This window comes from Denticeps clupeoides, chromosome 14 (genome assembly GCF_900700375.1).
Source record: "Denticeps clupeoides chromosome 14, fDenClu1.1, whole genome shotgun sequence".
Lineage (NCBI taxonomy): Eukaryota > Metazoa > Chordata > Actinopteri > Clupeiformes > Denticipitidae > Denticeps > Denticeps clupeoides.
In genome coordinates, this window is record NC_041720.1 from 18,608,535 (window position 1) to 18,813,653 (window position 205,119).

Genomic DNA, 205,119 nt, shown 5'->3' on the forward strand with positions numbered 1-205,119 from the left:
GTTCCTAAACATAATCACTGTTCAGATGTGGCATATAATGTATTATTTGCTGTGTTAATGAAATGAGACTGTCTGTGCTGGCTTTAGTAACATGCACTGCTGTGCTTTTTCATGGCATCATTGGCAATACAATCGAAAAAAATTAAATATGAAAACTGCTTTCTTTGATGCTTCTTCACTGATCATGTTTTATGGAAGACAAGAAATTTCCCAGGATGTCAAGGTGTTCTGTAACAGGAAATGTAAATGTGTTGTGGCACAGAATTAGCTAAACAAAACACAAGATCATCTATTGCTTTCATGTCTGATTAATGCCTAAATGTCATCACACATTTCTCTTGATATTAGTTCATGTTAAATCCAGTCTAGATGTTCTACTCAGAAACTTCAGTTGTGTGGAACAAGTAAGACACCATGTAAATAGCCTGTCCATAAAACTGAGAAAGCAGTTGAGTAAAGGCGGTTTCCTCACAGACCACTAGGGTTATGCCACAAGCACAGCACTCTGTCCAACACATGCTATCCTTAACCACTCATGGTTGTTCATCCCAGGACGGCTCGCAGATTTATCCACATGGCACCCACCCATCATGCACAGCGCTGCGCGTTGACCATTCTCAGTAATGGAGAAATGAGAGAATTCCCTCCAGGCCCATCAAGGGAGACTGATATCCTTTCTTCAGTCACACTGATAGCCTGTCACCACCTAACATTAACCTTTCTCCTCACTCAAATGAGATTTTCCATTGCTTGCATTTTTCTCTGCAAGCTGGACTGTAAAAGCTTTTATTTCTCCCTTGTATTCAGCTAAAAGGCTTGAGTGAGGCATTGCTTTTATAATTCTCCAAACTAAATAAATTTAATAGTAATCCAAATACAGCATTCTGAAGAAAATGGAAGAATATTGTATTATTACTCATTTAAATTAACCATTTCTCTCTACAATCTCACATGTGTGCTGCATGTGACATCCTGTATAGTTGAAATTAATTGTGGGTCTGATGCTTTGCTGCAGTGAGAATTTTTTCAAGTGCAAATCAATTCCATCTATGCCGATTTAAAGCATAGGCACCAGTCAATGACAGGACAGTCATTGTCAAGCAAATGCTGATGTGATCTTACTTTAAATACAGATGTGTGACAAATTATTGGGAAAGTGTCAGGTTACAACCAGTGCTCCACATCTTCTGCTGGACGACACTGTCTCTCTATAACATGTTCCCTCAGTAGGCATTCTGAGGATTGCCGTGGAGAATCCTGACGGCAGTGAAAAAAATGAAATTATTATCAATTAGTTGAACTATGGTGAGCATTGACTGTGTTTTCTACATTTTGTACCCAAGTGACTGAGATCTTTGCACTCTGATGAAAGTGCATTCATCTTTGTAATGAGGGGTTTATGTACTGCGCCTTTACTGTTATATCCCTCCTGTAGACTTGCTGACTTAGTTTTACTCATTTATGTCTCTGAACGTGATACATGTGCAGACTGTCTCTCCCAAACTATTCTTCTGGACACTTGAACAATGCATTAAAATAATTTCCTAATATTTGGTTTAAATGTTGCTTTGCTGATGAAGCTGAACTGATTAGAGTGAAAGTGATTAGCTGTCACATGTGACACACCACAGCACTGCACACAGTGAAATGTGTCCTCTGCTTTTTAACAATCACCCTTAGTGAGCAGTGGGCAGCCATAACACGTGCCCGGGGAGCAGTGTGTGGGCATGGTACTTTGCTCAGTGGCACCTTAGTGGCACCTTGGCGGTTCAGATAACACCCAGCAACCTTCCATTTACGGATCTGCTTCCTTACCTGTGAGGCCAACCACTGCCCAATGCTGAGGCTTATGGTCAAAGGTCAAATGTCAGGATCACAGACGGCTTTTTACTGTTGGTAATGATAAAACTCTAGTGATGTACAAGGTGCAGAGCATGTGAAATGACAGATCGCCTGGATTAGGCAATGTTATAACTATTCCTCACATTTAGCCTTGGATGAACACAAGCCATGCTTGTTGTAATGCAATTTGAACTCCATAAGTACCCATATAATGTCTTCCTTCTTGGGGACAAATGAAACTCAGCACCTAAAAGCCACTGTAGTGAAAAACCAATGAGACGTTTCATTGGATGGAAAATCAGGCAAAGATGTACAAAAACCATCCCATCCCTTAAAGTGAAGAGAAAGGTTCCGGTTACCATTTTTATCCGATTTATCTGAATCCTGGTTGAGAAAATGTCGGAGACTGGAACAAAAACAGTGAGAAAGCAGTACCACTGGAAATCAGAATGTCTTCTGCTCTAGGTTAGCACAAAGAACATAGTGAATAATAGTGAAAGAAAAAGGAATGAACATGATCTGCATGAAGTTGCTAAATTTCAAAAATGGTGTAATTACTGAAACCTATTCACTGGCTTTATTTTACTGGACAGGAGCAGCCACAGTTCACAGAGAGAGAAATCATGCCTGAGGAACTAAGAAAGCTTCTAAAAAAAGAAGACCAGGTCACACTGTGTTCCCTAACTGGTCCATGTTGTTGACACAACCTTTTCTCGAAAGATTAATATCAATCATTGGGCTCATTAATGAAAGCTGTGAACACACACACACACACACACACACACACACACACACACACACAAACACACTTTTTATTGCTGACCATAAAAGCCTTCATTTCCATCTCTTAGCCAGGATCTGTCAGCTCTCCGTTGAACTATGACTCCCCTCATGGCTCCACTCACTTTGACTCAGCAGTGCTGGCAACGCCGCCATTCTGCTGCAGAGGCTAATAAATACACCGCTGTCAGGCAATAAAGCGGCTGCTTAGTATTACTCTTTAAGCAGTACAGTGATGATTTAAGCCAGATAGTATAGAACTAGGGAGAAATTACAGAAGAGAAGAAGAAAACACACATTCATCATGTTTTTCCAAAACTGCTGCTGATGGAAAACAGTTAACAGTATTGATATAATTGTGTAGTCATTATAGGTTCTGTTTTATTTCCTGAATACTTACAGTGCATCCGAAATGTATGCACAGCGCATCACTATTTCCACATTTTGTTATGTTATAACCTGGGGGAAATGTGGTAACAATGGGTAAAGATTGGAACTCTGGGTAAATCACACAACCTTCTTCCATTGGTCCATGGTGCGCCAAACCTTGTACGTTTTAGAAGGACAGCCACAAATTCTTCTCCAGCACATCCCAAAGATTACCAAAGGGGTTAAGGTCTGGACTCTGTATCGTCACGTTGTCTGAAACCTTTGATGATGTTATGCACTGTAGATGACATTAGCAAAACCTTTGCAATTTGATGTTGAGGAATAGTCTTTTTAAAGAATTCCAAAGGCTTTTTTATCCACTCTTATAAGGTTGGAAAGTCTCTTTACTTCTGGGGGTCTCTGCCTATAAGACGTCCCTTTTATAGGTCATCTTATGACAGACCGGAGAGCAATTAACTTAATTAGTTGCTAGATGTTCTGCCAGCTGAATATAAAAAAAACAATTCTTGCTTTTTCAGCTATTAGGTGTCCCGTTCCCTGTTTTTGGGACCTCAAATTTCAAATGAGCTCATTGAGTGAATATTTACCAGCTATTAGGTGCCCCGTTCCCTGTTTTTGGGACCTCAAATTTCAAATGAGCTCATTTAGCGAATATTTACCAGTGTAAATATTTGGTATGTTATCTGAACGTGAAGTGATTGTCATTGTGAAACTCTGCAGCACAGCACATGGTGACACAATGAAATGTGTTGTGGGGAGCAGTGCCCAGGGAGGTGTGTGTAAGGATGGTACTATGCTCAGTGGCAAACTGGGATTTGAATTGGCAACCTTCCAATTGCTGGTCTGTTTCCTTCCCCTCTAGGGACTGTACTGTATCTACTGTACAGGCCAAAAGTTTGGACACACTTCTCGTTCAATGTGTTTTCTTTATTTTCATGACCATTTACATTGGTAGAGTCTCACTGAAGGCATCAAAACTATGAAAGAACATATGTGGAGTTATGTACTTAACAGAATGAGAAGGTGTGTCCAATTTTTTGGCCTGTACTGTATGTCCTATATTCAAATATAGGCTCATGTGAAATTTGGGTTGTCAAAAGTCATGTGAAAGTGAAGTGATTGCCATTGTGATACACAACACATTGTGACACAACGAAATATGTCCTCTGCTTTTAACCCATCACCCTTGGTGAGCAGTTGGCAGCCATAACAGGCACCAGGGGAGCAGTGGGGATTATGCTTTGCTCAGTGGTTCAGGATTTAAACCGGCAACCTTTAACCGGGTCCGTTTCCTTACCGGCTAGGCCACCACTCTATATGAATGAATCAAACAAAGAAAGATCATATAAAGAAATTAGATATTTAATGTGACTACTTACTATAAAATATTGAAATGACTTGGCTGTCTACGTATACTGTGTCTAATCATTTTTCTATTGTATCATAGTTTGATTTCCATGTACTGATGCCTGTTCTGATGCATTTACCTGTTTCATGTAATAAACACCCCGTTTGTGATACCACCACCATATGTTTATCCTGTCTGCAGAATAAATATTATGTGTCAGTAATTAATTCAATTTATACTCAGTAAAGATTTGTGGTATTCAAAGTAGCAAAGTATATTTCTTACTATAATTACTTACTATAAAATGTAATTACGTTTTGGGATTAATAATAGCTTCATGGTGTCACCACTTGAGGCAGTCCAGTGTCCACTTCATTCCACATAAGATGCTCTGCTCTACAACCCACAACAGTGCTGCATATGATTTTTCAAAACTAAATCCATTCTGGGTCTCCTTCATTTGAGTAGTCAGATCCCAATCTGATGGGAGTATGGGTGTGAAGACCTTATATAGCAATACAACAGAACAGACTGTCCTGTGGGGAAAGAAATCCATCCTCTTATCTTGACTGCTTCAAAAAGCGCACAATTAACATGCTCTGAAGGACTAATTGAAAAAATATATAGAATTTTTTCTTAATTAGGTGAGACAACAGAGCACAGCACTATCAAGAACATCTGAATGAAATAAGTGAATTAAATTCTTTTAAAAAAGTGGTTCAATAAAAGAATAAAAACAATAGTGTGTGTGTGTGTGTGTGTGTGTGTGATGTGACGAGCAGAAATGCATGTTAACTGTTAATTCTCATATAATTATTCTCTAATAAAGTTAAAAAAGGCAGAAAACTAGAAAAATCTATGTGTCTATTTTTTCACTTTTTACAGATGTACAGTCATGGCCAAATGTTTTGAGAACTACACAAATACTGGTTTTCACAAAGTTTGCTGCTTAGATCTTTTGTCAGTTGTATCTGTGGTGTATTGAAGTATAATTACAAGTTTCAAAGACTTTTATTGACAATTACATCAAGTTTATTCAAAGAGTCAATAACTACATTTTTTCCTGCATTTCATCCTGGCATGCTGTCAATCAACTTCTGGGCCTGACTGATGGCCTATTTCTTCATAATCAGTGCTTGGAGTTTTGAAAGTGAAAGTGAAGTGATTGTCACTTGTGATACACAGCAGCACAGCACACGGTGCACACAGTGAATTTTGTCCTCTGCAGTTAAACAATCACCCTGAGTGTGCAGTGGGCAGCCATGACAGGTGCCCGGGGAGCAGTGTGTGGGGACGGTGCTTTGCTCAGCGGCACCTCAGTGATCAGGGATTCGGGGATTCGAACCGGCAACCTTCTGATTACGGGGCCATTTCCTTAACCACTAGGCCACCACTGCCCCTAGTCCATGAACTCAAAATTTCAATGTCTTTTCCCCAAGCCACTTAGTTCTCACTTTGGACTTATGGCATGATGCTCCATAATGCTGGAAAAGGCATTGTTCTTCATCAAACTGTCCTTGGATGATTGGGAGAAGTTGCAGTCGAAGGACGTTTTGGTTCCATTCTTTATTCATAGCTGTGTTCTTAGGTAAAAATGTGAGTGAGCCCACTCCCTTGGATGAGAAGCAGCCCTACACATGAATGGTCTCTGGATGCTTTACTGTTGGCACAAGACAGGACTGATGGTACCGCTCATCTTTTCTACTCCGGATTTTGGTGCTAGGTTAGTAGCAGCAATATCCTTGCCTGTGAAGCCCTTTTTATGCAACTCAATGATGACTGCACCATGGTTGACAGAGGAACAACAATGATTTCAAGCATCACCCTCCTTTTAATGCATCCAGTCTGCTATTCTAACTTAATCATCTTGACAGAATGATCTCCAGCCTCGTGCTAACCAGAGGATCACTGTGTTAACCAGATCAATGAAATAATCTCAGCAGTTCATTTTGTGGCAGGGCTGAAATGCAGTGGAAATGTTTTTTTGGGATTTAGTTTGCTTTCATGGTAAAGAGGGACTTTGCAATTCATATGATCACTCTTCATAACATTCTGGAGTATATGCAAATTAAATCAGAAGTAGCAAACTTTGTGAAAAACAGTATTAGCGTCATTCTCAAAACTGCCATGACTGATCAAGCAGAATTAAAATAACAATTGGTCAAGTCACTTGTTAGGAGTTCAAAGAAAAATTGCGCTGGACGGAGTCGCCAGTTTGCATTTAAATGTTCACCTTGTGCACTTGACACATTTAACAATAGAGAAATATACCCAAAGATGTAAACACTGTGACTGAATTTATGTCTTATTTCCAATTTCTTACCCCATTTATTTTATGCTGAAAGGTAAAGGTGAAGTAAAATACTGAAAGGTTTAGAATTTAATCATTTAGAATTTAGAAATTTAGTTAAAACAAATCAACCCTAAACCATATATCCTGTAAATGATAAGCGGTTGGATGTGTATTAGATCTGTGTTTGCAGGTTACAGCAAGAATTCTGGTTACTTCTCCCATTGGCCCCGGTCATTAGTGCGAGAGCCATCTCTCTGATTCAGCATGACACTATGTCGATCCGCCCTTGGCTCCTAACCGATACACAAATACATGATGGGTCCCCGCTGGTTGGTGCCCTGCGGGTTTCTGCAACCTTGAGTCCCAGACTCACACAGAGAGGAGAATCTGCTGGAACAGCGATCAGTAGGTTAACAAACCACACCAGACGACTGCTAACAGCTGCTTTCCTGGTATTTAGGGAAATAATTACACAAGCAGCAAACATACCCACTGTTCACAAATCAACATTTACTCCCTCCACATACAGTAACTCAGAATATACTTCACTATACATTTCTCATATCAAAAATATGAAATTAATATGCTCCTTAGGGACAGACTGAAAGACACCAAACAATTGTCCTATGTACTTTATGAGACAAAGCTGATGGAAAGCAGTTGTTCATGAAAGTAATGGGAATTGGCTTGTTGGGCTAAGAGCTCATTTGATGCCATGTCATTACCGACTCATTAGCCCACTCTGGCCACATCATAGAAAGTGGCATATTTATAGGCCCTTCTCTCCCCCACCCAAAATGCTCAGGAGAACACAGGAGGCTCCTTAGATCCTTATGCAGCTTTAGCTCATATAAAGTATTACAGTGCTAAACAATGCAATAATTCAAGGTTTATTATGAATAATGATTACACACACAATGATATGTGGCTATCAACCAGGGCCAGCCTAGGCATTATAGGCAAATGCTAAGGGCGCCATCCATCCAGGGGGAGCCACAAATGAAGGAAGAAAAAAAATTCCACTGAAACTAATTGATATTGATGTCTCTTGAATATGAAAAGAACAAGTCAACATGAATTAAAGTCTATTAAGCAGTAGTAGTATTAATAATAATGATACGTACATTTCCTATCAGCCCCCCTTGTCACGATCTGGTCCGAAATGGGGGTTACTCCGGTCCGGATCAGGATCCGTACCGGAGTTTAATTGTTGTCCTGTGTAATGTTCCCTAATCGTTTTCACCTGTGTTTAATTGTATAAAGCTGCCCTGTTCGTTTCTGTTCGCTGTCAGGTCTTTAAAGTTATGTTCCGTGTTCACCAGTGTCTACGTCTCGGATGTCTCCCCTGTCCTGTGATTCACCATTAAACCCCTGTTCCGTGATGTCAGGTGAAAGCGTCCTTCATTCCTCGTCACTCTTCGTCCTCCTCTCCGTTCACCCGCCGCGTCATGCCCGCATGGACGTGACACCCCTCCACCATTTACAAGGCATTGAGCATGACAGTCACTCTTTTAAGTCATTTGTCACTCCTGCCAATATTTCTCAGTCTGCGGCACAGTAGCACGAAAGCGCATGTCTGCGAAACGCATGTCTGTATGTACGATCCAATCAAAAAAAAAGAAAAAACTATCAGAAACTAGCAGTATTGTATCTGGCTAAAATGCAACACAACCACCATTGAAAAGGCATCCTGGAATTCTTCATGTAATTCTGCTACTTGTCATCTTCTGTTTTAATATTACAGTAAATTCAGAACTTGTTTGACACAAACAATGACAACTTGACTGCTGTTAGACAATGTTAACCAGATTATTAGCATCAGTTTTTCAATGCTGGGTGTCTAAACCTTTAAAGCCTGTTCACTGACAGCACCTGTTCCAAACAAGTAGACTCGCTCATATTTTGCTTTCACATGATGACTGACATTCTCACATTATAATCATCTCATTATAATTATAATCATAATTTTATTGATTTATCCCAGGGCGGTGGTGGTGGTGGTGGGGTTCAGTCGAATGTCACCATTACCTGTCTTCAAAATGTGAGAACTGCCGTCTAATTAGCCTTTACCTGCTACTTGGATCATTATTTGATGTGTCATCAAGGTCAAATTTATATTTTTTTGGATTTCTAAGTAATTTAAATGAACAATTGGCCAGACGTGTCAGCACGGTGCATGTGGAACAGTGTGGGGGACAATAGCTTGGTTAAGTTGGTGGATTCGATCCTTCCAATCACAAGTCTGCATCCCTAACTGCCACTGGGAAGTGACTTGGTTCTAACCCCACTTACTACCTGGGCAACATTTACATTTTTACATTTACGGCATTTATCAGACGCCCTTATCCAGAGCAACTTACAATCTTACAATGGTTCATAGGCGAGTGTGTTACCCACTAGGCTACTGCCACCCTTGGCAAGACACTACCTTACTCGTGGACAAACTTTAATTTTTACAAAACCAACATACTCTTTTAGAAACTAAATATTCTTCCAAAATATCAATAAAAAGTATGAAACAATAAAATATTTAAGAAAATCCCCTTTTTGTTCTATTGTTACCAGCCACTTCATACGTAAGCAGCTGACTATAAAACTCCCTCAACATTGCGGAAAGCAGGAACTTCTTGTGTTCAGCGTAGTAGACTAGACTAAATGAAAATGAAGGTAGTTACAACTGAAATGATGTCTTTCAAGATTATATAAAGATTCCATTCTCAATTACAAAAAAAAAAAAAAAAAAAACACTTTCCCAAGAAAAAACCCTCCATGCCAAGGGTACAGAGGCCTCTGTGTTGTGAGCCAGCATTTAAAAAAAGAGAAACATTGCAATTTGCTTCCATAAATCCAAACATTTATAAACGTTTAGTCCCTGCCAGTGCACTCATTTAGCAAAACACCTAATTCATTTTGCACAATTAAAACAAACACACATTCCCTCCGAGAGTCCATGCACAGACCTCTTAGTAAAAAGAAATATTTCATGCGCTGCAGCAGTTCTCGTTTTATTTGATTAACCCTGGGGAACATGCCACATGCCAGCATTAGCAATGCATCAGAGGAAGCCCCACCCCCTGCTACGTTGGTACAGTGTGCATCCATTCTAGTTCACATACAGGTGATAAAATAAATCAAAACCTGGGTATCACATCATTTCCATATCTCAGTTCTTTGCTCCCTATTTACTTACAGTATCTACTCAAGTACCATTAGGGCTGGGCAGTGCATCTGATGCATAGTTTATCATAAATAAAAACAGGTCCCGCCACACTAACAGCACGTATCGTACCAGCAGGACACACACACACACACACACTACACATACATTCCTGTGTGAATACGTGCAAAGTGCAGGATGTTCTCAGTCGCCTGTGACTAAGAGAAATATATAAATTAATGGATTAATTTGCTCTTTAGGTCATGTGCATATGACTTACATCTCAGTCCTGAGTTGAACATCAGTAAAGTGCAATCTTGGCTACTTGGCAAGCGAGCGAGGAGCGAGCAGCTCCTTATTTAGGCAGCATGCGAGAGTTGCCTTCGCAGACGTCCTGCAAGCTGGAGGCATCTGTCTCCTCTCCGTCACTACTCTCACTGCTCTTGTAGGAAATTCCTCCCATGAAAGGGTACAGGCTGTGAGCGTACAGGTCTCGGATGTTGTAGTACGGACTGTCCGGCGCCTTGTTGGCCAGAGCCAGTTTAGCCTCCATGGCTTTGTTCCTCTGGTAGTACTTGGAGAACTTATTGAAGATGATTGATATGGGCAAGGCGACGACCAACAGGCCACAAATGATGCAGAGGGTGGCCACGACCTTGCCTGTGGAAGTAATTGGACACGTGTCGCCATAGCCGACTGTTGTCATAGTGATGGTGGCCCACCACCATCCGACAGGGATGGTCCCAAGATCGGAATCTGCCTCATCCTTCTCCACAGAATAGATGAGGACGGAGAAGATGGAAATCCCTACAGACAGGAAGAGGATGAGGAGGCCAACCTCATGGTAGCTGTGCCGAACGGTGGCGCCCAGTGCCCTCAGCCCCACCGAGTGTCTGGCCAGCTTCAGGATTCGGAAAATCCTCATGAGGCGCAGGACCTGCACCACCCGACCCACGTTCTCCAGGTTCTCGTTCTCCTCATCATTCTCTTTGTCTGCTGTCTCTAAGGCCAGTGTGGCATAGTAGGGTAGGATTGATGCAAAGTCAATTACATTAAGTGGGTTGGCCAGAAACTTTTTTGGACAAGGGGCCACCGCCAGACGGATGGCAAATTCAGCTGAGAAGCAGATGATGCACACCACCTCCACGAGGGCCAGGACTGGGTCCTCAACAGGTCTATCACTGGCATCCACAATCTGGAACTCAGGCATGCTGTGCACACACATGGCCACAATTGATGTGAGCACCACGCTCAGCGAAGCCACCGCAATCACCTTGGACGGCAGCGAGTAGCTGGGGTCCTCCAATGTCAGCCAAACACACTGCCGAGCCTCCGAACACCACGTTCCCTTGAACTTCTCAAGGTCTTTGTCCATTGCTGAGAGCTCCTCAAAGGAGGAGTCAAAGCTTGGCTGCTGTTCGTCACTTCTTGTGTCCCACTCCCGGTCCTCAATGTACTCCTTCCTCTCCTGGTACCAGTTGCTGCAGCAGGGACCGAGATGCAGCTCCGGGATGCCCCAGTACTCTATCTCCTGGTTGAAGGAGAAGACGCACAGCTCCTCCATCACATGGATGTGGCCTGTGTGGTAGAAGTTGAGGACGCAGCGGAACACGCCAGGGTTCCTGTCAAAGTAGTACTCCTGCTCCACAAGGCTGTAGTCGTCGCAGAGCTCCAAGATGGCCTCCTCCGAGCGGCAGCCAAGCAGCCGGCCCAGCCGCGTCTGGGGGAAGCGCTGGAGGGTGCTCTGGCCCACCTGGTGTCTGAAGCCCCCCACGTTCAGCTTGATCAGATCCTCCTCATGGCCCTGCCTGTGTAGAATCTGCCCGTATACCATGGTGGTGCTGCTGGGTAGCAGGAAAACACCATGGTAAAAATTATACATTTGGAAAGTGTATTATATTTTATAATTCCTGTTATTATAAATGGATTTGTTATAAAGAGACATGCAAATCACTCACAGAGTTAAAGGCAAGTTGGCTGGATGCGTTGGAGCTGCTGGTCCTGCGGAGATCGGACTTCTGCAACAGGGCGTGACAGCCACGCCACAGTTGAAAAAGGTCTGATTAGAAACGACAGCGGCAACCAAAGTAGTTTCGCTGCTGGCACGGGCGGGTTTTTTTATATTCGTTTGCGTGGGTAAACTAAACGCGAGAAGTTACTACAAAGACCATAAATTAAAGGTTATAGCTCATCACTTCCGGAACTGCAGATGTATTTTCACTAGAAATAAAAGTGCAGAAGTCGTTCAGCACATATGTAGATATTAATGACACAGCGAAGGATAAAAGGGAAAAATATCTGTAGATGGATTAGATTGCCAAGGCGTTCTGGTAATAACTTTAAAAGGATGAAAATAAGAAGATTTTTACCCACCACAACCCACAGCATCGCGACACCGTTACCGGCTGCACAGCGGTCATACTGACCGCGGTCCTGCGGAGTCCCATCCACACACACACACACACACACACACACTCTCTCACATACATACACGCACGCACTCTCTCTCTCTCTCACACACACCCACTCTCTCTCTCTCTCACACACACACACACACACTCTCTCTCACATACACACTCTCTCTCTAACACACACACACACTCTCTCTCACATACATACACGCACGCACTCTCTCTCTCTCTCACACACACCCACTCTCTCTCTCTCTCACACACACACACACACACACACACACTCTCTCACATACACACTCTCTCTCTAACACACACACACTCTCTCTCTCACACAATGCATACACACACTCACACACACACACACACACACTCTCGCACACGCACTGCAGTCTACGAGGTTGTAACAGCGTAATTTCTTGACATTTTGAATGTTGATCTCGTAAAGAATGTATATACCAGTATGTACATTAAATAGGCTTGGGATGTAAGTCATGATGACGTGATCGCCTCGCACCTGCGCGGGTTGTAAGCCACGCCCACCAGCAGGCTGATTAGGCGCGCGCGCGCGCCGCCGCGTCTCTCCACTTCCGCCAGTGAACGTGCGGCAGGATGACGTCTTCTGCGTGCTCGTCGTAAGTTCCGCTGCTGTTCGGACCCTGGCCCATGGCTGCGGGTTTCGGATTTTAATTCGTTTCTGTCACTCGCCTTCCAGGACCATGTGGCTCCTTGTTCTATGTACACAAGCACGAATGGTGGCTTCTCAAAGTGAGCACATTATACCACAACATTGTTTGTAGTAATATTTATGTCATTTTTAGTACTTCTATTGTCCATATACTGCTCTTTTGTTCACTGTTAATATATTTAAATGCTTAAACAGTTTTAACCTTTCATTTTATTGATTAGTTTGTCTGAAAGTAGACCTGACTTCCGCTATTTCTATCCATGCATACATTCTGTTAAAGCTTGAAGAGATTTTCTCCTATATTAACTAACATTTATAGGATTTAAAATGCAAAATCCATAGCAAATTGCTGGTCCTGCGCTGACACGTTTATAATAATGCATGGTAACGGAGGTTACAAAATGTTAATATAATCTTATAAATTTATCTTAAGACCTGTTTAACCATTTCAGAAGTGATGTAACATCATTTGGAATAAATAATATTCAATAGATGAGTTTGATTAATTGCATTTCTTGTTAACAGCTGGCATCCGCACCGAATGCCTTGGAAATGTGATGCGTGTGAGCCTGGACCGTTCAGTTTTAGCAGGGAGACGCACAGAAATTGACGTCATCAGTGAGTATGACCCACTGCTTGTCATTGTATCGCGTCCTGATGTCACCCTCTCTTGTTCGTTTCTTTCACCCCAGATGGAACTCGCACCTTTCCCCTGACCCACGTTTTGGCTTCTCAGTGCGGTTATACGGTTCGACCGGACCCCTGGGGCAACATACAGATTTACGTGTCCCTTCAGAACTGCTACGCTGAGCAAGAGGTTTGGGCTCGTTTTTGCTCGCTTTCTTTATTTGAGGTTTAAAATGGACATGGGTGCCACCAGTTGCTCAAGAGTCATTACAGTGCCAGTTCTGTTTTTTGCTTTGTAGGAGCAGAAGATATTTCACTTGGGCTTACAGCTGAGAATGTATGAAGGCCACTTACCCCAAACCATAAAAACTGTGACCAAATCATGCAGCTATGACACCTGGGCTTCCCGTGAAATTCTCTGCGTTCAGAACTACATGGAGGGAATTTTTTATTTGAACTCCTGGTTTGGTTTTATTTTCAGGGTCTGTAAAGCAGTTTTATGTGATTAATAACTGACTTGTTGGACTTCATTTTAGGTGTCTCTGAGATTTAATCTTCCACATGTTGAGCTGTCAAAGCATAAAATTGCTGGAGGAAAGACTGATGGTGATGATGGACTCATTGCGGTTCCTATGGTATAAATCTTGCTTCAGTGTAATGCTTGTGTTGTGTGAGTTTGTTTGTGTGCTTATACTATGACTACCTTCACGTCCTCTCTCTGTGCCAGGCTCTTCGCTCCTTGCTCAGTCTCTGGAAAATTGTCTTCTACACTCCAACAGAGAGACCTATTCTTCCGGAGGAGCTCTTAGGCCTGGGCTATGGCTTTCAAGCTTCTCCCACCCAACTCATCATTAGGAGTCCATACAACACCGCGGAAGCCTACCCCCAGGATGTGAGCCAATTACAAAAAAAAATGGATTTATGTGGATTATTTCTTTGTTTCAATTTATTCAATGCATGTTACAGGTGGCTGGGGTTCCTATGCAAGTGTTTAAAAGTTCTCTGTTCTATAAGCACCTCTGGATGATGACCGTTGTGGATGCAGCAGCAGCTTGTCCCACAGGTGGGTGAGGTTAGGCCAGCACGTGTCGTACCGCCTCTGGTAACATAGCTGATCCTTATATTGAGTCTGATCAATATAATATTGTGTAAATGGTAGCTAATTATACTTTTGTCAGTTCACACATACTCTTTCAATAACAATGTCCTAAGTTTAATTAGGATATTATTGATACACTACGGAGGCCCCTAAGGGAAAAATCGTCGAGGTGGTAGAAAAGAAGCTAGTCATGTCCACTCCCTGGGCAGCCTTTCATGGCTGCCCACTGCTCACTATGGGTGACTGGTTTGCACATTTCATTATGTCACTGCAAGCTTGCGGTGTTTCACAATGACAATGACAATCACTTCACTTTCAGACTTTCAGAGACCTGCTGGATGTGAAGCATGAGGAAGTAGACATTATACAGTAATTAGCACGTTGATAGTGCATTCCTGTAATATTTAAATGTTTGTGGTGAATGTCACAAAGATACTTAATTTGCATGGGGACCGCATAGCGCAAACAGTCAGGAACCTAACAAGCTTATACCATTGTAGCTATATTACAGGAATGCATTACCAACATGCCAAGTACTTTTACAAGGTCCACTTCCTCGGACTTCACATCCGCCTGGGGCCAGGTCAGACTGCTTGAATTGTCACATGACCAGTTTTTTTTTCTTTTTTTTCTACCACTTTTCAGTCCCAAAAATGTTATACTACATGACACCACGTAATACATGAATACTCCCGAATTACTAGCCCCCTGTCCATTAAAATTGTGTACCGGGTCTGCTGTGGGATTTATTTAGTTATTTATTGCAAATTGTTCTAGATTGTCCAAATTGCATGGTTTCTGAGCATGGACATTCACTTTGAGTGCCCACCACAGATTCTCAGGTTTGAGGTCTGGGCTCGTTTTTGCGGGACACTCCAGGATCTTGGTTCTGGTATCCTTGAGGAACTGTTTAACTTATTTTGATGTAAGATTTGAGTCATTGTATTGTTTGACCTAAGCCTAGACTACGAGCAAATTTTTGCATATTCTCCCTCAAAATGTCAACATGATTTCATATCAAATGTTTCATGATTCCAAGAAGGCTCCCAGTATCCTGCTGCCAGGAACTTCAGGAAGGGTGTTCCTGGGGTTGGATGCCTCTTCTTTTCATAAGCAACATCCATGTGCCCAAACAGTTCCAGTTTAGTCCCATCAGACCAAAAGCACAAACTCCAAAACTCACCTTTACCTTTCAAATGTTCATGGGCAAACCTCAGTCAAGCTCTGATGTGCTGCTCTTTGAGTAAAGGGGTTCTTCTGGGATGATGGCCATGAAGCCCACAGCTATGAAGAAACATTGACTCCTGAAGAGGTTAGGTCTGCACTGGCAATTATGACTTTGACCATGAAAAATGACATTTGAATATGTATAAAATAGAGCATGTTTGTACAGTTATGTTGGCTGACAAAGTTCTATAGTGACATAAAGTGCACGTAGGACATAAACTGGGCTACATAAAGTGCAAACAGGACACCGGCAGTGCAAGATTAACATTTAACAAACATGTAGACAACAATGAGACAGGCAGCACTAAACTAGAGAAGTGATAAATGTGTGAAGTAAAACTAGTGCAAAATGGAACAGTGCAATAATAGATTAAGTTGTGTGTGTCTGTTCAGAGTGGAAAGTGTTCAGGTGTCTGACGGCCTGTGGGATGAAACTTTGGTACCTTTTTCCACATGGTAGGAGGGTGAAGAGTGCATGTGAGGGATGTGTAGCATCCTTCATAATTCTGGTGGCTTTCTGGATGTGTTGTAATTGTCCGTTATGGAGGGAAGAGAGACTCTGATCTTCTCCGCTTTCCTCACTATCTGCTGTAGGCTCTTGTAGTCTGATGTGATGTACCTAGTCAGAATGCTCTCAATGGTCCCTCTATAGAAGGTGGTGAGGATGGGTGGTGGGAGATAAGCTTTCCTCAGCCTCCGCAGGAAGTAAAGACACTGCTGGGCTATCTTGGTTGTTTAGGTAGTTTTGGGAGGACAGGAGAGGTTCTCCTCTAGATGAACACGGAGGAACTTTTTGTGTTCTTCACTATCTCCAGAGTTCCATCGATATTCTGTGGGGTGTGGAACCTCCCCTCTCTCTTTAAAAAGCTGTCATTGTCTGGCTCTAGTCAGTACAGGAATATCTTTACCATGAGCAATCAGAGGCAGGCCCTGCCCTTCACCATCTCTGATTTGTTTAGAACATGGATCTACTATGTGTCAGTTCGAGCCACATGGAATTTACGGCAACAATTTGTATCCGAACTGGTCATATCCCTGCACAATTCTGGTACAGAATTGCTGCCCTCTGTTTTCCACGATGTTTAGCGGTAAACTGGTTCGCGCTTTTTAAAATCTGCTCTTGTGCTCAGGCTGGGTCAGGCCTAACTATTTAGACCTGATTACAGCTCTACCAAAAAATACCCAATTGTTATGAAACAATGACTTTGTATTATTTTGATTTTATCTGCAAACCTGCAATTACACACTATACACCTTAAAGGCCAAAGTAAACGGTCATCTTAGTCATCTAAACTGGAACCCAAGACCTTGGGTTCCAGTTACAGTAATATACCTATTTACATAATTAAAGTGGGATAAATATTTAACAGAAATCCTGAGAATGAGAGAGTCATCCCAGAGACGGTGATGTGTAAAGTGCATTTCGGTCAGTTAACCGCCTGTGTTTGTGGAGGGCAGAGTTTAGCAGGTCTGATTGCTGGTATAGCATCTCTCCCTCTCACACACCTGAGTGGTGAACCAGGGCTTTTAATTGGTATTTCTGGATGGTTATATTTCTCTATGCACTTACAGAAGTAGTAAATCACAGATTCAGCAAACTCGTCCAGGTCCAAGAATCCATTTTGCTTCTTTGTGTATGGGGGCATGGTCTGATGAGCCCATTTGTGGTTGTAAAGCTGCTTTGTAGGCCCTGCCCACGTTGGTGCAAACTTGATCCAGACAGTTCTCTCCACCCCTCTGGTTGCAAAATATATATAGAGTTCCATCTTAGAAACCCTATATTTGAAGATTCTATTTCAAATTGGTTCCATTTTGTCCCAGGTGGTGCTGTATTCACAGAGACCCTAATTACCTGGCGTGTACCTCGCCACATCTTCCTCCTGTTGTCTTCACACACCTCTGAAATGATTGAACTGCACATGGGAATCAATGGTAGACGACTTGACCAGTATGAAATGCTGGCTAAAAATTACACCATGTCTGTCACAGAGGCTCACATTGTGATTACCATACCAGTCGGATCTCCTGATGGATGCCACAAGGTTGGTCAGAGCAAAAAAAAAAAATTGTTTGATTCAAATGCAATGATATTAAGACTGATTTAAGTTAAATTGATTTTTATATTTTAAAAAATATTTCCTCCCCAGAGTTACACTTTCAATGACACTTACTATGTCGAATACAGCATTGAGCCAATGCTTGAGATACTGTGGAGAGAAAGTCCTCATCCTCATGAAACAAAATACAAAGTTATCTTTCCAATCACCACTCCACAATTTGCCAACCCTCCCAGACTGAATGATTGTAAGTAAATATAAACGAAAATAGATTCTCTTCAATAACAGTTCTAAATTACAGTATGATTCTTCTCTTTTAATCATGCCACAGACACTGTTCCTGAAAACCGAGTGTTTACAGTGCAGTTGAGCACGTTCCTCCATGATGTGGAGCTGGTCAATATCACTTTTCAGAATGCACTGTTGACCGTGGCTGAGGCGAATGAGCGAGGTTTTAATGTCCAGGAACAGTGGTTCTCCAATGGCTCCAAGGCCTTTAACCTGCAAGTCCCATTTTCTGACTCCGCTGTGTTACGGAGTGTAAGTCTCTCACAGAGTCACAACTAATGTTTAGACCTCTTCATCTTAAAGAATCTTTTACTTTCACCAAAATGTTATGTTCCTACTGAATTGTGGAATGAAAAGACCAAACACCTTTGCTTCTTTGCTTTTGTAATGAATTCTATATTTATTTCCCCTCTAAAGAACCCAAGTCTGGAGTCCACCACCTACTCGCTGTCTCTTGTTTATGGATTTCTTATTTTTCCTGAGCTGGCCACGTTTTCACACAAAGAAAGCGTGACCGCTACACTCAAAGACATTGGTAATTCCTTAACCCGTAGTCACTTTAGTTCTGTCTAAATATTTGAAGTTTGCTGAATGTGTGGTGCCCAGATTTTAACATTTTTATAAGCAATTAAATTTTTCAAATCGTTTCCGTATCCACCATATGTTTAGGCTACATTCTCACATTTATGTAAATTTGATACAATATTTAATGTATCAATTTAACTTTCCTTGGGACATGACTGAAGATGTGAGAATTAGGTGCAATGTAAAGTAGTATTAGCTGTAGTGTACAGCTTGTTTAAGAGTGGAAGAGGATCCCAACCTGGGAAGTTCTAGGGAACTCCACAGAAGCCATATTTTGGACATTTTCACTTTGGGCTGTGTTTAGTTATTTTGAGGGGACCACAAGTTTACTCGGCGAGGACCAAATTCTCTCCAGCCATAAGAGCAGCAAAGCGTCCACACGGGCAGAAAATCCACAGCCACTTCCAGGACACTGGTGACTTGCTGCGCATGTGGCAGGGCATCCAGGCCATCACTAACTACAAGACTAAAACGTCAACCTGTGAGTGTGACCCCTCCCTACCAGGTGCGCTGAATGACTTCACACGATTTGACACACAGAACAATGTGACTGTGAGGAAATCCAGTGATCAGGTGCTGTGTCTAACCACGGCGGATGTGAGGGAAACCTCTTCACAGAGTTAACTCATGAAAGGCTGCTGGACCAGACAAAATGCCTGGAAGATACTCAGAGAATGTGTAGACCAGCTGGCAGATGTTCTCACAGACATCTTCAACATCTCACTGAGCACCGGCATCATTCCAACGTGTCTCAAGGCCACCACCATCGTGCCCGTGCCGAAGAAGTCTTCAGTGTCGTGTTTTAATGACTACTGTCCTGTTGCACTTACACCATCATGATTAATTGCTTTGAGAGGCTGGTCATGAAACATATGAAGACCCTGCTGCCCTCCAGCATCTCCAGCACCACCACACTGAACAACAGTCCAATGCTGTTCACCCTGTTGACCCACGACTGTCAAACGATGCACAGCTCCAACCACATAATCAAGTTTGCAGATGACACGACTGTGGTGGGTCTCATGAGCAAGAACGATTAGTCAGCATACAGAGAGGAGGTGCAACGACTGACAGACTGGTGTAAGGTCAATCTGTTTCTGAACATGGACAAAACTAAGGAGATTACTGTTGACTTCAGAAGACAATGGAGGGACCACTCTCCACTGAACATCAATGGTTCTTGTGTGGAGATAGTCAAGAAGTTCCTCTGTGTTCATTTAGAGGAGAACCTCTCCTGGAAGCTGAGGAAAGTCCATCTCCCACCCCTCATCCTCATCACCTTCTATATGGGACCATTGAGAGCATTCTGACTAGATGCATCACTGTCTGGTTTGGGAACTGCAACATGTCAGACCGCAAGACCCTACAGCAGACCGTGAACCAGCTGAGAAGATCAGCGGAATCTTTCTTCCCTCCATAATGGACATTTACCACACATGATGCATCAGGAAAGCCACCAGCATTGTGAAGGAATCTACACACCCCTCACATGCACTCTTCACCCTCCTACCATCTGGAAAAAGGTACAAAGCATCCAGGCCCTCACTGACAGACTCTGCAATAGCTTCATCCCACAAGCCATCAGACACCTGAACACTCAGGGACTCATCCATCTGGACTGACACACACACACACACACACACACACACGCACTACCTCTGTTATATTGTATGATTATCTATCTGTAATATCATTCATGCATCGTTCCATTTTGCACAGCAATATTTGCACTATTTTACTACTAACATTTATTATTCATTTCACTTGTTTAGTGCTGTCTGTCTCATTGTCTACATGTTTTTTTGTTAAATGTTATTCTTGCACTGCCTGTCTTCCCAGTTTGTTGATGTCACACACATGCACTTTGTCAGTATGAAACAGTCTTAATTGTTCAAATATTACATGTAGCACCAGGTTCCGGAGAAACCTTATTTCAGTTCACTATGTACTGTGTACATGTATATAGCTGAAATCGCAATAAAGCTTAAATAAAACGTCCAACTTCTACTCTTACTACTGTACGCTGTTACAGAAGCATATCTTCAGTGTTGTCCCAAGGAACAATATCATGAAATATTTACAATATGTACTCACTTTTGATGCTGTATAAGAAAACAGTAGCAGTCGTAGTAAATTACTGATCTATGCATTTTTGTGCCATATTTATTTTTCTGTCCCTCTTCCTTTTCAGTTCTTCCAAAGGTCAATGGCACATGTCAGCAGAACAGCTTCAATATTATAATTAAATATGGAAACCAGGGCCACAATTTTCTTACTTGGGTTGGCAAAAGCCCTCTTACTGCTGAACAATTCAGCTTCCATGAAAACGGAACTCATTTTGCCATCATGGTGCCCTTTGATGCTCCTAGTGTGGCTTTTGAGGTACCGTAGGAGTTCCTATTCCTTTCAAGTCTAATGATAGATTTGGAGTTGCAAAATCTAAGATCCAGCGATGTTATTTGTACTCAGGCTATTAAACCAGCAGCTATCAAAGCTAGACTTGATTTGATTCTCCGAGATCCTATAAACAACTGGAACATCTCAGTGTTTTCACTGGCTTGCAACTTCCCTTTGACAATGGCTGGTGAGAATGACATGGTTGTGGTTTTTGTGCATCAAAATGTACTTGTTCATGTTTCATCTAATGTCTCCTTCACCAGAATGTTTCCCTAATGGAACCATGGGAGTGTTGGCTGTGAAGCTGGAGTCTGTGCCTAGTCTGAGTCCGAGTCAGCTGACCTTGACTGACCCGTCTTGCAAGCCTCTATTCAGCACTAGCCAATTTGCTTATTTCTCCTTCAGTGTAAACTCCTGTGGGACCACTAGAAGGGTGTGCAAGGATTACATGTTTTATGTTTCTATTGTTTTTAGCATATTTTTAACTTTAATTTTGTTTGGAAAGTTTTTAGATGGTGTCATGATGTATGCGAATGAAGTTTCCTTGAAAACAGGAGCACATTTAAGAACTGAAGAACCTGAATATCTGTAAGGATCTGTGACTTTCCTTTTTATTAATTTTGCTGTGTGTATGCCCACTCATAAACCTCTCCAAATCCCATAGGTTAACACTCTCTTGCACCTACACAGTCAAGTCTAATGGCACTTTAGGGTTCTTCACTACCGGTTTAACTACACGTTTCCCCGTGCCCCCATCCGGTCTGCATCAGTGCAACGAATTTCAAATGGACACGCCCATCGCAGAGTTCAACTCTGGGGAACTTCCTGTTCGTATGAAACTCTTTCAGGGTGAGTTTTTAAATTTGTCAAGCTTTAGTCTTCATTTTCTTCCTAAATAACTTTTCTATCGCCCCTTCTCACAGATAAGACCTACAGCAGATTTTTCCTCAAGGAGTCATTCCCCTTGCAGGTTTTTTTGAAGCAGCCTCTGTACTTTGAAGTGGAGCTGATGGAATCTACAGATCCGCGGGTAGAGCTTATTTTAGATAATTGCTGGGCCACTATGAATGAAGCCCGGGAAGCCATGGCCAGATGGGACATCATAGTTAACAGGTATCTTCTTGTACAGATGGTAACTTCAGTTTTATATCAAGTCCTAGTGTGTTCATACGTGGTTATAAGTCTGTATAAACACAGGAAACAGTTACAATCCATTGTGTCTGTATATCTCTGAACTCTCATCTAAGCTGTGAGAACCTGGAAGACTTGGACCACACAGTCTTCCACCCGGTGGTGGCAGACCATAGGGTGCAGTTTCCTGGTCACTACAAGAGATTTGAAGTGAGGATGTTCTCTTTCATTGAAGATCAAGTTTTGCGAGCTCAGGTATACTTTGAAAGTCAGTTGTTCTTTCTTATTAAAAGAGTTTTAACAAACATGTCTTCTCCATGTGTAAACACCAGAAGTATGAATCCTGCCTTTTTCACCCAGGTCTTTTTCCATTGTGATGTTTTACTATGCAACTCAAACGGTCTTCTGGATGAAGTTTGTAATGGCCAGTGTAGTAAACGACAGCGCATGCAACAAGAAGGCCTGAATAGAGGTATTTGGCAATAGAATAAATGTTATGTTGTAATGCTATACTGCTGACACAATGTTTTCCTCCATTTGCGGATTTAGTTCATCATGGGCCACTCCCACCACATAGACAGAGTTTACGGTTACATTAAGCTGTGTACTGAAATAAACTTTTAAACCCTTGTCCAAGCCGAGTAGGGTTTTCTTTTTTTTGGAAAAAGAATCTAATTAATGAAAGCACAAATGGTAAAATATTTAAATTCCCCCCCCCCAAAAAAATCACTAAGTCCTTATTAATGGAATATGAAGAGTTAAATACAATGCACCCAATAAGACAACCCAGCCATTTTAAGGCAAGCCACAACAATGCTTAATAAATGACAACCATTTTTGTCACCATGGTTGATGTTTGCATTGAACTCAGTTGACTGTGATTAGAAATGCCAGAACTTCTGCATCTGAGGTTTAGTTAAGTGACACAAAGTGATGCACAAAAAAAAAAACTTGTGAAAAATTGTGAAGGCCAATATTAGGAGCTGCTCAAATACTTATAATACACATGTGGTGTGTTACATGTGACATCACTTTCACTTCACTTTCAAGTCATCGGCTTATAAAAAAAGACTGAAACCACCAAATGAAGTGAGCAGCTCACGCTCCACCCTAACAGTCTGGTTCAAATCACCCACCAAATGGGACAAATACACTGCAATGGCCTGTAAGACCTGCCACCCTAACCCTCCTTCTTTCCTTCCTAAATGTGATCACATTTAGTTCATTTTAGACAGTACAGTGCAGGAGCCTAAATTAAGTTTAATTTAAGTGGAATAAGTAATAGTAATAAGGGACTTTTGCTGTTCTTTTTTGATATGGCAGCTGGAGAAGGAAACAGAGTGGAGAGAAGCAGTTTCTGAGAGTGATTTTAAAGTGGACATAAGGAGAGAATCTTCAGGGAGCATCAAGCTAAACTCCAACAGAAAACAGGAATCTATACACATTATGTGGGCATAAAAATGGAAACACTGAAAAATTGATAAAACACAGAGCCAAATATCTGAATTTACAATTGTTGTTGCATAGATTGATATATATATATATATATATGATTATTGGTTCTGTAACCCCCTCCCTGCCTTGCACACAAGAATTTCACTCATATGCACTGTACTGTGTATTGGTGTTATATGATGTGACAATAAAACCACTTTTTTTTTATGTAGGCTCAGTAAGCCATGACAGGAACATAGAGGAGCAATGATTTCTAACCTGTGGCCCACTGCCTGATACACGACGCATTTGGTGAAAAATATCAGCAATATATTTAATGAATGTAATGGCTGCAAGTATGGAAGCCAATGAAGGATAATATTGTAAGTACAGATAAGGATGTCTGATAAATGCTGTAAATGGCTGAGGGGTGGCTGAGACTTGTTTGTTATATCAACAGCCTCGAATATTGGCAAACCTTTGGTTTCTGTCAAAACAAATTACTTAATGAAATGCGGGTCACGTCTAACATGTTTCTTAATTTTTAAATAATTGAATTAATTACTTAATTATGTATCATGTTCTAGACACTGATCATCTGGTCCCACCATCATCTGGCAACTATGCACAACCAGAAGTACCATTGAAGGAAAAAAAGCCCCAGATCATGATGGACCTTCCTCCACTGTGCTGTGTAGAATCAGTGGAATCTGCTTCTCAATCACATTGGAAACAATCAGCATTGTTCTCATCATAAAATAAAACCTTCTCCTCCTCCTCTTTGGGTCCCCCTTGCAAAGCCTGAACAGGCTTTGAAAGGAGATGTGGCGTGAGAGGAGATGTGGCCTTTTGACGCCGTTTTTTGTTCTTCAAGCCCCTTTGCAAATGCTGTGTTCAGGCGAGTTCAGGAGCCTTCATTTGAAACCAGCCAGTCTGCAGTTAAACTCCCGGCCGCTAGGGGTCACTAATACAACAACAACACGACGATACCAGCAAAAAGTTCACAGTCGAAGAAACTGAACGAGCTGACCTACGAGGCAGCGTTCGAGTTAATAGAATCATTATCATGAAATGCGAGAATTATTCCAGAAAAAATGGAGAAGGAAGCTGAGGACATACTGCAACAAGCGCATGTGGAATTTGGTCAGAAGAACTTCACTCGGGCCGAGGCGCTCTACTCTCGATTCATCAGCGCCTGCGCCGCACAGCCGAGGTAACTGTATTAATGTACTTCCTCTCATACATCAAAAGATGTATAACATCTGGTTTCTGTTTTAGAAAGTGTGATGCTGGAGACCTGTCCGTCGCCTTGAATAATCGCGGCCAGATAAAGTACTTGAGAGTTGATTTTTACGAGGCGATGGAGGACCACACCGCTGCCGTCGAGGCGGATGGTGAATTTGAAGTTCCGTACTACAACAGAGGACTAATACTCTACAGACTGGGTAATAAAAATAATACACATTCTGTACTACAACATAGGACTAATACTCTACCTACCGTGTAATAAAAATAATACACATTCTGTACTACAACATAGGACTGATACTCTACCTACCGTGTAATAAAAAGAATGCAAGTTCTGTACTACAACAAAGGAATGATTCTCAATAGACTGGGTAATAAAAAATAATACAAGTTCTGTACTACAACAAAGGACTTAGACTCTACTGACCGTGTGATAAAAATAATACAATTCCGTACTACGGCAGAGGACTGATACTCTACAGACCGGGTAATAAAAATAACACAAGTTCCGTACTACAACGGAGGACTGATTCTCAACAGACTGGGTAATAAAAATAATACAAGTTCTGTACTACGATGGAGGACTGATTCTCAACAGACTGGGTAATAAAAATAATACAAGTTCTGTACTACGACGGAGGACTGATACTCTACAGACCGGTTAATAAATAATGGGGTAACTAGATTTTACCTGGATTAAAAAGAGGCCAATTTAAATGTTGTACATGTTTTATTTTTAGGTTTCTTTGAAGATGCTGAGCGGGACTTCAAGAAAGCTCTGGAACTGAATGTCAACTTTGAAGATGCCAAACTGAGTCTACAACAAACAATAAAGGACAAAGAAGAAAAGATGAATAGGGGATATTAATTTTCCCTCAATAACTATGTACTTATTGTGTTGACAGATAAATTTACATGTGTACATTTATTGTATGATGATAATGTTGTCGCAAATGTAGTTTTGCTAATTTGTTAAGAATATTTACTGGATGGTTTATTCAGTATAATTAGTATGTTGTAATATTTAAAATAAAAACAGATTCAAGCTCCCTTAAAGGTCCCCTATTATGAAAATGTCCCTTCTCTCCTCCTCATCCTGCCTCTCTCCTCATTAGCATTTTAAGATACAGAAATCGAAACGGTGCGTCCTGGGGAAATCTCATTGTGGGACAGGATCAAACTGGCTGCAATTCTGCATCATGGCAGAGTTTCAGAACAAGACTTCAGATTTCGTAATAGCGGCTCTTTAAAATCTTTTCAGTCTTTGGACTGGCCTCTTTGCTTTTCCTGTGTTGTTCCATTTGTTGCCAAATGAGCACTTCAATTAGTTGGGTTTATTTAAGATGATTGTTCAGCTCTTTAAATCTTAGGTTAAACCAGCTAACTGACACATCCTGCCTGTGCAAAATGGAAACTTCTTAATTATTAATGATAAATAAACAATGATTAATTATGTGTATATATATGTCACGTGATAAAATAAACAGTTGACTATTGATAGCACAAATGGATCTTATCAGCATTTGCTGTTGAAGGTGTGGACTGTAATGTGATTGGCCAACAAATCATCTATTTAGACTCATTAACAACAATAAAGGTCACCTGTGCTGCTCAGCTTCCCTGTTAAATTGCCAGAAACGATTTAGGGCCTTATCACTGTACTGAGCATTGCTGGTCATAGGTCCCATTCAGCTGTTTCATAAGCAAGCCACAGCTTATAAGACTGTATGGTAAAAGATGGTCCTGGTTCAACTACTTAAGTTGTGAGTTTTAACATTATTTTATATGGTGCAAATCAGAATAAATGGCTCCAATAAATGATCTAACACCAATTTAATATTTTCAGTGCTTTGTGGGCTTCTGTGATTACATTGGCTGATTCTCAGAAAAACCTTATACAAAGTAAGTTTATATAAACTTGAAAGCACGTTGTAAGTCGCTCTGGATAAGGGCGTCTGCCAAATGCCGTAAATGTAAATGTAAACCTGAAGGTTTTAGCGCATTCAGTGTTTCAGTTGTTAACACTCAATTTTATTAATATTTGTCACAGGGTCTGGACTGAAGTCAGAGTGCCTTGGGAACATTATGAGGATTACATTGGACAAAAGTTTGATTGCAGGAAGGCGACTTGAAGTGGATGCCAATAGTGAGTTTTCATATGCATTTAGAGGTCTTGTGAAAGGGTTCAGTGGTGGGAATTCTTATTAAATGATGAAGTATATTCTTGTTAATGATTTGTATTTTGCTAATTTTTCTTTCAGATGGCACTCAGTTTATTCCTCTTACAGCTGACTTGGCCGCAAAATGTGGCTACAGCGTGGATGCCAACCCTTATGGAAATTCGAAGATCTTTGCATCATTGTTGAGCTGTTTTTCTGCAGACCGTGTAACTGCAGACTCTCTTTGTTGCCTTTGCTTTGTTGAATGACTTAATGTTTGTTTTTTTTTTTTTCATTTTTTTTTTTTTTATTATATAAATATGTAGGAAGATAAAGTATTTGACATGACCCTGAGGCTTAGAATGTACAACGGACACACGTCTGCAGTGGACATGCAGGAGGTGTCCAAGACTTGTAGAAACCAATGGGTGTCTCGGGAAATTCTGTGTGAAACTAACTATATGGAGGTAATAATGTGCACTTGAGCATCCACTATAATGCAACAATGGATTTATATAACAAATGGATTTATATTTTTTTACACTAACCATGGTGTTTTTCTAGGTTTCAGTGGACCGGCTTCCACCTGAAATGGATCGTAGCACACAAAGCCTTCTAAATCGGCATGGAAGTAATGTGGCACCCGAAAAGCTTGATTATGCGCTAACGGTAGGTCTTTTATTGAACATGCTTCAGTCTTCTGGGCCCTTAAGCCTTTCACTTTTAAATTGTTTCTTCTACAGCCCATTACATCTCTAAAACACATCTGGAAAATGGTCTTCCAATATGGTCCATCAAAAGAGAAGCCTATGTTTTTGAATGAAGCTCGGGATGCTGGCTATGGTGTGGCTACTAGCCCATCACGGCTGATCATTCGAAGTCCCTATGATGCGAGAGAGGTGTACACAGAAAATGTGAGCTTGGAGCCTCTACTGGTTTGTCTTCCTTGGCTTTGACATTCCTTGACTCTCTATCTGTCACAAACAGGTTGCTGGCGTCCCAATGAAAGTTTTCAAAGTTACCACCTATTTTAAGGAAAAATGGTCTGTGACTATGTTGGACACTGCTGCTGTCTGTCCTGCTGGTGTGTGAGGAGAAATGTGATTTTTCATTTCATTTTACATTTATTTCCTTCCAAAAACATTTCTGTTGCTTTTTAAATAGGTGGTCTCAAATTCATTGAGGATCGTATAATTTGGACCGTTCCTCGACACATCAACCCCTTGCTGACTTCTACCACTTCTGAAACCCTTGAAGTGCACATGGGAATTGATGGAAAGATACTTACTAATGCAGAAATGGCTGCCAAGGGTTATGTGATGTCTGTGAGTGAGTCACACATTGTCATTGAGCTACCAATTGGGGGATCTGACGGATTTTATAAGGTATTTACATTTCCTCCTTTTTAACTAAAAAAATAAAATAAACCTCACTACTGATTGGGTGACCTTTTTTCTCTCTTCCCCTCCCCCCTCTGTGATAGAGCCGTGCTGTGGACAATCAGTATCACATCACTTACATTATCAAGCCCATGGTTGAGATTGTGTGGCGTGAGGAAGACTCTGATCATTTGACCAGATACAAGGCTTTCTTCCCCATCAACACACCACTTATGCGCAGACCACTGGTTGTGATTAACTGTAAGTAATTTGTAGGTTTTGTGTTTTTAGATGTAAGAGTATGGTTTTTTTTATTTATTTTTATTGACTGGTGCCCAACAGATACTGTTCCAGAAGAGCAGATGTTTGATGTGCTCCTTGGTGCGTTTCTTGAAGACGTCGAGCTAGTGAATATAACCTTACAGGCTGGTTCGCTGTCTGTTGCTCAGGCGAATGTGAGGGGTTACAACATTCAAGAACAAAGGCTGGCAAATGGCTCTAAGACCTTCACTCTGCATGTGCCATTTTCAGATTCTGCAGTTTTCCAGAGTGTATGTTCCACTTATATTTTAATGTGCATTAAACAGACATAAACCATCGCATCTCACCTGTAAACCTATTTCAGAGTCCAAACCCAGTGACTATAGTCTACACCTTGCCTCTGGTCTTTGGGCTACTGGTTAAACCTGAGCAGAGCATGTTTACCCACCCTGTACTGCTAGAGGCTGTTTTACAGCTTGCAGGTAACACTCCCTTCTTGCATCGCATTTGTCCATCTTGCTCTGTCTGACCTGTGCCTTCTCATTTGGTAGCCCTGCCCACTGTTACCGGCTCGTGTGATGAGGGTTACTACCATGTCACTGTGGAGTATGGAGGTCAAGGCAAGTACTTCAAGACCATGTTGGGCAAGCGGGAACTGACATCCGTTCTGGCTGAGGAGTATGGGCTCACTGAGAACAGCACTCATATGAGTTTTGCAGTACCATTCTTGGCTCCTGATGCTGTGGTCTCGGTAAAAATGCATTCAATTTTCCCTCACTTTTGTTTTGGTTGAGCATTCAGAAATAAAGATATGGAGGTCTTGAAATTTCAAATTCAAATGGTCAGTAATACCCTGTATGACATGGCGTGAAATGCTTTAGCCACTCTTATAGACCACAATATTGCAAGTGTACAGTGATTGTCATCCAACATGTCTTCCATCTGCAACTGTGCTCCCCTTTTACAGCTTGTTCAATCAACAGCAGTGCGAGGTAGACTTGACTTGGTTTTCTGGGACCCATTCAACAATAGAAGAATTAGTGACTTTTCCTTGGGTTGTACTTTTCCCATGGCAATGATTGGTAAGCTGAAGGTACTCTTCAGATCATGGTTCAGGGGCTGAGGTCTGCTGGCTTTCTGGCCTGCATTTCTGATTTTCTGTACGGGCAGTAATTTTGTTTACCTATCTAGAATAACTGAGATACAGGGTTAGATTTGCAACATAAATGACTCACTGCATCCCCTGGCTGCACATTGATAGTCCCACAGGGGAAAACTCTTTGAGCCATTGTTTGTCAGGATTGTTCCCTGTTGACCAAACATGCTGACCAAAAGACACCAAAAATTCTAAAAAAAAAAAAAAAAAAAAAGCCACTCTGAACATCTGGAAAAGCAGTGTTCAGATTGGAGAGGCCTCCAAGATGACAAACCTTTTCTGCATAGGCAAACTATTACCTGGCTAGTGACCTCAATGTGACCATTGTAGGTTCAAGATGGTCCACCCATCAAATCCACAGGCTCAAACCTCTGTCCTGCACCCTACCCCCTGAAACATGACCATGCATTTTTTTTTTTTTTTTTTTTGTAAACTCATCTGATATGGCAGATGTTCCAGAAGTCTGCACTAAAACCAAACTACACTGAAGGGTTCGACTGAATGCTAGTCTCATGCACTCTTTAATTGAAATTTGTTCATTGGCTTTTTTTGGTTGTTACTTATATAATTTTCAAATACTTTGTCATTTAAAGTCTTGTTTGATTTTCTAGAGTGTTTCTCTAATGGCACCATGACTGCACTGGCTGTGAAGGCTGAGTCTGTAACAAGCCTCATTCCGAGTCAGCTCACACTGAAGGATCCCTCTTGTCCACCCATCTTCAGTAATGACCGCTTTGCTTATTTCTCTTTTGATGTTAACCGCTGTGGAACAACTCGAAAGGTATGTCTAATGTTGCAGATATTGTTGTAATGTTTGAACAAGATGGTTATTTTTATCCCCCCTCCGCCCAACAGTTCTTTGATGGCTTCATGATTTATGAGAATGAGATCTGTTTGGCTCATGGGAATGCAAGGAAATATTCAAAGACAACTGATTTGGATTACTGGTTGGTGGGGTTGTCAACTTTTGTTTCATTTTATCAGGATGTTGTGTTCTGATCAGATGTCATCTGTTTCAGCTTGACAGTTTCTTGTTATTACATAATCAATGAGACTCAGCAAATAGTACTTAATACCAATTCTCAAACCATTACTCATGGAGTAGAAATTGGTATTGGAGAACTGCCAGTCAGAATCAGACTGGCGACAGGTATGACTTCAGCTTGTCTTTCAGCTTCATGCCCATTCTGTTGCCTACAATTTTACATAAATTCCCTCTGCCAGACATCTCCTACAGTACCTTCTATTCAAATGAGGATTACCCAGTGCACAAACATTTGAGACACCCTCTGTACTTTGAGGTTGAGCTGGTAGACTCCACTGACCCTCATATAGAGCTTGTTTTGAAGAACTGCTGGGCTACTCTGGGTGGAGAACGACTGTCTACCCCAAGCTGGGATCTTGTTGTGGATGGGTAAGATTTTTTTTCTCTCCTCTCTGAGTTTCCTACTTATGGTCTTGCAGTTTCTAATAACCCAATTTTTCTGTGGGGAATTTTTCTACAAGTTGTGAGAATTTTGAAGACAACCTTCATACAACACTGCACCCTGTAACAAGGGATACCAGAGTACAATTCCCCTCTCACATAAAGCGCTTCGATTTCAAGATGTTTGCTTTTGTCAATGACACCTTGGGTGTGACGGACCAGGTAACGTATGTTTCTTATTTAAATGCATGTAATTGCATTTTTTTTTAATCTTCTGAAATTTATTTTATTTATTTTTTTTAGATTTTTGTTCATTGTGATACTGTTCTCTGTGATTCCATTAAACATGATTATGGAGAGTGCAGCTCACAATGTGTTGGTCTGCCTACGATCAAGAGTGTAAAGAGAGGTATGCAGAAGATTACATAATCAGTACTTCTTAAATCACCTTTTTGAATCTGTAGAATTTGTCATGCGCTACAAAAAACTCATTCCCTTTTTTGCAGGTTCCAGAGGCACAGGACAAGCTCCGCAAAGCAAATCTTATATATCCTCAGGCCCCGTTAAGTTGTCAAACCTACTTTTAGCTGGTTTGTAGATGCAAAAGTCTGGCATTTTATCAAAGACGTGGTGTGTTTTCAGCTTTATTCCCCCCCATTTTTTTTTTTTTTTTTTTTTTTTTTAAACTCAGTAACCCATGCTCAGAGCTTCCAGTTCTGGGTATTGAGGTTAAGTGTGAATGGGGACTTCACTCATTTGTATTACTAGACTGATATCAGAAAGTGTCTTTGGCATAGATGCAATGGTGAAGTCAAATGAATGAAGGAATGGAAACTATTGTCTGAGGCTGGACTTCTCAAATAAATTTTCCATTTTAATTTGTGTGTTTCATCTATGGTAACAATCTTACCTGTGAAGTGATGTCATTGTGAAACACTGCAGCACAGCACATGGTGCACACATGCTTTTAACAATCACCCTTAGTGAGCAGTGGGCAGCCATGACAGGTGCCCAGGGAGCAGTGTGTGGGACACTGTGGCCGATTGGGATTTGAACCAGCAACCTTCTAATTACGTGGCCACTTACCGCTAGTCCACCTCTGCCCCTAAGACTTATCCTTTTTTTGGGCCTGTCTTGGGCCGGGACTGTTTTCAGCTCCATGTGGCTAGCTGTCTGCAGATGATTGCTAAAGTAACAGTAGAGATATGCTACTTTCCTGTTTTAAATAAAATAAATACAATTCATTAACCCAGCTTGATTTCACAAGTTCCAGAAGCACAGGGCAAACTCTGCAAAGCTTTCACATCCTCTGGCCCCAACTTTCAGCTGGAGCCCTGCCCCCATCTTTACCAATCAGACTACATCACTGTTATACTAATTCCAGCATACAAACTACTCAAGCGCACAAAACCGGTTCTGAGGCAGGTGACCACACCAACACCAGTATTACAGTACAGAGAGTAGGGCAGTGGAGGCCTAGTGAGTAAGGGAGCAGACCTGTAATCAGAAGGTTAACTCTGTGAAGAGGTTTCGCTCACATCCGCTGTGGTTAGACACAGCACCTGATCACTGGGAAGATGGTTGGATTTCCTTGCAGTCCCATCATTCTGTTTTGTCAAATTGTGTGTAGAAGTCATTCAGCGCACCTGGTAGGGAGGGGTCACCGTCACAGGTAGAGGTTTTAGTCCTGTAGTTTGTGGTTTGAATCCCGAGCCACCAAGGTGCCATTGAGCAAAACACCATCCCCACTCTGCTCACTTTTCAAGGCTATGGGTTAAAAGCAGAGGACTCACAGAGAACACGACACCAGCAAATGCCAAACTGTCTCAAGCCATTAGAGCAGAAAAGCCTGCACACGGGGCAGAAAATTCACAGCCACTTCCAGGACAGCGGTGACACACAACGCATGTGACATCCAGGCCGTCACAAACTACAGGACTAAAACCTCTACCTGTGACGGTGACCCCTCCCTACCAGGTGCACTGAATGACTTCTACACACAATTTGACAAAACAGAATGATGGGACTGCAAGGAAATCCAACCCTCCTTCCAGTGATCAGGTGCTGTGTCTAACCACAGCGGATGTGAAGGAAACCTCTTCACAGAGTTAACTCACGAAAGGCTGCTGGACCAGACAATATCCCTGGAAGATGCTCAGAGAATGTGCAGACCAGCTGGCAGATGTTCACACCAATACCTACAACATCTCACTGAGTACTACTGTCATTCCAACGTGTCTCAAGGCCACCACCTGCTGCCCTCCACCCTGGACCCACCGCAAATCATTCAAACCTCTCCACGGACGATGCCATCGCCATCACCCTGCATCTGACCCTCACCCACCTGGACGATAAGGACACATATGCATAAATGCTGTTCATAGACAGTTCAGCATTCAAAACCATCATTCCTCAGTACCCAGTTGAGAAGCGGAGCCTGCTGTGCCTGAACTCTTCCCTCTGCCACTGGATCTTGGACTTCCTGACTGAGAGACTGCAGTCTGTCCGGATTGGTAACAGCATCCTTCAGGTGCCTTTTGGCATGACCCCATGCCATGTGCCTATTACTAGGGAGCGAGCACCACCACACTGAGCACTGGAGCTCCTCAGGCCTGTGTTCAATGCTGTTCACCCTGCTGACCCACGACGGTGCAGCGATGCACAGCTCCAACCACATCATCAAGTTCGCAGATGACGCGACCGTGGTGGGTCTCCTCAGCAATAAAGATGAGTCAGTGTTCAGAGAGGAGGTGCAATGACTCATGGACTGGAGTAAGGTCAACAATCTGTTTCTGAACGTGGACAAAATGAAGAAGATGATGGTTGACTTCAGAAGACAATGGAGGGACCACTCTCCACTGAACATCGATGGTTCTGTGGAGATTGTCAAGAACACAAAATTCTGTCTGTATTCCCTCCATAACAGACATTTACCACACACACACTACATCCGGAAAGCCAACATCATTGTGAAGGATTTTACACACCCCTTTCATTCACAATACAACTACTATAATTTAACAATGTATTAGTTGTAGTACTAGTAGTATTTTAACTATAATATAAAATATAGTATATATTAAACAGAAAAAGCAGATTGTCTCTATCAGTTATAACAAGTAAAATGGTTGTAACAGTGTCACATGTTTCAGGTGGAGCTCCAGTTTACCGTCGTCTACAGCTGCTGTCCGATATTTATGGGCAATTTGCAATTGTAAGCTTTAAAAATTTAGTCTTTTACTGAAAATGTCAGCATATAATATTTGGACTGATTTAAAATTGAACAGTTGACTTGCATCAGTTTGCTGCAATGATACAGTATGTTACACTAAAACTACACTACAGCCATTTTGGTCAGACATCTGGTCAGTACTGTAAACACAAAAAACAAGTGACTTTACACAAATATTTGCTAATATTTGTAGAAAAACATGCCTGAGAGTTAATTTGAAATATAAATATAGGCCAAGTATATTGCCAAACACAGTTAGTATCATAAGAGGATAAAAACATTGAAAAGTTGCTTTTATTAATTGCTTGTTATACTGCTGTTCCACCAACACTTATCATCACAGTGACCACACAGAAGAGGAGGAGGAGCAAACATTAAGCTCTGCCCCCCCACATCAACTGTGTACACAAATACAGCCATTAAGATGTGTTAAGTCATCCCTAGCACAAGTGACAAACCTAATAAATAAATGTCAGTGTCTGTCTCATCAATATCTCATCAAAATTCTCTCTGAAGAACCATGAAAGTAAAGTGATTGTGACTTTCACTGCATCACAGCACACGGTGCACACAAATGTGTCCTTTTAACCCATCACCTGTAGTAAGCAGAGGGCAGCCATGAAAAGTGAGCAGTGTGGAGACGGTGTTTTGCTCAATGGCACCTTGGCAGCTTGGGATTCAAACCGACAACCTTCTGATTACAGGTCTGCTCCCTTACCCGCCAGTGGGATTTTACCAACACCTGACTCTTTAAAATGGACTTTGCATTTGTGTGCAACCAAATCTGAGGACTCTGAGGAAACCAAGCCATCAGGAGGAGAGACCAGTCACGTGGCACCAGTAGAGGGCGTACAAAAGCAATGAAAGAAAACAGATTTGTTTTAAACATCCCAGTAATGTAGAAAAAATTATTAGTAAAGTTAAACAATAAAAAACATCAGGCTACAGCAAGTTATTTTGTAAATCGTTCTTAATGTGCCTGGTAAATATAAAATTAAATCTTAATGCAGGAAATATGGCAGTTTTTCAGAAACAATGTCACAATGGATTAAAGCCAGAAAGCATTTTACTTATTTAACTGACTTAATGGCATCAATGTTATTTATTTATTCTTTCCCACAGGACCCAACAGTTGGCATTTATCAGTAAATTTAATAACAGTGGACAAATTCTGCACAAAAGTCTAAATTCGAAGAAAAAATATAATACAAAATAACAAATCTATGGTCCTTCTTGATAAAATAATCACATTTTCAGAATTTCATCTAATTTCTTTATTTTACATTTTATTATGTACAATAAATGGATTAATCCTGAGCAAACTCTAATGAATCTAACATTATAACAACAAGTATATAAATTATCTATCATTTATCTCAAGCTCACAACTACAAGCTGCAGATGTTGGGAGGGGTGATTTCCCTCAGCAGGTTGCCATAACAGCCTGGGGTGACATCATGCAGTGTCAGTTTACAAAACCTTGGGGACAAAGCCTCAATAACTGAAAACAAAGGGAGAAGAAAACCCAGAGTCATTATCCAACCATCTCAGAGAGAGAGAAAGACATGCTTTAGACTTTTACACTACTTCATGTATGATGAGGGATCCTGGAAACAACACAGACAGGGCAGGTCAAATATTTCAGTCATGAACACATATAAATTCATTGTTGTGTTCCTCAAACCATCCTTGAACCATTTTTGTAGTATGTCAGGCTGTATTATCCCACAGCATCACAGAATACTGTTTCCATGAAGGATGGGACTTGGTCAGCAACCATTTTAGGCAGGTTAGGGTTAATATGCACATGAAGTTTTCCAGCAGAAATCATTGTACTGCCTCTAATAGTAAAGTCTGCTTCAATTTGGGATGTTTGTAACATATAGCCCCAACGTTGCTCCATGTGGTGAAGATGTCTTCAGGAAAGGCATCCATGGTTTAGGACTGACATTCATTTTTTATGGACTGATGTCCAACGTCTTCAATGGAATTTAGATTAGGGGAACATGCAGGACAACTCAAAACATGATGTGTAGAAAACATGTGGGATCTCCTTATCATGCCAGAAACCCACAGGATCTTTAAAAAAATGTTAAAAGTCTTACCGCATCCAACCATGCATTGTAAGCAGCCTATGCCTCTGCATCTTCCCAATCTTGCCATGTTCAAAGACAGAAAACTAGGGATACACTTTGGACCACACCCACTGCTATGATCAACCTCTTCTCCATCTTGGTTACAGAGCCCGCTTTCATGTTTTGTTTCTATTGGTCGATGAGTGCAGAGGTCCCTTAGCAGGTTGGGGTGGGCAGTGGTGGCCTAGCGGTTAAGGAAGCGGCCCTGTAATCAGAAGGTTGCAGGTTCGATTCCCGATCCGCCAAGGTGCCACTGAGGTGCCACTGAGCAAAGCACCGTCCCCACACACTGCTCCCCGGGCGCTTGTCATGGCTGCCCACTGCTCACTCAGGGTGATGGGTTAAATGCAGAGGACAAATTTCACTGTGTGCATCGTGTGCTGTGCTGCTGTGTATCACATGTGACAATCACTTCACTTTAAAGGTCAAAGTTTAAATAAATTCCCCGTGGTGTGAGCAGAAGTTCAGAGACCACAGTTTTTTTTTTAAGAGGAGATGGTGGATTGGTGCCGGAGCAACAACCTTACTCTCAATAGTAAGTTGATTGGCCCCATCTGTCAGATACCCGATACGTAAAATTATGTAATTATTGGGATTGATAGCGATTGCTATCCCTACTGAAATCCTTTTCCATCTTGAGGACCTAACAGTGTGGATGCCTGACTTGCTCCTGTTCCTTCATTTTGTATTTTGAACCTCTTGATACAATCTGATTAACATTTGACAGCACAAAATGTGAAGACCTGTCATTTTGTACTCACAATTAAAAAAATTTGTATGAAAACTACTAATCAAAAAGAAAAAGTCTTAATCAAAAGAACAGAATTCAGACCATTTACATCATTTATCAGACGCTCTTATCCAGAGCGACTTACAATCAGTAGTTACAGGGACAGTCCCCCGGGAGCAACTTAGGGTTAAGTGTCTTGCTCAGGGACACAATGGTAGTAAGTGGGGTTTGAACTTGGGTCTTCTGGTTCATAGACGAGTGTGTTACCCACAAGGCTACTACTACCCTACCACCCAGACCAGTGCTGCACCCACCTCTTTCCAGAATTCTGTACAGAACAGGCTGTCCCATCATACACATGCTCCAAATCCTCCTCTAAAAGGTCTTCTGTGCCAGATTCATCCACAGGTTAAAACTCTTCCTCTTCCTCTTCATCCTTGATTGTGTGCTGTGAATTGTTTGCAGGTGCTTTGTCTCGGTCTGAATAGGCTTGCTCCACCAGGTCAGTTTTTCTGAAAGGTGGTGATTTCCAGGCATTACTCAGCTCATCTCTCTGTCAGTGGATCTCCAACTTCCTAACCGGGAGACCACAGGCAGTAAGGATGGGCGGACATGTCTCAGCCACCATCACTCTCAGCACTGGAGCCCCCACGGCTGTGTTTTAAGGCCCCTGCTGTACTCTCTGTACACCCACGACTGTGCAGCCACTACTAACCCCACCACCATCATTAAGTTTGCTGACAACGACGAGACAGCCTACCTGGAGGAGGTTGGAAATCTGGAGAACTGGTGCCAGAGGAACAATCTCCACCTGAACGTCAGCAAGACAAAGGAGTTAATAGTGGTAAAGGTGCTTAGGAACTTCTACTCCTGCACCATAGAGTGCATCCTGATGCGAAACATCTCAACCTGGTTCGGTAACAGCACCATGCAGGACTGGCGAGCCCTTCAGAGGGGGGTTGTGTCAGCTGAACGAATCATCTGTACCAAGCTCCCTGACCTTCAATCGATCTACAGCAAGCAGTGCTGGACCAGGGCCAGGAAGATAGTAAAGGACCTCAGCCACCCCAACAATGGACTGTTCTCTCTGCTGCAATCAGGGAAGCGCTTCCGAAGCAATTGCACATTTGTACACCTTCGCCCTACTCTTTGCATATAATTTATGTTTAAAAACATTAATTTGTAATAATTGTTTATTTGCAAATATTTGCATATTTGTAACACTTGAACACTTTTGCGATTACTTGCAGTATTTGTAAAACTGAGGTCAATAGCAGTTGCACATGCATTTCACTGCATATCAAACTCAAAGAAAACACGGTGCAAGCCGTGATTTGAACTCACAAGCTTGAAAGTGTGAGGCTATGTCACCGACTGCTATGCCATCATGCAACCCCACAACAACAATTTTATTATTCTAATAATTTTTAGTTGGAGTAATAGCAGCAGTACAGTAGCTACTAATAGTGATCAATTCTGGTTCACTAGGACCCCCAACTATGAATACAATCTATTTATTCACTCTGTTGTAGTTTCAATACATAAGTCAGACAATAAGAAGGTTACAAGTTAATCATACTGCACCTGCCACCGCAATGTAAATGTGGTTTTCAGGACGTGTGAAAAGTTGTGTCATATATATTAAAGGATGCAGTCTTTCTTGCTGGAAACAGACTTCTGCTATCTGTAATAAAAACGAAATAAAAGTGTGATTGAATGTTTCCCTGAAGTTTGCTGGAATATTCTTATAAGAACATCTCCACCAAGAGTGTTGTGTTTTTGGTGTGATCTGAAAAATGCACAAACTACTGGCTCAGTTTCCTGTCCACTTGTTTGACAAATGTTCAGAACCTGAAAGACTGTGAACCTTGTAGAATATTTCGGGGGGGAAGGAATGTGGGGTCACTGTGTTCCCCCAATGACTGCAACATGCCTAAGATGGAGGCATTTTAGGCAGATTAGGCAGGCCTCAAGGTCGTGTTTCAGGGCAACTCTGGGGGGCAAGCCACAACCATGAGACCAATGAATCTGAGACAGGGTAACTGAACATGGCTGACTATGCAATTGAGTTCCGCATCCTAGCGAACAACAGTCAGTGGAAAGACTTCGCGCTCCCATCCACCTTCTACGTGACAAAGGTCGAGATAGTGAATCACGACACACGGTCTGCTTCTTTTCTCTTTTATTTCCGTATACCCAGAATCCCTTACAGCAACACCCACAACCTGGAACACACACAAAACGCACACTGCCCATGTGCATATGTAACACTTTGATCTCCTCCCTCAATCACCAGAGGAAGCCATGCAACTGGGATGAGCCCAAAGTTCCCTCATACCTTGTGAACATCAGATGCAGGAGGAGCAGAATCTGTGCTTCTACTGTGGAGGGAGGAACAGGATATCCTCAGGATATCCTCGACCCGGCACTTTTCCATGAATTCCACACGCTGACCTGGAGGCTCCTGGCCTGTCCGGTGCTGATGCTGCCAAGAGGGGGGTCCTGTCACAGCCGGCATGTCACCACCAGGTCCACAGGGTCAGCGTCCCATATATACATATGGTGGCCATCTTGTCTAGTGCACGCACATCATTGTGGTTTATTACTGTGTTGCCGCTACCTTCATCTGTCTGACCTTGCTTCATAATGACTGCCTTGTTCTACTGACTCTTGCCCCTTATCTGTTCCTGTTCTGACACCAATGTTTATGTCCCTTGACCATAATTCAGTCAAGCACCCGGATTTGACTGCCCTCACTGTGAACAACCGCCTGAAGATGATTCCAGCTACCGACCTCTACAACTAGAGGTTGTTCACAGTTTGGGCAGTCAAATCCGGGTGCTGGACTGAATTATGGTCAAGGGACATAAACATTGGTGTCAGAACAGGAACAGACAAGGGGCAAGAGTCAGTAGAACAAGGCAGTCATGCAGCAGCACGACTAATCTTCAACCTTCCCAAATTCTCCCACACCACCCCTCTGCTACGCTCCCTCCACTGACTCCCAGTAGCTGCACGCATCAGGTTCAAAATACTGATGCTGGCCTACAAAGCCAAACATGGAGTAGCACCATCCTACCTCACAGCCCTTATTACACCTCGCACTGCACCTCGTTTACTCCGAGCCTCCAGTACTGCTCGCCTGGTCCCTCCATCTCTGAAGGTAAAAGGAAAACATTCATCTAGACTCTTCTCTGTCTTGGCCCCTCGGTGGTGGAATGAACTTCCCCTCGAGGTCAGAACAGCTCAGTCACTGAGCACCTTCAAACGACAGCTCAAGACCTTCCTCTTTAGAGAATATTTAGATTAAATTGTAATTTTCTTGGTGTCGAACTTGTGTACAGAAACTACAACAGAGTGAATAAAATAGATTTATTCATTGTTGGGGTCCTAGTGAACCGGAACTGATCTCTTCATCGATGGTAACTTAAGCACGTTGTAAGTCGCTCTGGATAAGGGCGTCTGCCAAATGCCGTAAATGTAAATGTAAAGATGATCATACTGCCTGCATACTTTCACTCTGCCTATACCATGGTAACCGCTATCTGTGCTGCTGCTTTGTGTGCCATTCCCACTGCCAAGCTGTCACTTAAACTCTGCCCTCGCACTGAACAGTCTCGCTCCCACTCCCGTCTTCTCTCTACCTGCCCCCGCACCACCAAGCACCCAAGCCATGCCAACCCCAACCCTGCTGTACCACCTTTGGATATGTCTGATATGCTCCAGAAACAGCCATAACAAAAGTGTTTATGTATATGCATTTAACATGAAATACTTTACTGGTCTGTGTACCACCTTTCACGTCAGCAGGACTACAGCAGCTCCCAAAGGTCACAGAAGGCTGAATCTGGCTCGACACAGCAGTCCACCCTCAGTAAGTCTCTTCTGGTTATCATTTGGATGGAGTGGGTGGACCATGGCATTGTGAACCCCACTATGGGTCTCATTAGCAAGAACTTGATGATGTGGTTGGAGCTGTGCATCACTGCACAGTCGTGGATTAGCAGAGTGAACAGCATTGGACTGTGCACACAGCCCTGAGTAGCTCCAGTAGTCAGTGTGGTGGTGCTGGAGATGCTGTTCCCCATCCGGACAGACTGAGGTCTCTCAGTCATTAAGTCCAAGATCCAGTTGCAGAGGGAAGTGTTCAGGCCCAGCAGGCTCAGCTTCTCAACCAGGTGCTAAGGAATGATGGTGTTGAATGCTGAACTGAAGTCTATAAACAGAATTTGTGCGTATGTGTCATTATTGTCCAGGTGGGTGAGGATCAGATGCAGGGTGGTGGCAATGGCATCATCCGTGAAGTGGTTTTTAAAAGCAGTCTCGAGCTTTGAGCAGTTCAGGTACCTCTGCAGTCATCCACAGCTTCTGGTTTGTTTGTCTGGTGAAGACTGTAACGTGATGTTCACTGATGTTGTGGCTGATGGCTGCAGCCTCCCTAAACATTTGCAACTCTTGCCATTCAAAACAGTCTTGAGTCTGAAATTAGCAGAAATGCCTCCTGCTAACCAGGCTCTCACCTGCTTCAGAACCAGTTTTGTGCGTCTGATTGTGCAGACTGGAACATTCTTCTATTTAATATTTAATTGTTAAAATACTAGAACTTTAATAAAAATGAATCTGTAAATAGAGGCAAAGAGAAAACAGAATGTAATGCAACTACATTAATGTGACGATGCATGTTCTCATTGCATCGTGGCACTTTTTACGCTCAGCTTCTCTTTCTGCTTCACACCAGTAGATGGTAAACTGTGCTGATGGTACAGGACGAGATCCACGACTGACTTGGCAGTTTAAATGTGGAACCCGGCCTTGAGCTCTGGCGCCTTCTATTGGTGCAGATCTCTTCTTAGAACCCATCTTATAATGTGTCAAACATTCAGGATCTGACTTCTTCAGGCACCTCCTGCCCCCATCTTCTCTTGGGAGGATGATGGGAATGGGAGGGTGCGACATAATAATGTCTGTTTAACTAGTTTCACTGAAATGTAATAGTGTGTGTGTTGGTTACCATGATGGGTAAATTCATGGTTTGATTAGAGTTTGATTAGCTCAACCCAATCTCACCAAACTTGACCGATTTAAATGAAGATTACAATAACCTGCTTTTGTGAAAGAACAGGTCACTGTCATGGGTTCTCAGAGGATTCCAGCGTAGAACTGTGATATGATGCAAACTGTCTATTAATGAAAACTCCTAACTATTTACCATGGTCAACTACTAGTGGTCTTATAGCAAAGTTAGCTATATAGGTGTAGGCCATGTAAAATGCTGAGGCACACAGTACATTAAACCCCTCATGTAGATCTGTGTCTGATGCAAGTACTTGCCTATAACACATTTGTGAAGCAGGATTCAATTTAACTGTTCAGGGATGAAAGGCCATGCATGCAAAACATAAAATAAATAAATAAATGCAGCCACTTCATATAAAATTCAGATGGAGCCTACACACATCTGGGACACTGACAAAAAATATTCTTAATATTTAGGAACTGGAGCAGAAAGGGGTGAACTTTCCAGATCAAGAGTGACTGCAGGGATTGTAGACTATGCAATTAATGCACTCTTTATTTAGTAATGAGCTACTTTAGTGAGTTTCCCTCCACCAATGAATTCATATTTACAGCAGACTACCTTCATACTGCATAAACACATTTTTTATTTGTATCACTGCAGAATACATAGAAAAAAGTACAATGAAACCATAACACATTTGGATAGATTGACGTTCCATCTAAAACTACTTTGTATGCATTTATTATGTGTATGGAGGTTTTTTTCCTTGTGTGCAATAGGGTCAAGTGTGGGGGGTGTCAACTGTAGGACCTGTCAAAGCCCATTGAGACATACTGTATGTGATTTTGGGCAATATAAGAAATTAATGTTGTTGTTGTTGAATGGCCAACCATGCACAAAGACATTGAACCCAATGGTGCATCAAAAAATTAAATGGATTGGTGGAACAAAGATCCGGACATAAATGCAGCTCAATCAAATATGTTCAATTTTATCAACCATTATCCCTCAGTGCACTGACTGCAGCATAGTTAATTAAGTGTACCAGTGTTGCAATGCAGTGTGTCCCAGTTCTAAAAACTATGGGAAAGCATTCCAGTGCTTTCTAGTATGTTGACGGTGCAAGACTTTGTGTGACATTGGTTTGATGCATTCTTTCACTGATGATTAATCTTAAGTAGGAACCACGATAATTCTAGATGATATTTATGAAGATGTAATGTATCATAATTGTCATCAGTTTTTAAATTTCAAGTTTTAGCTTACGTAGCACCACAGTATGTGGTATTTACATGAGTCTACTTGTCATTAGGAATGGTGTGATAAATCAGCACTATTATAACTTGAAATATCCTTTCTGATCTGCTGATGCCCGGCATCGTCTTCTCTGCCGCTGCCTTGGTGATGCATCGAAGCAGGTCACCATCATCACCCGAGCTTTGCATTGATTCACTCGGCTCTCCAATTTCATGGTGACCATCTCCAACGCCTCCAGGTGTTCCAGCGAATCCACCTCAAATGTCTGCCACAGGTCAACTGCAGGAGGTTTTACAAGAAATAAACAGCAAATACTGAAAACTAAACTATTTTGCAAATTACAGTTTTATTCACTTTACTTCTGACACCAGAATGCAGCATAGTATTTAATGGTATTTATCATGTAGGGCTCTATTTTGTACCTGTCACTTCAAAATGTGCAAAAAGGCAGCTGGATGTGGGAGGGTCATATGAATGAGCTTACACAAGGTGAAATAAGTCCTTTTGCTCCCATTGTGTATAGCACTGAACACTTTTGAAAACCAAGTCTATTCCCTCGGGTCTATTCCTTCTATACTTCTCATAATCATAATTCTATTTCCATTCATAATAGGAAACATGATATCTTTTGTCATTAATAGGTTTATTGATTAATTTCAAAGGATGTTACACTCAACCATGCATCTTTGTGTAAACTCAAAACAATGGCCACCTTAAATGACGGAGTGCATTGCATTTTGACACAAGCAAAACTACATTTCCTACTTTGACTTTATTTTCATTATTCCTTTACATTCCATTAATGTTATGTACTTACACTCATGGGTCCATTGCACTGGTTTTACCATTAGATGATGCTTTGCCAAGTCCAGTTCTCTTTTAAGGGCATTGTATTTAGCCCAAACCTCTGCAATCCTCTGCTGACGGTGCTCCAAGAATTTAAGCTTAGCACTGAAGCAGACAACATCCTGAAATCAAAAACATGAAAAGCATCTCTTCACTCAGACATAACTACTGACCTTGAAGTAACTGATTAGTAGTAAGACCAAATTAATGCTCACTTTGTTCCCAGAGACTCCTCTTTTCTGCAGATGGTCCACATTATCAATTTCATAAACTTTAATCTCATAGGAGCTTGGAGGACTCCTGTCAATCCAATGCACCCTAGGGCCACTGCTTAATCTCCTCATAGACAAGAGGGAGTCGTGAGATGGACGTCTTTGACAGGAACCTTAATAGACAGTATAACAGGCAATTTTTAATCAAATCTATTGGTTACTAGAAATGTTGCACAGTCTGGTTTGCAATGCAGGAATGTGACGCCACAGACTTTCAAGACTTTCCACTTTCAAGATAACATTCCAGGGGTGTCAGTGAACAGACACTGTTAATTATCTGTGCAGTATTCTGCATCAGTCAAGTTGTCATTGTTTGTGTCAAACAACTTGTTTTAACATTAAAACAGACGGTGACTTAGGCCCGTCCACACATGAACGCTTTTCAGTTTCTTTCACAAATGTTGTCATCCACACAGAGACACAGAGAACATCCTCCCACACCTGTAAGTGAAAGTAATTGTCATTGTGAAACACAGCACACAACGAAATGTGTCCTCTGTATTTAACTATCAGCCTTGGTGAGCAGGGGGCAGCCCAACAGTGTGTGAGGATGATACTTTGCTCATTGGCACCTCAGTGCCACCTTGGCAGTTTGGGAATTGAACTACAAACCTTCTGATTATGGATCTGTTTCCTTTTTTATGGATCTGTTTTATGTGTATATGTATGGGGGTCATATATTTTGTAACAAGAATCACACAAAGAATTCCAGGATACCTTTTCATTGGTGGTTGTGTTGTACTTTACCCAGATACAATATTGCTATTTTTTGGATATTGTGAAGGCTCTTTATTTAATTTTTTTTGATTGGTTGGGCTCTGGGACCCCAGCGGAGCCGCGGTCTAAGAAATATTAGGTGCTGTGGCATATTAATTTCCAAATTAGAAATACAATGTGTGGAAGTGCTAAAAAAAGTGACTATCATGCTGAATGAGTGACACTTGAGAGCCCTGGCAATGAAATTGAACAGTGTGTAGCTGCTTTAAATCTTACCTGTGTTGTATCTCCTCCTGGAGCTCCTGCTACTCCTAGCCAAGCTGTGGAAACAGCTGCGGTCACTGTTGGAGTCTCTGATGGAAGTGCTACTGCCAGTGCTGTCCCGCATTAAGCTCTCATATCCACTGCTAACAACACTATTGCGGTTGTACAACAAAGAAGTTTTCCCCATGGCTGGAGGAAGCTTGCCACTCAGAATGCTTGTGGTGTCACTGGCATGGCCACTGCAGTGGCTGGGCGTCCGAGGGGCAGTCAGTCTGTTGTAAGGGGAAGGAATGTTCTTTTCTTCATTCAGACTTTCTTTGCTCCCAGAATCTGAGTGTTCCTGCCCAACACTGTTTGCATAGTCTGTACTTTTAAAGTCATCAGATATCTGGCCATTCACAGCATTCAGTGAAGACTGGCGAGCCAATCTTGAGCTGAGATCGCGGGACTTTTGGGATGGCCAGTGACACTGGACCTTAGGTAACAAACTTGATTCCCTCAAAGTGTCCCTTGTGGATTTTTGGGAAAAACTCTGAGATTTGGTACAATTTGCTGACTGTCTGCAGCCCTTATGACTGGACACAATAAGCTTGCCAACAGTTGAGGATTTAGATAGATTAGAATTTGGTGTTTGAGATGGAATGCTGTGACAAACACAGTTGTCTAGAGTTAAAAACTTTGGGTACCTTCTGATGATTCTGTTGCCCTGAGTCAAAAAACCGTCACACTCAAAACTTTCCTGAGCGACAACACTTGAATCCACAGTATTGCCATGCTCTAAGGAATAAAAGCCAGAAACCTCTGAATGTAATTTATTAGCACCATTGGGCCTGTTTGCTAACAGCTCCAATTTTGTATTAAAAGGCATGCTGCTTTCTTCTGTAGGGGACATGGGCCTTTTCTTGTTCTGTTTATCACCGATAGTTCCACAAAGAAAAGTTGCTGTGTTTTCAAGTACTGCTGTTCTAGTCAAACTGGGCTGGATGTTGGTTCTCTTCTTCTGATTTGAGCTCTGTTCTTTGTTCAAGGAAAACAAGACATCATCCTTCCTTTTTACTGAGCTTCCCTGCCAGGCATGGGACTGCCTTTTCCCCAACATTTCCCTCGGACTACATGGAGTGGATGCTGTTTCTCGGCTGGATTTGAAAGTCTTGTTTCTGTTAGAAAGATAGAAATCTTCTAAGCTATGCTGTTTCTTGAGACTGTTCCAATCTCTTTGGAGACTTGCTACTTGCATGTTTTTGATGGACGTCTTGTGATTCTCTAAACTGTTAGTCTCACAACCATCCATCAGCCTCCTTTGAGTAGCCAGTGATAAAATGGCTTCATCTTTTCTAGAGTGTCTGCTTGCGTGGTTGCTTCTCATCCCTGTAGTCCTCGTTTCTTGTTTGAACTCATAGGGGAACTGCGTGGGACTTGAACTCCCACTAGGACTTAAGCTAACATTTTGTTTTTTCCCTTTCATGTGCTTAGTGTCTTGATCCTTTTTTGCCAGTGAATTGTGTCTCCTAGAGGTGTTGGAATGAATACTTACATTTCCACTGTTGTGTCTGGAAAGGCATTCATCAGCAGGTATTTTGTCTAAAACCTTTTCATTTAAACGTATGTCCTGATACTCACTGCATGTTTCCACATAACCAGTGTCTTTCAGATCAGCTTGTTTACCTGGATTTATGTTAAAAAACCCATGGGCCTCACTGGCTTCCAATGAAACAGGCCCAGAGCAAGAACTGGCAAACACATAGGATTCACTATTATCAGGATTGCTAGAACATTGTAGATTAGACCTTCTGATATCTGATGTCTCATTCTGGGTCACAAACTCTGGGGTGCATGCATCTTCACTTATGCTGCTAATGATCCTGACTGGCTGTGAGTCTGACATCAGGGCCAGAAGAGAGTGTCCATCTGCAAAGCTGATGACCTTCTCAGTCCTGCCCCGTTCCACCATTCCACTGATCGGCACTTCCTCGACAACCGTATACACCAGTTCATCGTGCCCACTTCCATCCAAGGGCTGCTGAATTGTTACAGTGACAGTCGCCCTCATCTCCTTCTGGCCTTCTGGGGATTGCTGTGGTTGGAGGTCACTCTGGTTGAGGGGGAGTTTCACAAGAGAACCAGTGCTAGTAGACAAGGAGAACAATGAAGATGACCTTGGTGAACTCTTGCCAACAGGAGAAGTCCTGATTTCAGACTGTAGAGACGAAAATTCATTTGGACCTCCTAGATTTTCTAGTAGTAGCTGTAGAGAGCTGTTTCTATGATTTGTTGCACTAGTTTCACAAAAATCGTTTTGCTCAACTCTATCTGCTTTACTTTGGTTGACTGCAAAAGAACTGTTGTCCTTTGGATACAATTGTTGTGGATTTTTGTTATTAGGTAAACCAGCTCTTTCCACTTGCCTTTTACATGTGATTTCATCAGATGATTTCATAGTAGCTGTTGTTCCTGCCAAGTCACTTCCATCAATGCACCCTAGTCTCTCCTGAAGCTCTGCAAATGTATTACATTTCAGACAGTCTCGTCCTGTTGGTTGTCGTTGTGCTATGTTGGACTGTTTTGTCTCTTTCTCCTCCTGTGATCTTTGCAAGATTCGAAACTCTTTTAGCAGGGATTTAGGAGTTTGCTGCTTGAGTTTGGGTGAAGAATCCGTTGGTTCACCTATGGTGGTGTCCATGAATGGAATTATTGCTACCGATTTCTGAAGCTCACTGGCAGGACCCATCATGGGGAGTATGTGGCCGTTTGGATCCACGTGAATTACAGTATCGCAGGAATGATCACTGGCTGAGCGTTTGCCCATTTCAGCCTTGAAATGCTGCAGTGATTGATAAGGGTTCAGTGTGTCAGAAGAATAACTTGCTCTTAGCTTATCTCGATGCTGTGCTTTCTTTTCTTTACGTAAACTTTTCCCATCTGGAGAGCTTGGCCTACATTTCTGAGACAATGGTAGTTGTTCATGATTCAGAGTACAATGACAAACACACAATTGAAAGTATTAATGCATACCTTAGCCTTCTTCTGCATTTTACGAATGTGACAGACTATCTGGATTGTGGAAAGAGCCTCTGACAAAGCTTCTGGCATGTTGGAGACATGAGCGATTATTGTTGTTTGGCAGTTGATATTGGCAAGAGATTCCTGAAGGAGCATGGCCAATTTACTGTCCCTGCACATATGAGAACACTGATATGCAAATGTATGGAGCTAATCATGTATACATTTTATGAATGATTTAACTGTATAAAGTAACAGCGATATACGAGCTACAGGTTAATGTTCAGACTTGTTTTAAGAGACTTTGTTTAATCTAATTGTTTCTCAATGTTCTTGTTCTCATAATATTAATAATTATAATAATAAACAATCATAAACAATAAATGTAACATACTGTTTGGGAACTTGTTTGGATGCACCATTCAAGTAAGAAAATACATTGCTCAGGTCAAAGGACAGTGGAGCTGAGGGTTTCATGGTCTCATCAGCCCATCCATCTAGGTTTATCAAGGTTAATCTGCTGTGATTACTACACACTGCAAAACAGAATCATAATAAATTATACGAATTATTACAGCTCAATAAATCAGAGACATGACTAGTTGCTAATAGGTTTATTATTGAGTAAACATATGTTATTAAGGCATGGAATAAGTCCTTGGAGTGTTAATGCCTATGGAATCAAACCAACAGAATACATTTGCGAAGTCTAGAGCAGAACAGCACTCACTGACATCTTCAGAGTTCTGCTGCAGGATGTACAATATGAAGAAGAAATGAGAGCGGTCAGGCCTGTTGTTGTTCTGAGAGGCAATGGCAGCATCCAGCAAGAAGGCGGCTCTCTCTGCTGTTGGAGCGCTCATCACGCTGTGGTTCTGAAGCTGGAGAGATGAGATAAATAATCAATTCTCGTAGTCCAATGCACAGATGACATTCTAATAAAACTGTCTCCTCTGTTTTAATTGGCCTCTCAATCAACAAAAAAATAACTAATTAATCTAATATTTTCTAATGATATTAATGTTTAAAACTAAAGCTTGATATAATGCATATTTAAAATTCACAAAGACAACTGTGTAAATGGAAATTATGTCCAATGTCCATCGAAGTTGCTCAAAAAACATTAGGCCAACCAAAGACATTGTTGATTAGTTTAATACTAATAACAAACAGTCTCTTGTTCTGAATATTGGCTCTGCCTCCTTTTCTATTTTATCTTACCTGTATTCCACTGATGGGGTCCTCAAAAAGGCAAATGTCTGGATTAGGGCCATTAGTACAGTTGTCCACTGCTGACAGTAAATCTCTAAGGGTCTCTTTCTTCCCACAGACTTCCACAGCAGAGACTGACACAAAGATGTTGCCCCCTGTTTTAGATTTTTTATTGTTGATTAGTTTGAAAAGCCAGGAGATGGCACATGGGATGACCCCAAGGCGTGATGTGGACTCATCTCTTCCGATCATGGTACAGAATTTTCCTGGAGATCACAGACAACAGTAATCATCTGACCAATGTCACTTGATGTCACTTTTTCAGCCAGGCTAGTGGTAAAGAGGCTACTTTCTCCATCATACAGAGCAGAAAAATCCCAGCAAGTGGTGCCATGAATTTGTGGTTCATTTCTACACAATCCTTCAAAGCAAAAACCTTTACCCATACGACAAGCGTGTTGTTCCTTGGCAGCAAAAAATGAATCATCTAAATAATCTCTATAACTCCTTCACTCTCCATCTTTATGTCCAGCATGAATTTTACATCTTGTTATTTTCCAGGTCAAAGCTCAGTCATACCTCACACCCACATAAAAAGGTAACAAAACAGTAATTGTGTTTATATACTTTTGTCACGGCCAATACACCTCCAGCCCACCAGAGTGCCAGACAAGCTGGGGAGACGGCAACCCGGAAACGGAAGTGAGAACGAGGCAGCACCAAGTATAAAAGCTAGATGACACTGAGGAGACACTGCCCGCTCTTTGACGAATTTACTTCCATAGACGCCAGCCTTATTTTCCCACGCCCGACTGATTGATGTCCATGACCACGACCTTTGCCTGTCCCCGACCTAGAACTTTGCCTGCCCCTCTTGTGACGACGATCTGTAATCTGATTCTCCAGTGTGACCACGACCTTCGCCCGCCATTGACCTTGAGTTTGCCTGCCCCCTTTTGGTAATACGATCTTCCCCGTTACCCCCCATGGAGCCAGAGTTCCCTCCCCGCCGCGCTGCGGCGCTTCCACGGCCACACTCCCACCCCAGTTCACCTCCGGCCGCCTTATCACCAGCCAAGCGCCTCCGGTCCTCCTCTCCCAGTACGACGACTACTCCATCCGCTCCAAGCATGCCTGCGAATGCGTCCCCGAACTCGGCCAGTGACAGTAAGAGCGGGCCATCTCCTGACGCAGCAGACATGGCAACCACGCTGGCTCAGGTGACCGCGTTCCTGCAGCAGCAGCACGTTTCTATCCAGGATCACCAAGACACGCAGCTCCAGCAGCAGTGCGCACTAATCCAGATCAGCTCCGCTCTCGCTGATCTTTCGGCCCACGTCCACTTGTTGCAGTCCCAGACCAGCTGTCCCGGTCCTGCAGTTCCCACTTCGGATTCGCGTATGTCCACCCTGGCTGGATTGGCCCCGCCGCCGCTTTACGACAGGGATTCCAGAAGCTGTCGCGGATTTATCACGCAGTGCCGGCTGCTTCTCCGCCTCCAAGCCGCCCACCTCCCTGACGAAGAAACGGCGGTCGCGTATATTATTACCCGGCTGACTGGACGCGCGCTGGAGTGGGTCACGCCGCTGGTGGAGCAGCGCGACCCGATCTGTCTGTCTGTCCCCGCCTTCCTGGACCGCCTCCAGATCGTGTTTCAGGGTGAGACCGGGCGACGCGCGGCGTTCTACCAAGGCCTCCGGGAGGCGGTGAAAGACGAGACGGTGAATCGCGATTGGGGAACCACGCTGGACAGCATTATCGCGCTGGCCACGTCCATCGACGACGTCTCGCCGAGCGCAGCCAAGACCGACGTGGCCACGACCCTTTCCACTGTACCCCCGCCGCGCGCCAGCATGACGCCCCTAGGGCTCCGCCGCACCACGCATCTGAAGAACCCAGGCAAATGAGCCGAGCCCGACCCCCGCTCCCTCCCCAGGAACGAAAACGAAGAGAGGAGCAGAAACTCTGCTACTACTGCGGAGGCCCAAACCACCTCAGCGCTGCCTGTCCGAACCGCCGAATCAAACCACGACCATCGGGAAACCCCCTCCACTTGCCCCAGGTTCAGAGCCCCCGGGGGAGCACCAAAGCACTTCCCAGAGCCACCAACCGCTGCTCACTTCCTATCATCATCTGCTGGAAGAAACCCAGACCCGGCCAACATCAGGGGCGAGCACTGGTGGACTCCGGCGCGGCCATGAACTTAATCAACATTGCCTGGCCACCCGACTCAAGCTCCCAGTCTCCCGGTGTGATCCACCACGCGCGGTTATGGGACTGGATGGCAGCCCGGTGGGCTCAGGGCAAGTACTTTACCAAACCAAACCCCTTCTCCTCTGCCTTGAGCCCAACCATGTGGAAAAAATTATATTCTACCTAACCACAACACCCATAGTGTTAGGTTACCCGTTGCTGACCACCCATGAGCCCCATATTGACTGGCCCAGGGGCACCATCAAACAGTGGGGACGCCAATGCACCCACCACCAACTCCGTCAGGCCACGCCCCCAAACTGCTCTAGGTCCACACACATAGCAATGGTGAGACTTGGCCACGCCCCTCAACCCATGCCATGCTCACTGCCTAGGCCCAAAACCCCAGTCCACAACGGCAACCACTATGCCCACAGACCGCAATCTGCCCGTATTCAACCCAACCCCACGTTAACCCCGCTTCCAGGTGCAACCATGACCAAACCACGCCCACCGACCGAAACCACGCCCATTGAAGACGAGTTGACCGAGAAGCCGGCAGAGGCCACGTCCCGATCTCCACACGACGCCACCTCCGCATCTCTGGGGGTCCCCGACTGTTACCATGACCTTGCCGCGGTCTTTTGAAGGACAAGGCGGCGGAGCTGCCCCCCCATAGGCCTTATGACCTGCCGATCGATCTGCTCCCCGGCGCCTTACCACCACGAGGCCGGCTGTACTCGCTCTCGCTTCCGGAGCGAAAGCCGATGGACGAGTACATTACAGCATCCCTGGCTAGTGGCATAATCCGTCCTTCCACCTCTCCAGCTGCCGCCCCATTCTTTTTTGTGGGGAAGATGGACGGGGGACTGCGACCATGCATCGATTATAGGAAACTGAACGCGGTAACCAAGAAAAACCGGTACCCACTCCCACTCCTGAATACCGCATTCGAACTACTGTCAGGAGCCACCATCTTCACAAAACTGGACCTCCGGAATGCATACCACCTCGTTCGGATACGGGAGGGGGATGAGTGGAAGACCGGCTTCATCACACCATCAGGACACTATGAATATCTGGTCATGCCCTTTGGCCTATCCAACAGCCCAGCCGCATTCCAGGCACTTGTCAATGACGTCCTCAGGGACATGTTAGACCGGTTTGTGTTTGTCTATCTAGACGACATCCTCATTTACTCACCCAACCTCTCGACCCACATCTCCCATGTCAGAAAAGTCCTCCAGCGTCTCCTACAGAACCGTCTCTTCATCAAGTTGGAAAAGAGCACTTTCCATGCCACCGAAATTTCCTTCCTGGGCTTCCACATCAGTCCCCAAGGAATCGCCATGGACCCAGTCAAGACCACAGCAGTCGCTGATTGGCCAGTGCCCACCACCATCCGACACCTCCAACAATTCCTGGGATTCGCCAACTTCTACTGCCGATTAATCCGCAATTTCAGCAAAGTAGCCCAACCCATGACTTCCCTCCTCAAGGACAAGCCCACCACACTCCGGTGGAACCCCCTGGCTCAGCAGGCATTCACCAAATTAAAACATCTCTTCACCATGGCTCCCATCCTGCTCCATCCAGACCCCCAACTCCCATTCATCGTTGAAGTCGATGCCTTCTTCTCCCGGCGACTCAATCCTGCTGAGCAAAATTATGATGTCGGGAACCGGGAACTCCTGGCTATAAAACTAGCTCTGGAGGAGTGGCGCCATTGGCTGGAGGGGGCAGTCCACCCCTTTTTAGTCCTGACTGACCACAAGAATCCTCCGTATCTCCAAAATGCCCAACGCCTCAACCCACGCCAAGCACGATGGGCTCTGTTCTTCACGCGGTTCGAGTTCACTGTGTCCTATATCCCCAGCACAAAAAATGCGAAGGCGGATGCCCTGTTCCGCTGATACGTCCCGGAGACGGAGGACAATCCGTCCTCTCCCATACTCTCACAGCCCTTTCTACTTGCCCCTGTGCACTGGACCCTCATGCAAGATGTAATTGCCAATCATGCACACCACCCCCCACCTCGAACCCTGCCTCCCAACCTCACGTACGTCTCACCCCCTCTCCGTCCACGCATCCTACAATGGGGGCATGATACCCCACTGGCTGGGCACCCGGGACGTTTTGGTGGCCGGGCCTAGTCACGGATGTACAGGCATATGTCGCAGCCTGCCCTACCTGCGCATCTCACAAAGTGGACACGCAGAGACCACAAGGCCTCCTACTTCCACTGCCTCGCCCCCATCGCCCATGGTCCCATGTCTCACTGGATTTTGTCACGGGACTGCCAAGATCCAGGGGTATGACCACCATTATGGTGCTGGTCGACCGGTTTTCCAAGATGGCCCGGTTCATCGCCCTGCCGGGACTCCCTACAGCTGCCCAAACCGCCGATGTAGTCATCCAGGAAGTGGTGTGGCAGTTCGGACCACCAATGGACCTCCTCTCGGACCGGGGCCCCCAGTTCATCGGCAGGTTCTGGCATCACTTCTGGGGACAACTGGGGGTGTCGGTCAGTCTGTCGTCGGGGTACCACCCCCAATCCAATGGCCAGACTGAGAGGGTCAACCAGGAGATGGAGACATACCTCCGCTGTTACTGCTCAGCCCGACCCACCTCCTGGTCCCAACACCTCCTCTTGGCGGAGCTCACGCGGAACAAACACTGCTCCTCGGCCACAGAACGTTCCCCCTTCGAGGTGGTCACCGGCCTCAGACCCACGTGGTTCCCCACACCCATGGTCGAGGGACCGGTGTTGGCAGTCAACAGCCGACTCCGTCAACTCCATAAAGTCTGGTCCCAAGTTCACCGGGTCCTCAACCAAACTGCTGAGCGCATGAAACGACAGGCAGACCGACATCGGCGACCAGGCCTCGTGTACCACCGCGGTGACAGGGTTTGGGTCTCCACTCGAGGCCTGCCCATGTCATCCAGCCCCAGAAAGCTAGGACCCCGCTTCATTGGTCCGTTCCGGGTGACCCGACGTGTCAACCCAGTGGCATACCAGTTGGCCATCCCACGCACTCTGCGCGTCAGCCCGGTGTTCCACGTTTCCCACCTCCGTAAAGCTCACTCGTCGCAACCCTCTGCAACCCTCCGTAAAGCTCACTCGTCGCAACCCTCTGCAACCCTCTGCAACCCCCCCGTCTCTTCCACCATCTCCACGTCAGGTTGACGGCTCTCTGGCCTACACGGTCCATCGCCTTCTGGATGTACGTCGGCGGGGCCGCGGCCTGGAATACCTGGTGGACTGGGAAGGATATGGGCCGGCGGACCGGTCTTGGGTTCCCCGGCGGGATATCCTGGATCCTGCCCTGCTCCTAGACTTCCACGACCGACACCCTGATAGGCCGGGCCCGTCAGGTGCCGGGCCTAGGAGGGGGGGCTCTGTCACGGCCAATACACCTCCAGCCCACCAGAGAGTGCCAGACAAGCTGGGGAGACGACAACCCGGAAACGGAAGTGAGAGCGGGTAGCACCAAGTATAAAAGCTAGATGACACTGAGGAGACACTGCCCGCTCTTTGACGAATTTACTTCCATAGACGCCAGCCTTATTTTCCCATGCCCTGATTGATGTCCATGACCACGACCTTTGCCTGTCCCCGACCTAGAACTTTGCCTGCCCCTCTTGTGACGACGATCTCAAATCTGATTCTCCAGTGTGACCACGACCTTCGCCCGCCATTGACCTTTGCCTGCCTCCTTTTGCTAATACGATCTTCCCCGTTACCCCCCACGGAGCCAGAGTTCCCTCCCCGCCGCGCTGCGGCGCTTCCACGGCGCTTCCACGGCCACACTCCCACCCCAGCTCACCTCCGGCCGCCTTATCACCAGCCAAGCGCCTCCGGTCCTCCTCTCCCAGTACGACGACTACTTCATCCGCTCCAAGCATGCCTGCGAATGCATCCCCAAACTCGGCCAGTGACAACTTTACACATTTTTCACTCATTGTTGATGACAAAACCTTATTTTGGGAGGACAAACCATTTCCTAACCCAATCCCTGCAATATAACAGCACTGAACAATGTTGTTTTTAATCTATGTAATATTTATGAGCTTTACACTAGTGTCAAGAAGAATGTTTAGCTAAGGTGACTTCAAAAGCATGCTAAAATATTTAAAACTGAGAGAGGTTTGGTGCTTGAGGGTGCTTGTTAACTTGCTTCTCTTCACATCGTCATGAACAATTCTTCTGGCTGAATAGTCTCCATTAAAGAAAGAAAAAACGAGCCTTCACCTTTCCCTAACCCTCTTCTCTGTCTTCCCCAAACTGAACTCCACTCACCATTTATACAATAATGTTGTTTTAAAATCGATTGATGTCTTTTGGCAGTGGTCCAAGACCCTGTATAGAGGACTAATTTAATCAGTTTAATGGCACAATGACGCAATGCAGCATAAATACCATCTAGGATCTAATAGCAGATGTCATAAAGCACAAGACATTATTCAAGGTCTGTCAAGGACTGTTTTACCCAGACTCCTACATTTAACACACATTTTAACTTCTTTAGCTGATTGCAATTGTCCTGTGTTTCTGCTTACCTCACTATTCTTACTTCATTATAACAAAATCATTGAAATATATGGGAAATAGAAAATGAATTACACTAATTAAATGTTATAAATAACCAGGTCATAGGACAGAAGTGATCCTCTTAAAACACTGCGTTTCACAGAAATAGGATATATACTAGATAAGTTGCTTTTAGTAAAGAGCACTCGCCCACTCACCTGATTGGACTTGGCCAAAGCTGAGAATGCAGCCATCAGCTCCATTGACAACAGCCTGCAGGATTTCAGGAATGGTGAATTCACACACCTCTACCTAGATACATGGAGAAATGAACGAAATAGAAGTAGATTGTAGGATTGACTGAATTTCTGAATTGAACATCAGTATTTTTTATTTTAACATTTATGATGAATATAATACACACACACACACACACACACACACACACACACACACACACACACACACACACACACATATATATATATATATATATATATATATATATTATAAAGAACATTTTACACTTTAGTAAGTAAGTAGGTGAGTAATCACAGACTGTGATACAATAAACTCAATTTTCTTAATTATGCATTCATGGACATTTGGAGTAATCATTTTCCCTTTAATACTGCATATTAAATTCTGCATTAGTATTTGATAATAAAAACGGATCACTGAGCATGATGCGGCCCATATTGCTATAGGCATCACAACAAAAAAAACTAACTTTGTCCTTCTATAGACTTTATTTGTTGCTAATTTCTGTTTTTACTGATGTGCATATTTAAATTTATTTGAATTAAACAATTTGAATTTGAATTGTGTCATTCAATTACCTGAAAATGTAATGCTACATATTTACTACTACCAATTATAATTCAATTTCAGTTTATTTAGACACACAATCCCTGCCCTGAGGAAAGGCAATCAAGTGCAATCAGGTTCAAAACATAATTCATGTTCACATGTATGACAATATGTAATGTAAAATAGAACTAAAATGTGTGTGTGTGTGTGTGTGTGTGCCTACGTACGTATAGATGCTGTCTCAATATACTGAAGTACGTGAATACGTAAGTATGGAAGAGCATTACAGTTTTCAGTGTTTGTTTATCTTACCATTGAGCAGTATTTTCGGTTTTATGGCTAGTTTTATGTTCCAGTTGAATTAATTAAGTTGCAAGAAAACCTTCACTTTCAGTATTATTGTTATTATAGGAGAATTGCCACATTAATTTTTAATAATGAAGAAAATGAATTATTTTATTTATATATATTTTTGTAAAAACATTTGACACTGCCACATTAGCAGAATGGCTAATGCTCAGACATTAAATTCCACTGGTTGATCTGGGTCAATGTGTTTGAAGAGTAAAGGCAATTAAGACTAAAAATAAAATCACGAAGAGGCGGGTGCATCCGTGAAGGCACTGCCTGGCAAATGGGAGCCTCATTATTTTCCAGGTCAAAGCTCAGTCATCATAAAGCCCTGACCTGTGTTGTTTCTGGACTGAAGACAGCATTGAAAGAGAAGGTCTTCTGGGAGGCATTTGTGCCAACAGCATCTGTGCCCAGAACTGTGATCTGTTTCTTCTGTGAGTCCACTCTGAAGGTGGACTGTGACTGGGAGGCATCAGGTGCAGGGCAGATGCGTAGCATCACTTTCACCTGCTCAAAAGGAAATATAAGGAAACCATGGGAAACAATAAAAAGTGAACGGATACAGAAAAATGTTGATTATGGTAATACTAATGTCATGTTGTCTCATCGATATCAACACTAGCCGCCACTATATTGGAATAGGGTTCCAAGATCATTCAACCATCCTCCTTTGATGCTGCGTCGGGCTGTAATAACAAACGATAATGATCAAGATTTTAAGTAACATTTTACTTTATTATTTAGTTTTTTCAACAAATACTGTAATTCGTTATTGTCTATAACATAACATTACAGACGAGAATCTGTCTTCGCACCCCCACCCCATAGGGGTCCCGCCAACCCATCATTCCGAGGCCTCCCGCAACCATCTAACATTCTCCCAGCAGTAGTAATACACCAACCCCTAGCCCCAATGCCTCATGGGCCATGGCCAGAATGCGAGGTTGAAGATGCGAGTAGAGTCGTAAGGGCCTGGTGGTCTTTGCAGAGAGTGAAATGTCAGCCATACATGTCCAGACACAGGCAAGTGCCTCCCACTCCCCAACTGAATACTGCTGAACCAGAGTCAGAGACCGGGAGGCAAAAGCAATGAGAGCAGAACAAGGTCCATTCGGGCTCAATGTCCCCCACTGCTCTTGGGACGCAGTCAAAGCTCTGCTGGAGGTGGGAATTGAGACCATCTTGACCATCTTGACAGGTTCTTCTGCCACCCTCACTATACGCTTTGGTCTGCCAGGTCTACGTGGCATCTTCCCCTGCAATCTGATCCAACTCACCACCAGGTGGTGATCAGTTGACAGCTCCGCTCCTCTCTTCACCCAAGTGTCCAAAACATATGGTGGCAGGTCAGATGATTCGACTACAAAGTCAATCATCGACTAGACTAGACTGCCCTGGTACCAAGTGTATCGATGGGCATCATTATGTTCAAACATGGTGTTCGTTATGGCCAAACTGCGGCTTAACAAAACACCACTCGAATTCAGATCTGGCGGGCTGTTCCTCCCAATCACGCCCCCAGGTCATGCTGTCATTGCTCACATGAGCAACATGAGCATTTGTGAAAGAATGGGTGGCTCTCAAGGGCTCCAGCGTGGTACAGTGATAGATTGCAACTTGTACAGCAAGTCCATTAGTAAAATTTCCTTTTTTCCTGAATATTCCAAAGTCAACTGTTATAGTGGATCGAAGCCTTATATCACCAATCTGACGTGGTGGTGTAAAGAACACCAGCTCTAGACTCTAGAGACTTGTAGCAAATCTCACTTCTTTGTCTGGACCAGTCTGGGTTTGGAAGGAGATCTGTATTTGCCTGGCTGCATTGTGGCTAGGGTGAATTTTGTTGAAGGTGCGATTATTGCGTGGGGTTGTTTTTCAGGGGTTTGGCGTGGCCCTTAAAATGGAACTGCTTCAGCACACCTAGACATTTTGGACATTTTCATACTACCAACAGTTTGAGGACAGCCCCATCCTGTTGCAACATGTCTGAAAACCAGAAGGGTCCTTGAACACATGGATGTTTAATTTTGGTGTGTAGGAACTTCACTGGCCTGCAAGGAGCCCTGACCTCAAGACTGCAAGCCAGGCCTTATGTGAAAAATGTCACCAATGTGGTAACGTGTCATGAATCTTGAAAATATACATAAATGTGAGATTGTGAGATATTATCACTCCAAAAAGATACCTTTTGCCACATCATCTTTGCCAGAAGCAAAGCTGTAACTGCACATCACATTCAACAGCATTCACTTCAGCATATTATCATGTGTCTGATTGAGCATCTGTCTAAATTATATTTACAGGAGCTGAATTATCGAAGAGTCCATTTGCTGTCAGAGAGGCTTGTTCTTGAGTGGTTCTTCTACAGCAGGTGCAACCCTAAGAGCCATTATCTAAGAGCCAAGATGAGAGCAAGGCCTTGTATCTATTAAGCTGAATTGATTTTCTCCAAAGTGCAGAAGCCAGACAGACACTAACGAAGCTAATAAAGATAAAAATGAAGGTTGAGTGATATATAGAATTTATAGCCCATTAAAAAATATCTTAAATCTTGTGTGAAGCTGCTTCGTATACAGTAGGCATGGGTTACTCAGGTCAAAAATATGAAAAATAAACCTTATTAAGACTCAACCATCATATCAGATATGTAATATTAGATAATATTCCTCTATTGAAAGTTGAGAGTGAAGTGATTGGCATTGTGAAGCACAACAAGCACAGCAATTGATGAACTCTGTACTAGTACAATATCTCTTTATCTCTGTATATATGCATATACTTATACTTCTCATGTGAAATTCTAATAATATTTATGTACTAACTGGAAGCATCACTTAATGTTGAATAAACTAATGTTTAATAACTAAAGCCATTAGAAAGAAAGATAAATTAGAACTTAAATATAAAATATACATGTGAAATTAAATGTCTATGTCTGAATAAATCTTTAAAACATGCTGACATATAATTAATGTGTAAGAAATGTGACTGCAGCTCCAGATTCAATATGTAATAAATGTGACAGCAGCTCCAGATTCACTTCACTTTGGTTTTACATGTGTGCATGTAAATATTGTTTCCTAATGCTTCTAATTCTTAATGCATAAAAGTCCTATGAACAGGTCAAACAAAAAAACATAGACTTTTATTTTTTTGTAGATCAAATTTGTAATAAATCTTGATCATCATGTAATTGCACCTCCTGCCTCTTATATTTACAAATAATTTTGAAACATGATGTTTTGCTATGCAATGCACAAGTGCGTGCTCTGCACACACAAAGGCTTTTACTTTCATTTTCATAATTATGAGTATATAAACACAGGAATGCTGCTATGAGCAACTGCCATGAGCTACTAATGTGGTCCATTTAGTGTCCAGTGATAATGCCGCCATGGTAAAATGCTTTGAACTATTGCCGCCATGGTAAAATGCTTTGAACTATTCAGGTCACTCAAAAGAAAAAAAACAGTTTCTGTGGCAGACTGACTGAATTTGGCAGATTCTCTTGAAGCAGTTTATTTAATAATTCTCAAAACATTGGAATAACCACTTTTGTCCATTGCAATTGGACAACAGTCACTTTAATCTATGTCTGTGTTTTTGATCTTTTTTTATTTTATTTTACATTTACAGCATTTACCTGAAGCCCTTATCCAGAGTGACTTACAATCAGTAGTTACAGGGACAGTCCCCCTACAGTCCCCCCTGGTTTTAATGTCTTGCTCAGAAGGCTAACCAGAGGACCCAAGACTCAAGACACCTAAACCTAAGTTTCTGCCATATGCCTTTTACTAAGGAGTGGCTTCCGTCTGGACACTCTACCATATAGGCCTGATTGGTGGATTTCTGAAGACATGGTTGTCCTTCTAGAAGTTTTTTCTCTGTCCACTCTGGAGTTCTGACCATTGGGTTCTTGGTTACCTCCCTGATTAAGGGCCTTATCCCATGATTCCAGTTTAAGTGGCAGGCTAGCTCTTGGTAGCGTCCCTGTGGTTTTGAACTTCTTCCACATATGGATGATGGAGGCCATGGTGCTCATTGGGACCTTCAAAGCAGCAGATTTTTTTTTGTATCCTTCCACAGATTTGTGCCTGGAGACAATCCTGTCTCAGAGGTCTTCAAACAATTCCTTTGAAATCTTGCTTGGTTTGTGATCCAACATGAACTGTCAACTGTAGGACATTACACAGACAGACTCCAATCAATCATCAGGTAAACTCCAACTAAGCTGCAGAAACATCTTCAAAAGTGAATGTGAAGTGATTGTCATTGTGATACACAGCACAGCACATGGTGCACACAACGAGATGTGTCCTCTGCTTTTAACCAATCACCCTTAGTGAGCAGAGGGCAGCCATGACAGGTGCCCGGGGAGCAGTGTGTGGGGACGGTGCTTTGCTCAGTGGCGCCTCAGTGGCACCTTGGCGGATCAGGATTCGAACCGGCAACCTTCTGATTATTGAGCCGCTTCCTTAACCGCTAGCCCACCACTGCCCCTGAGAAAGACCAAGCCTGTCGACCACATTTACAACCAGTCGCTTTCCAGCTCCAATATTCCAAAGTGATGCTTTATCTGCTCTCCTCGGTCCTTGGAGAAGCCACAACCCACATCATGCATCTTGAGATTCGCATAAGACTAATTTTATGCAGATGGGTTGAAAAACCATGGACTAATACATTTACAGCATTATCAGACACCCTTATCCAGAGCGCCTAAATTATCAGTAGTTACAGGGACAGTCCCCCTGGATACACTAAATGGACACAATGGTAGTAAGTGGGGTGTGAACCTGTGACTTTTGTGGTCTTTCGGTTTATAGGTGAGTGCTTTACCCACTAGGCTTCTACCACCTTTAAAAATTGGAAATTAGTAGCTGTGGTCACATTAGTTTCATCTTAATATGGAACAAATTCCAGTATCTAACCAATGTTTATTGTAGCGTCACCAAATGGTGCAATGGCAATGCTATTAGTGCCTTAGAATTGGGTTAAATACTGCAAATTTTATCTAACAGGTTTTAGAAGGCTGTAGGCATAAAAACATAGTCCCTTGAAGCTGGTGTGATGGTACACAACTTGTGGAGAAAACCTGGTTTGCTAGACTCCTGCTTTTTCTCACCTGCCTTCCATCTATAAAGACTACATGTTACTACACACAATTTCTTGTAACATTAATTTCTTGTAACATTAATGAATGCAATGCACTAACATGGTAAGATAATCTTATGTTGTCACCTAAGGTTTGTACTCTTTTTTTTGTGTCTCTCTTTTGACAGACTCAAAGTAGTAAAATTCAATGACTAAACATATCAATTATTTACACAAATTAGTAGTTTAAATTGAAAATTTTAGTTTCATCTTAAGTTAACCTATATTTACTTTGCTTAAATTCTATTCTAAAAATCTTCGAGTAAAAGTAAAAAATTACTAATCATAAATCCAATACTTTTACAATCACATTTTTGGCATTTATCAGATGCCCTTATCCAGAGCGACTTACAAATCAATAGTTACAGGGACAATTTAGGGTTAAGTGTCTTGCTCAGGGACACAATGGTAGTAAGTGGGATTTGGACCTGAGTCTTCTGGTAACCCACTAGGCTACTAACACCCTGACAATACAGCACTAGACATTTTATTTTAACTTTTAGGCAGTATAATGAATAATGTCACCCCATAATAATGAATCAGACCACCCCATAAAAGAACAGTTGGCCACAAAAGTACAAAATTCAATAAAAAAAAAAAAAGAGAGAAAAAAATAAAGCCAAAACCAAAGTATCCAAAACTGTGAAAATGTTCAAGAATTCCTTATTAAAAATCTGCGCTTTTTGTTGTTTCTACAGCAAATATAAATATCAGTTGTCTTTACTGACAAATGAACACACTGACTGCTGATATAAAAATGCATCCTCCCCCACAGAATACTACAGTATTAGACTGTAAAACTCTTGTTCAGTTTGAGGAATGTAATATATGGAATACACAGGCAAAAAGCTTGTAAAGTGCATCCGGAAAGTATCACAGCGAATCACTTTTCCCATATTTTGTTATGTTGCAACCTTATTCCAATTTTTTTTCAGAATTCTATACACACATCACCCCATAGTGACAAAGTGAAAAAAAAGTTTAATTGCGGTTTTGGCAAATTTATTAAAAATAAAAAACAGAGAAAGCACATATACATAAGTTTTCGCAGCCTTTGCCATGAAACTCAAAATTGAGTTCAGGTACATCCTGTTTCACCTGATCATCCTTAAGATGTTTCTGCAGTTTAGTTGGGGTCCACCTGTGGAAAAAAACCTGCTAAAGAGTGCTCTTGAATTCACTGGGGTCACGGTTCATCTTTCAGCAGAATCAATGACCCCGCGCACACAGCCAAGATATGAAAGGGGTGGCTACAGGACAACTCGGTGAATGTTGAATCAGATTGAACATCTCTGGAGAGATCTTAAAATGGCTGTGCACTGACGTTTCCCATCCTTTAGAGGTGCTGTAAAAAGGAAGGGGCCAAACTAGCCAGTGTGTGCCAAGCTTGTAGCATCATATTCAAAAACACTTTGTTGTCAAAGGTGTATCAACAAAATATTGAGCAAAGGCTGTGAATTTGTGTGACATACTCAGTTTTTTTATTTTTAATAAATTTGTCAAAATCATGTTGTCATTATGGGGTGTTGTGTGTAGAATTCTGAGGGAAAAATTCATTGAATCTATTTTGGAATTTCCATGGAATTTCCTTTCAATTCTGGCGGATTTATTTTTCTTCTGCATTAAATTTTTTACTGAGTAAGGGCGGGGTTTCTAAGTAAAATACTTAATTGAGTAATTGAGTACTCAATTACAGTAACGTGAGTAAATGTTATTAGTTTCTTTCCAACTCTGGTTTAAATATGAGTGATGAGTAATCATGAGAAATTACTGATTACCGACTTCATTCAAATGTCTCACAGGTGAGCTTATTCATAAGAACCTTCTTTCTGCCTTTTTTTTTGACCGGTGTAACCATTATTTAAAATAGCTTTTCTCTAAACAAATGAAAACTTAGTGTAATATTTGATTTGAGCTTATTTTACTAACACTGTTGTAAGAGGTTAATAAATTCCAATAAAATTGTGTACCTGTGTAGGAAGCAGTAGACAAATTAAGAAATATTTAAGAAATGTACATTTAAGGACCTCTGAACTTACCTTGCCTGTGCTGGGTGTCTCTCTTTCTCCATTATGAATGTGAAACAGATGAGATGGGATGGGTGGAGGTGAATGTTGGAGGATGCGACAGAAGTTGTTGGGATAAAGCTGTAGGTCTTCCCTTGATGACAACACAGGCTTTTTCCACCTTGTAGAGATGTTCAGCTTTTGAGCCACCCTGAGTGAACAGGAACACAGAGTGATACTCTGAGATACACTCTGAGATACAGTGGTGCAAAAGGCTGTGTGTGTGATTTAAGAATTTTCAACATCCCCAAAAACTTACACCATTTATCACTAAGGCCAAAAAAAGATGTGCAAATTGAGAACTTAAAAAGATGAGACTTTGGAATTATGCTAACAGGCCATACTGCTAACATACATATATGACATTTAGGTGACAGAACATTAGAAAATAAATGTTAATACATGTTAAAACTGACATTTGGTGGGCAATTATATAAGTTAATTTTGTTGTATTTGAGGACCTATGGGCCTTATTGTATATTTTTGAGCCATATTGTAGATTTTGGGCCTTCTCTATGGCCTCTACAAAGTCTGACCAATCACATAGGCACCTTGGCAGCAGTGGCACCTTGGGATTAAAAACTTCCAATTACGGGTCCGCTTCCTTACCCGCTAGGCCACCGCTGCCCCTTTAGGAATGTCTTCACCCTTATCAGTGACTTATATAAATCTTAGAGAAGCACCCAACACGTTTAGCCTTACATGCAGAGGAACACACACTCACACAAAAGCCCTCCCAGTCAACTACATTTACATTTACATTTATGTTCCGTGCACCAGGCGAGAGGGAGGTGGAGCAGGAGGAGCGTGGGAAATGTGGAAGTCTGGGTTGATGCAGTCAGAATAAGGTAAGGACAACTTATAAGGGACCAATGAAATGTGACCCCAGTTTCTTGGCAGCCGAGAGTGAGGGCTGGCCATTTTTGCCAGAAATGGCGCTAGAATGAACTGGGTACCACATTCTGAGAGGAGGTCAGTGGGGGGTCCATCTTGCCGGATGACTTCTCAGATGACTAAAGCGGTTTGGGAGGCAATGGACAGACGGGCAAAAAAATTAAACAGGCCACCTTCGTGAAGTCTATGAGAACTAGGACTGTGGTGTTCCCCTGGGACATGGGCAGACCAGAGATGAAGTCATGCGACACATGAGATCATGGTCAATGCAGGCGAGGTAGTGGCAGAAGGAAGCCATGAGGGCACTGCGCCTTGTGTGAAGCACAGGTGGAGCCGGCTGTTACGTACTCAGAGACATCCATGGGGAGTCCTGGCCACCAAAAAAAGGGGAATTGGACGAGCTCATGCGTACGGTGTTGCCTGGGGGGCCCCACAAGATAGTCATTGTGTCCCCGTTGTATTATTGTAATGTATATTACAATATTGCAATAATTTATTATTGTAATAATTTAATGTATAATATAACATGACCCCTCCCCGGCTCCATACAAAATAATCATAGTCTACTGCAAAAAAATTACTGTAGCAATGCAGTTAACATAAATATGAGAGACTTAGTCGATGTCTTACATACAGTGTTTGTTTAACTTCAGACTTGGGATAGGGAGGCAATTTTGTGTTTTTCATTTAATGTTGTGTACAGGTGTGCCTTATATAAATATAAGAGACAACTTTTCTCAATAAAAGCTGGCATTGTCAGTAAGTCATTCCAAGTTCATCATCCAAACAGCCGTAAACACAACATCACTTAACGGACGAGCAGAGTCACCTGGCCATGGTGCGCCTTCAGGTCAGTGGCAGGCAGTCAGATGTTGCTTGTGAACTTGGTGTATCTCAAAGTGTCATCAGCAGATTTGCTTCAAGACACAGAACTACTGGAGTTCATGACAGACACAGGAGTGGAACCCCATGAGTGACAGACCGCAATGACCAATGGTGGTAGTAGCCTAGTGGGTAACACACTCGCCTATGAACCAGAAGACCCAGGTTCAAATCCCACTTACTACCATTGTGTCCTGAGCAAGACACATAACCCTAAGTTGCTCCAGGGGGACTGTCCCTGTAACTACTGATTGTAAGTCGCTCTGGATAAGGGCATCTGATAAATGCTGTAAATGTAAATGACCACCAGTAGGACCTTTGCACTCATACATCGTTATGCAACTGCCACACAGCTGTAGGCCCGTTTACGAGATGGGAGGGTACTAGGGTTTCCAGACAAACCATTCGTAATCTTGAATGCCAGACGACCGTTGCAGGTGACTCCACTGACACCAAGACACCACCATGAACATTTGCAGTGGGCACAAGACCATGTGACCTGGACAATGCAGCAGTGGTCAACCGTTGGGTGTCAGGTCACCTTCCACAGAAATCGCCACAGAAAAGGCGAGGTCAGTGATACACAGAGGTCAACAAGGTCCCCAGGGTTTGCTTTGGTTGAGGAGGTGCAAGAGTATGGACGGGCATCACCAGTCGCTCAAAACAGATTTGGTTATTGTACATAAAGGTAAGGCTCAGTCACTGCACGTTCTTACCTCAGAGACATCATAGATGTCACGTCCGTGAGCTGACAGGGGAATGAAGCGCAGAGGCGGGAGATAATAGGAATGGGATTTATTAATAACAAACACAAATAAAACATCACAAGGGCCAATAACAGGAGAAACAAAAGAAGCTAATGGAAACAAACCTGCAGGTGTGTGGCGATTGCCAGGAACTGAAAACATACACAAGGTAAGTAAGGGTCCACATAAAGTGTCACAGCCCTGACCGGCTGCTCCGAAGTTCCTTATAACCAGGCCATGTCCCTAATTACTCACACCTGTTCCATGGTTGGAGCACTGATGTCAATCAGATTGGTTCCAGGTGCGTTTCCAGTTGCACAGAGTCCCCCCCTCCACAGGCTATGTCCTCGGAGCCCCGGCAGTAACATCAGAGGAAGAGGCGGGGTGGACGGTGGCTACAACAGGGCTCCTGCCCTGCTGTGTCCTCCCACCGAAGGACACAGACCCTCTGGATGGCTCCCTGACGTTGTCCTGCATGGCAGCCTCAGTCCCTCCAACCTGTACACAAAAGCCAGGGCCGAACCTTCCGGGTACGTGCAGGCCCTGTCTCGACACGTCCCCTCTGATGCTTCCTGCATCGCTCTCTGCCCCTAGCAGGGAGGTGGTCCTGGACCCTTCAGCGACCGCTTACTGCACCCCAGTGAGGTGCCTTCTGGGCACGTGCAAGCCCTCTCGCTGCACGACCCTGCTGGCAGTGTGACAAGCTCCCCTCCTTGCACCACACATGGATGCGGTCCCGGACCCTCCGCCGACCGTTTACTGCACCCCTTGGTGGTGCCTTCTGGGCACGTGCAGTCCCTCTCGCTGCACATCCCTGCTGGCAGTGTTACCAGATCCCCTCCCTGCACTGTGCAGGGAGGCGGTACTGGACTCTCCGGCGACCGTTTACTGCACCCCTGGGTGGTGCCATCTGGGCACATGCAGCCCCTTCCGCTGCACGTCCCTGGTGCCAGTGTGGGGGCTTTGCTGGACCATCCACTCAGCCCCTTCTGCATCCGTTGGGACAAGCAGGCCCTCTTCCTGCCAGGAGCTTCCTCTCTGGGGTTATGCTCTGCTGCTTTGTCACAATCTGGTGTACCCAAAGAGGGGAAGTGGGGGTGATATACGGACACCACATATACGTGCACACACACAGACTAAACAGAGGATCCCTCTCCGGGCTTTCCAGGACCTCCTCAGGAGGTGCAGCCAGGAATATGGGAAGCCTGACACTCTCGCCACCCGCCAGTGCTGCGTCCGACATCGTGGTGTCTTCCTGCACTGGATCCTGGCTGGTTCTGGGTGTGGTGGTGGGGCAGGGTTCAATCCATGGCTCGGGTTCTGGCCAACCGAACTCCGCCCTCAGTAGCTCCAGGATGTCCCAGTAACCCATTCTGACTTTCTATCCTCATTGCCACAAAGCTGCACAAATGTTTTTTTTTGTCCGCGTCTGTGAGCGAGGGAAGAGCAGCAAAGTACACACCACAGGATGTTAAGAAGGGTTTGCATGTACCTGCTGCTCTTGAGAAGGGTCCGGGCACCCTGAGCACTTCCCACAGGGGGCTGGGGATGCTGGAGATGGTGGTGGGCGTGTGGAGAGGAGAGTGGTGGACGTTCTCTGCAGCAGGCGGCGGCGCTGGTGATGCGCTGCCATTCTGCTGGGGAACGTCCAGGCAGAGGGTGGCATGTCCCCGACCAGAGCTGGAGAGCCAGATTCTCTGCGAGGCAGTCTCGGCAGCGCAGTTGGTGTCTGGCGACTTCCATCACCCTCTTCCACCAGCTTACCCCACATCGCTGCCTTCCTCCTCGCAGTCCGGCTCTCTCTCATCATCCACACACCACCGGAAGTCACGTGGGTCCCCACAGACCTCTCGACAATTGCGGACGGGCGCAATCCCGGCACCAACCACCCACCAACATCTTCCGTGTCATCCCACCGGAAGTCACGTGCTTATACCCTTGAGCTCCCATGGGTAGGAAAAGCAGAAAATGTCCTGGACCTGACGGATTTCCTTGTGAATTTTATAGAAAGTTCTGGGATAAACTGGCCCCATTGTTACTAGACATTTATAATGAATCTTTTGACTCTGGCTGCCTTCCTCAAACCCTTTCACAAGCCACCATCTCACTGCTTTTAAAAAGGGCAAAGATCCTTTGTGTTGTTCGTCCTACCGCCCAATCAGCTTGCTGAATGCTGATTTTAAACTTTTATATAAATTGTTGGCTTTAAGACTAGAATCTACCCTCCTGAGCATCATCTCTGAAGACCAGACAGGATTTATCCAAAATAGACACTCTTTCTCTAACCTTAGATGTCTCTTTAATACAATTTATAACACTCCAGATCCCAAAGCTCAGGAGGCCCTCATATCACTGGATGCTGAAAAGGCTTTTTGATAGACCCCTATCTTTTTCATAAACTGGGGAGATTTGGTTATAAAATCCATTTCATGGATTAAGATACTTTACTCCTCACCGCAAGCATCTGTTAGAACAAATCATACTCAATCTGAATATTTCCCCCTCTATCGTTCAACTAGACAGGGTTGCCCTTACGCCCATTATTATTTGCGTTTGCAGTTGAAAGATTTTCATTGTGATACACAGCACATGATGCACACAGTGAAATTTGTCCTCTGCATTTAACCAATCACCCAGAGTGAGCAGTGGTCAGCCATGACAGGCGCCCAGGGAGCAATGTGTGCCTAGTGGGTAGTAGCCTAGTGGGTAACACACTCGCCTATGAACCAGAAGACCCAGGTTCAAATCCCACTTACTACCATTGTGTCCCTGAGCAAGACACTTAACCCTAAGTTGCTCCAGGGGGACTGTCCCTGTAACTACTGATTGTAAGTCACTCTGGATAAGAGCGTCTGATAAATGCTGTAAATGTAAATGTGTGAGGACGGTGCTTTGGCGGATCAGGATTCGAACCAGAAACTTCTGATTACGCGGCCGCTTTCTTTAACCGCTCTGCCCCAAAAAAGTTTATGGGAGCTGAAAGCAGTCATTGGGCTTGTCCGGGATTTGAACCGGGGACCTCTCTCACCTGAAGCAAGAACCATACCACTAGACCAACAAGCCAAAAAGCAGTTGAACCTCTTTCAAGTACACTTATGTCTAACACTCAGATTACTGGAATTGTTAGGAATGGGCAGGAGGTTAGAGTGTCCCTTTATGCAGATGATCTCCAACCTACCGGTCTCAATCCCTGCTGCTCTTACTACCCTTCAATCATTCTCTCAGATTTCTGGTTATAAATTGAATTTGAATAAAAGTGAATTATTTCCCATTAGTATTGCTGCTAAGAATTACCCTATTCATAGCTTATCCTTCAAAATAGCCCATCTTAACTTTACATATCTTGGTGGGATTTGAACCTGGGTCTTCTAGTTCATAGGCAAGTGTGTTACCCACTAGGCTTCTACCACCCTGCATACCAATATGTCTGCTTAAGTAATTTTTTTCAGAAAGTTGACTCTGTGATCCCCACATATATGCAATAAGAAGGTTCAGGGACTATGCAGACAGTATTTACAAAAGACAAAGAACTTGGTGGGTTAGCCTTACCACATTTTAGGTTTTATTATTGGGCATCTAATACTAGTCCAAAGCATCAGATGCTGAAATGAATTGGTTGGCAATAGAAGCAAATTCGGTCAAACCTGCAGCTCTGAAAGCTTTATTGCACTCTCCTATTCTGTATTCCCCTTTACCTTATACCAAGAATAGGACTGTTAAAACTTCTCTCAGAATTTGGGCTCAGTTTAAACGTTACTTTGGGTTACAAACTTCTTCTACCTTCTTAAACCAACTCCATCTCTGATACATATACATTTACTGCATTTATCAGACGCCCTTATCCAAAGCGACTTACAATCAAAAGTTAGAGGGACATTACCCCTGGAGCAACTTAGGGTTAAGTGTGTTGCTCAGGGACACAATGGTAGTAAGTGGGATATGAACCTTCTGGTTCATAGGTGAGTGTGTTACCCACTAGGCTACTACCACCATTTCTACATTACTCAAATAATGGTCATTATACTGCCATCTGTTTTATTGTGGCCAGCAGAGCTATGCAGCTCCCACCCTCACCCCACCCCAGGACCATACCTGGTCAAGAATGACACAGCTGGAAACACACCAGAAGGGGACATGCTGGCAGATGTCAGAGAGCTGTCAGAGCGACAGACAGCAGACTTCTGTCCTTCCATGGATAGAGATGACCAAGGAATCTGTGAGCACAGCAAAATAAAAGTGACAACAGAATGAAAAATGATAACAAAAATAAAAAGAGAGGATAAAAACATGGTTGCAAACCCACCCCAGAAAAACAACTCTAAACGACCTTGACCTTTGACACCAAAATTTAATCAGGTCATCCATGAGATCAAGCGAAATCTGAAATAATTTCTTGATATACTGATATATCAATTTATAGCATCAGATAATGTATTACTTAGTCTGGCAAGAAAGTACTAAGATTACTAGTTTCCTAAAATTAATATTCACCTGTCTTACAATATACTTGAATCCAGGAATATTGCTACCAGTATTAAAAAATCCAATTCTGAATGTTTGAAACAAACTCAAAATAATGACAATACCAAGTTTTCCACATGGCACCGATCAGTGTGTCTGCATGTACTGTGAGGTATCACAGTTTTACATGGATTAGTTACTGTAATATTTTTATTGCTTGGGATATTGTTATCCCTTACACAAGTAACGTTAATTACATTAAGATGTTACCACCCCACGGTATCCTTTGACCACAACATCCTAATCAGATCAGTGAGATATTCCCTTGGACTGTTTTTAAATATTGCATTCACATGGGACATAGAGGAGGTCTCAGTGACCACAGACCTTTGACAGTCATGAGTGCAACTGAACATTTGCATCAAATTTAAAGAAAATCAATGGGAGCTACAGGGGCTTTAATAATTGATCACTGATGGCAAAAATGTAATAAGCTCAGTATTGAATATGAGTGGACCCAATTTTAGATATCTTGAGAAATCATCTTCATAAGAAAGGGACAGGCAGACATGCAACCAAAAATATAATGAAGAGGAATATAAAAAATATTATAATATTATTATAAATATTATAATATAATATTATGCAACTTTGTTTAAATGTAGTATGTAGCACCAGGTTCTGGTGAAATTTTGTTTTCACTATTTGCTGTCTATGTAGCTGAAATGACCACTAACGCTGGAACTTGAAATCATATTTGACTTAGGAATGGGCAGGAGGTTAGAGTGTCCCTTAAAAGTAAATTGCAATACGGTAAAAGGAACAAAATAAAAACACAAACAAAATAAATGAATAAACACAATTTTTAAAAGCTCCTAAATTGTGAAAACACTGCATTTTCTCATTGTTTAATGTCAAAATAAGAGATCACTCCAGTCTGGCCACATCAAAAGGAAAAAAGGAAAATCTCCATGAACCATGCTGTAATGCCAATTAGTGCTAGGAGGAAGCCCAGAAGCCCAGGGCTACAATGCCATCTGGAAGCAGAAACGGGACGAATGGGCAAAAAAAACTCGCATCTTTCTGTGCCTGCAGCATCATATTAATGGCACCCCCATATTAATGTCACTTTTATTTTCATTGGTGACCTCATTTCTATAACAAGGTCCTCCTCATACATTTTCTGCTTTAACGTCCTAGGCAGAAAGTGGAATGATGTCACCAGATTCAGGAATTGGCTGAATTCTGGATGCCTGTACATGACTAATAGCAATAATCTGCTGCCATTCATCCGGCCAGAGCCACATATGCGCTGCACAGCAGTGGACATCTGAAGAAGACATCTAATCCTCCCTCTCGCTTGGCCACACCCACAATCCATCTTTACTTACTGCCCCCACCACATCCTGTGAAGGAATTAATTTTTCACTAGAATATTGATCACACGCCTGGTTTATTCTGATACAAATTATGTACTACTTCTCCCTGTTAGTCATGATTGGGTCAGTTGGGGCTGATATACATATGCCTGAGTCTATTTAAACAATCTAGAAATGATGCTGATCCTCAGGAATTCCATTGAATATGCCAGAGGATATGGAGAAACTAATTGCAGATAAAATTGCAAATACAAGTTACTGTATTTACTGTAGGACCATGAAAAAGTCATGGTAGACAACAGTACCTGCCAAGGGTAGAGTGTGACACCACTGTTGTTGTACATGGACCCTGAGCAGAGCGGTCCCTCAAGCTTCATGTCCCTCTCCTGGTTGCGGGACTTCAGAGAGGGCTTTGCTGGACTAGAATGGGGGCTGTGGGTTCGAGGCAGCGTGCTGGGGTACAGGCTGGCAGAGTGAGTGGTGGCCCAGATGGTCTGCTCCTGGGTAAGGATCATGTGCAAGGCCTCCTGCTTCAGCTGCCCCAGGTTGGTGGCACAGGCATCGCAGCGGACGTCCTCCTCCTTCCAGGCCTGGATGCCACTGCAAGGTCCTGAAATGTTGGGATCCTAATGTCCAAAGAAAAAAATGCTATTTTCCTATTTTTAAACTCTTTGCTTCTTTTTTTTACAATATAAATGCTGCTGTATCAATTTGATATAGAAACATTGTCAAACTATTGCATAATAGGGGCAGTGGTGGCCTAGTGGTTAAGGAAGCGGCCCCGTAATCAGAAGGTTGCCGGTTTGAATCCCGACCCGCCAAGGTGCCACTGAGGTGCCACTGAGCAAAGCACCGTCCCCACACACTGCTCCCCGGGCGCCTGACATGGCTGTCCACTGCTCACTCAGGGTGATGGGTTAAATGCAGAGGACAAATTTCACTGTGTGCATTGTGTGCTATGCTGCTGTGTATCACATGTGACAATCACTTCACTTTACTTAATGTAAGTCTTCTGATAGGAAATGTAAACCTATATTTTTTTTCAGTATTTTTAAATATATATGTTTAAGATAAAAAAATGCAAGATTTTTACATTCTTGGCATTACCCCTTGCAGAAAGCTGGAAGAGCTAAAGGATCAGGCCATAAGGCTGGACAAAATCGATGTTAACTAATTTTCCATGCCATGCGCCTTAAGAAGTGTAATGGATATCAGAGACCATGCAGATACGGTGAATCTACTAGTGAAACGTTTGATTTATGTGCGGGGATTCTGATGATGATGGAAACCTACCTGGCTGGAGATGTTCAGCGAATTTAAACGTGCGACGCAAGTGTCACACAATGCACGACGGCAGCCCGGTGAGCCGTATCCCGTGGCAGCGCTCATCTCTTGGGGAAGACGTCCCACCAGAGAGTCGGACGAGGAGTAGCCCGCGCCTTCCGGGGATGGACGGTCGGCGTGCGGGGACAGGCAGGCATCAGATCTCTAAAAAAAATTGTTCTCATAAAATATTTCACTCTACATGAAATATATAAGTTCAATAACGAGTCACAAACCAAACGTCTTCGATGAGAAGATCCGTTCTTATCAGCGATATCCATTGAAAGGATCACTTTATATAAAAAATATTTGAAAATACTCGAGGTGACTGGAACTAAGGTCGATTAGCGGCGAACCTCAGCACGTCCTCATATCCGAAAGTCGCAGAATCGAACAAGTCGTGATAGTCCGTGTCCTGGCAGAAGCGCCGCGAGTGTCGCCGTCATGTCCCTCCCTCTCCGACGCTGTCCGCAGGGCGTGTGCCATGTGCCGAAACCTGTTACATTCAACAAGGAACTTCTCCCCGGGATATTTCAACGTTTAATTTGCACATGAAGAAAAAAAAAGCTGCTACAGAGCGCCACCTGCTGCAGTTATAATGTAAGACAGGCCCGCCCACTTCTTTCTGATTGGCTTTGTATCCTAATTCCTCGCGTTTCTTGTGGCTCAGAAATGTCACTTCACAACACTTCACAATTAAAATTAATATGCCAATGTTTGGTTGATTAGCAATTTGTGTTTGAAACAAACAAATAATTTGGCCAATCCTTGTAATTGTGAATCACTTTAATGCAGTAAAACGTTGCCTACTTACATGGCCTACTAAACCACATAGAGGAAAGGCACACGTTGTCCTGTTCAACACCAATATTCAACACAACTTATAATTGATAAACAAGTACAACACTCACACTCACTCACTGGGCACAGGCACTGGCAAGGGCAGGGCAAGACACATAGACCACACACTCATGGACACTCACTAGTCCTGAGCTGCCAAGGTGCCACTGCAGAGGACCTGTTTCATTGTGTGTCATATGCTGTGTTTCACAATAACTTCACATTCACTTTCTTTCACTCCACCCAGAGTGGTACAAGAGCAGCATGTGGATGGTACTTCACCCATGGGTACCTCAGTGTGCTCAGTGTAATTATTCAATAAATGTAAGTGAAGTAAGTAAATGTAAATGTAAAGTAAATGCGTGACGAAAATATATCATAAATAATAATACCTGGTATCACATTATTTCATCCAAACGTACAAATCAAAATTCTACAAAACCTATAAGTTAAGCAATTAAAAGTTTATGGAAAAAAAATATTTAAAAGTAAAAAAAATAAAATACGTTGTTATTTTACTGACATCAATTTGAAGATAATAATGAATTGGGCACGTAACGAGACAAGCCCCGCCCAGCCAAACAGGAGTCTATATGACCTCGCGGCGTTGATGCCACAAGCCCCGCCCAGCCGAACAGGAGTCTATATGACCTCTACGGCGCTGACGCCACAAGCCCCGCCCAGCCGAACAGGAGTCTATATGACCTCTGCGGCGCTGACGCCACAGGCCCCGCCCAGCCGAACAGGAGTCTATATGACCTCTCGACGGAGCGTCTTCGCCGGTAGGAAAGGGAGGCGCTATCGATGCCATTTTGGCGCAGTCCTCTGTTTTCACGGGATAATAGTCTATTGTTGAAGGATTAGTTGTTCTTGTCCGGTTAGCGATACGTTTGATTTTATATTGAAACAACCGAAAATGAGCACGATGAACGTGAAGAAGCTGAAAGTGAACGAGCTGAAGGACGAGCTGAAGAAGCGGCAGCTCTCAGACAAGGGCCTGAAGGCCGAACTGATGGACCGACTGCAGGCCGCGCTGGACGAGGAGGCCCGGGCCGGAGAAGCTGATGCGGCGCAGGGCAGCGACGAGAACGGCGCCGACGAGGGACCCGGCGAGGCGAGCGCCCCGATCGAGGACCTGCCCGTGGAAGGAGATGACGCGGGCGGCGAGGCCATGGAGGCCGAGGAGGAGAACGGGAACGGTGTGGAGGCGGACGAAGCCGCGGCGGGGGATGGGGGCGAATTCGTCGATCAAGAGGACGACGAAATGGCCGGGGAGGATGAGGAGGATCCGGAGGATGGCGGGGATCACACCTACGAGGAGGACGACGACGATGGTGAGCCGGGATCTCAGCCCGGAGAGGGTGAGTCGCCCATTTTAAAAGTGCAGCCCGAAAAAGGTGCAGCGGCGGCGTCACGTGTTGCCTCCGGTCGGCGGCTGGAGTCGTTTTTTCGGGGTTTTATCGACACCAGCTAGTCAGCCACTCTGCATGGTTGTGGAGGGTCCGCCTTCCGCTCGGCCATTTCGCGAAATTGGGACTTGGCCAAGCTGCCTAAAATCCGAGCCCGCCTCGTTAGCTTCCCGTTAGCCCGCGGGCTACCTCAGCTTTGTTCTGCGCGTAACTAGCATGGCGGACTAGCATGCTAACAATGGAGAACGCGATTTCCTCTTTTTTTATTATTCGCAACTTAGCCTGTTATTTAACTAGCGGACTTGCGCGTCTTCGGCGACGAGTTAAATTAATGTCTTCGTTTTTATTTTATTTTGTGCCGATTTGTAACATTGGCCACGACTAACATTAGCATTTTTACCTGTTTTTACCGAGGTTTTGTCAACGAAAACGTTCCCTTTGGGTAGAATAGAAGTGAAAAGCTCTGATTACTCAGCTGTGCACAACATGCCTTCTGCATTTCTACACGTTGGGCTGCTCCTGTCTTGTAGTCGTGTGGACCACCCTAACAGCAGGGTCCAGCACGCTTGAGCACCTCATTACTCTTTGTTTTATTTCCAAAGGGGATGCGGACAAAGACACCAGTGCTGATCAGAAGAATAAGAAGGGTGTTAAGAGACGCCGGGAGGAACATGGAAGGGGCTACTTTGAATTTATTGAAGAAAGCAAATACAGCCGGTAAGGATGGAAGATGGCCTTCGGTATCCCTGAAGTGCCACATTGTAAACATGTATTGGCCCTAAGCGCCAATACTTTTATATGATAGACAAAAAAACACCCTCATTTCTTCACTTAATTCTACTGCCTCAACCAGCATTTAAATGTAACCCATGTTTGAGGAGTCATCCTTGGCTTGTAATGAACTTCTTATCTGTGCACTGTGTTGTACACACTTACTCTTAGAAGGAGGAGAAAGGCACATGATGGAGTCATAATGAATGATGCAGGTTTGGGTTCGTCATGGGGAGTTATATTGGACGCGCTCACGAGAAACAATAGGAATCGTGTGGAGTTTTATTGGGTTCTTCTGTCGCTGGGCGCATGGGGCTGGGCGTTTTTTCCTTCCATTTTATTTCCTTTATTAAAACCCAGTGGAGGATTTGAATTTCTCTTTCCTTAGATGCACTTTTTATTGGTTGTTGTCATACATGTAACACTTCAATCCCTACAGGTTTTTATTGACTGTCTGTATGTACTGTTAATAATTCTGAAACATTCAAACATTTCATATTAGACAGAAATAATTTAGCTAATGTATAATTTATTCTAATTTTTTGAGATCTTTCACTGTTGTAGACTGGATTGTTTGCTATATGTAGCTGAGTGGTGTATGTTAATAAAAAAATATCCACGGTGTTTGGTAAATGCATCAATGGGACACCAGTATCAGTTAACTCCATTTTCCTTTCACGATCGGGTCAAGTTAGCATGGCAGAAATCCCTTCCAGGTTGACATGGTAGTCCATATGCTCAGTTTTGACGTTTGAGCGTGAGCTGAGGTTGTCAGGCCTTCCTGCACATTTCTAACGTAGGATTTAACAGTGGACATTTGACCCGGTCTGTTATTATAGCCTATTATAATATGTGAATATTTATTTAACAGATATCATTCTTGACAACATTCCCATTAACTGGCAGGGTAGTCTCATGCTTTACATGGATGTTGTGCAATCCGTTTCCAGAAAACATGTCCTGGTGGGTTAAATATATCCTCAAGACTTAAAGAAATGGTCCAGAATAAATGCCGACATGGCTACATTGGGCCTATGGTTCTGTGATGAGCTAGAATATTAGGAACTGTCCACTCTGGTGTATTAAAAAAAATTATCTTCGCCAGCTGGTCATTCTTTGACAACATATAATGATTACATATCATACATGATTGTTCTTTGAAGGAAATGCGCAGGACCTTGATCTAATTGGGTAAGCTTGTCTTTCACCAATGCATTCTATTGCTGCATCTCATGCATTCTGGATTCTGTGTGTGTGTGTTCATATTTCTGTCTGTCCTTCATTAGCACTGAGCAGCTCTGCAGAGGCTCTACCTGGACTGGCAGCTGCCGGTGCCTCTCGCTTCAACACGTAATTCTGTGTCTGTGTTTTAATGCACGCATGTAATATTTTACAGAACCAAATCCCCCCAGCCCCCTCTGGAGGAAGAAGATGAGGAATTTGACGACACCCTGGTCTGTCTGGATGCATGTGAGTGGTGACACTGGCCTGATGGGACTGGGTTTATGAGGTGCCCCTGATTGTGTTGAAAATATACTGCAGGCCTTTCACCACCTGAACACACTGACATGGCCTGCATGTTGTAACATGGTGCTGGTTTTTATGTTTTTGTTTTTTTGTTTTTTTTTTTTTTTTTTTTTAGATGGTTGATGTTAAAAATTGCTGTATTTATGCAGACATACTTTTAATTACATGTACATGTTCACTTATACATATTCTTGTATATTTGCTATGAACAGGTTCTTCAATTATGAAGAAAAATGCTTGTGTCCTAATAATTGCCTGTGTTGAGTTTCCTCAAATAACTGAAAATGGGGACTCGTCTTCTCCTGTCCACAGATAACTGTGACCTGCACTTTAAAGTGTCTCGTGACCGCTACAGTGCATCCTCCCTCACCATGGAGAGCTTTGCCTACCTGTGGGCGGGTGGTCGTGCATCCTATGGTGTGATGAAGGGCAAGACTGGTTTTGAGATGAAGGTGAACAGTCTTTCTCTGGACCAGTTTCAATCAGTTTTAATTTCAATAATTAGTCACTGTAAGTAGTCACTCCATATGTGATATGGTTTTGTCCTGTGCTGCTCAGATAATTGAGAAGATTCCGGTCAAACACATCTCCAGTAAGAGCATGGAGATCCATGAAGTTCAGGTTGGCTGGTCCCTGGCAAATGGCAGCCTGCTGCTGGGTAAGTTGTGCTGTGATGCTACTGCGTGTCTGTGACTAGCTGTCCCATAATCCAAGAAGTTTGTAGACTCCTGTTTTCAGAAAGGCAGTACATAATTTTTGATCATTCATTTTAGGTGAGGAGGAGCACTCCTACGCATTTTCCGGCAAGGGGAAGAGGACTACAAACTGTGTGACTGAAGATTACGGCGAGAGTTTTGATGAAAATGATGTTATTGGTTGCTTTATTGTGAGTGGGTTTTATGTGATTTGAGCTTTTACATTGTATGTTATAGAAGTATGATGTGTCTGATAAAATGTTGTGTTCTTGCGCTCTTACAGAATTTTGAAAGCGACGAAGTAGAGTTCTCCTTCTCCAAGAATGGTAAAAACCTGGGCGTGGCTTTCAAAGCCAGTATAGAAGCATTGTCCGGACGAGCTCTCTACCCACACGTCCTTTGCCACAACTGTTCTGTGGAGTTTAACTTTGGTCAGAAGGATGTGCCATTCTTCTCCCCACCTGAGGGCTTTACCTTCATGCAGCAGGTTGCTCTGGAGGACCGTGTTCGTGGGCCTAAGGGACCCGAAACCAAGAAGGACTGTGAGGTGAGTGTAGTGGAAATCCACTACTGGCTGCATGCAAGTGGTGAGGCGAGGAAGGGGGAAGAAACACATTCTAATTAACTGAATGTTCAGGTGATTGTCATGGTGGGCCTTCCTGGATCTGGAAAGACTGCATGGGTGAAGAAGCACATGGAAGAGAACCCTGGAAAATATAACATTCTGGGCACAAGCACCATTCTGGAGAAAATTATGGTGAATCTTTCATTTGGGTCTATGAGATTTGGCAGTCCACTGAAACAAATTGATAATTCAATGTTTAGTTTGTCTAATGAATCTTCGTTTGGCTTTAGATTGACAGCATGAAGCGCCAGAATAGAGATGTCACCAAAGTAACAGCCATTTCCCAGCGTGCACCACTCTTCCTGGGCAAGTTCATTGAGATTGCAGCACGCAAAAAGAGGAACTACATATTGGACCAGGTGAGGGGGTCACTAGTGTCAATGCATTCCTTCTAAATACCACGTGTTTGTAGCATCAAACTGTTTGGTTTAGGAAGTGTAAGGCAGCAATAAATGATTTCCACTACCAGGGCAGTGGTGACCTAGTGGGTTATGAAGCGGACCTGTAATTGGAAGGTTGCGGGTTAAAATCCTGAAGGTCAACTGCAGAGGACTCATTTAATTGTGAAACAGCCAACACATGAAATGAAATAATTTTAATTTGTTTTTTGTCAATTTTTTTCCAGTGCAGTTTGCTAAAGAAATTATAATAATTAGCCACCAGGAAGTACCTGCTCTGTTTTCACATGAATAATGAAAATCGAAACTGCACCAGAACTACCACCAATTAGTTTTTGTACTGTTGAGATTTTCCATAGAAAATGAATAGTGCAAATTACAGAAGTTATAATTGAATAGTACATGACACTAGTGGTTTATGGTATTGATTTTACCTATGTATTTAATAATTTATACAATTTATTTTTTGTGTGTATGCCAAAATCTCCAGCATATTGATAGTTCCCTGGTGCCCACAAATTACACTCAATATCCTGAAAACTAGGGCAGGCAGACAAGCACATGAATATGAGACAGCATTGCGTACAGTGACAAACAGGTACATGTGTGGATGAATTTTTTTTTGTTTAACTTCTTGAGGACCTGCTATTGGTATTGGTTTAGTGGAGCATCATGACAAAGACCAAATAAAAATACAAAAAGCATTTCACCTCGGATTACAGGTTTTACAGGTTTGGCAGTACCACATGGTTCACTGTGTAAAGCTAGCAAAATGGCTGAAAGCAGAGCAGCGTGGTTTTATATGTATTATTAACTGGTGTCTTCCAGTCTGGCAATATCAGAAAAAAATTGATCTCAATATGCATTAGATATTTTTATAAAAACTATTTGCCGTATTGCTCAGCTATGTGACTGTGATCCTCTCCTCATATACCACGTTAAAGCTCTATGGAACAAAATTTAGCCGCTCAATTTTTTGGTTACAATCCAGTGGCACCCAGATATAGTAAAATTACATTTACAGCATTTATGAGATGCCCTTATCCAGACCGACTTACAATCATTAGGTACAGGGACGGTCACCCTGGAGCAATTTAGGGTTAAGTGTCTTGCTCAGGGACAGGGAATGGTAGTAGGTGGGATTTGAACCTGGGTCTTCCACTAGGCTACTACCACCCATGAACGCGGCTCTCCTTTTCCAGACGAATGTGTCTGCTCCAGCCCAGAGGAGGAAGATGTGTCTATTCGCCGGCTTCCAGCGGAAAGCTGTGGTGGTCTGCCCCACAGATGAGGTCTACAAGGAGAGGTCCCAGAAGAAGGCAGAGACTGATGGCAAAGACCTCCCAGAACATGTTGTCTTTAAAATGAAGGGTAAGCCTCAGGGTCAGGAGGTTGAAAGTGTGCCACCACTCAATGGGGTAAAGATCAAAAAACCTTTTCCTTACTTTTAGACAACATCTGACAAACTACCACTGTGGTGTAAACGCTATGCGATATATTTTGACCAACCAAAGAGATTTTGGTTTTACTGGCCTACTTCAGAGATGTGAAATTATACACTGCAAAATATATAGTCTATCATCTATGCCTTTTTCATATCACTAGGAATTTAATGCCATGTCACAGCCCTAACTGCAAGAGGGCTAATTATTTTTCCATGTCATATAGCACCAATGTGTTTTTTTTGTTTGTTTTTTTTATATTATTATTATCTACAGGTATCTATACACTACCAGAGGTGGGTGACTGCTTCTCAGAGGTCACCTACGTTGAGCTGCAGAAAGAGGAGGCCACCAAGCTCCTGGAGCAGTACAAGGAGGAGAGCAAGACCGCCCTGCCCCCAGAGAAGAAGGCCAACCAGGGCGCCATGACTCCCAAAAAGGGTGGCATCCGCAGCAGGGGGAGTAAGAACCGCAGCAGTGGTGGCCCTGGAGGACCACGTAGTGGCAGAGGTGGCTTCCAGAATCGAGGGAACTTCAGAGGAAGTAAGAGGCACAAACATGTCCCGGTGTCATTTCCTTCAATTGCATGAACTCACTCCCGCCTCTTTCTCCAGTGCCAGGACACCGTGGTGGATTCAGTCGTCCCCCTCGAGGCTTCATGCCTCCTCCTGCATTCCGAGGTGGCTTCTCCAACAGGGGCAACTTCAACCGGGGTGGAGGAGGTCACATGCAAAACCGCAGCGGAGGTGGTAGTATGGGCCACAGAGGTGGTCCGCCCAGAGGTGCCATGGGTGGTATGGGCATCCGAGGTGGCGCCATGAACCGTGGCGGACCGATGAGCCACGGAGGTGGCATGAACAGGGGGAACCGAGGCAGTAACTTTAATCAGGTGACTTACTGACTGGGCCACAGGTTGCACATGGGCTGCTTGTATATTTTTTTTACAGAACTAGCAAGCAGCCTGGCTTTTTTTTCTTCCTCCCTGTAAATCCACAAGATATAATAACATGCTATTAGTGATCATGCCCCAAGTCTGAAACTGTATGACCATTAATAAACATGTTAATGCAAAATGATTAATAAGGAGTTTTTGTTTCTGCTACAGTTCCGTGGAAGGGGCGGAAACCAGAGCCGTGGCAACATGGGCAACAAGAATGGAAACTATGGCATGAACAAAGCCCAGGCCTTCAACCATAGCTGGCAGCAAGGGGTGAGGAAGCGCCAATGAAGGATGTTAAAAATACCACTTTCATCAGTTGTTTTGTACTCTAAATCTGTTCTCACGTCAGTGCCATTTAGATTAATAATCACCTCCTGTTTTATTTCTAGTTCTGGAACCAGAAGACCTGGAGTCAGCAGTTCCATCCAGGATATTATTGAGTTTGCTCTCCTATAAAAGACTGGTTGCTTATGGTTGCCTGGTTGCCTCCCCAAGCCAAGGATATTTCCTTTTCAATATATATTTTTTTTTAAGTCCAACTTTTAAATTTAAAATGGCATTCCGCATCTAGAGTTTCTGTGGTTCTCTTTGGAGCAGGTTTGGTTCAAACCCCCCACCACCACCCCTTTTAATTTTGTATATTTTTAATTTTGTTTCCATGGTTCATATGTCTTAAATCCAATTATATTTGATCTGTTGAACTATCAGGCATTTAAATACTGTGTGGGGTGCTTGTGAAAGAATTTCAGGGTTGTGCTTTTTATGCTGTACAATGTCATTTTTACTAAATGTAAATTATTCTAGTTTTTTTTTTTTTTCCATAGTTCCTGTGTTTTTGTGTAAACCTGTTTTGAAACTCGTAATCTGATGGAACCAGTAACTCCCTTTTTAGAAGCATGTCGCTGTTGTAAGTAGATTCATCGGTAGACCCAGCGCTCACACTTATTTAGCCAGTGTGACGCGCAGAAATTGGAAAAACTTTTCTGTGTGCGTGTAACTGTTCAAGATAATGTCAAGCTTGTAATAGATCAACTTTCTAGCTTTGCAATAAACAGCTGACCTTTTTTTTTTTTTTTTTTTTTTGTATGGCTGGTAACAGACCATTTTATGTCTAAGGAGCCTTTTACTGACTCATTTGATTCCTTCTTAACTCATGAAGGAAACCGCTTCTGTTTTTGTCTTTCCATTTAAGCACTTTTGGGAGGATGAAACTAAGTAAACCAGCTTTGATCAAAGAATATTAATGAGTGGAGGGTGTTTTTGTGGCACTATTTGATCAGTATAATGACGGTGGTTTGCACGTATTTAGCAGGACAGGTTTCAAAGTGGTCCTGTTGGTATCTAGTCTCCTGAAAAATGTATTTGTTTGCTGCAATTACAATTCCATTATTAGAATCATTTAATTTAGCGTCACATTCAAATTTAGTCACATGCTTAGTTAGGCAGTTTTAATTGTAACCATTTCTTCAGTTCAGCTGTTTTTCAGTGAAACTCGTCGCTCTGGATTTCAGGGATTGGTTTTTACCAGCACCTCACTAATTACACATGTATAAATCTCAAACCTGCATGGCAATGACATAGTTTTGTTTCCCCCGTATTTATTATTTATTTACAAGCCTTTTGGGTTTGCCTTTGGAGTAACCCAAAGACTAAAGAGACAGATGTCCCGAATGCCTCTACATGTTAGAACCTTCGGTATTTAAGTTTTGTTCCATCCAAAAATTCACTGTTTGAAGACTTCTCCACTGCTGGTCAATGTTGGATTAATCAAATTCTTAAATACTTCTGATAAGTATACTTTTTGATAACATTGAGGTTGTCCATAGACTCCTACTGAGTTTTTTTTTTTTTTTTTTTTTGTCCTTATTCAAATTTTAATGTTTTTACAATGCAAATATGTAGATTAATATTTAGTCACTATTCCAACTATTGATGTACAGAAATTGACTGGTCGTTGATCAAGTTGCTATGATTATGAAAAGAATTTCAGAGGATTACGTTTTTTTTATGCTGCAGTACTAGTGTTGCGGTATCAAATAGAACATTGAGCTGCGTTCTGTATTGTGATACAAAAGGGAATTAAAGCTAAAAGCTTTTGTTGCATGTGTATTCCATGCTATTTACTGAGCAAATGAATAAAGACGGGCCAGTTCTAATGTCCACGGGGAAAATAAAAGTTCCTCATTCTTAATAAACAGTTTTATATGTGGATTTACATGTAATTTCTTTGTAATTATAGTTGGTATATGGTTAGTGTCTAATAAATCTTTTAACATGGGGCTTTGAATCACTGATTCTATTTTCTTGGTATGTGTAGACCATCACTAGGATGGATTTGTTTTTGCCTCTATTTTAAGCTAAATTGTATGATACATGTTGCTTGGCCCAATGAACATATACAATAAAATTTCAATAATACATTTTAATGTATTTCAAGGGTTATTGGTCTTATTCAGCATCTTATTGGCAGCCTGTAAGCAGTTTTATGATCTGGCCTCTCGATTTTATATTTGGACATGCTAATTCTGTATTATGGCGCAGATGCAGTGCTGAGAATTTCATTAAAAGAACAGCATGGGTTCATCGAAATAACAACCTTTTTTCATGCTGCCAGACGAGACCTGGGTCTGAAAGAGCCAGTGATCTTCTCAGTAGCTTCCTTTGTTCTGCATTATTTGCTTGCTGCTAATTACTACAGTCTCAACTCTATAGGTGACATCCTGTTGGAATAAAGTGCAGCGTTTACACAGCACGCTGCTCGTCTGGCTCCCAGGTCAAGATGAAATAAGACCATGTAAATAGAAATGAAAAATACTTTATATTCAAACATAGGGTTATATCACAAGTTCATAATATTTACAGCTCAAAAATATAGTCTGAGTATCAGACACTTAAGGTTTACAGAGGAAGTGGCCACACATAATGACAAAGTGCTTGAGGAGAAAGTGGACCATCTGACACACAGCACTGACCGCGTCACATATTCTGGACGGGGACTGGACGCTTGCTTCAAACATGCATGCAAAGTACTATAGTTTTACACACAGCCACGTCTATACAACTAAAACATTGTCCATGGCACAGCCGCACTTCTCCACGATCATGTTGGGGAACTCGGCCACCTCGATCTCGGTGTAGTCCCCCTTCTTCACTAGGTACATCATGGGCAGCGGGGCGCTCTCCACCACGGCACACTTCCTCTCGCCGTAGCCGTAGGTGCGCTTGGGCTGCCTGCAGCTGCCGGTGCACCTGAAGGCCTGGTAGCCGGCGGGTTCGATGATCCAGTACTGTGTCCAAGTCAGGGCCCGGAAGTTGATGAAGTACTTCTCGCGGCAGCATGTGTCCTTGTCCTTGTTGCTTTCACAGTCGCCACTCGCCCTGTAGAGGAAGGAGAAGGAATTCAGATTTTCTTCTATGTATTGATAAAAATATCGTGAAGCAGAATTGACGTGGCTTGCTCACCCAAATTCTTCCAGGTTGAGGGTGTAGAGGACCAGCTCCGGTCGGCCCACGGCGTTCTCGCCATCCTGGGTGGCAAAGTGGACACTTTTGGCCATTTCTGCCGCGTAACTGCCAGGTCTCTCGCCCTCGATCCACACCTCAAGGTGCATCGGCGTCTTCTGATGAGTCTTGGCCCAGTAGTGGACGGCCTGGGTCACATCAAAGCTAATCCAGCCAGTCTCGTGAATGGGGATCAACCTGGAGACATAAACGGTCTGATTCATTAATATGCATATTCAAAAGCATGGCCAATACGCAAGAAAAAAATTCCAACTCGTCTGCTTTACCTCGAATCCACAATGGAAGTCCTGTTGGATCCGTTCTCCAGGACGTCCACCCAGTAGACGCTGACTCGGGCGTTGCTGACCGGCCGGTGGTTCTTCTTCTCGGCCATGGCGTGCCTGCGCGGCGCCTTCTTGTACAGCTTCAGCTCGGCCATGGTGACCTCGCTGTTGTCCGGGATCCGGGCTTCCATGTCGAACACCATCCGCTGGCGGGTGGCGTCGGAATAAACGAATTCCCCCGAGATGTCTGCGGAGGCAACGCGGAAAGGTTCAGACTCACTTCTAAAGCTCTTACATTTTACGCGTAATAACTTACGCGTAATCATTTTCTAGGTAAATTAATTTTGGTGATTTGATAACTAAAGTTCGTACCGGCGTTTCCCGGGATTCCGCGCAGGATCCCCGCCAGGCTGGGCAGCGAGCGGCGCCGGCGCTGGTGGTGGAGCTTCAGCATGGACAGGTACTTGGTCCTGACGTGCGCCGGGACGACGAGGTTCTCCAGGTCCCTCCTGTGGACGCGGGGCTCCTCGGCGAGACCCAGCTTCTGCAGCACGGCCTCCCTCAGCTCGTCGGAGGCCGCGGCCGGACCCGGCAGGGCCGCGCAGCAGCAGAGAACCATCATCATCACCAGCAGCATCGTCGTCGTCGTCGGTCTGCTGCGGAGTGTCCGACACCCCCGGCTTTTATGGCCGCGACGCGCTCGGCCATTCACACGTTGGCGGGGCGGGGGGGGGGGGAGGTGACCGACTTGAAAGCCTCGTCATTACGGCGGAATGCTGGACCTGATACCGGCTGCCGATCAATTTCAAATCTCTGCAGAGTACTGTATTATATTCCATATGCCACATGCTCTCCTAAAAGTTCTGATGTGTACCATGCAATGATGACACACATAAATATGACCAAACTGTTGGTGTTTATGTAGCAGCATATTCATCTGGTCGGAGATTTCTGTTTAATATTGAGGAATAATTCTGTATATTCCAGCAGCATGACTCCCACACCTCTGTGCTGATGTGACATTCCCCTGGACAATGTCTGGCAGGAGTCTGCCAGTGTGGACATTTGGACATTTCTGGCCTGTCTGACAGATCAGAAAATCTTGCTCCCATCAAGGTGATCTGATGGAGGCGTGCATGCGTGTGTGGGAGGGGCTGCTTCGTAGGGATTAAATGTTTATTCCGAAATCACCTCCCCTCTGTGTCCCCTCCACAGATTAAAATTATTAGCCAAACAGACAGTTAATCCGAGGGCTGCGCTGCGGATGTGGATTGGAGGGGCTCTTCACGAGTTGGTGATTATCTGATGCCACCGCAGGATCTGCCATCCCTTGTTTGGTCACACAAACGTACGAAGAGGACCTGGTGGCACTGAAGGGCCACTGTCTGAGTTTGTGTATTGGGCCCTCTATTTGCTCTAAGATGTCAGACAGACCAAAGAAGAGCACAGGAAGGACAGAGGAGCTTTCCCAGCTACTGCAGAAGAAATGTGTAGAGATCTGTGCCTTTCCAGTCAAGCTTTCTTTACACTACACTTTCTAACAGATCAAGTGAGAAAATAAGAATGAACACCACTGAACTATAATTTTCAGTTTGGTTTTCTGGTGTTTTCTGAGTACCGTATGGTACAACTTTCACTGTTCAAGATTGTGCACTTTATAATCTTTGTGTAATCCAGCCATTGGTGAAATGTGCAAAAATTAAAGTAGGAGGGAGAAACTGAATGATGGCAGACAGGTGAAGAAAGACTTTTGCACAATACACATGAACCTTTCTACATGGTCCAGGCTGCAGTGCTACATTAGAACCCACTTCTGATCATGGGGTGCTATGTGACAGTCTTGTCCCCTTCCCATACCAATTAGATGGAGGGGCCAGAGCCGCTTTGAAGGAAGCATGGCAACTTTAATCAAAGGATCGAGAGATCCTGCAATCAACAAAACAAGTGTTAATTAACACCTCACAATAGCATTACAACGACGCCTCAATTTGCGCGAAAAAGAAAAATAGAAGAGAAAAAGATGAAACAAATTGTGCAGATTGTAGTCGCGTTCGAGAAGAAAATCGTTTATAACGGTGGGTCAACTTTATTAATCGCCATGTTAACTTCCTGATATCCTGCTGCAAGCCAACAACAAATATTTACATTCATGAAAGACATGATTAGCACCTTATTAGTCATGGTGTGGCAGTTGTCAGATTGATGAGGGGACATGGGGACCAGAGGGGGGGTGACAGGGACCAGACGTCGAGCCACGTGACCCGCGAGGCGCGGGGTTTAACACTCCCCGTCCATTACTCCAGTTGGAGTAAATTATGTTTTTTTTTTACTACAAAATCACGATACATTAATAGAGAATTATTATAGCCCGAAAGTAGAATTATGAGAAATGCGTCGGCTCTCTAAAATAAACAAAACGCAGGATTGTAGTGCGCGGCGCCGACACCAGGTGGCGACATATACACACGTCACAAAGCTGAACGTGTCTAGAATTTCTAAATTGCCATTAACAAGATATTTATATTCTATGTCTGAAATATGAATTGCACAAATCCATGTGACATCCATGTGACTTCACACTTTTAAGTTCAGCAGTGGTTGTGTGTTAATCCCGGATCTTGAGTGAATTGTGAAATTCCCAGTGTAACCGCGTTCCAGGCGACGGAAATATTCTAAAGCAAACAGCAGATGTGGACTGCGATTTCAGGGCAAAAGCTCAGGGGTATGGCCGCTTGAGGGACTCAGTATGTTTGTATGTTTAAAAGTGTCGTGGCAACATTTCAAGGTCAGAGTCAATGTTGAGATTCAATGTGAAGTGAAACATTTACTTTATGAAATGTCTCTCCCTGACTTTTCATGAGTTGCTCGTCTGAATGAATGGACCCCGTCACCGCGCCGCCAGTATCCCTGCACTCCCCGCAGCAGATGCTGTGCCGGGCGCCATGACGGGCTGGGATTTTCCACAGGTTGCCAGGTTCGCTGCTTTATGGAGACTTTCTGGAAGGGCTGAACTGAATACATAAAAGCAGACCGGCTGATCTGCTGCTGCGAGTCCTAACAGGAGGAAGCGAAGGAAGAAGAACAACATACACTACTCACAACAAGTTAGGGATATTCTTAATTACATGAGTGCTTTTCCTATTTGCTCTGAATTTTAATGAAATAATGAAAGGTTCCCTTTGATCTTATGAGAAGAAACACCATTTTCATTAGTTTAATATTTATTACACCAAAAATGTATACAATAACAGAGATATAATAACCCAAATAACAAAAATTGACAATGTCAGTAGCGGGCGTTTCCACCATGCGCCACAATGACAGCGACGTCTCATGCTCCTAACTAGCCTCATGATGCTGTTCTGAGGCAATGCGTTCCACTCTTTGTGCTGACTGGTGATGCCTGTTGCAGCTCCTCCACCAAAGCAAACCCTGGGGACCATGTTGACCTCAGTCTATTGGTGACTTGCCTTCTTCAGCATCACTGATGTGACACTCATCAGTGAACAGAGCACTGCTCACATGGTCTTGTGCCCATTGCAAACGTTGACAACGGTGTCTTGGTGTCAGTGGAGTCACCTGCAACGGTCGTCTGGCATTCAAGCCAAAGTGGTGGAGTTGGTTCGAATGGTTTATCTGGAAACCCTAGTACCCATCGCTTCTCGTAAATGGAGGTGGCCAGGTGACGCTGCTCGTCTATTAAGTGACATTGTGTTTTTGGCTGTTTGAATGATGAATTTGGATTGACTTACTGACAATATCAGCTTTTATTAAGAAAGGTTGTCTCTTGGTATTGGCCCCAATATAAGGCCCACCTGTACACAATGAGACCATTACCTGGAAAACACAAAATGAGGTGTGTCTATCACCCCAATACAATTCCTTCCTTATCCCAAAAATGTCTGAACTGAATGTGTGATATCCAGTAAATCTCTCACAATATCCCTAATTTATTGTGAGTAGTGTCATTAAAACTGTCTGCCTTTTCAGTTTTGATACAGTATTACTTATTACTGATAATGTAGTAATGTAGAATCTCGATTATCAGATTATCTGTCTGAAAGCGTGGATTTTCTGCACGCATCTGGCAACCCTGGTTCTGCCTGCAGCAGCAGGCTGGAGTCGCGGCGGCGGCCGGGGGGACGGCAGGGAGAGGCAGAGGCTGCTGGGCTGGAAAACGCCGCTACTCCGTAACCGTCGCGCCCGGCGTGGGAACAGGAATGACAGTCGGGGCGGAATGGAATGTAAAGGAGGAAGCCGGCTGAGCGCTCTGTCCTGTCCCTCGCAGCCCTGACAGAGGAGCGGCACCGGGGCTTTGTAGCGCTGCAGCTCGGCCTGCTTTTTTTAATGGATACCCGCGGACCCGGCCTTATCCGCCCTTTAACTCCCTGTAGAGGAGATCTGGAGCAGTGCGGCAGGGGCTTCTCCCGGGCTGTGGTGGCCATGAAGAAACCTCGTATTTTACTGCGACGTTAGCAGAATTCCGACATTAAAATTCACCCAGAGTCCCGGTTTTCGGCGCCGCGATGTCGGGGGAAGTGCGTCTGAAGAAGCTGGAGAAGCTGGTGGTGGACGGGCCGGCGCATGCCGGCGGACAGTGCCTCAGCGTGGAGACCCTGCTGGATGTTCTCGTCTGCCTGTACGACGAGTGCAGCAGCTCGCCGCTCCGGAGGGAGAAGAACATTCTGGATTTTCTGGAATGGGGTAAGGTCGTGTGTGGGCCGGGGATTGAGGTGCAGGAGATAAATATGGCCGCCACTGCCTAGCAACATATTAACAATTCATCAGCGCCACCAAACCAATGAGGAGAAGCGCTGACCTCACTGCTCTGCTGGATGGGGCATGAGTGAGGAATGCAGGCAGCCAAGATTGGTCCTTCACACTAAAACATACACAGATTCTTAATTTCCACGTATACCTGTCATCAGTAGAGTGACGTGAAAGTGCGTCACAGTGTGCGGTCATTGTGATGCGCAGTGTTTCTGCGATCAGCATGGAATGCTGGGATCACGTCACTCGGCCATTTCAGCTCAGAGAATACTGGGTGTCTGTTTTGTCAGCCAGAAGATTATTGTTGAATGTTCAGGCTTCTTTGCTCTTGGTTCTGTTCTCCTGAATCTCAGCAGACAGAGAAGAACAGGCTGGGGAGCATGGTGGGTGGGACCGGCGGTCAGGCGGATGGCCTGATGGGTGTTGCCTGGTGGTGTAGAGGCCAGGACATCCAAGAGGGAAGCAGTTTCCTGCCAGTTGTATTTGGAGGGCATCTGCAGGAAACCTATGATGTCACGTTGGTGTCTTTGTTCTGTTTGAGCGTGATTCATTGTGGGGAATGATGGCCGGTAGTGCTTAGTGTTCCGTTGATGAAGATGACCTCTAAATTCATCTTATGGATTCAGAAGTCTTTGTTATAAAAAGTGATTTTTCCAGCATTCTGTCGTCCTTGGAATTGGAACGCTCCACCTTCAGTTAGCTTCATATGCGCTCACTTACGTTGCTAATAAGCGGCTCTGATTTGCTGAAATGCTTGGAATGGTGTTTCAGTGCTCAGATGGCTCCCTGTGGACTGTAGAGCCGTGTTGGCCTCCATATGCACCTGTGCATATTTCTTAGGTGTTGTCTCTCTGGTCATGTTATCGGTAGCTCAATATATCTGTAATTTTCATATAGATGTTAGATGTCAAGTACAATTCGTTGTGGCAACATTATTACTTGAACCGCTTTATAATCTTTTTGTATTAGCTTAAGTTAATCGCAGAATTGCGGAATTAATTATGCATTAATGATTAATTAATGAGACCTGGGACAATAACACATTATGTAAGAGTTTTGTATTTTACCAATATGACTGACCAGCCTATGATATGGGGTATGTCTGCTTGTTGATTAGCTGTGGGTAAAATGAGGGAAATGTCGCCTCCACTGACACACACAGCACTATATAAACATGCTGTCGAGAAGTGTTTATATTTTAATAATATATTCAAACCAAAATCGCGAATTGAATAAATCTTTTCGACACGATTTTGCACCCCTGACTCTCCATTACCAGTTAATACCAGGGTTGCTGCAGGACGCATGGAAACATGGAGATAGTCAGGGAGCGAGAGACTGGAGCACTGGGGATGCAGGCAGCAGAGAGGCAGCTGCAGCGATGCTGCGGTGGGGAGAACCGGACCGGGCGAATGCAGTCAACGTTTACATAGTGAAACAAAGTCCGATGCGCTCGCCGCCAGTTTCACCTTTCCTCTCAAAAACCAGTGAGTGGCGTTCAACAGTTCCTTTATTAAACAGACAGCATCTTGGGGAAAATGCTCCCCTTTTCCCATTAGTCAGACACATACAAGATCCCTCCACTCGAGTAAGGTGATCAACTCTCCTTACATGTGTACAGATACACCGGTTTTCTAAACTTCTGGTAAGACGATAATGTTGCAGATCTCTGATCTTACTCCGAGACCAATAAGATGAGCTTTACCTCCATTCCCGCATTGTGTTTCTGTATGAAAGAATGAGCGAACGAAACCCTAACCGTTGCGCATGTATGGGCGGAACCGATCGAGCGAGTGGTCTGGATTCGGAACTGACAGCCGCTCTTGAGCCATGTAGCCATGTTGGAATATAATGGGTTAAAAATAAAGCAGAGGGCATGTCGCGTTTAGTCTGAATGTGAGGGTGCATGTGAGACCCCATGACATGGATTGTCTCTGGACATTTTCTGTCATCTTGCGGCGCCTGTGATTAACCCCTTACACACTGCTCAAACAGACATTTCTCAGGCTGTGGTATTGGTCCCCGGTATCGGGTGACTTTTAACGAGTACTTTAGAAAATACGGTATCGAGGCCGATACCAATACAGTTTTTTTGGTTTCTGAGTCAGCAGGACTAAGACATGGTTGAGTTGCCTTTCAGGTTGATGTCCGCTCTGTCCCTCAATACTTTTGTTGGCTGACATTCTATACACGGTGTGGACTGTTTAAGATCGCACCCTAAATTCCCTGGTAACGTTCACCCATCAGAATATTCTGCATGTATGGTCAAGGTCCTGAGGTCCTGGACTACAGCAGAAGTCCTCTGAGCTCCCCTGTCTACAAGGACAGGAGGGTGTTTGAATCTCCAGGTCCTCCTATCCAAGATACTGCCTTCCTTCTTTAATTCTGTTCAGTTAACATTCCCATGTGCTGTGTTCATTATTACACTGTGGTGAATGTCGGAAGTGTCACATCTTCCTGTTCTTGTTGTCACAGCAGCGTAATCCTTGTCCTCTTCCTACACCTGTGATCTCAGGAAGCTCCAAGACGCTGATGCTGCCTGGCATGACACAACGTTGGGAAATCCGGTGTCCTCTGGATTATTGTTTGGGCCTCCACAATCACTCATGCTTTCATCACATTCCTCATTTGGGAAGTCATTTTTCAGGATGGATTTTTTTCCACTGGCTAATCTTTGTTTTGCCATTATTCACTCAATAATTATATTCATAATTTTTAATTGAAATGAGCAGGGGCAGACTTAGCCTGTTTGGATCCCTGTACAAGAAAGTCATTATGATTTAAAAAAAATAAATAAAATAAAATCTTGGAATGCTAGAGCGACCACATGATAAAATATGAACAAGCATAGTTTTATTTGACTCGACCGCTGAATACAGACAATCCCTCATATTGTACAAATACCTGGTATTTCACTGGCTTTATGGGTGTGACAAAGGCAACAATATTGTTTTATCTGGTATATGGTTATTCCATATGTTGATATATCTGTAAAAAGTTCCTGCTGCAGGACCTTTGCTATGGACACATTACTTTTTAAAAAATAGTTACATTTGAATTAATCAAATTATAAACTGCTATATATACAGTCTACCATCTATGGTTCAATTTATAGTGCAATATGAATTTTATGTACATAATTAGTTCTTGATCCATGTCTATGTCTTCAAATCCATAGTGATCCCATACCAGTGAACATAACAAAGGTAAATATTTTATTATCCCTTTATTTATTTAAACTAAATAAGAATTGCTGTGAGGTCTTTTATTTATTAATTTTTTTAGACACAAATAATTGTGATGTGCGGTTAAATGTCCACCGTCTATTAATGTTTCGGAAGAGCAGGACTGATCATGTTTGTAATGATGACGGCAACATTAATCTGTGCATTGGCCAGGTTTTAGCATCGCTGACCGTGTTCTGCCAGCATCTCATGGTTGTTGAATGTCACTTTCACTTTAAAAATAATACTACTGCAAGGGAAGACTAATTATGGCATATCAATTAATATCTGGAAATTCAGTTTTGATAATCCTAGCTACAAGTTCTCTGTTAAGGCTATGTGGTTCAGTCTTTGGCTTTTGAAGATTAGCCGACTTTGATGTTAACTTCATTCTGGCTTCATACAAGCATTTGGTGACCAATTCATATATTTGGAGTTTTAAAGGACATTGAGTTACTCAGCTGGGGTGCCCAGAACATGAAGATAATGAACATGATGAAGTTTTATGAAATACATACATAAAGGTATGACTGTATTAGGCTAGAGACAAGAATGGCATTATGGTGACAACTAGTGGTGTTAGAAAATATCGATACAACAGTTTATCGTGATTTTATGTGGTGACATTTTCTGAATTATGTTTTGGCTGAATTATTAATGTAATGTGATCCACACAGATCATACACAGCATCAGCTCTGTTTTTACACTTTCAGTGAACTGTAAAATATCACAATGTGTACAGTATCATGATATATCATGATATAATTGTGTTGTGACCCATGTTAAGTGACACGTATCATATTGACAAATTCGTTAATAATTCTGTGAAAATCAACTGGAGATCTGTATTCTCTAAGTGTTAGTGTAGTGTTATATATATAATTTTCTCATGAACAACATTATCCATTAGATTAAATGTAATTTGTACCATTATCTGTCAATAGTCCCTGGGATATGGACAAACGAAGGACTCATGAACTGAAGCAACAATAAGGCAAAATGCCAAGATCCCACTTCTGACAATATACTTTAGGGCAGTGGTGGCCTTGTGGGTTATGAAGTGGACATAAAAATCTTAAAATCTTGCACATTACAGCTTTATTAACATTTTTATCATTTTTTTCCTTCTAGCAATTTTTAATTAGTCATTAACAACCGTGGGAGCAATAATAACAAAGAAAATGTTTTCTTCTTCATAGCAGATCCTTCAATAAAGTGGATGAGAGTAATTACCACGGCTGGAACAAAGCATTTCTTAAATCTGCAACAAATCTGCAACAAATTTCATAATCAATTTGTTGTCTCACGCGACATTTGATTATTTAAAAAAAAAAAAACTAGTTCAGAACAGAGTGCAGCGAACACACTCGCTCTCTCTGGCACACTGATGCTTGAGGGGTAGGTGACGCAGGGCAGAGCAAAATAAAAAAACGAGCGGAGGTAGAGGAAAGATACAAGGCCATATGGGCCACAATTCTCATGCATGGTTTTACACTAAACGCGTTTCTATGAAAAAAAAGCACCGCATTGACTGGTGTTTCTAACGACAGTGGAAGCAGGCAGCATGCAGTGGTCTCTGCACGTACTCAACACGTCCCTGCATTACATAGCTTTTTTTATACGTGCTAAAACAAACCACGTGTCACGCCTTGTCAGAGCTCCCCTTTCACACTGCGTTTCACCAGAGGACACATTTTGTTGTGTCACCGTGTGCTGCAGTGTTTCACAATGACAATCACTTCACCATCTGAGCGGCTGTTTTCTGCAGCAGGCAACATAGCCTCAAAAAAAAAAGCCAGGAGCATGTGGACATGCTCATATTTTTGCATTGCAATGAAAAGTGTCTGTGTGTGTGTCAGTGTCAGAGTTGATGGTCTGTAAATATGTGTGCGTCTGCAGTGTGAAGTCTGGAGAATTAGTTCTGACATTCAAACAAATTCTGTTAAATTTTCTGATTTGTATTGTTCTTTATTTTTTTTATTTATTGTTCTGGCAGCTCAGGTGCCACGTTTTTTAAAAAAAGTAAATTTGGCAGATTTAAAGCATACAAAGCATATTTTTTGTGTTAGTCCATATTTAATTTAATTTTATTATTATAACAGCTCAACGAGCAACATGTTTGCATTTTCTAAAGGTTTTAGTTCTGTTTTTGAATAAAGGGTTGAAAACTTATGCTTTTATTTATTTATTTTCTCTGATTAATTTAAAAACAACAGATTAATCCATTATTAAAATGGCAGTGGTGGCCTAGTGCTTAAGGAATCAGAACATTGCCGATTCACTAAGGTGGCTTTGTTATTGAGGTTTCCTGCACTTTCCTTTGTTTCAGCAGGTTCCTTGCCACTGCATGCCGGCGTCTCACTCCCCTGGCATCTCCTGTTTGAGGTTCTTTTGAAATCCAGTCTGTTTCTGGACCCATGCTTGTTTACTCAAGCCCTTGCTGGAACATTTTGTGCCATAATGCATATTTTTGGGATACTTATGGTTGTAAGTTTCAGCCTTGACACCTTCATTCAGAGGTTTTAATTGGTAGTTGTTTCCAGCCAAAGGGATGGTTTGTGGCCTCGAAAGTGTCGGCGTAGTTGGACTGCAGAGGAATGTAAATATAACTTTCTGTCCCTGTCATTTATTCTCACTGCTGGAAGCTTTTTCTACAGATTTCTACAGCCTGTGTTAGATGTGTGTGTTGGGTGTTATTTCAGCCCTACTTTCACAAAGAAAGTGGTTGAAAATGGGTAATGTGCATACAAATACACAGCACTGCCGGTGCTAGAGAGGGCTGGAAAAAGATGGTGGTCATCCCTGAATTCAAAGTGAGGGAGGCCAGGATTACCTCTACTGTATCACATTTTGCGTCACACCAGAACAGGTCAAAATGCAGTATTTCCTCAAAGTGACAGGTGGGATTAAGATGGGAGTATGTAGTTGGTGCCCGATCACTGTCTCATCAAATGAATCGATGCTTATTAGATCTAGAGTTCTTTTGCACCTCTGTTGTGTGGATCCTTCTGCATCACTGTGTTTGGACAGTGTGTGAACTGCCCTGTGCTAAATGTTCTAAACATACCTGATGTTCGGGTCTAGCATCATGGCCATTTCGTCTTAACATTGTTTTACTGAGGTGTGTGCAAAACATAAACATTGTCAATAGCATGATTACATTTACCGCATTTACAGGACTTACCCAAAGCGCCTTAAAAACAGTAATTACAGGGACAGTCCCTCTGGAGACACTCAGGGACACAATGGTAGTAAGTGGGGTTTGAACCTGGTTCAACCTCCTCTTCTGGTTCACAGGTCTTACCCACCAGTCTACTAATAGCCACACGAAAATGTATTTCATGAATGAATCAGCTGGATTCAAACTGGTTCAAATTGATACAGTTTGTCATTATTTATTCCTGTTTTCAGATGTCTAAAAGCATCATAAATGCTCATTGTGTTTTGAATTTTGCATCTTGAACGAATTCTTCATATGGGGTGGATTTGGAGTGAATCAAAAGCACCTAGGAGGAGTATTTCAAATCCCTTTGCATGGGAAAATGAAACAATCCAGAGATCTCTTTTTCCTGTTGGGTAGAGCTAATGGGTGCAAGTTGAAAATACATTTGAGGAGAAGCTCTTAATTTGCTTGGATTAATACAGCATTTAGTCACATGAATGTGTTTGAATGTATTTATACCTGAATTTATTGAATGTTCAGTGCCAATTTCAGCCAAATTAATAGAAATTAATAGAAATAATCAAAAGGACTAAACTTGGTTGATCTTCTACTCTTGACCTGGTTGGTTTTATTCCAGACTTTCAGACTGATGTTCCGGTAGATGAATGCCTAAAAGGTTGTCCCCCTACAAGGTGTGCCACATTGGGGTGGGAAATTTTGGTCCTCAGGGCTTGGGAAGTGCTCTCTTGGAGGCAGCATTTTTGGCTTGTTACTTCACTGCGGCTGTAAATAATCCATCTTATGGTTTCCAGATGTCCCTTCCCCCATTCAGAGTGTGGATGTGGCGAGAGGCCGTATCTCTTAAAATTGGTCTCAAATTCGTTTGGAGGAAGGCAAATTTACATTGTGCCAAGGTTCTCACAAATGAGAGCAAGAGATTCCACACTTGGCCGGTGTATATTGCCGGTCCATTCCTGGCTTCATACAAACCTTTCTTCTCCAGAGGGTCCCTTTCACCCCGGGGCCAAGAGCAAAGGGACACAGTCAACACATTCAGAGGAGTGTCAGTTTCCTCATATACCCATTACCATGGCAACCGTTGCTATGTTTGGTAAACGTGTGGGTTTTTTTATGGATTGGTAAAGGTGTGCCCATATGTGGGGCCATTGTGGGAGTGTCATTGTCCTGGCATGCCGGTGATTTAATGCTCAGTGAGATAAATGGGATCTTGTGTTGGGATCTGTGGAGAGCTGCAGCCAGGTGGGGACCTGCCCCGCCCGCAGATGCTGACGTGTTTCAGTGGATGTGCATGCTGCACATTTTTGGAGAATGAAGTGTAGGAGGCTGAGTTGACGTTGGCTGCTCCAGTCTGGTCACAGCCTGCTCATCGTTTTTTTTTTTTTTATTAGCTTTGTGCAAATACTGAGAGTTTGTTTAGATCTTGGTGGCTTTCTGTGTGCTTCTTTCCTGCCTGTTTGTGGTGTTTTGGTCTGTCCCCAACAAACAAATGTGGAGATACTTCAGGTGCCATGGTGGTCTTGCATCAACCTCAATGTCCTTTGTACAAATGGGATGAAATGTTGATATGGTCAACCGTAAAATCTTCCATCACCATGTAGCTAAATTAGGATTGCATGTTTGAGAGATAAAGCTGGTAGCACTGGGGGGAAAAAAGCCAGTTTGGATAAATTAGCTCGTTTTTGGATAGAATGAAGAGTAGGCCTTATTTCACAAAGGTTGTTTAGCCATAATGATGCAATGCACATGGATTTTAGTGTAGGAAGTGTTTTTAATGAACCAAAATGAATTTTATAAATGCTGAACAGCCAGCAGTGGCATGCTCATTCATAGTGAGTGTTTTGAATGCCCCCTATTTGGTTTGGAAAATCTAAACACATTGCACAGGGCAAGAGAGTGAGACCTAATTTCTCACTGGTGCGTGTTACAAGTCTTTTATACATTTTTAAGCATCATGAAGTTTTTTTTTCCAGGCCACAGCTTTCATAATCGCCTCCATTTCACCACATCAGCATCAATTTTAGCACTAATCAGGCAGCCAAGATGATTATCATGTTCAAGCCTTTAGAACATTTCATTTAGATTTTCTTTTTATTTCATTTTTCTTGTATTAATTTCAGCTGAGTGAAACACCTTAAGGATCCACACATTTTCATTAGAATTGTGCCTCAAATAAGCACAGTATTGCCTATATGGACAGCAATTTAAAAAGGAGAAAAAGGGAACCTGTAAAACTGCGTTGTTAAATGCAATGTTGTTAGTGCACTCTCCCAGAATGCAGTGCCACTTTGCTGACAAACTGAGTGACTGTTGTTTGCATGGTGCTTTGATGAATTTGAAGCACAATAAAAGAAACTGCTTCACATCTCATTTGCCATCGATATATAGATTCAGCTGCAGTGTAAGGATCACGTTCGGCAAGGCAACTGAAGCACTGCATTATGGGATCTGTATTTATTTTGCTTGTGAAACTTGCAGTAGTACAAGAATAAAAACAAGTTCACACATACTACAAAATAATAGAAACCAATACACACTACTCACAATAAGTTATGGATATTGTGAGAGACTTACTGGATGTCATACATATGGTGTTTGTTTCACTTCACATTTTGGGATAGGGAGGCAATCGTATTGGGGTGATTTTTGTGTTTTCCATGTAATGGTCTCATTGTGTACAGGTGTGCCTTATATTGGGGCCAATACCAAGAGACAACTTTCTCAACGTTGCATCAATTTCAACATTCTGTGGTAGTGGTTGGTGGTAGTAGCCTAGTGGGTAAGACACTCGCCTGTGAACCAGAAGACCCGGGTTCAAATCCCACTTACTACCCTTGTGTCCCTGAGCAAGACACTTAACCTTAAGTTGCTCCAGGGAGACTGTCCCTGTAACTACTGATTGTAAGTCGCCCTGGATAAGGGCGTCTGATAAATGCTGTAAATGTAAATATAAAGCTGGTATTGTCAGTAAGTAATTCCAAGTTCATCATTCAAACAGCCGTAAACATGACGTAACTTAATGGATGAGCAGCGTCACCTGGCCATGGCGCGCCTTTGCTTGTGAACTTGGTGTGTACTTAGACCTATGTACTTAGACATTGTTATTCAACTACCACACACGGCCTGTTTACGAGAAGCGATGGGTACTAGGGTTTCCCGACAAACCATTCGCAACAGACTCCACCACTTTGGCTTGAATGACAGGTGACTCCACTGACACTAAGACACTGCAGTGAATGTTTGCAGTGGGCACAAGACCATATGACCTGGACAATGCAGCAGTGGTCTAGTGTTCTGTTCACTGATGAGTGTCGCGTCAGCATTGCTGGAGGAGGCGAGGTCAGCTATACGCTGAGGTCAACATGGTCCCCAGGGTTTGCTTTGGTGGAGGAGGTGCAACAGTCTGGACAGGCATCACCAGTCAGCGCAAAACAGATTTGGTTATTGTACATGGCTCAGTCACTTCACGTTCTTACCTCAAAGACATCATAGAACCCACAATTCCTCCAGCACACCCCCAACTTTCTGTTCGTGGATGATAATGCTCCACCCATGTTATTGTCAATTTTTGGTTTTGTAAATATTAAAGTAATGAAAATGGTTTCTTCTCATACATTATTAGTATTAGAGCAAATAGGAAAAGCACTCATGTAAATAACAATATCCCTAACTTATTGTGAGTTGTTTCATTGTAATGGTTTAATGCATTGTAAAGAGGATGGTTCTCACAGCAGGGGTCCTCAAACCTTTTCTGGATTGAAATTTGGTTGAGCTGATCATCTAATCAGCAGCTCATCATATGTGACTAATTTGGCATGTTTTTGTTCAAAGTTCATTCTGATTGATTGTTTTATGCCCTGGTAAAAAAAGGTTCATAATTAAGTGCTTTTTCTACCTCTTTACTGACATCATTTTCTTTCTCTGATTTTTGCAGCCAAGCCTTTCACCTCCAAAGTCAAACAGATGCGTCTGCACAAGGAGGACTTTGAGATCCTGAAGGTGATTGGCCGAGGAGCATTTGGAGAGGTGCGTCTCATGCCATTGGGCAGGTCCTTTTTGTGGGGGATTTTTTTTCATCTGTAGATCAGAGATTCTCTGTAGATATTTTTCCGTTCCAGACAGATAATACTGGTGAAATGTTTTTACCTCTTTTCTCATGAGGCTGACATACTGGGCAGAATGTGGATTAGGGAGTAGCATTGGTAGATTACTTCTGATTTTTTCAGTGCATATTACTTAAATTGTATTTAGTCTTGCAGATGTGCAAAATGATTGCAGATGTGAGATTCACTTGTTTGAATTAAAGCGCTGATAATCCATCTGCAAGTGGTGTTTAGTCGTGGCCATTGACCTGACTACAAGAAATTATGATTTTCATATCCACTGACAGAGTAGTGTGGTATTACAAACAAAGGAAGTGAAGAGAGATGCATGAGGAATGGAGGTAACTAGAATCGCTCTTCCCTGATTCAGCAGATTACAATTTTTAATTGTAATGTTTGGTAAAAATGTTTCTGGATTAATTGTTTGTTCAAAGAAGCTATAGAGGAACTTGTATCATATTGAGTGGTCTTGAAATATTTATAGTTACATTCTTTAATGCCCTTGGTATTTAGGATGATGTACAATCCTACATTTTAAAAAAAGGATAAGAATTAATGGACTGGTTTCTAAATGGTATTAAGTGTTGTCCTTGCTGTAGTCTGGAATGGGTTTGAAGGGCTTTTTTTTTTTACTCTTTGGCCCCAATGTCAGACTGGTTGTACCTGGACTGTTTCCTTGGTGCTGGCTTGATGCGTTTTCCATTAACAGAAGCTGATGAAGACTAAGCATGGAAAGGTTAGCAGCACTCTAAAATTAGATGGATTTGAATCAGTACCGAAGTTTTGGCATATGGTGGGTCAAGAGATAGAACACTGTGGCATAATGTTATAATAGAATATTTATCTGTTGTCTTTTTGTCAGTAGGTTTTATAGACCTTTGATATTATATACTACCAGTCAAAAGTCTGGATGCCCCTATTCTGTGGCGGTTATGTAGCCATTTTGAAGAATCCAGCGTAAGAAACATAAGAACCTCCCTTTGAATTATTACTGAGACTGAGACTGAAAAGTAAAATTGTGTTCAGAACTGTATAACGCATTATTAAAAACTGCATAGGGAGACAATCATCTTCGTGGAAGAAATGTGGTCGGAAATCAGGGGCTGAAGTGATGCAGTCATCATGTCTAGTTCCGACCGTACAAGCCTGTGGGGCGGAGCTGTGATCTGGGGTTGCTGCAGTTCAGGTCGAGGTTCAGCAGGTCAGCTGACCACCTGAATCTACTGAATGAGCAGCTTATTCCATCATCCTTGATGGTGCAGGCATATATGACAAGGCCAGGATTCATCAGGATCAAATCAGGGTTCCTATAGTCATTAAAAACCTGGAAATGTATAATGAAGTACATAGTTCCTGCTACGTTTAAAACTAACGCAGGTCTGTAGTATCTTTGCTGGCTTTACGTAGTTAACCACGTCACATGTTGCTGCGTGCGTTGCTTCCATATTTCAGAACGTTCTCAGTGAGGTGTCTCCTTTTTAAAGAACCTGATAGAGGACCATTTTACTCAGGCTCTGGCTGATAAGGAAGAAACACTGTCCTTTAAGTTAAGCTTTTCAGGCTTGTCATAAATTTTGTTTACCAATATTTTGGTAAATATGACTTTTTGTACTTTTTTTTTTTTTTCTCTTCACATTTGCACAATTTTTTTTTCTATAAGAAGCCTGAAATAGTGAAAGTGGTTCAGAGAGCAGGAGTCCAGACCACAGAGTCCAGACATTAACCCCAATGAGAATCTTTGGGATGTGCTGGAGAAGAATTTGTGCAGTGGTCCGACTATCCCATCATCTCTACAAGATCTTGGTAAAAAATCAATGCAACTCTGGATGGAAATGTGAAGCTCGTTGAAATGATGCCACAGCGAACATTTGCTGTAATCCAGTCCAAAGTAGTTGACTGGTTTACAATAAAGAAAAACCCATGAAACAAAGATGAATTAGAATCAATGTCACCATGCTAGAGTTTGATGTTTGGATGTACTTTTTGATATTTTATGAAAACAGCTGATTATAACAGATCCAGTGTCAACAGAAGCGTTTGGTGAAGAAAGAATTAAGGAAAGGAAGCACCTGCACGTTCCAATGATTGGCACCACGCTGACAGCTCTGCTGGAACACTACAGTGATGACTACGATGATTATCTTCCATTCTCATTTTATCCTCATCTTTTCCATGTTGGTGCCAGAATGACGTTCACGTTGTGTGTTTTTGAGATCATGGGTGGATTCCATGCAGTCTGATAGGACTGCATAGGAGGGGGAATCTGAATCAATGAACCTGAGACCAGAATGTGGCTGTCTGACCTTTTTGGTAATTTATAGTAAGGGAGCTGTTGAGCGAGATTCAGCATGAAATCAGAAAAGGCCAGTTTTGTGCCTTAAGAGTGTCTTCAAAATTATGATCTTCTGCCTAATACATTTCTTTTTCATATTTGTTTGAGCCAATTTAAGCACACAACATCTTGGATTAGGCAGATAGCAGGGTCCCAGCCAATGTTTCCTGATGTTTCCTTCCCACAGCTTGCTGTTTTGTGTGTTCCTGCCTTCCTCAGGTTGCTGTGGTGAAGGTGAAGAACACAGACAAGGTGTTTGCCATGAAGATCCTTAACAAGTGGGAGATGCTGAAGAGAGCTGAGGTTTGAGTTTTTCCTATTAAATGATCACTATAACGAAATATGAAATACCACTGCACTTCTGTGAGATGCCCTATACAGCGCTGCTACTTACGTAATGACATGACTTGTGGTGGAGCTCAGTGGTGGAAATCTGTGTTGGTTTGCTAATGAATTTGTAGATGATTTGTGTATGGTCTGCTGCTGCAGGGTTATGAAATTGATGTATTAGGTTTACTGTCCCCAGACGGCATGTTTTCGGGAGGAGAGGGACGTGCTGGTGAATGGGGACTGCCAATGGATAACCACCCTGCATTATGCCTTCCAGGATGACAACAACCTGGTGAGTGTCACATACTGTCCTGGTCATAGCATTTGGAAATATGGTTTTCTGTTACACACAGGGTATGATGCCAGAGGTAAAAATTATGTGAATAAGGAAACTGTTGAAACTGGTTTCTGAAACGTATCAAAGTGTTCCCTGTCTTCTGTCAACCTTGTGCACCACTTGTGGCAGTTTTTATTCCATCTGATAGAAGGATGTAACATATGCTGATTGTGAGTGCCTGAGTACAAATGAAAAAATAAAGACAAAGTGCTGTACCATCAACATGCCAGTGGTAAAATATAAAAATGAACTATGTTTCCTTGTGTCACCTAAATTGTTATTCTGGATATCCCTAATTCTGTGCTGTACACCATGTCAGGTTTATAGTAAATGAGATGATGAGACCGAAAAAAGAGACCACCTTCAGAAATGTGTCAGATAAATGTAAAACACATGTAAGAAGTTGGGATCTTAGCTTTTCTGGTCAATATGTGAGACTGTGGGACAGAACCGTGTGCTGAAATGACTCCTCTTTAGTACCTGGTGATGGATTACTACGTTGGTGGGGACCTGCTGACCCTACTGAGTAAGTTTGAGGACCGCCTGCCTGAGGACATGGCGCGCTTCTACCTGGCTGAGATGGTCCTGGCCATCGACTCTGTCCACCAGCTGCACTACGTCCACAGGTGAGGGACTGGTGGCACCTTTTTTTAATTATTATAAAACAAAATGTGGGATTACTTGTGCTGTTCTTTCATTCACATTTGACTTTCGCTACTAATTCATGCATTGTCTGCAGGAGAAGTCAGCATGGTATATAATGCGATCATTGCATTTAATCCATCCGTCTCCCATGGCACTTGGTGCCCAGGGAACAATGTGTAGGGAGATGAATGTATTTTATTTCTGATTCCTCAGAAATAATAATGTGATAATGTAAGCTGACAAATGCGTTTTCTTTTACAAATTAAAATATAAAAAAAGAAAAAAGAAATGAAGACCCTGACTGACTGAGGTCTTTTATAGGAACTGTAAAGCCTTTCTTCACTTTTTTTATTTATAAGGTCTGTTCATCTAGGGCATTAAACTCACCTCAGTCTCTGTCTCCCATCATTGACTACTAATAGGGATATTTTTACATAAAATTGTTGATCTTTTATCCCTCCTAGGCTGTGTAAAGAGGTGTTCTGTAGGGCCACATCTGTTCTGGTACTTCAGGTACATGAAACATGCAGTAGTTTGATCTCTGGATGCCACAGTCCTTGCTAATTATAGACCAACTTCCAAACTGCCCTTTCTTTCTTTTATAAATTATATATATGATGATATAAAGGCCTGTATGGCCCTCAACCATTTAAAAATGAATAAAAAACACAGAAATGACCTCCACCCCATCTAGCTTTTTCCACCTTTGACAGCTGGACAAATTAAAAACAGCTCTTTCTAGGCAGCACCTTGAAATCATGACCCACGCCTTTATTACCACTTTGCTGGATTACTGTAATGTGGGGTCAGTGGCTCATCAATCACTTATCAAAATACAGCAGCACATGAACATGAACACATTTCCCCCATATCAACCTCAATCCACATTTTAATATTAATTTTCTTTTAAACCTCATTGGTCTTAACCTCTGTTTTACCTATCTACATCCTTATACACCCCGCCCTCTCAGGTCAGCCGGCTTACTGCTGAGGAAAGACATGCCTGTGCACATTAGACAGGCCTCCTTTGTGCCTGCTTTCTCTTAAGAGAAATCTTTTCTAAAAAAAACAAACAAACGTATTTTCTCCTTGACCAAGACATGCCCAGCAGTTAGAAGAATGTAAGTGAATGCTGGGATAAGTGGTTTTAAATGCATCAAAGGCAAAGAACAGTGATGCCTGTATTAGAAGTTATTCCTCTGGTCCACATAAAGAGACTTCAGCACCTCATTTGCATAATGATAGGGACTCCACTGAGTAATTGTGTTGGCATTGAGTGGGTGTGCCGTCTGCTCCTTGATTCCAGGGAGAGCATGCTAGAATCATCACTATTCTGGGTGTGCTAATTGAAAGCTGTTCTTTAGAGAGATTGTTTTGGCCAGCGGTTGCCTGGCCCAGCCCATTTGTGGGAGATTGACGCTACATGGGCAGGGTCTTTTTTTTGGTAGACGTGTCTCTTTTGCCATTTTGAATATTTTAACTGGGGAAGTAAGCATGGTTTGGTAACTGGGCCATGCTTTTTAGAAGCAGAAACGGCCTAATTCTTGGTTGGTTAATTATCCAGGCCTATTCTGGGCTAATTGGCTGTATGCTTACATAGAAAGCAAAATGTCTTTAGACGTGCTTAACTCCCAGTGCAGTCCTACAGCATGAGACCACACTGTGTAAGCCTGTACATAAACTCCCATGGTGCATAGTGACACAAGGCCATTCAAGAGAAGCTGGCACATGTTATGTATGTTGATATTCATCAAACCCATATGTTGATTGTTGACTGATGCCATGTGTGAGGCTTTCCACATCCCCAGCTGACTGGGAGTTGGCCTTTTATCTTTTATTCGCTCATTCATCCACAGAGCTCCTGTAAGTGCATTACGTGAAAAGGAGTAGGTTCCAATTTTTTATTTAACTTATTTTGGTCTTATGACAATGTTTTTATTTGTTTTGGCTACTTTAATTGGCTCTTATTTTTAATTGTTTATTTATTTATTTCGTTTTAATGTTAACTAGTGAGTATGTTGTGTCTTATTCTGCCTTTTGTCTTTTTGTGCAGCACTTTGGAAAGAGTTTTAGTTGTTAAAAATGTGCTATATAATAAAATTGGATTGGAAGGACATTCATTCAAACTGCAAAACAGCAAATGTTCTTCACTTTTTATAACTATACAGGTACAAAAAGCACACATTTGGATTTAAACATTAACAACTGATATCAAGCATCTGGTTCCTCTAGGAAAGGGAAAAGTGAGCACTTAAGAATGCTGGCTTTAGCACACTATCACAATTTGTAAATCTTGGTACAATTTCTCCAAATGTTTAATTTAGGAGACTCATTGTGCCTGGCCTTCATTTTAAGCATATCTGCAACACCTTGACATCCTTTCAAAATGGATTCCTTATCAAATAAAATGTATTTTGCCGTTATTCGTTTCACTAATCAGTTTTTATTTTATTGCTCTGTAGGTTGTCTTCAAACCATAGCAATAAATGTGAACGTGCTCTTCTGAGCATGGTTCTGTCGGAAACCTAATGGATTTGAAAATGTCACTACATTTTGTGCTTAAGTGTCCAGTTGAGACAGCAGGGGGTGGAATGTCTGCCTCTTGCTCCTTGTCCCCTGAGGTATGGTGCTGCACCAGGCCCTGGAGCAGATGGTACTCCATGATGGACAGCATGGATTTAAGAGGAGATTACCTCCCTCCCAGTTGAGCTGTCAGCAGCGCCGGTTGGGCAGCCAACACACCGCTGGAGGCAGGGAGGACTGTGCTGTGTTTCAAGATTTTTATGTTTAATGCATTATTGTAGCAGTACAGCACACACTGTTTTGACTGTGCATATTATTAAAAAAAAAAAGAGTAAAGACAAAAATAAAATAGAACAAAAGAAGAAGAAAGCTAGTAAAAAGTAGTAAGAAAGTAAGCAAGCTATAATGCAAGCAAATATTTCTATTAAAGGAGAATGGCTATGACTTCTGCTAAAATGCATTGTGCAATGACCAGTGTAGCAGTTACAGATTGCAGGGTAGTGATTTAATGAGCAGTTAACATTCAGATATTTGGGGTGTGAGGTGTGGTGGCATGTTCTGGTGAATAATAATGCACATAGTGAAATTTGTCCTCTGCATTTAACCCATCACCCTGTGTGAGCAGTGGGCAGCCATGACAGGTACCCGGGGAGCAGTGCGTGGGGGCAGTGCTTTGCTCAGTGGCACCTCAATGGCACCATGGCAGATCAGGCAACCTTCTGATTACGGGGCCGCTTCCTTAACCACTAGGCCACCACAGGTGTTGTGTTCCTCGGAGAAACTGCTAAATTGCCACCACAACAACTCACAGACAGTAGGACACAGCATGCAACATGTAGTGTATAAAACCCATGAGTTGAGAAAATGTGTGACTCTCATTGCGAAAATTTGTGAAGGAAGGGTGAATGTTCAGTGTGACTCCTTCACTGAATGTACTGTGGGGATCACTCACTGAGCCCAATTTGCCAAATACAACAGTTAAATAGTATACTTAAAACATCATGATTTATAAACTATTTTATTTTTACAAATGTGTTTGTTAAGGGAACACAGCCACAACACTCAATATTCTGTTCAGGGAGTCAGAGTCACAGACAACTGCCGCAAAGCACTGTATTATCCGCTGAGTTGGTTATGGTTATCCATGATTTGGATAAGATACGGATTTGATTAGACTTCTCATTAAATTCACACAATGTTTTTGACATTTGTGTAAATGCTTCATGGCCCAGGACTATGAATACAATAAATTATTCAGCTGTCAGTTTAAAAGGACCCTTAAAAACAAGTCCCTCCAGCTAACATGTTAATTCTACGATGCTACAGATCCCATAATTCAGTGCTTCTGATCAGCCGCTCGTAACCTGATCAGTTACACCAATCAACACCTGCAGCTCTTCAGCCTCTTAAAACACATTAACAGCTTGGTTTAGTTCTTTATTTCAGTGCATTTAACAACGTTAGAATGGAACATTGCAACAGATTTTTTTGTATAGCCCAGAATCACAAGCACTATGTCTCAATGGGCTTTACAGCCAATACAGATTACACCACTCATACATAGAAACTTTGAAACAAGAAACTTACATGGAGAAAAAAATGGAAGAACTTGCAATGGACATCACTTCTGTGGTATTGTTAAAGCTGGGTTAACAATGTATATGTATATAGGAAGTCCATTATTAGTTATTGTTCTTTATTATTGCATGGGTTTGATTGCCCTGTCCTACTTTAATGATTGATTGGCTGTAGTGATCAGTGATCAACCCTGTGGTCTCTTTCTAAGCATTCACAAAGAACTCCGTATGACTCTCAAATGTTCTTCTCAGTATTCCTAGTTGTTCCAAGGTGCCTTGTTAGTTAGCAATTTAATAAAAGATTATAATTATAATAACGAAAACACCCTGAGAACAGGGTGTCATTATTGTCTGCATTATGTTGTCTGTTTGCTGAGGGGAGGCATACTTGGCAGGTTTATAGCGTATGACTCTGCCTCTGGGTGATGTCTGTGTGTGTGAGAGAGAAGCAGGATCCCAGGGTGTGCAGAGAGAGAGGAGTGAGCCCTGACAAAACAGTCTAGACCGTAAAACATTTTTTGTAAAGGATTATGCAGCTGAGGTGGAAGGTAGCAATTTTTTCATACCCCAGTATGCCGGTGTTATAAAATACTGCATATTGGGAATTTTTGAAAATTATTGAAATAAGGGGGACGTGTCAGTACCTGATGCATTCCATCTGCCGTATCTCAAAATATTTTGTTATTGTCTGTTTTAATCTACCCAGCATCATGGTTAGGGTTCATTTTACTGTGTTCAATAAATAAATAAATTAATTAATTAATTAATTGAACCTGTATGTGTAATCTCATTTACATTTATAGCATTTACCAGTTGATCGTATCAGAGCACTTTACAATCAGTAGTTACAGTGACAGTCCCCCTGGAGACACTCAGGGTAAAGTGTCTTGTTCTGTGATTTTGTGGTCTTCTGGTTCATAGGCCAGTGTGTTGCCCACTAGGCTACTACCACCATTATTGTGTTTCATCATGTTTCATTACAAAACTGATAATGTATGAGAATGGTTGTGTGAGGGGAAAGGTTTCTCAAAACCTGGGATTATTTCTGGCTCCAAATGACCAGATGCCCATTGAGCTCTGACCCCGGTAGGGGTCACATTGAGATTCAACATCAGCCTGGCCAGCTGCCCTCATCTGACACCTGTCCCAGACCTCACAGCTTGAGCACAGTGTCTTTATTTTTGTTCTGTCGGCCTCTCTGTGTGTGTGTGTGTGTGTGTGTGTGTGTGTGTGTGTGTGTGTGTATGTGTGTGTGTGTGAGAGAGAGAAAACTGAGAAAAATCATGAATGGATTGAAAGATTAATTTGTTTACAATCTAAAATCTATAATGGTAGCACTATAAAGATGTGTGCTGCATGCTCTCAAAATGCACATGGCTTCTCAGCTGTCTGAGAAAAGCCTTATGATCCATCAGAACACTTCAGAGACATTGGTATGCTTATGTGTTTCAGGGACATTAAACCAGACAACATTTTAATGGACATGAATGGCCACATACGCCTGGCAGATTTTGGATCCTGTCTGAAGCTCATGGAAGATGGAACAGTGAGTCCGATTCCTGCTTTGTGTAGATTCCCTGGAAAGTCCCAGAACCTCCAGTTGTTGAAGGAAAGTGTGTAATTTCAGTGGCACCTATAACATCTCACTCTCCCTTTTGTCCTCTTGTCTTTTAGGTCCAGTCCTCTGTTGCTGTGGGAACGCCTGACTACATCTCCCCAGAGATCCTGCAGGCGATGGAAGATGGGAAGGGGAAGTACGGGCCAGAGTGTGACTGGTGGTCTCTGGGGGTCTGCATGTATGAGATGCTTTATGGAGAGACGCCCTTTTATGCAGAATCATTAGTGGAAACTTATGGAAAAATCATGAACCACAAGGTTTGAAAACATGTACATAACTCCATATGTTGAAAAATTATTTTATAATTTGACTCTAAGATGTTTTTCAATGGCCACAGAACAATGAGGTTTATGATGCTGGAGCTGTCTTGTTCTTCCAGTTTCTTTTCTTCTTTTCAGGAGCGCTTCCAGTTCCCTCTGCAGGTGACTGATGTGTCGGAAGATGCAAAAGATCTCATCTGCCGTCTGATCTGCAGCCGTGAGCACCGCCTTGGCCAGAATGGTATTGAAGATTTCAAGCAGCACCCCTTCTTCTCAGGCATTGACTGGGAAAACATTCGCAACTGTGAAGCCCCTTACATTCCAGAAGTCAGCAGCCCTACAGACACGTCCAACTTTGACGTTGACGATGACTGCCTGAAGAACTCTGTAGGTTTACCATTCTTCATAATATTATGCCAGTCACTTTAACACTACAGTAATTCAGGTCATGAGGCTGTTAATATTATGATCTGTTAGATGACTTGAAGATCTAGCATTCCATACATTTTAGAAATGAAAAACTTTTTCTTACTTTTCCATTTATCTTCTTCTGTTATTAACCTAGACAATTAGGTTAAATTTATTAGATTTCAATCAGTCAGAGATCAGATCAAACTGTTTCATTCAGTTAATAATTGTTTTTAATATTTTAGGAAACTCTTCCACCTCCATCGCACACTGCCTTCTCTGGACACCACCTTCCCTTTGTTGGTTTCACCTACACCAGCCAGTGGTGAGATCTGTCTTATTTCTGTGCTTCATGGTAAAACTCCTGGTTTTATCATCTTATTTTACAAACTTTACTAGCGGCACTGTCTCCCTTCAGCACTCTCTCTGACCGTGGCTGTCTGCGGGAGTCAAAGGGTCCAGCGCAGGTGGATGCAACTCTGCAGCGCAGCCTGGAGGAGAGTCTTGCTTCAGAGGCCTATGAGCGGAGGATCCGCCGGCTGGAGCAGGAGAAACTGGAGCTCACCCGCAAACTTCAGGGTGAGAGACCCCACTCCCACATACACTGCTCAAAAAATAAAGGGAACGCAAAAATAAATAATCCTAGATCTGAGTGAATTAAATATTCTTATTAAATACTTTGTTCTTTACATAGTTGAAAGTGATGACAACAAAATCACACAAAAATTAAAGTGGAAAACACTACAGGCTGATCCAACTTTGATGTAATGTCCTTAAAACAAGTCAAAATGAGGCTCAGTAGTGTGCATGGCCTCCCCGTGCTTATATGATTTCCCTACAACACCTGAACATACTCCTAATGAGGTGGCAAGTTGTCTCCTGAGGGCTCTCCTCCCAGGCCTGGATTATGAATCCACCAACTCCTGGACAGTCTGTGGTGCAACGTGGCGTTGGTGGATGGAGTGAGACATGATGTCCCAGATGTGCTCAATTGGATTCAATTGAACTGCTGACACACTCCGGCCCCATGAGGTTTGGCATTGTCTTGCAATAGGAGGAACCCAGGGCCAACCGCACCAGCATATGGAGGGTATACATTTACATATGGTCTCACAAGAGGTCTGAGGATCTCATCTCGGTACCCAATGGCAGTCAGGCTTCCTCTGGCGAGCCCATGGAGGGCTGTGCGGCCCTTCCAAAGAAATGCCCCCCCACACCATTACTGACCCACTGTCAGGATGTTGCAGGCATCACATCTCTGTGTTGTTTCTCTAGACTCTGTCATGTCTGTCACATGTGCTAAATGTAAATCTGCTTTTGTCTGGGAAGAGCACTGGGCGCCAGTGGCGAATTCTCCAATCTTGGTATTCTCTTTCAAATGCCAAATGTGCTGCACGGTGTTGGGCTGTAAGCACAACCCCCACCTGTGAATGTTGGGCCTTCATATCACCGTCATTTTGCAAATGCTCTGGCAGTGCTCCTCCTGTTCCTCCTTTCACAAGGGTAGGTAGCGTTAGGTGGTTGTTCTCCTACGGCCTCCTCCATCTCCTGATTTACCGGACTGTCTCCTGGTAGCGCTTCCATGCTCTGGGCACTACGCTGACAGACACAGCAAAGCTCACATTGATGTGCCATCCTGGGTGAGCTGCACTACCCGAGCCACTTGTGTGGGTTGTAGACGCCATCTCATGCTACCACTAGAGTGAAAGCACCACCAGCAAAAGTGACCAAAACATCAACCAGAAACCATAGAAACTGCTAAGTGGTCTGTGGTCACCACCTGCAGAACCACTCCTTTATTTGGGATGTCTTGCTAATTGTCTATAATTTCCACCTGTTGTCTATTCCATTTGCACAACAGCATGTAAAATTGATTGTCAATCAATGTTGCTTCCTAAGCGGACCATTTCATTTCACAGAAGTGTGATTGAGTTGGACTTACATTGTGTTGTTACAGTGTTCCCTTTTTTTGAGCGGTGTATATACAAGAAATGTGAGGGAACTGCTTTCACAACGAAATTAAGCAAATTCCAGTATAAAAAGTATCATAGAAAAGTAACATAGAAAATGTAAGTAAGCAACACCTAACTGGCTTTAAACTAAATAAGAAATGAGAAGTTTGCTCTCACCATGTAAGAATCTCGCAGTGTGGATCAGTAGATCTTTCCCCTCCCCACCCTCCTCATCTTGTCTGACTTTTTCCTCAGAGTCCACCCAGACAATACAGGCACTGCAATATCCGAACAGTGATGCACCACTCACTGCTGGTAAAGAGGTGGAGATCAGGAGCTTAAGGAGTGAAATTGTCATTTTGAAGAAGCAGATTGCAGGTCTGTCTGTGTTCATGTTGATAAATAAAATTGCTAAGTCTTTGTAAGTTTAATTTAGCAAATTAAAGTTCGGCAGTTGATAAACCAAGCTTTATTCCATGAGGCCACAATGGCTTTTTGAACTTCCAGCTGTTTGATCATGTTGGTGTTGTTAGCACTTCATGCTGAGAGAGGCTGAGCCATCTGATGAGCCCTACCACTGTTTCATCTTGCTGCATCATCTGCTCTTAGTAACGTTGTCAGACTAGCTCGTGGTGATTTCTGTAAATATTTCAGGGATATCCCCTGATCTGTCTCGTCCCTCTGTCTCGTCTCAGACTCCGGCCAGCTGGAGCAGCAGTTGGAGGACGCCAGTTCTGCTCGCAGGGACCTCGAGGACTCTTCCAAACGTATCAGGAGTCTGGAAAAGCAGATGAAGTCCATGACACAAGAAAGGGTTGACATGCAGAAGGTGTGTGTTTATGTTTGTAATTTTCATGGTAATTCCACTGACATTTCCTCTCAGTTCACTTTCTGGAAAGTACATAACTGGCACTAACCATGTAGATCACCATTCTCTATCCGTTACAGAAGCACAATGTAAACATTGATCTTACATATCTGTTAAACTACAAATAAATTGTATTTACACTTGGCTGATCTATAGTGCTTGGAATAGCTAACTTATACATTTCATTGTGTTTACTTAAAATAAAAAATCGTGTTTTCCAAAGTGTCTTACAGATGAATGATTATTATCTGACACTCTTAACCAGAGTGACTAAGTCATTAGTTAACTTTAAAGATCACTTTATATAGACTTGCGATTATGGCCTGGCGATAGGATAGCTGATAACAAACTACAGATCCCATAATGCATTGCCACTTTGCTGACAAACTGAGCACCCTACGCACTTGTTTGCATGGTGCTTTTTAGATTTTGAAGCATGAAAAAATAATTACAAGCTGCTTCACAACCCATTTGCCTTCAACGTGGAAACTTCTCCAGTACAGATTCAGCTGCAGATTCAGCAAGGCAACTGAAGCACTGCATTATGGGATAATTAAGGAACCTCTTACTGACAAATCCTGAATACAACTGATAATCATCCTAATCTGACCACTCTGATGGTTTTGCAATTAGTCTTTTAGCATTTATTTAGTGGACAGCAGTCAGTTTCATTAGTTAAAATAATAACTAATAATAGTAAGATCTTCCCAACGTGCTGCCAAGTAGAGCTCTCACCCATCTAGTTCTGGCACGTTCCACCCACACTGGACGGAGAGAGGACACTGTCCCCCACAGCCCCCTGAACTATGTCCTCACATGCCTGGACAAGGGCAGCCATTATGCCCGCGTACGGGTCTTTACGTTTTGCATTGAACGCTAGGAGAGCTTGGAACCGTCACCATCTTTTCTAACTACAGGCCCCAGCAGGTCACCCTGTCAACCATTATCTACCTCATGGATGTGTGCTGAGTCCTTTTCTCTTCTTTTTTAACTGGGACTGCAGACCGGTTCATGGCTCTAATTGTAAGTGGCGATTGGCCTCATCAAGAGGGCCTACAGGAAGGAGGTAGAGCACTTTGCTGTGTGATGTGCTGATAATAACCTGCTACTTATCACAAGCAATGCCAAAGAACTTCTAGTCAACTAGTCAGGAGGAAGGTGGGTGACATGCACATCAATGCTTGACTGTGTCACTAGTTTCAAGTTTCTTGAGATTCATAAACCAGAGGACACTTCCAGGTTGTGAGGAGTGCTGAAAAACCACGTCTCTTCAGCCATTCTCTTCAACCAATGCATCACTTATAGGAAGCTATGTCTTCACACAGCAGTCAGCATTGCTGAAGACATGCCTCACCTGAGAGTGACTTCAGATGTCTGCAGTTCAGGACCAGCAGGAACATTTACATTTACATTTATGGCATTTATCAGACTTACAATCAGTAGTTACAGGGACAGTCCCCCCCCCTGGAGCAACTTAGGTTAAGTGTCTTGCTCAGAGACACAATGGAAGGAAGTGGGATTTGAACCTGTGACTCCGTAGTCTTCTGGTTCTTAGGCAAGTGTGTTACCCACTAGGCTACTACCCCTACTCTATATAGATGTGTATATATAATGTAGAAGTAGGTGTATGTGTGTGTGTGTACACATATGTGTGAAAGCTCCATAGCTGTAATGGTCTTGTGCTAATGTAGTTAGTCCTTTGCACACTGCTCAAACTCTCAACTTCAGGAGCTTCAGGAGCAGGGAGAACGTCTGAAATCCCAGACCAAAGACCTGAAGGAGGCCCACAGTCAGAGAAAACTTGCCATGCAGGAGTTCTCTGAGCTGAACGAACGCCTGACAGACCTTCGCTCCCAAAAGCAGCGTCTGTCGCGCCAGCTCCGGGACAAGGAGGAAGAGATGGAGTCCGTCTCACAGAAGGTGGAGGGGCTGCGACTGGAGGTGCGCAAGGTGGAGAGGAGCAGGAAAGAGGTGAGGGGATGTTTTCTGTTTCATCACGTAACTTTTGTTTTCACCCCACCCCAGTTCCAAAAGTGCAAAAACATGATGCAGTGATTAGCTTACCGGATAAACTTGTATGTTGAAAGTGACACATTTGACTATTTAATGAAACTGAAACAAAGAAAGAATAAGTTCTCAGTTCTCCTTAGTTTACAGATGTTTACTGGGATAAATTCAAAATTCAACATGACCATATTCTTTTCTTACAGGAAAAGATTACAGCTTTTATGTCTAATGGACGGAAAATGTGTCTGATGTAGAATTTGTTGCATTGTTTGGTTTAATAAGAGATTATCTGATCTCAGACCAGCCCAGTTTAGTTCTGTCCTAAACCAGCACATCTGGCAACACTGCTCTGAACTGCTGATGTAATCGACTTTGATCTGTGGAGTATCAGTACAGTTGGCCTTGCTGATTGTTTAGTGATTTAAATGCATGATGACAGTCATGCCGTATGCTATGATGAGGTGTATGTGATGTCACCAGCTGGAGAGTCAGGCAGAGCGTCAGGAAGTAGATGCTCAGAAGGAGAGGAAACTGCGAGAACGGGCAGAGCAGTACAGCAGACAGCTGGAGGAGGAGATGGAGAGTCTGAAGGTACAGCTACAGAGCTTCATGCATCCTTCATGCCACATGCCACAAAAACTTGAAGAAAAACATAATCATTTTTAATTTCATGAAAATGAAGGAAAATGTATATCGGACTGTTCATATAATTAGCTGCATCTGCATTTTCCTTTACAAACTTAAAAATATTCTTTTTAAACTGAAAAGTTTCTGTGAATTACTGACCACCATTTAGTTAACCAGTGATTCTGAGAAGTGCTTCACCTCTGTGTTGCCTGTATGAACATGGATGATCTGCGTTTCATGGTTTTGCCTCAGAAACAGCATTTTTTATTTCACCCCATTAGTTTTCATTTGGATTAAGGTTAAGGGATTAGACTGGCCACTCCATAACTTTCATTTTGTTGGTCTGGGGGTCGTTGTCTTGCTGACCCCTCCATTTCAGAGGAATTCTTCTTTGGCAAATGACAACATGACCTCTTGTCATTTTAATAAATGCAAACTGAACCTTTGTATTCAATAGTAATAGAATATCATGGTACTATTATCACATTGTACAGTGGCTTGGTTTCAGCGTTTGGGGCTTTTCTGACCCAAAAAGAAAAAGAATCTTACTTTCATCAGTTCACAAAATGTTTCTCGATTCCTCTTTAGTTCAGTTGATGTGTTCCATGGCAAATTGTGTCCCCCTCTTTTTTTGTTTTAACAAACATCCTCTTCTTGAGGATAGATTAGCTTTACATGGATGTCTTCTAATTGTCACAGTGCTCACTGTTAACTTCAGACCGTCTTGGCGATACTGGAGCTAAATCTTTATCAAAAATCTCCAAATCTTTTAAATGGAAATCAAAACCAGAGAGAAGTGCATTTTCTGCACTTCTTTATACATTTTCCACTTTTCAATGATCCTTTTAATCAAAGTACAATGTGTGGATCGAGCCATTTTTACAACATATGCTGGCTTCATCCTTAAAATAGGGCCACCTGATTATTACCTGTTTTTCCACAAAATGAAGGATCTCGAAATCATTTTGAACACACCTCATTCAGCTGATTATATCATGAATGTCTGTTTTCTATATATAAATATCCTCTACTACACCTATGGGTAAATGATTTACCGTGTAGTAATCGGGTTAATATGTGGTGTTTTATGGAACGTGCAGAAGAAGCAGACTGGTCCAGCGATGGTGGCCGGAGGCTTGGAGCAGCAGGAGCTGGGCAGGCTGCGGGCCGACCTGGAGAAGCAGGTGGTGCAGAATGAGGAGGAGCTGGCGCGGCATGAGGCTCAGCACTCTCAGGAGCTCAAGAGCCTCCGCAAAGAGCTACGCGATGCAGAGACCCAGCACCTCGCCCTGCAGAAGGAGATAATGATGCTGAAAGACAAGCTGGAGAAGACCCGCCGTGAAAGGTGTGTTCCTCTCCTCTGTCTCTCATAGGTTTCAGTGTCTCAATTATTTAACATGTTGCCTGCAGTGGATGTATCAACACTACAGAACAGGCCAAAAGTTTGGACACACCTTCTCATTCAGTGTGTTTTCTTTATTTTCATGACCATTTACATTGGTAGATTCTCACTGAAGGCATCAAAACTATGAATGAACACATGTGGAGTTATGTACAAAAATGGTGAAATAACTGAAATAAATATTCTAGTTTCTTCAAAATAACCACCCTTTGCTCTGATTACTGCTTTGCACAGTCTTGGCATTCTCTCGATGATCTTCAAGAGGTTGTCACCTGAAACGGTTCTCCAACACTCTTGACGGAGTTCCCAGAGGTGTTTAGCACTTGTTGGCCCCTATGACTTCACTCTGCAGTCCAGCTCACCCCAAAGCATCTCGATTGGGTTCAGGTCCAGTGACTGTGGAGGCCAGGTCATTTGCCTCAGCACTCCATCACTCTCCTTCTTGGTTAAATAGCCCTTACACAGCCTGGAGGTGCGTTTGGGGTCATTGTCCTGTTGAAAAATAAATGATTGTCCACCAAACGCTTACCAGGAGGGGATGGCATGTCACTGTTGTGGTAGCCATGCTGGTTCAGTGTGCCTTCAATTTTGAATAAATACCCAAGATTCACCAACAAAATACCATCACACCTCCTCCATGCTTCACAGTGGGAACCAGGCATGTGAAATCCATCCATTCACCTTTTCTGTGTCTCACAAAGACATGGCGTTTGGAACCAAAGATCAGAACAAAGCACAGATTTCCACTGGTCTGATGTCCATTTCTTGTGTTTCTTGGCCCAAACAAATCTCTTCTTCTTGTTGCCTCTCCTTAGCAGTGGTTTCCTGGCAGCTATTTGACTATGAAGACCTGATTCGCACAGTCTCCTCTTAACAGTTCTTCTAGAGATGGGTCTGCTGCTAGAACTTTGTGTGTCGCTGATCTGAGCTGCTGATAACTTGTTATTTCTGAGGCTGGTGATTCGGATGAACTTGTCTTCAGAAGTAGAGGATACTCTTGGTCTTCCTTTCCTGGGTCAGTCCTCATGTGTGCCAGTTTTGTTGTAGCGCTTGATGTTTTTTGCGACTCCAATTGGGGCCACAATTAAAGTTTTTGCAATTTTACAGACTGACTGAGCTTCATTTCTTAAAGTAATGATGTGTTCCGCATGTGTTCATTCATAGTTTTGTTGCCTTCAGTGAGAATCTACCAATGTAAAACTCATTGAATGAGAAGGTGTGTCCAAACTTTTGGCCTGTACTGTATGTCAAGAAAACAGGAAGACATAAAGCACAATCTAGTGTAAAATCTAGTGAAAATCTCTGTGTGTAAAATCAGGGCATGGTTTAATTTGAGAAGCCCAATGAGACATACATATGGTTTTGGGCTTAAAAGGGAACAATCCATGTTGTAGCTGAATAATATTCATTTTTGAGTGGTCAATTACAGTGTCTTCTTGATCACTGGGTGTCTGGATGAAAAAGAGCTTTTTAAAAACAATATTCCGGAATTTCAGATGTGTGTTTCTGAAATTGATTTTAAAAAGAATTGTACTAAATGTGTGCTAGACATACTTCATAGCACACACAGAATGCTTTTAGGTTGTGCTTCACTGGAATTAACTACCCACCTAGCCCCAAAGATTGATGTTTTTAAAATGGGTGGAGCATATAGGTATAATTGACAGCTGTCATGCACCCTGCTTCCTCATTTTTATGATTGAAACACCATCCTGTCCTGTCAGTACGTCACATGCCCAAATGCCATGGCTCCTGCCAAGCAGGTCCCCTTTTTACTCTCCCCTTCTTGCATCGCTTCTCCACAGTAAACCTTTAATTTTTTTTTTATCTGATTGTTGTAAAATGTTGACCCTAGTGCTGTAGCTTTCTCCTGGTCATTGATCATTAGACCTGATGATCATTTAGACTGTCCAGTACTGTTAGAATGGATGTTCATCCTCCTTTGTTTTACGAATATTGGAACCCTGTATTCTGAAATATCACAAGGTTAAAAACACAAACAAAAAAAAGAACTGAAAACATATGTGGGACTTTTTTTCATCAATAAAATTAATCTGAGATTTATATAGGCAACCTGTAACCAAGCATTTCTAACAGTATTTTTATTTCTTTTTTTATACACACCCAATGCTGGTGTGTGTATAGTCAAAGTGAGCGGGAAGAATTTGAGATTGAGTACAAGCAGAAGTTTGAGAGGGAACGGCTCCTGCTGACAGAGGAGAACAAGAAGCTCTCTGGTGATCTGGAGAAGGTGATTGTACACACACGGACACACACACAAGCTGATATTTGCTGTGAACAGGAACAGTTACTGTTTTATTCTGATGTACCTTTTCCTGTATATCAGTATATAAAATATTCTAATTCATCCTACTGTTACACAGCCAATCACCAATTTGTACACAGCCAATCTGAATCAGTGATTCATCACATTTGTTCACTCAGACATTCATACAGATAAAAACACTCAAGCATGCGCCATGTTGAAACACATATGTACGAATGCACACACACATTCACTAGTGGAATGCTCACATGGACAGGCTTCTGTTTACCTTGGAAAAGGCAGGACGATGAAATAAATCAGTGGGAGTCTGGCATGCAGGCTTTAGCCATGAAACACCTGGCAGTCAATAAGAGCAAGAGCAAGTGGAAATGTACTCTTTCTTAATCAAGAAATGGAAAAGTTTGGAAAATATCTGTAGCCAAGGTATTCTGGAGGAAATGAAGAGTGTATCATGCAGATCATTCACATCTTTAAACAGCAGTTATGAATTCAGAAAACGTCACTCTTATTCACTGTATATGTTTACCTTTTTTCCATCAATCTACATATATTTTCCAGTGTCTTATATTCATTGTGGAGCAGTGTATATATCAGACTAACTGTAGGTCATGTATGATCAACAAAAGTGTGGTACAGGTGATTCTCTGGGAAATGGGGAAAAAAATGTAATATTTACTGTTTGTAATATTTGGATATATTTTGGATAGATACTCAGATAATGTGGAGCATCATTTAATTTCAGTGTCTTTAAAAAATAACTGAAGGTTTTGCAGTCAGTTGAAACATGGTTATCTCTTGCGATGTAAAATTTTTAAATGAAATGAAATTTCAATGAAAATCAAAGCAAATTATTATCTTAACCCAGACATTCATTATATATGTTATACTGAATAGTGCATCTGTATATATAACATTTCCTGGTATTTCCCCCCATCTTAGTTATCCACCACACATGAAAAGCTGAACAGTAGTCACCGGCAGTTGGAAGAAGAGATGCGGGAGCTGGCTGATAAGAAGGAGAGCGTCGCCCACTGGGAGGCCCAGATCACTGAGATCATCCAGTGGTGAGTGGAACCCCTACTGACAATCTATACACCGTGCTGCATTTCCATCAAACAATAGAAGCAGTATTATTTCAGCAAGTCTGAAATTCTTTCAGGTCAGGACTTTCTTTTGGCCACTGCAAAGTCTTCATTCTGTTTTTCTTCAGCCAATCAGAGGTGGACTGGCTTGTGTGCTTTGGATCATTGTCCTGCTGTAGAACCCAAGTTTGTTTCAACTTGAGGTCACGAACAGATAGCCGGACATTCTCCTTCAGGATTTTTTTTTGGTAGACAGCAGAATTCATGGTTTCAAGTCTTTCAGGTCCTGAAGCAGAAAAACAGCCCCAGACCATCACACTACCATCACAATCATATTTTACTGTTGGTATGATGTTCTTTTTCTGAAATAAAAACACACCTTCCAAAAAAATGTAACTTTCGTCTCGTCAGTCCACAGAGTATTTTCCCAAAAGTCTTGGAACAATCAAGATATTTCTGGCAAAATTGAGACAAGCCTTAATGTTCTTTTTGTTCTTGGCACTTTTTACCCAGTCTCTTTCTTATAATTAAGTCATGAACTCACCTTTACTGAGGCAAGTGAGGCCTAAAGTTCTTTGGATGTTGTTGTGTGGGCTTTTGTAACACTTGGATAAGTCTTCGCTGCGCTCTTGGGGTATTTTTGGTCAGCCAGTCACTCCTGGGAAGATTCCTGACTGTTCCATGTTTTCATCAGTTGTGTATAATAGCTCTCACCCTGGTTCTCTGGAGTCCCAAAGCTTTAGAAATAGCTTTATATCTATTTCCAGACAGATCACTTTGTCACAAAGGTCCACGGAGGATTTTATATCTCTCTTCAGTATTAAATCATTCACTTAAAAACAAATTTGGTGTTTACTTGTTTTGTCTTTGACTAAAATTTACTACTCTTTTAAATGTTCTGAAACATTTAAATGTGACTAATATGGAAAAAAAGACTGATTCTGAGCAGCCATACCTCTATAACCAGCCACAATGTATGGTGTTTGCAGGGTAAGTGATGAGAAGGATGCACGCGGGTATCTGCAGGCTCTTGCCACGAAGATGACTGAAGAGCTGGAAGGGCTGAGGAACACCAGCCTTGGAGCCAGGGGCACTGTAGGTGTAACACACACACACTCAGACCTGTAAATACTCACCAACGATTCAGTTCTTCATACGTGTGAACTGTGTATATTAATGAATTCTGGCTTCCCTTCCCAAATTAGTGGGAGTTTGGTGTGTGTGGTGGAGGCACAGATCCATATTAAAGCAAACCCCTTTCTTTTTAGGACATGCCCTGGAAGATGCGTCGCTTTGCCAAGCTGGACATGTCTGCCCGTTTGGAGCTGCAGTCTGCTCTGGATGCTGAGATCCGTGCCAAGCAGTCAATCCAGGATGAGCTCAACAAAGTCAAGGCCACTAACATTTCCACTGAATGGTAGGCATTAAGCAGCATTCCACAGTTCAAACTTCTGATGCTTTTTTTTTTGCATTAAGCAGCAACACTGTTACCACTAAAAGTGAATGTATATATGAACACTTTAATGCCTTTATGTTTGTCTGATATGTGTGCAGCTGGTGCTGGCCCTGTCACTTTTTTATAAATGTGATTTGTATAAATGTGAGCACATCAACAACCACTCAGGGTGTACTTATACTACAACCGTGGTACATGATGCTCTGGGATGCAGGAGATATTTGGCATGCAAATAAAATACTTCAGTATTGCATATGAGGATATTGTATTTAGGATCTCATGGTGAGAATAACGTTCTCCATTTACTATGCTCCCCAGCAAACTGCAAGATGCTGAGACCAAGAACCAGGAGCTGCTGGCTGAAATTGAAAGGCTGAAGAAAGAGACCGAGGAACTGCGCCTCAGGAGAGGTGGGGTCTTGGGTGAAAAACCCCTGGACTGTTTCTCTTTCATTGTTTTCTAGATTTCCATACTGTCAACATGATAATGGTGTTGAAACTGTTTTGGTTTGCAGGGGTGAAGCACCAAGATTCCCAGAACTCTTTCCTGGCCTTCCTGAATGCACCCAGCTCTACCTTGGACCAGTATGATGTGAGTAGAGCTGCTGCTGCTGAAATAATGAAGCTGGACTCTTTTTAAACCCCAGATTTCCCTCTTTTTTTACTTGTGTAATCAGGACTCTTTCTCATCGTCCTCATCTTCTTTAATTGAGTTTGGGGAAGATGTAAGTTTCTTAGTTTCCTCAGGCAATTTTATATGCAAACACCCACATCACACAGACTTACATACAGTTGGTTATTTATTTGTTTTTTTGGTTATTTGAACTTCCTGTCATTAGGTATATATGTAAAAGCACACAGACACACTCTCCACACTGCCTGTTCAAAAGGCAGGATGCATAACCCTGCACTTACACAACCACCCACAAGATTATTATTCTCAGTACTGACTTTGGATCAGTTGTTGCAGGAAGAAAATACCACCCTGACCCCTGAAATTCTCCTGTGTCTCATTGAAGTTGACCCCTTAGAGTAATTCCTTTTTTAATACGAAGTGTCATATGTTTAGAAGCATTGATTAGTGGTTATCATTATTGACTTGATTCTTTTTTTTAATCTATTTTTTCATGACTTGAAGTGCTCACCATCTGTTGGGCCAGGGAGCAAAGGCAGACGTGTAAGCAGCATTTTCCTCCTTTTCTGGGTTCTGAAGGACATCTGTCGGCCAGATGTCCTTACTGTTGCTGATCGTTGATCGTATTTTAATAGGAATGTCCTGTATTTGTGTCTTCAGTCTTTCTCTACATGCTATTATGGTATATGGTACTGGATCATGGTGGTGTGTTCTTTTATTCTACTGTTTCTTCACTGTTTCACACGCACACACACACACACACACACACACACACACACACACACACACACACTCTCATTGTCAATAACAGTATAAGCAATCAATTAGCAATTTCCTCCCCGATTAATAAAGTTTTCTGATCTGATTCTTCCTTTCTTGTCATTAATTAATCTAATTCATAATGAAATGTCCTCTGATTCTTTATCTAGGTTGACTCCATTGACTTCACCCCATCCAACACACCATCCCGAGATCAGGACTTTAAGTCCCGCTGCGTGTCTCGTTCACGATCACCTTCCACAGCCAGCGACATGGAGCCTATTGAGGTACTGCTCTGAATCTTTATAATAATTAATAACTACTCTACATACTACTCTATATATTCATATTTTTTGCGACTTGTTCCCAATTCCCTTTACATTTATTTTAGACACAAACACACTGCTCTGGAAAATTCACATGTATTGGTTTCACAATGTGAAAAATATGAAACCACATTTTTACCACACTTATTTTTTGCATTAGCCTGTGTTGGGCTTCTCCTGAGGTTCACTCTCTCCTCTCTGTGCAGTTGATAGACCATCCCTCACATGGAGTCCAGACTCCCACTATGCGCTCTGGGTATAGCAGCCTTGGCCATTCCTCTTCCAAGGTACTGACACTCTTCTCACTGCTGCAGAAGACACCTTCAAGAGTCTGTTGCACAGCATACCTTTGCTAGCTGAAAAATAAATCCCAATTATTGTGCTTTGTTGTAATCTGCATCTCTGCCCCACAGCCAAAGGCACACCAATTTGTGGTCAAGTCGTTCACCACACCCACCAAGTGCAGTCAGTGCACCTCGCTCATGGTGGGCCTTATTCGGCAGGGCTGCACATGTGAAGGTAACGGAATACTGGGCCACTGGCCACTGATAAGTCCCTGATAATTCCCTGACATGGCACTCAAATTCTCAAAGTCCCTGACTTTCCCTGCCTGGAAGTCTGTGTCGACATATGTCCTTACGCTTACTAACTTACAAAACATGCCAGGCAAGTGTACATTTCAAGATATTTAAGACTGGCTCACCCAAAATGATAAAATAAAAGATGTAGAGGTTGTCAGAGATGGAGTTGAGGCCAAGCTGCCGATATTCAACAACAATGACCTAAATGCAGTTTTGAATTCTATAACCACTTTAAATGCCCTTTTCTGTATATGGAAGGTCATGGAAATTCTGCTTTTTGGTCAGGTAAAATTAGAGAATTTTGTTTTTCTGTTTCATATTCATTAAATATGTTGTTCATAGGTAAATAATGCATGATCACTGGTTCCCAGACTTGAGTACCAGATAGCTTAGAAATGGAAAGAATATTAAACAACCAGTCCAGTATATAGATGCAATAAAGAGAATGAATTCAATGAATATTTTGTGTCATAGTCTGTATTTTATCTGTTCTTTTGATCTGCAGTATGTAACTTCTCATGTCATGTAACCTGTGCGGACAAAGCTCCAGCTGTGTGCCCAGTGTCCCCTGACCAGACCAAGGGACCACTGGGGATTGACCCACACAGGGGCATTGGCACTGCATATGAGGGCCATGTACGAGTAAGTTGTGATGTTTGTGACATGTCACTTAATTCCTTGCCTAATTGAAAATAATGTTCCACATCTTCAAAATGATGATATGTTTACATGTCCAGTGACTCAGTGGCTGCAATATAAGGGAATACTTTCCATACCCACTGAATGTAGAAAATGAGTGAATGCAGTCACAGCCAGTTCATGTTCCAGATTTACATTTACATTTACAGCATCTATCAGACACCCTTATCCAGAGCGACTTACAATCAGTCTAATAACTGGCCTACAAGGATGAAGAGTGAAATATTCTTTCTCTATACTAGGTCCCCAAGCCTACTGGGGTCAAGAAGGGTTGGCAGCGGGCACTTGCCGTGGTTTGTGACTTTAAGCTCTTCCTTTATGAGTTGGGTGAGGGAAAAGCTATCCAGGCTGGTGTGGTGGTCAGCCAGATCATTGACATGAGGTGAGGGAAGCAGCAGTCATGTCTGTATCCTTCCCTGGTACATGCACACATCCATAGCATTTCCTCTGCTTTTTTCAGGGATGAGGAATTCTCTGTCAGCTCGGTTTTGGCATCTGATGTCATCCACGCCAACCGCAAAGATGTTCCTTGCATATTCAGAGTAAGTGCATCTGCATCAGTGCTAAAGATAAGGCCTAATTGAAATGTCTACCAAATCTACCTCTTGTTTTCAGGTTACAGCTTCCCAGATGTCAGCCTCCGCCTCTCAGAAGACCTCCATCCTCATCCTCGCTGACAGCGACCACGAGCGGAACAAGTGGGTGGGGCTCTTGAATGAGCTGCACCGCATTCTTAAGAAGAATAAGCTGAAAGAACGCTTTGTTTACGTGCCCAAGGAGGCGTATGACAGTTCCCTGCCCCTCATTAAGACTACGCAGTCAGCTGCCATCATAGGTACGATGACAATTTTTTTTAATAAACCATATTTATTGCTGATTTTTCTTGTGGTGACATGGACTTACAACCTGTGTTTGTTCCTTAGATCATGAGCGGGTTGCACTTGGCAATGAGGAAGGCCTGTTTGTCATCCATGTGACCAAAGATGGTTAGAGACCAATACATTTTTGATATGTTCAAAATATTCTAATCATGGCAAATGTACCTTGCAATATAACTCATACCTATGCATGAATTCAAAAGCATTAATTAATTTAAAATCTACCTGCTCTTCATTTCATGTATATATTCAGGTTTTATTTGCCACAGTATACAGTCAGATTGCTGCAATTCTGTATTAGCTGGAAATTTCTTACTCAGATAGGGGGACTACTTTCTGCATTTTATTCCAGCTTCTGCAGTAAATAGTACAAACACAACTTCTCCCTGAAAAAGAAAGAAACACTGCAAGGGCTCTGCTTTGAGAACCCACCCTCCCCTGTTCACCGTGGAATTACTCTGGGATGATCAGGGTGTTAGTAGCCTAGTGGGTAACACACTCGCCGGGTTCGAATCCCACTTACTACCATTGTGTCCCTGAGCAAGACACTTAACCCTAAGTTGCTCCAGGGAGACTGTCCCTGTAACTACTGATTGTAAGTCGCTCTGGATAAGGGCGTCTGATAAATGCTGTAAATGTAAATGTAAATGTCATAGTCCTAGGAAAATAGTGCAGGAGGCAGCTGTCTTGTTATTGTCCACATGTTTAAAGGTTCGCGTTATGTCAAACTCAGCAATATTGTATCCTGACCGTCTTCTGTAACTCGTTGTAGAAATAATGCGAGTTGGGGACAACAAGAAGGTGCATCACATCAGCCTCATCCCCTCAGAACAGCTGCTGGCCATCATTTCGGGCCGCAACCGCCACGTGCGTCTCTATCCTGTGGCAGCACTGGACGGCCAGGAGGTGGATGCGCACAAGATACCTGAGACCAAAGGCTGCCAGCTGCTTGTGTCAGGAACGCTGCGGAATGGCGCCCTCACCTGTCTTTGTGTTGCCATTAAGAGACAGGTCATCTGTTACGAGCTCAACAAGAGCAAAGCTCGCCATCGCAGAGTACGAGAGATCCAGGTGAGTGATGCTTATGGGTGGATGTAGCACAAAGTACAGGCCAAACGTTTGGACACACCTTCACACACAACTGGTGTTTAGCACTTGTTGGCCCCTTTGCCTTCACTCTGCGGTCCAGCTCACCCCAAATGATCTCGATTGGGTTCAGGTGTGTGTGTGTGTGTGTGTGTGTGTGTGTGTGTGTGTGTGTGTGTATATATATATATACACACATACACATAATGTGTGTGTGTGTGTGTGTGTGTGTGTGTATATAAAATCGGCTGTAGAAATGCGTAGGCTGCTCTGCTCACTGACTCTATTCACAATGTATAGAACTTTAATTAGGTTGCTGAATCAAATCACAGATACAGATTTTCAAATTCTTCAAGGGTCTGCTACTTCGACTTAAAGTGAAAGCATCCTATTCATCCAGTCTATGACAATTATGTTATTATATAAAGTATCGTTATCGGATCAGTATCGTCATTAACAACCAGAATTTTACTTGGTTCAGAAAGGAACTCAGTGTTATCACACATCCCTAACCACCACTACTCAACATGCATTATCAAACATGAACGCACTGACACTCACAGTTATACACAACTGAACACCAAGTGATCAGTATCTGAACTGAACACCAAGTGATCAAATATGATACATAGAGTAGCATTACTCCAAAATAATAATAAAGTGCAAGTAAAAGTAGTCCTCTGAAAAATTATTCAAGTTAGTGTACAATGACAATCACTTCACTTTTAAAAGTATGTAGAGATAAAACTACTCAAGTACCGAGTAACTTTTATTTATATATTAATTTCTTTAGAAACAATGTATTTAGACAGTGCTAATTCTGGTATTAATATTATAATAATATTAACTTAAAGTAGATTTATAATAATTAATGGACAATCTGAGATTGTGCTGAATTTTCTAAGATAGTACTTGTGTAATTGCCCAGCCCTTATTGGTGAGTATTCTGTTGTCGGTGTTTTGTTGTTTGTTCGTTTGTTTGGAATATGAAAATGTGAATGTACTTTTTTTTAGGACAGTTGCTCAGTTTCAGCTCATTACTGTGAGAATACAGTTAAAATCTTCAAATTATAAGGACCAGCAGACAGACGAAGCTGTCCTTCTCCTCACTTCAGGCTCCAGGTTCTGTGCAGTGGATGTCCTTCCAGGGTGAGCGCCTATGCGTGGGCTACCAATCGGGCTTCTCGCGCTACAGCGTGCACACGGAGGCACTGCCAGTCCCTCTGCTCCACCCGGAGGACCACACCCTGGCCTTTGTGGCCAAGCTGGGACTGGACACTCTCTGTGCAGTGGAAATCTCCAACAAGGAGCTGCTCCTCTGCTTCAGCTCCTTGGGTGTTTACGTGGACTCTCATGGCCGACGCTCGCGCCAGCAGGAGCTCATGTGGCCCGCCGTGCCAACTGCCTGCTGTGAGTTACAGGGTGGGGGCCCGGTCCCAAATCCATTCCCTGCATCCTACACCATGTGCACACTCCCATCCTGCATTGTAAAGGGGCTATCTAAGAAGCTATTTATATTTTTCATGCAATGTGCAAATAAAAAAGAAATGGAAGTGAAGTCTAGCCCCTTTACTCTTGTGGGCTTTGTTGGTTTACTGGAAGTACTGTGGACTTGGTACGACCCAGTGCTAGGCAGAGTGTGTAAGGAGCAGGTTCGGAATGATGGGTCGCGCTCTCTTGCTGGTGGGAGCTTTTTTAAATGGGTTGATGCTTCATCGATAAACCACTGAAGAAATAACAAGTGGGGTGTAATATTGAATATATTAGCAGCAATAGAATGTTGAGGGATATGTTAATTTATTAAATCTGCAGCATTTATTAGTAGGGAGAATACGTGGGGTGTAATATTGAATATATTAACAGGAATAGAATGTTGAGGGATGTTAATTTATGAAATATGGAGCCTTGATTATTAGTAAGAATAAGTGGGGAGCAGACTAGAAGTAGAATGTTGAGCAATGTGTTAATTTGGGAAATTTATAGGGACATACTGAGTCCTGATGTGTAACGCTGAGTCTGACCCCCGTCTTGCAGGCTATAATGCCCCCTACATGTCAGTCTACAGTGAAAATGCTGTTGACGTCTTTGATGTCAACAGCATGGAGTGGATCCAAACCATCCCACTTAAGAAGGTTATATTTGTCTTTTGTGAACAATTCCTTTACAGTATTGTAATTTTGTAAATTAATATTTCAATGTTTTAAATTCATTTTTGTTGTTTATGTACATATGCAGGTTCGGCCGCTGAATGCTGATGGTTCTCTGAACCTGCTGGGCTTGGAGACGGTGCGACTTATTTACTTCAGAAACAAGATGGCTGGTATGAGCATTCCATCTGGACTGAGAAGCAGGACTGGAAATAATCCCTCACCCACTATCACTTCACTATCCTTAACCACGTAATCTTAATCAGGGTTGCGGCTGCCAGAGCTCGTCCTAGTTAGAGGCGGGCCGGGGTTCAAACTCACCACACCATGGAGATTATATTTCATGTTTTAGTTTGGGTTAAATGCTTAACTTCCCCTGGAATGCAGATAGAATGTCAAGATGGAACAACAAATGTAAAATGGAAATTTTTTTTTGGATTCATTTATTAATTTTTTTTTCCAGAGGGGGATGAGCTGGTTGTCCCTGTGGTAAGTGACAACAGCAGGAAGCAGATGGTGCGCAGTATGAACAACAAAAGACGTTACTCCTTCAGGGTGCCTGAAGAGGAGAGGCTGCAGCAGAGGAGGTATATACACACACACACACACACACACACTCTCATACAAACTGAGAATGTCTCATATTTTTCTCTCTTATGCACTATGACCAGTTTAGACAGAGCAGTGACCGTGTGTATCTGTGTTGCCAACAGAGAGATGCTACGGGATCCTGAGATGAGGAATAAACTAATCTCCAATCCCACCAACTTCAACCACGTTGCTCATATGGGCCCTGGAGATGGAATCCAGATCCTTAAGGACTTACCCATGGTAACCATCCCAGACAGGCAGTTAGGCAGGGGCCAAATATACTGCATATGACGTCTGCATCTCATTTTTTGTATTGGACCACAATTGTAAAAGGATGTGTTTGATTTGCTGTATGTGAAATCTACAGAATGTGCGTACTCAGGAGAACCGATCATTCAGTGGCTCAGTCAGCATACCCTCTATTGCAAAGAACCGCACAGAACCGGGCCGGTCCATGAGTGCCAGCAGTGGCCTGGGCATACGTGAGTATCTGACTGGGTCTGAGCCAGCAAATAAGCAGTCATGCGGGAGGGAGGAAACCATTTTACAAAATGAGTGTCATCTGTCTCGCTACCACCGCTACTCACTACCTAAACTGGTGTTAGCATCATGACCTCCAAGGTTATAGTTAGTATCCTGGATCAGGTTTCCTCCGGGTTGCTCTGGGAATTGGCAAAGAATGGTGGTTGAGAATGAATTTTGTGTCTGTGTGATTACACCCTACACTGAGCTGTGATTAAAATAAGCAGTAGTGGATAGTGAATGAGTGATTATAATGAAAATGGAATATATAGATAGAACTTTTATTCTATTAGTCTACTAGCCTGTTTCTACATTTGCATTTACAGCATTTATCAGATGCCCTTATCGCGAGCGAGATTCAATCAGTAGTTACAGGGACAGTCCACCTCTGCAGCAACTTAGGGTTAAGTGTCTTGCTCAGGGACACAATGGACACAAGTGGGATTTGAACCTGGGTCTTCTGGTTCACAGGCGAGTGTGTTACTCACTAGGTTACTAACACCTTTCTTTGTTCTCCTTGTTTTATTTTGCCATTTCTTCTGCAGGCTCAAACTCCCAGAATGGCAGTGCACTGAGGAGGGAACTATCAGGCAGCAGTTACAGCTCCAAGCGCCAGACAATGACATCCCCCTCCGAGAGTTCGCTGTCTTCGGGTGGTGGCATGGATGTTGGCGATATGCCGCTGTCCCAGTTTGACCGAGAGGTGAGTTATTGGCCATTAGCATGCAGGTATCCACAGCATAATAGGAAACCCACATTAGCATGAAAATGTCTTGTACATATTCCACTCCTCATTGTCCTGTAGATTAAACGTCATCCCCTCACCAAAAAAGGAGTTTTGCAAATTGACATTGCTTCAGTGGCACTGATCATCCTGCATTTCATGAAGCTGTGATTCAAGATATCCTGCTTAGTTGATCTGGAAGCATTCCTACACTGGCTGGACTCATGACGCTTGACCAAGCAAGACCCTGTCTTGCTCTATTGTGACCAGTTCTGTCATTTTGTCCACACTTGCTGATGTGGTCTTTATAGTGTTTTTTATGGACCCTACACCTTAAATCCCATCTGACCTGTGACCTCTGATCTAATCTGCTAAATTGTAGCATTTAAGTTGCTTATCTACATATTTATGAGACATCCAAACTTGTTTCTTTCCAAATTGTACAGGTATGTAAAAGCAGGTCTGGTGACAGACAAAAGTCTAAACAGGGCGAAGGAAAACATTTCTGTGGCATCTTTTATTGCCAACTCAAAAGAGTTTTCAATTGTAAAAGTACAATGACACTAGACTTGAATTGAGACCTTAGACCTGTAACATTTTTTAATTATTGCTGGTTTTACAAAGCCTGTTGAAAATGGGTGATTGTTTGCTCAAAAATGGCAGAATGGATCATCAACAGCTCCCAGGTATGGGTGTTGTGTTCCATATTCCCAGGCTGGTCTTATCCCATCTCTAGCTTCCCCAAAGCTTGAAGTGGTTCTCACCACAAATTTCTTTCGCCCTTCTGGTCCATCACCCACAATGTCCAGCCTCAGCTCAAAACACCAAACCCACCCTTATAGTCCTTCAGCATGTGCCCCAAACTCACACAGCAGATCTGAAAGTCTTAACTCTCCTCTCCAGTGGCAGGCGGTTTCGCCCTCTGAGAAGACCCCCGATCTGAAAAGGGCTTTAAGGACCCTGCTTAGTAAAATGAAGGTAATGTGAAAAAGCCACAAACACCAGCAATACAGGCCCACATTTGTTCTTGTCCCAGTCATCTGCATCTGCCATCCCAGCCCCCTCCTTCCCTGGGTGAAACCACAACCACACCTTCCTCTCTCAACCAACACCACTACCCGGCCCTCCCAGCGGCCAGTTCTCATGTCCATCAATGGCAACCAATAAGAGCCCTCAGCAGGCTGAGGTGTAGCTCTGAGCACTGTTGGTCTAGTGGGTTAGACAGACGACCACAAAGTCCCAGGTTCAAACACCATTTACTACCATTGTGTCCCTGAGCAGGACACTGAACCCTGAGTGTCTCCAGGGGGGCTGTCCCTGTAATTACTGATCGTAAGGCACTCTGGATAAGGGCATCTGGTAAATGCTGGAAATGTGAATGTTGTTAGTGCATCCAAAAAGTGTCCAGATGTAGAAGCTGCAGAAGACCCAGTTCTAGACTAACTGGACCCTATAATCTAAAAAATATTCAGATATTTTGTCAAAATATTCTAAAATATACTAAATCTGTACAACAGTGATACCTTATGATAAGCAATTAGTTCTACTAATATTTATTGATCTTGGTTGTTGATTAATTACACCACATTCTTCATCAGACTCGTCGATTGTTCAATATTCAGGATATACAAATTGATTACTGTAAATGTTCAAATTCTGTTCTATCGATATGCTTCCTAACCATAGTTTAAATGCAGCAGAATCTCCGTCGCCTTGGTTACTGGAGCTGTGATCAAGCTTTCTTTCTTTATTTCCATCTTTGTCTAGAAGTTGGCTCAGAAATTCAGAGCAGAACATTTTTTATGTGGCAGCACACTGGAACGTTATTTTTCTTTATATCCCCTTTAATTCACCATTACAGTATTGTGGTGCATGAACGTTGTTGGAAAGACCTGACATGTTCATGTAACTGATGTTCTGGACCTTCTTCACTCTCCACCCACAGGACTCTGACTCACCACGTCACTCCACTGCCTCCAACAGCTCCACATTCAGCAGCCCGCCAAGCCCCGCTTCCCCACACAAGACCAAGTCCCTCTCGCTGGAGAGCACAGATCGCATGGGCTGGGACACATGAGGGACAGGACATCCTGCCAGAGCCTCATGCCCGCCTCACCTGGCTGCCTTTACCGGCACTATTCTCCTGAACAGCCCGTCCTCATCCACCCACTCCACTCTCTCGCTGCTGTGGATGAGGGTGGGGGCACTGGAGAAAGGACAGCCAATGTTCCCATTCCCACAAACCTGCCATGAGTGCAGACTTTCAAACAGACGATGACTGTTGGCATCTGGGGTGGGGTGGGGAATACATTTATTTATTATGCTGTTTTAGATCAGCCCACAAACACAGAACCAATGTGTGTGTTCATTTGCACTCAGCGTTTTCTTCCTCAGCAATAGCGCAGCTAAACGACCCAATAACCCCGTCGCCCCGCCTGCTTCTCCACTTTTAGAGTTGTAGGGACACACCCACTATACTGGGACCAGTTTCAACCAGTCCTTCTATCTGACCAATAAACACACAGAAATCCATCTCACAAATAATGTACATAGGTTACATGTAGAGTATAATATATTAAGGACATTCTATAGGACTAGAAAATGGGAGAAATGGCTCATTCTTTTTTGGGAATGTTTGGGTAGTGTGATCATACGAAGGACACTGTAAACCCTTTATTTTTATTGATGTATTTTAGGCTTTTTCTTATTTAATGCATGACATTTTGTCTTTCTTTTGAAGTTGAAACTTGCACATGTTCTCTTGCCTGTCTGTCCCTCATTTGTTCTCTACAATCCTTTCGATGATACGTACGCTGCATATCCAACGTTTCCAGATTTTTTGAGGAATTGTACTTTTTGTGCTTTTCTACTGATGAAGGGTTGGATTATTGAATATGGAGTCATAGGAAGGTCGCACTCACTGAAATGCAACAGAAAACAAACTTGTGAATTATCCATTCCATGTGTTTCTTCAGTTCCTTTTCAGATCTTTCTTTTGTCAAGTTTTGTGAGGAATAACATCAAAGGGAGGAATGTTTGCTTTTTCTTGCTTTCTTTAAACTGAGGATTGTAATTCTGCCCAGCAGTAGCATGAGTAAATGTAACTTCTGATCGCACCAGTGCCTAAAGGGTTCATTAGTGAACATCCACTAAACTGTTTTCTCCCAATAGCCAAATTTAAGGGCTTGAAGGTCCAGCTCCAGCCCCAACACCCGATTTCTACTTTACCGTGGGTACAGAAATTTGGACCGTTCTTTCATCCCTGTTGACAGGTGGCTACCTGCAACATCAGTTGATATCAGTTGGGTATCATATTCATACGTCCCTGCATGTTCAGGATCCAGAGGGTTTACTGATAAAGCCACTCTGTCAGGAGGCAACGACTCCATGCACTCTTAAACATTGCCTTTGCATTTCACCCAATCTTCTCTTTAATTCAGTACCACTCTGTCATGTCTCATATATTTTTTTTATGCTTTGTAATAATTTGTACAGTTTTGCATGTCACCGGGTGTAATCAATTCTATGGTTCCATGTTTGTTTTGGGTTCTGAGCTTTTTTTTAACTCTACATCTTGGGATTTTTTTTATAAGGATCCTCACTACAGGTGATGTAGATTTTTGGTTCTTTTTTTGCACAGAAATATTTAAGGTATGAGGTCATAAACTGTATAGACTGGCCACCATGAACATGTGGAGAACATATTATATTAACCTGACTCCAGTGTAATTCAATAAAATGGAGGGCTGTTACGTATTTGGCATCTCTTCAGTGTCATTAATTAAAATTAACCATAGCATCATATCTTGCACCAAGCAGTCAGTAGCAGATCCATCTTGTCTGGCAAGATGAGTGGAGCCTTCATTTAAAACATGCCACAGATGCCCGGTTGGATTGAGATCTGGAGAATTGAGGCCAGGTCAACATCTACAAGTAGAAGAACAGTAGCAGGTCACATTCAACCAATGTGATACTTTGAAAATTTGAGTACTGGCATAAACGTAATTATTCCCTGACTGCAGTCTAGTGGAATCCATGCCTCAACCAGTCAGTGAGGTTCAGGTGGCAAATTTGTACTTACTCAATATTAAAAGATGTATTAGTGTTAGTGTATATTGTGATATGTATATAAGGAGGTGTAGCTACAACTGGTGGAGTTGACACCCATACAACACAAGATGTCACTACCACCCAGGAATCTTGCCGTTCAGTGCAACATGTCTTCAGCTGGTCTTTGGATTTACCTTACTAAAGTGTATTAAATACAACACATTAGTAAAAAGGATTTTATTTTCAATTTCACACAGGAAATTACATCTAGACACTTTCAACATAACAGATGTCAGTGCTAACCAGTCTCCTACACTCAGATTCGAATCAAGAGGAACAGTGGTCCATTTAGTCCAAAATGCACGCAGTCTATCCTACTTTTATTCAGTTTCATCCCTACAAGCTAACTCCAATCAAATTATTGGACTGTTTAGCAGTACGGATCACACCTATGCACATAAACTGCTTCCCTTCGAAGTCCGAAACATACAGGATACTTATTCCAGAGTTTGTTTCTCTCACTGACTTCTTACTAGAACATGTCCAGCAAAGCCTGTGGAATTTGTGCTGTGGCTAAACCAGACGCAGTTTCATGCACCACTTCTGTTTAGAACCAGGCTGTGCAGGCCACGGTCCATGAAATGGAACGATTCTTGGAGAACCTTCCTTGCTGTTCCTATCCTGATCGCTCTTCGACGCTCAAGCCATGGCTCCATCCTCCTCCACCACGCAGTGGATACCGTTGCCTGGGGTGATCTGGACAGCTTGTGTGGTGTTGCTAAGGTCCCGTATACTGCTGTGGCGACTGTCAAGGCGCTGGGTGCTATTGTGCCGTGATTGGCTGTCTAGACGATTGGCGCTGCAGTGGTTGGCTTGGTCGTGGAGGCGGGGCAGGCTACCATACGGAAGATGCTCTTCTGCTCCTCGGAAGCTGCAGGCCGTGTACCTGCCGTGAAAAAGTCTGTTACTGTGGTTCCAAAAACATTTCTGAAAAAATTCAGCTAAATCTCTGACTAAACATCAATAAAAATAAGATGTGATAATATCTGAGTTTTATGGTTGCAGAAGCAAGAATCCAGTCCATGACTAGCCTGACTTTTCCTTGTTTCTTTTTGAAGAATTAGTGTGCAAAAGGTCTAAATCTGAGCTTATGTAGAATCTTTGTGCTTAATGGAGGATTGTGGCCGGACTCTCCTTGTGCTGGCTACCACGCCGCCGTAGGACGCACACCATTCCAACAATTTGCCAATCCACCTAACAGAAGAAGCAGAGCAGGCAAAGCAAATTCTGCCTGCAATTTTATTTGTCAATTAAGCATCGCTTCTTATAGAGAAATGTCTGAAATTGGCAGGAAAACTCATGTGCAGCTTTTTGCTCTATGTGGTTAGAGTGAGCACACAATTATACCGGCAGATTATGAATGTGTCATACCACCACTCTTTTGTGTTCTTTTATAAATGAACTCATGCATAGAAATGGTCTTGTGTAATAATTGAGGCGGTCAAAATGTACAAATTGCTGCAATTCATTTTAAATATAAAAATAAATGAACGCTGTTAATGCAGATGCATTCTTTTTGTGTTAAATGGGCTGATTGTTCACAGATAGATTTGATTGAAAAGTTTTCTACACCATGCCAGGAAGCCACAATTCACCCCATTCAAAGTGCGATGCTCCGCCTCTTTGTCCACAATGGTCTCTTTACTTGTTCTAAATCTGCAGTACAAGAATGAATCGTGCAATCAATGATCAGTTTCAGAAATAAAATACCTGCCGTCTCGGGAGTGGTGCAGGCTGCCGTGGCAACTGGCACTCTTACTGCGGATGCTACCCGCATGGCTGGTGCTGCGGCTGGGCGGCTCGTCCAGCATGGCCAGGTGCGTGGATGAGGCATGAGTTGACGTCCCCTGTGTGGACGTCCCCCGCGACTTCCTGGCCACGGGGGCCACTGGCTCACGCAGCAGCAGCTGGGAGAAGTCAGGCTCCTGTAGAACCTGCCGGCTGCCGTTCACCACACTGCTGAGGACCAGAGAGAGGGAGGGGAGGGGTAGAGGGAAAACAGAGGGGGCGGGGCAGGGGAGGAGCAGGGAGGAGTGGGTGGAGTCGGGTGTTGGAGATGGCTGGGTTATTGCACTAATTCAGGATGGAGAGATGGGGATGTTAGTGCAGAGAAGGCACCGGTTTCACCACCTCTGCACCACACTACATACATTTTAACCGTTCATGACTAGAAATCTAGACACAACATAAATCAAATCCCTGTCCAGCTCCTTTTCACTCCTACATGAGGTATTTCCTGCTGTTGGTGCCAGCCTCACTAGCGCTACTAATACTTATATTCTTATTTCTCACTCCAAATTAATACACAGAAGACCACTGGGACAAGTGCACCATCCCACAATGCATTATGTTCTATTTTAAACACAAACACACACACACACACACACACATATATATATATATATACACACACACATATATATACATATATATTTCCCAGTTTGCAAGTTTTAGAACTTGACTGAGGATTTTTTGCTAATTCTACACAAACTAATTGTACTTATCATGAGGCTTATAACAAGTTAACAAATACTTTACTTTATTTTGCAGACGCTTTTATCCAAAGCGACTTACAAGAGGAAGACACCAGCAATTCTCTCTCAGCAAAATACAGGGACATGGCCGTCCCTGATCTGCCCTGGATGGAGCTGGACCATCTGTAAGGTAGATCACATCTTCTTACCCCCCCAGTTCAGTCACAGTGAAGATCAACTCACTCTTTTCTCCGGTGGCCATGAAAGAAGCTTGCCCACTCGAAGCAGGTCTTCTTGCTGCCCACCCAGAACACCGATGGAATTCCCACCACCAACAGCATCAGATACTTGAGGAGGAAGAGGGTGAGGTCTGGCCGACTGGACTGCAGCACCTGTATCCCCAACAGAAATGGAAAGCATAGCTGGCTCAAAAACCAGGATGGAGGCGAGCTTGATTATAATATTAATTACAAATGGATTGTAGTTTCATTTCAACTGAAATAATGAAGACATATGATGTGGTGGGATTATGTGGGTGGTGAACAGTGATTGTGTTAACGGTCAATTTCTTTACAATAGTGTGAGCTTTTTTCTGGTTGTCCACTCCTGCATTCGAATGTTGAGATAAACTTGGTTCATCAGAACGAGGTTTAGTTTCTACCAACACGTCTCCTCGTTCTCACTGCAAAGATAATGGTTGAAAGCAAACCAAATTTGTGTGAGTGGGCTCAGAGGGTTCCTATGCATATTATATATTGTTCATAGGACCATGTTGGTATTTCCTCTGTACGTCTCTGTTCTATATTTGAAGATGAGATACGTGCGGACTGCAGCTCTACTTTGCCGGAGGCTCACCATCTCACGGCTGTCTCTCTTCGTTAATGACAACTCCGGCCTACTGATATATTTTATTCATTGTTGTCAGTCTGCGGTGCTTAATGTTTGAGTGGCTCTGCACAGTATGGCAGGCTTAACAAGCAAATCCATCCATGTTGCAAATAATCAGCATTGAGCAGTTAGATGCATTCAAATCTGCAAAATTACAAGGGTATCCACATTTCCACACTTTTTATTTAAATTTCATAAACAAATATGTACTGCTTCACTAAAAATCTTTGTACAAAAACACCCCAGTAACACCTGTTTTTTGTTAAAAGTAAAAATCATGCTTTTTATATGACTGTATATTAATATTCATTCACTTGAAAGTGCTGCTATGAGAAGTTGTATTCATTGATTTTGAGACCATTTTAAAATATCTGTCCAAACTAACACTAAGATGAAGTGATGCCAGAAGCCAAGTGCAACATCTGCAACTCAATATGTGCTGCATTAAATAAACTATTATATAAATCAGCACATCACCAAGCTCGGCCTGGAACCTGATCTTCCCAATAAAATGCAGGAAATAAGCCCACCTGAAAGGGACAGGGGATGTGGTAGTCACGGCAATGCTCTGTCACCCAGGTGGTTTCCCAAACTGGCCTGGAGCTCTGCTCGTACAGGTAACAGCCTATGACAGTGAGCAGCGGAGCCAGGTAGAGCACAGAGAACACGCCGATGCGGATCATGAACTTGACCAGCTTGTCCTGGTTCTCCTTCTCCAGTGGAATCTCCATCCGGACCCGGTTCAGTGCAGCGATCCCGGCCAGCAGCAGCACCACGCCCACTAGCACATTCACACAGAGTGGAGCCAGCAGGAACCACCACAGAGCATGAAGGTCATAGAGCCCCACAAAACACACACCGCTGATCCCATCGCCCTCCACTTTATTCATAGCCATGAGGGTGATGGTGAGGGTGCCAGGGACGCCCCAGGCAGCCACGTGGAAGAGCAGCGCCTTCTTCTCGATGGCCTCGCTCCCCCACTTGGGCACGGCAGCCAGGAACCAGGTTATGGTGAGAACCACCCACCACACACTGCCAGCCATGGTGAAGAAGTAGAGGGCCATGAAGAGCAGCGTGCAGGCCTTGTTGTGAGAGCCCTGTGTGATGGTGGCGGCTCGGAATCGCCCAGGGCTGGCGGCGTTGCAGGCCACGCGGTCATCTAGAAGGAAACCCAGGAAGTAGACCAGCGAGACCATCATGTAGCAGACTGCGTAGAAGATGATTGGCCTTTCTGGGTAGCGGAAACGAGCCACGTCAATGAGAAATGTGAGGAAGGTAAACAGCGTGGCAGAGAGACAGACGATGGACACCACCCCGATGAAATAGCGTGCAAACAGCAGCTCGTCCCTTCGGAAGAACATGTTGGGGCAGGGTGGGGAGCAGTCCCGCACGCCCAGGAAGGAGTAGCCCAGCTCTGGCTCCACCTTCAGCTCACGGGGGCACCAGAAGCCATAGTCCCGCTGCACCGACATGGGTGACTCTTCTGTGCTCAAGCTGGTGGAGAGCAGGTCCACAGGCCGAGGGTAGGGATCGTCACAGTCTGGAAATCTGACAAAAAAAATATTAAAGTCTCTGATGTAAACCTGAAAAAAAAAACGGCATCATGGGCGCAGAGAGGAAAAGTAAAGAAGAGAAATCTTTCTGGAACTGAAACAGATGTGCTTGTAGGTGGTCACAGTATTGGAGTGACAAACAAAAAGAACAGACCCAACAGTGCCTGACCCGACTCAACCTGACAAGTACCGCTTTTCTGTTGTTTTTCTGTCGTGGGGTAAACACCCAGCTCAAACTGTACAAATAAATTGCATGCAAAAAAAGATAAAGCTCATGATTTATGTGCACACACTGTACGGTCCTATGCGACCTGACTGCTCACACTACACTAGCGACATGAACACATCAGAAGATGAAGAACCCACATTACTGAGTGATGCTGAAGAACCCACACTACTGAATGATGCTGAAAAACATGCTGAACAAAGCGAAACACGCTGCTTTGGCCTCAATTTTGACTGACTTTTTTTTTTTTATTTACCACTATAAATATTTTTTTCCTTGTTGTTCCAGTCATGATAAGTAGGCGAGACCATTACAAAAAAGTTTGCTTGTGTCTGTCACAGCTGATCGAGCCGAGATTCCATGTTCTCTTACTTAAACTTGGATAGTACAGTAGTGTTGTAGTCAAGATTACCTAAACCGAGACTGGAGGGTATAAAGACCAAGACACTGCAGAGACTTGAGGGTACCAAGATCAAGACCAAGACACACTAAGGCAAGACCAAGACCAAGGTTGGTCGAGACCGATGCCAAGACCAAAACCAAAACATACTAGGGCTAGAATTGAAATCACATTTCTCAGGTTAACTGTAGAGAAGGCGTTGCTGTAAAGTGTCATTACTTAAATCTAATTCATGTTATCTTTTCAATTATACTGTGCATATCTCATTTAGAATCTCCCAGTTACAAGGCCTTATAATAAAAAATAATATTCTCAGCATTCTTCTCCTATAACCATTTTATCAGACCTCGTCAAGGGAACGTGTAACAGAAATATGTTCATATTAAGTCTCTTATACCAGGGATTTATGGTGTATTACTCACTAGCACAAGGAATTATTATATATGCACAATGTGCCACTCACGTTGTTGCTCATCCACGGTCACATTCAGCAGTCAAATTTGTTTTGTATAGATCACAACGTTCATAGGAAGAGGCGGATGCATCTTTTAGGTCCCGTTTTGTGCATGGTTATAAATGAGACCCCTGATATACCCTACTACTAAGGTGTAGTAATGCATTTTATGTATTATTAAAAATGTTTAAGTTTTACATTGTCCATATTAGGTTGCTGATCTGAGGCTGCATAATAAACTCTACAAACATTAGATTTTTTTTTTGGTCATTTTGTTTAACCAAGGTTTCATGATCAGTGATAGTGGACCCGTAATCAAAAGATTGCCCATTCGAATCCCGAACCGGCCAAAATGGCGTGCATGTGTTATGGCCCGAGCGGCCCTCGCCCTCATGTTTTGTCGGTGATGATGTGAATCAGGTATGTGTAAGTGGAGTGTGTTGCCGCTCCTTCGCAATGTAAAAGTGAAGTGATTGTCACTTGTGATACACAGCAGCACAGCACACGGTGCACACAGTGAAATTTGTCCTCTGCATTTAACCCATCACCCCGAGTGAGCAGTGGGCAGCCATGACAGGTGCCCGGGGAGCAATGTGTGGGGGCAGTGCTTTGCTCTGTTGCACCTCAGATTACAGGGGCTGCTTCCTTAACCGCTAGGCCACCACTGCCCTAATGTGTGAAAATGGGTGTGTTCCCTCGGTGAGTTAGCCTTTCCTTTCCCTGTTCCCTTTTTTTTTTAGTCCTGAATCACAATAAATTTGTTACAGCGCCTTCCTTGGTGGCGTATCACAGCCAACTGGAACATCCTGTCGATGTCCAGGCATTTATCAGATGCCCTTATCCAGAGCAACGTACAGTCTACTAACTACCACCCCTACTATTCTGGAAGCTGGAATGTCCCTGTCGGAAGGGAAATTTCACAGGGATATTTGACTATTTAACTGGGTCTGCTGAGACATGTGCCTTTGGCCAATAATTTATCCCTGTGTCTACCAACCCAAAATATTCACACAAACAAATCCATAAATGTGTTCGAGGGCACAAAACAGATGAATTAGTCCATTGTGTCGTTGGTTCTTTCTTTCTCTCTCTGTCATTGCACAATGTCTCTAAACATTGCTAAACACATTAATTACTGCAATTATTTACACAAGTAAAGATTGATATGATTAATGCTTTTTCTTTGTGCTGTAGTAAAGCGTGTGGTGAACATCTGCAACCGCAGAATCATGGTTGGGAATGATAGACTGCAGACTGACCGGTTACACTCCATCTCCTCTGGCCAGCTGACACCGAATATGTCCATGAGCTTGTAGCAGTCCCGCCGAGCACGCTGGCAAAGGCGTCGGCAGGGGAGCGTGACGCGGCCGTACTCGGTGCAGACTGGTGCGTAGAGGGCACACAGGAACGGGCGCAGGTCTGCTGAGCACTGCAGGTTCACCATGGGGTGGAAGGGCTGGAGGCACAGAAGGAGACAAAAAACCTTAAGTCCAATTAATGGTTCATGAGTTCAGGATGGAACTTCATGTCTAAAAGGAGCTTTTTTTTAGAATTCAATAAAACCCTCTGCCCTGTTTGGCTGATCCAGACTAATTACAATCAGAATAATTAAGCACTGTATCTTAATACCCACAACTGTGACTATCTTTATACACACACACACAGTTTTTAGGTTGGCCATTTCACTGCCTGTTGTATCAAGTATGATGGTGTATGTGACAAATAAAATCTGAGTCTGTTTCTGTGCTTTATGTCGGTCTCCTCAGCAGTATTAGAACAAGGAAACCCAGATGAAATCTGAACATGACCCCATCCCTTTTACCCAGCAACTCCTGCAAAACAAAAGACATGGGGGAGGGTTGGGTATTGTTCTAAAAGGACAGTAACCCAGCCCCCTGAGGTCATACCCCTCATAAGACAACTGCCAGTCCTGTCCTTAAAATATGGAGCTGATCCTGTGTATTTTCAGCTGGGTGAAGAGAAGGGAAGTAGTGGAGGGCTGGAAATACAGAGGCAGCCGCAGGACAGGCCTTTAATATGTAAATCCCGGCCTTCCACCCCCATTGGGGAGGGAAAAAAGAGCTCCACCCAGGACCAGACAGTACACAGCCCCCCAACAGAGGGCTGTCTTTGTAACTGTAATGGGGACGGGGAAGGAGTGTCGGGGGTGAGCTCAATTAAAAGCCATTTATTAAGAATGGTTTCCAGGAAAAACACAAAGAAAAACAAAATAACTCACAACTTTTATCATTTTAGATACTTCCATAATTCAGAGTTTGAGGGCAGTCAACATTTACCCATTTAAGTTTGAGGGCAGTCAACATTTACCCGTGTTTGCAGATTCATCTCACAATAAACTACAGAAAAGTTGTGACATGCCCCAAAAAATTATTAACACTGTCAATGCCATTTTTAAACGGAATAACTTTCTATTGTATATCCAATCTTATATCAACATGCCCATGAGGTATATGTAAAGAGTGTCACTGAAATATGCAGAAGAAAATGTAGCATGTTATACTGGATTCATGCAAATCTGCAAACTGAGATATGCGTAGCAAATAATGATTCTACTTGTAGTTTTATATTACTGCTGATATATTAATCTGTTTAATCAAACTGTTGCAGTGCACTGGTTAAAAAAACGTTTAAAAGCCCACCCTGGCTGCACTCTGTTCAATAGGGTACTCAGTCGTCCACCAGTCACAACACACACCATGACACAAAGTATCTAAATGTTTCAATCTTTTCTTGGGACCTGATCCATCTTCAGTGCAGTTTTATTTCCTGCCTGGCTTATGATTTATTGTTTGTCGACCTTTTCCTACATTTAAATGTTATATTTAGTTTTATATTTGGTATTATATCAGTTTTTTATAAATTCATTCTTATTATTTATAGATGCCTCTCCTAATCAGGGACTGCACCTAATTTTGTTGTACTTGTTACAATGACAATAACGATATTCTGATTCTGATCCTATATACTTAAATATCTCATAGACAATTACTACAGTAAATTGGGACTTTTATAAAGCGCCTGTCATGGCTGCCCACTGCTCACCATGGGTGATGGGATAAAATGCAGAGGACACATTTCGTTGTGTGCACCGTGTGCTGTACTGCTGTGTATCACAATGACAATCACTTCACTTTAAAAAAGCTGGGAACTCAGGTGGAAGCTGTTTGAACCGCTAGCCTGTAATTGAATCGGCCTCAACCACTGACGCAGAGCACCTCATGTTAAATCTGCGCACAAAACTGCCACAGCGTCTGAGGGCAAATTACAGCCATTTAAAGGCAAAATGACAGAATTAGGGAATGAGATTACAGTCTCGGCAGAACATTGTTCCAGGGTTGTTGCCTTTCAAGAGGGAATATTACTCCTTACAAGCCCATAATGTGGCTTTTCAGCCACATTTCAGTCATGATTTTTGATCATTTCAGGTAAATCCCTTAACAACAACAGCTGCTGCTGAGCTTTTAGGAACAGTGTTAGGGCCGGGCTTGTGCTTCCAGAGCTGAGATCATCAAGTCAACAAGTCAAGAGGTGAAATACCAGTGTAATTACAGAATTCACTAATATAAAGATTTGCTGCAATATTATCGTAATATGCATACAGTGTTTGCAAACAATTCTCTTAATTTACTAGTAATTGTATGAATTAATTAATAAAACCTGTCCATTACAGGACATTTGCTTTATATAATAGACCAAACTCCATTTTCAGTTTAGATAGATAACTACATAGATAGACAGACATACAGATAGAAATGTATCCCCCATTTTTATCCCCTTATCCTCCCCCATTGCCTACATTTCCAGAGTGACTGTCATGGCAACCAGCGGTGCATCAATGGCACATTTTCTGGGAGTGTCTCTGTTTCTCTGAGGTCAGAGTGCAGCACCAGGACCACCTTCTGGGGGAAGGAAAGCCCGCTCTTTTGTAACCACACAAATGAAAGCTGTTACCACAGCAACCACTGCACCTTGCAATGGGGAGGGGGGAGGAGAGACCAGGAGAGAGAGAAGGGAGGAGGACAAAAGCTGAAGACATGGAGGAGGTTGATAAGAACAGAATACTGGGAATGAAGCCTGATGGGACGTGGCTTCACATAGCCTGCTAGCTAAGCATGCCATTTCAGACACTGCATTAATATTCTGAGTACAGAGATGCGCGCCATTAATATTCTGTGCGCAGATTTTTGCACACAGAATGGAACTGGCTGTTTTTCAATATTCTACATGTAGTTACATAAAGAGATACCATCATATTATATTCTAAATCATATTAATTCACCATCATACTTCTAAACAATTATGTTTAGGAACTGGAGAATTGTAAATAAACACCATATCAACAACCATATTATTTCTATTTTATAATCTAATGGTTATGACAAAAAAAACACATTCATTTCCCTTGCTGATTAATATGAGGCATTGTGTGCCAGTATTGCAACTTTGGGTTATTGTCATTTTCCCACCATTTTACAATAATGGCAACATTGACTAAAAATGCCAAATGCATGTATCTGTGCATGATGATTATTTCTAATAATACAGGAATATCATAGCCCACAGACAGGGGTTTTTTTTAAGTGTGGATTTTCATAGTAGATAAAGTCTGCATTTAAGGTGAAAGTGAAGTGATTATCATTGTGAAACACTGCAGTGCAGCACATGATAAAATGTGTCCTCTGTATTTAACCATCACCCTTAGTGAGCAGTGGCCAGCCATGACAGGCACCCGGGGAATAAATTCAGCTCCTCAACAAAAGATGACTACCCAGCAAACACAGCAGAGATTCAGATCAGAGATTCCCAGTTCTCCCGTCAGGTTATACGGAGGACGACTTTTGAGTCAGGTCATCCATGATGATAAGGTCTGGTAAAACTGGGGGTGGCATGGCGTATGATCGCTGTAAACATGTCAGTGTGTGAAGGTTTCAGAGGTCAGATACTTTTGTAATTAGGAATTGAACATCAGATGAAAAATTAGGACCAAATTCATGAGTGAACATGGCTGTACACTTTACACTGTAATTAATAATTCTGGGTAATGCCAAATCTGCATTTTTATATGAATATTTTCAACATCTTATTCCCAGTACATGAATGAAATGGAAGGTTAGTGTGCAGTTGCAGCTCAGCGTTACATAACGCCTGATGTTTTCTCCACACATGCAGCAGGAGGCTGAGGAACAGATGGCACAGAAACTCAGGCTCAGTCTCATCAGAGGCAGGGCGCCCATCCAGCCATCCGCCCATTACCGAATCATCTACCCATCCGAGCATGAGGGAGCAGGATGAGATGAAGCAGATTAGAGCTCTAGAACGACTAAGCATGTTCAAACGAGCTGACATACATAAAGCATCTTAGACTAGACAAACTGCATACAACAAAACGTCCAAAACTCCATACAACAAAATGTTCAAAATGTCTAAAAAATGTCTATCTTTGTGCCTTCAAAACAGAAAAATGCTCATTTTTACAGTTCATCTGACATTCCTGAACCCAAATGGTTCAAACGAATCAAAAATGATTCCAATACTTTACTTCATTATTCATGTATCTGAGGTACACATATTATTGCCTTTCTAATTATTTGCTAATAATTGCTAATAAAGCAGCATTTAAAGATGTATGAATACTCATAATAAAAAGTTTCAATACAACATTTTAATTTAGGGTTGGTTTTATTCAGTTCAGTAATTGTACTTGCATTTTTTCATGCTTCATTTTATCTTTAATTTTGCTTTGTGAACTCTTCATTTATAGACAATATTATGTGTAATAATTGCATCTTAATATTTCTTGTACTTGAGGACTGAAATTCAATTTGGGTTTAACTTGGTTTCTGCCTTAGTTGGAGTGAATATGGATGTATGAACATCTCCTTACCTCCATGGCAAGAGCAGCAGTCTGCTGGTCGTAGTGGTTCAGCAGGTTGGGCATGAAGGTGGAGTTGTAGGTGAGACCCTGGCACATCCTGATGGTGATGGCTTCACATGTAAACATGCTGTGGCTCCCTGCACCCTCCATGTGTATGGCCACACAGGATGCCAGCATGGAGACCAACACACCAAGCAGGCCCACCATTCTTCCTCCAAACGCCAAGCTGCTAGGCTGAGAAGGTGTGCGCCAAATGGCCAGGCTGGAAGTTTGGCGAGTGGGGAAGCATGCTCCGCGAAGATCTTCATCGACTGGCTAAAGCAGACATGAGGACTGTTGGTGAGGAGAATACCGGTCAGACTGTCATGAGTTCAGATGCGAATGAGATGTGATGAGCCTGATGTATTAAAAATGCCCACCAACACACTGAACAATCATTTGCTGTAAGGGAAAACTGAAAAGTAATTCGATTGTAATAATACAATACAAACTGCAGCAATTACTACTCTACTCACTGCATTTTCTAAACGAACATTGAAGCATTCTGAGCATGGTAAACACGTCGTTTTCATGTAAAACGTACAATTTGAATGGCCTCGCCGATGTAGCAGTTTCTACAACACGCCGCTCACTCGCGAACAAAAGATGACGGACTCGTTCATTGGCGGCGAGAACGACGGTGTCAGTACGGCTTATAAACGACTTTAATCCACAGTCACACTCAAATATATCAGTCCGGTTCGACACTTACCCGAGTAAGACCCTCGCCTGCTGCTCCTCTACAGGCCCGAACAATAAACCGCGACCCACGTCCCGTGTCCCCGCAGCAGGTCTGCCGGGCGGCCGGCCGGCGAACGGCTCTTTTGGGTGAACAAGTAAAGTCGAATCTGCTGGGGAATGATTCACACCAAACGATTCACTTCAGGATCGACTTTCTTCAGAATACAGAGGTATATTGAGGTTATTTTAAAGATATCATTAAACAGAATTTACTGAAATTCAAGTCGTCCACATCGAATGAATAAGCTCAAAAGGTGATGAACTGCCAGAGGATAACTCATGTAAGGTTATCTAAATCAATGAACATGAAAATTATATAGAAGGGCCTTTTCAGAGAACTTGAACTGGGTTAACATCTTAAAGATGTTCTGCAGAAATGTTGTAATGATATTTATTTCCTACACAAAACATTATAAATGATTTTCTACAGCTAGTTAATTGAATGAAAGTGAAGTGATTGTAATTGTGAAACACTGCAGCACAGCACGCAGTGAAATGTTTCCTCTATATTTACCATCACCCTTGGTGAGCAGTGGGCAGCCATGACACGCACCCGGGGAGCAGTGTGTGGGAACGGTGCTTTTGCTCACTGGCACCTCAGTGGCACCTAGGCGGATCGGGATTCAAACCCACAACCTGCTGATTATAGGCCCGCCCTAATGCAATAACCCTATTGCTTTATATTATAATGTAACACAAAATAAAGCTGCAAAATCTCAACTAAAAGTAAGATCAAAAGATCAGATCACTTGTTCTTTTAAAACTAGTTTTGTCCCTGTTCTCAAGAACGAGTGTCACATGTACCGTTCATCTCTATATATCTTCATCATTGTCTCGCTTTTTATGCAGGAACACAGCAGGATCGAAATGGGTCATTTAATGTCCCATTTGATGGGCTCAACTCTTCAAATAACCATTTGGGATCATTAATATGAACTGAATCAAAAGATTCAGACCGCGGGAAACATCTACAATCAGAACTACCTTCTAACGATTTCATTACAGCAGAATTGACGTCACTGAATTAAATTAAATTGAATTAAATGTATTTCACAAAAAAATATTAATGGTATTATGCTCGACTGCACATAAAGACTAACAAGAACACACTTTTTATACTTTACAAATAAAGTCAGTTGTACAGATTGCTATGTAACGTGCTCTTGGAGACATGAGGACCGGGTTCAGTCTTGACCCGTGAAGAAGAACGACTCTTAATCTAACACCGCGAGGCGCCACGTGATTCAAACAACGTACCTGATTGGTACAATTCAACCGTAACCGTAACAGAATGTTGTGAAAGGAGAAAATTGTGTGAAGAAATATAAACGTTATAAACGATATAAACGTTTCCCCGTCTTCTTGGCAAAAATAAAATACATGTTTGCCTTCATGCGTTTATCAAGTAAGTAGAATTCGTGCTCGCCTGCTCCTAATATCTGACTGAACTAGAGTGTTGTGAGCAGTGTGACTTCTTTCAGGGAAGCCTCCAGAATTTCGTTGCTATGCCAGCCGCTAAACTCTATCAGGAGGAAGTGCGGATATGAACAGAGCTCTGCGAGGTATAACAATATTTTTTTCCTTCACTAGCCAGAGAGACAATTGCCATCCGCATGACACTGAGAAATACAAACTTTTGGTGAGTAAAGTCTATTTAGCGCAGACTTTGTAACTTAAATTGATGCATAGGAAATATGTGTATACCACATTTACAACAATCTTATAGGACAGTCCTAGCACGACCTTTTAAATGGCCGATAGAATCTGGAGCAGTCAGTAAAAAGCTGTGATTCGACTAAATTTGACTAGACTGTTTCATTTTTCACTTCACTGTAAAAATTGTCAGACACATATTGATATTTGATTTACACTAGATATTTATTTTTATCACAGACAACAATATTTAAGATATGTTGTGTTGTTTACCATTTTATTTCTGTGTACATTCTGATGTAATCCAGAGCACCTTACAATCAGTAGTTACTGGGACAGTCCCCCCCTGGAGACACTCAGGGTTACGTGTCTTGCTCAGGGACACAATGGTAGTAAGTGGGGTTTGAACCTGGGACTTCTAGTTCTGCTCTTCTAGTTCATTTTACCTACTGTAATGTCATAGCGCCTCTGGCCCACCAGGTGATGCCATATCTTTATTAGTCACATTGCCTTAGTTTCAATTAGAATTCCACTTGTTTCTAATAATCAATATAAACTTGTTTGTTTTGACTGCCTTTTTTTTTTGCTATTTTGTTCACTTTATAATAGATGTATAAATGTATAATAAATCACAATGTTGTACATTTGTGCCTCTTGCCTCCTCTCAAGCATGACACACTGCTTACACAAAATGCTGAAAGTGAAACTAAAGTGATTGTCACTGTGAAACACTGCAGCACAGCACACAAAAAAATGTGCTTTTAACCCATCATTTTGGTGAGCAGTGGACAGCCATGAAAGAGTGTATGGGGATGGTACTTGTAACTTTAGTTCAAATTCAAATGTGAGGACTCTTCAGCAAATATTTCCTCTGCTCATTAGTCTGCTGACTGGTTGAATCAAAAACCTATGAGCAACCCCCTAGGCCATATATCAAGAAAAACTATTTTTCCTCACGTACAAACCTCGCACACACACCATATTTTTCTTATTCATCTACATACAAATTCATTTGTGCGAGGTTTGTATGTAGACACGTGAGGAATATATGGTGTATGTGTGAGGTTTATATGTAGAAGTGTGATGAAACATTGTGTATGTGCAAGCTTTTCTTGATATGTGGCCTAGTCCTGCCTCATAAAAACCTACCCCTGGTGTATGCTATATGGAACGTGTGATGATGTTTTTAATATTACAAACAGGTGTTTTTTCATCCATTCCCAGAGATGTCTACCAGACCTATGAGTTATTCCAAACTGCAGACCAAAATGAGTACATGGACACCATTGAATCACCCACTGTCCAACAGCCACGTATGACCAATTATAATGATCTGTTTAACAATAAACTGTTTGCTGAATTGTTGAAGACTTCTTTTCTAATCCTTCTCACTGATATCAGTTTTCTTTTTAGATTTTTGAAGAGAGAAGAAACCTGTTAGGAAAGTGGGTGAGGAAATGTGACTTTGGACTGAACTACATCACTGATCTGATTAATTTGACAAACCATAATCAGATTCAGTACTTGTACCGTATGAAACAATATGTAATTGTAACAGATTAAAAAGTCAGGTCAATAACCTGCCTTTGCCATTCTGAGGGTTTACTGGAGTTCAATAGAACCTTGAAAATGTACACATTCACACAGCATATTTAAATACATTACACATCAATATGGTAGATATGGATTTGTTGACATTTTAGAAGTTAATTTAAGAAATGCTGTTGTTTAACTTAAATTCTTTGCAGTTTGATAAGTGGACAGACACACAGCGTAAGCAGGTCCTAAAGGACTACTTCTCTAAGTGTTCTCCCAATCAGCTGAAGTATCTGAGACACATCTTGTGCAGTCAGGCTCCCCAGGAAGCCCTGGACTTCACCACTGTCCTCCCCAGAGTACTGGCACTCTATGTTTTCTCTTTCCTGGACCCCAGGAGCCTGTGCAGGTGTGCCCAGGTATGCCCTGAGACTGCAGTTCATATATACAGTTACTATTTTTGATTCAATTTGGATTTGGAATTAAATCATATGTAATACTACATTGCAATCTATGTTGCAGTCTCAATGATCTAAAATGCAGTCACAGTTTTGTCGTAATTGCCAGCATATGTCTACTGCTGAATCCTCCCCCTGCTCTTTTTTGTAGGTGAGCTGGCACTGGAAAAGCATTGTAGAGCTGGACCAGCTATGGATGCCTAAATGCCTCAGATTATGCTGGTGCATTAACTTTGCCCCTACACCGTTTGAACAAGGTCTCTGGAAGAGAAACTACATAGAGACTGTTCAGCAGATCAGCCTCAACAGGCCAAAGGTGAGACTGTGAACTGAATGAAAACCAAATAATAATATATTTTTAACAGAAAATGTTTTGCCACTTACATTTGTTGTAACAGAGTGTTCACATTCCCTTTTCAATCAATAATGATTTATCAGGGCCGACATTGATACCGATTGTTATAAGTTAATGCTGCACATATGCCTTTCTTGGTGTTTCCAAACACCAAACACAATATAAAATGTACAGTACAGGCCAAAAGTTTGGACACACCTTCTCATTCGATGTGTTTTCTTTATTTTCATGATCATTAACATGGTAGATTCTCACTGAAGGCATCAAAACTATGAATGAACACACGTAGAGTTATGTACTTAACAATAAGTGGAGACCTGACCTACATAGTCACCGGACCTGAACCTAATCAAGATGGTTTGGGGTGAGCTGGACCAACAAGTGCTAAACACCTCTGGGAACTGTTGGAAAACCATTTCAGGCGACGACTTCTTGAAGCTCATTGAGATTTGTCACATTACAGCCACAAACATGAATCTATTTTATTGAAATTCCACATGAAAGACCGAAAATCATACATGATTCCAATTTTTATTTTTTACAAATGAATAACTGAAAAGTGGGGTGTGCGTAATTATTCAGCCTGCTTTGGTCTGAGTGCAGTCAGTTGCCCATAGACATTATCTGATGAAAGCTAATGACTAAATAGAGTGCACCTGTGTGTAATCTAATGTCAGTACAAATACAGCTGCTCTGTGACGCCCTCAGAGGTTGTTTAAGAGAATATTGGGAGCAACAACACCATGAAGTCCAAAGAATACACCAGACAGATCAGGGATAAAGTTATAGAGAAATTTAAATCAGGTATAGGCTACAAAAAGATTTCCCAAGCCTTGAATGTCCCACGGAGCACTATCCAAGCGATCATTCAGAAATGGAATGAGTATGGCACAACTGCAAACCTACCAAGACAAGGGCGTCCACCTAAACTCACAGGGACAGCGCTGATCAGAAATGCAGCCAAGAGGCCCATGGTGACTCTGAACGAGCTGCAGAGATCTACAGCTCAGGTGGGAGAATCTGTCCATAGGACAACTATTAGTCGTGCACTGCACAAAGTTGGCCTTTATGGAAGAGTGGCAAGAAGAAAGCCATTGTTAAAAGAAAACCATAAGAAGTCCCATTTGCAGTTGGCCACAAGCCATGTGGGGGACATAGCAAACATGTGGAAGAAGGTGCTCTGGTCAGATGAGACCAAAATTGAACTTTTTGGCCAAAATGCAAAACGCTATGTGTGGCGGAAAACTAATACCGCACATCACTCTGAACACACCATCCCCACTGTCAAACATGGTGGTGGCAGCATCATGCTCTGGGGTGCTTCTCTTCAGCAGAGACAGGGAAGCTGGTCAGAGCTCATGGGAGGATGGATGGAGCCAAATACAGAGCAATCTTGGAAGAAAACCTCTTGGAGTCTGCAAAAGACAGAGAATGGGGCGCAGGTTCACCTTCCTGCAGGACAATAAACATAAAGCCAGGGCAACAATGGAATGGTTTAAAACAAAACATATCCATGTGTTAGAACGACCCAGTCAAAGTCCAGATCTAAAGCCAATCGAGAATCTGTGGCAGGGTCTGAAAAACCACTGACCAAAGTGGTGTTAATAGCCTATTGGGTAAAACACTCGTCTGTGAACCAGAAGACCCAGGTTCAAATCCCGCTTACTACCATTGTGTCCCTGAGCAAGACACTTAACCCTAAATTGCTCCAGGGGGACTGTCCCCTGTAACTACTGATTGTAAGTCGCTCTGGATAAGGACGTCTGATAAATGCCATAAATGTAAATGTAATCTGACTGAGCTGGAGCTGTTTTGCAAAGAAGAATGGGCAAGTATTTCAGTCTCTAGATGTGCAAAGCTGGTAGAGACATACCCTAAAAGACTGGCAGCTGTAATTGCAGAAAAAGGTGGTTCTACAAAGTATTGACTCAGGGGGCTGAATAATTACGCACATCCCACTTTTCAGTTATTTATTTGTAAAAAATGTTTGGAATAATGTATGATTTTCATTCCACTTCTCAAGTGTACACCACTTTGTATTGGTCTTTCACATGGAAATCCAATAAAATAGATTCATGTTTGGGGATGTAATGTGACAAAATGTGGAAGAGTTCAAGGGGGCTGAATACTTTTGCAACCCACTGTACAGGCAACATTTGCCTAAATGAACAAGTTTTAATCTAAAAACATCAGAGAAGAGGTGATCACTGACAAAATTACTTGACACATTGGCTTTGTTGTCCTGTTGACAACATACATCTACTTATTCGCCATATTGCGAGTGGACGGTCCACCTTGAAAACCATAACAAGAACTGGGTTCTCAATAAAAAATTACAACTGGCCAGCAGAGGGCACGCACCAGGGCGCCACTGCTCCATGGCAAACTTCCTGGCCTCTTATGGAACTCCAGAGCCCAACATGCCTTCAATGATCTAAAGAAACAGTTCACCACAGTCCATCCTCATCCACCCAGATGCCCAACTGGCCTTTGTCATTGAAGTTGACACCTCCAATCAGGGTGTTCGCCAATCAGAATGCAAGTACGATGTGGGTAGCCGGGAACCTCTGGCCATCAGGCTAGCATTGGAGGAGTGTCGTCAATGCTGGAGGGGGCAATGCATTCCTTTCTGGACTATACGAACCTCAAATAAGAAGCGTGCCGCCTGAAACCTAGACAAGCCAGAGGGGCATTTTCCCACTTTGATTATGTCCCACCTCCATAAACACAAACGCAGTAGCCCTGTCCTGCATGCACACAAGAAACTATGGCAACCCTTCCCCAGACCCCATCATTCCTTTTGCCTACATCCTTGTAGGGGTCCAGTGAACCTTGCTGCAGGAAGTCGTTGTGGAACATGCCCATGAACCTTCTATTCCCGAGACACCACCAGACCGGAACTACGCCCTGGCCACAGTACAACCCAGAGTTGTGCACTGGGGTCACCAGGACATCCCAACTGCCAGTGCACCCAAAAACTGGTCCAGAATGAGTCTTCTGGTGGCTGAAGGTTCCCGGTAATGTCTCCGAATACATGGGCACCTGCCATACATGTCCTGCCAACAAAGCCGACACTCAAGGTCTCCTCCTGCCCCTGCCACACCAGCACCATCCTTGGTCCCACGTCACTCTGGACTATTGTGATCGGACTGCCCACCACCCAGGGAAAAACTACCATGATGGTGCTAATCTACCATTTTTTGAAAGCTACACTATTTCTTGCCCTACCTGTTTCTTCCCACAGTATCCCAGACTTCAACCATTGTAATCCAGGAGGTCATCCAAGAGAACGGAGCTCTCACAGACCTATTGTCGGAAAGGGGTGCTCAATTCATCGCTTGGTTATGGTAACACTTCTTGGGCCAGCTGGGGGTATCCTGACATCTGGGTACCATCCCAGTCTAACGGAGCGTATGAATCAGGAAATGGAGAAATACCCCAGATACTACAGCTCCACCTGTCCTGAGACCCAGTCCAAGCATCGCCTTCTGGCTGAGCTAGCATGGAACCAGAACATGTTTACTGGCACTGGGCTTTCCCCCTTCAAAGCCTCAATGGGTCACCCCCTTCTGGTTCCCTGCTCCTAAAGCCAAAGGTCCTATGTCTGTTGTTAATCTATGGCTGTGGAACACTTGGGCCCTGGTCCATCTGGCACTAAAGCGCAGCTGCTGATGTCATGAAAAAGCAGGCCGACTGCTGACTCTGGCCTGCACCTACCACCCAGGCAACAGGGTCTGGGTCTCGACCAGGGGTCTACCAATGCCTTCTCAAACAAATAAATTGGGGCAACATTTGCCCTTTCCAGGTACACTGCCACATCAACCCAGCAGAGGGCATGCCTCTGACCCCAGCGCCACTCTCCAAATCCGAGCACCGGGCCATGGAGCAGTTCATGGCAGAGGCTGATCATCCACCTCATCCGCCACAGCATGGTTCTTTTTTTGTTTCCAAGAAGGAGACCCTGGGTTGAGACCCTGGATCAATAACCGTGGCCTGAACAAAAGCATAGTTAAGAACCGGACACCCTTTCCTCTCACCGCCCTCTATGCCCTCTTGGGTGCATCTTATTTCACCAAGCTGGACCTCGGCCTACAACTTGATCTGCATCTGATGACTGCATTCATTACCCTCACTGATCATTATGAAAGCCTTGTCATCCCCTTTGGTCTCTGCAATGCACCCACCGTCTTCCAGAAGTTTGCGAACGAGGTCCTCCATGACATGCTGGAGTGGTTGTACCTTGAAGATATCCTCATCTACTCACCTTCCCTGGAAACCTACATACAGCATGTGAAGGCATGCTAGTGGTGAAGTGGGCACTGGAGGAGTGGCGACATTGTCTCCAAGGCAGTGACACCCTCTTTCTGATCTGGACCAACTACCAAAACCTGATCTCCATCTGGAAGGCCAAACAACTGCCCACCATCAGGCAAAGTGGGCATTATTCTTCGAGCAATTCAATTTCCACCTGTCGTACCGCCCCGGAAACAAAAACCTCAAAGCAGACGCTCACCCCTGACACCGTGCCACTGACCTTCAGAAGCTGCTCCCATTCTCATTGCCGCATTGTTGGGGCCTTCCGGTGGTCCCTGGAGACTCAGGTTAGGAACGCTCAGGCATCCGACCCAGGAATGACCATCGTACCACCAGGATGCCTGTATGGCACAGGATGCTGGTCGGCAATTCTCGCCTCCATCCACCACCACCTGCTGCCCCCTGCTAATCAACCGACCAGCAAAACCAGCGACACCCACATCGACGGTGCTTCCGAGTGGGCCAGCAAGTTTGGCTCTCCTTACAAGACCTCCATCTCCGCACACAGTCACACAAGCTGTACCCTCAGTTTACTGGACCATTCCGGATCCTCAACTATCTATTCCCTATTTGCACATGCGTAAAACCCCAGAGGTTTTTAAAGTCCGGCACTGGTGTAGTAGTTAAGAATTCAGATTAGTTCTCTCTTTTTAAATGGGAGCGTGTGATTGAACAGGACTAATTCTGTTCTAGCCCATTGAGACATACTGTATGTGATTTTGGGCTATATAAGAAATAAATGTTGTTGTTTATGTTGTAGTTTACAGATTGGTGGAATTATGAACACCACTGGCACCAGTCCAGTGGTGCCAGTAACACTCCCACTCCTGCTGTGTCCTCTCAAACCCTTGTAAAGGCAGAATTCATCATCCCTGAGGTCAGGGTGACAAGTGCGAAGAGGGTGGAACCCACGCTGGAGGAGAGGACAAGAGGTCAGAGGTCAGCTCGTGCAACCACGAAACTGCCACTGTGGAGGGACACTGACCGGCATCCGAATGACTTTGTCCGCTTCAACTATCTGGAGAACCTGGACCCTACTGAGCAAGCGTAAAGAAAATAAAGCTTATCATTACTTTCAGTGAAGTGACTGTGAAATGCCTTTTGGCTCCCGGACCATCAGTGGTCTAGCAGTCTTTAAATATGTGCTGTCACATTATGTTTTGGGCCAATACGTCTATATATAAATTAGAAAATAGTTTGCTGTTTCTATTGCTCCTGTTTCTAAGTGCTCCTGTATACAAATCCATCTGTGTCCATGTTCTTTTCTAGGCGATCCAAAGGAAAACGTGGTTTTCAAACTGCAGCAAAACATGAAACTAGCAAGGAAAAAATGCTCTCTGATTCTGCTCAGAAACTGTGGAAGGCCAAGTCCCTGGTAAATCCTGTTTGAATTCTGTCGTAAGGAATGCAGCAGAGCCTCTTGAGCCTGTGGATATTAACATGCATCCAGACAGGCATTTGAATTTTCTGTGGAATAATAGGACAGTGTGGCCTAAAACGATACTGCTGACAATAACATATTTCAGTATGTCACAAAAGTGAGTACCCCTCGCACATTTTTGTAAATATTTTGTTATATATTTTCTTGGGACAACACTGAAGATGTAAAGTAGTCAATGTCCAGCTTGCATAACAGTGTAAATTTGTTGTCCCCAAAATAACTAAACACATAGACATTAATGTCTAAATCACTGTTAACAAAGTGAGTGCCCAAAGCACAGTCTCAAGTGTGAATAGGGAACAGGTATGTTAAAGTTGCTGTTGTCGCTCTCACACACTGGCCAGTGGCCACTGGAACTTCAAAATGACACCTCATCCTAAGGAACTCACTAACATTGTGTCAAAGTGTCATATCTTCAGTGTTGACCCAAGAAAGATATAATAAAATATATTTTTAAGTGTCGGGACTGTACTTACTTTTGTGAGATACTGTACATACAAGAACTGTACTAGCCTTCTTCTCACTGGACACGCCCAGGGCAGAGTGATGAATGTGCTCTGTAATAAAAAATAGCATTATTTAACAAAATGGATGCCTGTATAAAGACCATACCAAAAACCTGCAAATAACCAATCAGTCAAAGATGAAATGAAAACAAAAAATCAACACTGTTTTGTCATTGAAGACTAACCTTTTCCTTTAATGGCAAAAATGCAAAAGATTCTGAGAAAGCAGTGAGACAGGACTGGAATTTTTTTCTACAAAAACTGTATCATGCTCTCCATACTTCTCCTGGTCCATCTATATGTTGTATATATGAATTATTCTGTAGGTTATTTCTGAACATATTTTGTTTAGTTGAAAGAGAAGTTGGAGAGTCGTTCTGGATGTAGAAATTTCCTGTTAGATCCTTATCTTTGAGTCAAATCAAATTTGAATCAATTGTCCTGTCTTCACTTATCTCTCAGATGTTCCTATCTTTGGAGCACAAACTGCGGGAACAGTGGCAACATGAGAGGCCAAAATGGGCTTCTCAGAGGTTTGAGGAGTATGCAACCAACACAGACACCACACAGGGGAATGCTGGGATACGACCTGCTCCAGTCTGGACCTCAGTGGGTCGGGAGGGGACCTCACGCAGGTCCCAGAGGAGCACATTGAGTAACTGTCACAGTATTTTATCAGATTTTTCTCTTTCATTTAAGTTACTATGTTTTGTTTTTGCAGGTCTAGTAAATAAGAGCTTCTGCCAAATGCTGTAGATGTAAAAATGAAACTCAAGAATATTTAACAAGCAAGGAAGACATTTGCCTCAGAGCAGAGAGGGATGTTTTTAGCATGTTCTTGTCTGTATAAATGTTGCTAAATATGTTCTCTTGCAGCAGCACCACTGTTTGATGGAGCAAACAGCAGGTCACAGAAAGCACCTCCTTCAAGAGAATCAGAAGCTGGCTGAGCAGTAGCGCCACCATTGAGGCAAAAAAAAACATTGTATAAACTGTCATTTCAGTAATGTTAAACCATTAGTCGTACAAATAACATGCTGTAATATTTCATTAAGAATAAGAATTCAAATAGTGATAGCTTTTAGTATTTCATAATGGCCACAAGCTGTCACTGTTTCCTCAATAAAGCAATCACACCAGCTCTGATTATAATCATATATTTTAATAGAAAGAAAAACAATAAATAGATTAAAAACACTGAGCATACAGCAATTCATTTGAAAATGATCACTCTTCCAGGAGAATCCAAAAAGAAATGAGCACTTCCAACTGCTATTTTATATTATTTGTTATAAAATAATCATAATTTGCAAAGAAGAGATGCTGATGACTAACAATTGAGAATGTTCAGTCCTTGAAAAAAATTACATGCAATTATTAGAAAAGTGAACAAATGTAAGGCTCAGAGGGAAAAACAGAAATGAAGGTCTGGTAACGCCTAGGTGTTTACTATTGGTCAGCGGAGATGGGAAACCCGAAGATGTAATTGGCGGGAATTAAACGCCCGCCCCACAAAGCAGCCAATAGTCGGCCTGGAGGGCTGCGGCCAGGACCGAGGTTTTACTGCGTTTTGTGGCGCTCGGCTCGGGTGATGACTGCAGCAGGGCGTCTGCGCTACGCCTTGTGTTAGTACAACGTGGGGCATTTTCCGGGAACGTAGCTCACTCCGTGGCAAATAACAGGTAAGCGTGTCGTGTGGAGATGGTTTGGCCGGGTTTGGGTCGAGAAAAGTGCGGAGCCGTCGGAGCCGTAGGTTGCTGGTGTGAGACAGGATCTGGAGAGGAAGTGAAGTTCGAATGCCGCAAGTACAGGGTTGCCAGGATCGCAGGGTTTTCTTTATTTTACAAGAAGGCAGGCGAAGTAAATGAGAGGAATGAAAGTGGTGGCTGTGGCGTGCCACTGGTTTTAATGAGCGACGATTAAAAATGTAAATAAAGTAACTGTGTCATGTGACTATCATAGAAACGGTCTGCGACGTGGACAGGATTAGAACACGTGTGGTGAAATAATAAACTGCTAACGCTACTTTGAAACTTTGGCCATTTTTATATGACATGACTTGACGACACAGCCACCAGCGAATTACAAAAAACAAGTAGCCGCCAGGAGAAGGCCTAGTTTAACTGTAGATTTGTAATAAATGGTCCTGCTAACCTGCTAGCTATTAGCTCAGGTTTTATTTAGCCCGATGCTGAATAAGCTACTTTCTACAGCAAGGTGATTTATCATGGCTTGTAAATATGCAGTATGTTAATTTTAAGAAGCTTTTAAGCGTGGTTGCTGCTGGCTTGTAATGAGAGTGAGATTTCCAGACACTGGAACCTTTTCTGCATTCGCTTTTCTGTATGCCCGAAGGAACTCTAGTAAAGAGGATGTAAGATTTATATTAGCTGATGTTAATTTGGACCCCTTTTATATTGCCAATCTTAAAGTGAAACTCTGCAGCACAACACAAGGTGACACAGTGAAATGTGTCTTCTGCTTTTAATCTGGCATCACCCTCAGTGGCCCCTTGGCATTTCGGGATTTGAACCAGCAACCTTCTGATTATGGGTCCACTTCACTGCCCCATCTGAAGTGAGTGGCAGTGATTAAGTTGTATGAGTTTATTTAACCTGAATAATTTCCTGATACTGGCTAATCTGTGTAATGGCTGGTGTAGGTTGTGTCGGGACATTCATGGTGCCAACGGGGGGTGCATGCTCGGCTGCTGAGTAGACAAGAGTGAGAAGAGTGTGACTGTGTGGCTCCTGGCAGGGGCTGAATGCATTCTGCCCCATCCAGCTGGCTGGCGCTGTGTGTAAAAGCATTTGTTGGTCCACAAAGAGCAGCGCATCTGGAGGAGAGGAACAGGATGCACTTGGCGGCCCGTCACAGGAATGGCTGTGCTGAAGCCTGGCAGCCAATGGAGACTCTGTTGTCCAGTTGCCATGCTTTCTTTTTTTAAATTAGTGCTGCCAAACACTGACAATGGATCTCTCAGGGTCACACATTTCCCAATGAAATATCTTATTACTCATTCATTCTTATTACAAGCTGAGTCTCTTGTGGTCTCATGTGTACATAATGGATCTGTTTCTATTTCCAATCTGAAAATTACTCTGTGGTCCAATGAAAATGTACTTAACTGCTTTAAACTCATTTCTATCAGTTAGTGGAAAATAGGGCTGCAGGATTTGGGGAAAAAGACATATTGCGATTATTGAGATCAATATTGCGATATGCGATTGCGATGTGATAAAGGACACTTGCTTGTACATCAATGAAAAGTCACATACTAATAGTGAAATTTTAATTTCAAAGTGAAACATACAAACTACTTATAACAACTTGAAATGCCCAGTGCTTTCAAAATACAATATTCTACAAAATTAAATAATCACAAAAACTCTTTTACATTACTGTCGAACGACAAACCCTGGTAAGGCTAAACAACTGTTTTGATTATATTTGACCATTATAAAATCCCGTATTATAGTTCTTACGTTTAACCAAAACGTTGTTTGGAGGCTGACTTGAACACAGGAATGCATAGCTTAGCCTAGCTTAGCTAAGGTTAAGACTTATAAAACAGGATTTTATAATGGCCAAATATATTCAAAACAATTGTCCAGCCTTACCTATGAAATGTAAACCCCCGGGATCTGCTTTGAAGCGTACAGAGGTTTGTACAGCCCCAAGCAGCACAAGAGTGAGTCATTTTTATGCACTTCTCTCCATAGACATGTATATGCGTCACGCCACAGCAGAGCCTATCGCAATATGGCGGCGACGTTGACATACCATATGTCTCCGAATCGAAAGTCATGTGACCAAACACGTCACATCCGACTGAGATGTGAGACTTCAGTCAGCTCGCAAACTTTGAGAGAATGAGAGAATGGATCGGCAACGTATCCGATCCAATCCATGTACTAATAATTTAAATCACAGCTTTTTGCGTTCATGTAATCGCACAGACTGAAATCGCGATTACGATTAGATTAATCGTGCAGCACTAGTGGAAAATATTGATTATCTGCTCAACCCAGCAGATGATAGGCAAAAGGTTCAATAATATAACAGGAGTGTTTGATCTTGAGAGGGGAGCTCTGTGCTGGTTCTGTGGTTGTGATAGTGGAGATTCTGGTTGTGCAGTGGAGATTAATGCATGGGGTGTGTGGTTATCTAAAAGAAAATACAAGAATAATCACTCTTCAAAGAGAGCAAGCAAATTAAACATGATAACCCAAACCTAGACATGTACATGTAACCTGGATAAAAATTACACCTCTGCTTAGGATAAACAAATTGACACATCAATAATGAAAGCAAATATTGCCTGTTTAAGGCAATTCATGGATAAAAACTGGTCTTTCTGAATCTTCAGTGAAGTTCTTCAGTCCATGAGTGAGAAACTGGCCAACACTGCCAGTGTGCTAGTGTTGATGATTATGATTAGGGCTGCACAATTTGGGGAAAAAGACATAGCAATTATTGAGATCAATATTGCAATATGCAATTGCGATATGATAAAGGGCACTTGCTTGTATATCTATGAAAAGTCGCATACAAATTACTAATAGTGAAATGTTTAATTTCAAAGGGAAACATACAAACTACTTGAAATGCCCAGTGCTACAAAATTAAATAACCACAAAAAACACTTTACGTTACTGTTGAACTACAACCCTGGTAAGGCTAAACAACTGTTTTGATTGTACTTGGCCATAATAAAAACCCGTATTATAGTTTTTACATTTAACCAAAACGTTGTTTGGAGGCTGACTTGAATACAGGGATGCATAGCTTTGCTGGCTTAGCTAAGGTTAAGATTTGTAAACTGAGGTGAATTTCTTTAGGGAACCTTCAAAGTTTGAGAAAAGTTAACTAAACAGCTAAGAACAGTCTAAATAGTTAATGCCTATGTTTAGCCAAAACGTTGTTTGGAGGCTGACTTGAACACAGGAATGCATAGCTTCGCTAGCTTAGCCTAGATTAGCTAAGGTTAAGACTTATAAAACGGGATTTTATAATGGCCAAATATATTCCTGTCTTACCTATGAAATGTAATCCCCGGCATCTGGTTTGGAGCGTACAGCGGTTTGTACAGCCCCAAGCAGCACAAGAGTGAGGCATTTTTATGCACTTCTCTCCATAGACATGTATATGCTTCATTCCACAGCAGAGCCTATCGCAATATGGCGGCGATGTTGACGTACCAATATGTCTATGTGAGTCAAGAATCTGAGGTCTCCATTGAACCGAATCGAAAGTCATGTGACAACACGTCACATTTAAATCGCAGCTTTTTGCGTTCATGTAATCGCACAGACTGACATCGCGATTACGATTGCGATTAGATTAATCGTGCAGCACTAATTATGATTATTATTATTCAAGTTAATGCAGCTCTGCTGTAATGCATGTGTTTGTGCTCTGTTGCAGACCATGGTTTGTAATGTTCATCCATCTTTTATCCAGTAGTATGTGGCACTACCTGTTTAGTGTGTTTAGTGTTTGTCTTAGACTCTGAAACGGCACCTTCTGTCTGGTTGCCTTGTCTTACTTGTGGTTGGGGCATGCTAGTTTGTTTTTTTTTTATATGAGAGGAAATGGGGAGCAGCAGCAGCTTTTCACCTACATACATATTGCTTGAACCACCTTGATGTTCTATCACTTTCATTCACACTTCCTGTTCACATTCTTCTACCAGTCTACATCCTGTCACACTCAGGTTGCCTTGCATAATTGAGAAGAACAATTGGGTCACATCAGATGAACACCAGTCTCATAGGTATTAATATTTACTACAATATTAAGTATGTGTATTGGACAAACTAAATGTAGCAGGGTTTTCCATTTGTGGATATTTTTTATTTAACCAAAAGCTTCTCTGGAATGGCACTTATGCAGAAATGTGCCTATGGCCTGTATTCCAGACTGGCAAGAACATCCCTTCAACTCTCATTGTAGAGGTCAAAGGAGCTTGCAAATTGGGCTAAAATGTACATTTACATTTACATTTACAGCATTTACCAGACGCCCTTATCCAGAGCGACTTACAATCAGTAGTTACAGGGACAGTCCCCCTGGAGCAATTTAGGGTTAAGTGTCTTGCTCAGGGACGCAATATGTGAGTCGTCCACGCGGAGATGCAGAGAACAGTCCGAACGATGTTCCATCCCCCCTCCACACCTGTAGGTGGCGCTGTACGTCCCCGTCTAGTTCTCCGCGGTGAGTTAAACATTTACATCATTTACATTTACAGCATTTATCAGACGCCCTTATCCAGAGCGACTTACAATCAGTATTACAGGGACAGTCTCCCTGGAGCAATTTAGGGTTAAGTGTCTTGCTCAGGGACACAATGGTAGTAAGTGGGATTCGAACCCGGGTCTTCTGGTTCATAGGCGAGTGTGTTACCCACTAGGCTACTACCACCCCCTGTACAATGTACAATTAAGAACAGTTGCTACAGAATTAAATCCAGTATGTGCGTGTGCTAAAGGTCGTCCATTGCATGGTGAGAAGCTGCAGGGTGGTTGTAATCCAATATGGGAAGGGAAAGCAAAAGGTGCCTGTGTGCAGTTTATTTCCTGCTTTCTCCAGACACCGTTGGTAATCAGCTGTGGGTCCCTGCCCATTTTTCTGTTTCCCAGACTGATATAAATTTTTTTTCCCCCCTTCATTGATTTGAGCAGCTGCTAAAATCATGACATGGTGTTTCTGTCCATGGTAACAGCCTGAGAAAGTGCTGGGGACAATGCAAAAGAGTACAGTCTAAGTAGTGTGGAATAACTGACAAGCGCTCTGAAAAGCAAGGTCACATTTTTGTTGCTCACAGCAGAAACCTCTATTTGTTACATTTGATTTTTATAAACCCCCCTTTCCCCTAAATCCTTTCAATAGCCTGGTTGTTGAAGTTTTATATAATCCAGTCTCCTGTAACCCTCTTTGTTTGCATGCATTTCTTCAGGCAGGAACATTTTTGGTCAGGAAAAAAAAAGAACATAGGCCACGATACAGTCGAATGGGGAACGTTTTGAAATTGTTTGAACTGGGCAAGGATTAGGTAACCCAGATTAACTTTTTTTTTTTTTTTTATTGTTAAAAATTCAAATTGTAAGTAGAACCAGACAATTGGGCTCAGCAGTACCTGACTACTTATGCATTATGTCTATAGGGATGATTTGTCCCATAGTTGGGAGTTGAGGTGGGCCTTATAAAATAATTTTTGCCCAGGAGCATTAGATATCATGATGTGATTATGCTCACATGTGGCTTAAACGCATTTAGGTTTGATGGTGAACGCAAACATGGCTGGAAGCTGTATTCTATAGGGCTCTAGAGTAACTAGAGCCAATTCTACAAGAAAGATACCTTACTGTCATGATCTGGTCCGGCAGGGGCTACTCCGGGTCCAGAGTTCGGACCGGAGTTTCATGTTCGTCCTGTGTAATGTTCCCTGATTGTTATCACCTGTGTATAATTGTATAAAACTATCCTGTTCGTGTCTGTTTGCAATCAGGTCATTGTCTGGTGATGTTCCCTTGTCGTGTGTATTATGTATTAAACCCCTGTCCTGTGACGTCGTGCATATGCGTCCTCCTTCCTCGCCATGTCCAGCCATTGTGACACTTACTGAAAATGTTTAGGTGCTTAAAGTGCTTCACTGAGCTGAAAGTAAAACAAGATAAATTAAATAAAAATCTAAATTTAAAAGTTTAAATTTAAGGACTTGAACTAGATGATCATCTTGGCCTGATTATCTCTTTTCTGATGCCTGTTGCTCAAAGGCAGTGGGGAAGAGGGGACATTGGGCCAGTACATTTATCGCTGCATATATCTTTTAAGGTTTAATTTGAGTAATTGTACTGCCTTTCATTTTGATTAGCACAAGAATGGATGCTGTGGAGGTGAAATGGAGACTACTTATGCAAATAACGTGTTTTAACATCTTTAACCAACACGTGAAGTAAATTAGTACAGTCTCAGCCATAATAATGTTGCACTGTGGCTTGTGGTGTGTCTTGGTACTATCAGAGGTGGGTAGAGTATACAAAGATTATATCTGTAATATACTACTTTATTTCTTAAATATGATGTGATTACCAATAACATTGACACTTCTGTAGTAAAGGACAAGTTTGACACAACTCTAAGTATTTGTTACTGTTTCCATGCACAGATTAATACAATTTATTTAAATATATAATATTTAAAATGAACATGTATATTCTCTGAGCATGGCAAAATTGTTTAAAGGATTGTGTTTTGATTGGAAACCCTACATGTATCATATAAGGGTTAGTCCTGTATGATTTATGACAAAATTTGTTGTAATATAAACTGATCAGCCATAACGTCATGGAACTGCTAAAGACCGCTTTTTTGTTAATGTCTGGAAAAATATCTCTGGTGAAGTATTTGAAAAGTGTTCTTGTGTGTGTAAAGGCATGTAGAAGAATGGCACTTGTTGAGGGAATGTCTGAATCTGTATTTTTGTTCCAATCATGCAGTGAATGCCTCTTTTCCTCTCTTGGTGCTTTGTGTTTCTCTACTTTGATATGGGCACATGGATTAACAGAAGTGCCTTTCAGCCCTGTTGTGGGCAGTAGGAGGAATTCTATGCATGGGAGCGCTGTGTGTTTAACGCTGGGCAGCAGTGCTCGATGCTGAAATCCAGATCCCCTTCCAACTCATGTTCTGAAGTCTGAACTCTTCTCGTTTCATTCTTCATCAGGTGCTAAGAGTTTGAAGATCCTTGTGGTGGTAACGCAAACCCTGTGACAAAATGCTCCCACCCTTAACCTTCTTAACATCTGTTTGTCATTGTCATTTCACAGCTCCGGCAATAGGCATAGGCAGGTTTCTATGGGCTGCGTTGTTTAAGAATTGTGTAGGCCTGCTGGTGATGCAAGGCAGTCATTGTGGTGGTGGCCAGCCAACGTCCCCACCTCCCCCTCCCCTGAATTTATGCCCATATAAGGGCAAAATTCAGCCACCCTCCCACATGCTTTTCTTTGGTCCTGGTCACATTTACTGCAGCCGTAGGGAGACACATCTCTACTAACCCAACCCCCTACCTCCCACTCCATTCTCCACCTCGTCTCCAGTCAAAATAGCGACACCTCTGCACATGTAAATCAGAAAGAGCAAGGTCTCTCCTCATTTGTTTCTGTCTCAGAGTATCGGATGAGTGTCCAGGGATTGTCTGGTGGTTGTCAGTGTTGCAGCTCATCTTTGAGGCGTTGATGGTTGTCCTGACTCCATGCATTTTAAAAAGCCCTTTTAAACTCTTATGTGTTTATGGGACGCACTGGTTGCTTCAAACTCATTCAAGGGATATGTTGTATTGCCCAAATTTGGTCATGTAACATAACTTTTTTTTTTTTTTTTTTTTTATTTAAATGTATTTACATGAGAGGCCATGAGAGGGTTTATTTTTTCTCTACAGAATTCTATACCAGAGCATTTGATTATAATTTGTATGCTTTTGTTTTTCTATTCTTTTATGTTTCTCTTATTTTGCTGTATTGGACTGTACACAAGGGTGCATAGTGAGTGGTGGGGATTTTTTCGCAGCTGACTTGGTGATAGTTTAAAGCTGCCACTTTGTATTGGAGACTGCAGGATGACATTAATGCTAAGGTGCAGATGTGCATCAGACCTTTCTTGGAGCTCTCTACATTTCTGAGCAGCATATAAGCTAATCTTTTCATGATAGGCATGTATAACTATGGTATTTTTAATAATTCCTTATTAACCATGTTGTAACTGGGGATTGCCTGATTTATACAATATATATTATATATGTGTTAACTGAGAAATGTGTTTGTACAAACTTTGATTGTGGCATCAAAATACCATTTAGGCTTTCTCTCCACTTGACTAGCAGTGAATGTGTTGTCAGTCAGATATTTTGCATATTTTACTAGGGCTAGAGCTGTGCTATAAAATGTAGATGTTATTATTTAAGTTGTGAAACATATATGATCCCATTGTCATTTTCATCAGGAATTATATGAAGTTGTGATTTTGAAAGCAACAATATTGATCTATGGGCTGCTAAGAAACTTTTATAAACTTTCTTGGTCAGGATTAAGTAGGATCATCTCTGCCAGTAGACACTTCCCTTGTTTTGCCACCACATCTGCTTTCTGACAATGTATTCCACATCTATGAAGCAGAATTATTAATATTAATAAATAAAGCAGAATTAATAAAATTCTCCCATAAAATGTCTTCTTAACATGGGCAATTGTGACTAGTTTACAGGGGGGCAAATTGTAACCCATAGGACTTATTCAGGGACCTATGAAATCAGTTTTAATTTTTCCTATATTCCATTTTTCCTATTTTAATTCCATGTTTTCTGTTATAAACACATTCACATAAAACTGTGATTTATGTAGTGGATATAAAAAAAAATCACATCACATTTTAATCACTGTTCAACAAAGTGCTTGGGCATTTACAGCTTGCTTTTGTAAAACCATTTACATGAAAATAATGTGTACTTCATGCAAATAACTATTTAATAATAGTACACATGTTCCAATTGAAAAATAAAAGTGCTTCACATTTGAAATCAACATAAAAAATAAATAAACATTACAGAGACCTGGAATACTCAATATAATGAACTGGAACCATGATAATAAAATCATGTTTTGAATCAGCGGATTTGTTTGCATGACCAAGAGTTTCCTGAACTGCGTGAAGTTTGCCTGGAACCGATCAGGCAAGTAGTCCAGATTCAACACTGACAGCCTCTTTGCCATCGCTGGACTAAGCATGACAAAGGTGAGGTAACCTTTCCCCTTATGACGTCATAAAGGGAGACATTCCAGATGTCTCTGAATGGCAAAGCACTCTTTATACATATAACAATTTCTAGGCACTGCAGGTTCATAGACAGGTTAGACCAGGGGTGGGCAAACATTTAAGCTCAGGGACCACATTGATTAGTCGCCCGGGCGAATACCAGATGCATACACATCAGACTAAATATTTGCATTCCCTTTTAATGGGAACTGTTATAAGCCTTCACTTCCGAGAAAGTATTGCTCAACTAAGAAAGAAAAGCAAATGTGCGGGTCTGATGTAAATAGTAGTATAGGTGGGTGTAGTGCTGCACGATTAATCTAATCGCAATCGTAATCGCGATGTCAGTCTGTGTGATTACATGAACACAAAAAGCTGCGATTTAAATTATTAGTACATGGATTGGATCGGCAACATATCCGATCCATTCCCTCATTCTCTCAAAGTTTGCGAGTCTCACTTCAGTCGGATGTGACACATTTGGTCACATGACTTTCGATTCGGAGACATATGGTTAGACGCCGCATGACGCGCAGCATCTTACGTCAACGTGGCCGCCATATTGCGACAGGCTCTGCTGTGGCGTGAAGCATATACATGTCTATGGAGAGAAGTGCATAAAAATACCTCACTCTTGTGCTGCTTGGGGCTGTACAAACCGCTGTATGCTCCAAACCAGGGATTACATTTCATAGGTAAGGCTGGACCCCGTTTTATAAGTCTTAACCTTCGCTAGCTTAGCCTTTCCTGTGTTCAAGTCAGCCTCCAAACAACGTTTTGGCTAAACGTAGGCATTAACTATTTAGACTGTTCTTAGCTGTTTAGTTAACTTTTCTCAAACTTTGAAGGTTTCCTAAAGAAATTCACCTCTGTTTATAAATCTTAACCTTAGCTAAGCTAGCAAAGCTATGCATCCCTGTGTTCAAGTCAGCCTCCAAACAACGTTTTGGTTAAACGTAAGAACTATAATATGGGATTTTATAATGGCCAAATATAATCAAAACAGTTGTTTAGCCTTACCAGGGTTTGTCGTTCGACGGTAATGTAAAAGAGTTTTTTGTGATTTATTTAATTTTGTAGAATATTGTATTTTGAAAGCACTGGGCATTTCAGGTTATAAGTAGTTTGTATGTTTATCATATCGCAATCACATATCGCAATATTGATCTCAATAATCGCAATATGTCTTTTTCCCCAAATCGTGCAGCCCTAGGTGAGTGGTTAGGCACAGTTTCTATTGCGTAGTGCCTGAGTTTTTAGTTTTAAAAATTCACAAATAAATATCACACCATTCACAAACGCATTTCTCTACTCAATTTTTTTATGTGTATCACAAATTTCAGTGCAGTTACATTTATTCACAAACCGATAAACCTGCATTTAGAAACCACCATATATATTTGTGAATACTAGGTCTGCAACTAACGATTTATTTATTTATTTTTTTGCTTAATCGTAGAATCTGATAACAAGAAAAGCATTCATTTCCAACCCTTTATTCAAAAACAGAACCAAAATCTTTAGAAATTGCACAGACATGTTGCTCCTTGAGCCGTTATAATAATAATAAAATAAAAATGGACTAACACAAAAAACATACACATGTATGCTTTACATCTGCCAAATATAGACTTACCATCAATGTAGTAAGTGCAAGGTTCATTTATACATCACATTTAAACACAGCTTAAGATGACCAAGTGCTTTAAAATAACTGTTTTCAGTGCAAATATCTAAAGAATCTTAAATCAAGATACATTTACTAGACACATAAAATAGCATAAGAAATTGTCTTGTTTTCTGAAAAAACACCTCAAAATTAAGTGATTGCTTAAAGCAAGTAAAATTATCTGCCAATTGTGTAAGAACTAATCTTAATGAGATATAATCTCAAACAGAAATTTTAAGCATCACTTAATTTTCTCATGCCATTTTTTCTTGTCTAGTAATCTTGATTTTTTTTTAGATATTTGGACTGGAAACGAGACAAAATTACTAGGTAAGAAAAGCTTTTTTGCAGTGTAGCTATACATGACAACAGATTGAAAAATGAATGGTCCAAAAAAGGTTAGTGAATAAAAACATGCCTTTAGTCTTTTAATGCAAAGTAACTAGACCAGCCCTACTTTACTACTGTTATTAACGAGCTAACCCTAACTTGTCATGCTTGTCAAGATGGATAACGAGTAAACACCAGCACCAGGGACATTACGTTCCTCACTTCACAGCGGATCTAAAGTAGGATACTGTAGTGACTTACCCTGCTGCTGAACTCCCTTCCTCCTCATCAAACACTCCAACATGTTTGTGTTTCAGGTGCTGGGTCATTGCCGTGGTTGTCCCGTGCCATGCCATGTCGCGTTTGCATATTTTCGCACAGATTTCACTGCCTCCGCCATGTATCTGTCGTCTACAGGCTAGCATCTGTGCGCGAGAGTGTTCACTCCATGCTCAAATCGTTTTTTTTTTTTTTTTTTTTTTTTTTTTTTTTAAATAATCAAATGTCTCCGCGTCGCGCGACTGAGCAAATCGGTTAGGAAATTCGTTGCAACTCTTTTAGTAATCTATTTTTATCAATTTAATCGATTCGATGTTGCAGCCCTTACATTTATTTGTGGATTTTTTTTTTTTTTTTTTTTTTTTTTAAACTTCTCTGATTGCATTCTATTTACTTTTTTTTTTTTTTTTTCCCCTCCCCCCCACAAATTCTTTAGCCAGTCACATCAACTGATGTGCGTTTGTGCATTGTCGTGGTCTCTTGGAAGGAATTGCGAAAACACAAGTTTCATAAAAAGAATCAGGACGAGTCATAAATATAACGCAAATCCTCCAGTGTGTCAGTGTTTGTGCTGAATTTAAATGAGTTTCCCCGCTCAATCATCTCAAGTGTTGTCCGTCTGTCGCGTAAATACAGACTGCCTGATGTCTTGGACCCTTGATGCAAGAATATGATCTGATAACAGCTTAACAGCAAAATCTTTACAATCCAAAGTTCAAGTGCAGCGGTCCGCTATGAGTATCCATCACCAGACTATTTTATATTGTGTGTATTCGCTTCATGATAACATGATAAGCTTCCCAAGTGCTGCTGCATTTTAGACCGTGTCTTGAATCCCCAGTGGAATCTGACTTTGGAGTCGTGTTTGAATACAACTGATCTACGAGTATTTTTATTTGCTTAGTTGAACAGTCGTATGTTTGAAAAGTTAGTCAGGAAAATAATCCAGGTCCAGTTGATATGGATCGACTGGTGAGCTGCATGTGTTTGTTTCCTGCAAATGTTGACAACAGCTGATTTGTCAGACACCTAGGGCTAGGGCTGGGGAAAAATCGATTTAATCAATTTATTGATTTTGTAGTTTATTTTTATTTTGCAAACTCGTTTTTTGCCACAATATTTTTTTTCGGACTTTCCCGCGTTTCGTCCTTGTTGGTTGCCGTAGCACGATATGAGCCAGCCCCTGCCCCGCGTAACACAGTCAAAACAACATGGCAGCGTGTAGCAGAGAACTAGTTCCAAAGAAAGGCACAGGTAATTCCGTCATTTGGAACTGGTTTGGTTTTGATGCAGCAGATGAAGGACATATGAAGCCTTGCTGCAAAATATGTTTTAAGGCTGTTGCAACTGGAAGCAGCAGAACAATCTTTACCAGCACCTGAGGAATAAACATCCCGAAGAATGGGAGAAGTGCAGCCGGCTCCGTAGTGAAAACGGCTCCTCTAGCACACCTGCTAAAAAGCAAACTACACTTCCTGACAGCTTTACAAACTGTGTGCCTTAAGAACGGAGCGCGATGGAAAGCGATTACAGAGGCGATCACGTTTTATATTGCCACAGACATGCTGCCTGTACAAGCGAGGCTTTAATCACATGCTGAAAGTATTAGATGCGAGGTATGTTGTCCCCAGTCGCAAGTATTTCGCAGATGTAGCGCTTCCTCACCTGTACAATACAACTCGGGAAAAGATGCATGCAAACACAGGCATGTTTCATTTTTTATATTCACACTATACTAAGAAGAGTTTTTTTTTTATTGTAATATTATATGTTACAAAATTTGTAATTATCTGATTTCTTAAACAGAAAATTGAAGCTACTGTGAAGCTGTTGCACTTTTGCTTAAATCTGGGTTAAAGCTTGAAATTGTTGAATGACAGAGCCTCATTTACTTTTTGTTTTGGGATTCTACGCATTTTAAGTCTTGAGGACAATCATAGCAATAAAGTTGCACTTTTGATACTATATCTGATGTCTGCAGCCATTTTTTAAGTGCATTGGGGAAAGAAAACGGAAATCAAATCGAAACTCGAATTTTTCTTTAAAAATCAAAGATTTTTTTTTTTTTAGGCAAAATCGCCCAGCCCTACCTAGCGCATGTTGCTTTTCAAACACCACACCTCAGTTCTTACTCTGTTTTTGTTCGCCATTCAAAGCCACGCCCACCCCAATTCGTGTGTGACGTCGCAACGACATATTGCAATATTGATCCCAGTAATCGCAATCTAAATTTTTTCCTCTAATTGTTCAGCCCTGAAACAAGAAACCATAAATATCGTGTTGCTGGTGAGCAATATGCTGAGGTCAACATTGTCCCCAGGATTTGCTTTGGTGGGCAGGAATCACCAGTCAGCACAAAACAGATTTTGTTATTGTACATTGTCACAGCTCGACTTCAGGAAGTTGGAGTGCCTCATATGGTGTGGCCATCAATGTCCCCTAACCTGAACCCGATAGAGCACGTCTGGGACCATTTGAAGCAGAGACTGAAAGATCGTACCCCACCCCCACGTGACCTGTCAGAACTGCGTGTAGCACTTATGGAAGAGAAAAATGCATTGCCTCAGAACACCATCATGAGGCTAGTGAGGAGCATGAGAAGTCTAGTTGTCATTGTGGCAAATGGTGGAAACACCCGCTACTGACCATTTGTCAATTTTTGTTGTTAGGGTTATCCCTGTTATTGTCTACATTTTTGGGTAATAAATAATAAACTAATGAAAATGGTGTTTCTTTTCATACATTATTAGTAATATAAAAATGAATTTATTTAATAAAACTTCAGATCAAATAGGAAAATCACTCATGTAAATAACAATAAACCTAACTTATTGTGAGTAGTGTATGTAATCTTCTCTTCATATTTTCCACCAATGTTTCTTTTCCTTCATGTTCAGGTAAACAATATTATCTTCTACTGCTTATTTTACATTGTGCCATGCTTAATCTGTGTTCTGCGTTTCCTCCTTATGGCTTCTTTATTCTGGACTGCTCAGGCCGTGATCCTTCAGTCCAGTGAAATCAGATTTTTGTAAATTTACATTTATGGCACCCTTATTTAGGGTGACTTACAATCTGTACATGTACATCTCTTTTGATTTTTTTGTGTAGATTGTGCTTTTTTTTTTTTTTTTGTACCACCTCAACTGTGTTCTTGCAGGGGTTTGCCAGCCAGTTTGAGTTGTCTTCTCCTGTTGAAAATGAACTACAGGTTCCTCTGGGGTCATTACTTCATAATGGCGCTCTTTGTGCCTGCTGAATCAGCAAATGTTAAGCAAACAATCCACAAATTCTACCATCAAATCTCCCTCTTCACATTTGCGACCCATATGATGTATTGTGACCATCCCTTATCTTTTTTTTTTTTTTTTTTCCTTTAGCTTTTTGCTGCTTTTGGAGAGTTGCTAGCAGAGCTTGGTTTCCTTCAGTACACTACATTTCCAGTTGCTTAATGTGCTTTTTGCCATTTTATCCTACGGTGTTCAATTAATTAATTAATTAATTATTAGCAACTAACTTGTTCTTAATCTTGTAGCTAAAGTTGGCAAGTGACCAGGAGCTGTGGCACGTAATTTCAAATTTCAACATTTAAAGTTAGGCTTCAGCATTGGATTTTGGTTTGTGCTTCGTTATTTCTCATGTCCTCTCCCATGATTTGGTTTATCCCCTCCACCTAGTCCTGTAGGAGGCACTGGTCCGTGTCCCCAGCAGGCTAGTATGCAGTCCTGACTGTGTGGTCAGTCACCTTTTCTATGTGGAGCATCACTGGACAAGTGCCATCACATTTGAACGTGACCTGACATGATTACAAAATCTCAAATAAAGCCAAATGTAGATCTTTCTACTAGAATTGGACAGATAATCCATAATATCATGGATTATAGTTTTTTTCCATACCTCAACCTGCTCAAATGTTCTACTGTCATGATGCACTTGTTTTTTGCAGTCTATCCCTATATTGTCATATTGGGCAGGATCATACAGTATAAAAGAATAAACAATTTTTTATTTTATCGCTTTACATGTAATAAGTTTTATAGGAAATGTTTTTTGTTTTTGTCTCAGTTATGTAACGTATCACTGATTTTTCTAATTGTCTTTGCAAAATGTATTTTTAAAAATAATATAAATTTTATATGTAACATTTTATAAAACTATAGTCCTCACCTGTAATTAGACAAATGTCTATTTTTATTTTTTTTTTGCTTTACACTATATGCATTCTGCTCTTCCTGCTCTGTAAGTTGAAGGCTCTCTTATTTCCTCACCCCTGTGTTCTGAGCTTGTTTTTGCTTTCTTGCTGCCTGAGAAACTGTCATTCAAATGTGTTTCCCCAGGGATGCAGCCAGAGTGGTTGGCATGACCATGGTTATCGCCATGGTGTCCTGCCTGGTGGTGGCAGAGGTGATTTTGTTCTGTGAGCATGTGTCAGGTTTGAGTTCATGTTGAGCTTTATTATACAAACTGGATTTCAAAAAAGTTGGGACACTATACAAATCGTGTATAAAAACTGTGGAGGTGCCAACTTTTAATATTTTATTCAGAATAGAACATAAATCACAGAACAAACGTTTAAACTGAGAAAATGTATCATTTTAAGGGAAAAATATGTTGATTCAGAATTTCATGGTGTCAACAAATCCCAAAAAACTTGGGACAAGGCCATTTTCACCACTGTGTGCAATCTCCCCTTCTTACAACACTCAACAGACGTCTGGGGACCAAGTTTAGAAATAGGAATGCTCTCCCATTCTTGTCTAATACAGGCCTCTAACTGTTCAATCGTCTTAGGCCTTCTTTGTTGCACCTTCCTCTTTATGATGCGCCAAATGCAGGGTCTTCCCTGAAAGAGATGACCTCTGGATGGGAGCATATGTTGTTCTAGAACCTGAATATATTTTTCTGCATTGATGGTGCCTTTCCAGACATGCAAGCTGCCCATGCCACATGCACTCATGCAACCCCATACCATCAGAGATGCAGGCTTCTGAACTGAGCGTTGATAACAACTTGGGTTGTCTTTGTCCTCTTTGGTCTGGATGACATGGCATCCCAAAAAGAAAGACTCATCTGACCACAGAACAGTCTTACATTTTGCCACACTCCATTTTAAATGATCCCTGGCCTAGTGAAAATGCCTGAGCTTGTGGATCTTGCTTAGAAATGGCTTCTTCTTTGCACTGTAGAGTTTCGGATGGCATGGTGGATTGTGTACACTGACAATGGTTTCTGAAAGTATTCCTGAGCCCATTTTGTGATTTCCTTTACAGTAGCATTCCTGGTTGTGGTGTAGTGTTGTTTAAGGGCCCGGAGATCACGGGCATCCAGTATGGTTTTACGGCCTTGACCCTTACGCACAGGGATTGTTCCAGATTCTCTGAATCTTCGGATGATGTTATGCACAATTGATTATAGATGCAAAGTCTTTGCAATTTTTCGCTGGGTCACACCTTTCTAATATTGCTCTGCTCTCTTTCTGCACAACATTGTGGGAATTGGTGATCCTCTACCCATCTTGGCTTCTGAGAGACACTGCCACTCTGAGAAGCTCTTTTTTTTTTTTTTTTTTTTATACCTAATCATGTTGCCAATTGACCTAATTAGTGTTAATTGGTCTTCCAGCTCTTCGTTATGCTCAAATTTACTTTTCCAGCCTCTTATTGCTACTTGTCCCAACTTTTTTGGGATTTGTTAACACCTATGTTCTATTACAAATAAAATATTGACATTTGCCATCTCCACATCATTGCATTCAGTTTTTATTCACAATTTGTTTAGTGTCCCAACTTTTTTGGAATACGATTTGTACATGCATACATGCTTATTTGACATTAAAATGATTCTCCAGGTGCTACAGACATTTAAAGAAAGTTACATACTGATATAAAGTTCAAATGTGCGACACAAACCAGGATACATAAAATTGAAACAAAATAAATATTTAAGACTAACAAAACATGTTGACTACAAGACAGACAGCACCATCTAAAAAAAATTGTGTAAAAGCTGCTGTAATAGTGCAAATACTGCTGTTATAGAAATATGTTCTGAATGAGATATAGTGTGTGTGTGTGTGTGTGTGTGTGTGTACAGGAAATCTGTAGTCTGTGAAATCGGGGAACCAACATCATGTGCACCTTTCTGCTTAATCCTTTACATCAGGTTTGCCTTAAAACAACCTGGCAGTGGCTCCATGTCCAGATGAGATGGTTGTAACTTTTGATCCACTCTGGCATGTGGTTGCCACTGGAAAATTCCCCTAACCACTCTGGAAAAACACGTTCTTGTCGTAGCAACATTCTCTTCCTGGTTTCCTGGATGTATCAGGGGAGTAGTAATGCTGCAGATTCATGTCTTGTTCATGTTGTCACAGTCATGTCATGTTAACAATCATGATTAATTCTTCAGATGTATTCTGTGTCTGGACCTGCAATGGCACAAAATGGCGATAGGTGTAAAGAGTGCTTTTTCTGCCTCACCGATACGGGATGTGCCCAGCTGTGCGGCATGCTTCTGCAGACTCCGCATTGTTGAACTGTTACCTCTGCGTGGTGTGACTGATTTTAATGTGCAACCAATAGAAACAAGGCATCGAGATGGAGGAGAGGTTGATTATAGTGATTTTAATTCAACCATATCATCTTCATGAGGAATGAGAAAAATGACTACTGCTGTAGGTCTGAAGTCGTGTGTTGACCATGATTGTTGCTTGTTATTGGCAGTTCACATGTAAATCATGTGAAGTGATTTTGACATTATGATACCCGGCAGCACAGCACATGGTGCACACAACGAAATGTCTCCTCTGCTTTTAACAATCACCCTTAGTGAGCAGTGTGCAGCCATGGGGAGCAGTGTGTGGGGAGGGTGCTTTGCTCAGTGGGACCTTGGCGGAACAGTGATTTGAACAGGCAACCTTCTGATTTACGGGGCCGCTTCCTTAGGTTAATGTAATGGTGTTAACCAATTTGACCAATCCATAAGTAAAACATATATCTGAGCGATAAGACTATAGCAAAATTGTTAATGACGCAGGGAGAAGCTGGAGCCACCGCTGCTGTTGTGATGTGCTGCGTATTGGGGAATGCCCTCGGATAGAGGAAGAGAATCAGTACCATGCATGTACATACTAATGACATTCTTCTTTCTTGTATTTCAGGAACCCAGACCAATCGGATGCAATAAAGAGTTTTCTTCCTCCAGATAAGGTAACTCCTGACTGTGACAGCGGGGTTGGAGAACCACAAATCCAAACCTGCCATTTTTAGCTTTTCTTAGCTTTACACAATGTAGGTAAGACCTTGTTGGTTGTGGTTTTAACTCTCTGCAGGGTTGCTCTTTATATTTCTTCTCTAGTTTAGACTTAACTGAGGCAGCAAGGCGCTCCTGGGTTTTGCTCCAATAGCATTTAATTGTTTTTGCACACAGTAATTACAGAGAACGGCAAGCCCGTTATTGGAGTTTTATTTTTAAACAGGTGACTCTGTAATGTTCCATAATGTGCATTTTCCGATGCTGTCTGATATTCGGACAATATGCAGGACCAGTGGAAAGCTCTCATTAGTGAATGAAAATAGAAGAGGAATTTTAAATTTGCATGTGGTTGTATTGTAAGTCCTTTTGGGTAAAATTGAGTGCAGCAGATAGTTCTGCTTGCTCCTATGTGGCTTGTAGTTCTGTAACACCCCTGTCAAACTGCTTTTACATCTACACCGAGGCTTTTCTGCCTTCTAGGCCAAAACAGGAAGTTGTATTGAGCAGAAGCGTTGCCTCCTCCCACTGTTGGAGCTAAAGCATGAAAACAATTCTGTTCTGTCAAGATTGTCCTTTTGCTTTCAAAATGGTGAGAGGCTTTTTCTGACACTGAAATTGTGTTTCTGCTGTCAAGGCCTTTTTGATCTGTCTTTCTTCTGAAAATTTTTTTTTTTTTTTTTTTTTGAGGTAATCTTGCAGTATCCAGTGTTTTTAGGCCTTGTTTCCTGACGTTCTTACGAAGTGTGAGAAGTAAAACCTAATGAATTGTCACTGGCTGTAATACCAGCCAGCCAGATGGTGTGCCTTCTGGACTGGGTGGGCAGTGCCAGCTTGGAAGCCACAGTCCATTGAACCCTCCACATGATGCAGAAGCAGTGTTGTGTTCATCCTCACTGCACTACAGGTCTGCTTATTTGAGAACAGTAGTAGCGACCGCACCTACAATTCTGTGGTCTAAAATACAACAGGGTTGCCAGATTGGGCTAGAAAATGATCCTGCAAGTTAACAATATTTCAATTGTTTTCAATGTTTTCCCTGCTTGGAAAGTCATCTGAGCTTGTTTTAATGCCTTTCACAATCAGTCTGTGCAATATTGAGGATTACTGTCAGCATAAATAGTGTTCCTAGACTAAATATGAACCTAAAGAGATTGACTATGTCTAATTAAACTCCATTAATAGTTTAAATTTGTTTTTCATGGAGTTACAGTACGTTTTGACAAACAATACAAGCCAAGCTTAAAAACGGCTAAAATAATCATCCTATTATTTACCAGAACAAGCCAGTTCTCTCCTTCAGGAAGGGGCCAGGATGGATCTGAGCAGACAAAAACTATAAGCTTTCAAATATAAGAAAATATAAAATAATTCTGTTAATTTACTTTTTAGGGGTTCTGCATGCAGGTCTGTATATGAATCTAGAAATTTGTGTGCTACTGCAATAATCAGACTGGAGCAGCAGCACCACCTAGTGGCAGCATTTTCAATTTCAAATGAATTCATTGTGGTTTATTTTGTAATGCTTTTAATCCAGATAGTCCGATTTAATTGCACAGATAACCCCTTCTCTATTTCATTCATGCTGCTGTGGCATGACTAGTACACACCATGCTGCAATATGTTGAAAAGGCTGACAGTGCATTAGTCCATATTTTATCTTGTAATCCATATCTTAAAACATCTCATGTTTAACAGAGATAATAAGAATTTTTGGTAATGGAGAGGTTGTGTACATTTTTAGTCTAGTAGATACTCCTTAAAGAGGTGAAGCTTTCATCATTGCTTGAAGATGGGAAGGGACTCGGCCGTTCTGATGGCAACAGGTTGTTTGTTCCACCAATGAGCAGCGAGAACTGAGGAGTCTGGATTAGGGCTGGGTAAAATGATTTTTTAAAGGTCCCCTATTATGAAAATTTGACTGTGATATTTTAACATAAGCCTGCAGTGGCGATAGGTGTAAAGAGGGCTGGATTTATTTTCTAAACGATTAATCTAGCGACTATTTTAACAATGCTTTGGTTAATATAATGATAAACTTTTACTAATCTATTTGATTCATGATTATTTCCACGTTAATTTACTATTATAGTAATTTATACATTCGAATTTACTTATCTGAAACTTTGTACCATACCAATACATGTTTATAGTATATAATAAAAAAAGTGTAAACTTGGGCACTTGAATGCAGCATTTTATTGTTTTGCTTTTGTTCATTTTAGTAAATGGAAGCAGACAGCATATGTTATATCACAATCACTCTGAAGTATCTGTAATTACACTTTATTACACTGTGAGAGGCACGGTTACAGGGAGATTATTAGCTTTTTTATTTTTAAATAAAACAACCCTTGTTTTTTTTTTTTTAATAGTTCAGTCTTTTTATTTTTTTTATTTCTGCCCGTAGGCAACTTTCAGATTACTGAATCATGTGTTGCATGCGTTTTTAAAAATATTTTTACCTGGTTGAGTGATTCCCCTTCTTTAGAAAGACTGCAGTGTATTGCAAAGACACTGCAAGTGTGTTACTCCCTTGTTTGAGTGCCTCAGCAGACATATGGCTCCACACAGGAAGTAAACAAAACCCTGCTGCATCAATGGCAATTTCAAAATGAGGCGTGGCTGGGCATGTAGTCTGCGGGTAGTCTTTTGCCAGGCCTTTTGTTGGTAGAAAGCCCAGTGTTACATTATTGAATATGATTTGTACGTTTTAGACATAAGCACAGTGAAGCTGCAGGCTTATTTGGTGGTGGAAGGGATTTCACTTCATGGTTCTGCTAGTGAAGGTGATGGACAATTTTTTTGGTGTTTGGTGACTCATTTTATTGTAGATAATAATTTTAAATATACTCTTTGAAAATACAGTTCACTGTTATAAGGTGGAACAGGAGTTGTCTTATGCATAATGTGCTCCATAAGATCTGGTTTACTAGATGAAGACGTCATCATACCTGTTATTCCGATTGGGTATACCCTTCAACAAACACAAAACTCTGTGGAATAATTAACAAAGTTTGGACAACACTTTTACTTTTTCACTGGTGTAAATCTTTCCTGATGTCTTAACAACAAAGTGAACTTGGACATACTATGAATGAGACTGTGTTGTTGCTTAATCATAAATAAGCATGGTTACCTGCAAGGAAACCGGTGCAGTCATCATAGCATTGCTTCACAGGCAAGGATATAGTTAAAACTAAGATTGCACCTAAATCAACACAAAATTTCAAGGAGAGAAGTTCAAGTGCTGTGAAGAAGGCTTCAGTGTGTCCAAGAAAGTCCAGCAAGTGACAGGACCATCTCCTAAAGATGATCCAGCTGCGGTATCTGGGAGCCACCAGTGCAGCGCTTGCTCAGGAATGGCAGAAGGCAGGTGTGAGTGCATCTGTACGCACAGTGAGGTGAAGACGTTTGGAGGATGACCTGATGTCAAGAAGGGCAGCAAAGGTCTGCTTCTCTCCAAGAAAAACATCAAGGACTGACTGATATTCTACAGGGATTGGACTGCTGAGGACAGGGGTCAGTTTCTCTGATGAAGCTCCTTTCTGATTTCTGATTTGTTTTGGGGCATCTGGAAAAATTATAGTCCGGAGAAGAAAAAGTGAGCGCTACCATCAGTCCTGTCTCATGCCAACAGTAAAGCATCCTGAGATCATTCATGTGTGGGGCTGCCTCTCACTTACAATTTTACCTAAGAACACCGCCATGAATAAAGAATGGAACCAAAACGTCCTGCAATGGCAACTTCTCCCAACCATCCAAGAACAGTTCAGTGATGAACAATGCATTTTCCAGCTTGATTGAGCACCGTGTCATAAAAGTGATGACTAAGTGGCTCGAGGAACAAAATACTGAAATTTTGGGTCCCTGGCCAGGAAACTCCCTGGACCTTAATCCAATTGAGAACTTGTGGTCAATCTTCAAGAGGCGAGTGGACAAATAAAAAAAAAAAAAAAACTAAGAAAACACTGATTTTGAAGGAATGGGTTGCCATGACTTGATCGACAGCATGCCAGGGTGAATTGCAAAGGTCTTGGGGGAGAAAAGGGATCAACACTGCAGATATTGATTCTTTGCATAAACCTGATGTAATTGTCAATAAAAGCCTTTGAAACTTATAAAATGCTTGGAATTATATTTCAATACACCACAGAAACAACTGACAATGATCTGAAAACAATGAAGCAGCAAATTTTGTTTGAAACAATATTTGTGTAATTCTCAAAACCTTTGGCCACAACAGTGCAAATGTTTGGAGGTTGGACGAGAACCTGTGGTGATTTGTGGAATTTAATATGTAGCTCTCCCATCTGTTTACATTTTGTTTTGTTTTGTTCACCATTTATATTTTGATCAGGTTTGCTGGAATGGGTAATCTGCTAAAAGTCCTTACAAGGGAAATAGAGAACTATCCACATTTTTTCCTGGACTTTGAAAGTAAGTCTGAGCGGAGGAGTCTTCAGAATTATGACCATCTAATATCTTCATTTCTTTGTCCCATCAGTAGGTGATGTGGCCTGCAACTGGGGCTCCAGCTGAGTCTCAGATGTGTGGCCTCAGTTCTCAAAATGTACCATAACACCATAACAATAAAAACAATTAACTCTCATTAGCGCGTTAATGCTGTGTAGCCTAGTAGTGTCTACTTTGACAATTTCTGAAGAAGTGATATGGTACCTTTTTGGAACACAGTGATCGTAATCTGCTTGCATCTTTTTGGGTTTGAATGTAAGGTTCTCTTTTTTTTCCTCTTTCCTCCCTTTCCCCCATTTCCCTACAACAAAAACCACCCATTTATCTTTTCTTCTCCGGTTGCCCTCCCTCCTCCATTTTTTTTTTCTCTTTCAGAAACCAAATGGGGAATCTTTTAAAAGTTCTCACTTGCACAGAACTTGAGCAGGGGCCAAACTTTTTCCTTGACTTTGAAAGTGAGCAGTGCTGTTGCCTGGCTGGTGTTCTGTCTGTCCTGCGATCCTCTCTCCTTCCCCACTAATTGCTTGCATGTCACTATAAAAAAAATCAGCCTGACTGGGTGTTAAGCCAATGTTGGTTTGTTGCATTGGTTTGCATTTATATTGTGTGGATCTCAAACTATTCAGGTTCTGGCAGTGTAAACACTGAAAGCACTAACTTCCCAACAAACCAAATAAATATTCAAATCATATTTAATATTAAAGATTGTCACAACTTTTTTTACACAGCGTAAAGAACAGGCGTTTGTCTGCATTTAGCTCCTTTAATTCTCAGATTTAAAAAATGCTATTGTGTAGCTTTTGTTTCTGGGTGTATTAAAGGGAGTTCAGGCTTGATCCTCTTTATAGAGCTTGATGTGGGTTTCATACTCCTCCAATTTTCCTGAGGGATCTGGATAGTCAGTTGGTCTGGTTTGGGTTTTAGTCTTACAGTGTTCTACATCTGAAGACCCTTTAGTGATTGTTTACCTCCCTTCTGGCCATTTTACAAATGTCAAAACCCTTATTATCCTCATGGTAAATCCAGTACTAGTCAGTTCTAATTTCAAGAATTTTCTTGAAATATTCTATTAAATATGTCTGTCAAAATGAGCATGCATTAACGGCATGTAGCTGTGTTCTGTACGCTCACCTGTTGACGCTTGCAGAAATGGATTTAAATTGCTGACTTTTTTTTTTTAACATGATTCATTGTTTGGTTTTAAATAGTCACTATTTTAATTGATTGACAGCCCTACTATTAAGCCTAGAGGCTATTGAGGCTTTTGACCTTACTTTTGTAATTTATATATAATGAACGTTTGTGTGTGTGTGTGTGTGTAACACGTCTTCCTGTGTCCGAACTCAGATGCACAGCCAACTGACTGTGAGCGGGATGTGTGGAACCAGGTGAACACTGTTCTGCAGGATTCTGAGAGCATCCTGTCAGGACTTCAGGCCTACAAGGGTGCTGGCCAGGAAATACGGGATGTATGTCAGATCATGTGACACAGTTTCCACATTATGGACATGAATCAAGTTAACTTCAATGTCATTTTGGCCAGTAGCAGCATTAGAAGCCTAGAACTCATTTATTAGCAAAAACAATTATTATTCAGTCTGTTCCTGTTTTTTTTCATTTCAGCTTTTAAGAAATGTATTTATAATAGCTATAGTACACATTAATTCCACTAGCCCTTATAAAGTGGGTACATTTTTGTATTGAATACTTTCCCCTTCTCTTAATATTTCTGCTCTTTTTATCAGCCCACACATGAATGTGGCTCGCACCACTTTGTGGCTACAACTTTTAAAACGTGTCTTTTGAGTGCAGTTGATTGTGCTCTTTGCACGTGACTATTTCATTGTGCCATGGGGCATTTTCAGTTATGCAAGCATTATTTAATTTAAGGGACTCGTGACCAGTCGTCCCTGTGAGAATCCTGTAAAGGTCACCTCCGTTCCCTATTATTCTGGGGATATAAAGCAGCACCAAATACTGCCAGACAAAGCAACATGCACATGTGTTTGAATAAAATGCTGTGCATAACTGATACATACAGTCTCATCAATGCAGGTCTGCCAGGCTAATAATTAAATCATATTTTTTCTCTCCCAGGCAATACAGAACCCAAATGACATGCTTCTTCAGGAGAGAGCATGGAACTCTGTCTGCCCTCTAGTTATACGACTCAAGAAGTTCTACGCCTTTTCCTTAAGATTAGGTGTGTCCTTGATTTTTTTATTTTTTTTTTCTCTCTAGACTTTACCTTGGTATCTATTTAGCATATGAATATAACTAGTAAATAAGGGGTATTATAGCAGGTGGACTGGGGTGTTGGGTGCTTCTGAAATGATTCTTCTTTCTATGGTTTGTGCAGAGAAAGCCTTGCAGAGCCTGCTGGAGTCTCTAACATGTCCACCCTACACACCCATGCAGCACCTGGAGAAGGAACAGGCACTTGCCAAGCAGTTTGCAGAGATCCTGCACTTTACCCTGCGCTTTGATGAGCTGAAGGTACCCTGCTTCAACACACAGAATTTAAATAATCTCTTCAAATCAAATCTACATTTAACTCTTCCTGAATGAAGACAAATCATTTCTTAAATCTGCTCTTTAGATATCTGTATAGTGTTCCATTTCTATAATATTTATAACTCTTTGTTAGATTAACTGGTGTACTGCCTTAAGAACATGACAATTCAGTTAGAGAAGTTAAAGAAAAGAAATTGGCAGTGCAAATGTAAAAGTGTGTGAAACTTTATTACATGTGTTCAGTTTATCTTTGTTGTGTGAATGGTTACCCGACCCATTCACTGACTACACGCCAAGCTAAGCTTAGTGTTCATGGTACCTTAGAGTTAAGTACGATTTCTTATGTTGACATTCTAACCAACACTGAGTACCCGCTCCTCTAAACTTTTTACAGATAGCATATAGCAGATAGCATATAGCATAACCGTTTACCAGATAATAGAATATCTGTGCAATTGTACTGAAAGTGGAATTTGTCACACCCATAAGGTCAGTGAAATACCAGGTATTGCGTTTACATTTAAAAATATTCAAATAACCATGCTTGTTCATATTTTATCATGTGGTCCAAGATTCCAAGATTTTATTTAGAGATTTTTTTATTTTTTTATTTATTTTTCTCCTCCCTTCTTCACCGGGCACCAAACAGGCTAGGACCGTTTCTTCTCATTTCCATGCATTCTGTCAGTACTCGATTGGTTAAGCACCTGCGGTTGTACAGTTTGGGCACTGACACACGTGCTGCACTTAGTAAACCTGGAAATGCGCAGCGGGCGGTGGATTAACTAGCTATGCTATTATGGCTATATTTATCTGACTTATGTTATGCGGCCATGTTAGTTTGTCTTTTTACGTTTATGGATGTGGGTGAAATTTTGTCATTGAAAATTGAGTGTGAGCCTAAATCTAAGCGAAGATCTTAGAAAATAACCAGTCAAAGAAGTGCAGCAAGCTTCTTTTATAGAATGGGTTTGCCACCAATATTCTTAAAATGTGACTGATGGAGGATACCACACGCAGGCCCTTACTGATGATGCGTCCAAATATGAAATCTAACCCTAAAGAAGTGTGCTTGCAAATTTTTAATTAGTAATAAGATACTTTCAACTAACAATTGTGCATTTTTGTGTTTGTTTACCCAGCTGCCGTAGTCATGGACATTCAGACCTCTCCATACTCTTATTTTTCTTGTTGGGCCCTGTTTGTCCTTTGGGAATTTTTTTCTCCTCTCTACCAGGCCGCAAAGGGGTTAATTCGAATGTCACTATTACCGGTCTTCAAAATGTGAGACCCGTCGTCTAATTAGCCTTTACCTGCTACTTGAAGGATGGTCATTATGTGATGTTCATATTTTTTTTTATGTTTCCAAGTATTTTAAACTTGTAATTGGTTTATTTAATTTAAGGAATGTCTAAGACTAAGCTATTCAGTTTCTTGTGAGTAAATCTACACTAGCAGTGAAATTTACTGCAATACAAGCGGGCGGCACCTAAAATCTTGCCTAGGGCTTCAAATTTGCCAGCTAGGAATAATTTAATAATTATTCTGTTCTACTAGGTGTGTGTGCTGTATTGACTGGGTTAAATAGTGTAAAAAAATAGATTAAAATTAAAATTTTAATTGACTAAAGTAATTCTGAATAATTCTGACTATGCTCAGAGTTTTAGTCGGCTGAAACTTGACTAGACAAAAATAAGACTGTATGTGACGAAGACTAATAAAGACTAAAATGATAGCTTGACTCAAAGACGGGACTAAAACAAAAATTAAAACAGGCCGCCAAAAAAAACATATTATTTATTTTGTTTTATTGTAACAAGTTTTTCTGATTGGAGTGCACAGACACAGCGGTAATCTTTCTCGCGCGGTTCTCTGTAGAGGTGAGTAAATAAACTTTGACTCTGTCTTGGGTAGCTTGTTTTAAGAAGTGCTTGTGTTTTTGTTGACGTGACTAGGCGAGCTAAGTTAATGTATTAGCTTTCGCTGTCGTTATTGTTGTCAATCGGCGTCAGTTTCACCCGAACTAGGTACACGCCCACTCTTGCGTAGTCGTGAAACGGGTGTAGTTAGCGGCACTTCAGGAGACCGGTTAAAAAGCGGCTCCCTGCAACAGTGTCTTCAGACACAGCGGTAATCTTTCTCGCGCGGTTCTCTGTAGAGGTGAGTAAATAAACTTTGACTCTGTCTTGGGTAGCTTGTTTTTAAGAAGTGCTTGTGTTTTTGTTGACGTGACTAGGCGAGCTAAGTTAATGTATTAGCTTTCGCTGTCGTTATTGTTGTCAATCGGCGTCAGTTTCACCCGAACTAGGTACACGCCCACTCTTGCGTAGTCGTGAAACGGGTGTAGTTAGCGGCACTTCAGGAGACCGGTTAAAAAGCGGCTCCCTGCAACAGTGTCTTCAGACACAGCGGTAATCTTTCTCGCGCGGTTCTCTGTAGAGGTGAGTAAATAAACTTTGACTCTGTCTTGGGTAGCTTGTTTTAAGAAGTGCTTGTGTTTTTGTTGACGTGACTAGGCGAGCTAAGTTAATGTATTAGCTTTCGCTGTCGTTATTGTTGTCAATCGGCGTCAGTTTCACCCGAACTAGGTACACGCCCACTCTTGCGTAGTCGTGAAACGGGTGTAGTTAGCGGCACTTCAGGAGACGGGTTAAAAAGCGGCTCCCTGCAACAGTGTCTTCAGACACAGCGGTAATCTTTCTCGCGCGGTTCTCTGTAGAGGTGAGTAAATAAACTTTGACTCTGTCTTGGGTAGCTTGTTTTTAAGAAGTGCTTGTGTTTTTGTTGACGTGACTAGGCGAGCTAAGTTAATGTATTAGCTTTCGCTGTCGTTATTGTTGTCAATCGGCGTCAGTTTCACCCGAACTAGGTACACGCCCACTCTTGCGTAGTCGTGAAACGGGTGTAGTTAGCGGCACTTCAGGAGACCGGTTAAAAAGCGGCTCCCTGCAACAGTGTCTTCAGACACAGCGGTAATCTTTCTCGCGCGGTTCTCTGTAGAGGTGAGTAAATAAACTTTGACTCTGTCTTGGGTAGCTTGTTTTTAAGAAGTGCTTGTGTTTTTGTTGACGTGACTAGGCGAGCTAAGTTAATGTATTAGCTTTCGCTGTCGTTATTGTTGTCAATCGGCGTCAGTTTCACCCGAACTAGGTACACGCCCACTCTTGCGTAGTCGTGAAACGGGTGTAGTTAGCGGCACTTCAGGAGACCGGTTAAAAAGCGGCTCCCTGCAACAGTGTCTTCAGACACAGCGGTAATCTTTCTCGCGCGGTTCTCTGTAGAGGTGAGTAAATAAACTTTGACTCTGTCTTGGGTAGCTTGTTTTAAGAAGTGCTTGTGTTTTTGTTGACGTGACTAGGCGAGCTAAGTTAATGTATTAGCTTTCGCTGTCGTTATTGTTGTCAATCGGCGTCAGTTTCACCCGAACTAGGTACACGCCCACTCTTGCGTAGTCGTGAAACGGGTGTAGTTAGCGGCACTTCAGGAGACCGGTTAAAAAGCGGCTCCCTGCAACAGTGTCTTCAGACACAGCGGTAATCTTTCTCGCGCGGTTCTCTGTAGAGGTGAGTAAATAAACTTTGACTCTGTCTTGGGTAGCTTGTTTTAAGAAGTGCTTGTGTTTTTGTTGACGTGACTAGGCGAGCTAAGTTAATGTATTAGCTTTCGCTGTCGTTATTGTTGTCAATCGGCGTCAGTTTCACCCGAACTAGGTACACGCCCACTCTTGCGTAGTCGTGAAACGGGTGTAGTTAGCGGCACTTCAGGAGACCGGTTAAAAAGCGGCTCCCTGCAACAGTGTCTTCAGACACAGCGGTAATCTTTCTCGCGCGGTTCTCTGTAGAGGTGAGTAAATAAACTTTGACTCTGTCTTGGGTAGCTTGTTTTTAAGAAGTGCTTGTGTTTTTGTTGACGTGACTAGGCGAGCTAAGTTAATGTATTAGCTTTCGCTGTCGTTATTGTTGTCAATCGGCGTCAGTTTCACCCGAACTAGGTACACGCCCACTCTTGCGTAGTCGTGAAACGGGTGTAGTTAGCGGCACTTCAGGAGACCGGTTAAAAAGCGGCTCCCTGCAACAGTGTCTTCAGACACAGCGGTAATCTTTCTCGCGCGGTTCTCTGTAGAGGTGAGTAAATAAACTTTGACTCTGTCTTGGGTAGCTTGTTTTTAAGAAGTGCTTGTGTTTTTGTTGACGTGACTAGGCGAGCTAAGTTAATGTATTAGCTTTCGCTGTCGTTATTGTTGTCAATCGGCGTCAGTTTCACCCGAACTAGGTACACGCCCACTCTTGCGTAGTCGTGAAACGGGTGTAGTTAGCGGCACTTCAGGAGACCGGTTAAAAAGCGGCTCCCTGCAACAGTGTCTTCAGACACAGCGGTAATCTTTCTCGCGCGGTTCTCTGTAGAGGTGAGTAAATAAACTTTGACTCTGTCTTGGGTAGCTTGTTTTTAAGAAGTGCTTGTGTTTTTGTTGACGTGACTAGGCGAGCTAAGTTAATGTATTAGCTTTCGCTGTCGTTATTGTTGTCAATCGGCGTCAGTTTCACCCGAACTAGGTACACGCCCACTCTTGCGTAGTCGTGAAACGGGTGTAGTTAGCGGCACTTCAGGAGACCGGTTAAAAAGCGGCTCCCTGCAACAGTGTCTTCAGACACAGCGGTAATCTTTCTCGCGCGGTTCTCTGTAGAGGTGAGTAAATAAACTTTGACTCTGTCTTGGGTAGCTTGTTTTTAAGAAGTGCTTGTGTTTTTGTTGACGTGACTAGGCGAGCTAAGTTAATGTATTAGCTTTCGCTGTCGTTATTGTTGTCAATCGGCGTCAGTTTCACCCGAACTAGGTACACGCCCACTCTTGCGTAGTCGTGAAACGGGTGTAGTTAGCGGCACTTCAGGAGACCGGTTAAAAAGCGGCTCCCTGCAACAGTGTCTTCAGACACAGCGGTAATCTTTCTCGCGCGGTTCTCTGTAGAGGTGAGTAAATAAACTTTGACTCTGTCTTGGGTAGCTTGTTTTAAGAAGTGCTTGTGTTTTTGTTGACGTGACTAGGCGAGCTAAGTTAATGTATTAGCTTTCGCTGTCGTTATTGTTGTCAATCGGCGTCAGTTTCACCCGAACTAGGTACACGCCCACTCTTGCGTAGTCGTGAAACGGGTGTAGTTAGCGGCACTTCAGGAGACCGGTTAAAAAGCGGCTCCCTGCAACAGTGTCTTCAGACACAGCGGTAATCTTTCTCGCGCGGTTCTCTGTAGAGGTGAGTAAATAAACTTTGACTCTGTCTTGGGTAGCTTGTTTTAAGAAGTGCTTGTGTTTTTGTTGACGTGACTAGGCGAGCTAAGTTAATGTATTAGCTTTCGCTGTCGTTATTGTTGTCAATCGGCGTCAGTTTCACCCGAACTAGGTACACGCCCACTCTTGCGTAGTCGTGAAACGGGTGTAGTTAGCGGCACTTCAGGAGACCGGTTAAAAAGCGGCTCCCTGCAACAGTGTCTTCAGACACAGCGGTAATCTTTCTCGCGCGGTTCTCTGTAGAGGTGAGTAAATAAACTTTGACTCTGTCTTGGGTAGCTTGTTTTTAAGAAGTGCTTGTGTTTTTGTTGACGTGACTAGGCGAGCTAAGTTAATGTATTAGCTTTCGCTGTCGTTATTGTTGTCAATCGGCGTCAGTTTCACCCGAACTAGGTACACGCCCACTCTTGCGTAGTCGTGAAACGGGTGTAGTTAGCGGCACTTCAGGAGACCGGTTAAAAAGCGGCTCCCTGCAACAGTGTCTTCAGACACAGCGGTAATCTTTCTCGCGCGGTTCTCTGTAGAGGTGAGTAAATAAACTTTGACTCTGTCTTGGGTAGCTTGTTTTTAAGAAGTGCTTGTGTTTTTGTTGACGTGACTAGGCGAGCTAAGTTAATGTATTAGCTTTCGCTGTCGTTATTGTTGTCAATCGGCGTCAGTTTCACCCGAACTAGGTACACGCCCACTCTTGCGTAGTCGTGAAACGGGTGTAGTTAGCGGCACTTCAGGAGACCGGTTAAAAAGCGGCTCCCTGCAACAGTGTCTTCAGACACAGCGGTAATCTTTCTCGCGCGGTTCTCTGTAGAGGTGAGTAAATAAACTTTGACTCTGTCTTGGGTAGCTTGTTTTAAGAAGTGCTTGTGTTTTTGTTGACGTGACTAGGCGAGCTAAGTTAATGTATTAGCTTTCGCTGTCGTTATTGTTGTCAATCGGCGTCAGTTTCACCCGAACTAGGTACACGCCCACTCTTGCGTAGTCGTGAAACGGGTTATAGTCAACTCCACTACCTGTGGACCGCACCTGTAGTCACTCACAATTTGACCTGTACTTGTGGTACTACTCTCGCGCTACCGCGTCAGCGGTAGCGTCAGCCCTTGTGTGAAGACCCACTTGGGTAAAGACCTGCGACTCGTCCTGCGCGACTCTACCGAGCAGTAAAACCAAAATACAGGTAACTTCACCCATGCTCCTCTCCTACTTCTTTTTGCTAATCATGTCCATCCAGAACATTCCGCTCATTCACTCCAGGCGCCCTCCTCGATTCAATACAAACAGAACACGCAACACACATAACCTGCACACACTCTCCCAGGCCTCGTCTTGCCACCCTGAGTACTTGTTCGGACTGTGGAACTGTCAGTCGGCAGTCAACAAAGCAGACTTCATTCCTGCTTTTGCTACAGAACGAAATCTCCAAGTACTCGCACTGACTGAGACCTGGATCCGCCCCCATGACTCCGCTACACCTGCAGCCCTTTCCACAGACTTCTACTTCTCTCATACCCCCCGCCCCACTGGCAGGGGAGGGGGCACAGGCTTGCTCATTTCCAAGGACTGGAAATTCACTCCCGTTTCTGCTATTCAAACAACCAGTTTTGAGTTCCATGCAGTAACTATTACACACCCAGTAAAAATGTCCATAGTTGCTGTATATCGTCCTCCAGGTCCGCTGGGGAACTTTGTAGAGGAACTAGACACAACTCTCTCCTCAATTATAGATGAGGAACTGCCCCTTGTGCTACTAGGAGACTTCAACCTCGATCTCCTCAAGCCACAAACCACTGACTTCCAACACTTCATCTCTGCTTCCAACTTCACACTTCTCTGCACGCCCGCAACGCACAGAGCTGGAAAACAACTAGATCTCGTACTCACACGCAAATGCTCCACAGCCAACACTTCTGTCGTTCCTCTACATCTATCCGATCACTCTTTTATTCACTTCAGACTATCCCCCCTGGCACGCACCACACCCACCTCACACTTAACACAATTTCGCCGTAATCTCCGTACCCTCTGCCCTACTCAATTGTCTTCCGCTGTCTCCTCTGAGCTCTCCCCCCTAGACATCCTCTCTATTCAGGACACTAACCGTGCTACAGACATCCTTTTCTCCACACTAACATCTTGCCTCGAGAGACTCTGCCCTCTAACCTCAAAACCAACACGTGCGACTCCACCCTCACCGTGGATCTCTGACGAGGTTCGTCGCCACAGGTCCCACCTTAGAGCAGCTGAAAGGCAGTGGAGGAAATCCAAGTGCCCGCTTCAACTTAATAAGTATCAATCTCTCCTAAAATCCTTCTCTGCTGCTGTAACTACAGCAAAGACCAGATACTTCCAGGACAAAGTAAACAACTGCAATGACTCTCGAAAACTTTTCTCGACTTTCAACCGTCTCCTGAATCCTCCACCCCCTCCCCCCTCCACTTCTCTCTCATCTGAAGACTTCGCCACCTTCTTCACAGAAAAGGTGGCTGACATTAGCAAACAATTCTCACCACCTAACCCCAGACCCCGTCCTGCTGTTACCTCTGAAACCAGGAATCTGTCTTCCTTTACTCCCCTCTTTGAATCAGACGTGTCTACACTTCTCCAGTCTAGTCACCCCACCACCTGCTCCCTGGATCCAATCCCCTCACACCTCCTTCAGTCCATACAGCCCACCATATTATCTGCTCTGACACATGTCTTAAACTCCTCACTCACAACAGGAACATTCCCCACTGCTTTCAAACAGGCTGTCATTACTCCCCTGCTCAAAAAACCCACATTAAACCCATCTCTACTGGATAGCTACCGCCCAGTCTCCAACCTTCCTTTTCTTTCAAAAATTCTTGAAAGAGCAGTCCTGGCTCAACTTTCCTCATTTCTCCACAAGCATGATCTTCTTGACCCTTTTCAGTCTGGTTTCAGGAAAGGGCATTCTACTGAAACCTCCCTCCTGGCAATGATGGATGACCTTCGTGCTGCAAGAGCTGCCCGCAGATCATCCGTCCTTGTTCTACTTGATCTATCTGCTGCCTTCGATACAGTTAACCACGAAATTCTTCTCACCACACTCTCTGATTTAGGAGTCACAGGAACCGCACTAGATTGGTTCACCTCTTATCTCTACGACAGGTCCTTCAAGGTATCATGGGGAGGTGAGACATCTGTCCTCTCTAGGGTAACCACAGGGGTTCCACAAGGCTCTGTCCTTGGCCCCCTTCTATTCTCAATATACACTCGCTCACTTGGTCACATCATCCAATCACATGGCTTCTCCTATCACTCCTATGCTGATGACACCCAGCTCTATCTGTCATTCCCACCAGAAGATGCTACTATAGCAACAAAAATTTCGGCCTGCCTCTCAGACATATCGGCATGGATGTCTGAGCGACACCTCCAACTCAACCTATCCAAAACCGAGATTCTGATCTTTCCGGGCAACAATTCTCCTCAGCAAAACCTTTCAATTCAAATTGGATCGCTATTGTTAACACCCACGGCATCTGCAAAAAGCCTTGGGGTTTGGATAGATAACAAACTGAGTTTGAACCATCATGTTGCTGCGATCTCCAGATCCTGCAGGTTCACTCTCTACAACATTCGCAAGATTCGGCCTTTTCTCTCACAACAGGCTACGCAGCTCCTCGTCCAGGCAATGGTCATCTCCAAACTCGACTACTGTAACTCTCTCCTGGCTGGAGCCTCTGCAGTCACCATAAAACCACTCCAGATGGTCCAAAATATGGCAGCCCGCCTCATCTTCAATCAGCCAAAATACACCCATGTTACACCTCTCCTTACCTCCCTCCACTGGCTCCCGGTAGCTGCTCGCATTGAGTTCAAATCCTTGATGCTTGCCTACAGGGCTGTAAATGGAACTGCGCCCTCCTACATCAACACACTACTACCTAGATACACTCCTACACGCTCTCTCAGATCGGCAAACGAAAGGAGACTAAAAATTCCTTCTTCACGGGGTCTCCGATTCCAATCATGTCTGTTCTCCGTTGTTGTCCCTGGCTGGTGGAACAACCTACCCTCCTCCACACGACTAGCCGAGACTATCACCACTTTTAAGAAGAAGGTGAAAACCTTCTTATTCCAAAAATATTACAGACAAATTTAACACATACACATGCATACACATTTAACAAATAAATACAAAATGTATAAATACATTATAATTTTTCTTAGTCTAGCACCCAACACTCTCCGAGCATGTTCTTCAATGACAAGTCTAAGCCTTATCAGGGCTCTTAGTTTGTATACTTGATATTCTATAGAAATCGAACGAGAATTGCTGGTGTCTTCCCATTGTAAGTCGCTTTGGATAAAAGCGTCTGCCAAATAAAGTAAAGTAAAGTGCATATCAACGTGTTCTTTAGTGACGCTGCTGCTCTTTCTGGCTATTTTTCCATTTTCCAAATATACAGAAATCTTGATCATAAATTGCTTCATTTGTACATAACACTGCTTAATACACTTTCTTAGATGGAAAGCTAACATCCTTCAGGAAGTTCTTCCCATGAATGCGTGACACTTGCAGATTGCTTTGCTTTTACTTTTGTCCAATTCAAAAGCTGCTTGATGGACTTTGGAGCCTCTGCTTGCTCCTCCAAACCTGTTTTGAGGCTTTATCTTACTGTGGGATGAACTCCTGACCAACTAGGCGAAGGGATTATGGGTTTGCCAAGGCGGAAACTCAAGTTGTCCTATTGAACAAATCTCAGTTTTAAACTGTAAAGTGAAGACTTTAGAGTTGCAGGTTTGACAGGTCCTTTAACCTACATTAAAGTAAGCAAAAGAGGCTTGGCCTGGGCCATAAACCACCATCAGAATACTGCTGAAGACTAGAGTAGGTTAGAGGACACTTCTGATTTGTGCCTTTTCTGTAGCAACACAGTAGTCTCTGCTGTACCAATCTGTTCATAAAATGCTTACTAGAGTATGGTACCACAGTGTGTTCCAAGAAAAGTTGGGATTGGTACCACCAACTTTCAAAACTCCATTGCATTTCCTTGTTTTAGATGCGAATCCCTGCCATCCAGAATGACTTCAGCTACTACAGAAGGACTATCAGTCGGAACAGGATAAATAACATGAATGTAAGTAGAACCACAATCAATCAGTGCTTACCAGACATCCTGCCAGAACTATTTTGCACACCACAATATCTCAGTGCTGCTATTTTTCATATGACAAGCCACATTTCTGCACAATTTGCAGGCATCACCTCATATTTGGTGGTTGTAGTGGGAGACACATCCTGATATGCAGTCCCATGTAGCCAAGCTGCAGTAAATGGGGTCAACTAATCAAAACTCGTAAAACTTTGTTCCTTCAAGCTGGACATTGAAAATGAGGTCAACAATGAAATGGCCAACAGGATGTCCCTCTTTTATGCTGAGGCCACCCCAATGCTGAAGACATTAAGTAATGCAACCACCAGTTTTGTAACTGAGGTGAGTGAGTGTCACTGTCAACCAGCAGAAGTGTCCTGAATACAAAGTCCTGCTTTATATTCAAAAACTAAATGTGTTTAATTCATTCTTAAATCAAAAAGACCAGTTTCAACTTTTTTTTTTTTCATTTTCTTTGGTCTGACAGAATAAGACTCTACCTCTGGAGAACACAACAGATTGCTTGAGCACCATGGCTAGTGTGTGTAAAGTCATGTTGGAGACCCCGTAAGTTCTACTTCACAGTTCTAATATGCTCTTGCTCTCTCTGGTGTCAGTTGGCCTGTAGAGCTTCCTTTGGTCTTCATAGGTACATGACCTGGCATTAATATTTTTGGAAAAAAACTGACAAAAAGTGTCTCCCAAGTCTATGGCTGATGCTTAGTAAGACTCAACCGCGTAGTTATTTTAATACTCCCAAAAGGGGCAGTGGTGGCCTAACGGTAAAGGAAGTGGCCCCGTAATCGGAAGGTTGCTGGATCGAGGTGCCACTGAAGTGCCAATGAGCAAAGCACCGTCCCCACACACTGCTCTCCGGGCGCCTGTCATGGCTGCCCATTGCTCACTCAGGGTGATTGGTTAAATGGGTTAAATTTCACTCTGTTTTTTTTTTTTTATATTGTTAAGAAAAGGGCAGTAGTCCTGGTCAACAGGAAATTAACAATGAGGTTACAGACTGGTCTTATGAGTGGCCAGACAGTGTAAGTGAATTTTGAGGGCTGATTGTATATGTATGTGACTGTATGGACATGTCTGTGTATTCTCAAGGGAGTACACAAGCCGCTTCAACAGTGAAGACACGCTGCTCTTCTGCATGAGGGTGATGGTGGGAGTCATAATCCTGTATGATCATGTCCACCCAAATGGTGCCTTTACGCGGTCCTCCAAAATTGATGTGAGCCTCCTTCCCCATAATTTATTCATTCTCTACAGTGGGCTGTATTACTCTCAATCATTAAATTAATTTTTTTTTTTACTTCAGTAAAAGCTGAAAGGACACGTTCCAAGTTCAGTTCACGTTCATAGTTCACTGTTCATGTTCAGTTTTGTTTTAATAAATAAAATGAGGGTAGTACTGACTCTCCACACCATGTTTAGCCTTCACAGAAAAAATGAATGTGTTCAATAAACGCCATTTATTTGATTGCATTCATACCATCAATCATGCTCCAGAGTTTATACAAAAGCCAAACTAGATTTTCATAAATATCTGGTTTTGGAAAGATGAAATATGGCAATGTAATGTTTGTGGATTATTGCCAATTCATTTCACCATTGGGATGGTCAACACAACACTGTGCTATGTCCCCTCCAGATGAAAGGGTGTATAAAGGTCCTAAAGGAGCAGCCAGCTGATAATGTTGAAGGTCTTCTCAATGCCCTGAAGTAGGTTTCTATTTGTTACTTTCTCTGCGCAAATTGTATGAATTTGATTTTTTTTTTTTTTTTTTTTTTTTTTTTTTTTTTTAAATAACGTTCAAAGATTTATGGTCATCTAGATATGTCCTTGTTTCAATGTCATATTCTGACATTGTTCCTGGTGTAAATTCCTTTGCAGTAAATGGAATGCCTCTTTAAATTGTGATTTGAAGGCTGTTCACTGCAAGTCTGTCACTTTTTTAAAAAAGTTTAATTGATTGTTAGAAAATCATTTTGCAGTCATCTTGGTGCAACAACACAACTGCCTTTCTTCACACAAGTATCTGGGGCAGCAGCAATTGTGCATTCAAAGTCATTATTTCTAACTGACTTGATTACACATTCTAAGCACATTTGACATTTGTATGCCACTGTTTTTCTTGCATCAATTAACACACACAGTTAAATTAATCACATTTAAAGTAAATGAGATTTCATTTTCTTTATCTTTTCAGGTTTACCACAAAACACCTGAATGATGAATCCACTCCGAAGAACATCAAAACAATGCTTCAGTAATATTTTGGATTGCTTTTTTTATATATAAATGTGTGTAGAGGATCACTGTAATGGCCTCGAAGATGTATATGTTTACATTATTTAACATTTTAATATTTCCATCCAAGTGTACCCTTTTAAAGGAAAATGACAAATAATAAAAAAATGCTGTTATGTGTCCATCAGAAGCACATGCTTATGATTACAATGGTTATGAAGCCTTAAAATTTAGTGATGTGGCATTCTGACAGAAATACATAAACTGGGACTGCATCGCAGTACCCGAAGGGGCTAACAGTGGCAGAACATGTCAGTTCATGTACCTGAGTGCTCATGTGAAGTCTTTGTGCAATCAAAACTAAGAAATCAAACCAAAAGTTTTTAATATTCCCTTTTTTTTTTTTTTTTTTTTGGAAAGTATTGTTTTTAGTTTGTGTGTGTGTGTGTATGTGGATCTTTTGGTTATTCAATGGCTCTTCTACCAGGAAAAAGAAAAAATATTATACGTGAAGAGAAGAGCAGGACAGTTCCCAAGAATCTGAGGACTGTCTTGAGCTGTTACCAGTTTTTGGAGCCATTATTTTTTTCAGGATGAGAAGTGTAGTTTGACACTTTGTTCTGAAGTTCTGCACTGATTTGAAGGTGCAGTAGAGGAGTGGGGTAGTGTACAGCTAGTGTGGTTTTATAGCGACAGGGATGAGAGGAGGAATGTGTCCGACAATCGCGCTTTAGATCTTGCTTTCAGGGAAGCTTTGCTCAGCACTGCTGCACTCATCGTGCTTCAGTGCAGTTTCTAATCGTTCCACAGCTGTTTTTGTTTGTGCAGGTTGCACATTTAAAAAAAAAAAAAAAAATTACTTCAAGTGTCCTAATCAAGCCATAAAGCAGTCTGTCTGGTGTACTAATACACACAAAAAACATTTAACCACTCCATTTTCAAAAAATAATCCATGTGTATTCGGCTAACAGTTGCAATGCCATTTTTAAGCCATAATATCAGTTAACATCCAGTTGTGCAACACATACTTTGTCTACGTGATTGGTTGAATCAGATTTAAGGATCCTCATTGGAAACTTTGTGTGCTAGTGACAATTTTGAGAGAATATATTTTCTATCATCTTCAGTTTGTTTTATTGCAATGTTTAACTGACCAACTGTTCATAAACTTATTGTATTCTGACTGGACGTGTGAAATTAACAATAAAATTGGACTGTTTTTTGCAGAGCAGATTGTTATTGTGCTCATGCCGGTGAAACACAAGGGGGCAGCCTTTTACCCTACATGCTGTTGATTGCATGTCAGTCATGGATATGGTAATTTTTCATATAAAAAGATACCTTCATAAATGAAATAGCTTTATTCATGTCTCTGGCCCCTGGGTGCAACAGTTATTGATGACAACACAATCTTTTTTGTGTCGATAAGCAGAGGGGAATGGAATTATTGGCATTGTGCTTGAGTGGAGATGGGAATAGCTTGGACCTTGAGACTGTCACATCAAGGGAAAAAATAGCCATTTAAAAGCACAGAAATTAAAGCCTAGTGGTTAAGGAAGCTGCTCTTTATCAGAAACTTGCCAGTTCGAATCCTGAGCTGCCAAGGTGCCACTGAGCAAAGCACCATCCCCACAGACTGCCCCTCGGGCACCAGTCATGGCTGCCCACTGCTCACCAAGGGTGATGGTTAAAAGCAGAGGACACTATTTGTTGTGTGTGCTGTGCTGCAGTGATCACTTCACTTAATATTAAATAACGGTTAGCTTTATAGTTCGGCATAAATGTAAGTTGTTGGGCAGAGGCAGCATGTTGTCCTGGTTGAGAAAAGGCAAATGCTGCATTTTTGCCATATCATTTTGCCATTTCAGTGCAACCAGGCTTCAAGGGAAATGAATTCTGTTCTGTAATCCAGTTGTTGGAATCTTGATTGCATTCAGAAAAAATAATTTCTTCAAAAGCTCATTAACTTTACGACATGCTTCTGGTCCCATTTGGCTGATTTATGAAGTGGAGGAAAGAATATTTTGGGAAGGCAGTGGCTCTCATGGAGGATTTGCTGTCATCCTGTCACTGCGTAGCCCTGACATGGGTGGCAGTGCCAGCTCATGCCATTTGTTCAGCAAATGAAGCCATGTTTCTGCAGTAGGCTGTTTGAGGCGTCCTGAAAGTGTGTTGCTGACAGAATAAACTGCAAACATTCTAATGTCAGCTCAGGGGATTGAGATCAACAGCTTGTAACAGTATAAATGAATAAGATTATGCAGCCATGACACCATAACATGGTGCATAATGTTGTGGACCTAGACTCCTACCCATAGCCTCTAATTTAGTGGGATTGTGAGTGTGGACTTCAAACATGGAACAATGTCCTGCAAGATGGCAAATATACCTACAGTCAAGCACTACTGTCCTCTAGTGTACAAAGCGAGATTCATACAGACCAGGTTGGTGTGGAAGAACTTGACTGGCCCATACAGAGACCTGACCTCGAACATCAGAGGCAGATCTCATAATGGATCAATTGGTAAAAGAAACATCCCACAAGCTGATAAATGAGGACTAACATAATCCTTTGACAGGGCATTGAGAAGCAGACAGGTGACTGGCATGAAAGTGTGGACTTTCCTTGTGTGCTGAAGGGTCAAGTGTGGGGGGTTCCCAGCTGTAGGGCCTGTCAAAGCCCATTGAGATGTGATTATGGGCTATAAAAACTGTTGTTGTTGAAAGTGGCAAATATAATGGACACATGAAGATTCATAATCATTCCAGATCATTACAGCACCATTGCGATGTACCTTTTTTGTAAATTGCTGTAGGGCAATTTGATGTACCTTTTTTGTAAATTGCTGTAGGGCTGAAACACCTACTGATGTTTCTATATGTTGGTTGATACAATTGTGTATCTTTTTACTCTGCATATTCCTAACCACTCTCATAACAAGCTTGAAATATGATGCGAGTTCTCAGGGCATGAATTAAATATTGCCATTCTCTTTATTCTCCAAAGGGATGTCATAAACGTTGAAGTTGAGAAGCTAAAGACAACTGAGTACTTTTAAGCAAGGGGATGATGTCTGTGCAATGCTTTTATTTTTTTGCAGAAATGTAAACCACATTTAGTTTTGACTCGTTCTTTTGATTGAAAGTCTACAGTTTTAAAGCCTTTTATTGTCCCAATTGGCTTAATGACAACATTAAGGGTTCAAGTTTATAATCACGCCCATGCATGTGCAGTACAAGCTGAACTACTCTGACCCTTGGAGAATTCCGCATATGTAATTGACCTGCAATGAATAATAAATACATTTTTCCTGAAATATAGATGAAAAGGCCCATCCCTACTTAGCAAAGATTATGTAATCTGCTGTGTGTGTATGTGTGTGTGCTGTGTATGTTGTGCTTCTGATTTCCATTGCATAACGGCTGGACCCCTTAGAACTTTCTGTCTGTGATTTAAGACAACAGATTTTCTCCTTGAGGAGAATTCTGCACAGCTCACTGCAGACTGCATGGTTGCAGTCCTCTTTTCTCTCACTTCTGCATATGTGCCATGTCCACTGGACCACTCCCACAGCTATTACCTCAATCTGAAATAAATACCAACCATCCATAACATTAATACCACTTGTCCAGACCTCTGACGATATGCTGCTTGCGAGGTGATTCAAAACTTGCTGCTGTGTTCCTTCTAAAAAGTATGGCAGGGAGTATTAACTTGCTGAAAAAGGACAATGCCTTCTTATTCCATGAAGGGACAGCACATTTCAATGTTGTAAACTAAATGATTGGAATGTGATAGAATAAAAAATACATTTGAAACCATAATTTATGTTGATGCTGATGTAGCCCCCCACTTGGAGTCAATTTTGAGATATTTAGTCTGCACATGCGCAGTCCTTGGTGAGATGACTGCCATTGGGGCGAGGCTCTCGTTGGCCTCCCACCCTTTTCCAGAATTCTCTCTGATTGGTATGCAGGACCAGACGGTCATGTTCTGCAGTGTGGGTTTTTGAAGGCTGGTGCATAAAGAAAAACACACACACACCCACAGGAATTGTGCACTGCTGTAGTTTGAAAAACCTCCACAAACTGAATTGACCCGAGTTCATTTGGACATTTCGGGTGCCGTGTCAGGTGCTGGATGCTGACTGTATTGAGCTGAAGCAGAATGAACAGCCTGTTCTCTGCTGCACAGGGGGTTAAGGATTCAATGGATTTTCTCTGAGTGCTGGTTGAACCCAATTACACTTGAGGCAATAAATCCTTACCACTGCATTTTCCCAGCCAGACCTGCTGGTCTTCCCCGCTCTTCCTGCCTCGCTCTCTCTCATCCCACATCCCCTTTCCCCCCAGGTCGGTATTACAGCTTTTTTCCTCCTCACAGTCACCTTACTTCTGAGTATCACACCCACCTCCACCTCTTCTCAGCTCTCTTCTCCACCTTGGATACCAACAAGACCCTTCACCCCCAAATACAGTGGGCGAAATAATGATTTGAAAAGTTTTCCAACTAACAAAGAAATGCTCGGTCTATAATTTCAATGGTAGGCTTATTTGAACAGTACAATAAAAAAAAACCCCAAAACAATGCATTTCAAAATAGATCTAAATTAATTTCCATTTTCATGAATGAAATAAGTATTTGATTGCTTTTGCTTTATCACACACAGAGGTCAGATGGTCACATATCTCTTGAGTGATTGTGAATAAGAGAAGCTATTGGTAGTGACCAGGATGGCCAAATTTTAATATATGGATATGAAACTTGAATTTATGTCCAATGAAACTTCTCACCTACATGGCTATTAAAAGTTCTGCTAGCAGCATGGGAACTCACAAATGAACATATCATTTAAAAAATGTATTGAAAG

At 42.4% G+C, this 205,119-nt stretch overlaps 11 protein-coding genes across 27 annotated transcripts; 7 read left to right on the forward strand and 4 right to left on the reverse strand.

Annotated features, from left to right (window-relative positions):
- Window positions 1–9,612: 9,612 nt before the first annotated feature.
- LOC114803304 (potassium voltage-gated channel subfamily S member 3-like) lies at window positions 9,613–12,321 on the reverse strand. 2 transcript variants are annotated; one of them, XM_029002801.1, is made up of 3 exons: window positions 12,184–12,321; window positions 11,769–11,828; window positions 9,613–11,651 (listed from the first exon to the last, which is right to left on the reverse strand). In XM_029002801.1, the coding sequence occupies exon 3, from the start codon at window positions 11,642–11,644 to the stop codon at window positions 10,166–10,168; it is 1,479 nt and encodes a 492-aa protein (XP_028858634.1). In that variant the 5' UTR covers window positions 11,645–11,651; window positions 11,769–11,828; window positions 12,184–12,321; the 3' UTR covers window positions 9,613–10,165. The 2 variants fall into 2 exon arrangements, with proteins under 2 accessions (XP_028858634.1, XP_028858633.1); XM_029002800.1 differs by having other exon boundaries at window positions 9,613–11,654.
- Window positions 12,322–12,822: 501 nt separating this feature from the next.
- Window positions 12,823–24,743, forward strand: LOC114763713 (uncharacterized). The gene is made up of 23 exons (XM_028953468.1): window positions 12,823–12,856; window positions 12,937–12,989; window positions 13,435–13,527; window positions 13,602–13,726; window positions 13,836–13,958; window positions 14,073–14,171; window positions 14,264–14,428; window positions 14,503–14,599; window positions 17,684–17,904; window positions 18,010–18,166; window positions 18,251–18,459; window positions 18,625–18,742; window positions 20,984–21,174; window positions 21,262–21,376; window positions 21,453–21,622; window positions 21,695–21,777; window positions 21,854–22,038; window positions 22,113–22,302; window positions 22,437–22,575; window positions 22,681–22,792; window positions 23,644–23,768; window positions 23,988–24,137; window positions 24,342–24,743. Exons 1-21 carry the CDS (start codon window positions 12,834–12,836, stop codon window positions 23,679–23,681), a joined length of 2,706 nt encoding a protein of 901 aa, XP_028809301.1. The 5' UTR covers window positions 12,823–12,833; the 3' UTR covers window positions 23,682–23,768; window positions 23,988–24,137; window positions 24,342–24,743.
- On the forward strand, window positions 24,732–26,058 carry ttc32 (tetratricopeptide repeat domain 32). The gene is made up of 3 exons (XM_029002802.1): window positions 24,732–24,967; window positions 25,033–25,199; window positions 25,743–26,058. Exons 1-3 carry the CDS (start codon window positions 24,849–24,851, stop codon window positions 25,868–25,870), a joined length of 414 nt encoding a protein of 137 aa, XP_028858635.1. The 5' UTR covers window positions 24,732–24,848; the 3' UTR covers window positions 25,871–26,058.
- A 182-nt stretch (window positions 26,059–26,240) lies between these two features.
- On the forward strand, window positions 26,241–32,033 carry zpax1 (zona pellucida protein AX 1). The gene is made up of 20 exons (XM_029002803.1): window positions 26,241–26,904; window positions 27,053–27,148; window positions 27,264–27,388; window positions 27,488–27,628; window positions 27,726–27,830; window positions 27,905–28,075; window positions 28,149–28,245; window positions 28,326–28,546; window positions 28,645–28,801; window positions 28,883–29,091; window positions 29,166–29,283; window positions 29,353–29,552; window positions 29,769–29,883; window positions 30,569–30,738; window positions 30,813–30,904; window positions 30,977–31,107; window positions 31,182–31,371; window positions 31,464–31,605; window positions 31,687–31,792; window positions 31,890–32,033. The coding sequence occupies exons 2-20, from the start codon at window positions 27,088–27,090 to the stop codon at window positions 31,979–31,981; spliced, it is 2,643 nt and encodes an 880-aa protein (XP_028858636.1). The 5' UTR covers window positions 26,241–26,904; window positions 27,053–27,087; the 3' UTR covers window positions 31,982–32,033.
- Window positions 32,034–43,271: 11,238 nt separating this feature from the next.
- On the reverse strand, window positions 43,272–75,355 carry kif26bb (kinesin family member 26Bb). 2 transcript variants are annotated; one of them, XM_028953489.1, is made up of 15 exons: window positions 75,215–75,355; window positions 74,829–75,023; window positions 73,841–74,161; window positions 71,788–71,909; window positions 65,147–65,324; window positions 58,290–58,463; window positions 57,011–57,104; window positions 50,078–50,334; window positions 49,587–49,737; window positions 49,251–49,392; window positions 48,869–49,028; window positions 45,869–48,797; window positions 44,819–44,988; window positions 44,575–44,725; window positions 43,272–44,036 (listed from the first exon to the last, which is right to left on the reverse strand). In XM_028953489.1, exons 2-15 carry the CDS (start codon window positions 74,922–74,924, stop codon window positions 43,837–43,839), a joined length of 5,145 nt encoding a protein of 1,714 aa, XP_028809322.1. In that variant the 5' UTR covers window positions 74,925–75,023; window positions 75,215–75,355; the 3' UTR covers window positions 43,272–43,836. The 2 variants fall into 2 exon arrangements, with proteins under 2 accessions (XP_028809322.1, XP_028809321.1); XM_028953488.1 differs by having other exon boundaries at window positions 75,095–75,355.
- Window positions 75,356–76,379: 1,024 nt separating this feature from the next.
- On the forward strand, window positions 76,380–85,872 carry hnrnpub (heterogeneous nuclear ribonucleoprotein Ub). The gene is made up of 14 exons (XM_028953362.1): window positions 76,380–77,059; window positions 77,710–77,824; window positions 79,275–79,348; window positions 79,718–79,857; window positions 79,964–80,063; window positions 80,179–80,291; window positions 80,384–80,647; window positions 80,738–80,857; window positions 80,956–81,084; window positions 82,326–82,494; window positions 82,842–83,108; window positions 83,180–83,454; window positions 83,671–83,775; window positions 83,895–85,872. Exons 1-14 carry the CDS (start codon window positions 76,615–76,617, stop codon window positions 83,943–83,945), a joined length of 2,367 nt encoding a protein of 788 aa, XP_028809195.1. The 5' UTR covers window positions 76,380–76,614; the 3' UTR covers window positions 83,946–85,872.
- Window positions 85,873–86,341: 469 nt separating this feature from the next.
- On the reverse strand, window positions 86,342–88,009 carry lft1 (lefty1). The gene is made up of 4 exons (XM_028953381.1): window positions 87,663–88,009; window positions 87,294–87,537; window positions 86,968–87,204; window positions 86,342–86,883 (listed from the first exon to the last, which is right to left on the reverse strand). Exons 1-4 carry the CDS (start codon window positions 87,925–87,927, stop codon window positions 86,559–86,561), a joined length of 1,071 nt encoding a protein of 356 aa, XP_028809214.1. The 5' UTR covers window positions 87,928–88,009; the 3' UTR covers window positions 86,342–86,558.
- Window positions 88,010–91,816: 3,807 nt separating this feature from the next.
- Window positions 91,817–136,982, forward strand: cdc42bpab (CDC42 binding protein kinase alpha (DMPK-like) b). 3 transcript variants are annotated; one of them, XM_028953620.1, is made up of 41 exons: window positions 91,900–91,994; window positions 94,576–95,266; window positions 102,401–102,492; window positions 105,121–105,204; window positions 105,428–105,523; window positions 106,046–106,194; window positions 111,766–111,859; window positions 111,988–112,188; window positions 112,330–112,578; window positions 112,845–112,924; window positions 113,018–113,178; window positions 114,807–114,929; window positions 115,247–115,380; window positions 117,148–117,390; window positions 117,907–118,017; window positions 119,154–119,398; window positions 121,601–121,706; window positions 122,682–122,806; window positions 123,814–123,919; window positions 124,093–124,241; window positions 124,599–124,690; window positions 124,795–124,871; window positions 125,418–125,456; window positions 125,843–125,959; window positions 126,205–126,285; window positions 126,412–126,517; window positions 127,085–127,221; window positions 127,521–127,660; window positions 127,739–127,820; window positions 127,894–128,113; window positions 128,202–128,264; window positions 128,929–129,227; window positions 130,358–130,652; window positions 131,277–131,374; window positions 131,478–131,562; window positions 131,853–131,976; window positions 132,103–132,220; window positions 132,348–132,462; window positions 133,048–133,205; window positions 134,130–134,204; window positions 135,172–135,303. In XM_028953620.1, the coding sequence occupies exons 3-41, from the start codon at window positions 102,430–102,432 to the stop codon at window positions 135,301–135,303; spliced, it is 5,172 nt and encodes a 1,723-aa protein (XP_028809453.1). In that variant the 5' UTR covers window positions 91,900–91,994; window positions 94,576–95,266; window positions 102,401–102,429. The 3 variants fall into 3 exon arrangements, with proteins under 3 accessions (XP_028809451.1, XP_028809452.1, XP_028809453.1); XM_028953618.1 differs by lacking the exon at window positions 94,576–95,266 and having other exon boundaries at window positions 91,817–91,994; window positions 135,172–136,982; XM_028953619.1 differs by lacking the exons at window positions 94,576–95,266; window positions 134,130–134,204 and having other exon boundaries at window positions 91,817–91,994.
- A 516-nt stretch (window positions 136,983–137,498) lies between these two features.
- On the reverse strand, window positions 137,499–150,092 carry fzd3a (frizzled class receptor 3a). Of its 4 annotated transcripts, none has more exons than XM_028953623.1 (7): window positions 149,979–150,092; window positions 149,237–149,560; window positions 144,591–144,787; window positions 141,229–142,246; window positions 140,054–140,202; window positions 139,047–139,295; window positions 137,499–138,222 (listed from the first exon to the last, which is right to left on the reverse strand). In XM_028953623.1, the coding sequence occupies exons 2-7, from the start codon at window positions 149,432–149,434 to the stop codon at window positions 137,976–137,978; spliced, it is 2,058 nt and encodes a 685-aa protein (XP_028809456.1). In that variant the 5' UTR covers window positions 149,435–149,560; window positions 149,979–150,092; the 3' UTR covers window positions 137,499–137,975. The 4 variants fall into 4 exon arrangements, with proteins under 4 accessions (XP_028809456.1, XP_028809457.1, XP_028809454.1 ...); XM_028953624.1 differs by having other exon boundaries at window positions 137,976–138,222; window positions 139,047–139,292; XM_028953621.1 differs by having other exon boundaries at window positions 137,976–138,222; window positions 149,237–149,542; window positions 149,979–150,066.
- Window positions 150,093–151,518: 1,426 nt separating this feature from the next.
- Window positions 151,519–161,398, forward strand: fbxo16 (F-box protein 16). 7 transcript variants are annotated; one of them, XM_028953133.1, is made up of 9 exons: window positions 151,534–151,646; window positions 152,863–152,973; window positions 153,074–153,109; window positions 153,409–153,615; window positions 153,806–153,970; window positions 159,084–159,370; window positions 159,593–159,698; window positions 160,733–160,925; window positions 161,147–161,398. In XM_028953133.1, the coding sequence occupies exons 1-9, from the start codon at window positions 151,551–151,553 to the stop codon at window positions 161,218–161,220; spliced, it is 1,275 nt and encodes a 424-aa protein (XP_028808966.1). In that variant the 5' UTR covers window positions 151,534–151,550; the 3' UTR covers window positions 161,221–161,398. The 7 variants fall into 7 exon arrangements, with proteins under 7 accessions (XP_028808969.1, XP_028808966.1, XP_028808967.1 ...); XM_028953134.1 differs by having other exon boundaries at window positions 161,150–161,398; XM_028953136.1 differs by having other exon boundaries at window positions 151,519–151,646; window positions 152,885–152,973; window positions 160,733–161,398.
- A 415-nt stretch (window positions 161,399–161,813) lies between these two features.
- fam49a (family with sequence similarity 49 member A) lies at window positions 161,814–201,159 on the forward strand. 4 transcript variants are annotated; one of them, XM_029002957.1, is made up of 13 exons: window positions 161,814–161,952; window positions 180,517–180,565; window positions 184,969–185,048; window positions 185,460–185,539; window positions 186,432–186,553; window positions 187,182–187,287; window positions 187,444–187,580; window positions 197,902–197,979; window positions 198,220–198,336; window positions 198,482–198,561; window positions 199,102–199,228; window positions 199,649–199,719; window positions 200,208–201,159. In XM_029002957.1, the coding sequence occupies exons 4-13, from the start codon at window positions 185,467–185,469 to the stop codon at window positions 200,269–200,271; spliced, it is 975 nt and encodes a 324-aa protein (XP_028858790.1). In that variant the 5' UTR covers window positions 161,814–161,952; window positions 180,517–180,565; window positions 184,969–185,048; window positions 185,460–185,466; the 3' UTR covers window positions 200,272–201,159. The 4 variants fall into 4 exon arrangements, with proteins under 4 accessions (XP_028858790.1, XP_028858792.1, XP_028858791.1 ...); XM_029002959.1 differs by lacking the exon at window positions 185,460–185,539; XM_029002958.1 differs by lacking the exon at window positions 184,969–185,048.
- The last annotated feature ends 3,960 nt before the right edge of the window (window positions 201,160–205,119 follow it).

Coding starts and splice junctions, on each gene's coding strand:
- LOC114803304 (XM_029002801.1), bottom strand. CDS start 11,644: ATGGTATACGGGCAGATTCTACACAGGCAGGGCCATGAGGAGGATCTG.
- LOC114763713 (XM_028953468.1), top strand. CDS start 12,834: ATGACGTCTTCTGCGTGCTCGTC. Junction 18,743..20,983: donor CGCTACACTCAAAGACATTG/GTAATTCCTTAA, acceptor CTTCCTTTTCAG/TTCTTCCAAAGGTCAATGGC. Junction 22,303..22,436: donor TGGGACATCATAGTTAACAG/GTATCTTCTTGT, acceptor CTCTCATCTAAG/CTGTGAGAACCTGGAAGACT.
- ttc32 (XM_029002802.1), top strand. CDS start 24,849: ATGGAGAAGGAAGCTGAGGACATACTGCAACAAGCGCATGTGGAATTT. Junction 24,968..25,032: donor GCCTGCGCCGCACAGCCGAG/GTAACTGTATTA, acceptor TTTCTGTTTTAG/AAAGTGTGATGCTGGAGACC. Junction 25,200..25,742: donor ACTAATACTCTACAGACTGG/GTAATAAAAATA, acceptor TTTTATTTTTAG/GTTTCTTTGAAGATGCTGAG.
- zpax1 (XM_029002803.1), top strand. CDS start 27,088: ATGAGGATTACATTGGACAAAAGTTTGATTGCAGGAAGGCGACTTGAA. Junction 27,149..27,263: donor ACTTGAAGTGGATGCCAATA/GTGAGTTTTCAT, acceptor TTTTTCTTTCAG/ATGGCACTCAGTTTATTCCT. Junction 27,629..27,725: donor GTGAAACTAACTATATGGAG/GTAATAATGTGC, acceptor GTGTTTTTCTAG/GTTTCAGTGGACCGGCTTCC.
- kif26bb (XM_028953488.1), bottom strand. CDS start 75,139: ATGGATATCGCTGATAAGAACGGATCTTCTCATCGAAGACGTTTG. Junction 49,393..49,586: donor GCAGAACTCTGAAGATGTCA/GTGAGTGCTGTT, acceptor TCTGTTTTGCAG/TGTGTAGTAATCACAGCAGA. Junction 49,029..49,250: donor TCCAAACAAGTTCCCAAACA/GTATGTTACATT, acceptor TCATATGTGCAG/GGACAGTAAATTGGCCATGC.
- hnrnpub (XM_028953362.1), top strand. CDS start 76,615: ATGAGCACGATGAACGTGAAGAAGCTGAAAGTGAACGAGCTGAAGGAC. Junction 81,085..82,325: donor GGAACTACATATTGGACCAG/GTGAGGGGGTCA, acceptor CTCCTTTTCCAG/ACGAATGTGTCTGCTCCAGC. Junction 82,495..82,841: donor TGTTGTCTTTAAAATGAAGG/GTAAGCCTCAGG, acceptor TATTATCTACAG/GTATCTATACACTACCAGAG.
- lft1 (XM_028953381.1), bottom strand. CDS start 87,927: ATGCTGCTGGTGATGATGATGGTTCTCTGCTGCTGCGCGGCCCTGCCG. Junction 87,538..87,662: donor CGGAATCCCGGGAAACGCCG/GTACGAACTTTA, acceptor TTGCCTCCGCAG/ACATCTCGGGGGAATTCGTT. Junction 86,884..86,967: donor CTCAACCTGGAAGAATTTGG/GTGAGCAAGCCA, acceptor CTTCCTCTACAG/GGCGAGTGGCGACTGTGAAA.
- cdc42bpab (XM_028953618.1), top strand. CDS start 91,817: ATGTCGGGGGAAGTGCGTCTGAAGAAGCTGGAGAAGCTGGTGGTGGAC. Junction 125,457..125,842: donor CAGGGAGCAAAGGCAGACGT/GTAAGCAGCATT, acceptor TTCTTTATCTAG/GTTGACTCCATTGACTTCAC. Junction 131,375..131,477: donor AAACCATCCCACTTAAGAAG/GTTATATTTGTC, acceptor GTACATATGCAG/GTTCGGCCGCTGAATGCTGA.
- fzd3a (XM_028953623.1), bottom strand. CDS start 149,434: ATGGTGGGCCTGCTTGGTGTGTTGGTCTCCATGCTGGCATCCTGTGTG. Junction 142,247..144,590: donor GAGGAGATGGAGTGTAACCG/GTCAGTCTGCAG, acceptor TTTTTTTGTCAG/ATTTCCAGACTGTGACGATC. Junction 138,223..139,046: donor CACCACTCCCGAGACGGCAG/GTATTTTATTTC, acceptor TTTTCACGGCAG/GTACACGGCCTGCAGCTTCC.
- fbxo16 (XM_028953132.1), top strand. CDS start 151,551: ATGAACAGAGCTCTGCGAGGTATAACAATATTTTTTTCCTTCACTAGC. Junction 153,616..153,805: donor GCCTGTGCAGGTGTGCCCAG/GTATGCCCTGAG, acceptor TCTTTTTTGTAG/GTGAGCTGGCACTGGAAAAG. Junction 153,971..159,083: donor TCAGCCTCAACAGGCCAAAG/GTGAGACTGTGA, acceptor TTTATGTTGTAG/TTTACAGATTGGTGGAATTA.
- fam49a (XM_029002957.1), top strand. CDS start 185,467: ATGGGGAATCTTTTAAAAGTTCTCACTTGCACAGAACTTGAGCAGGGG. Junction 197,980..198,219: donor ACAGGATAAATAACATGAAT/GTAAGTAGAACC, acceptor TGTTCCTTCAAG/CTGGACATTGAAAATGAGGT. Junction 199,229..199,648: donor CGCGGTCCTCCAAAATTGAT/GTGAGCCTCCTT, acceptor TGTCCCCTCCAG/ATGAAAGGGTGTATAAAGGT.